General features: G+C 37.2%; 1 long non-coding RNA gene and 3 pseudogenes across 1 annotated transcript; 3 read left to right on the top strand and 1 right to left on the bottom strand.

Annotated features, from left to right (window-relative positions):
* The first annotated feature begins 93,194 nt into the window (after positions 1–93,194).
* LOC140532915 (uncharacterized) lies at positions 93,195–265,947 on the top strand. Its single transcript, XR_011976738.1, has 3 exons — positions 93,195–93,368; positions 134,049–134,224; positions 265,260–265,947. It is a non-coding gene; the product is annotated as an uncharacterized lncRNA (long non-coding RNA).
* LOC140531175 (cystathionine gamma-lyase pseudogene) lies at positions 99,432–100,818 on the top strand (annotated as a pseudogene).
* LOC140531026 (eukaryotic translation initiation factor 4 gamma 1 pseudogene) lies at positions 127,589–132,212 on the top strand (annotated as a pseudogene).
* LOC140532913 (upstream-binding protein 1 pseudogene) lies at positions 189,512–192,710 on the bottom strand (annotated as a pseudogene).
* Positions 265,948–288,358: the final 22,411 nt, after the last annotated feature.

Below are 288,358 nucleotides of genomic sequence, written 5' to 3'. Positions count from 1 at the left end.
GAATATCTGGTCACTGGATTCAGATGGCTCTGGAGGAGAAGTGAGGCTGGTGACCTGCACAGCCCTCCCTCACTCAAAACAAAGTCAAGTGCAAGTCATGTCATTATTTCTCTGATGGCATGGTCTTCTTTGGCAATGAAGGACAAACACACGCTATGTGTGATGACATCTCACTCCCTTCTTCCCCCACATAAATCTGCAATGAGAGATTAAGGTTTATAAATATCACCTCCTCATCACAGAGTAATGAATAAGTTTCATCAGATCACATTTGTTCCATCCACATGAGAAAAGACAACTTCCAAGGGACAGCTCAGCTTGGTACAGCATAAAGAAGTGGAGTGGAGACAAGAGACTGAGTTCAAATCTTGGCTTCAGTATTTAGTATCTCCCCATGACCAAGTCACTTAAACTCACTGAGCCTCAGTTTCCTCATGTTCCAAATGGGAATGATATTTGCACTATTTATTTCACAATGATTTTAAAAATTCCCTATAAATCTTAAGAATTTTATTTAAATTTGCATGTTTATATGTGTAGCAAGTTTTCAAGAAGTCAGCGAATGGCTTGGGAAATGAGGTAAAAGAAGATAGAGTCATTAGGAAACTATCACTTGGAAGCTTCAGATTTAGGTAGAAACTGCCAATAGACTGACACTACGAGCTCTTCTTAAAGGAAATGGAAATGAAATCTGGGTTTGTATTTATATGATGACAGAAGATATACCTGCAGATATGGAATAATTTGGAGAAGCTCCCAGAATGCTTTCTCTCCTCCCAAATGTCTCCCATGTTGCCCTTGCTAGGGTGCCTGAAATCTTTCTAATTTTTTTTAATCAAAGTTTGTATATTCATTTCCTAGTAAACCTTAATGTTTTAGTTCGAGCTCATGCCCAGACTCAGGTAATTGTCTCCAGCAAGGCTGTGAAGCTGTAGGGCATTGGGATAGCCATGTTTGGATGGCAGAAGTATATGAGTTGAAGAGGAGGAGGTACTTTTGGGGTGGGATAACAGTAACAGAAGACTGTTTGACATCAGATGGTGACTGGAGGAGGAAGAGGAATCCCAAAGGAAGGCAGTATGGAAGGGCACAGAATTTGGTACCATGGAATTTAGGCTTTGGAATAGAAAGAAAGAGGAGTTCAAATCCTGCCTTAGACACTTATGAGATGTGTGACCCTGGGCAAATTAAAAGGGAATAATAATAGCACCTACTTCCCAGAACACAAAATGCTTTGCTATATAAATGCTAATTTTAATCCCTATGACCTTGATAAGTCACTAATTTCTCTGGATTTCAGTTTCTCTATGTATAAAATGATAGGGTTAGAATAGATAAACTCTAAGGTAGCTTTTAGCTTTAAATCCCGGACCAAAGGAGGCTGGATGGGCCATAAAAACAAAACACCCACTCCATCTTTTTTTTCTGGGACTGGGGCTGACCAAATTCTTCACTGTTGTACCTGCAAATTGATTAAAAATGCAGCCACCAAAAGAAAAAAAACCCAACACTTTACAAACATTTTGAATCTGTTAGCTAGCAGTTCTTCTATAAATAGGTTTATAAAATAATTTCCTCAATTATCCCGAAGTAGCTGTTTTGAAAGGAAAATTAAAAAGCCACTCTCTTCCTCCAATTTTTTTTGTTGGAGACTTGTGTGATGGGTGAAGGGGTGCTTCTTCTTCTGGTGGAAATGTGATTATATATGCATGTGCTGCTGCTTCTCAGTCTATACGTTTATTTAACTCCAGCCCATGTCAGCCATTGCCTAGCAACCCACTACAGAGCCAAGCAGCAGGACAAGTAGCAGTATTTATGACAGCGGTGAATAAAGTGAACACTGCATAATTGAGTGTCATAATGGCTTTTTTTTTTAGAAGGGAGGGGGTGGTACATACATACACATACAGACACACACACACTCATACACACACACACACACACACACACACACACACACACACACACACAGGACTTCCTGGATTAACGTTCCTGGCCTGTTTGCCACATAAGCACAGAGGCCCCAACACAAATAAGTCCTACATATGTCATGTTCTAGGCTTGCATAATGAAATTTCACAATCACAGTTGGTTGTTCTAGATCTTTTTGATGGGCATTACAGATTTTTCTTTTCAAACCAACTCAAGTAGAACCAAAAGTCAAGGTTTTTCAGAACCTACTGTCAGGAGAATTGCTGTGTGTGTGTGTATGTTTAAGAAAAATTCCTGAGTTTAGGACACATTTCTCTGATATTGACTAATTATACAATGCTGGCCAAATCATATAACATCCTGGTAAAAGCCATGGGCCACTTCTCAGAATAATGTTGTTGTTGTTTTTAAACATAATTGAAGGTTATGTTAAATTAGTAAGGGGTGAGAGAAGAGAAAGATGTATTTTTTTCCCATCCAAGTTCCAAGACTCATTGAAATCTGTCCAGTGACCTTTTGGAAACCTCTTTGTAAGGAGAATCTGTTAACTCCGAGGTAACCCCTGGAAAAGGAAGGGGGGAGGAAAGAAAGAATGGGGGAAGGAAGGAAGGAAGGAAGGAAGGAAGGAAGGAAGGAAGGAAGGAAGGAAGGAAGGAAGGAAGCTGGGGGAAGCAAGGGAGGGAGAGATAAAGATAGAGAGACAGAAGACAGAAGAAGAGAAGAGAAAGAAAGAAGATAGAGAAAGAAAGAAAAAGGAAAAAGACAAGGGAGAAAGGAAAGAAAGAAGAAAAATGAGAAAAAGAAAACCTGTGAATTCAATCATTTGAGCAACTCTTCATGTGAGAATTCTCCCAACAATAGAAATCACAAATGTTCTGTACCATATACTTTTAAAGATTTGCCTGAAGTATTAAAATGTTGGGTGAATTGTGAAGGAGTCCTGATTCTGGAACCCATCATAAAATCCTGTCTTCCCCCTCACATCCTTTCTGTTGCCAGGTCTCATCAATTTTGACCTTTGCAGCATCCCTCCCAGTACCCCCTTTCTCTCCTCAGACACTGTCACCACCCAGGTGGAGTTCCTAATCACTCCTCATCTGGATTATTCCAATAGCGTAAGGGTTCATCTGCCTTCCCCCAAGTCTCCTCCCCATTCCAGCCTGTCCTCCACTCAGCAGTCAAAGTGATCTTATTAAAGAATTGCAATGACTTAATTAATGTGGAATGTTTGCTATGCTTGTACATGTATAGCTTATATCAGATTGGGGAGGGCAGAGGATAGAGGACAGGGAAGGAGAAAAAAAAAATTGGAACTCAAAATCTTATAAAAGTGAATGTTGAAAACTACCCTTACATGTAATTGGGAAAAACATGGTATTAAGTGGGAAAAAAAGAAGTGACCATCTTTTCTCCTCCTCCTCCCCCTTCAATAAACTCCATTGACTCCATGTCATTCCCAGAATCAAACAGAAAAGCCTCCATTTGGCTTAAAATCCCTTAATAACTTGGCGTCTTCTGGTTTTCTCCCTCCTTACCTTCAAAATCCCCATCTTCTCAGTACTCTACAATCCAGGGCCTCTGGCATCTTTGCTCTCCCTCACACAAAACACTCCATCTCCCACCTCTGGACATTTTCACTGCCTCTCCTCCATGTATGGAATGTTCTCCTCCCCACCCCTACCTCTGCTTCCTGGCTTCCCTGGAAACTTAAGTTGAACCTTCTACAGGAAGCTTTTCCTGATAATTTTGGTGCCTTCCCTCTGCCGATTATTTCCAACATATCCTGTATATTCCTTGTGCGTACAAAGTTGTATTCATGCTGTCTCCTCCATTAGGCTGTGAGCTCCTTGAGAGTGAGAACTGGTTTGGCTTTCTTTGTCTCCCCACCTCTCCACCTCGCCCCCCCCTCAGCCCTCCCCCCCTTTGTATTTCCAGCACAATGTCAGGCAAATTATAAGCAATGAAAGAAATGTTTCCTGACTGCCTAGCCTCACTTTCATATTTGCTGTCTGTTATTCTTTGCAAGTCATTCATCATCCACTTTAGGTATGTATGTGTATATAACATATGCATATATCTATATCTATAATCTATATGTATACATATAGTGGTATGTAAATGCTTTGGTACATCCAACAATTTAGGCTGTGTGTATACTCCTTTTCACTAGACATCTGATCTTGACCAGATAAAACTGGACTGAACTATTCCTCTCACTTTTTGTTAATTCTGTCAGTTAAGTGCTAGATTTCATTCCATACACGTGCTCTCTCTCTCTCTCTCTCTCTCTCTCTCTCTCTCTCTTCCTCTCTCTTTCCCTCTCTCCCCCACTCTCTACAGCAGAGTGCCTTCTTGGATGCAGGCACAGCATGCTGGGTGGTGCTGCACCAGTGTCTCCCATGTCTCACAATCAAGATCAAAGTACTTCAGAGAGACCTTAAGGGTGTCCTTATATCACTTTTTTGTGACCACTATGTGGGCATTAGCCTCATGTGAGATCTCCATAAAATAATCTTTTAGGCAAGCATATGTTTGGATTATTTGAAAAATGTGACCAGCCCATTGGAGCTGAGCTCTCTGCAATAGAGTTTGAATGCTTGGCAGTTCAGTTTGAGAAGACTTCAGTGTCCAGTACCTTATCTTGCCAGCTGATCTTCAGAATCTTTCTGACAATTCAAGTGGAAATAGTTCAATTTTCTTGCATGGCACTGGTAGACTGACAAGTTTCAGAGGCATATAACAATGAGGTCAGCACAACAACTCTGTAGACCTTCAGTTTAGAAGGCAGTCTAACACCTCTTCTCTCCCACACTTTCTTTCATAGCCTCCCAAACCCTGAGCTAGCTCTGGCAATCTGTGCATCAACCTCAGTATCTATGAATACATCTCTGGAAGATACACTACTAAGGTAAGTGAACTTATCCACAGCATTCAAAACTGCTACATTTACTATAAGTATGGGTTCCATGGATGGATCGTATGGTATTGGCTCATAGAGAACATCTGTTTTCTTAGTATTAATTTTTTTCAGGCCAAAATTAGCATAAGCAGCAGAGAATCAAGCCACACTCTGTTGCATCTCAGCCTCTTCAGCTGCATTGACTCCTCAATCATCTGGGAACAAAAGTTGTGTACCTGCTCTCCCTCCACTTTAGTCTTGGCTTGTAGCTTTTCAAGTTAAATAGTTTATCCTTGGTGCAGAAACTGACCTTGATGTCTTTTTTGTCCTCCTTGAAAACATCTGATAACATGGCTGAAAACATAATGCTAAAAAAGAATGGGAGCAAGTATGTAATCCTGATTCACTCCATTGGTAACTGGGAAAGCCTGAGCAAATCATCCATTATCCAGAGCCTGTGCAAGCATGTTATGAAACCGGAGTACAATACTGATGAACTTTTCAAAGAAAAGGATAGACCTCTTTTGTGCTCCTGGCATTTCTCCTGGAGTTGTTGGGCAGCAAATATCATGTCAACCGTTCCTTGACCCTTTTGGAAGCCATAATAGTTCTCTGGTAGATGACAATCTTCCAGGTGAAGAATCAGCAGATTAAGAAGAATTCTGACAGAGATTCCCCCATGATTATTAGAGGAAAGTGTAGTTGACAGTGAAAACAGCAAAAACAAAAGCAAAAAACAAAGACATCTTATCAAGAACTGAAAGGCTTTTAGGTAAAAACAAACTAATTAATCCTTAGAAAACAAACAAACAAAAAGGACATTCTGAAGACGAGTTTGTTATTGATCCCTCCACTGTAAAACACAGGCTTCAAAAAATTCAAGGAACAGTGAAAAAACCAGCCCCACCCACCCACCCAAAAGAAAGAATTACAGGTAAGACAATACAAAGCCTGGAGTGCTGAAGGTTGGGTGGGTGGGGGCTGGGGAGTAACTCTTACAGCTGAAATTCACTTTTCTGTTCAAGATAGATCAAAATAATTTTCACATGGTGTACAGATTTCATATGGAAGGGTCTCATCATCTTAATCAGAATGTAATATAGCCACCAAAAATATTATTTTGGAGATTTTTTTTCTTCCATTGGATTTGAAAGACTTATCCTTACTGAGGAAATCATAAACTTTGGTAAGCATACTGATATAATGAGAAGCAGAATTGTACTAGGATTAAATAAATTTCTAAATAGAGATGGAATATCATCATACAACTTTGGACCATACCATGTCATAAAAGATTAGAATGTTTTTCCCCAACAGATGGAAATAAATGTATTTCAGTTGTCTAGGAACTCACATGAATTAAACCTCACAAAAAAACCTATGGTTTAGTATTGGTCTGGACTAGAAAAATATATTGTTTATTAAAGGTTTGTGTAATTTACAATATGCAAAAGTCTGGCTTTATAATTAAGAATTAAGGAATATGTGTCAAAATCTTGTGAATTCAATGTCAGATGATGTAAAACAAATCATTACAGCCAAGAATATTTTGCATATTGAAAGTTTTTAAGATGCAAAAAGTTGTAAGGTTTTTTGTGAGGCAATAAATTAAACTATTTTACTTTGCACTTATACCATATGTGTGTGTATGTATGTATACACTATATTATCGCTTCAAAAGCAGATGTTACCTAGACAGACAGACAGACAGACAGACAGACAGACAGATAGATAGATAGATAGATAGATAGATAGATAGATAGATAGATAGATAGATAGATAGATAGACAGAATTCTGGACACTTTGTCCTCACTAAACCTCTTGCAGCACACGCTGTAGACTATGGCCTCAAGGAACATGAATCCTGCGGTCCTGATCATCTGTTTGCTAACTGACTCTTACAGAACACTATTTTTAGAAATCCTCAACCATGCTCCTCTTCCATTCTTTCTTTCCACCTTTCTCCTCTCCTCATTAACTTCCTCACCCCCACTCCCTCCTCCACCAGTATTGGAACCATAAACCATAATCAAATCAACTCTGTCACTGTTAATTTTGTTGTTGCTGTTTTGTTTTCTTTTACTTTTAGAAAGTTTTTGTAATTGTTTTTTTCCCCTATTATTATAATCATCCCTGTTATCCTTCCTCATTCCCCAGAACTATCCCATAAAAAATATAAGAAAAAAAACAGTACATTTTTACATTGAAAAAGCGTGAAAATGTGCAATGTGTGACATCTGTTGCTTTCACCAAACGTGGGTTAAGGGAGTCCTCTCATATTTCTTCATTCCAGTGGTGCTTGATCTTTATAATATTGTACATTTCCATGTATGCACGTTTTGTTTGTATGTCTCTTTGTGTATGTGTTTGTTCTTTCCGGTGCATAGTTATTGTTATTGTGGATATTTTTTTCTTGGTTCTGTTTATTTGACTCTGCATCAGTTCATTTAGATCCATGCCTCTTTGTAGTCAACACATACATAAATTCTTATAGTACAACAACATTCTATTCCATTCATGGACCATACCACAATTTGTTTGGTCATTCCCTAATCAATGGATATCTACTTTGTTTCCAACTCTTTGCTATTGCAAATAATGCTGCTATGAATAATTTGTTGTATATGAGGAATTTCTTCTTATATGTTCTTCAATATAGTGTACTTATCAACCCTTTTTATCCCCTCAAAGTATTTTTATTTTTTGATTTTTAAAATATATTTTATTTTTTCTGAATTTCATGTCAGGACAATTTTTTAGCATTCATTTTGAAAAGATTTTTGAGTTCCAAATTTTTCTCCCTTCCTTCCTCCCCTTCCCTCTTCTGAAAAATGGCAGGCAACTTGATGTCATTTATGCTTATACTATCATGTAAAATATATTTCTATATTAGTCACAGTTGTGAAAAAAGAAACATCAAAAGGAAAAAAAAAACTCAAGAAAAACAAAGTGAGAAAAATGTGTTTCAATCTGTATTCAGAATTCATCAGTTCTTTATTTGGATGTGGATAGCATTTTTCTTTGGGAGTCCTTTGTCCTTGATCATTGTGTTGCTCAGAAGAGCTCAGGCAATCACAGTTGATCATCACACAATGTCGCCAACACTGTGTATAATGTTTTCTTGGTTCTGCTCATTTCACTTTGCATCAGTTCATTTAAATCTTCCTAGGTTTTTCTGAAATCATCTGTTCATTATATCTATTTCATAATGGTATTCTATTACATCCATATACCACAGCCTTTTCAACCATCCCTCAATTAATGGGCATCCCTTCAAATTCCAATATTTTGCCAACATGAAAAGGGCTGCTATAAATATCTTCACACGTGTAGGTCCTTGTTCCTTTTTTATGATCTCCTTGGGATACAAATGTAGTAGTAGTATTGCTGGATCAAAAGGACAGACACTGTTTGCCCTTTATGCATAGTTCCAAATTGCTCTCTAGAATGGTTGTATCAATTCACAAATCCATCAATAGTGTTTTAGTGTCCCAGTTTTTCCACATCCTCTCTAATAGTTACAACTTTCCTTTTTTTGTCATATTAGCCAATCTTATTGGTGAGAGATAATATCTCAGAATTGTTTTAATTTCATTTCTCTAATCAAAAGTGATTTAGAGTACTTCTTCATATGCCTTTAGTTAGCTTTGATTTCTTCATCTGAAAACTGTCTGTTCATATCCTTTGACCATTTATCAACTGGGGAATAGTTTGTACTCTGGGAAATTTAACTCAGTTCTCTACATATTTGAGAAATGTGGCCTGTATTAGAGTCACTTGCTATAAAGGTTATTTCCCAGATTTCTTCTTTCTTTCTAATTCTGGTTGCATTGGTTTTGTTTGTGCAAAAAGTTTTTTAATTTTATATAATCAAAATTACCTATTTTACGTTTTGTAATGCTTTAAATCTCATTTGGTCATGAATTCTTTCCCTCTCCCTGTATCTGATAGGTAAACTATTCCTTGCTCTTCTCATTTGCTTATGGTATTTAAATTATGCATCCATTTTGACCTTATCTTGGTAACCTGCATGAGACGTTGATCTATACCTCGTTTGTGTCCTACTATTTTCCAGTTTTCCCAGCAGTTTTTCTCAGATAGTGAGTTCTTATCCCAAAAGTTGTGTTTTGGGGGTTTATCAAAACTAGGTAATCTACTCTGATATCCACTTCCATTTTACGGAAGAGTTCATCCCATTCACATTCAGTTATGATTACTACCTATGCATTTCCCTGAATCCTATTATGCCTCCTGTTCATCGTCTCTCTCCTTTCATTCCTTATCTCACCAGTGTTTTGCTTCTGTCTATCACCTCCCCTGTCCTGCTTTTCCTTCTGTAAGTATCCCTTACCCCTTATTTGATATCCTTCCCTCCTACTTCCCTGTTCAGTAAGATTGATTTCTATATTCAACTGATTATGTACATTATTCTCTCTTTGAGCCAATACTTGTGAGGGTAAGGTTCAAGTGATGCTCATCATTCACTCTCCCATCTTCCCTTCTGTTGAAATATATCTTTTGCAACTCTGCATGTGAAATATTTTACCCTATTCTACCTCTCCTTTCCTTCTGTATCCATTGTAGCCCTCCTCATCCCTTAATTGTGTTATGTCCTTCTGTCAAATTCATCTTATGCCCATACCCTCTGTATACATATACATATACTCTCTGTATATGTATATTCCTTCTAACTGTACTATTAATGATACAATTTTTAAGAATTACAGGTGTCATCTTCCCATAAACAGTTTAGCACTACCAGAAAAACCAGTTCAGATATCTAACCTTTGAGAGAAATAACATTGCATTATTTTTTTTTTCCGACATTGAAATAGAATTTTAGATATCTACACAAAATTTACACAACTTCTCTGTAAGTTAGGAAGGAATTACTAGCCCCAGCACTTAAGAAGCAATCTGAGATCCAAGCAAGTGAAATGTCTCTTCCAGGGTACCAGAAACTATTGGTACCTTAGAACTCATCAGAACACAATATGTCTCAGCATGCAGATCTCCTCTCAGATTATACCTCATTCATATGAGAATGGGAACATTCATTAGGCTTTGAAAGAAGAGTTTTTTTCATTATGTACCATCAGAAAAAGGCTGCCAAATGTTAGCACCTAAGGAATTTTGAAAGCTTAGTCCAGATTTCAGTTTTGATGAAAAAAGCTTTAAAATATATATATATTTTCTGTAGTTCTTTGGAACTCCAAATTTTCAGGCATATTTTCTTTTTTTATGGTGACCAAAATGTGCAAGAATGAGTAACTAACAGTGCCTTAAAATCTTTTCATGTCATTCAAAAACTCAATCAAAATATGTCAAGTATTAGTGAACCTGTCCTATTCTTGGATCAACAAGGAGGTGAGTATTACTGGATCAAAGGGGTTTTTTTTTGTGGAGAATAAAATCTATAAAGTCTGGAAATGTGGTGGTGGTATCTGTTGTGAAGGCTTTTGAACACCAAACAAGAGATTTTGTATTTAATATTGAAGGTAAAAGGAGGTCACTGAAGTTCATTGAGTAGGGGGATGATATGATCAGATGGGCAGACCTGCACTTTAGGAAAACCACTTTGATGAATGAATGGAGGATGGATTGGAGTGAAGTGAGTCTTGAAGCAGGCAGCTCCATCAGCAGCCTGTGTAAATAGTCCAAGTGTGAGTTAATGGGACCCCAGAATGGTAGCACTATCAGAGGACACAAGTGGGGATATTTGAGAGAGGTGAAATCAACAGATCTTGGTAGAGGATTATCTAGGGGTACTAAGTGCTAGTGAGAAATTGGGTATAATTCTTAAGCTGTGACCTGTGAGGCTGGGAGGAAAATAATAGGAAAGGTAGGAGGTGGGGAGAATTTAGGGGAAAAGATGCAAATTTAGTTTTGAACATCTGAACATTGAGTTTAAAGCATCTGTTGGCCATACAGTTAAATATATCCCTAAAAGAACTTATAATGAAAAATGCTATTTACCTCCAGAGACAGAACTGATGGTGTCTGAATGCAGATCAAAGCATACTTTATTTTACTTTATCATTTTTGGGTTTTTTGGTCTAGGTTTTCTTTTGCAAAATGGCTAATATGGAAATGTTTTTCATGACTGTACATGTATAATCTATATCAAAGTGCTTGCCTTCTCAAGTGGGGGGAGGCAGAGGGAGGGAGAGAATTTGGAACTCAATTTTTAAGAATGAATGTTTAAAACTTTTATTTACATATAATTGAGAAAAAATAAAAGAAATAAATTTTTAAAAATATCCCTAAAAGACAGCTGGAGATGTGAGATTGGAGGTCAGTAGAGAGGCTGGGGAAGAATAATTAGATTTAAAATCTTCAATATAGAGGTGATAATGAAATGCATAGGAGGTTATTAGATCAAAAAGTGAAATTGAAGGAAAAGAGAAGAGAGCTCATGTAATAAACAACCATAGGGGGACTCTCTTTTTTTTTTTTTTTTTATTAATTTTTTTATTTTTTTAATGTTTAACAATCACTGCCATACAATTGCGATTTTATCCCTCCCCACCCACCCCCCACTACCTCCCTCCCTCCCCACGACTGCATACAATTCTGTATAGATTCTACATATACTTTCCTATTGAGTATATTTTCACTATAGTCATGCTATGTAGTCAGACTAAGATAAATGAAAGAATCCGTATAACAAATCAGAACATGATACACAAACAGATACACATACACAAACATGATCTGCTACATTATGTGAGTGACTTCCATATTTCTCTCTCTGAGTGTGGAAGGCATTTTGCCTTGAGGTCCACCATTGGGATTTTTTTTTTTTTTTCAGAAGTTCTTGTGTTATTACAAAAATCTAAGTCTACCAGAAAAAACTCTCACACACTGTGGTTGTTGCTGTGCATAAAGTTCTCCTGGTTCTGCTCCTTTCACTCAGCATCAGGTCATATAAGTCCTTCCAGGCCTCTCTGAAGTCTTCTTGTTCATCATTTCTTATGGCACAATAGTACTCCATTACATTCATATACCATAATTTATTCAGCCATTCCCCAATTGATGGACATCCCCTTGACTTCCAGTTTTTGGCAACTACATAGAGTGCTGCTATAAATATTTTTGTACATGTGGGACCCTTTCCCATTTTTATGATCTCTTGGGGATATAGTCCTAGTAGCGATATTGCTGGGTCAAAGGGTATGCATATTTTTGTAGCCCTTTGGGCATAGTTCCAAATTGCTCTCCAGAATGGTTGGATGCGCTCACAGCTCCACCAACAATGAATTAGTGTTCCAACTCTCCCACATCCTCTCCAGCATTTATCATTTTCTTGTTCTGTCATGTTTGCCAATCTTATAGGTGTGATGTGGTACCTCAGAGTTGTTTTGATTTGCATCTCTCTAACCAATAGTGATTTAGAGCATTTTTTCATATGATTATAGATAGCTTTAATTTCTTCCTCTGAAAATTGCCTGTTCATATCCTTTGACCATTTATCAATTGGGGAATGGGGGACTCTCTTTTTTGAGGGCAGTAACTTTCATTTTTGTTTTGTATCATTAGTGTCTAGTATAGTGCCAGACACATAGTAGGTGTTCTGTAAATGGTTTTTAAATTGAATTAAGGAAAGCCTGACCAAGAAAGTCTGGACAAATAGATGGTGTGACTCCTGAGAATATTTAATTGACACTTATTTCTTTGTGCAAAAAGAATAAGATCCATCCATATAATTTTGGTGTGGAGGTTCCTTTGGGAATTTCAGGTACATTACTTTCTTTTTATAGGTGAAGAAAATTACCTGACTCAAGTGATTTGGCCATCAGTTACTCACACCCAGTTAATGTCATTTTCCTTGCCCATGGTAAGTGAATGTTTTCCATAACTATTTCCATAACTTTGATGCTTGCAGAATTTAGCATCAGTTATCTTTTAACACTTGAAAAACCTCCAAGGTATAAGATGTGGAAGACACCGTCATGTCATAAAAAGAGTTTGAAGCTAAACTTTTAACTCTGAGTAGAAAACTCAAGGAGACAGTAAAATTTTTAAAAGAAAAAATTAATAAATTATAAAATTTATAGCTAAATTCTTAAGGACAATTAGTTACTCCTCATTCTAAAAATTTCAGTCTTTCTTCCTTTCCTCTTCCCATTTCTCAAAAACACTTTTTAGACTATATCATTCCCTCTAGATATCTATTTGTTTTGTTTTCTTCTTTCATTGACAGATTTTTCCAAGAGTCCATTGCCTTCACCATTTCACTCCTTAATCTTTCATCCATTTAGTTTCCATTTCCAACAACAATCAGAAGCTAAGTCATATATATATATATATATACACACACACACATATATATTTTACTTTGGGGATTCTCTTATGAGAAGGATCTTGTAATTTCCTGGTTGAAACTCTGAATGGCCATATGTTCAGACCTCTGACTGCTCACATGTAAAGTCTCTCTCAGTCCAGGGATGTTTGTAAATTGTATGGCAATATTGCTTTGATTCAGACAGTAAGAGCCCTGTCTGTTGGTCTGCATCTCTCTGTTTATATTTTTCTGTATGTTGAACTAATTAAAGGAGATTGTTATCCCCTCAAAAGCTGCCTTTCCTTTTATAAATGCAGATTTAAGAACCTATAATAGTAGGTCCCCCTTTGTATGTTGGGGTACTTACTGACACATATCATCATTTCTAATTCCCACTTTCATCTCAAAATGAATATATTTAGAATAGATAATTTTTCCATCCATCCCCAAATAAGCCACCACCTGCATCCTCTTCATCAACAGCATTATCTTTCTAGTCATCCAGATCTGACACATTACCACCTTCTTTAATTTATCCTTTCCAGTATCCCTCATGTGATCATTCCCTTCATCTTTGCATTTTCTTTTATATTTCTTAAATTGTCTTTTAAGGTTTCATCTCTTACTCTAATTTGTTAAAAAAGACAAGATGCGAATGGTCATTTTTTGGATGTGTTGTGGAAAGACAAATCCACTAATATCCTGTTGGTAGAACTTAGAATTGACTCTATCATTATGGAAAAAAAATCTGGAATTCCACTAAAATAGTGATCAATGTATCCAAATGTTTGACCCAGAGATTCCATTGCTACATATATTCCTCAAGGAGGTCAAAGATAGAGGGGTCCAGAATATACCACATCAATGTTTATTATATGTAACCCTAATCCAACCAGATTCATTTTCCTTAAAACACTGTTGGTAGTAGGCTCCAGTGCCAGCACACCCCTTTAGCTAAGAGAGTTTCAGATGCAGTATTGGGACAAAATGAAATTAGGAAGAAAATAACCCAAGCATTTTAAAAGTACCAGTCGTGTACCAGGGATCATGCTAAGCACTTTACATATGTTATCTGATTTGATTCCAATAACAACCCTGCAAGACCGGTGCTATTACTATCTGCATTTTATAGCTGAGGAAATTGAGGGAGATAGAAGTTAAGTACCTTGCCTGGAATCATACAACTAGTAAATATCAGAGGTTGGATTTGAATTCAGTTCTTTCTAACTTCAGGCCAGCTCTCTATCCACTGCTTCATCTAACTGCTCCTATTGTGAGTCACTCACAGGTCACTGAATATTTAACAAAAAAGTTTAATTTTGCTTTAACAAAACAAGGATAGAGAAGCACTTAGATTCTCTGGATTCAGTCCCTTTCAATTCCATCTGTAAATACCACTGCTTATCATATTATCAAGGTATGAACTCAAGTGGTTTTAGATCCCCATAAAGTCGGAGAGTCTCCAACTTCATGGAATACCCTTATGTGACAAGAAAGCTCTGTTCCAGGAGATGGGGCCAATCAGATCCTAGCGACTGTTTTCCCTGCATTAAGTAAAGCCTGGTGGAGGTGGGGGAAGCAGGTAAGAGAGATGAGATAAGCTGCATCAGGGAATTGCTGATCTTATCACAAACCCCAAATTTGTGTCATTCTCTTGCTGAAGACTTCTGGTTCCTGATTTTTGAGAAACTAAATCAAGTCTATGTGTTTCTACCTGGCTTTCAAGCTTGATTTCAGGGCTTTATTTCCAAATGCAGGGGTGGAAGTCAAAGAAATATACAGATACTGTTATTTGCACAAGAAGGTTCTCTTCACTTTTGGGGTATGGAGCTGTATACTTGGGGATTTATCCAGGTTTGATCTTATGACTTAAAAATTAAGCTTCCCTCTGACCCTTCCAATTTATAAAGTATATGTGTGTGTGTGTGTGTGTGTGTGTGTGTGTGTGTGTGTAATATGCATACACACATGCATATTCACTTATACATGCACATATACAGACACACATACACATATATGTATAAATTACATATATCAGTAGAGAATCAATGACAAATGATAAGAGCAGATACTATCTGGCACAATTTTTCCAAGTCGCGGTCACTAATGAGCTTTGTCCTGGTGATGCTTCTGGTCCTATGTCCTTTTTGATGTTTCTTAAGTTGTAACATATAGACCTAGTGGCCTGAAGTGAAGGATAAAAATATAAATATTCACATAATTTCCCTTCCTCTGTTTAAGATGTTTAAAATATCAAGAGATAAATGGAAAATTAGAATGTCAACAATGATGACTCCATTGGTGGCCAGCTAGGAAGGCTTCCATTCAAGGCTTGCCTCTGACCCATACTAGTTTTGTAACCCTAAGTACTGATCTCACATGCCCTGAGAGAACCATTTGGCTAAAAGAGCTAGATCAGGGTGTTGTTATTGTTTAGTCATTTTTCAATTGTGTCTTGACTGTTTGTGACCCCGTTTGGAGTTTTCTTGGCAGAGATACTGGAGTGGTTTGCTGTTTTCTCCTCTGGTACATCTTACAGATGAGGAAACTGAAGCAGAGTTAAAAGACTTGCCCAGGGTCATACAGCTTAGTAAGTGTCTGAGGTCAGATTTGAACTCAAGAAAATGAGTCTTCCTGACTTCAGTCCCAGAACTCTATCCACTTCACCTCTGGCTGCCCAGTGAGTCACTTACCTGTCCATTCCACCACCTAGCGATGCAGGTACTAACCAGAAATGAAAAATGGAATTGTCTATGCTAATAATCTTATGAAAGCACAACTTTAAACATTATAAAGTGCAAAATAGAGAATTTTGACTACATTAAATTGAAAAGTTTCTGCACAAACAAACCTAATGCAATCAAGATTAGGAGGGAAGCAGAAAACTGGGAAAGAATTTTTGTAACTAGTGTCTGTAATAATGGTCTCATTTCTAAAATATATAGAGAACTGAGTCAAATTTACAAGATTACAAACCATTCCTCAATTGATAAATGGTCAAAGCATATGAACAGGCATCTTTCAGAGAGAGAAATTAGAGCTATCTATAATCATATGAAAAAATGCTCTAAATCATTATTGATTAAAGAGATGCAAATCAAAACAACTCTGAGGTACCACATCACACCTATCAGATTGGGTAACATGACAAAACAGAAAGATGATAAATGTTTGAGAAGATGTGAGAGAGTTGGAACACATTCATTGTTGGTGGAGCTGTGAGCTGATCCAACCATTCTGGAGAGCAATTTGGAACTATGTCCAAAGGGCTACAAAAATATGCCTACTCTTTGACCCAGCAATATCTCTTCTAAGACTATCCCAAAGAGATGATAAAAATGGGAAAGGGCCCCACATGCACAGAACTATTTATATCAGCTGTCTTTGTGGTGGCCAAGAACTGGAAATTGAGGGGATGCCCATCAATTTGAGAATGGTTGAACAAGTTGTGGTCTATGAATGTTATGGAATACTATTGCACTATAAGAAATGATAAACAGGAAGACTTCAGAGAGGCCTAGAAGGCCTTATATGAACTGATGCTGAGTGAAAGGAGCAGAACCAGGAGAACATTCTACACAGTAACAACCACAGTGTGTGAGGAATTTTTCTGGTAGACTTAGCCCTTCGCAGCAATGCAATGACCTAAAACATTCCCAATGAACTCTTGAGGAAAATTGCCTTCCACATCCAGAGAAGGAACTATGGAATTGTATCGCAGAAGGAAGCAGAATATTTTCGCTTGTGTTATATTTTCTTTTGTTTTGGTTTTTCTCATGGTTTCTCCCATTCATTAATTCTTCTATGCAACATGACTAATGTGAAAATATGTTTAATAAGAATGCATGTGTAGAGTCCATATAAGATTGCATGCCTTCTTGAGGAGGGAGGAAGGTGGGAGGGAGGGGAAGAAAATCTAAGACTTATGGAAGTGATTGCAGAAAACTAAAACAAATAAATTAATAATTAAAAAAGTAAAAAAAAATCCAGAAAGCACAGGTTCAGTTGCTTTGCCGCTAAACAAACATATAAACTCTATTTCTTTTGTTTTTCCTAAACAGAAACCATAATAGTCACTCTTAAAGATACCTATTCAGGAATAAAAATGTCCTAATCATATCCCCATATAAATTAGACTATTAACGTTCTAAGAACAAGGGCAATGTATATGACAATGTGTGCAAAACATTTTATAAAATTCAAAGAACTGTATAATTATTCTCTACCTATATATGAATTATATAATTCATATAATTATTATTTTTATTCTATTGAAAAAAACAGACTTTTTCAGAAAGAAGAGACCAAAATATTTGTACCTATTAAATCAGAGATTAACTTGATAGGCACATTTCTGAGAAATTCAATGACTAAAAGAAAGACCCCATATGTACAAAATCTTTATAGCGATACTTTTCCCCTTCCATAACCAAAAACAATAAACAAAGTAGGTGTCTATTAATGACTAAAAATATTGGTGCATATGAATGAACATAATGATGTTACTGTGCTACAAGAAATTATCAATAGGGTAGATAGAAGGAAGCATGAATTGATTTAAAAGAATTAACACAAAGTGAATTAAGCCAAACCAGGAAAATAAGATACTCAGTGATTACAACAGTATAAATGGAAAGAAGAACCATAAAATAAAACAGTAATAGTCTCGTAGATTTATACGGGAAGGGAACTTTGGAAGTCACTAATTCTAGCATCCCTTCACTGTAGTTTTCATATGATGAAACTTAGACAGGGAGAATTGAAATGACTTGTTCAAGATCGCACAACCAATAAGTATCTAAGACAGGTTTTGAATCTCTGTCTTGGATAAAATTAGGTCCAGGGACTTATCTAGTGTACTATTAAACTTCAACCAAGTTGATCTTAAATGTTAGGAAGTTAAAAAGACCATGCTTGGTCTACGAATAAACACCTCCCCTGTCTCCTAGCTCTCACTTCTCTGTTGAGGTAAGAAACAGGGATTGCAAGTATGGAACACTGCATACATTGTCAGATTTTTTTTGATGCAATGATTAATTTTGCTGAACATTTTTTCTTAATATTTTTAGTCTTTTTACAATATTATAAGGGATGGCTCTCTGGGAAGTGGTGGGAGTGGGTGATCTATGTTTTATATATATATGTATATGTATATATATATATATATATATATATATATATATATATATATATATATATGTATATGTATATGTATATATATATATATATATATATATATATATATATATATACATGTATATATATATATATACATGTATATATATTTATGATAGCCTTCTGTGAAGGCTAGAGATAGATTCTGAGTATTGTATTTCTTCCTAGCCCAAGAAGAGAGTAGTTTAACTTGAGGTCAAGACTGGGATCTTTTTTGATCTCTAACTTGGGACATCATCATAAGCCATTCACATGTTCCAAAATTTTCCCTCCAAAGGCAGAATTCATATGAATTTGAGGTATAATGAGCTTCGTGAGGCACAGGCTTAACACAGCAACCCTTAGGTTTGCATATGTAAAAATGGAACTCAATTGAAATGTATTTTTAATATATGAACTTCAAGGACTGTTCAGAGAGGCAAGAGAACTCATAAGAGAATGCTGAGAGGGCCACGGCAGGAGAAAGTATTCAGAACTGAGTAACTGGAAGGACACCAGAAAGGGTTATGAGCTAATTACATGTGAAGGTTAGCATGTGGTTAACCATTTATCCACTATACCCTAAGGGATGATTCTGAATATAGGATTTCCTAAACAAACATATGACCCTGGAAGAAAATATTTTGGATTGTTAGAAAGAATTACCCCTTCATCATGGAATTTCCTATATTACTGGTTAGAAAAAACAGTAGAGTCATGGCACAGTCCCCCTCTACCCCAACCACAAACACAATTTTCAAAATAAGGTAGGTTAGTTTGTTTTGGGTTCTTCAATCTATTAACCCACTTACAAGTGTGACTATATTGTAAGGTTATATGATACAGAACTAGGAGGATCTTTAGAGATCATCTCTTTCAACCTGTTCATTTTTGAAGATTCAGTTCAATTCAATAAACACTTATTAAGTACCTACTACATGTCAGGTACTGTGCTAAGACCTGGGGATATAATAAGAAAAAGACAGCCCATGACCTTGGGGAGCATACAACCTAATGGGGGAAAACAGCACACAACAGGGGCATGAGAAGGTACCCAGAACAGGGGCATAATGTTCCCTGGAGTCAAAAGCAAGCAGAGGGGCTAATGGAACATAGACATTTACCTGGATAGTTCTAAGACTTCTGAGCCCCCTATAGAGGAAGACTTTGGGAGGACTTCATTGCTCCATCCTCCAACCCTCCAATCAGAGGAGACAGACAATGGAAGGTATTGAATTGTTGAACATCAGCACAATGAGTGACAAGATGAGGAAGCTGAGACCCAGAAGTTTAAGTGATTTTTCCACTGTAACACAGCAGATATTGACTTCAAATTCAAGTTTTCTGACTCCAAGTACAGCGTTCTTTCCACTATGCCATAGTCTGTCTCTTTTTCTCTGACTCTCTGACTTTGTCTGTCTGTCTGTCTGTCATGCATCACTTTGCTTTCAATAATTTCATTTTTTTTTGCTAATTCTAAACATTTTAGTTTCTCAGAGGACAATCCTGAAGAGCTACATCCTATATGCAATTTGGTAGGAGATTTAGCCATTTTATTAAGTTTTAATTTAAAGGAAGCCAAACTTCATAAATATACAAATTTTTATTTATTTGGAAATATTAAAGCATAACATATAATTTTAAAATTTAGTATCTCAAAGAGGGAACAGATTATACATTATGAAGAAGGGATAGATTACCCAATTATGAATTACTCAAATTTTATTTTTTAGGTTTATGATTGAATGATGAAATTAATATTTCTGAGGCATTGGGGCAAAAATTTCAGAAAGATTTTGTTCCAGGAAAGAGATCTCATCATGAAGACATAGGTGTTCATTTGTCACTTCCACAGTATTTAGAGTTGGAAGAGACATTAAACATTGTCTTGCCTAAAGAAGCAGCTTGGGATGATTTGTATGAATGACAAAGAATGAAATGAACAAAATGAGGAGACTGAATAATAGGTCAAGGACCCAGGCAAAGATAGGGGTCATCAAGAATTTAGTGAAGGCATCTGGGTGATAGATAGGGTTTAGTAGCTTCAAGAAAACATCTCGATCCTGAGTCAGTGAATATTTTCAGTCTCATCACTCCCCCGTGTGTGATGTATCTTCTATTAGAATGTAAACTCTGTGGGAGTAAATAATTTCACTTTCTTATTTGTGCTGGTACATTGTAAGTACTTAAATATTTCTTTCTTCCTTCTCTATCTTACCCTCTTTCTCTTCCTTCTTTCCATTCCTTCCCTGTGTCCATCCTTCTTAATTTTCTCTGAAACCTAATGTGAATAGATCTAGCTGAGAAAGTGGAGGTTTAAATAACATCTCCTTGTGTGGAAAAAGGAGAACAGGACATTCTAACTTGGTGAAATAGCACAATATGTTTCTGAGCCTAATTTGCAAGGCATTTTAAGGAAGATATTACAAAAGCCCTTCAATAACATTGTTAATTTCTTTTGATCTACTTGAGCACAGCCTACTTAGCTCTAATGAAACCTTAAATAAAGTAGGAAAACCTAAGCTTTTTGCATGGACCAGGAATCTCATACCTTAGATGTCATCTCTTCTCTCTTCAGTATCAGCAGGGATAGGATGAACCTATTCTCTCTCACAGGGACAGTTTCACCTTTGATTTTCTTTCCGAGCAAATAGATCCCAATACATGTCCAGAGACATGCCCTGCTAAAAACAGAAATGTGCTTGTGTGGGGTTAAATCAAATCTTAAGAATTATTTCTAACTTGCTCTCTTAAAACTTTTGCCTTTCATAAATACAAAATGTTTCTCCTAAGTTATTGCCACCAAAATAACTGAGTTCTTTACTGCCTCGTTCGCTTTCTCAATAAGTTTCTCCGTTCAGATTCTGCTATTCCCTGAAGCATTTCATATGATTTCTCTGTATTTGTTAGCATACTGCCTTATTAACTTGGATTCTTCATTTCTTGCTAGTTGTTTGCTCATGCTTACAACCAGGTACCTGTGGTCAGAACTGAGTGGAAAGCCTCCTACTCCTTCCTCAGCAAAAGCCTTGGCCATTTTACTCTTGCCAGTGTCTCTTTCCATATCATTTTGTCTTCTATCTTGTCTAATACTTTGCATGAATTTTCCAATTCCAGCTGAACATGAAAGCAAAAGCAACTTTTGTCTTTTCAGACAACCTTGAGCTTCACTTTCATATGGGGATTTAGAAGAGAATGAAATACCTAGAAATTAAGGCAAGTATCAGACACATGCATATCCCAAGGTGAATATAGCGGGTAGGATTGGGGGGTAGGAGATTGAAAAGAAGTTAAAACAAACAAAGCTCATTTGTATAGTTTCTCTAAAACTGGAAGGAACCTGAAATATCTTGTGGTCATGAGATCATAGGCCATCTGGTTCAACCTCCTAATTTCACAGAGGATAAAATGAGGTCAAAAGAAAAGTGACTAATCCAAGGTCATGCAGGCAGTTAGTGGCACAAGTATGATCCAAATTCAAGTACTTGTCTCCAGACCCATTGCTCCTCTCCCCTACCTCCTCACCCAACCCTGATACCACTCTGCCTCTCTTTGTGGACAATGTTCAAATACAAGAACACTGTGTTCCTTTTATTGCATTTTACTTTTCTACTTAGTAACATATTCTTCTACAATAGTAAGTTTATATTCCCTAATAACTCACCATTGGTTTTCATTCAAAGAAAAAATCTCTTAGTTTAACTATTTCAGGTCTGTTACCATATTACAGCCGCATTTCCTGCGAGTATTTCCTTGTCCATGTGATAGTCTATGAGAGTCCCAGACTTCTGAGTTGCCACTCCTTCAAAACACTGAGCTCTATGGGACCACTATTCACACATGAAATGGAGAGAGCTCTTGTTTTAGATGAAGGAGACCTAAGTTTGAAGCCTAGTTGTGAAATATTCTAGCTGGGTGATGCTAGACAGGTTATTTACTTCCTCCGAGCCTCAATGTCTTCATTTGTAAAATGGGACTATAGGCATGATATTTCTAAAGACTGCAGAACGGCTAATGATCTGCATTGGTAGAAGAAATTTCCCCATTGAGAAGTAAAGGAAGGTAGGAAAGAAGGAAGGAAATGATAATTTATTAAGTACTTAACTATGTTCCAGAGTGGCAGCTAGGTGGCACAGTGGATACAGTGCCAGGACTGGAGTCTGGAAGACTCATCTCTCAGTTCAAATTCAGGCTTAGACACTAACTATGTGACCCTGGGCAAGTCACTTAACCTTGTTTCCTTCAGTGTGTAAAATGTGTGTAAAATCAGTTGAGAAATAGAATGCAAACCCCTCCAGTCCCTGCCCACAAGGAGCTTATAGTCTAAGGAGCAAAGACCATACACAAAAATGGAGCTAAAGGGAAGGAATGGGGAGATAAAGGTATTGAGAGTAGGAGTACAGTTTTGAATTCAAGAAGTCAAGTGTTGATAGGGCAACAAAAGCCAGCCTGGGTACCTCCCAGAAATGGAGGTTCTACGAGCAACTCACCAGTGAATGAAAGGGGCAGGCCTTATAAAGGGTTATTCTATGTTGAAAAGGCTGCAAGTGTACTTGGATATCCCAGGATGTGTCACTGAGGGAAGTGCTAAAATAAGACAACATGATTTGGAAGTCTGGGAGCCAGAAGAATGGCTGGGAGGTCAATGTCTGAGCAAACAAATTATGCTGTATCTACCTTGCTGGGTTGTTGTGAGGAAAGAGAATCAAAACCCATAGAGATCATCCCTGTTTATAATATGAATCCATATTTCATTTTCATTTTGTCAATAGGCAACTTGGCCTAGCAGTGGATGTCCTTCAGTGTCTCTGCTTGGTTTCTCAGTGATCTTGATGGAGGATACCGGATTTTCTGGCTTCCTGCCTCATCTTGGTTTCATTGTTTCCTTTCTATACCCTGGATTCAGAATCTTTTCTCTATTATGGTCATGCTCCTGGAAATCAATGTCTCATGTGTGTTAGCTTTTTCTCCTCTGCGCATGAAACTCTTCAATAGTATTGATGTTTAGCAAGCTTGGCTTCTTGTCTCTTCACATTAAACTTGCTTTTATGACTTGAAGCAGATCCCATTTGGCTTCTGTCTGATTTCTATAGCATAGTCTCAGTCCTTTTCTTTCCACACTCTTCACACTAGGTTCAACTCGATCTCAATGATATTTTATTAATTCATGGAGTACTTAACATCTGTGCTACATGCCCTCCCTACCTTGAGGATCTGCTATTTATTTGGAGACCATTGCTATCCCACTATGACTTACAGTTGAGAACAGATTTAACTAAAAACCAAATCATCCTATGTCTAATCTGATCAAATGACTGACTAGGCTTCAGAGACCAAACATGGTGCCATTACCTGAAACTCTTTTGTTGAAACTCCTTTCTGCTTAAGAGATCATTTTAGCATTTTCAGGCCACTTCTCTATTTTTTTTAAGAACCCATACTCTCCTTCATACCATGTAATTATATTAGAGTTTTAGAAAGGGATATACAACTTAACCTTTGATTAAACACTGCATTGCATTCTTCTTTAGTCATTTCAAATATATCCATTTTATAACCTCCAAAGATAGTGGTCTCCTTTAGAACAAAAACCATGACTTTCTATGCTTTTTGCTCATTTCTTTCTCTTAGAACATAGCTGGGATCAGAATAGGCATCTCCTAATTGCTTCTTGATTTGGTCAGGTCATTTTACAATCGGCCCTTTTACATGTCATCTGTAGGGAGGGAAAATATTTAAATTCTAAGGTAGGATAGCTGATAAAGGGAGAAATACGTAAGTGTTGCCTCAGGAAACAATATCTGGGAAAGTTCAACTTTATTTAAGGGTGGGCTTCAATTGTCATAAGAAGGAAGTGTCATTATATTGACCTTCCTTAGAGTACCTTATACATGTATGTATTTTGTATGTATACTGTTTTATAGTCATCACATGCAAATATATGCATAATGTACATATATACGTCTGTACACACATATATAATATACACATCTTCCTTGTACATTTTTTTCATATTGTCTCACTCATTAGAATGTGAGTTCCTTCAGGGGAGAGACCACAATATTACCTTTCTTTGTATCTCCAGCACTTAGCACAGTGCCCAGCATATAGAAAGCACCTAACAAACCTGTTTTCACTGACTGACTGATATAATTCTGAAGTATCAGAGTGAAGTTCAGTGTAAGCATAAGAGAGCATTAATAAGGACTTTTGGAGCACAAGTGACCCAATGCAGTAATCATATTCTTTGGGCTCTTTAAATGTAGCACTTTGCAATGAATCTTAGTTCCAGGGAATTCTTTGTGGGGAAATAGGGGAGGAAAGAGGGCAAAGGGTGAAGGGAAGTAGTTTATGTTTTAGCACACCTTCTAGGTAGCCACAAAAATGCCCAGCTACCTTGTTGGGGAATTCAGTGGAAAACAGGCAGGTCTTAGGGCCATGCATATTTCAGGAGTATTGATTCTTACCTTAGCAACATGATGCTCCTCTAAAACTTCCAGGCATGGCCTCTTCCTTCCCTCTAATGATCTGCTTACCTCAAAGATCTTGATCTCTAGCATAATCTCATCTTAAAGGGGTTTACCTTATAAAAGATAAGTGCAGTTGGTCAATCAACAAGCACTACTTTGTTCCAGGCACTGTCCTAACTGATGGGAATACAAAGGAAGGCAAAAGTAATCCCAGTCCTCAAGAAGCTCAAATTCTAATGCTGGAGATCACATACAGGATACATTGGAAATTATCTCAGAGGGAAGGCACTAGCAATAGGCAAGATGGGGGAAAGCTTCTTAAAGAAGGTAGGATATTAGTTGAGATCTGAAGGGAGTCAGGGAACTCAGAGATGAGGTGGAGTTGTGAAGAGACAGCATTCCAGTCCTGAGGGGTGGAGGGTTGGTGGTTAGAAACATGTATTGAATCAGAGAAGAGGATATCTTGTATGAAGAACAGCTGCAATGACAGATTGTAGAGTAAACAGAAGAGGAAATAAATGTGTAAGAAGACTACAAAGCTCGGGAGGAGTTGAGTTATGTAGAGCCTCAGGAGCCAAAGAAAGTCTACAGCTACAGTGAGGTTCAAAATGAGGTCATAATAGATGTAAATGCTTGATTTTCAAATCTTAAAGCATTTCATCAGCTCTCATCATATCTTCATCATTTAACTCTAGTCAATTGATTCTTTTAAACAGAAGGGCACATCTCAGTGAGTTCACACAGTCAGTATTTTGATAGTACTTTAGGGTTTACAATGGAACAATGTAGTATATTTGGAAGAAAATGGAACCCTCATGGACAGAGGACTCAAGTGCTACTACTCAGTTGTGATAACTTTGTGAATTCTAGCACACTGCCTTCTCTCTCTTCAATCCCCATGTCTTCCTTTTGTAAAAGGAAGATGTTTGATTAGATGATCCCTGATTCTCCTAGTTCAAAGTTCCATGTTGGGGAATTGCTTGAACCAATATCTTCTGATGCCAATCTATGTTCCTGCCTGCTACTCAATATAACTGCCTCCCGTTGTCATCCCTAAGCCATGTTATAGTATAATGAGGTCAAGGGTTTGTAGCAATTTAACAGTCAACATATAGAATAATATTGCCTGGAAAAAGGTGAATTCTATTACTCAAAATCCAAGTTTTCTCATTGGTATTTGCTTGCTTTGCCTTCAGTCATTGCTGTTGGAAACTCCCAGTGTGATTATTCCACTCCTCACTTGTGTGTGTCTATGTTCTTGGTTACTTAGATCAACATTATCAGAAACTATGAAAATTTTGTATACATAAACATATAAATGTGTATGTGTGTGTAAGTATATGCGCGCACACACACACACACACACACACACACACACACACACACACACATATATGTATGTATATATACAGAGAGAGAGAGGGAGAGAGAAAGGGAGAGAGGGTGGTATATGCCTGTGTGTGTATTCTTGGAAAGACTGGGATCAGAGTGGGAGAGATTCCTACCAAAGCCCAGGACAACAGGGGTTGCCAGGCAACCTACAACAGCCACATGACATTCTCGTTCTTGGTCTCCCATTCCCATCAATGGCCAGAGCACTGACTCTGGAGGAGAGAGTGAGGATGATAATTTTGTGCAGCTCTGCCTCAGTTAAAGCCAATTCACAAGTCAAGACATCACCCCATGATATCATTAGTCCTCTTTGAAAATGATGAACCTGTGTAAGTGTGTGTTTGTGTGTGTGTGTGTGTGTGTGTGTGTGTGTATCTGAGTATCATTGTGTATTGTATGAGATTATAGGAAAGGACTAGGTCAGGTGACCTTAAGCCTCTTCCGGAGAGATGCAGGCTATAATTAAAACTGTTGCTCATTTCTGCCAGTTCCTGTTCAGTACCACTGTTAAAGGTTTGCCATACTCACTGACAATTAAAGGACAGGCAGCACAGAGGCTTCTTATAACAGCTACAGCTTAGGCAGTTGCAAGTTATTGTACAGCGTCACTTGAAACCTGGGCTGCGTAGCAGAGACACCTGACTCCCATCATCTCTCTGCTCTAGAATCTTCACCCTCAGATTCCCTACCCTGGAATTAATTATAACTACTATGAGAGGTAGGAGGTTGAAGTGTTCTCTAGCTGCTTTTCTTCCCTTTTTTTCCATTAAAGCTTTGCAATACAATAAGCAGTGATGGATTCGTGATGGTTACACAGAAGACTTGAATATTTTACAGAAAAAAAATTAATAATTTGATCGAGTTCATACATAGTCATTTATAGAGCTGAAATTTGAATTCAGACCTTCCATCTCCCAGTCCTTTACACCACACTGTTCACACCCAATAAATCCTTAAGTATTATCAAGTTAATTCATCTCCTAATTTATCTGTTCTCTCCCAGGCTCTGGATCATCATGGGCAAGGATATGAATGATCATATTTTTAAATGGTAATTGACATAATGTAGTAGTGAAGAAGTTGAGGGGTGAAGGACCCCAAAATACCAACAGTCTGGGTCGTGCTGGAATGATTTCGACTCAAGCCTTCTTAAAGCCAAAGAAAACAAAGTTTATTAAGGATTCGCCAAATTGGGTTGCCTCTTAAGGAGCCTAAGCATTTGTAACGCTTGTATTCACAAGCGGGCCAGACACAATCCCAGCTAGACAGAGTGTGAGCTGGATTGCATCTGAGCACCTTCATGGAGGCAAAATGGAACTTAAATACAGAAGAGTATAGGAGGGATGGGGCTGGGCGGGGGGGAGGGCTGGTAGTCCAGGATGATGGGAGGAGGGGTTTAGGAAGGGTCTTGAGGAGAAGTCCGAGGGTCAAAGGCTGGAAACAGCTGGAGGCTATCAGGAGATATCAGACAATGGAGGGTTTGGGTGGGAAGCAGGTGGGGCAATCCAGAGATCTTAATAGGGGCAGTATGGGAATGGGGTTTTGATGGGATCAAGGGTGGGGAGTGCAACAGAGACATGAAATGATAATGAAAAGCCCATGGGCTTCCTGAGACTGCCTCAACAAATGGGAAGATTAGATTTGAGTAAGAAAGGCCAGATTAAGTAGGAAGATTCAAGGGGAGCTCAAGGAGGCTCCCAGAGTCTGAACCTCATCAGTAGGTGCAACATCCATCGTGGGTAAGGCTAGCTTTTCCTTAAAAGGTATTGAAAAAGTCTCTAGGACTTGCTTTATTTATGATACTAAGTCTTTGGTCACTGACTTAGGCCATTTAGTGGTTGGATCAGTAAACACACCAACGTACACAGGGGGCCTACAATCACAGGTTCTTAAATCTACATTCATAAAGGGAAAACAACTTTCAAGGGGTTAACAATCATTTTGATCAAGCACATGTATCATTTAATTTAACAAAGTACATATATCATTTAGTTAGTTCAGGGAGTCAGCACCCTGAATTTCAAAGAAAATCCAGAGAAATGAAATGATTAACAGGCATGGCTCCCTCTGTCTGAATTCAATAGACAATTGGATCCCAACTGCCTGACCACAGTTACCAGAGAGGGAAACACAACATCTGGGTTCTCAAAACCAGAGGGTTCCTTAGCTGCTTCCCAGAGTACTCATCTGGTCAAACAAACACTTCTAGTCAGTAAGCCCCAAAGTTATCCATAGACATGGCTTCCTCTGCCTGACCATAATTCGATAGGTACAACTATCTGACCATACTAGAGAGGGAAGCACGATATCTGGGCTCTCATTGCCAGGGGGCTTCCTTAGCAGTTTCCCACAATCCTCATCTGGCACTTAAATCTTGCAGAAACTAAGCCCCCAAATAAAACCTCACCCTCAGAGTATTTATACCTCTTTTAGACCAGAGGGTATCCCAAACCTTGAGAACCAGTGCCTCACTAACAAAAAGTTGTGGGTATTCCTACAAATCTTCCCTAATCAAACTCCCCTTAATGGGCAGGCCCATTAATGAGTGGGGAAGATCCATAATCACATTCACAATACAACTACATATACTGTTTTCTAGTTAAAGAAACTCGTTTCTATACTTTACTCTTAGTAAAGACTCTTAATTGATATAGGCAAGATTCAAGCAGGCACTTGATTATACTAAAACAAAAACAGCAAAAGAACCTCTTTTTTATTGGTACCATAGTGGGCTAAGTAAAAAAGCCAGCACATAGAGGCCCAGACTCCTCTCCTCTCTCAGCTGTCTAATTCAAATGGTGGACACAGAGGCCAGGAAGCGGCATCCAAAACTCCATCGTGTATCCTTGCTCAATACCTAACTGAACTTTCTTAGTGAACTCTTTAATGACCTATTGGTGTCTCATTCCATTTCAACTGAACCAGAAGCTTTAGAGAGGTCTGAATCAGGTCAGACCTAGAACAACTAGCTGGCTCCCTTAGCCAGCAAAATTGGTAACTTCTGAATTTAACTCTGGTCTGCATATTTATTTATTATGGCAACAGACCTCGGCAAGGTCCGTATTGAAGCATCAAACTATTAATGAACATTAAAGTAACTAAAAAGAAATTCAACCACATTCCTGAATGACTACACCTTACTGCACAGCCTAGTTTGGAAATCAAATGCTGCACATAGTTTGGGACTCTGATAGGGACCCTATAGGCCAGGCTCGTACAACCTGCAGCCTGCAGGCAGCTTATGCACCTTGACTACTTGAGACACACCAAGGATTTCAGGCAGCCCATGAAAAACGTAGAGGAAAATGGACCACGGGTTGCGTAGGCCAGTATAGATAAAATCACAGTCTCGTATCATTGTATTCCTCTATAGATTCTAGTTTGGCTTGACTTTAGTCAAGGGCTTATATATAGACTTCAGTGAAAGGCCAATTATATGTGTGGCTGATGACCCATTTCTCTAATGTAGTTCCTGCTTCAACATTTCTTACCCAGGCCCTACTCAAAACTCTCAATCAAACTTGTCGTTCACTGCCTTATCTAGAACCAGGATATCTCTTCTTCCACCATATCAAATCCAAAAAATAAAAATATGCCACTCCAGATATTTATTCTTAGAAACCTTTCATGTGTGTCAAGCAAATTTCATTTCATCTATTCCAGTCATCCTCTCCATCTATCCCCGTGACACAACCAAATTGCAATAGATGCACACATACCTTATGAGAATTTAAGATCTTGTTCTCCCTATTACAATACATGATTTGGGCTAAATATCATGAGAAATGTAGCACTTCCATTCCTTCAAATTGGCCACCCTATATTTATTCGAAGACCCTCAGAAGTAGTATCCTTTCTCCCTCTCAGGTGCTCCCTTCATCCACACCTTGTATATTAGTAAGTGATGTTATGGGAAAAATGATTATTTTGCTTTCTCATATTGTGGGAGACCAGTAATTTGATTTTATAATAGACACAGTATGAAACATTGGCTTCTGTTTGCCCTGTGAAGAGTTTTATCACCGACTCCCCCCACCCCTCCCAAGAGCCCCAAATTTAAACAAACAGAGGCCAATGTTTCATGAGACAATATGTCTACTCTAAAATCAAATTATTAGTCTCTCACAATATAATAGTCTAATGAAATGACTGTCACTTATACACAAAAATCTAGTGACTGATGTTTGAGGACAGTTAGTCAATACTTTCTAGGATAGGCTTATTTTGGATTGTTGCTCAGACCTTCAGAATAAGGAGGAATCCAAGAAATTTGGAAGTAGTTTGCCTTTATAGTTATCTCCTGATTTTAATAAATTATTTCCTTTAAATAAGTTTTATTGAAATACGTATATATTCTTAATATAACTGATCTTAAAAATAGTGTATAGATGAACCCTCTTGTCCCTAATGCATGTTAGAAAAGATGAAATCTCCTTCCCTAGAGAACTGTCCCTAGTTACCTTTTTTCTTGCTGCTGGAATTTGATGACGGGAAGAAAGAATGAGGTTGATGATTTTGCATAACTCCGCCTCATTTCAATCCAATTCATGTGCAAGTCAAGACATTGCCTGGTGGTTATTGATTCTCTTTGAAAATGAAGGCTAAACAATAACAAGTTTTTTAACTTTTTCTATTATTCTCCCTACGGAAAAAATATATTGGTGCTATTAGGTAAATGAGTAGTCAGTTGAATGATGGACATGAAGATCAGGGATTCACTGAGAGAGCTGTCTTATAGAGTACCTCATTAATCTGTTTTTGACTTTGTGCTGTTTCAAAGTTTTGTTGATGACCACTCAGATGAAGTAATAGAATAGAAAGAGGGTAGGTGCTTGTTAATGGAAAAAAATAATAAAAAACAAAACAAAACAAAATCCCGTAGGTGTCTTTCAACCTGTCCTGACTCAGCAGTCCTTAAGGGTCATCATCCAACCTGATGATTCTTTTGCTTGCCAGTAACAGTCCATTGGGGCAGCTTGGTGGTGCAGTGGATAGAGCACCAGTGCAGGAGTCAGGAGAACCTGAGTTCAAATCTCACTTCAGACACTTGACGCTCACTAGCTGTGTGACCTTGGGCAAGTCACGTAACCCCAATTGCCTCGTCCTGGCTCATCTCCAGTCATCCTGATGAATATCTGGTCGCTGGACTCAGATGGCTCTGGAGGAGAAGTGAGGCTGGTGACCTGCACAGCCCTCCCTCCCTCACTCAAAACAAAATCGAGGGCAGGTCATGTCATTATTTCTCTGACAGCGTGGTCTTCTTCAGCAAGGAAGGATGAACACACACACCAGTCCATCATTACCAGCCTAGAAGAAACTTCACCAAAGTTCCTCATGCTGGAATTATTGTACATGCTCTGTATAACCCACCAGGATGGCTTCATTGTCCAGTTCCTCCATTACACATAGATGAACTGGTCTATTTTAAAGCTTCTTTCTCAAGGATTTTTTCCCTTAGTTTCTCACTAAGAGTATTTTTTTCCCTCCTATATACTTCAGCAGAACCCTTATTGTATCTCTCCTATGCAATATATCTTTATCTAGGTTGCATTCTAGTTGTATGTGTGCCGCATCTCTGAATAAACTGGAAGCACCCAAAAGGCCTAGCACAACTATTTGTATTTAATAGCTACTAAAAAAAAAGCTCTCTCTCTCTCTCTCTCTCTCTCTCTCTCTCTCTCTCTTCTCTCTCTCTCTCTCTCTTCTCTCTCTCTCTCTCTCTCTCTCTCTCTCTCTCTCTCTCTCTCTCTCTCATGCACACACATACACACACACACACACACACGCACACACAGAGTCTGTGATTTGGATTGTGTGTGAAACTTTGAGAAAGGGAAGCTCAGACAGAAAAGAGGTCATTCATAGTTTAGGACCCTCTAGGATTTTCTTGACTTTTCTTTATGCTATTTGCTGCCTTTTCTAGTTTTTATTTTAGCATCTAAACCTTGAAGTTCCTTTCCATCACCCTGTTGCTGCCACAAGCTTCTTGCTAAACCTAGCTTTGAAATACTGATGATGATAAAGATAATAGTCATAAATTGATGACATTTATATAGCATTTTTCATATGGCAGGCACTATGCTAAGTGCTTTATTAATTATTATCTCATTTGACTCTCACAACAGCCTTGAAAGGGAGGTGCTAGTATTACCCCCATCTTGCAGATGGGGAAACTGAGGCAAACAGAGGTTAAGTGACTTTTTCCAGGGTCATACAAGTAGTAAGTATCTGAGGTCAGGTTTGAGCTCAGGTCTTCCTGACTCCAACCACAGCACTCTATCTACTGCACTGAATAGCTTATTTCCTAACAATTTATATCCAGACTAAGTTTCCTTCTTTTCCCACACTCCAAAAAGCTTTACTATCATTTAAGAGAAGAAACTACAATAGGCAGAATTACAGAGTACAGGGTTGTTAAATTGCAGAGCATAGGAATCTCATATGAAGATAGCCTTAATTGAGATGAAGAAGCTGGTTCAAATTTCATGAAGAGTCTAGCTAGCATTTGACCCACTGCTTACATGGAAAGGACAGAACAGAAATTGCTAAGGGGAAGATCCTTAAACTAAGAAAGAAGCTTGTAGGAGATTGCCTCCGTAACATTAGTGGATTCAAGTCACCAGGGCCAGGTGAACTACATTCTTAGATACTGAAAGAAATCTTGGTGTGATAACTGACTCTGATCAGTGATTGTGAAAGATTCTGAAGGATGGAAAAGGTTCAGAAGTTCTGGGGAAAGGTAAATATTGCCTTTATTTTTAAAAAAAGAAAGAGAGAAGATCTACAAAGCATAGGCCAATTTCTTTGATTCCAGGAAAAACTCTAAAATGTGTAATTTAAAGGATAGCTTTTGCTTGGACAAGGTTTCTACACTGGGAGATCAAGAGGAATACTGTAGATGTCATTTACCTAGATCTTAGCTAAGCTTTTGACAAAGCATCTCATGTTATTTTTATAGTTGAAATTGAGAGACTAGGCTAGACCATTAGTGTCAAACTCAAATAGAAACGGAGACCATTAAATCATACACAATGATCTCTGCTAGCTGCATATTGACTTAGAAAACCATATTGACACTATGATCTATGGTCTTTTTGTATATTTTAACAAATATTCCCCAATTACATTTTAATCTTATTCAGACTCAACTTGGGAGTGTTGCTACCCATGGTGTTTGATACCTCTGGGCTAGACAATACAAATTGGTAGATTTAGAATGAGGTAAATGAACACATTCACAGGAGTGGTTTAATGCCAATTTGGAAGGAATTCTTCACTGTAATTCTTCAGGGATTTATGCTTGGCCTTCCACTGATTAACATTTTTTTTTAAGTGAATGATTTAGAGAAAGGCATAGCTGACATATTTCTCAAATCAGAAGTGACACAACGTGGGAAGAGACAGCTAACACATTGGATGACAGAGTCAGTAAAGCATAAAAATCTTGCCAGGCTAGAACACTGGGCCAAATCTAATAAAATGAAATTCAATGGGGATAAATGTGAAGACTCATCCATATCACACATCTAGGCATGAGTAGATAACATCTTATCTAGAGAAGATAAGAGGGTTTTAGTGAGTTGCAAACTCAAAATAAGTAAAATAACTTGGAAAAGCAAAAAAGAATTGGTTTGATCTTGGACTTCCTTAAGAGAAGTATTGTATTCAGAGCCAAGAAGAGAATGAACCTGATCAGATGTCCCCTGGACTATTTTTTTTTTAATTAAATAATTAATTTATTTTTAGTTTTCAACATTCACTTCCACAAGATTTTGAGTTCCAAATTTTCTCTCCATCTTCCACATCCCCTTACCCCAAGATAGCATGCATTCTGATTCCCCCTTTCCCTGATCTGCCCTCCCTTCTATCACATACCCCCCTTCTTTTATCCCCTTCCCCTTTATTTTATTGTAGGACAAGATAGATTTCTAGACCCCATTGCCTATATGTTTTATTTTGCAGTTGCATCTAAAAACAATGTTTAACATTCGTTTTTAAAACTTTGAGTTCCTACTTCTCTCCCTTTGTCTCTCCTCACCCATCCCCACTGAGAAGACAAGCAATTTGTTATGTTATGCATGTGTAGTTATGCAAAACATTTCCATAACAGTCATGTTGTGAAAGACTATATTTCCCTCCATTCTAGCTTGCCCTCCATTTAGTCTATTCTCTCTTTTGACCCTGTCATTCTTCAAAAGTGTTTACTTCTGATTATACCCTCCTCCCATTTGTCCTCCCTTCTATCATTCCCCCATCCTTTTATCCCCTTCCCCCCACTTCCCTGTAGGGTAAGATAGATTTTTATACCCAATTGAGTGTACATGTTATTCCCTCCTTAAGCCAGATTTGATGAGAGTAAGGCTTATCTTTTTCCTCTCACCTCCCCCCTCTTCCTCTTCCCTCTTCCTCTCCATTGGAAAAGATTTTTCTTGCCTGTTTTATGTGAGCTAATTTCCCCATTCTATTTGTCTCTTTCTCCCTCTCCCAATATATTCCTCTCTCACCCCTTAATTTTATTTTTTAGACATCATCCCTTTATATTCAACTCATTCTTTGCTCTCTGTATATATATCTATATATTCCCTCCAACTACCCTAATATTGAAAAAACTCTCAACAGTTACAAATATTATCTTTCGATATAGGAATGTTAGCAGTTTAACTTTAGTATGTCCCTTATAATTTCTCTTTCCTGTTTACCTTTTCATGTTTCTCTTGATTCTTGTATTTGAAAGTCTAATTTTCCATTCAGCTCTGTACTTTTCATCAAGATTGTTTGAAAGTCCTATATTTCATTGAATGTCCATTCAACACCCTCCCACCCTGAATTATTATACTTAGTTTTGCTAGGTAGGTGATTCTTGGTTTTAATCCTAGTTCCTTTGACCTCCAGAATATTATATTCTAAGTCCTCTGATCCTTTAATGTAGAAGCTGCTAGATCTTGTATTATCATGATTGTGTTTCCACAATACTCAAATTGTTTTTTCTGGCTGCTTGCAGTTTTTTCTCTTTGACCTGGGAACTCTGGAACTTGGCTACAAGATTCCTAGGAGTTTTCCTTTTGGGATCTCTTTCAGGAGGTGATTGGTGAATTCTTTCAATATCTGTTTTACTCTCTGGCTCTAGAATGACAGCGAAGTTCTCCTTAATAATTTTTGAAATATGATTTCTAGCCTTTTTTTTGATCATGGTTTTCAGGTAGTCTAATAATTTTTAAATTATCTGTCTTGGATGTCTTTTTCAGATCAATTGTTTTTACAATAAGATATTTCACATTGTCTTCTATTTTTTCATTCTTTTGGTTTGTTTTATAATTTATTGATTTTTCATAAAGTCATTAGCTTCCATCTGCTCCATTCTAATACTTAAGGAATTTTTTTTTTATTTCGTGAGCTTTTGAACCTTCTTTTTCATTTGGTGAATTCTGCTTTTTAAGGCATTCTTCTCCTCATTGACTTTTTGGACCTCTTTTGCCATTTGGGTTTGTCTATTTTTAAGGTGTTATTTCAACATTTTTTGGGTCCCCTTTAGCAAGAAGTTGACTCATTTTTCATGATTTTCCTGCATCACTTTCATTTCTCTTTCAAATGTTTCCTCTTTTTCTCTTACTTGATTTTCAAACCCTTTTTGAGATCTTCCACGGCTTGAAACCAATTTGTATTTTCCTTGAATACTTTGGATGTAGGAACTTTGACTTTATTGTCTTCTTCTTACATGCAACTAGGAAATAAAACATATAGTCAATGGGTATAGAAATCTATCTTGTCCTACAATAAAATAAAGGGGAAGGGGACAAAAGAAGGGGGGTATGTGATACAAGACAGGGCAGATGTTCTGATCTTCCTTGTCACTAAAGTAAGATTCTATACTTTGAATTTTTTTCCCATGTTTGCTCATTTCCCCAATCAATTACAAAGTGACTTTTGAACTCTTTGTCAAGGTATTTATCTGCTTCTAGTGTGTGTGTGGTGGTGGTGGTGGGGCGGTCTACTGTCCCAGGTTTCAGTGGTTTTATGCAGCTGTTTTCAGAAACACTTCTAGGGACCTGCAAATTTTTAGCTCTTCCAAAGTTGTACCATCAAAGGAGGGGTGTTCTTCCTCACCTAGTCTCTGCTCTGGTCTTTGAGTGACCTCAAGCACTTTTTTGCCTTGAAACTGTGAGGATTCCCTCTCTATTGCTGCTATAAGGTCTACCAAGCCAACACACCTCCTCACCCTAGGACGGTCATCCAGGCCAGTGACCCCAATTCAATCAGGGCACATTAAGAGAATTCTGCCTTGGCACTGCAAACAGATCCCTGCTAGCTCCCTCCAACCAGCCACTCAATCTCTCCCACAATCTGTGGCCCTAGAGCTCTAGCAACAGCTGCCTTTGCTGCTGCTGCTGCTGCTGTGACTGCTGCAGGTTCCAGAGCCCACAGGCTAGGGCCAGACCCAACTACTCTCTCATATAGGTCCAACAGGCTTTTTCTACTGACCTTCCAAGTTGTCCTCTTCATTTTGGGGTCAAGAAATTTGGAAACCACCACAGCCAGTGATTTAGTCTCCTGATGCCTGCTCTGGCCCTTTCTTTGCTGGTATGGTCCACATTGGATTGTGCTCTGTTCCTAGCCTGGCAGGATAGACACTTCCTGTCAATTTTCCAGGCTGTCTTGGGCTAGAGATTTGCTTCATTCAGTCATTCTGTGGGTTCTGTAGCCCTAGAATTTGTTTAGAGTCCTTTTTTACAGGTATTTGCAGAGGTTTGGGGGAGAGCTCAATCAAGTCCCTGCTTTTATTCCACCATCTTGGTTCAGTCCCCTTCTTTGGAATACTGCAATCAATTATGGGTACCACATCTAAGTAAAGGCATTACTGATCAGGACATAATATATGAAGATCAACAGAATTGACTTAAGATATTTAAGTCTGGAAAGTGGAAGTCTTAGCAGATAAGTGAAACAGATTTCCTAAGGCTATTCTGTGGAAGAGGAATTGGACTTTTTCTCTCTAGACCCAAAGAGGAAAGCTTGGAATGAATGGTTTGAAATGACCAATAATCTCTCTGTTGACAACAAGTTTTAAAGCCCTTCTCAATTTGTTCTCAATTTCTCACCCTTCTCATTGCCCTCTCATGCTCTGTGATCCAAACAAACTTTGGTTTGTTTTTTTTTTCTTATACATACATAGGACACTCCATTGGTCTCCTGTGTGTTCCTCTGCATTTGCCATTTCCTATGCCTGGAGTGCTCTACTTCCTTACCTCTGCCTCACAGAATCACTCTCTTTCGAGACATGATTCAAGCACCATTTTATACATGAAGGCTTCCTCTCCTGTACCCCTCAAATGCTAGTGCCCTCTCTCCTAAAGTACTTAGTATTTAACTATTTTTATTTGTTAATATTTATTTGTATTTTTGCAAATTTATCTTATATTTATAGGCATTTAATTTCACATTATTTGGTTATTTATTAATTTATCTCTTTATATTATGTATATATTTACATATATACATGCATATACATACATTTAACTATCTGTATGTAGATGTATGTCAAGGGGTTCTATCAATCTATCATCTATGTTTAGTCTTTCTTATTAGGATGTAAGTTCCTTGTAAGTAGGTATTATTTCACTCTTTGTAGTTGTATCTCAGGCATCTACCATCTAGTTTCTAGAATATAGTAGACACTTAATAAAGGCTTAATTGATTGGTTTATTGAAATTAAAAGAGAAAATTTAAGCTTGATAGCAGAAAAAACTCCATAGACTAATGCAATCACAGATTTGGAAGGTCCTAACATGCCTGTAGAAAATAGCATGTATGTTCATGTATGCCAGCACTATTAGTAACTAAGAATTTCAAAATATAGAATAAATTATGCTATGTGAACATGAATTCTGATTATCATTAGGAGTCTAGTAAAAGAACAAACAGTTTTTGTAGAGAAATGAACACAACACTAATTCAATAAATAGTAGGAAAATATATTCTTGATCTGCTAAAAAAAAAAGTCATGAGTTTTCTTCTTTTCTTTCAAGTAATTATTTCTCCAATGGATGTAGTAACTATAGTCCAGAGATATTAATTGACATTATGTTGCAATTCTATTTCTAGACCAAAATGTTTGAATACAGTAAGGTTTTTTTTTGACAATAGTGCAATGAGTTGAATTAGAAATAATTGTTTGAATAACACGTAAAAATTAACTTGCTATTCTATAGTGAGAAATCAAAATCTTAGAAATTGAAATGTCTCAAAAGATCATTTATGTACCACTGATATGCTGATAATGCTAGTCCTTTTAAGAAAATGTCTTTTAAATATTTGAGGAAAGTAATGGATTTCTTTCATGATCAGGATTCCATTCACGGTAATAATGCCTTTTGTTGGGCTGTAATTATACTTGGAAAGCCAGGGCACAAGATAATCACCCCCTGCAAATGTTTACAAGTTAAAGGGAATGCTGGAGGGAATGTAGTTATATTATTCTAGATGGGAACAGTTAGCGCTGGTGAAAAGTACCTATATATACTGAGAATGACGTGATTCTTTCATTTCTGATTCTTGCATCATTTTCAACCAGCAGATTAGGACATCAACAAAGACATCAATATTTGTCACAGGTAGACAAATTCCTCAATGACCCTCACTTTTCAGACACTCAGGATACCCTTTCACTTGCTGTCCTATTTGCCTCTCAGGATTTGTGGTATTGTGCCCTCATTTATTATTTGTTTTTTACTTCCATATTCATTTTCCCATTAAATATCTCCATCATAGCACAGAATCACAAAATCTTGGTGTGAAAAGGGATGTCAGAAACCTTATAGTCTAAGACATGTTTGAGATGAGCCACAACACCGCTGAAACATGTTTTATCAGGCTTTGTTTATCAACTTCCAGTGATCAGGAGTCTACTATGTACTAAGGTAGTTCACATCTCTTCTGCATAGCTCTAATTGTTAGGATTTTTTAATGCTGTGCTTAAACATGCTCAACATACACATTCTCTCCCACCCCCACCCCTATCCCAGGACCAAGCAAAACAGTTCACATCTTTTTGCAGGGTACAGTTTTTATATCCCATCCCACACCAAGTTTTTTACTCCCCATACTAAACACACCTATTGTCTTGGACTTACCTTCTCATTGGATCGTGTATATATAGATACATACATACATACATACATACATACATACATACATACATACATACACATATATATATCCTCTCATTTTCCCCTTAATTCTCTTTGCTCTTTGTTACTGTACTTCCAAAAATATAATACTCAGAACTGAGCACAGGAAACAAAGTTACTCTGACCAAAGTAGAGCTTGGCAGGACTCTGTCTCCTCTTGTTCTGAACACTGTTTTAACTTTTTTTTGGCTTCCATGTCATACTCTTGTCTTTTATTGAGCATGAATGCACTAAACACTCCAGATCTTTTTCACAGGAGATTCTGATGATCCATATTTTCCTTATACTATACTTTTACATTGATCTTTTGACTCCTATACACAAAACCACACATCTATCTCTGTTGAATTTTATGTTGTTCTATTTGGCCCATATTGCTAGCCTATTAGGAACTTTGTAGATGATAAATTTGTCATCCAATACGTTGGGTATCCCTCCCAGCTTTGGTGTCATCTATAAATTTATAGTTAGTAAGAGGGCTAAATTTGTAGGAAAATAAATGTATTGGTAAACACAAGGTCTAGCTCCAAAAAGGGGAAGATGAAAAAGATCATATAGGTGAAAGATTTTACTTCTTGGAAAATATATTCACAGTAAATGAACTTGGAAGCAAAAGATATTTGTAAGGCATAATCTTATTCCTTTTTTCCTCTAACCATTCAAGGAGAAAAATGTAGGAACTCTGAAATCTGAGAGGGCTAATTAGAGCATGGAACTGAAGGCTTAATTTTGCAGACAATGGGGAGCTTTTAATACTTTTTTTTAAAAACATGAGACCATCTTCATTAGGAGGATTAACCTGGCATACTTGTTCATTATGGATTAGTAGAAGGTTAGGTTAGAGGTAAAGATAATAGCAATTTTTTGTAACAGTATATGCAAGAAGTAATGAGTATTTGAACTAGTGTTAAGCAATGAGTGGAAAAAGCAGGAGGTAGAGTCTACAGGACTTGACAAATAAAAATTGATATTTTAGATCAGAGGAAAAAGTCAAACATAATTCCTGTCATAGCCCAGCTCAGATAATGTTGCAGGTTAGGGAATAAAGTTAGGCACCTCTAGTATGAATCCAGGACAATCCAGGAAATTGTTCACATGGGGAATGGGGAGGATAAATGAGAGGGAAAAAAATTAAGAGTAAGTCTAAGCCAAGATCGTTTGCTGGAACTGACTCAACAAACCATGCATGAGGAGAATAAGGGAATGATGTGCTAAGAAAATCAGACAAGGAGTATCTACTTACTTGCTCCTTCTAGACTAAGATATGTAAGGAGCTAAGAGAAATACACAGTAACTTGGTGGTGGAAGATGCTTGTTTGCCTGAGGGTTGTTGAGAGGTAACTGCTTTTCAACCTCTCCTCTCCCATTTCTGGGTTATTGAGTCTTAACTAGCACTGACATACACCAAAAGCTTAAATCTAGGGGAATGAAAAACAAATTATAATAACAATAAAACAACTGGTGACATTACTAGAAGTTAGAAGGAGGTAAAGTAGGAGGAAAATGAATTTGGTTTAGTAAATGCTTAGTTTGTGATGCTTTTGAGACACTGATATGAAGATGTGGAAATGCAGAAATGGAGATGGGGAATGATCTAGTTTTGGGGACACATCTATATGAATGCAAAAATAGAAATCATAGATGGAAAAAGAGAAAAGTGAGGACAGAATATCTTGAAAGAACGTCTAGAAAAGAAGGGAGCAGTCAAAAAGATGGAAAGGAGGCTATGATAGTGTAGTATCATAGAAACTAAGGGAGTGGAGACTTCTATTTCATTGGTATCAAAAACTAACAAGGGGAAAAAAGTAATAACAACTATGAAAGGACATTGGAATTGTGGATGAGAAAGACTATGGAGAGAAGAGTTTCATAGTGGGGACAGAAATCACATTGTAGGAATTAACTTGTAGGAAGATGGTAAGGAAATGAGTATAAGCTACTTTGTAAAGTAGTTAATTTTTAAAAAAGAAAATGAAGAAAAAATATTTTGATGTGAGGTAATAGCCTCCAGATGATGTTTTTGTAAGAAATGAAACCCAAATTTATTTGTAGACATAGAGGAAGAAGCCAATGCAGGGTGGGGGGGGGGGGTGTTGTTTTAAGATACAGGGAGAACAGTTAAATATCTGATGTTCTGAAAGAAGCATATTGGAGTAGGATTAAGAATTTGGGGGAATGGTGTTTTCTCTGAAAGGAGGAAGGGGGACGTGACCTCAAGGACAGAATCAAAGGAAAGATTCAAACACTGAAGTTGTCTCAAATTTCATGACAACCCAGTCAAATGAGATAATTTGTGAGAAACATGAAGTGAAAACTCATAAATTAATAGGTTTTTTAAATGATTGGAATGTTGATACCATTTATATGTGCACATCATTTTAACACTTTTTTTCATCAATATGACATTGGTAACTTCTGACTCACCTTGGAAATGAAAATGAGAGTCTATTCAGCTAAACTTGTCAATCTCCTTCCTGTGGCTATCAACAATACTGCTGAAATCCATGTTTAGAAAATTTCGCTTAGCAACAACTGTGCCCTTGTAGCCCACTCAGAGCTAGTCTTGCACCAAATATCCATGTGTTTTAAAGTTCTCTCCTATACTTTTCTTGGATAATTAGCAGGGTTTTTTTTGGCCTGGGTGCTTCCCTTACTCCCCCCATAGTATTTTTTTCCACTTACATGTAAAGGAAGTTTTCAACATTCACTTTTGTAAGGATAGTTAGTATTTCAAAGAATAAAGCTACATATTAACTAGATACATGCTAAACATTACAGTCTGAACATTTAGAAATAAATGGAGCCTTCAACATAATTTATTCCTACATTTTCATTTTAAAAATGAAGGAAAAAAGACATAGAGAAGCCAAGTGACTTGGTCCATGGAATCCATAATTTAAGTTAATTCTAGTGTATCTGGGGACTGGATCCTGGGGGCCAGATCTTCAGAGCACAGGCAATGTTTTCTGCCCATTTTACCACCAAGTCCACCCCAGATATAGCATAGCTAAAGGATGTCTCTTCCTTGCTTGTAGGAGAGAGTCTTGATTTCCACCTATGTTCCCTGCTTTGCTAGATCAAGAAGATTGTTCTTCAAGGATGGCTCTTTCTTGGGTTTACCTGATGGCCTCTTGGCCCTTCCAACTTTTCTCATATCACATTTTCATTTTGCAGGGTTACAATGTCATCTATTTCATGTCAATAGCCATTGCCTAAGAGTTGGAAAGTACAAACCTCAAATGTCAAGGAATGTTCCATGTTTTCATGGCTGTAGGTTCATCTGGGTAGGAGTATAGGCTTCACTTGTACTTCCCGTTCCCCTACCCCAACCTGCAAGATACTTACAGTACTTCTCCTCCTCCTGACCAAGAGAGAGTACTCTAGTTCATCTGCTGGAGCTTTATTGATTCACTTTCAGTTCCAGTTCAACACCTAGTTCAAAAGGCTTTTGTTAAACATATAGTAAGCATACATGAAACAGTCAAAAAATGATTAGGCATGCTCTGAATTAGGTTCAACCCCTTTCTATTACAAATTATTACAAGGTTCCCAAAGTAGGTTCCCATGTGGGTTGGCAGCAACCAGAGCAAGACTGAGCTCAAATAATCTGGTCTATATGGGATATCATGGTGGCAAGAAGATCAGAGCAAGAACTTAGAGGATATTTATAATCTTTTCAGAATTCAAGGTAAGGAAATAGATGGTGACTGTGAAAATGAGTCAAAGACAAACAGTTAGTGCTATGTGGTAGCAGAACAACCAGAAATCTATATTGCCATTTGCCTCTTCCTTGGAAGCAATAACTCAGGTGAACATCTGAGAGAAGAGCCTGATGCTTAGTCTGTGGTCAATCTTATTAATACCTCCCCTCACTTTAGTTAGTATTGAATCTAACTAGCATCATGACCTTGTGTAAGTCATTTTATATCTGCCTTTAGTTTTGTCGGTTCCTTTTAGCTACAGAATTATGTGATAATAGTATGAATGTTCATCTTAGACAAGAGGATGAACTCTAATCCCTAGTCAGTGGTATTGACTTTTCTGAGCTCTATAGTATCCACACTATGTAGTTTTTGGTTTTGGATTAGTCATTTTAGAGTTTCATCCTTTGCAAAATAATCCTGTTGTGAGAGTCTGTAATTATCTGGTGCTGTCCAGCTGAGGTCTATTCCCCAGTATCTGTCACTAACCAGCAGAAAAAAAGAGAGTAATCCAGCATTCACTTAAGAGATTTACCTTCTGGGACAAGATAAAAACCAAGGTAAATCATACAAACTGATAGAATGCTATCTTTCTCAATAGATGCTTCACATATGTAAGTTCCTGAGCCATGAGGTCCTCCAGATCTCCTTATTTTACAGCCCCATAATATTTTTGACAGGTGAAAACAATATAGGTCCAAGTCAGATCATCAGCCAAGATTGCCTTTTGTTTGCTATTGGTTTGAGGGGACTGAGAGAACTTTTCATTTAACGTGGACTTAATTGCCACAGTATACCCCTTATTGTTTCCATTTTCCTAGAGTCTATGTCTTCCCCTTCTAGTTCATTGGCCATAGCCCATCTGCTTGTGTGACCTTCTGAAACTCTGGGATAACATTTTTCTTTTAGTGAAATCAGTTCTGCTTCTCTTATAATTAGTGTGATGGGTTAACTTTTGCACCTTGCTGGCAAGAGTAATACAGACTTGAAAAGTTGGCAAAGGTAACATCTTAGCTAACTCTTAAAGTAGCTGATAGAGCAATGGAAGAGACAATGATTATTGGGACAGAAATACTGTGCATTCCAAAGTTGTTCCACCATTCTTTAACTTTAACAGGAGGTGGAAGCCATAGAATGAGGAATAGCCAAACAAATTATGAAATATAAAAGTCATGGTGCAATATTGTATTATAAGAGATGATGAAAGGGATGGCTTCAGAGAAACTTCAGAATACTTATATGAACTGATGCATAATGAAATGAACAGGACAGGAAAAATTTAAAACAACAGCATTGCAAAAATTGGTAGATTGTTGTTATCCTTCGCACTGGGAGAGAACTGAAATGACATCACTCTGTTGGGATCCATGTACAGTGTGACTTACTGGCTGAGCAGACCAATGCAAACTTGGAAGGCTCTACCACAGGTCAGGCACAAATGGTCTGTAATGAGCATTTGGAATGGAGATGTATCTCATGTTTCTTTAAAGCTACTGCAATTCTGCTTTGCTTATAGAGCTCAGTGCCTTCTTCAATGCAGACATGAACTGTTGAGTAGTCCTGTCCCAATGTCTCCTCTGTCTCACAATCAATTCCAAAATTTTTCAGAGAAAACTTGTGTCTTTGTATCACTTCTTCTGACCTTTGTGTGAGTGCTTGCCTTGTGTGACTTCTCTGTAAGTCACATTTGGCATTCCAACAATGCGACCAGTCCAAAAAAGTTGCTCTCTCTGCAGTAGAGTTTAAATGCTTAGCAGTTCAGCTAGATAAAGGACCTCAGTGATTGGTACCTTATTTTGCCAGGGGATCTTCAGAATCTTCCTAAGACAATTCAAATGGAAGTGGTTCAATTTTCTGCCATGGAGCTGATATACTGTTCAGGTTTCACATGCATATAACAATGAGGTTAACACAGTGGTTCTATAGACTTTCAGCCTGGTAGTCAGTCTAATGCTTTTCCTCTTCCCTGCTTTCCCTTGGAGCCTCCCAAAGCTGAACTGGCTCTGGCAACGTGGTAATCAACCTCATCATTGATGAGTACATACCTGGAAAGTATATTGCCAAGGTGAGTGAATTTAACCACTGCATTCAAAATTTCTCCATTTGCTATAACTTTGTAAAAATAAACAACTTTGAAAGATCGCAGATAAACACGTCAATCAACCATAATTCCAGAGAATTCATGATGAAGAATGACACTTACCTCCTGAGAGACAGGAGATGGGATATGGAGAATAAGATATACAGTTTTTGGACATGGTAATTATGGGAATTTGTTTTACTTAGATATGAATATTTGTTTGAAGGTTTTATTTTTTTCTTCTGTGGGTGGTGATTGGAAGAAAAAGAAAATTAATGCTTATTAATTTCTTAGGCTTGCATGCACTTAAAAGTGGAACAGTAAGCTACCATAGGATGCCTTTCACTAAGTCTAGATGCCATGAAATATGTGTATTTCTTTTAAATTAAATACTTTGCAAAGTTTGCTGCTACAATGCATAGTTTGAGTCCAAAGGCTATCTTAGTTGTCAAAGAATTTAGACTATAACAAGTGTTGTTAGAAGGGACCTGAGAAGCCACCTAGTCTAACCAACACCTAACCTGAATTCTTCCACCATATCATGGACCATTAACTATCCAGAGTGTTCTTTAAAATTTCCAATGAGGAAGGAAACAACTTTAAAAGTCAATTCATCCTACTTTGAACAGTTCACATTCTAGGACAAGTTAAACCTGCCTATTATCAAGTTTCATCCATTGCCCTACCACACCAAACAAAACAAGTCTAATAATATAGCTTCTAAAATAGTAATTTCTGCAGTCCAAGTAGTTTTCACCTATGTCCACTCTTTCTCACCCTTGCTCCCCATTCCTTTTTAGCCTACCCAGGCTAAACATCTCAAGTTCCTTGAACCACTTGACAAATGGAATGGCATCCAGGCCTTTGACCATTCAGGTCACATTCTTCTGGAAGTGCTTCTGTTTCTTAGCATGTTTCCTAGGTGCACAGAATTAAATATATGTGACTTAAGTCTGGGGTGGGGAACTTGCAGCCTCAGGGTCCTCAAGTGCAGCCCTTTGACGGAATCCAAATCCAAATCCCAAAATCCAAAGTTGGGTTTCAATCAAAAGACCACAGACGTGAGGACCTAGAGAATCACATGTGGACTCAAGCCTGCAGGTTCCCCATCTATGACGCAAGATCTGCCAAATACAATAGAACTATCGCATCTCCTTTTCTGACACTTCTATTAAACAGGTAGCCTAAATGCTTTGGTCATCACGCAGGCTACTGAAAACTTGCATTTTTTTCATCTACTCAATAATTTATCAAGTAATTGATATAGTAGCTACATTAGTGATTATTCTCCTAATTAATATGCCCATTCTTTTATACTTCTAAAACATTTTGTACTCATGATAGTTTTCTGATAGGCAGAGACAATGAAGGGGATGATGATAATTCCCCTCATTTAAAGAGGAGGAAATTGATCCTCAGAAAGTTTAAGTGACTTTGTCCTTGTTCATACAAATAATGTTTGAAGTGAGATTTGAAATCAGGCTTTTCCCCCTCCATGTCCAGCTCTCTGTCCATTACTTTGCTAGGTCTCTCAACTCTGTCCCTAGTGATATCTTGAGGAAGACTTTTTCCATCCCAGATTACCTTTCCCTTGTTTCTCTCCTATAAGTCAGTGTATTCCCATCTTCTGATTCTTGAGTTTAAATCTGGCTTCAGATTCTTACTAGCTATGTGATCCTGGAGAAATCTCCTTTGCCTGCCTTAGTTTCCTCACCTGAGAAGTAGGAAAATAAAAGTACCTACCTCCCAGTGTTGTGAGGATAAAATAAGATGTTTGCAATGTGTTTTGCAAAACTTAAAACTCTACAAATATATGCTATCTATTATTATTATCCCACTATACTTTGCTACCAAAATCATCTCTACTTTTCACAGAAACTAACACTAAGTAGCTCGTGACAGCTGATATTTCATCTATTTGTTTTGGGATTGATAAAATTGTACATTGCCAATCCTATGTGTAAGCCAGCTGTTTATGTGGCAGGATTGCTATGGTACTAGAAACATCCTGGTCCCTCCTACTAAATCTTCTTCATGTGAGTGTCTGTAATTACAGTATTAGAAATTCATTCCTTTGACTTAGACCATGATCCCTTACAAAAATGCAAATATCCCTTAGGAAAACTAACATATTAGTAATTAGTATCATTTACATTTTATTTTAAAGGAATTCATCAGCTCTAATCTAGAGAGCTCATTTAGACCTTGGAAGAGTAATGAAATACATTGTGAGAAATGTGAGGGTAAAGGAGAGAAAAAGTGTGAGATGACAATTTAATTGACTTCACAATTCTTCCTGACATGGCCCACTATGCATATGCGATATTGACATCTTTAAAGAAATTTAGGTGCCTGTCATTTGCGACTTCCTCAGAATAAATTCACTACTTTAAGATATCTTCTCCAACACTTATCTCTTTTTATTTTTTTTGAAAATAATTAGCATTTCAAAGGCACAGGTTACACAGTAATCAGATGGAGGTTGCACAGCAACAAAACATCACTTATAGTTCTCAATTTGTGGACAGATTTTTTTTATACACTTGAAAAAATGCACTCATTAAAAATAAGATCATGCCATGAGTCAGCTCATGAAAAGTTTGGAAGTTTGTTAATACTTGTTCTCTCAAAAATATAAGAAGATGGCTTGTTACAGAATGAAGCATGAAAAAATAATAAAGAATAAACTGATATCTATATGGAATTTGTTCATCCAAAAGGAAATTGAGGTTTAAAATGAAAGGACTTTTTGGTTAATTATAAGCTATTTAGCAAATCTAGCTAACCAAAAACGCCCCCTCTCCTTGAACTACAGTGGGGTCCTATGCCTTTGTCAATTAATGCAAGTACAAGTGTAATTAGAAATGTAAGGGTGGTCAGAGAGAAAGAGGTATTAAATGTGTGAAAAAGATAGTTTATGCCCTGTGATCTCTTTGTAAGATGAGAAATCCTCTTTGAATTTGTCAGAAAAGGAGAATCATGGCTGGGTGACCAGTCAGGCTAGCCACACCCTTGGGAACTTTAAACAACTAGAATTTTTAGCAGTTGAGTCAATCTAGGGACTAAGCAATTAAGTAGTAGAAAATCTCAGGTTTCTGAGTATCTTAAGAGGGTAGACTTTACAATTAACAACTTTTGCAAGATAAATCACCAGCATTTCTACAGATTACCAAAAAACCTAGCAGGAAGAGATAGAAAGAGAAATTCCATTTAAAATAAATGTAGACAATATAAAATACATGGGAATCTTCCAAGACCAACACAAGAACTATATAAACATGATAACACAATGCTTTTCACACAAATAAGGACAGATCTTCATAACTGAAAAAATATTAATTCTCATGGTTAGTCTGAGCCAATATAAGAAAAATGACAATTCTACCTAAATTAATTGATTTATTCAGTGCTATGCCAATCAAAACACCAAAGAATTTTCTTATAGAGCTAGAGTTAGACAAAATAATAAAAAAATTCATGTGAAACAACAAAAGATCAAGAATAACAAGGAGATCACTAAAAAAAGTAAAGTGACTCAGCAGTACCTGATTTAAACTCTATTACAAAGTAGTGAACATTAAAATGATCTGGTATTGACTAAGAAATATACTAGCATCATTGGAATAGTTTAGGTGCAAAATGCACAGTAGTGAATGACCATAGTAGTCTAGTGTTTGATAAACCCAAAGATCCATGCTTGTGGGTAAGAACTCATTGTTTGACAAAATTATTGGGAAATTTGGAAAGAAGTTTGGCAGAAACTAGGCATAGACCAACTTTTCACATCTTATGCCAAAATAAGATCAAATTGGGTAAATGATTTAGACAAAGGAGGTAATACCTAAGTTAATTAGGGGACTATTGAAAAATGTACTTGTGAGAGGGAGGAGTTAGCAAACAAGAAATACAAAGAATCACAGGGAGTCAAATGTATAATTTGATTATACAAAACCAAAAATTTTTGGACAAACACAACTAATGCAGCCATGATTAGAAGGAAAGTAAGAAACTGGTAAAAAAAAAAAAAAACAAAAAAAAAATTACACAAGTTTCTCTAATAAAGGCCTCATTTCTCAAATATATAAGGAACTAAGCCAAAATTATAAACAAATAATAAGCCATTTCTCACTTGATAAGTATATGAACAGATTGTTTGCCAAAAAAGAAATCAAAGCTATCAACAGCCATGTAAAAAAATACTCTCAATCACTATTGATTACAGAAATGCAAATTAAAAGAACTCTGAGGTACCACCTTACAACTATCAGATTTGCTAACAAGATAAAAAAAATGAAAATGATTAATGCTAGAGGGTTTGTGGGAAAATAGATACACTAATGCACTTTTCCTACAGTTATGAACTAGTCAAGCCACTTTGGAGAACAATTAGGAATTATGCCCAAAGGGTGACAAAGCTATTTATTACCTTTGACCCAACAATGCTGTTCCAAAGTCTATATTCCAAAGAGATCAAAGAAAAGGGAAGAGAACCTATTTGTAGAAAAATAGTTATAGCAGCTCTTTCAAAGCTGCTCTGGCAAAGTTATAGTTATAGCAGCTGTGGCAAAGAAATGAACATCTAGAGCACATCCATTCACTGGGGAATGGCTGAGCAAGTTGTAGTATATGATTGTGATGGAATAGCACAGCGTTATAAGAAATGATGAACAGGATGGTTTCAGAAAAATCTGGGAAGATCTATATGAACTAATGCAAAGAAAACTGAGCAGAACCAGAAGATCATTGTACATAGTAATCGCTATACTGTAATGATGATAAACTGTGAAAGGCATAGCTAGGCAGATCAAGACAAGAATCTGAGACAACATCAATATACCCAATATGAAAAATGTTTTCCATCTCTAGAAAGAGAAATGATGAACTCTGAGTTCAGACTGAAGTATACTTTTAAAACATTCTTTATTTTTCTTGCTTTTTTCACCAACATGACTAATATGGAAATATGTTTTGCATGACTTCATATGTAAAATTGACATCATATTGCTTGTCTTCTCAGAATGTGGGGAGATGTGGGAAAAAGGGAAAGACTTTGGAATTCAAAATTTTTTTTAAAAACTGAGTAGTAAAAAATAAGAAGGTAGAACTTTGTGCCTGTACCAAGGGCCAGCAAGGGAGGACAGAGTAAACCCAGAGGGAATGTTATATTTCTATTATCCCCCAGTCCACACTAACTATGCGATTGGATAGACTGGACAAATAGCACATACATGGAATTGGGAGCAGAGACACGCTGAAGACAAACACAGACCAATATATGTACAAATTCATGATAGTCCCCAAAGAGAGGAAGTATGTTCAATAAGTTTGATCTCTTGTACCAGAAAAGACTGCAACTTGTGGATACAAGAAAGGACCTCCAATGACCAGGAGCTATGAGTAACCTTTGCTCAATATACACTTTTGTGCCTATTTATAGCTCTACTTTACAATTAGGGTTTACTCTCTCATATATCTGTATGTATTTGCAGGAAAGTTTGCGTTAGATGGGTGGGGAGTTATGTTTTGCCTCAAACATACTTACTACGTTATCCTTGTAAATACTCTTTTCTAAAAATGAATTGAACAATGTTTGACTGGTTAGTAAAACACGTTGATGGGGGCTTATGAGTGATAGTAGTATAAACCTTAAACCTCTCAGGGTTATACCTCTTTCTGTAAGGAGAAAAGTTGTCAGTTGACCTTTGAAGACTTGACTTACCAGGATAAATTATATTGGAGAATTAACCCTGGAGGTTATGCTACACTACACATTTTGGTTAATCATTTTTTATGCTTTCTGAGGATTTATTATCAAGGGGAAATAAACCTCCATGGTACCCTCAATTTACTTGGAGGTGGAACAATGTTGAAGATCTAAAAATGTGAAACCACTAGAACATAGGGCCAGTGGAGTGGAGTTGGGGATCTAATAGGGTGGGATTGGATTAGAGAGGAATCTATTTAGGATGTGACCATAGGGGGAAGAAGCATTATCTTATAACTATCTGTTTCATGTAATTATTTCTGCTAATTAGATGCTAAACACATTTGTTCTTGTGCTTCTAAAGGACTGCAAGTGCTATCACTACCCTCTAAACTATGGAACTCTGTAGCAAATCCCAGTTGCCAAACACTTGTTACCAGCTAAAGCTCTCTCATCCATTGCTACCTACCATGTCTTTCTTTACACTTGACTCTAACTCATTTTAAACAGAATGTAAGAACTCTGAGGGAAAAGATAGCTCCATTTTATCTTTATTTCCTCAGTTTCTAGTATCTTGCCTTGAACATAGAAATAACTTAATAAATGTTTTCTGAATGAGATTGGATATTTGTAGAATTGTTAGGAATGTTTTTGAATTGAATGATGTCATTTCCTTAATAATCATCTTGGATAACATTTCTAGCACGGATTATTAGGGAATACCTTGCCAAGAAATAGACCATCATAACCATGAAATGACATTTAGTAGAGGATATAACCATATGTATGACTCTGTGATGATACACATTCCTTCAAAGATTTAAAATCTATTTCTAGAGGCAGGAGGTTTAGATCCAAAGGTAAAACATAATAGAATGGAACATAGATTAAGTATTATAAACCCAGGAATGTAGAGGATGGAAGAGCTTGGAGAACTGGCCTGCTCACATCTTGTTTTAGAAAAATTTATAGAGAAGGCAAGACTCAGTCTTGGCCTTAAAGGAAGAGGCAACTATAGAGCTGGAAAAAATCTTAGAGGTTCCTATCCAAATTTCTTACTTTATAAATACAAAGCCTAAGGCTTAGAGAAGTTAAATGACTAGTCAAAGGTCGCACAAGTAAATGTCCAAGCCAGGACCCTAACTTGGGTCTTTCTGACTCCAAGTTCAGCAAAATGTCTACTGTACTACTGGTAACATTTCAACATGTAGAGAGGATTAGTAAGAGCAGTGTAGAATGAGAAAGAACAAACTCTCGATGTGTGGGAGAAATAATTTTAATTCATATTCCCACAGAGGACTTGATCTGTTTGTCTTTAGGGATCCCTACAATGGAAATAGGTTTTGCTTGAATCGAATAGTTTTGTTCTGAAAACCTCCTGTTCAACAAGTCAAGTTATAATGTGTCTCATTAAGCCAACACTGATTACAAGAGCCCATTGACCATAAGCTGCCTGTCTACTGGTCTAGATGGTGTGATTAGTATATAATCAATCCTTATTCAATCAGAAATCTCACTGCCCACCACTGACAAAGGTCTCTTTAGGGCAGTCAAGAGGCCAGAACCTTGGTATCTCTAAGGGGATGCATGCTAAATGTGAGGAAAGTAAGTAAACAGGTTAATACAAGAGAAAGCAATGAAGAAGCTTTGGAAAGAACTCTGATGAACTTCATCCATACATTGAGAATTCAAGGGAAGTGAAGTGATATTTTTGAGAGAAAATAAGGAGCATTCAGATCCATCTTCCTGTGATTTATATTAATAGAGTTTCTAGGGGAACCATAGCTCCCCAGAAGGTTTTTGGCAAGTTCATGAAGACACTCTAACTACAAACCATGGCCAGGACACAGAAAGTCCTCCAGACAAAATTATGAAGGATGTCATTAGCATTCTTTCCTTGACCGTTCTGACTCCCTCTAATTTTTTTTGACATTGTTTACCCACCTCAAGGCTTATAAGTTACTCTCAACTTCCTGTAGGACTCACTAGATATGTAGAACTCACTCCTCTTACCTTACATGGCTCTGCTAACACTCCAGACCTGTTCCTTTAGCAAAATGGCTTAATTCTTTCTCAGACTGCTGTTCTTACTGGGCTCTGAAACTTTTAGGACTATTCTAACAAAAGTGTAACCAAAATAATGTTGTACCAGTTGACATTTTCACAATTCACACATACTATGAAACATCATAAAATATAACTTCATTGTACCAGCATCATTTGGGTAATTATATATTTATTGCATTGTCCCTGTAAAATAAATTGGCCCTGAAGTATTTTGCATAATATCATGGATCCAGTTAATAATATTAAATAAGGTATGCTTACTAACTAATTCTAGCTAGGGTGTCAATGACTGGTGACACTCTAGTACCAAACCATCTTAGGTGACATTCTTTTCAGATCACAGTTGAATTTTACCAGAATCTTCAATGGCAGGATCCACCTACTCCACCAGTGTACAAGGTTAACCTTGGTACTACACAGTCCACTATAATGAACCTCTAATGACACACTTTGGAAAATTAGTATTTGAATTTGCCTTACGTAAATGATTATGCTTTGCAAATGATATTGAATATAATTAGCATGCTATTTTATGCAACGTCTTACCATCTTTTGTTTTATAATCTGACCAACTTTACTTGGTCTGTTTATAATTCAGCATATAGTAAAATTTTTCAATCAAAGCCTGGCAAAGTCATCACCCTGTGGTATCTCCTCTATGACTTTTGACTCTGAGAAAACTGCTTTTGGGGTAAGATAATAAAAAAGACTCACTATTCCAGAAAGCTCATTGTCAATGTACTCAAAACTCCTGGGTTCAAATTCTACCTCTCATACTTACTAGTTATATGACCATGGCTAACTTAACTAAACTGTATGAGCCTCAGTTTCTTTATCTGTAAAATGATACATTTGGGATTAGATAGACTCTAAGTTCCTATCTGAATTTATGATGCCCTCCTGGTCCCCAGTTTCTTCATCTGTAAAATGAGAGATTGAGACAAGATGGATTATAAGTTCCTTTCTGCCTCTGAATCTATGATTCCCTACTGGGTCTCAATTTTCTTAACCCTAAAATGAGAAGATTGTACTAGATGACCTTTGAGGTCCTTTCCATTGTTAAATTTATTTTTCTGGGATCAAATAGACCTGTGATTGTAGGGAAGTAGATGCACTCACTAACACTGCAACCCATTCATATCAGTCTATCCTATATAAGGATCTTTTCCATGAAATCCCAAAAATCTGTCATAGGTAGTCCATGCTATATATTAAGGACCAGCCTCACAAATTCTTGACCGTTCAAGGTAGAAGAAACGTATAGATCAAGGAACATACAAATTCATTCCATGCTCTCAGCATACAGATAGTGTATCTTTTTACTTAATGATAATTTTTGATGTTTCTCTTTGGTGTTATAGAAAATGCAAAGAAAAATTTGATTATTTAATTTTCTTCCTTTTGGATGGACAGTTAGGGAACAGCTTGTAAAAAACAATTTGGTAAATAATAATTTTTAAAGAAATTTTTTTGTAGTTTAGTCCTTGAATATTTCCAGTGACTCAAAATACAGACAGTTGAATGCTCACTCATCTAAATGACTGCTTTTCTTGGTGAATGAAACATAGATGAGCTTTCTTACCTTACAGAGAAGAACTGGTGCTTTTCCTGCAGTCCTATGGCATGCTGAACACTTAAATAAAACAAACACACTAACCATCCCCTTTTTTATTTCTGATTCTCAGCAATTAAAGTGTGTACATAAATATACCCCCAAATACAACGATTTATATTAATTAAGAATACACAAGGATGTGTAAATAAATCAAGAAAAATACCTATTACAGACATTTTAAAGCAATGTCACAAACAAAAAATGTAACTTGAGGTATCCAACAAAGATATAGAAGGACGGACACACAAAGTATTAAGTCCTCAGACCAGCTGAGTCTGTCTGGCACATTTCCAACAGCTCAGCAGACACTTGCAACTTAGAGCTTTTCTTGTATTTGTGTCAGGGTTACTTTAAGCCTAAACTTTTGGTTTTAATCCACTGTAGATACTGTATGTCTATAGTCTTCCCTCTGAAATAACCAACAAGATCTTCTCACCTACTAATGAGAGGTAGAGCTAGAGGTGGAGAATAAGGGAAGCAAATCCATAAGAAGGAATGGGGACTGTGGATCTTTGCTCTAGGGTGGAATATTTAGGGCTATGGATATCTTCCTGGATTATGCCTTATCTTGGTGGTAGGGCAGATTTCTGGAGTGTGTTGCTGTAAGACCTACTGGTGGCATACCGGATAGAACAACCAGGCCTGGAGTTAGAAGACCGGACTTCAAATTGGCCATATATGCTTACTAGCTATGTGACCCTGGCCAAGTCACTTAACCTCCATTTGCTTGGGTGTCCTTGACTGTAAAATGGGGATAATATAGCACTTACCTCACAAGGTTGCTATAAGGAACTAAAAGACACTTAGCACAATATGTTTTCTATAAATGCTTATTCTTTTTCTCTCCTCCCTTTTGTTAGACTAGAATCAGTCAGTCAATAAGTATTTATTAAGCATCTACTATGTTGCAGTCCCTGTACTAAGCCTCAGGAATACAAAGATAAGTGAAAGACGGTCCCTGATCTCACGGTTTAATGAGGGAGCAACCTCAATTCAGCCTTCCACAACTCTCTCTCTCTCTCTCTCTCTCTCTCTCTCTCTGTTTATATGTCTCTCTCTGTCTGTCTCTGTTTGTCTGTCTGTCTCTCCCCATCTCTTCCCCACAGAAGCTTCCTCTGAATAGCCTGAACAATTACAATCTTGAAGATGGCCAATAGAGGGAAGTCTAGCATTAAGGGGACCAGAAAAGGCTTTCCTGTAGAAGGCGGGAATTTTAATTAGACTTAAAGAAATCTAGGAAAGCCAGGAGGTAGATATGAGAATGGAAGGCATTCTGAGAATGGGGAACAGCCATAGAAAATTCCTAGAGACTCATGTATTAGAGAGGGAAAGAGACCCTTAAATGGAGACCATTAAACCCAACCCCCTCTTTTTACATATGATAAGACTAAGAATGCCCTAATAGGTTATGGGACACAAACATTAGACGTTTCCAATGTTCTTTCCAGCATTTCCTGCCCTCTCTTAACTCCATGCCATCTTTTGATAACCTGGGGAAGGTTTTTTCAGCCCAAGTGACCTCATCCTTACTTTCCCTCCCTTACTTGCTCAAGGCAAAAAGATTACTAGGTACAACTCTAAATGAGGAATGAGAAGCAAAAGAAGGTACTTGGGAAAAGAGCCCCTGGGATTGGCCCAGCTTTCCATGGGACAATCCCACCTCCCAAGTGAAAGGGAAAGAAGATTAGATTATAGCTGATCATGCATATTCAGAGGAAGTGCCTCCTGGGGTTTGTGGTAGGATGGTTGTAGAGGGCTGAACTGAGATTGCTCCAGAATTCTTTTTCCCTTAAGTGACATTTATGATTTTCTAGTCTTGGTTTCACAGTTTCTTACAATAAACAAACCGACTGCGTCATATTAAAATAATCTAATTGTCACAGCTTCTACTTTTCCAAAGAGCTTTTTGAAAACACTCAAACTTGACAACTTAAACAGAGCTTCTAGGATAGCCTTAATAGGCTTTTTATAGGGGAATGAACTAGATACACCCAGGCTTTCTAAATTGCACTTCAAAGGCAGTAGAAAATGCTGTAAACAATATGAGCGAGCATCAAACTTCATGCCTGGGTTTAAAATTTTCCAGGAACTGATTTTTTCTTTTATCCATTGGAGAATTTGTAACATATTTATAGAAATAACAAAAAAAAATCCACACTTTCCAGTGAATGACCTTCATAACTCAATTTCTGGGTCATTTCCTTCTCTTATGGAAGATTGTCAGTATTAAAAAAACTGTGGAAAGGGAAAAGGAGAAAAAAAATGTTCCGTTATTCATTTTGAAGGCCCTTTTTATTAAGAGCAGAAATAACATTCGATGCAAATCATTTTCCTGATAATTTTAATGAAATATGAAGTGCTTTGAATATACTTTATTGCAGGCGATTCAGGGGAAAAAAAGGAGTGTAGTCACTTAATGTCTCATTTAATGGATGGTTTCTAACCAGTTTGGCCCTGCTACATTTTCAAATGTAAGCCTTGGGATGATAATTGGTACCCTTGTTTCGTGTGTGTGTGTGTATGTGTGTGTGTGTGTGTGTGTGTGTGTGTGTGTGTGAGTGTGTGTGTGTGTGTGTGTGTGTGAGTGTGTGTTTCCCTTAATGCTTGAAGTTGCAGTATGAATGGAGAAATCAGCGAAAACTGCCAAGAAGTTTTCTTCTTACAGAGGAAAGATGTGACATGAGAACAGGAATAGAACTTTTCCTTATGTGTGCTTCCTCTATAAGAAAACAGCAACAACAATGACTACGTACAAACAAGCATATATGTGTATATACATATGTAAGTGCTATGTACAAACATGCTAATACATGCATACCTGTCTATGTATGTAGAGATATATGTATTGGTGCATTTGTACATAGTACATATATGTATGTATAACATCTGTGTGTGTGTATATAAACTGGAGCCACTGTGTGTGTATGTGTAAGTGCAAAGTGGTACCAGTAGTGAGGGACTGTATCTGGCAGTACCCCAGGAGAGGTTAGTTAGGGTTCCTTCTATCACTCAGGAACAATTAAATCATCACTTGAATACTGTCCTTGAGTAATTAACCTACCAATTAACACACATTCAGGAAGAACCTGCTATGTGCTGAGCACAGTGCAAGAAACTGGAGATGGAAGGATCCCCTGATTAGAGCATTTCTCCTGGCATTCCAGAGTACAGAGAGCGGATTAAAACCACATTCTATTGCTCTTAGCAGCAGAGAAGCAAGGGAGTTTGGAGTGCTGAAGTACTTTTTCCCATAACAACCCTGGGCAAAGGGTATGGCGAGTATTTTTATGTCTCTTTATAGATGTGGAAACTGGTTTAGAGATGAAATGATTTTCCCATGATTCTGCTGGTTCAGAGTGAGAGGAAGGTTCAAGACAGGTTTTCTGAGAGGCTATATGATCTAGTGAAAGGGCACTGAATTGATAGCTGGATGGGTTAAGTTCAAATCATGTTCCTGTCACGTGTTATCTGTGTGACTCTGAACTAGTCATTTCACTTTCCTTACATGTAAAATGAAACTTTTATGAGAAGTCCTTTAAGGTCCCTCCTGACTCTAGATCCCATTCCATTGAAGAAGCCAAAAATAATCAGATATCACTTGGGGCTTTTGCACCCTATGTTGCACCCATTGTTTTACTGCTGTCTTATAAACACCTTTACTTCTTGGTTAATACTTCTTTCCTACTCATTTGATAGTTTTGACTGATGATGCTGAGCAGATGAAATTCACATGACAAGCTAATACTTTCCTGATATAAGATGGCTTTGCTTTAAAATGTATTGGTGAAGAATGCATAATCTTGAGAATTAGGATCCCCTTGTACTTTAGTCATCTACAGACAGTATAATGTAATGGCAAGAACTCAGAATCTGGAGTCAGAGAAGTTGAGTTCAAACCCCAGACCTTGTAGCTAGCTGTATGACCTATGGCAAGTCATTTAATTCTGAAGAAGTAAAATGACTTCCTTTTCTCTCTCTCTCCCTCCCTCTCTCTCTCTCTCCCTTCCTTCCTTCCAAAATCTTTTCTTCATCTTTCCGACTCTTGGTGCCTTCACTCCCTAACAATGTTGAATATAATTATGCAGCATTTATTTCTTCTCTTTACGTTTATTCTGCATATACTTAAATATATTCTAGTACGCCTCTCTGGTTTGAATATAAACTCCTTGCTTGTAGAGACTCTTCCATTAATTTTATTCTTATTCTCAATATTATGTAAAATGCTTGAAATATAGTAGGTGCTTAATAAATGCTTGCCGATTTGCCTAGCATGATATGATATTAGTTTGTTATCTTGTTTTATGTTTGTCTCAAAGTAAAACTTAATTTAGTTTTAAATAAAATTTCATGTCGCATAAAACCTCAATTAGAATCCTCTGAAAGCTAGATTAACCAAACTCCAATACATACAAGCTTTTAATTAATTATATATTTTTCAATGATTTAATTTGAAAAGAAATTGGTAAATTACAAATACACATAATATATGCATAGCTTAGAATTTATCTTTTAAGGGCTATCTTGGGTTCAGCACACATTCAGCTTAATTTCCTATGCATCCTAAATCTAAAAGTACAACATAATGAAAATTGATGCTCAAAAAGATGGTCCTTAGACCTTATAGAAATCTTCAATCATCAATTAAAGTTTTAATTTTCTTCAATAGACTCTATTTAAAAGATAATGAAATTTTGGAGCTGGAATGAATCTTAGAGATGCCTAGCACAATCCCCATATTTTATACACAAGAATAAAGAGCACCAGAAAGATTTAACCTACTGTAAGATTCCCCACTTAGACAGAATTAGCACCTGAGTTTCCAAATATTAAGGCCAGTATTCTTTCTAATAAGTTGTTCTGCCTCATAGAAATAAACTAGGTACGCTCTCCCTCAATCATTGCATATAAAGTGTTGAAAACAAACTTTTCTTCTTCACCATTAATTAATCATAAAAATCAGAATAGCCTGTTTCCCTAGAATTCTGTTTTCTTATCTTTTAGTCATGAATTCATTATTACATATAATCTTTGCTGGCACTGGGCACAGTCCTGGATCACAATTCCAGGGTGAAGGGGGGCACTAGCTCTTATTGCAGGAGGGGAGCATTGGCTCTGGTCACAGTCCAAGGCAGGAGAAGAGTGGTTGTGGTTACTAACAAGCAGGGGCTCTGGACTCAGTTCCAAGGCAGAAAATAACACTAGCACTTGTGTCCACAGGAGAGCAGGGGCCTAAGTCACAGTTCCAGGGCCAAAAGGAGTGATAGCACTTGTGCCCACAGGGGCGCAGGAGTCCTGGTCACAGTTTCAGGGCTGAGAAGAGTGCTATGTATGGTTGCTCACAAGGGAGTAGTGACACTGGTTTCAGTTCTAAGACAGAAAAAAGCACTAGCACTTGTGGCTGGTAAGAGAGCAGGGGAGATGAGGTGCAGAGCCAAGATGGCACTATAGAAGCAGGGATGTGCCTGAGATCTCCTCGTAATTCCCTGAAAATACCGTAAAAAATGACTCAACATATTCTAAAGCAGCAGAAGCCACACAATAGCAAAGTAAAACAGATTTCTAGCCCAAGACAATCCAGAAGCCCTGCAGGAAGGGTCTATTGCAGCGAGCTTGGAGCAACACATAGCCCACCGATGAACAGACAGGACTGAAGCAGGCCTCAGGACATTGGATCACTGGCAGCTATAGTGGTTTGCAGATTTCTCAACGCACAAATGCCAAAGACAGCTTTAAAGGTCATTGGGAATGTTATCTCACCTGAGTGAGAGAGGAAAGTGGTCTGGCCCCAGCCCCAGCCCCAGGATGCAGCAGCCACTGCATCAATGGGTGCTGCTTCTGGAGCTTTCAGTCTATAGATGGTAGGGGAATTGGACTGCTGACCTGGGTTGCAGTCCTGAGTGGCTGTCCTGAGATGAGGAGGAGCGCTGGTGTGGCAGAGCTAGTGGCAGCTGTGGAGAGGGAATCCTACTCACAGTTCAGGGCATAAAAGAGTACTTGCTCACACACCAGAGTGCAGGGTAGGAGTAAACACCTCTCATTCGATCATACCACTTTGGAGGAGCTGAGAATTTACAAATCCCTAGATATAGCTCTGCAAACAGCTATACAAAACTCCTGGAACTTGGGACAGTGAACCCCCCACTTAATAAGGAGCTCAGAGGTTAAGTAATTGGCTGGGAAAATGACCAAAAGGGGGGAAAAGACTATAGAAGGTTACTTTCTTGGTGAGAGCAGGGGAGCTCTTCAGAGTTAAAATTATCATCTTTCCATATAGGAATGTAAACATCTTAAACTTTTTGAAACCCTAATGATTTCTCTTTACCTTTTTATACTTCTCTTGAGTCCTGTATTTGAAAGTTAAATTTTTTATTCAGCTCTTTTCTTTTCATCAGGAATGCTTGAAAATCTTCAATTTCATTAAATATCCATTTCCCCCATGAAGGAGTATGTTCAGGTTTTCTGGGTAGGTTAGCCTTGGTTGTAATCTAATCTCCTTTTCCTTGTAGAATATCACATTTCAAGCTCCCAGGTTGTTTTATTATGGAAGGTGCTAAATCTTGTGTTATCAGCTGTATATTGAATAATTGTATTTGTATACTGAAATATTTTTCAGTTGTTTCTTTCTGATTGCTTACAATATTTTCTAATAGACTTGAGAGCTCTCAGATTTGGCTACAATATTATCGCAACTTTCAGAGTTATAGGGACAAGAAGAGACTAACACTCGTGGCTACAGGAGAACAATGTACCTTCTAGGATAAAGAGCAGAGCACAGGCCAGGAGAACAAGGACCACATTTTTCCTTAGATAATACCACCTTGGAAGCATTGAAAACTTATAGGCCCACCACATTTACCTCTGAAAAGAGCAGCAAGAAAAACCTGAAGTTTGAGAAAATGACCCCCTCCACCTCAGGAGCAGGGCCCAATGTTGACATTAAATTAAAAGTCAAGTAAAAGTCTGGAAAAGGAGCAAACAACAACAACAAAAATAACCTAATAATAAAAAGTTACTCTGGAGATAGGGAAGATCAAGATGTAAATCAGATGTCAAAGATGTCAAAACAGCTAAAATCAGATCCTTAAAGGAAAAAAAAAGAGAATTGGACAAAAGTCAAATAAGAATTCTTGGAAGGGCTCAAAAAAGGATTTTAAAAATCAAATAGGAGATATACAGGAAAATTTTAACTTCTAAGAAAGTTATCTTTATTAGTGTAGTTAGAAGGAGTGTACAAAATCAGAAGGCATGACTGTGAGTTGACTATAATGGGATGATTTTTTTTTAAATGAAGGGGTGAGGAAGAAGGATGAATTGGGAGGAGAGGGTATGGAAAGGTGGAATAAGAACAATTCTCACATGTAAAAAAGGCACAGAAAAAAAGAATTTTTACAGTGGAGAAGAGACATTGGCAGGAAGGGGTTGGGGGAGGTTGGCTGGCAACACTTGAATCCAGCAATCCCCTTAATAAAAGGATTTGTTCTGTGAAGTTTGAATTCAGTCAAAGGGTTGCACTTGAGGACCTGGAGGGCCACATATGACCTTGAGGTTGCAGATTCCCCATACCTAGTACTAGCATTTCACACCTTATACCAAGATAAGATCAAAATAGGTACATCATTTAAACATAAAGTGTTATCATAAGGAAATTAGGGGAGTGTAGAAAATTTCACCAGTCAGATCTATGGATAAGAATTTATGACCAAACAAGAGATAGCACTACAGGATGTAAAATACACAAATTTAATTAAATTCAATTAAAAAGTTTTTGCATAAAGAAAATCAATGCAACCAAGACTAGAAAGAAAACCAGAAACTGGGCAAAAATTTATAGTAATTTCCTATGATAAAGGCATTATTTCTCAAAAATGTAGAGAACTGACTCAAATTTATAAGAATGTGTCATTCCCCAATTGGTAAATGACCAAAGGAAATGATAAGGCAGTTTTCAGAAGAAGAAATCAAAACCATCTATGGTCATATAAAAAAAATGCTCTAAATCAATATTGACTAGAGAAATGCAAATTAAACCAACTCTTAGGTATCACCTTACAGCTATCAAATTGATTAGTATGACATAAAAGGAAGATGATAAATGTTAGAGTGGATGTGGAAAAACTGGTACATTAATGCCCAGATGGTAGAGTTGTGAACTAATCCAACCATTCTGGAGAGCAATTTGGAACTACGCCCAAAGTGCTATAAATCTGTGCATACTCTTTGACTCAGCAATATCACAACTAGGTCTGGATTCCAAAGAGATTTTTAAAAAAGAAAAATGTCCTGTGTGTACAAAAATATTTATAGCAGCTTTTTTTTCTGTGGCAAAGGACTGGAAATTGAGGGGATACTCATCAATTGGGAAATAGCTGAACAAACTGTGGAATATTATTGTAAAGGAATACCATTGAGCTATAAGAAATGATGAGCCGCATGGTTTCAGAAAACACCTTGGAAGACTATATAAACTCATACAAAGTGAAATGAGCAGAACCGTGAATATTGTAAACAGTAGCAGCAATATGGTAGAATAATAAACTATGAATGGTTTGGCTGTTCTGAACAATATAGTAATCTAAGACAAATTTGAAGGACTTAATGATGAAAAATACTATCTACCTACAGACCAAGAATTGGTGAAGTCTGAATGCATATTGAAGGATCCGTTTTAAACTTTTTTGAGGGGTTTGTGTTTTCTTTTGCAACATGGGTCATATGGAAAAATGTTTTGCATGACTTCACATGTATAATCTGTATCAAATTATGTATCTTCTCAAAGAGTAGGGAAGGGGAGAGTAGGGAAGGAGGGAGAGAATTTGGAACAATATGTTTTAAAATATTAAAAACATCTTTTTATAATTGAGAAAAAATAAAGTAAATATCTGGGGTAAAAAGGGAGCCAAATGTGTCCTTTTCAAAAGAAGGAAAAGATAGTTCTTCCTTAAAAGTTCTCATACCAGCTCTGCCCCTCACACAAGCATACCACCTTCCTTCAGGATTGTTTCCACCCATCTGGAGGTAGTCATGACTAAGCAGCAGCTCCTAAAACACACACTTTGGAAGCTATTATAAATATATACAGCCAAATATCCATATTATTATAAACATAATAATGTGTTTACAAAGTGTGAATAGAATGTAATATATCTTTTAATACACCTCTAAAGTTAAAATGTTTTCATTTTGATTAGAATAATTTAAATTTAAATTGTGAACGTTTCTGTTTAACTTGTTTTGAGGATAAAAGTAACATTTCTATAGCAAAAGAAGAATAATAGTTTATTTTCTAAATCTGCTTCTGAATCCATTTATATGGTTATAAAATTTTGTTGACTACTTAAAGAAAGATTGTTTAAATGTCTAGATCCCCTTCTGTACCACTTAGAATTATTTTACATGTCTTTGCCAAATAAAGAAATTCACCGATACTTCACATTAATAGTTCCACACTGTAAAAATCTTCCACCTTTTTTTTCTGGTATGAACCTGTGTTCTCACTAGCATGATGTTCTCCCAGCATAAAAATATGAAAATTTCCTGCAGTGATGCAGAGAACCAACTCATTTAGAACTTACTGAATTGGGTAAAGAGCCAAGTGGTTAAATTTGTCTTGTTCATGTTCACATAGTCAGTATTTGTAAGGGGTAGACCTGGAACCTAGGTTGTCCTCACTCTGTAGCTAGCCCTCTCATATGCTCTAGTGACTCTCTCTACTACATTAGCATGATATAATGTATTCAATTATTCTCCAAGCTGGTGATTAAAACAGACACATGCACACACACACACACACACACACACACACACACACACACACACACAGCAAAAAGAACGAGGATTCCTTGGCTTTGTCAAGTTGGTTTGTCCATAGAAGGCCTACATGGTAGACAGTCACACTGAGTTTCAGAAAACAAAGTGTGCTTTTCACCAGAGGGGAACCTTAACCTCATGAGTTGCTACAAGAAAGATAATAGGACTCCCTGGTCAAAAATTTCATGGGCGATTTATAAATCAGAGAAAACAATAAAAGAGAACCTCCATGTCAGCTTGGAGGAACAAATCACAATTACCAACTCTCCTAAGGGCAGTCTAGCTTCTGTGGAAACATCTCAGACGAGGTTGAAATTTATTGGAAGTGTTTTATGGGTTGAAGACAGTCTAATTGTCACCTCAGCTCTTTCTGATATACTTTAATGAAAATAAAATGCCTGGAAATATGTGGAGTTGAGGGAATTTTTTTTTAGATTTATAACTATGCAACCCTAGGCCATTCACTCTTCCTTGGCACCACTATGATTTAAAATATAAAAATTTCCAAATACTTTTGAATGACTTGAAAAGCTTTAGTTAATGCTTTGAAAGATTTGACAACAGCCAGTTAGGTTTGTATATATTTTCCCAAATCCTTCCGTAAGATTAAGAAGAATAATGCCATTAAATGGTAACATTACAGAAACTCTCGAGAACAAAAGCCCTTTAATGGTATATCTAGCTGGTACATGAAGGCTGAATTAGTCTGTGAGAATGTTCATGGGATGTTTTTTCTTATAAGTGATAGTCAGTGAACCTTAGGCCCTGAGAACAGAGAATGAAACATTTTCTTCTTCTTGGTAGGTGTGTGCGTAACTATGAATGCATACATTAAAGTATAATTCCATTTTGTCATGTGGTTATGTTTAAGTGTTTTTTTTGTTTCTTTGCATGTTTTGTTATAACAGAGGCTCCATGGGAGTGGAGGCAGTAGAATATAATAGGAAATGACTATATGTGTGTATATATATATATGTGTGTGTGTGTGTGTGTGTGTGTGTGTGTGTGTGTGTGTGTGTGTGTGAGTGCACATATACTGTTGTTGTTAAGTTCTTTCACTCAAGTCTTCATGATCCCTTTTGGGGGTTTCTTGGCAAAGATACTGGAATGGTTTGCCATGTCCTTTACCAGCTCATTTTTTACAGATGAGGAAACTCTGATGACTTGCTTAAGATCACACAACTCGTGTCTGAGGCCGGATTTGAACTCAGGAATATGTCTTCCTGACTTCAGGCCTGGCACTCTAACCACTGTGCCACCTAGCTGCCTCTGCCACACAATGTGTACACACATACATACACACATACATACATATGCACATTAATATAATTTTAAAAAAGATAAATAGTGACTAAGATGTATTTTTAAAACAATTCTGAATGTAGCCTAATACAAGTAAAACAATGGGTCTCTACAAGCAATTAAAAACATTTTTTCTGTAGGGAATGAAAAAGTAAAAAAAAGTAAATCAAAAAATCGTTGACTCTTTTCTATTATATAGCCAGATCCAGTTTCTTAGAACCAAGTAACTTGCTATCAACAAGAATGTCACCCAGCCTTCCACTAAGGAGCATCATTTGGGAAGTGCCATAAGTATTATCCTGGCCTCTTATTCCCATGCCAGTGAGGATATTTTTCATTTCCTTAAAAAGCATCAAGTTGATCTTTAAACTTGTTTGATATGGGAGATTAAAGGCTTAAGGAGCAGATTTTCTTCCTCCTCTTATTGTCATGTTCCACTCTTTATGGTCCCATTTGGGGTTTTCTTGACAAAAATACTGGAGTGCTTTGCAATTTCCTTCTCCAGCTCATTTTACAGATGAGGAAACTGAGGGAAACAAGGTTAAGTGACTTGCCCAGGGTCACACAGCTAGTAAGTGTCTGAGGCTAAATTTGAACTCACATCTTCCTAACCCCAGCTCTCTACCTATAGTGCCACCTTGTAGCCCACTTCACCTGAATACAAAAAGCCACAGAGAGCTTTAAAACCTCTCTGATGCTTTGCTGGAAGACTTCATTTGTCAAGTAAGCAAGGGAGCTTCCCTCAATGGAATCAGCTCATGGTGTTCTTAATACAATAATTTTAAAATATCTTTCTTCTGCTGTAGCTAGGTAAATCTCCTTTTGTTAACTGTTGAATGACCTCTGAGTGTTGCATTGTGTTCCAGCACTGAACCTAAACTAACAAGACTGGCTTGGGGCAGGACCAGTCCTAAATACAAAGAGTACCAAATCTTGAAAATAGAATGATGTTCATCCTACTATGTGAACTGAGTTTTCTTTTTTGATCTAGAATACTATATATCCAAGATGCAAACTTGTGCTGTATATATAGTTATATGCGCAATTATAGATCCTACAAATAACTGGTAGATAGATAAAAAGCTACACACATGATCTGCTAAGGCCAGCCTCTAATAATGACAGAACACCTAGGTTGGAAATCTGCTCAGAGGACATCTGTTCCAGTCATTCTTGAACATGCATGCTCTCTACAACATGACTGACGAGTGACCAACATCTCTCTGCTTGAAGCCTCCAGGGAAGGGGAGCTCACTGTCTCTCATGACAATTCATGTATAGTTGGGAGGTTATAATTGCTACTAAGTGTTTTCCTTACATTGAGCAGAAGTTTACCTTTCTATAACTTTAACCCATTGCTCCAAGTTCTATACCCTGCAGCTCAGTGGATCAATCAATCAATTCACAAATATTTGCTAAGTGCCAATCACATGCCAGGCACTGTACTAGGTCCTAGGGATACAAAGGCAGAATTGCAATAGTTCCAGATATCAGGGAACTTAACATTCTAATATAATCTTTCCATTTGACAGACCCTCAGGTACTTGAATATATCACACCTTTCTTTCTTCCTCTTCCCAAATCTTCTCTTCTGTAAGCAGCCCTAGTTCTTTCAACTTATCTTCTTAGGTATTAACTCATGCCCTCTTCCTGCGCTAGTTAAGGTCCTCTGGGTGCTCTCCACTTTTTCTTACTGAGGCATGGCAACCAGAAGTGAATATAATACTCCAGATGTGCTCCCACCAGAGCAGAGTACAATCAGACTATGACCTCCTCAATACTGGGAGAGGTGATAATACCTCCCTTAAGGCTGTGTCAGATTTCATTAACTTTTTTCTCTCTGTTCCATATGTAAAACAGAAATGGAGTTAGGCCTTGATTAGATCAGACTTGATTAAAATAGGTTTTCTCCTTGGTTTTTTACTGTAAAATGGGATTTCATGCATTTCATACCCTGTTAGTTTGTTTTGTATACCTGACCTTCTCAAGGAGCTTTCCTGAAGATCAGGTGCAGATATGAGTCCATGGCCAGAGCGAATTGTAAGCTTTATACTTAAACACATTTTCTGATTCAACTTTTGAGCTGATCCAATAAAAAAAAAGCCCTAGTCATTGCAGCTACATCCATTTGTACATGTAAATTTAGTAATAGCTTGGATAAATTGAGTAACTGTACATGCAAACAAGCTGTAAAACATCCAATTAATCAGTTTTCATAAAGGTCCCTATGTTCTTGCAGGCAGTGAACCACTTCACAGATAATTCATGTCAGATAGGATGAGGGGAGAGGTAGGAGAAAATCCAGTATATATTAAAATCTTCTATGGCTTAAAGCCTTTTACAATACTTCCATATTTTTTTCATTTATTGACAAACACAGAGATGGTGGACAAAATTGCTTGCATGCACCTTTGTCCACTACTCCATCTCCAATGACAGGCTGTGTGATGGTAATGGAAAGATCACTGATTTGGGAGTGAGGTCATTTGGGATTCGTTCTGAATTCTAGCCCCTAACATGTGTGACCTTGAGCAAGTCACTTGTTGGAACCTCCTTTTCATTTATAAAATAAGGAGCTTGGACTGGATACATCCACAAGGTTTTCAGCTATAGTATTTCATTATTCTAAATTACATAGGTACCCCACATTCTTGCACTGGGAACTGAACCCGTTCCCTTCAAAGCTTAAAAATGTCACAGAGAAAGCTTTTAAACTGAGTCTTCTTATGGTTCTAGAGACTGAGATAATGCTTAGGGAGAAGAGGTCCTGAAGGCAGCACCATAGCAGGGAGCCTTGGGAAGATAATGGCAGTAAGGGCATGAGTAACTGAAAGGAGAAGGCCAAAAGGAGAAAGAGAAGCAGGAAAGAAGGGGATGGGAGAAGGGAGAACAGGCCAACCAAACTTTTGCTTATTCTACAATTTTTACTCTGATTGATGGTGGGGCTGGGATTTAGATATTTTGGATTTTATTTTTCTTTTCTGTACGTTTCATAAGCTCATTGATGCCTTTCATCATGATTATAAGTGGGTACATACAATTTTCATTCCACCTCAGATGAGAAGGAAAGTACCCCATGCCAACTTAATTATGTTTTTAAATAAATACTTCCCATAGTGCTCCTGGATCTCCTAGCACAGGGGTTCTTATTCTTGTGAGTGTGTGTGTGTGTGTGTGTGTGTGTGTGTGTGTGTGTGTGTGTGAGAGAGAGAGAGAGAGAGAGAGAGAGAGAGAGAGAGAGAGAGAGAGAGAGAGAGAGAGAGATGGATCTCTGTGACAGCCTGAAGAAATGAAAGCAATTATGTTGAAATGAAGTTTTCAATTTTTTTTAAAACCATATTCATGGACCCCTCTCCCAAGTTAAGAATCACCATTCTACAGATTGGTAGGAACAAAATAACTTAGACTTTGAGATATAATTCCAATGTAGCAAACCACATAGTGTAGGACCAGACTTTCTAATCTATGCTCAAAAATAAATCTCTAGAAGAAAGCTTCCTTAGAAAAAAATAGATATAGTTAAAATTGATGATGAGATAAGACTGGAGCTGGCTTTGCTTTGTGCAAAACTCGGGATTGAAAATTAAATGTGTGCTGGGTTTTAGGTCACTTAGCAAATCAATTGCATCAACATTTAGATAGAGATGACCCATGTTGGGCCTTGCTACTCCTGTGGTCAATCATCCTTAACTCTTCATTCCCCCAAGACAATTTTAAATTTGATAGAGAGGAAAATGGTTGACTCCATGACCATCTTAGGGAATTATATTCGATAGTTATTTAACTAGTCAAAAGTATTTTTGGGTGAGTATCAAGGGTTTAGTGTTGTATTAGGTCCTGTGGGTACTACCAGAGGAGGGAAAGAGCATGACTCTTGCCCGGAAGAAGTTTGTTATATAGTTAGAGAGAAGGATTACACATATGAGGCATCATGGGGTCTATTTACTTAACCTTATGGCAGGCAGTATGATTCAATGGAAACGACACTGACTTTGGATTCAGATAGATGGTCATCAATTCAGAGAATGAGAACTGAAAAGGACCATAGAAGTCATTTGGTTCAGTCAGTTCATTTCATAGATGAGAAAACTGAGGCCCAAGAAGATGAAAGGACTTACCCAAGGTCACAGAGGTTAAAAAATAACAAAGCCAAGATTTTAACCCAGGACCTCATGCCAGATTCAACAGTCTTGATTTCTCCTTCTGCTATCCTTTTTACCTCCATGTCATAGGAAAAGTAACTTAATCTTTCTGGACTAAACCTTCCTCATCTGCCAGATGCCAAGGGTAAAAAAAGTGATCCACAAAGGGTATTAATTTTAAAATACTATGGTTTATAATAATAAACAATAATCAGTTATAAATAATATAATGTATGTACTGTTAAGTTGTATAGTACAGATTGAAGGTATTATATTATTTAAAAATATATATAATGAGTTATATGGTAATATATCTAATATATTATATTATTATAAAGCTTTATATAATAGAAAGGAAAACAGCGGGGGATCATCATTGTGTTCTCCTTGCATTGATTAACAGTGTTTCCAAGAGTGGATAGCATTTAATAAAGTGGGAAAAAAGAAATAAATTGTAGAGGGGACGGAATAAAGGAACGGATACAAGTAGATACTGACAGTCCTGGCTTGAAAATTTTGCTTTAATATGAGTGTGATTTGTTACACGGCAGAGGTGGATCAGAGGAAGCAGGCATATTACTCTAAGACTCAGCTATCACTGGAAGACATGTCCTCTCTTCCCCACTTTAGAATTTTATCTTCCGGATGAAACTTCACTCAGCATAATTCAGCAATATGTTTCCTGTATTCTGATGTAGTGAGTAGTGTGATGGCAGGGGATATGTCAAAATTATTCAGGGGAATACATTGATTTTATCAGGTGACATTCTAGAAAGCAAATATTTGTCATACTTTGTGTCTCTTGAAATGATAACCCATTTAAAGAACTGAGGATTTTTTTGCATTACTCAGATTTAATGAAGATATAGTTCAATGGAGATGGTATTATATGAGTAATCCTATTAATATTTATGCTTAATCTGAAAAAGAAAGGGTCTTGTTGGTACTCTCAATGTGCATTTGGATAAATGATTTTTAAAATGTTTTCTCAAGTAAAAAGATAATTTATTCATAGCACTGAGGGAAAAGTTCTGAGATCATTTGGTTATCATTTTTCCCCTTTTGAAAATCAGAAAAACCTTAATTTCTTTCAAGTCAAACCCATGAAAATAAAAATGAGTTGGTCCTCTCAATTTCAGATGTATCTTTACTTTCCTACGCATGTAACCTTTGAAGTTGCTGAAAAACAGAGCAGGCAAAGATTTCCTCCTAGAAGCCGGTGAATTCAGATCAATTCAGCTGAAAAAGCATTTACTAAGCACCTACTAAGTGTTAAGAATTGTGCTAAGAATAGAAAGATAAATAATCCCTGCCCTTAAGGAATTTACATTCTGTTAGAGAGAAATAACACTCACACATGAGGAATTGAATGCAAATACATAGGTGGTACAATGGGTAGAACTCTGAATTGGGAGTCAGGAAGATTCATCTTCCAGAGTTTAAATCTGGCCTATGACACTTCCAGGCTGTGTGGTCCTGGGCAAATCACTCAACCCTTTTTGTTTTAGTTCCTCATCTGTGAGATGAACTGGAAAAGGTATTGACAAACCGCTCTGGTATCCTGGCTAAGAGAACGCCAAATGGGGTCATGAAGACTCGGACATGACTGATAAACACAGAAGACACAAGAACATAAACACAAGAATTTGTAGGTGTATGCAGGTCTAAACAACAGTTTGTTGACCCTAGAAGGAGAATTGCGGATGACAAAATGGAAAAGGATGTATAATGAAGCAAGGGGCAGCTCCTATGTGAGTCGAGCCATTGATAACTTTCCCTTTCATGAGTAATGTTCCTAAATGTGCATCAGTTGCTTTTATGGGCTATTTTTGAGTGTTTTCCTTGTTGCCTTTTGATGTTCCTCTCCCCAGTCCCATGCCCTGTGGAATGCTCAGGCTCTGGGGGCACCCCTTCAGATAATTCTATTAATCTTTACATCAAAACTTACTCCATTTGTCTAGTAGATATGTGATCTTATCAGGGTGATTATTCTTTCCAAAGCCACAGTGCATGACCTCCTCATGTCTGCCAGACTTGATCATGTCCTCCCAGAAGTTCATCATGGGGAGTTCACCCAAATAATATATTAAAGGTCTCATTCCTCTTGTCTTGTCATCATGAGGCTGATTGTGCAGGTCATTTCTCAATTTTCCTTCACTCTTGCCATGTGACCCACCCACTTTTATCTTTAATCACACATCTCTTTGTCATATCTTATAACCCTTTTGCATAATATTTCTTTGACATGTGTTGTGACCAGTCATGTTCTTCATCATCAAAACTTACCTGACATATTCAGTGCCCTTGGGGTCCAGCTTTTATTGTGTAAAAATAACCCTAATATCTAAAAATGGGCAACTAATTTCTGCAAATGTATTAGCTAGCTTAATAGCTAAATGATCATGCTTCCAGGAGAATATTGCTATAACTTTTAAGGTATTAAGAAATGGGATTTTCAGGAATCATGACAGGTTGATGATGTCATTTGTTGAAAGGGCTTTAATCATCCCTGAAATCACAATCTGAAAGGTTGCTGCCTGCCCTACTTATGCCCAACATCAATCCTACATTTAGAAGGAACATGGGACAAAATGAAATGGGGGCAATGTTTACAGTGGTAGGACAGTAATCATTTAAAGTCTTTTACAACCAGGCCCCTTCCTTCCTCTCCAGTCTTCTAACACTTTATTCCTTTTCAAGTACCCTGTCATCTGGCTGCATTGGACCAATTTGCTGTTCCTTTCACATGACACTCCATCTTCTCACTCCATGGTGTCCCTCCTTATCTCCGTCTTCCAGCTTTCTGAAACTCCCTTAAAACTCAGCTTAAATCCTTCTTCTGCAAGAGTTCTTTCTGCGTCCCTCACCCCTCCACCTCATTTATGCCTTCACGTCTTTCTCTGAGATTACCTTCTATATATACCGTGTACATCTTGTACATATGTACATAGTTACTTGCATGTTGTCTTCTGCATTAGATTGTGTGGCAGAGACTGTGTTTTGCCTTTCTTTACTCCCCCAGCACTGGAAACTAATTGATGGAATGTTGTTAGGAAAATAAGACTTATACTTGCTACATAGAGTCAGCAGGCTGTTTTTTCTCCATTTCACTATTTTGGTTCCTCATGATTAAAATGATGGTATTCCCTTCATCATTTAGTTCTCTGATCCGAAGAATCTGAGATTTCCATTTCTGGTCTGCTGACAGAAGGTTGAAATGGAGCAATGATAATGGAGCATGAGCACAGTTTGTTGTCCTGTATGATTGGTGTTTAAGTACCACTCATGGTATGGAGTTATCTCTGAGTTCCTGTAGCCTATGCCAGCAAAGCAAAATCTCTAGGACATTTTCGTATCCTGGGAAGGCTGTATGTGCCTGTGATAGACTGTGTTTGCCTATCTTCTTGACCTTTCAAGTAAAGTGGTTTTTCACTTAGGATCATAGATTTAGAACTAAAAGAGACCCGAGAATTCACCTGCTTCAAGCCTCGACACCACAACTACTACCACTACTCCACTATTTTATAGAAAAGCAAACTTTGGCCCCGAGAGATTAAATGAATTTTACCCAGTGTCACAGGGGTATTATCAAGTGGCAGAGCAAGGATCTGAACCCAGGATAAATGCAAAGTAGATGAGAAGGACCATTAATGCTGGAGAAGAAGTAATGTGCAATGAGGCTAAGCATATACTTTGGGGACAGATTGGTCAGGGCTTTAAGAATAAACAAAGGATTTAATATCTTAGAGGCAATATGAATTCACTGAAGCTGATTGAGGAGGTGAGTGAAATGAACCCAATACCTTTAAGGAAAATCAGGTTAGTGACAGTATGTACTACTGGAACGATGAGAGACTTGAGGCACAGAAACCAAACAGGTTGCTTTTGCAATAATCCAGCAGAGGTGCTGAGGGTCCAAACTGGAAGCTATGGGAAGATAGAAACCTTACAGATTGGATATGTATGGTGTGAGGAAAATAGGAGATGATGATAATGCCTAGGTTACAAAGTTGGCAGACTGGAAAGATGTCAGGGCCATCAGCAGAAATAGGTAAGTTTGGAAGGGGGAGACATGTTGGGAGGGGGGAGATAATGAGGTCATTTTTAGAACTTGTTGAATTTGTGATGTCTGTGGGATATACAGCTTGATATCTGTAACAGGCAATTGGTGATATGAGACTGAAGCTCATGGGAGAGACCAGGGCAATAAATGCTTATGTGTATTTGTATGTGTGAATATACATATGTATTTATATGTATATATGCATATGTATTTGTATATCTGATTTATATTCATTCACATAAAAATGTATTTTGATGGTGGACAGTAATGTACCTATAGATTGGAGACAAAGTTTAACCTGGCCAAGGAGGAGGGCAGAGCTCTTTTACTTAACGAGGCAATCTGGAAGATTTTTACAATACCCGCCCACGGTAATGCTTTATATTTGGCAACTCTCCTTGTGAACATGGCTGCTCCCTTTGTTCAGGTTTTCAGTGTTTGTTTCATGGACTATTGCCAACTCTCTTTGAATTGGTATTCTGACTTCTAATGTCTTCTTTGTCTGCAATCTTTCTCAGCAATATGTCTGGTAACATCATTTCCCTTCTCAAAAAATCTTCAGTGGCTCTGTATTGCCTTCATAGTAAGGTATAAATTCCTTGCCTTGCCATCTAAATGCCTCCATTTTCAATCGACCTCCCTTTCCAGAGTTATTTTATACCTTCTCTCATGCGGCATATATGATGGTCAAATTTCCTACTGACCTTTCACCATATTTGACATTTGCTCTTCTGTCTTGGTGACTTTCCACACAATATCTCTGGATGAACTGCCTCTCTCACCTGTGGTTCTTAGAATCATTAACTTCTTTCAAGGCTCGGGTCAGGTACTGCCAACCAGGAATCCTCCTCTGATTCCCCTAGTTTTTAGTGATCTTTCCCTTCACAATTTTACATTTTATTGACTTACTAGTATGCATTACATTCCCATTCAAGTATAAGGCCTGTAGAGACAAGTACTATTTCGTATGGTTCAGTACCTTGTACATAATGAGTGACTGATAAAAGTTTGAAGAATTAAATTGAGCAAGGATTTTTCTTATGCTTTCAGCCCTCCTCCATCCCCCAACTCTGCTTTTCCATGCTAGAAATTTCTGCTATGGGATTTGATGTAAGAAGAAAGAATAAAAAGTGATAGTAATATTGAAAACTCTTGAGGAAGTCAATTTACTTGCACTCTGAATATCTTTTGTACTAAAATCAGCAGAATTCTTTTTGTATGAAATAGCAGTGGCTTCTGCCTTTATATTGTTTTATTTTTAAACTCTTCTCTGACCTCAGAACAAGATTTTGTGTCCTGGCTATTGGTTCTTCAGGTGATGATCCTTTAAATAATCTTCTGGCAACAAATGACTTTAGGCACACCAGATTTTTATTTTCTCTTATACCCTGCTACCAGCCTTTAAGTGAATGGTTTTTTAAACAGCCTGAAAGGGCAGAATTGGTATAGTGTATTAGACTACAGCAGGTGTGTCTTGTTTAGGTGTTTCTAGGAGGATGAAGAGCCCGTTGGGGGCATTCCACTGGGTTGTGGTTGGCTGTGCAAAGTTGGGGGAGGAACTAGGAGGATCAAGGAGGGCTTTCTGAGTTAATCAGAATGTGTTTTTAGGCTGAGGATGAGTTATATATCTCCAGATATAGTTATTTAAGATATGACTGTGATTGTGTCCCTAAACCTCCTGCATCCACATAAAGAATTAACAGCCGGGGTGGGGGTGGGGGGGGGGCGGGGCAGAGCCAAGATGGCGGAATAGAAAGACGCACATACACATAGCTCCGAACCTACAACCCATAAAACATCTGTATAAAGTAACTCATGGCGAATTCTGGAGCAGTGAGGCCACAGAACAGTGGAGCAAAGGAGATTTCTGTTCCAGAGGGACCTGCAAACCTCTCGCAAAAGGTCTGTCGCACTGTGGACGCGGAGCCCAGCCCAGCCCTGCCGTGGCTGCGGCACCGAGAGGAACAGATCCGAGCAGGCTTCAGGGACGGGATCTCCAGTGGCCGCGCAGGTCCCTCCACCCACAGGTGACGGGGGTCAGTGAGAGGGTCTCTTTGGCGGGTCCAGAGGGGAGTGGGGTGACCCCATAACTCAGGCCCCCTCGGGAGGCAGAAGCTGAGGCAGCGGCAGACCAGGGCTCCCCAAGCAGGCAGGAGCCTGGATCCATTGTTGAAGGTCTTTGCATAAACCCCCTGAGGGAACTGAGCCTGAGAGGCAGCCCTGCCCCAACCTCAGCACCTAAACTGAATCTCACACTGAATAGCAGCCCTGCCCCTGCCAAAGCCCCGAGGCTGGGGAGCAGCATTTGAATCTCAGACCCCAAACTCTGGCTGGGAGGATCAGGAGGCCAGGTGGGTGTGAGGAGAATATTCAGAAGTCAAGCCACTGGCTGGGAAAATGCCCAGAAAAGGGAAAAGAAATAAGACTATAGAAGGTTACTTTCTTGGTGAACAGGCATATCCTCCCTTCCTTTCTGATGAGGAAGAACAATGCTTACCATCAGGCAAAGACACAGAAGTCAAGGCTTCTGTGTCCCAGCCCACCCAATGGGCTCAGGCCATGGAAGAGCTCAAAAAGAATTTTGAAAATCAAGTTAGAGAGGTGGAGGAAAAGCTGGGAAGAGAAATGAGAGACATGAAGTCAAAGCATGAACAGCAGGTCAGCACCCTGCTAAAGGAGACCCAAAAAAATGCTGAAGAAAATAACACCTTGAAAAATAGGCTAACTCAATTGGCAAAAGAGGTTCAAAAAGCCAATGAGGAGAAGAATGCTTTTAAAAGCAGAATTAGCCAAATGGAAAAGGAGATTCAAAAACTCACTGAAGAAAATAGTTCTTTCAAAATTAGAATGGAACAGATGGAGGCTAATGACTTTATGAGAAAGCAAGAAATCACAAAACCAAACCAAAAGAATGAAAAAATGGAAGATAATGTGAAATATCTCATTGGAAAAACAACTGACCTGGGAAATAGATCCAGGAGAGACAATTTAAAAATTATGGGACTACCTGAAAGCCATGATCAAAAAAAGAGCCTAGACATCATCTTTCATGAAATTATCAAGGAAAACTGCCCTGAGATTCTAGAACCAGAGAGCAAAATAAATATTCAAGGAATCCACAGAACACCACCTGAAAGAGATCCAAAAAGAGAAACTCCTAGGAACATTGTGGCCAAATTCCAGAGTTCCCAGGTCAAGGAGAAAATATTGCAAGCAGCTAGAAAGAAACAATTCAAGTATTGTGGAAATACAATCAGGATAACACAAGATGTAGCAGCCTCTACATTAAGGGATCGAAGGGCATGGAATAGGATATTCCAGAAGTCAAAGGAACTAGGACTAAAACCAAGAATCACCTACCCAGCAAAACTGAGTATAATACTTCAGGGGAAAAATTGGTCTTTCAATGAAATAGAGGACTTTCAAGCATTCTTGATGGAAAGACCAGAGCTGAAAAGAAAATTTGACTTTCAAACACAAGAATGAAGAGAAGCATGAAAAGGTGAACAGCAAAGAGAAGTCATAAGGGACTTACTAAAGTTGAACTGTTTACATTCCTACATGGAAAGACAATATTTGTAACTCTTGAAACTTTTCAGTATCTGGGTACTGGGTGGGATTACACACACACACATGCACACACGCACACACACATAGAGACAGAGTGCACAGAGTGAATTGAAGAGGATGGGATCATATCTTAAAAAAAATGAAATCAAGCAGTGAGAGAGAAATATATTGGGAGGAGAAAAGGAGAAATGGAATGGGGCAAATTATCTCTCATAAAAGAGGCAAGCAAAAGACCTATTAGTGGAGGGATAAAGAGGGGAGGTGAGAGAAAAACATGGTTTACTCTCATCACATTCCACTAAAGGAAAGAATAAAATGCACACTCATTTTGGTATGAAAACCTATCTTACAATACAGGAAAGTGGGGGATAAGGGGATAAGCAGGGTGGGGGGGATGATGGAAGGGAGGGCATGGGGAGGAGGGAGCAATTTGAGGTCAACCCTCATGGGGAGGGATAGGATCAAAAGAGAATAGAAGTAATGGGGGACAGGATAGGATGGAGGGAAATATAGTTAGTCTTATACAACACAACTATTATGGAAGTCATTTGCAAAACTACACAGATTTGGCCTATATTGAATTGCTTGCCTTCCAAAGGGAAGGGGGAGGGAGGGAGGTAAAGAAGTTGGAACTCAAAGTGTTAGGATCAACTGTCGAATAATGTTCTTGCCACTAGGAAATAAGAAATACAGGTAAAGGGGTATAGAAAGTTATCTGGCCCTACAGGACAAAAGAGAAGATGGAGACAAGGGCAGAGAGGGATGATAGAAGAGAGAGCAGAATGGTCATAGGGGCAATTAGAATGCTTGGTGTTTGGGGGGGGAGGGGATAAAAGGGGAGAAAGTTTGTAACCCAAAATTTTGTTAAAATGAATGTCAAAAGTTAAATAAATAAATTAAAAATTAAAAAAAAAATAAAAATAAAAAAAATAAAAAAATAAAAAAAAAGAATTAACAGCCAGGGAAAACAGGTACTTTTGCACACCAGATCTACCAACTTCCTGAACATTTTCCCCCATTCTGATTGTTTTACAGTCTACAAGATTCTATCTGTTGTGATTTTTCCCTGCTTCCTTTCAATTTTAAGCCCTCTGTTCTATTTCGTTGTTTGTTTGGAAAATGAATAACCTTTAGCAAAGTTTGGCTACAGAATAGCAAAGGCTGTGATTTTAAAGTAGTCAGTAACTTACCCCAGGAATACACTGGAGTATATTTGTCCTTTGTGAATAGGCCTGTACTTGTAATGGGGAACATTACACTTTATGAATTATAGTTATATTTCTACTCTTATGCTTGACTATTAGTCCTAGCATCTCATAACACTGTCATAGAAGCCTTTATTTTAGCAAACTTTGAATCTGGTCTCTTCTCTATCTAAAAGCTTCATTTTTCATAGCAGTGAACTGAGAGGAGAGCAGTAGGAACTGCTTTACTTGCCTTATTTTTCCCTCTTGGATATTCACCAAGCTCTTTTAGCTCCATAGGGACAAAGTTCCCCTTTGCGATAACAATTTTCATTTCCTGAGCTCCATTAACTAGACCTGGATGAAAGCAAAAATGGAAGGACAATATTGACAGTGAAAGTGGGGAAAGGAGAAAAAATATAAGCATTTCTCAATCTATAAATTAGTTGTTGCTTATTCAAATCATGAAGTTTGATTGTATAAAGGAAAAAGCATTAGATTAGAATTTGGGAAATCTGAGCTCTCTCTAGGAGCATTCTCCATGGTCTGGCTATGAGACTCTGGAGAAGTAGTTTAATCCCTCTGGAAATCTAATTCTTCATCTGTAAATTGGGGAGGGGGAGAGTGGTTAGAGCAGTTTTTGTTAACACAGATATTATAATAACAAGTGAAATGCTTTTGCTTCCTTCACACAAAATTCTAATACTAAATGCTATACCCTTCTCTAGGGAAGCCCCATCTGGAGTATGCTGTCCTGGCATAGGTATATTTTAGAAAGGAAATTGACAAGTGGGAGGAGGAACATGTCTAAAGGAGGGCAACCAGGATTTGGGGGGTTAGGGACCTAGAATCCATATCATATATTAATCATTCATATTTACGGTGTGCTTTAAATTGTTAAATCATGTACCTCCAAAAACCTTATAAAGTAAGTGGAACAAATGTTATATTTGAGGAGAATGTAATACAGAAAAACTCAGTGTTGTGTCCATGGATGTCACTTCTATTGCCCAAACTGAAATTTGGTTGTCAAAGGCTCTTGGCAATAGGCTATGTTATCTTTCCTAAGAATGAGGCAAGGGATTGGTGAAGAGAAACTTTTATTTTGGGGTCAAATATTCTTTGTTTTCAAATATTTTCAGGGTTGTCAAGTAGAAGAAAAATTCAGCTTGATCTACTGAGATCCAGAAGGAAGAAATAGGAACAGTGATGGTTAGGTATAGGAAGATGTTATAGGTCAATAGTAGGGGTTAACCTTGTGGTTTCACTGGTTATAAGGATCTCCAAGATAAGGAAATTCTTCTACCAGTGCATGTTGATCTCTTTTCTGCAATTTATATTTTCAGAGATATCTAAGACACAGTTTAAGCATCTTTCCCAAGATCACACAGTCAGACTATGTTAGAAGTGAATTTTGAACTCATATCTTCCTTATTACAATGTCAACTCCACTGACAATTTCCAGGTGTATCTCAATTTGAGGGAAAACAGCTTTCAAAAAACTGAATGAACTACCTTGGAAGGTAATGATTTCTCCTTTATGAGAAGTCTTTAAGTGAACTAATTTAGGCTATAATAGAAGTATTTAAATTAGGTGACTTCTAAGATTTCTTTGATTACTATGATTTTGTGACCTTATTAGCAGCCCTGCTTTCATATACATACATAGAAATGCATACATATATATGTATATACATATGTAGATATCACATAAATAATGTACATATGTATTTACATACATATGTATATCTAAATATAATACAATATGATATATTGTATGTCCCAATGAAGAGACTTCTTCCATCAATGCAGATAAGCAATAGTTTTGTAAGTTATAGTCTGAAAATCAAAAGTTACAAGGTTTTAAAGAAAGGTCATGGGGCTGGTGAGGATTCAAGAAATCTCATCTTTCGAGCCTTCTTTTTTGACTTCAGAAGCTATGAAAGGTTAAATGACTTGTCCAAAACCTCATAGATACTAATAGTCTAGCTACGACTTGAACTTAGATCACCTGATTCCCACTCCCATTCTCTAATATTAAAGAGAGACTAACATTCAATAGCAACTCTCTCAGTACAGTGAGGGGAAATGGAAAGGGGAGAGAGGCTGAATGACTGAATCAGGATGTAGGAGCAGCAGAGTTGCAGTGTGGGGGTCAGGAGGGAAGGGCTATTAGGTTTAACTGATATTTATTTCTTTCCTTGATCCTGGATGTTCCTAGAGGATCCCACAGAGACTGTTACCACACTTCCAATTACATAATAACTGGCATTTAAATTCATATAGTAAAATGGAAGAGCTTTTGTCAGTACAGACTGGTTACGTGCATTGAGGAGAGGAGGGAGGATCTTTTGAAATTCTCTGAGAGTTTTTTTTATAATTTCAAAAAGGAACTTAGAGAGACACCAATTTCCTCGTTTTCTTTTTTTTTAAACTGAGAAAACAAAAAGGTTCTATCCCTATTTGGTTCTCTGTCCTGCATTCACTTTGCATAGTACATCCACTATGAGGCAATATCTTTACCCAGAGTCAGTTGTTTAAATAATCAGGAATCCCTGAAGAGACTGAGTTGTGAGGACGACCACATTTTTGTCCTTTATTTTAAACAACAATTTAACATATTCTTTACTGCTTAGTCCTTCTTTCATCTGTTACTTAATATAATAATGCACTCAATCCCATACACAGGAGACCATTTGACTGTCAGATTACATAGAATATGTTTAATGAAAATTTAATATTCTTACAATTTCTTTTCTCTCAGTGGCACTGAATTACTTATGAATAACCTCATATCTGCTTAAATAGGGCATGGTTTTCTAATGGACTCTAGCAAAGGAAATGGTCATAGTACAACCCAGGATATAATACCTGGGGAAAAAGAAATCCAATTCTTTGGTTATTGCAGTCTCTCTTTGCAAATCATGTAGATTGCTGTCCACACAATTTGAGCTCTGCTCCAGGAATTCTAGATTGAGTGTCCACAGATGCTTCCCCATGTGGGTAATGCCATCATCTGTAGCAGAAGCTTATTAGGAGGAGGAGGGAAGCTAATGTTAACATCACATGTTGGGGCTTAAAAGGACCCAAGTGGACTAGACTTACTGAATGTTATAAATTGTGCATGAAACATTTGCTCAAACTAAGACCTTAGGATTGATAGGAGGTCCTATCAAGATCTGGCCTACCTCTTGCCCCTGTTGATGTCCTCCTCTTTCTTTCTCTAGACACACCTCCATTGTTACATTCTTATTTTGGGGGACATTTGTCCTCCTATTCTTTGCAATCTTTCTTTAGCTTCTGTTTTTCATCAGTCACCAAGTTTTAAGTGTCTACTGTGGCCCAGTCATCACGGTAGGTGACAGATGCAAGTACAAAGAATACAAATCCTGCTCATAGAAAGATTATATTTAATGAGAGAGAAAATTGTACCTACACACTCATGCATGCATGTGTACATATGTGACATATATGTATATATAAAATGTATATATGGATATGCATGCATATGTGTGTATTCATATATATCCATAAATACACATATACAACATATATAAAAGTTAATTAAATTCATATGTATACAAGAGATTTGAGGAGAGGGGACTAGCAGCAGAGCAGGACAAATAAGGAAAGGTTTCAATCAAGTGATCAATTAATCAACATATATTAAGTGTGTGTTATGTGCCAGGCGCTGTGTTAAGTTTTGGGAATGTTAATGCTAATTCTAACAGCAATGAATAAAAGAATGACAATCCCTGCTCTCAAGGAGCTTATGATCTAATGGGGGAAGACAAAACACAAAGCTGATGGGGAGGGTGGAGGAGAAGGAGCAGTGAGGTAGAAAAGTCCCAAGGTAGTACAGCCAGGTGAGCTGTCCAAGGTGAGCTCTCTCCTTAAATGGAGGTTTGGCATTCATGACCTCCCTTTTCAGTCAGAGAGGCAGAAGGTAGTGATGAGATGTTGGGCTAAGGCTAAGGGGATCTTTCTAGGAGGATGAGATTGTCCCAATAATGATTTTCCTTGAGCATAGTGGAGAAGATGGTCAGAAAAGTCCTAAGGTAATAGGCAACATCATCTTGCAGAAGATCGTACCTGAGCTACATCTTTAAGAAAGATACAAGCTCTGTGAACTGAAGGGAAGAAGTGAATGCATTTCAGGCATAGGTAATGGTCAGTTTAAAATGTATGTGTGTTCGTCCTTCGTTGCCAAAGAAGACCATGCATCAGAGAAACAATGACATGACTTGCACTTGACTTTGTTTTGAGTGAGGGAGGGCTGTGTAAGTCACCAGCCTCACTTCTCCTCCAGAGCCATCTGAGTCCAGTGACCAGATATTCATCAGGATGACCGGAGATGACCCAGGATGAGGCGGTTGGGGTTAAATGATTTGCCCAAGGTCACACACCTAGTAAGTGTCAAGTGTCTGAAGTGAGATCTGAACTCTGGTCCTCCTGACTCCTGCATTGGTGCTCTATCCACTGCACCACCTAGCTGTCTCTCAGTTTAAAAGCACAAAGATGGGAGATAGGGTGTCCTGAGTGAGAAACAGAAAGAAGGGAAATTTACATCATGAAGGAGAAGGGAGCAATATCCAATGAGGCTGAAACCAAGAATTGGAGCCAGGATGAACAGGGCTTTAAAATCTAAATGAGGAAGTTAAATTTGTTCCGGAAACAATAAGGAGTAGGCTAAGTAGGAGAGTTACCAGAATTTAGACTGCAAGGCTCCATCAAAGACTTTTTGGCCTTGGCCTTGCCTCACTACTTCACCACCCATATCAATCTGTTCTACAGATGATTCTCAGCCTCTGCCCCTACCCCAAATAAGCTTATGGGAAATAACATATTAAAACAGATTTAATTGTTTTTTTCCACCCTACACATTCATCTCTGAAGAGAAGAGCTATTTTGATCATTATTTCTTACATCAAAATTTGCATTCTAGAATGTCATTGGGTTGATGAAAATACATTTATAAGTAAATACAAAGAAGAGTATACTTAAATGGAAGTAGAGAAGATTTTTCCAAAACAAAGACAAATGTAAACTGGATAATGCTAAATTTATTAATATTGATGTTACTTTCTTTTTGGAAATAAGCATAGCTAGGTACTTAATGCAGCTGTGTAACAGTTTTATGATATTTTCATTGGCATCCCAGCACAATATTCCATATCTATTCCTTCTTTCATCAAACTCCCAACTGTCCCTTTATTTCATATATGTATATCTACATACGTATATATGGATCTACAACTCTATATTTATATATTTACATATACACATATCTATATATACACATATATCTAGCTATATATAGAAATATGTATTGTGTATGCATACATATATGTGTATATATTCATAAACACACGTAAGTATACATACAATATACATATATACTCTCATAGGTATATATACACAAACATAAGAGAGAAAGTGAGTGCATAAAAGTTACCTAGTTTAATCCCTTCCATTTATAGATAAGAAGACTGAGTCAAAAGAGGTTAAGTGCATAGTCCAAAGTCCTACAGGTAGCAAAAAGCAGGAGTAGAATTTGAACCAAAGTTCTTGTGGTCCAAAACCCAGCATCCTATTGTCCTATACCACTTAAGCCTTACCTGAATTCCTGAAAACTTCCCAGTCTCACTAATTACTTTATTCTTTACATTTTGATCACAGAATAGAAGCAATATCTTTATTCCTATCCAAGGGTAATCCCTCTGATGGTTCCTAGGATTCCATTTCTACCAGATTTCTCCAGAACTGTGTCGCAGAAATCTCCCACCACCCCCAACCCAGTTATGCTCAAAAATATGATGAAATCTCTTGTTCCTAAAGACTTCTTCACTTGATGTTTCTACCTCTGTTCAGGGCAGCTAGATAGTACAGTGGGCAGAGACCAGAAAACTGTGACTCACCTTTGCTTATAAGTAAAGCCCACACAGAGTGCTTGAGGCTGCAGTGGAAATTTGTGGTAGTTATCCTTGCAGGGTAGAGCGCTATCTAGTAGTAGACCAGAGGAGCAGGAACAGAGAGAGAAATCTGAGTTTTTAAAAAGTTTTTCCCCAAATAGTGAAAAGGCTACTGTTTTCTAGCTCTTGTCTCAGTATAGAATTAGAAAATCTAAATTGAAGAAGTTTACATTTATGTGCATTAAAATGTATCTCAATATATTTATCTAATTATTATATATTGTAGGGTTGTTATTTTTTAACTATTATTGGCATGTGGCACTCCCTTAGCATTGCTCCAACTGAAAATTTAATAAACAAATGATATATTTGCCAGGCCTAGAGGCCTGTGTGGGCTACCCGAGTCTTCTTACCTCACCTCCGAGGTCTTCGGTTGGCCAAAACCGGATGCTCATATGAGAGAAAGGATGTTCCAGAGTCGAACAAGGGTTGAACTTTATTTCAGGGTCTCGGTTACAAGTGCAGGGGGGTCTTCCTTAGGAGGAAGAGGGGGAGATTTCCTAAGGAGGCTAAGATCTTAAGGGATTGGAAGTAGAAGTACAAGCGGGGAGAGAGGGGGAGGGGAGAGAGGAAAGAAGAGAAGCGGAGCCTACTGTCCTCTTGGCTCCTCACGTGCTAAGAGAGCTTTCAGGCTTCCTCAATCCTACTTAACCTTCAGCCGCATAGTTTGCATCTAAATAAAGTGCTGTTAGGTAACTAGGTGTGCCCAGATCCGGGACAATCTCAAGGGCGGGGAGATCTCTCTCCCATCACGTTTCTCACGGGTAGAGGCGGAATTACTCGAGATAGCTCGGTTCACCTCGATTCCCTGCCGTTTCCTGGGGGGGGTGTCGTGAGAGCTCTAAGATTTAGAAGCTCCCACCTTTACCCGCCCGAGACTGTCCACACGGAATTGAGCTTCCAATCCCAACATATATTCTAGCTAAGTCACCGATAGTTACACTGAAAATCAGACTCTAGAACAGATTCCTGTGACTGCAGAGATCTCTCTTTACAGTAATTGACCTTGTTATGAATTCTCTTTGAACCAGGTCTTTCTACCATACTTTTTAAAACTTTCTTTCCCTTTTGTTTTATCTGTGTTTCCTGTCACAACATGATTAATATGGAAATATGTCTTGAATGACTGCACTTGCTTAACGTCTATCAAATTGCTTGCCTTCTCAATGAAGGTGAAAGGGAGGGAGGGAGAGAATTTGAAACTCAAAATTTACATGTACTTCATCAAAAATATATTTATATGTATATATGTATATATGTGTATACACACATGTATGTATATATACGCACACATATATGCATACACATACGCGTGTATTTAAACTGCCCGTTTATATATTTTGACCATTTATCATTCAAGAAATAGTGTCTATTTTTATAAATTTGGCTCAGTTCTATACTCAGTTTATCTTTGAGGAAGGAGTCCTTTATCAGAGAAACTTGATGTTAAAAATTTTCATATTGCTTCATTGTCTGTGTTGCCTTTTTAGCAAAATATAGTTTCCCTGATTATCTCTTTTAATTAGGTCCGTTTCTTTTTCTTTTGCTTCATCTGAGATTCTGAATACTACCTCTGTTCTTTTTCAGTTTAGCTGAAGCGTATTAGATTCTGCTCCAGCCTTTTATTTTAATTCTGTGTGTCTTTCTGTTTCAAGTGTGCCTGTTATAAACAACATATTGTTGATTGTTGGACTCAGATTTCTAATCCATTCTGCTATCCACCTCCATTTGATGGATGATCTCATCCTATTCGCATCCGTGATTATAATTACCAACTGTGCTTTTCTCCATATCATTTTCTTCTTTTTCTTCCTTCTTTTCCTCATTCTCTCTCTTTTTTAATAAAAGAAAAATTGATTTTTTCTAACCACTGTCTCCCTTAATCTGTCCTCCCTTTTATTACAACTCCTGTACTTTTTCTTGTCTATTTCTGTAATATTTCCTTATTGGGTTAGTTGCATTTACATGCACAATTCTGCATGTATGTGCATACATATGGGTATGTGTACACACACACACACACACACACACACGCACATGGACACACAGACATATTCTTCCTTCTTTGAACCAATTCTGATGTAGCTGAGGTTCATGCATTGCCTACCATCCTCCTCTCCCAATTTCCATCTCCACTGTAAAAAACTTTTTCTTGCATGTCTCTTCCTTATGTGAGAAAAATTTCCCTATTCTACCTCTCCTTTTCTCCTCTTGGCTTCCCTCTTTTTTTACTCATTCATATTTTTTACATTATCCCAACATAATTTACTCACTCTTGCGCTGACTGTCTATGTGGAATCCTTCTAACTGCTCTAATAATGACAAAGTTTTTAGGAGTTACAGATATCATCTTCCTACATAGAAATATAAACAGCTTAACTGTATTGAAACCCTTATGATTATTCTTTCATATTTACCTTTTTATGTTTTTCTTGAGACTTATGTTTAAATGTCAAATTTTCTATTCATCAGGAATACTTGAAAGTTCTCTATTTCATTAGATATCTGCTTTGTTCCCCAAAGGATTATACTGTGTTTTGCTAAGTAGGCTGTTCTTGGTTATAATTCTAGCTCTTTTGCCTTTTGTAATATCATATTCCAAGTCCTCTGCTGCTTTTGTGGAAGGCACCAAATCTTGTATGATCCTGATGGTGGCTTCATGGTATTTGAATCTTTGCTTTCTCCCTTTGACCTGGGAGCTCTGGAATTTGGCTATAATATTCCTGGAAGTTTTCATTTTGGGATCAGTGGTTTCTTTTAATTTCTATTTTACCTCTGCATCTAAGACATTGGAGCAATTTTCCTTGATAATTTCTTGAAATACAAAGTCTAGGCTCTTTCTTTAATCATGGTTTTCAGACAATCCAATAATTCTTGAAACTATCCTTCCTTAATCATTTTCCGGGTAAGTTGTTTTGTTTTTTTTTTTTTTTCTGGTGAGATATTTCACATTTTCTTCATTTTTGGTCATTCTTTCGACTTTATTTTAGTTTCTTGGTGTCCTGTGGAGTCATTTGCTTCCACTTACCAATTCTAGCTTTTAAGGAATTTTCTTTAGTGATGCTTTCTGCCTTTTTTATTTGGCCAATTCTGTTCTTTAAGGAGTTCTTTTCTTCAGTCAACTTTGTTATTTAGTTCTATCTCTCCAAGCTGAAAGCTCATTCTTTCTGGAAGACGAAATGAAGTCAAATAAAATAAAATTTCAGCAGAAGTTTATTAGGTACCTAATATATGGCAGGAACTGGACTAAGTCCTGGGAATACGAATAAGGGGAAAACTGTCCTTGCCCTCAGAGAATTCATAATCTGTTAGGAGGATTGTAAGACAACATGAAAGTAACCATGTAAAAACAAGATACATGCAAGTTAAATTGAAAACAATCTCAAAAGGAAGGCATTATCATTAAGGCTTGAACACTTCAACTGTCTCATTTAGCTGGTTATTTTAATTTTAGCTACATATGTTTTTGAGGAGCTGTCACCCTATCATTTACCTTATACTTCCCTCACTCCTCTTAAACAATGATATTTGTGCTTCCAATATTTTTTGGAGTTCATATTAGTCTTTACATTCACAATCATATCCTTTGCTTCCTTCTTCTGTAGTTTGTTTTAAAAAAAAATGAGTTGCTCTGCAAGTTTGCTGTGAGGTCACATTAGTCATATTAGGCAGAGCTCCCTTTTTTCCTCCTTATTGGAATAATTTCTCTTTGTTTCTTGGTGTTTCATTTTTGAGAATTTTTCATTCATCTTGGGCTGTCTTCTAAAGAACAATCTGCTGTGCTTTTTTGTGGTGGCCACGATTTGGAAATTGAGGGGGTGTCCATCTACTGGGGAATGGCTGAACAAGTTGTGGTATATGAATGTAATGGAACACTATTGTGCTATAAGAAATGAGGAGCAGGAAGACCAGAAAAATCTGGAAAGATTTGTATGAACTGATTTTGAGTGAAATGAGCAGAAACCAGAGATCACTGTACACAGTAACGTCCATGTTGTATGATAACTGACTTTGACAGACTTGGCTCTCTTCTCAGCAATATAAGGGTCTTGCTATCCACATCCAAAGAAAGAACTGTGGAGTCAATGCAGATTGCAACATACTATTTACCCACTCTCTTTTTTTTTTATTTTGCTTTTTTCTTTCTCATGGTTTCTTACATTCATTCTAATTTTTCTTTACAACATGACCAATGTGAAAACGTTTAATAAGAATTCTGATGTAGAGCTTTTATCAGATTTCACACTGTCTTTGGGAGGGGGGAGGGAAAGAATGTAGGGAGGGAGGAAGAAGAAATTTAAAACTCAAAAGTTTATGGAAGTGAATGTTGGGAATTTCATTTAATTTAAAGAAAAAACAACATTGGGCTGTAGGATTCTATCCATCCTACTAAATCTTTTGAAATCAGCTTTTCCCAAATATAACAGACCAATTTGCCCTTCATATATTCTCTACTATCAGAAATATAAAAACAATATGCTTTTTGGAGATCAGTGCAAGACTTTTGAAAAGCCTGGTATTCAGTTCTTTTAGAGAAGAATGCGTAGGAAGATGGATGTTTGAGGAAGGTAGATCTTATGGTTATTTTCTTTGTAAGAACTTCCCATTTGACAAGTCCATTTTTTTTTTTTTTTAATGTTTGAGATTCAGCTGCTAGGAGCTCCAGAGCAAAACTTTATTTTTAGTGTGGGATTTCTGTCTTTGCTTGAGATAGAATGAGCAATCCATTTTGCTGAAGATGATGCCTTTACCCAAAAGACTGTCTTGAATAGTCAAAATTTGGGGCACAGTGGCAAATCATCAGGGAAAATATCTAAGTATCAAAAGAAAGAGTTAGTCTTTAAATCATAAGAGACAGGTGCTGTACATTAGATCTATATGTGAATGTAACGTTCTTTCTACTAGAGTTCTGCATTGTAGGACCATTCTTTCATAGTTGAGATACTTTAGCATGTGAAAGCTTTGCAATTTCTGTAATCTCCTCCCCACCCCCACCCTGCCTGTCACACCTTCATCTTGTTTTATTAGATAATTTGGAAAAAACACGTTGACACTTAGTGATATTATTGCAGATCTACCATCTTTCATCACCTGCCCTGGATTCTTTGTCAGTTTGTCCAAGGAGAACACTCTCCCAACATGACTGTGTACCACCCCCAACCCTGGGACATCTAGAATTTCTTTCCTAGCCACCAGATTAACTCTGCACAAAATATTACTCATGAATTAACTTTGGTTATGAAAATATATAGTAGTTTAACCTTATATATCTGTCCCTAAATCTTGTTATGCTTTAACTCAATAGTAAATGTCACAAAACTATGGTAATAATCAGAAATATTTTCAACGATGAGGTATCCATCTTTGTTGGATGTATGCAAGAGGGAGGCCTCCTACTCATAGGCTATAGTTTTAGTAAGATTTATATATATATATAATCTAATTTATTCTTCACTCAAATTATTTTGATGTAGATAAAGTATTTTTATCTTGAGAGAAATTGAAGTGTCTAAGGTCACACAACTAGGTCACACAAGTGAGTGACAAAGCCAGTACTCAAACTGGGTCTTTTTCTCCATCCCCATTGTTCTCTCATATGATATTGTCTCTCTGGAGGAATTAGTCAAGGAATAAGTATTAAGTATCCATTATGTACTAGACACTGTTCTAGATGCTAGGATGAGAAACTGTGAGCTGTGACAGCCACCAATGGAAAGTTTTATTACTTAGAACATTCAGTATGCCCTTTAACTGGTCATTGGTTTGATTAGATTGGATTCAATTCAGTTTAATTAAATGCCTGCCAAATATAAAGCAAAGGAATGAAACTGCATCTCCAGAGCTAGTGAAGCTTGTAAAACTGCCTCCAAACCAGGCTAAAATGTAATTGGGAAATGTTTAACAAAACAGACAAAAAGCAACATAGATAATGTTAATTTGTAGTTTTCTAATTCAACATGCAGCCAGGCAGTATCCCTTTCTGATAGAATTTGATACAACTGATTCAAAACATATTGATAGAGGTTTGAGATACAAGCATAGTCTCTGGCCTCAAAGAATTTGTGATCTAACAAGGAGAAGAAAATGGTTTCACAAATGAATATAATATGGGTGATAAAATGGCAAGTGCATAGGAGGTGCCAGTAGAGTTGTGGGAGAGATTTCAGATGAGGGGCCATCATATAACCAGAGAAATTGGGGAAATCTTAATGGAGGAAATAGTGCTTGAATGTCATAGGAGACTGAAACCTCATTGGGCTTTATATACTATCTAGCACTACCTGGAAAGGAAGAGTTTCTTTCAGTTGAATTAATTCATGAATTTGAAAAATCTGGTACAAAGATTTTTAAGATATACTTTTAGCTATTATTCCTTTTGATTTATAAACCTTGATCAAGAAAGAAATACACTGACAGTTCCAAAATTATTAGTACCTATGATCTTGTAACCATAGGTGGTGTTATCATTGCCCTTAAGGAAAGAGTTCTTGCTGTAGGATTTCTAAATCAACCAAGTGAAAAGCATGAGGGTCAAGCATTGGGAACTACTGGCCAAATGCATGTTACCTACAATGACATCACAGATGTTAAAGACAGACTATGTACTACTTAGGTCTCCTGCACTGGGTAGCAATGGCAATCAAATGTTGTAGCACATAGGTGATTATTTTCCTCCAGTGAAAGTCTGAAAATGAGGAAAAGACAGATGAGAGAAGAGAAGAGGGAGGGAAAAGAGCAAGGAATATGATAATGATAAATCAGTTTTGATCTTAGATGTACAAGCCCTCTGAGGAATCATATTATTTATAAATACCATCTAGAGATTCATAACAGGTTAGAAGTGGAGTTCTTACTAAGGCAGTAATGGTTCTCTTGGGGGTCCCAAAACACTCTCTGGGGCTGTCTTAGGTAAGCTACATTTGACTAAACAAAACACTTAATTAAGGAAAATTATAGCCTAGACGTTATCACTACAGCTACAAAGCTTTTCATCTTATTATTTTTAACGTTGGCAGCATCCCAAATGGCATTACCATGTAGAAGCAATCAGGTAAAAGGAGCGGCAGGAAATAAGGTGCTGTTTACTTGGGATGAGATGATCGGGGAGGGTGAAGTCTTGGAAGGTCTGTGACTCTTGTCTCCAAACTGGGTACGAGTTGTTCCAAAAAGACTCTGTTTCCTACTTTGCAGCATTATCCACATTTCAGTACTGTTGAACAACTTGAGCATAATGGCACCTTCCTCGGAATAGACAGTTTAGTCATGAACCGGATATTTATGGGAGTGTTTGTTCATCTCGCTAGGGACTGGTATAAACACATGCTTGTGGATACATATGAGTTACCAAGTCTAAAATGGGATACTGGGTGTCATTTTTCAGCTGAAAATGGCACTCACGTGCATATACGCTCACACCCCAAGAAGTTTTAGTGAAGTTTTTAATCACTTAAACTGTTTAAGTTATTAACGGGTGAATGTCCCAAAATTTCAGTGTTGTTTTAAGCTAGATGGCACAGTGAATAGGGCACTGGGCCTGGAGTTGGGAATATCTGAGTTCAAATCCTACTTTACCCATGGGAAAGTCACTTTATTTGATGGAGAAGGATATTGTTTGTTCATGTAGGAGAAGAGAAAGGAGAACTTAACTCCATCTTGATATGTCCATTAGACAACCCTGATAGGGTGGGAATTATTCTTTTATAACCTACCCTGAAGAATGCCTCAGGGTAAGTGGGCCAAAGATTATTGCAATAAGTCAGATACAAAGATTCCCCTTTAGCATTAGCCCTGACATTTTCAAATACCCTATCTGAAGTATAATTTATGAAACAACCCTCTTTGTGTCTATTGGTAAAGCATAGTTCAGTTTCCCACATAGTAAGTCTAAATTTGTGTTACGTGTTAGAATCAAGGATTTTGATTCAAATCAACAAACATAGACAGTATTGAATGTTTCCCCTGTGTCAGTCACCAAGAGTGAGTTGTCTCCTCAAGGAGATTACATTCTACTAGGGTGGGGGAGGAAGACAATGGGTATAGGTACACATGTTTTAAATGCAAAGTAATTTGACCTGGAGATGGGTGCACTAATACTGACCAAATCAGTAAAGGCTTTATGTAACAAGGTAGGACTTTGATAAATCAACAAGAATTTATTAACCACTTGTGTGTCAACTACCTAAGTATACATACAGAATAAAGTATATTGCAAGGAACTTACATTCTCATAGGAGAAAAAAGTATCGTTAAACACAAAGAAAAAAATGCAGTATGCCTCTAGCACTAACTATCTCCTGCCCCTGCCCCTGCCCCTAGGAAATGGGATCCAGACAGTATAGATAGCCAGCTAGGTGACACAGTGGTTAGAGAGCTGGACCTGGAGTCCAGAAAACTCATTGTGAGTTCAAATCTTGCCTCAGACACTTAATAGATGTATTACCCTGGGAAAATCACTTAATCCTACTTTCCTATTTCTATATCTATAAAATGACCTGGAGAAGTGTAAGGTTAATGAGAGTTGCTTGATTAGGGGAGGCTTGTTGTGGAGGAAGTCAAAGATCATCCCCACTCATTAACAGGCCTCAGGTGGAACCCATTAAGGGAAGCTTGATTAGGAAAGGCTTGTTTTCTAGGAAGCCCCACACCTTTTGTTAATTCCTGATGAACCACTGGGTCCCAAGAGTCATGATGCCCTCTGGCTGTGAAAAGTGTATAAATACTCTGAGGTGAGATTTTGCTTTGGGGCTAATTCTTTGAAAGAAGGTTCATGCTCCTGATGAAACTCTGGGTAGCCTTAAGCAGCCTCCCAGCTTTGAAAACCTAGATGTTGGTGCTTGTCTCTCAGGTAACTATGTGTGTATGTTGGATCTCTCTGTTGATCTGTGATATATGTATTGCTTATGGTCAGATAGAAATCCTGTCTATTTCTCTGCTTGCATTTTCTCTGTTGGTACATGTGATTTAAAAAAGATTGTTCACCCCCTTTTAAGTTGCTATCCTTAGAAAAGTAGATCTAAGAACCTGTGCCAGCAGGTCATTCTGGATGTGTCAGGGTGCTTGCCGCTACAAGAAGCAAAAGGCAAATCAGTGAAGTATCTTTGCCAAGAAAACCCCCAGTGGGGGTTGGATGCCACTGAAATGACTGAATAACAAATAAAGTGGATGCTTATAGGTCCTTTCCTTAAATTCCATAAATTCACCTAGATGGCTTTGATCAGAAATTCTTAATTTGGGGTCTATGAATATATTTCTGGGGGGTCCATGAACTTGGGTGGGGAAAATTACATCTTTATTTTCATAAATCTTTGCCTTCCTTTTTAGTCCTATAAGTTTTATTTTATATGTTTTAAAATATTACTCTGAGAAGGGGTCACTTGGCTTCATTAGATTGCCAAAGGGGTCTCTGACTCAAAAGAAGGTTAAGAAAGCTTGCAGTAGATAATATTTTGATTTACCAGATAAACTTCTATACTAAAGGGATATGTTTCTCTTAATACATTGAATTGGATATTTTGGTACAAATTGATACAGTATATTTTTCAGTTGTTCAAGAGATGGTTTTACTGAGGACTATTCTCCATCATTAATCTCTCAGATTTTTGAAGCTTAGAGAGTAATTCCTTGAATTTAGTAACAGCAGCTTTGAAATTATTGATTGACCATATGTACTCATAGAAACTTTTGAGTTGGAAATCACTAGACTAAATTTCTCATATTTAGAAGTAATCTGACCCTATCTTCCACCTGATATTGGTCCCTCCCTCTACAATAGCCCTTGTAAATAGTTTTTCCTTCAATTTTATCAGTCAGGGTGCTGTCTCTTGCTTACAAATGAGTCTTTTTTTGGGGACAGATTTGGTTGCTGTAAAGTCTTCCTTCTATTGATATCAAAACATGCATCCTAATAATATCCACCTTAGTTGTGCCCTCTAGATATATACACAAGTCTTATCCATTTTGCCCAGATAGACATTAATTTATTGAAAGATAGCTATACTAGCTCTCCCTTCATTATCCTTTTTTTATGTGAAACATCACCAATTCTTTCAGTCTTTCATCACTCAATACAATTTGCCAATCCCATAAATATTTTTGCACATATGTGTCCTTTCTCTCTTTTTGATTTCTTTGGAGTAAAGATCTAGTAGTAATACAGGTGACACAAAAGGTAATACAATTCAATAGCTTTTTTGAGCATAGTTCCAAATTCCTTTTCAGAATGGCTGGATTAATTCACAGCTCCATTAACCTTGCATTAAAAAAACATGTTTTCCCATAGCCTTTTTAAATTTGTCATTTTCCCTTTTTTTGCCAGCTTTGCCATTCTAAGAGGTGTGAGGTAGTATTTCAGCGTGGTTTTAATCTGCATTTCTTTAATTATTAGAACATAATTCATGGAACTTGTGATAGTTTAGAGTTCTTCCTCTAAAAACTGCCTATTCACAGTCCTTGACCATTGATTAATTAGGGAACGTTGAACCACAGTTTTAAAATTATGTTTCACTGTCTTCCTTTATTTTCACCTTTGTCCCAAAGTCATTGAGTACCAAAATATGTTTTAATTTGGAAGGTGATATGGAGTCATTCAGAGAAAATTTATGCTTCCTTGTCCTCAGTAATGTAGTTTCACATACTGAAAAGATCTTCAGATTGCAAGTTACTCATGAATTATGTAATTTGAGATGACCAATAATTATCTCACAAAGTGATGATTCTTGTTGCCTTTTGACATTCAATTAAACCATATCCATCAACGTGTTTATTTTCCGTTCCAAAGATAGACAGTATGTTAATCATTCTTCCATTTAGTTGTAATTTCCTTTTGTGCATGTCTATTTCCATTTAATGCTAAGATAGGATATAGTTCCTTCATTATTATATCAATTAATTGTTTATTGAACAGGTTCTCACACTTTGAATTCCAATGGTCTAGTTAATGATTATGGATTGAGTAAAAGCTATATGATTTTTAAAACCCTCAGTCCCAATTTCTGTTACTTTTGCTGTAAATGGAAAAGGAAATGATATACACTGAGGGTCCTCTTTTATTTTTCAATTGTTTATGGGTTGCCATAGACGCTAGAGGGATATTTTCAAGGGAGCCTATGCGTGATGATCCTCTCTATACTTAACTTGGTGTCTGAGCTCCAGATTACAATTAAAATCCTTTTTGGTGGGTTAGAACTTTTAAAAATGTTTTGCATATTGACACTGTATTTGAGAAGTCAGTGTCATATCAACAAAAGAATGAGATGTTCAAGTTGGACTTTTGTAAAGGAATTAAAATTCAAAGTTTAGCCATTAGACCACAGCTTGTCAATATCCTTCCTTAAATGCAACACCCAAAATTATGTATCATATTCTAGATGTTGTTGAAAAAATAAAGACAAAAATACAGATCATAGCTAACATATCATGTTTTAAGGTTTTAAAGATGCTTCCTATATTTTGAACTTATGTTTGTTGTTTCCACTCTAAGTTCAGCAATCTCTCATGGTAGCCCCCTGGCACCTCGTTGGCTCACTCATTAGTAGGAACAGCTTTTAAGAATACCTCAAATGACCAAGTTGCATCACTTGACATGGTGCAATTGCATAGGCTAGAGACAGTAAGATGAAAATACAATGACAACGTTTGCTTATAATTATTTGTGTTTAATGTTAATTGGTACAAACAAGAGGATGAAGAAAAATATAGCAAAATTATTTTTTAAATAAAAATTCTTATAGTAATTGATGGGAAAAAGTCTGGTCCTTTTAGTGATTTTAAATATTAGTCACTGTGTGCATGCTTGTAATTATTGCCCCCAAGGAAATTGAGGATGGTGGATTGCTTAAGTTGTAGAGTTTTGAGTTGCAATGGGCCTAAATCTAATCAGGATGCTAATCAAGCATCTGCACTAAGCCTTGCATGAATATGACAGGTCCTCCTCCCCAGGGGGAGGGAGGGACCTTATGCTTAATGAGGGCCAAACCAGCCCAGGTTGAAGATGGGTGAGGTCAAAAGTTTTGTACAAGTAGGCAGCAGTATTGGGCATATGACCATGTCTATTCCACTTTCATTCTGGGAGAGAAAGGGATACCCAGTCTGGAAATGCAATAAAACTAATATGTATAACATTTTCTTTGTTTTTCCAAAGGCTCTTGATTTTGAAATGGTATATAATGACTTCTAATGATCCATTTAGAAAGCTGTTGACCTGAATTAGGACATGGACCAATATTGGTACTCAATTTAATAACTCATTTCTCTGGGAAATTGTCCAAGGCATACAATGTGTTTAGTTTCTATAATTTGGAATTCTTTATCATGGCTGCTTGAGCATAAAGGAAATACTTTGTTTCTCAATGCTCATCTAATGCAAGAAGAGCAAGATGTGTGCCAGAGACATCCATGGCATGAACTAAAATTCTTTAATTGGGATTTTGTCCTCATAATAATTATCCTAAATATCCATAGACCATGAACTTTATTTTAGAAATGGAATAAATTTAGTTTCTGAAACAGTGAGATTGACCACTTGTAAGTCTTCCAAAATAAATAGTTGATATAGCTTTAAGGAGTCATGTGGAAATGGGGATAAAATGTAGTTAAAATGCCTGTACACAAATATGAAGACATATTCAAATATTCAAATAAAGTTGCTTTAATTCCACAGTGCTTTCATTTCATGCATAATTCATGATTTTTTACATTCTTCATTTATAATACTTAAAGATGTCTTTGGAAATAAAAAGCTTTCATGTCTCTACTTAAACACAGGAGTGCAGGTTGCTGCAAAGCCCTGTGGGATTCCAGAATGACCCTTCTTTCTTTACAGCTGTTGCATATTTATTGATGAATGACTGAACTTCAGTCTTTCCATCCAGACTTGAGGCTTCAGAACCATAATAATGTGCCTTTGAATTCAAACTCCTCAGATGATGCCTCTAATAGAGTGTGGGGATATCAGGAGAAAAGAGAACTAAAAAATGTCCAAGTCTGACAGAAAATGGATTATTTCTTAGAAAGAAGGATTAGTGGGGTGATAAACATTTGGCAGAGATGGAAAAAAAATGGTACTGTTCAAACTGGAATCTATATGCTTAGGAAAACCTGGGAGATTAATGAAAAGAAAGAAAGTTTAATTGAAACTACAAGAAACCCAATTGAAAGTTGGTGAAATATGCAAAGAATTCAACCAGGTAACGCAGGTAGTCCTGCGTAGATGGGGGATTGAGTCTGAGGCTGCTTATATCACTTGGGCTTAGTAGTTGCTTGGAAACCTGTCTCATGCTGCTCATATTCAGCAGAACTTGGCCCTAGGTTTACTAGTTTCTTCAGATGCTACCTTGTTGACACCATTTGCTCCTCTCAAAGTTCAAGTATTCTTCCCTGCTCTGCTGAAACAACTAGAATATGAATTCAGGTCAAGGACTGGATCTCTTTCTTGGCTAATTATCTTCTCATAGGAGAAATTTATTTTTTAAAGTCCTTGACTTCTGATTGACTGTCTCACAACTCCAGATTATTCAATGTGTGTGGAGCGGGAGTAGGGGTGGTGGTAGTGGTGGTAGTGGTGGTAGTGGTGGATGGGTGAGATGAGTGCAGTTTGGGGGAGTGCATAGTTTTCTTAGAGGAAGGATAAATTGCCCAAAGAGCATTTTCTTCTTGTGAAGCACCACTGTCTAGGCAAAATGTGTTTATTTTGTTTTTACTATGTGACAGGCAGTGTTCTAAGCAGAATATAAAAATGAAACTAAAAGGAAAGGTAGGACTGACCCTGAAGGAGATTATATTTAATGGAGGGAGACCACATACACACACACATATATGTGCGCACACACACACATACACACATGCCCACATACACACATACCATACACACACACTCACATGCTCAAAAGGAGGGGAGGGGAAAAAGGATACTCATGCAGGAACATGACACTGAAGTCCAGAATGTCAGAAGCATAGTGGAAGAGAATGAAAGCTGGTTGGCAAGCCCTCTTCCTAAATGGAGGCCCCAAGAGGATCTCACCACCTGAAGAAGATGGTTAGCATAGAAAATGACTGTTTTGGGATAAGAAGGCCCTAGGAGTTGAGAGAGGTTCTGGGGTTAGCAACCAGCTGAGGCATGTGGTGGAATTCTAAAAATTCAGAAGCATCGGCAGACAGTGACTATAATCACGTAAAAGAAAACACCCCAGTAGTCCGTAACAGTAACATCCTTTGTGGCAGCTGGTTATAAACTCTAGCTAACACAGACAAGATGACACCAAATGGAATGTGATCCTTGGAAAGTGATGTCAGAATATTCTATCCAGAAGGTTTGTAGCACTCATCTTGTCCAAGCCTCTCATTTTTCAGTTGAGGGAATTGAGATCCAGAGAGATGTTTTCTTGACTTAAAGTTGATCTCCAATCCACCTGTTTTGCCACTGCGTTCATTGCTCCTGTTCTTTAAAAAATGAGAAGTGGAAAATTCATATTTATTTGAAAAGAAGTAAAGGCATGTTTCAGGGAAGTGATGTTGCATTGCAGTTGGTATCCACATTTTAAAAATCCCTACACATAGAACATAGTTCCTACACGTAGTAGATGTATGTTGCTACACTAAGTGTCAGCTCCCCCCATTAGATTGTAAGTTCCTTATGGACAGGACTATCTTTCTCTTTCAGCATTTGTATTTAGGTACTTAATAAATGTTCCCTGACTTGGTTATTAACCGGTTAGAACTTGGAAGACTGATTACAAGAAAGCTTTGGTAGTCTTCCTTTGCTGCTGCGGCGCCCGGGGACCCTCCCCTGGCCTCCCTTCTCTCTGCCTCCAGGGTCCCTTCCCGCTGCCTCCCTTTTCTGTGCTGCCTCCCGGCCTCCCTTCTCTCTGCCTCCCACCAGAAGGCGAGCGTCTCGCCGTCCCTGCCACAGAGGATGCGGGAGCCGGGAGTCTCCAACCACGACTTCCAGCCGCACTTCCCGCACTTTGGCACTGACGCCATCCACTCGGGCCAGGAGCCTGAGCAGTGGACAAGACTGGCCGTGGTGCCACCCATCTCGCTGTCCACCACCTTCAAGCAGACGGCACCGGGCCAGCACGCGGGTTTTGAATACAGCCGCTCTGGAAATCCCCCTCGGAATTGCTTGGAGAAGGCTGTGGCAGCTCTGGATGGTGCTAAATACTGTCTGGCCTTTGCTTCAGGTTTGGCAGCCACACTGAACATCACACATCTCTGAAAGGCTGGAGACCACATCATTTGTACGGATGATGAGTATGGAGGGACAAACAGGTACTCCCTGCGTCTGGCCTCTGAGATGGGTTGGAAGATTTCTTTTGTTGACTGTTCCAAACTCTAGCTGCTGGATGCTGCAATCGCCCCAGAAACCAAGCTTGTCTGGATTGAAACTCCCACAAACCCCATCATGAAGATCATTGACATCGAAGGCTGTGCTCAAGTGGTCCACAGAAATGAAATTATTTTAGTGGTAGATAACACTTTCATGTCAGCGTATTTCCAACGTCCTCTGGACCTGGGAGCTGATATTTGTATGTATTCAGGCACAATGTATGTGAACGGCCACAGTGATGCTGTTATGGGTTTGGTTTCAATGAATTCTGAATACCTATATAAAAGACTCACCTTCTTGCAAAATGCTCTTGGAGCTGTTCCATCTCCTTTTGACTGTTATCTCTGCCTTCGTAGTCTGAAAACTTTGCACATTCGAATGAAGCAACATTTTGAAAGTGGAATAAGGGTGGCCAAGTTCCTGGAGGGGGATCCTCGGGTGGAAAAGGTCATTTATCCAGGTCTGTCATCTCATCCTCAGTATGAGCTAATTTAGTGCCAGTGCACAGGTTGCCCAGGAATGATCACCTTTTATATCAAGGGTGAGCTCGCACATGCAGAAGCCTTCCTTAAGAGCCTGAAGATTTTCACATTGGCCGAGAGTCTGGGAGGATAAGAAAGCCTTGCTGAGCTTGAGGGCCATCATGACTCATGCCTCGGTGCCTAAGGAAGACAGGCAGGAGCTGGGAATCAGTGAAACTCTGATCCAGCTGTCTGTTGGCTTGGAGGATGTAGATGATCTCTTGGAGGATGTTAAACAGGCTTTGAAGGCTGCTCACCCTTAATCTATACTCGCCATAACTAGAATTCCAGGACGTGCTACTGAGAGCCTGGATTCCTAGAATGATCGATAATTGCAGAGACTACTAAGGAGCCTCCAGTGATTTGCATTTGAAGATTTTCCATGGCATCTTCCACATTAGGCACCTCATTACCTTTTTATACTGTAAACTTTCAGCGATTAGACATCATGGTTCAAGATGCTGTTCTCTCTCTCTCTGATTGTGAAATTCCAGGCTAATTCCTGGTGATACTTTATTGTTTATATTTGTGCTTCTTCTCAAAGGAGGCTAAATTGTGGGCTGCCATTTTGCATCTTCCAGCCATAAAATGTCTTTTTATTCTCTTTGTGCTCTGATGGTGATTCAATGTCTGGTGGCCTTCAGAATAATTGACACTGCTGAAGGAACTGTCCATGTTTAGCTTATGTGGACAGTACCTAGAGCTGGCCACTAACCTCTGCTCCAGCAAGATTGGGGACCTTGCACAGCCTTCCCTCACTCAAATCAAAGTCAACTGCAAGTCATGTCATCTTGATGTCATGGTGCTCTTTGAGAACCAAGCACAAACACACCACCAACAACTTAGATCCACTAAGCGGTTTAAGGAATTATGGCTGTGGTACTAAAATCAGAACTTGAAACCATAATGTGAAATTCTACTGATTTTTAAATGGGGTCTTCAAAATCCCTTTTTCCGTTTTAGTAAATCTATATCGCAAATGTGAAGGAAATAAAAAAGAAAGCTTTGGTAGCGTAGCTTTCCTCTATTCCTGACTTACCTCCCTTATTTCTCCTTAAAACAGTTTCAGAGCTGAAACAGAACTCTGCAGACTTGTGGTCCAAATGGCACATCAGAAAGAATCCTCTATCTCATTTTCCTGAACTATAAAATAAGAATCATAAAAGTACTTTCTTCACAGGGTTGTTGTAAAGATCAAATGAGATAATATTTGTAATCGCTTAGCACAATTTATGGCACATAGTAGGAATTTAATAAATATCCATTTCTACTCTCCCTCCCTTCCTCTTTTCCTCCTTTTCTCTCTTTTTCTTACTTTGTTTCTTCTTCTTTTCCTAAAACCCACATTCCGCCTTTTCATGAAGTTCTCTAGCAAAAGGGGACCTAGTGCTTCCATTCTATTTTTGAAGGCACTCATTATTAAGATTTTTCTTCAGAGCAAACTGAAACCTCCCCATGTATGCTAATGCACATTACCCAACCTTTTAATAATACAGTCAAAAAATGTTGACAGGAATTTAAGATCACTGCTTTATAATATGCAACCTCTATCCTCTTTATTTTCTTTTTTCCCCTTAGCATGTTCAATTTATTATCAAGGATATTGGTTGCCAATAAATAGAATCTAAGGCTCCTCAGTAACCAAGGACATTCCTCATAGTCAAGACAATTCTTTTTTAAAAATAATTAAATTTTCATTTTCAACATTGGCTTTTATAAGATTCTGAGTTCTAAATTCCCCCTTTTCCCTCCTTCCACTCCCTCCTTCTTGCCTTATACTGTGGAGCAACATTTGCCCTTCTCCAATCCTGCTGGGTTTCTCCTATTATTCATGATTACTTAAAGCTTAGCAAAGACATCCACCAGTTAGTTCAGTAAACTGGGATCTAGGTTATTTGGGACTAATGACTTGGATTGTCCTTTCTTTCTGTATTTTATACAGTTCAGAAAAACTCAAACTTTCCACCAAACATCACTAAGCTCTGTGACTTACTGATTAATTCAACCAGCAATAGGTATAGGACAACAAAACTGCACAAAAACATGTATCTTTGTGCATGTGAAATAAGGATAAATTTATTCCTTGTGAGATAGATGAAGAATGATTGCAAGTTAGTGACTTGTAGAAAGACTCAGACTTTTAGATAAAGCATCTCTGTCTACTTACACAAAGTTCAACCAGTATTTTATTGATTGCCTTCTATAGACATATTCCTGTGGAACCTACGATTTCACTACCTTTAGGATAAGGAAGAAAAATTAGAGTATAGGGGAAGCAACCAACAAGGAGAAAACATTATATGCATATGAAGGAAACAGTAAGTTGGTAATATGTTTAAAAAACTGAAAGCTTTAATGAAAAAATAGTGCTATTCGCATTATGCTTTTCTGCTTCCATAATTATGCCATGAGAAATTTAAAGTACTGCCACCATTTTTAGTAATGGATGTTCTCTTCAGGAATTATGATACAATATGGTAAGAAGGAATATCAAGTACAAAACAAGGCAGTGGAGACTCCCTATTTGACTATGAAGTCCTGGAGGGATGGGGGACAATGTATACAATGCACACAAAAAATATCTATTCTTCCAGTTGCAGTTTTTTTATGTCACCTTTAGGAAGTCGCTTCCTTTTTCTGGCCTCAGTTTCCTCATCTTTAAAAGAACAAGACTGGATTAGTTGATCTCCAAGGTCTGTTCTGGGTCTGAATTCCAATACTATGTCTATGACTGTTTCTTTCTACTCAGAGATTCAGGGATATTCAAGATCTTTTCTTTGTTGTGATGAACCATTTTCCCCCAGTTTTTCTCTACTTTGACAGAAATGCACTTCTAGTATTATTAGTAATCTCATGAAATAGTTTTATATGTTTCTGAAATAATTCTCACTGATCTAAACCCTAAATTCACAGAAAATGGCAATAAAATTGGGTAATTAGTATCATAAGAAATGAACTATTAGTTTCTGGTTCTCCATTTCTAAAAATCACTGATAAATCATAGGTATTTCAGAGTCCACTAATTTCTTGGTAAAAGAAGAAAGCACATTTTTCTGATGAACATGACCCCCTACCCACTTATATGTGTGTATACACATATATTTATATACACATACATATATGTATACAAACACACATGTGGATGGGTGGATATATATACACATAGGTGTGTGTACATATACACAAACACATACAGAAAGGTGGAATCAAAATGAGAAGTGGTCATCTAAGTCATTAATAATTGTGTGCTTAGTTTCCAGTTATCATTTGCCAAAATAATCAAGCATAGCCACAGTGGGTTATCCATAGGAAACCTCCGTGCTACTCCTAGTTATCATCAAGACAAATGAGCTGATTTTGTGGAATTGTATGAGTTGGATGCTTAAGAGCTTCTGACTTCAACTTGACTTGCTGATCACTTTTCCTAGCACATCTAGGTAAGTTTCTATGCCTGTATCTTTTAAGAGTCTGTAATAAATAACCAGTTAGTTTACTGGTTGTCTCCAAACTAATCACAATTAAATAGAGTTCAAATTTAATCATTGTGATGACTTGACAGATTTTTTAAAAACTGTATGCATCATAGTGTTGTGTTGATAAAGCAGATTTGCTCATACAAAATGCTATTTTTTTAAAGAAATTCTTTCTTCTTTATTTTCTCTCTAGTTATAAAGGTTATCTTACACTTCCAATTACCCTACATTTATGTATGTGTAACTGCAAGCTTGAGAGGAGGGATTGTGTTTTTCCATTCTTTGTGACTCTGAGTTTTAGCACAATGTCTGGTACATAGTAGGCACTTAATAAGCACTTGCTGACACGCATCCCCATCACTGCCTCTGGATGGAATATATATGTTCCTTGATGACAGGGATCTATTTCCCTCTTTGTATCCCAGGACCCAGCAAAGTACCTTGACAATAATAGGCACTTGGTAAGCGTTTGTTTAACTGAGTTGAAATCAGTAACCTTATGCTGAAAACATAAAACTGAAAAAGAGATAAATAAATAGCATTAATGGATTAGTCTTATAGAATGAGATAGTCTTTTCTGATGCTAGAAGAGTGAGAAAGAGGAGTAATAGAGGTGGGTTTATACCATTATTTGTGTTGCAACATCTCAAATTCAGCATATGATAAAAATGCAGTGGTTTGGAGAGAGAATGGAGTTCCCTTGCAGACACAAATTATTTATCACTTTGAAACAAAGCTAATCAAGTCAAGCAGGTCATATAAATAATCAAAGTTACTGATTAATGAAGCCATAGCTATGGTTACTGAGACCAAAAGAATTTTAGCAACCACATAGGCGTACTTGTATAACTTACTCAAGACTGTTAGTGACAGGAGACTGCCAACTGTACATTGTTATGTCCACAAAGGGTGTAACAACAATAGCAACTATGATGAAAAAAACCAATGATGATGACAGATTAATTAAATAAAACACTTACTACTTAAAGGTAAAGTACCTACAAGTCTATCTCATGTGATCCTCACAGCAACCTTGTTAGGTAGGTCTTGCTACTATTTTATGATTTACAGATGAGGAGACTGTAGCAAACAGAGCTTAAGGGATTTCCCTGGGGTTACATAACTAGTAAATTTCTCAGGTTGAATTTGAAGTCAGGGCTTCTTAAATTTATGATATTTTTATTGTTCCATATTATAATACATACGTATGTTGATAAATATGTGTGTGTGTGTGTATATACATACACAGATATATATTCTGTCATAAGAAAGCCATTTTAAAGTTCTAACACATCTCTGCATTTACTGGGAGACTCAGATCTTTGAATGATAGTTTTAATCTCATGAGCTAGTTGTGCTCCTACTACTAATTACCTCAATGACTTTTTTCTTTTATTTGTTTGTTTGTTTATTTGAGATCATTTCCCCCACTCTACCTCTTTCTTCCCCCTTCTCCCAGTGCATCCCTCTTTTTTACTCATCCATTTGTTTATATCATTCCCAAATTGACTCCTTCCTGTGCCCTCCCACTGATTTAGGAAGTTTGGATTCAGTCCAAGGGCCACCCTTGAGGACCTAGAAGGGCCACAGATTCCCTACCCCTGACTGTCCCAAGCCCTCTGATCTTCAAACATAGATGCTGCTAAAGCTTGTGGGACCCTGACTGTGGCTCTACAGTATTTGAATTGGTTCTTTTTGGCTTCTTGAAGTATTTTCTCTTTGACCTGGGAACTGTGAAATTTATCTATAATATTTTTGACAGTTTTCATTTTGGTCTCTTTCAGGAGATAATCAGTAGATTCTTTCAATTTCTTTTAAAATCTCTGGTTCTAGAATAACAGGGACATTTTCCTCGGTAATTTTTTGAAATATGACATCTAGCCTCTTTTTTTGATCATGCCCTTTAGGGAACCTAATAATTATTACATTGTCCCTCCTTGATTTATTTTACAAGTCATTTTTTCCCAATGAGATAGTTCACATTTTCTTCAGTTTTTTCCCATTCTATTGACTTCATTTTATTGTTTCTTGATGTTTCAAGCAGGCATTACCTTCTACTGGCCCAATTCTAATTTGTAAGGAATTATTTTCTACATTGAGCTTTTATACTTCTTTTACCACTTGGTCAAATCTACTTTTTAAGGAGTTATTTCATCAATGAATTTTCATATTTTTTTTTTTCCATTTGGCTAACTCTGTTTTTAAGGTGATATTTTCTTCAATATTTTTTGTAGCTTTTTCTAAAAAATATCAAAGACAATCAAGATTGTTCTTTTAATAGTTTCCTGCACTGCTCTCATTTCTTTTCCTATTTTTTACCTTTACCATTATTCTTTGATTTTGAAAATAATTTCTTTTAGTTCCTCCAGGAATTTGTCTTGGATTTGATTTGAATTTCATTTTTTTCTTTGAGATTTTGCTTGTTATCTGTTTTGACATTGTTGTCTTCTAAGTTTGTGTCTCACTCTTCTCTATCAACAAAGTAATTTTTAAGGTCAGATTCTTTTTTTTTTTTTTTTCTGTTTCCTCATTTTTCCAAATCATTCTTTGAGCTTGACCATTATGTTAAAGTTAGGCTGTGTTCTAGGAGTTGGGGTACAGGTGGGGATGCTGTCCCAATCTTTTTTTTCCTCTGTTAATTTCAGCATTAGTTGTGGGATTTTGGAAGTTTTTGGTGCTTCCCAAGTAATATAATTTGGGGAGAGGTTTGTTCTCTCCTACCTTGGGATTGGAAATAATATTACTTCTTGGGGCTCTGCTCCCTTGGACTGCAAGAGATTCTGTTCCTCAGGGCCCTCCTCCCCTGGGACAGCAAGCATTCCTCTCTGCCCTGGAACTGTGATTCAGAAATAGGTTTAGATAGATGTCAAACAGAGCCCTGTCCTGCCTTCGGTGCTAGTACACGTGTCTTTGGTAGTCTTTTTCTGACTAGTTGCCCAGTCCCCTTACTGCTTCTCTGGTTTAGTTGGAGAATTCTTAAATCAGTTTCTGCTGCTGTTTCCATCACATGGTTTCTGGGCCAGTCCTCACTTTAGCATAACGTACCTGCCCTTCCAAACTCCTAAGTTGTCTTGGGCTAAAACATTCTTCACCCCAGTCCTTTGTTGGTTGGTTCTGCCACTGCAGAATTTGATTTGCGGCATTATTTTAAATTAGTTTGGAGAAGATGTTGAAAGAGCTCTGCTTCTTTCTCTGCTCAACCATCTTGACTCTGCCCCTGGAATTCAGCTCTATCTCTTCCTGACTTTAGATAATATACTTTCCACTGAGCTACCTAGCAGTTTATTTATTTTTTATGTAATATAAAATAATGTAAACCTCTATCTTTGAGTCACTTCTGGGAGTCTGAAGTCTTGGCGCAGAGCTAGCCACCTTTGCTTGCGTAGAATGTTTGGATATTTTCTCAAAAGAGGGGTGTGTGTGCTTTGTTTAGAGATCGGCTAATTATTGTTGAGTAGCTTCTCTGTAAGTGTGAGCTATATTTATCTTTCTTAAATGTTGAATCTATCTGAAATGCCGATATTTAATTAACTCAAGGTCTGAATCCTCCAAAATTCTGAACTCCTATAAAATGAGCCTAATTATTAGAATTTGACCCAAAAGATTGGATATGACATGTAAGCCAAAAGGCTTTCAAAGAGAGTTTTTATTTTGTAAATGTTTTGGGAATATTCTCTCCTCTTGCCAATGGAACAAAATGATTCTGTGTCTAAAGACTTTAGGACTTTTAGCAAAAGTGGAATCTTTGGTTGGGGGAGACAGGGAGGGGAGAGAATTGTTTCTTATTGTTTGGGGGCTTTTGTGAGTGTATTTATGGCTTTATCCGTTTATAGGCTCTTGTGAATCCTTTGCATCTTTATATGGAATAAAAATTATACTGTACCTCTTACAACTCTTATGTTTAGTACTTTACAAAGAATGAGGGTGCCCTTTTACCCAGAGCTATGCAAACCTGGATGAGTTATCTTTTGAGACTTCTGAGAGAGAGCTCTGGGTGAAAATGTTATATACCAAAGAAAGAGAGGGAGACCTTTTAGAGATACCCCCAAAATAAGACACATTGCATTTAAACCTGGATGTCCAGAGCCATACATTAGCTCTCTATCAGTTGCTATATGAGAGTGCAAGACATATGTTGATATGTAAAGGCATAGGAAAAGATATAAAGAAACAAGAGATGAAGAAGATTTCGGATAATCTTGTTGAATTCTCATTTTCAAAGTCAGAGAAAGAAAAAAAACAAATAAGGAGAGAGAAGCAATCAGAAACTAGGAGAAAAACTGAGATGATTTTATTTTTATATAGGAAGAGGCCAGTGGGCAGGGACTGTATCAGATTTCCTTTTTTTATGATAAGACCAGGAAAATGGCATTGCAAATACTCTTTGTTATATTTCAAAGGCAACTTTTTGTGAGCCCCCAGTGGATTAAATAAGGTCAAATCAAAGTTAGAGGTCTTCAAAATAACTTTTTCTCAAAGTCGTTTATAATCTTAATAGTCAGTTCTAGTCCTTTCACCTAATAAGATAATTTCCTGGGACTCTGTTGCTTACCATCCTTAATATTTCTATCTTTCTAGCATTTCTAACTATTTGCAAGGGTTAATTCACATAATTTTAATATTTCAGTCTCCTCCTGGAAAATGTATCCCAATTTCCTGACAAAGGCCATCAGCTTTACTCTAGGTAGTGAAGTGAAGAATTCATGCAGCCATTCGGAAGCACCAACCTTCCTCTGTCGTTAACTTCTGCATAATAACCATTAATAGCCCCTCTGCCTCTACTTGGTAAGTGCTTTCAGGCATCTTTAAAGGGCCTATTATTACATAATTTTCAATCCTTTATTTTTTTTTCCAGGTTCATTTTATGATTTTGTACTTAATACTCTTAACTTTTCACTCTTTCTTTAGTTCACGTTTATTGTGTCCCTACTTCATCCTTGGGGTGCTTTGTGTGTTATTGAATTTATTATGTTTCTCCATTCTGGGGCTAATGAAGTACAGTGGAAAAGTGAGTGTGTTAGTATCTGTACTAATATAATTTGTTTTGATAATAATTATTGCTTACGTTTATTGGATATTTTATAATAACAATGAACTTTTTATGTATTATCTCATTGTAATCTCATGACATCCTTGTAAAGTAAGTGACATAATCATTGATATTTCAAATTTAATAAAAGAAGCAGGTTTAAAGCGATTGACTGATTTGTTCAAGGTTACATACCTAGCCATGTCAGAGAAAGGTATTCTTCTTCTATTCTAAGTCCAAATTTGTTTCCTCTAAATCACCCATTTTTGTTATCATTCTCTAGAGCTATCACTTCAGTAATATTATTATTTTTAAACACCTACATTCTTGAAGGAATTCCAGGAGAGCTGTGGCAACTCTTCGAATTTCTGTGATACTTTGCTTGTAGATGATATGGAATTATTCTCTTCTGATTTTGTGTCTCAGTTGATGGTTTCGTAATGTATCTTTATAGTCAGATTTCTTGTTTTTACTCATTTTTCCATCCTTCCTAAATTATAACTTTTTGTCAGCATCAGTTTCTGTGCTCTTTTAGAAGGAATGAAAGGCTCATCTTTTGTAATTATCTGTATTATCTCAGGTCTGGGAAATGAATGCTATGTTACTTAAGGATCTCAGGTGTATTGTTTAAAATTGATTCATACTGATCATTTTCCTCCAATCCATTTTCCTCCAATTCTGAGCCCTGGTTCTAAATCAGCATGACATAGCTGCAAGTTCTGAGCTTCCTTGACTAGATCCTAGGTTTTTATTCTCCACCCCTAACTACACAAATTCATGTTCTAGCATTTCATGACTTGCTGGTAATCAACATAGACTTGTTGCCTCAACTACTAGTTGCCTCAACTTTTTCTGCCTGTACCCCATCTGTCGTGCTCTCACATGTCCAGCTCATGTCTGTGTAGGAACCTATAATAGAAAAATGTGCATATTGAATTTGTCCTTGGATTTCATGATTTTTCTGGTTTTCCTAGTTGGGTACACTAAGGAAGATGGCTCCCTAATAACAGCTTTGGCTTCTTAGGAGACAACTGTATTTTAGCTTTCTAGGTTTGCTTATGTTATAAAACCAATAATCTTCATTCTACAGTAGAGTGGAAATGGGGGAAGTATGCTGGCCTGGGGGACATGGGAATTGCTCGATTGAAAAAAAAAATTTACTGGAAGAGTTATGAGATAGTTATTCCATTCTACTCCAACATACTTTACTGTGTTGAAGAGAGTCTTTTATATAGTATTTTCAGTGATCTCAAAGCTATTTCCTGAAAGAGAGACTCATCTTTTTTTTTTTTTTTTTTAACATAAGTCTTCTTCTTCATGTAATGCTATAATGCTGAAGGATACAAAATTTTATTTCCCCCAAAGGGCAATAGAGACACATGCAGTAAGTGTAAATAGGTAACAACATAATGTCAATGACAAAACACAAGGGAAAAATTGCATAATAGATATCAACCATGTAATAATAACTGCCAATAATATGCCTTTACTTTAAGATGTGCAAAGTCCTTCATCTACATTGTATACATCTCACTACAACCCTGTGATGTAGGAACTACAGGTATGTGTGCTTCAGTTTATAGCTGAGGAGTTAAAGGTCAGCAATATTAAATGATTCCCATATGGTCACATACCTAGAAACTGTAAGATACAGGATTTGAACCTGGATCTTTCTGATTATAAGTCTTACATTCTTTCCATTACTTTATGATATACCCTTCTCCCTTTATCCCCCAATAATATCTCTAAGTATAGATATTATAGATACAAATATATGTCTCAGAAAGCAGTAGCATGTTGTGAAATGAATAGAACGTTTTCTGAAAGCCCTTTTCCTGTATTGGCACTCAGTCATTGTTGAGACCTAGAGTCAGGACCCAAGTACATTGACCTGACTTCTTGTAGAGCAGTGGTGCCAAAACTCAAATAAAAAAAGACTCCAACTAGTCACATCATGACTTTAAAAAATCACAAATTAACATTACTTAAGTTGCATTGTGTTTTCATTAATTTTGTTAAATATTTCTTAGTTATGTTTTACACTGGTCTGGGGTGTAGGATTTATGGAAGGATGTAGTTAATGTTCACACAGGACTAAAGGGTATGGCTATTGCTTTGGAGGAGACTGGTATATCAAGAAGATCATGAATCATTGAAGAATTGAAGTAGTTTTAGTTCAATGGCATAAGTTAGTTTTTGAAAGACCCTCAGATTGTGACATAGTCTCATAAAAACCATGCTTCTAAATAAGAATAACATGTTCTTAATTTTAGATTGCTTATCATAGAAAGAGTATCAATTTGACCCATTTGTTCCCACTCTCATAGGCTACTTTTATTTGATCAGTGATTGAAATTCATTGAGTCAATAAGATTTTTCACACCAAACTGACTTGCTCTTTTCCCTCTGTCTCCAACTGTTTGACATTTTAGAGAGGGAACTTTATAGAAACAATAACAATAATAATAGCCCACATTTATATAGAGCCTTATGATATTTCCATTATTACAAAGCAGTAAGGGAAATTTTGAGTGAACGAGGAATCAAGTGTTGGTATCTAGACCCAATCCTGCCTCTGAGTAGTTGTTTGACCTTCACCTTCCTGAGCTCCATATCCTCTTCTGTTCAATAGTGATAGCTGTTTTGAAAGATTCCAAACATGAGTTCCTTGAAAGCCTGTATCACCAATGTGATATTCACAGCGCCTACAGCGGCCATGAATATCCCTGCACAGTTCTGAATTGTGAAACACAATAGACACTGTGCACAAGGAAGGCAGAACCAAAACAGTAATTCAGACACCAGAAAGCTGAATCCATCATAGTAACAAAAATCCATAAACAGTAACAATGCTAGCCTTCACACAAACTAGCTCCGTTAAACAAATCACAAGCAGGCTTCCCTTAAACAAATAACAAACAAACTCTTTTATCCACACTAGCCAGCTGCCTGCTTGCCTCCATCCTTCAGTTCTGACTGCTCTGACCAAAATTTCTGTCAATTCTGCTCTAGCTCTGCATTTTCCTGTTCCACTCCTTCAGCAAGCTCCTCCCACCACAGGCTCTATGTGACGCAGACTTCCATGTGACCCAAGCAGGTCATATGGGTCTATTAATGCATGAGAAAGATCTCCCCATTAAATTATCATTGCAAAGCCCAGGCAGAGTTTCAGGAATAGCCAAACCGAAAATATGAGTAATGTATTCATGTACTAAGGAAAACAACTGCATGGTAGGAGTTTCACTCTCAGTATGGACTGTGTTTTGTATAGGTTTTAAGATTCCCTTAGATTATGCAGCCAATCGGAAATTCTGTAGTTGAAAGGGAATGGAGTAAATGTGCAGGCCTTGGAGTTGTAGGAACTGCTAGAAGTCACATTTGTTCTTTTAACAAAAATTAAATTTTTCAGTGGTTAGATTTATCAGAATGTTTTGTTTTTGCAGTAGATTGCTAAGATGATGGAACCCACCTTCAAGGTAGACTCAGTTAGTCTCCTCTATTCTGTTCTAGTAAGGAGGAGAATAAAATAGCAGGTTGAGAGTCTCTACCTCCTACTTATAAACTTTGACCTGCAGACTATAGATCATTGCATTTGACTGATGGCAAAATTCTGGAACCCTTAATTAAAGAGATGGTTAATGAAAATCCAGAAGAGGAATTAGTGATTACAAAGATCCAACCTGTCTTGATCAGAAACATATCATGCCAGATTAAATATGCTGCTTACAAAAAAAGACTCAATTGCTAAATGATGGATGTGGGAAATAATACAGTTTACCTAGGGTTTAGTAGTATTTGAATAAGTATCTCATTCTGTTCTTCTAGAGAAGATGTAAGGATGTAGATGAGCAGTATTGTCAAAATCCAATAGAAATGGAGACTACTCAACTGCTCATATTAGTATTATTTTTGTTTTATGGTATTTTATTTTGTTAAATATTTTCTATTTACATTTTAATCCAATTGAAGTTGCCCTCAGAAATATTAAAGCCAGAGGAGGCCCATGGGCAGTTTGTTTAATCCTTCTAAAGCAGATGATGATAGTATTAGATTCACTCAGAAGTGGTTAAATGACTGGATGGATGGCAGTTGTAGTGTGCAGTATTAGTATCCCAGTGGTCTGTACTCAGCCTTACTGGCAGCAATGGCTTGATCATCATTTTGGATGAAGGTATAGTTAGCATGCTTATTAAACAGGTAGATGACACAAAGCAGGGAGGGAGTGCCAGCACACTAGGCAGCAGTCAGCATCTAAAAATGCTTTGACAGACTAAAACATTGACCTCAGTCCAATGAGGCAAAAGTCATTAGAGATCAATGTATTAAAAATCATGTTACACTTAAATTAAAAAGTCAGTTTTACTGTTGAAGGATTGGTGAGAGCTTCCTGTGGTTAAATAACAATTTTGGGGGGAGGAAGGGAAGTGAAAATAAACTTGAGTTGGTGCGATGGGTAGCGTGCTGGGCATGGAGTCAGGAATACCTGCATTCAAATCCAGTCTCAGTATTTAGTAGCTGTGTGAACTTGACAAACCACTTAACTTCTTTTTTCCTTAGTTTTCTTAATTATGAAATGGGGATCATAACATCACTTAATTCCCAGGGCTTTTGTAAGGATCAAAGAAGGCAGTATTTGTAAAGCATTTAGGACAGTGCCTGGCAACACACACACACACACACACACACACACACACACACACACACACACACACACACGTATATTTTCATGGGGCAGCTAAGACATGGAAAGGATAGAATATTAGACTGAAATCATGAATACCTGAATTCAAATCTAGCCTCAAACACTTACTATCTATATGATCCTCTGCAAGGAGAGTTAACCTCTCTTTGCTTCACTTTCCTCAACTCTGAAATGGTAATAAGAACACCTACCTTGCAGAGTTATTGTGAGGATCAACAGAGATAATAGTTGTAAAGTACTTTTAACATAGTACCTGCCATGTAGTCAGTGCTATGTAAATACTTATTCTTTATTTCTCTTTCCCTTTCATTGCAAGCTCAGTATGTCAAAAGTGTGATATGTAAGTCAAAAATTTTATTGATATTGAGCGTCTTAAGATCATAGGATAATTGTCAAGAAATAGAAATCCAAGTGTACTCACTGAACTAATACACGTGATCTTCAAACGAAAGGCATAGCTCACAAAACTAAAGAAGCAATTATTTTTCTGTACTGTGACCTGGTAAGATCACATTTGGAATATTGGATTCAATTAATTGTAAAACCACAGTTTAAGGAGGACATTGATATGATTGAGAAAGTCCAAAGGACAGCCATCAGGATAGTGAAGGACCTGAGTAAATGTTGTATATTGATTGGTTGGGGGAACTGTAGATTTTTGGCTTGGACGAATGAATTCTCAGGGGTTATATGAGAACTGAGTTTAATTATGCAAAGCTGTTATACAGAAGAGGGAATAGTCTTGTTCTATCCTGTCCCATAATAAAGAAAGAAGAATAGGTAAAAGAAATTGCAAAGGGAAAATTTAGGTTTGATCCGGGGGAGAGAACCCATACAGCAACACCTACCTACTCACTCTCCCACCTATCCACAAACACACCCCCATCCCACAACTTTCTCATAAGCATAGGTCTTCAGCTGTAGAATAGTCTGCTTTAGGAAGTAGCAGATTGAACTTCACTAGAGGTTTTCAAACAGAGGCACTTTTTGTGGATGCTATAGTAAGGGATTTCTTTTTCCCATAGTTTAGACCAGATAGCCACTGAATTCCCTTTCATTTCTGAAATTCTTTGAACTGATGATTCTCTTGTTGAAGTTTTCTATTGATATTCCTCACTATATTTCTTCCCTGTACAACCTTTGAGCTCTAAACCTTTCTCTTCTTGAGGAGAGGGGATGGGGTGTGTGTGATTTTTGTCCTCATTTCCTTCCCTTGCTTCCCAGCATAGCCTTCATGATTTCCAGGGAAGGTATGCAATATTGGAACCAAATTGTTCAAATAAATGGCTATTTCCTTGTACTATTGCCCTCTGTAATGCTTCTGGGAAACCCTTTTTTGTTCCTAGCAACAGACTAGGACACTAGATGATATAAAAAGAGAAAAAAAAAAACCATCTCACCTCCCTCAAAATCCTCTTTTCTAAAATTTACTAACATTTTAAGAAACCCATGTGTATGGTAGTATTGCTTAGGGCTAGAATGGGAGAAATAAAAGGAAAGAATATTTTCTTTTCCTGAAAGTACATACTGCTGTTCTGTGCTTATAATAAGCACATGTGTAGCTTCTGCTGTGTGGTGTCCAAGAAGGGTATACCTCAAGCCAAGGGGGTCCAAACACCAGATTATTCAAGTGTTTGTCTGCTGAGCTCTTAGATCTGCTCTGTTATGGCCAAGGACTCTCTGATGGTTCAGAGAATACACATAAATGTATCTTCCTTAGAGGAGGTGAGGCAGCTGACCTCTTTGACCAGAGGAGCCAGGTTGACAGGTAAAACATGATTTCTCTCTGTGTAACTTCCTCCCAAGGAATTATCTCAGAGATAGAAGCTTGAATCAATTTGAATTTTATTATGATCATGGTAGTAGACAGAATTAAAAAATTGACCTAGAACTTGAGCTTGGAGAGGATTAATCATCCCACATCCCCCCTCCTCTCTTTCCTTTCCCCTTCTCTAGGCTAGTATGCTCATCCCCTCTTATCTTAAATAGTGGGACTTTTGCTCAGAGTCTTACTTCTTCTGGAAGGCACTAAATTGCTTTATAGAAATGTCTTTACCCTCAGTGAAATTTTCTCTTAATCTCCTCCTTTTCAAAGGACTCAGTCATTTTTCTAACCCCTTTGAAGAGCTAAGAAGATCTGCAAATGCTAGTATCAGCCTTGTTGCCCTGTGCCTAAGTCTCCATTTCTGTAACATCAACTTTCAAATAAAGTGGCCAGACTATTACATAGTCTTCGTAGTAACCTCTGGCACTTCAGGAATTGCCTCTGCACATTTGCATCGGACACTTTGATTTCTGTATTTCAGAGAGTGATTTGCTTTTGGCTTTACAGTAGGTTTGAATGACTTGCCTTTTTTTCCCCCAAACTCTTCCACTGACCTTTGTTTAGTATCTCTCCTTGAATGTAAGGAGACATCTCTCTTTTCTTGCCTATATTTTCTTTTCTTCACTGCCAAATCCTTTCCCATAGCACTGTTAAATCATCATTTAGAAACTTAGAAATTAAAGGTACAAAACCCCATATTTTCCATATGTTATCCCTGAATATCATTGATGCAACTGGTGTCAACATAACTTTATTGTATAGTCTTCTCTTCATGATAATGCCATACCTGTGTGTGTTAATATATGGTCAGATTTTACTAGATGCAGTTTTTATATTAATGATCAAGTCTTATTATATACTTGGTCTGAAAGTTAAAATCCTCCTAGTTCTTTTTCTATGTAATCATTTGCTTTTGCCAGTCTCAGTTTAATAACTGAATATAGTCATCTTTATTATCTTAATTCTTGGCTGATTGCCAAGTTTAATTGATTATTGTACAAGAGGGTTATTTCCACAAAAAGTAACATTGAGTTGTGTTGAGTCAAGTTACAAAAATCTTCATTTAATGCATATTAAAGAAGCAAGAGTCCTTGCCCTTATGTTTCCTTATGGAATTTCGCTTTGTGTGAAAAGCGTTTTGTAATTGTGATCATATAGTTCCTGGGTTTGTCTTGGCAAAGAGACTCCTAAGTGTTTTATATTGTCTGCACCTATTTTATTTTTTTTAATTTTAATAGTATTTTATTTTTTTCCAATTACATGTCAGGACAATTTTTTAGCATTGAGCTTTACAAGATTTTGAGTTCCAAATTTTTCTCCCTCTCTTCCTCCCCTTCCTTCTTCTGAAAATGGTGGGCAATTTGATCTGGGTTATACATGTGCTATCAGATAAAACATATATTTACATTAGTCACTGTTGTGAAAGAATCAGATCAAAAGAAAGAAAACATGAAAAAGAATAAAGTAAGTGAAAAATATTCATCAATATGCATTCAGAGTCCAATTCTTTATTTGGATGTGGATGGCATTTTCTCTGTATGTACAAGTCTTATGCACTTGTCCTGGACTATTTTGTTGCTGTCGAGCTGAGTTATTCAAAGTTGCTCATCACAGAATGTTGCCGATACTGTGTACAACATCTTCCTGGTTCTGCTTGTTGCACTTTGCATCGCTTCCCACAAGTCTTTCTAGGTTTTCCTGAAATCTGTCTGTTCATCATTTCTTATTGCAGAATTGTATTCCATTACAGTCATATACCACAGCTTGTTCAGCCATTTCCCAATTGATGGACATCCCCTCAGTTTCCAATATTTTGCTGCAATGAAAAAGGCTGCTATAAATATTTTTGCACATGTAGGTTCTTTTCCCTTTTACATTAACTAGTAGTGATATTGTTGGATATATACTGCGTATACAAAGAGTTTGGTTGCCCTTTGGGCAAAGTTCCAAATTGCTCTCCTGAATGATTGGACCAATTCACAACTCCACCAACAGTGCATTAGTGTTCCAATTTTCACACATCCTCTCTAACATTTATCATTTTCCTTTTTTTGTCATATTAGCCAATCTGATAAATGTGAAGTGGTATCTTCGTGTTGTTTTAATTTGCATTTCTCTAATTAAAATTGATTTAGAACATTTCTTTCCTATACCTATAGATAGTTCTGATTTCTTCTTCTGAAAACTGCCTCTTCATATCCTTTAGCCATTCATTAATTGAGGAATGGCTTGTATTCTTATAAATGTGACTCAGTTCTCTATATCATTGAGAAATGAGACCTTTATCAGAGACATTTGCTATAAAGGTTCTTTCCCAGCTTTCAGCCTTCCTTCTAATCTTGGTTGCATTGATTTTGTTTGCACAAAATCTTTCTATTTTAATATAATCAACATTATCTATTTTACATTTCATAATGTTCTCTCTCTTTTATTTGGTAATGAATTCTTCCCTTCTCCATACATCTGACAGGTAGACTACAGCTTGCTCTTCCAGTTTCCTTACTATGTCACCCACTCTGTCTAAATCATGCACCCATTTTGACCTTATCTTGGCACCTTATGTGAGTAATTGGTCTATACCTAGTTTGTGTCCTATTGCTTTCTAGTTTTCCCAGATGATTTTGTTGAATAGTGAGATCTTATACCAAAAGCTGGGGTCTTTGAGTTTATCAAACACTAGGTTGCTATGGACATTGAATACGGTATCTTATATACCTATTCTATTCTACAGATCCACCACTGTTTCTTAACCAGTACCAGATAGTTTTGATGATTAACACTTTATAATGTAGTTTGAAATCTGATATTGCTAGGCCAGCTTCCTTTTTCTCCAGCCCCTTACCTTTATTTTGTGTGTGTGTGTGTGTGTGTGTGTGTGTGTGTGTGTGTGCGTGTCTGCCTGCTTTGAGTATGTTTCCTATAAACAACATATTGAAGGATTATGATTTTTGTTCCACTCTGCTATTTGCTTCCATTATGGGAAAGTTCACCCCGTTATCTTTCACAGTTATGATTACTAACTCTGTATTTTCCTCCATCCTATTTTTCCTCCTCTGTGTTCTCTCCTTTCACCTTTTCTCTCCTCAATAATGTTTTGTTTCTGTCTACCACCTCTCCTGATCTACTCTCTTTTCTGTCAATCCTCCCCCACATACACTTTTACTTAATCTCCTCATCTCTTACTTCCTTGTCAGGTAAGATAGATTTCTACTTTTAACTGATTGTATACGTTATTTCTCCTTTAAGCCAATACTGATGATAGTAAGTGATACCTATCACCTAAGCTCTCATCTTCTCATCCACTGCAATAGGTTTTTCATGTCTCTTCATGTGAAATAATTTACCCCATTTTATCTTTCCTTTTCTTCTTTACCCAGTGTACTCCTTTTTCTCACCTCAATTATTTTTGTCATTCCCTCAAATTTGTCTTATACCCAAACTTTCTATGTGCATTCTTTCTAGCTGTACTATTAGCAGTACCATTTTTAAGAATTACATCTACTTCCCATGTAGAGACATAAACAATTTAGCTCTTTTGAACATCTTATGTTTTCTTTTCCCTTTTCACCTATTTATGCTTCTTTTGGGTCTGATATTGAAGATGAAATTTTTTTATCTAATTCTATTCTTCCCCTTATGAAAGCTTGAAATTCTTCTATTTCATTGTTTGACCATTTTCTCTCTTGATGTATTCTGGTTAATTCCTTGGTAGGTAAATCCTAGTTATAGTACTAGCTCCTTTGCCTTCCAGAATATCATGTTTCATGATCTTTGATCTTTTGATGTTGCAGCTTATAAATCCTGTGTAATCCTGAATGTGGCTCACTGGTATTTGAATTGTTTCTTTTTGGCCACTTGTAGTAGTTTTTTCTTTGATCTGATAGTTCTGAAATTTGGCTTTGATGTTTCTTAGTTTCTTTTTTTGGGATCTCTTTCTTGAGGTGATGGGTGGATTCTTTCACTGCCTATTTTGCACTGTGGTTGCAGGATATCAGGCAGTTTTCCTTGATAATTTCTTTTTTTAAAATTAATTTATTTAAGTTTTTAACATTCATTTCCACAAAATTTTGAGTTCCAAATTTTCTTCCCATTTCTCCCCTCCCCCCACCCCAAAACACTAAGCATTCTAATTACCCCTATCACCAATCTGCTCTCCCTTCTAACACCCCTCCCTTCCCTTATCCCCATCTTCTCTTTTGTCCTGTAGGGCAAGATAAATTTCTATACCCCATTATGTGTATTTCTCATTTCCTAGTTGTATGCAAGAACAATACTCAACAGCTGTTCCTAAAACTTTGAGTTCCAACTTCTCTTCATCCCTCCCTCCGAACCCATTCCCTTTGGGAAGGCAAGCAATTCAATATAGGCCATATCTGTGTAGTTTTGCAAATGACTTCCATAATAGTCATGTTGTGTAAGACTAACTGTATTTCCCTTCATCCTATCCTGTCCCCCATTTCTTCTACCCTCTCTTTTGACCCTGTCCTTCTCCAAGTGTTGACTTCTAATTGCTCCCTCCTCCCACTGCCCTCCCTTCCATCATCCCCCCTACCCTGCTCATCCCCTTCTCCCCCACTTTCCTGTATTGTAAGATAGGTTTTCATACCAAAATGAGTGTGCATTTTATTCTTTCCTTTAGTCAAATGTGATGAGAGTAAGCTTCATGTTTTTTCTCTCACCTCCCCCCTTTTCCCCCACTGAAAAGTCTTTTGCTTGCCTCTTTTATGAGAGATAATTTGCCCCTTTCCATTTCTCCCTTTCTCCTCCCAATATATTCCTCTCTCACCCCTTAATTTCATTTTTTTAGATATGATCCCATCCTATTCAGCTCACCCTGTGCTCTCTGTCTCTGTCTCTCTCTTTCTCTCTCTGTTTCTCTCTCTCTGTCTCTGTCTCTGTGTGTGTGTGTGTGTGTGTGTGTGTGTGTGTGTGTGTGTGTAATCCCAACTACCCAGATACTGAAAAAAGTTTCAAGAGTTAGAAATATTGTCTTTCCATGTAGAATTGTAAAGAGTTCAACTTTAGTAAGTCCCTTATGATTTCTCCTTGCTGTTTACCTTTTCATGCTTCTCTTCATTCTTGTATTTGAAAGTCAAATTTTCTTTTCAGCTCTGGTCTTTTCATCAAGAATGCTTGAAAGTCCCCAATTTCATTGAAAGACAATTTTTCTTCTGAAGTATTATACTCAGTTTTGCTGGGTAGGTGATTCTTGGTTTTAGTCCTAGTTCCTTTGACTTCTGGAATATCACATTCAATGCTCTTTGATCCCTTAATGTAGAAACTGCTAGATCTTGTGTTATCCTGATTGTATTTCCACAATACTCAAATTGTTTCTTTCTAGCTGCTTGCAATATTTTCTCCTTGACCTGGAAACTCTAGGATTTGACTACAATGTTCCTAGGAGTTTCTTTTTTTGGATCTCTTTCAGGAGGTAATCAGTGGATTCTTTCAATATTTATTTTGCCCCCTGGTTCTAGAATATGAGGGCAGTTTTCCTTGATAATTTCATGAAAGATGATGTCTAGGCTCTTTTTTTGATCATGGCTTTCAGGTAGTCCCATAATTTTTAAATTGTCTCTCCTGGATCTATTTTCCAGGTCAGTTGTTTTTCCAATGAGAGATTTCACATTCTCTTCCATTTTTTCATTCTTTTGGTTTGGTTTTGTGATTTCTTGCTTTCTCATAAAGTCATTAGCCTCCATCTGTTCCATTCTAATTTTGAAAGAACTATTTTCTTCAGTGAGCTTTTGAACCTCCTTTTCCATTTGGCTAATTCTGCTTTTGAAAGCATCCTTCTCCTCATTGGCTTTTTGAACCTCTTTTGCCAATTGAGTTAGCCTATTTTTAAAGGTGTTATTTTCTTCAGCATTTTTTTGGGTCTCCTTTAGCAAACTGTTGACCTGCTTTTCATGCTTTTCTTGTGTCTCTCTCATTTCTCTTCCCAATTTTTCCTCCACCTCTGTTACTTGATTTTCAAAATCCTTTCTGAGCTCTTCCATGGCCTGAGACCATTGAATATTTATTTTGGATGTTTAGGATACAGAAGCCTTGCCTTCTGTGTCTTTGCCTGATGGTAAGCATTGTTCTTCCTCATCAGAAAGGATGGGAGAAGATATCTGTTCACCAAGAAAGTAAGCTTCTATAGTCTCATTTTTTTCACCCTTTTTTGGGCATTTTCCCAACCATTTACTTGACTTTTGAGTCCTTTGTCAAAACTAGTGTATACTCTGGGGGGTCTGTAAGATCTCAGCTCCTCCAAGGTGATACAATCAAGTGTGTACACTGGCCTGGGAGCAAAAAGAAATTTTTGTGCCCAGAATCTGAGTAATAGAGTTTTGTCTTCACAACCACCTCGTCTCCAGTTCAGCCAAGCCAGCTCTGTGGGCTGAGATTCAGATAAGCTGTTGGGGCAGGGCTGCCATTCAGTGTGAGATAAAGATCAGCTGCTCAAATTCCTCAGGAGTGTTAGGTGGGGGCTGGGCTTCTACACAGGGCTGAGGTAAGAATCAGTGCCTCCAGGTGTTTTACGATCCAACAATGGATGCGGGCTGCTGTGGAAGTTGCTGCCACCTGCCCAATGGAACCTCTGCAGGCTACAGCCTCAGGCCAGGACTATAGGAAGGCCCTTCTCCCTTCTTGGCCAGCTGAAAAAGCCCTATCACTGACCTTTGGTGCCTATGGGTTGAGGGATCTGCAAAGAGCTGCTACTGCAGCTGGGGATTCTGCTCCCAAGGCCTGCTTTCATCCTCCTCCCAGAGCCACACTGAGCTGCCAAGGCATGAAAGACAGACATTTCCCATCGGCCATTCAGGTCACCCTGGGCTGAAAATCTCCTCCACTCTTTTATTCTGTGGCTTCTGCTGCTCTAGAATTTGTTGAGAGTCTTTCTATATAGGTGTTTTATGGGCTGTGGGGGAAGAGCTACCACATGTGTGTCTTTCTACTCTGCCCTCTTGGCTCTGCCCCTCCTTGATAATTTCTTGAAAGATGCTGTTCAGGTCCTCCTTTTGATTATGGCATTCAGGTAGTGCAATGATTCTGACTCTGTCTCTCCTGAATCTATTTTCCTGGTCCATTGTTTTTCCCATGAGGCTGGTGCTACCGGAGGCCATGGGGGTCTGGCAGTTTATCTGGTTCTAAACTAGGGTGCTACTATTGGTGACTGACATGCTGAGAATGGTGGATATTTCTGTGTTACCTGTGAATACATGGAAGTACGTGGAAGGTGCCTGTTTGCATGGGCCTAAGCTGATGCATGTGGAGGTCTTTCTCCAGTTATTTTAAAAATAGTTTCTCTTTCTGCTGGACTATGTTGGTAATATACAGAAATGTTGATGATCTATTAGGGTTTATTTTATATCCTGCAACTTTGATAAAGTTGTTAATTATTTCAGCTATTTTTTTAGTTGATTCTCTAGAATTATATAAGCATACCATCTTATCATTTGCAAAGACTGATAGTTTTATTTCCTTATTGCCTTTTCTAATTCTTTCAATTTCTTTTGTTTCCCTTATTGCATTTCTTGTATAGTATTGATAATGTGTATCCTTGCTTCACCCCTGATCTTACTGGAAAGGTGTCAAGGTTATCCTAATTAAAGATCATGCTTGTTGATAGTTTTAGATGGATACTACTTGTCGTTTTAAGAACAGTTCCATTAATTTCTGTTCCTTAGCAGTTTTTTAATAGGAATGAATGTTGCATTTTGTCAGAAACTTTTTAAAGCATCTTTTGAAGTTGTCATATGATTTCTGTTGGTTTTGTTATTGATGTGGCCCATTATACTGATAGTTTTCCTGACACTGAGCCAGCCCAGCATTCCTGATATAAATTGCATTTGGTTATAGTGTATAATCTCTGTGAATACATTGCTCTGATCTCCTTGCTAATATTTTATATTTAAAATTTTTTCATTTGTATTCATTAAATAATTTGTGCTATGGTTTTTTTTGTTTTGTTTTGTTTTTGCTTTTCCTGGTGTAGGTATCAGCATAATATTTATTTGGTAGGACTCCTTCTTGCTTATTTTTCCAAATAATTTATATAGTATTGGGACTAATTGTTCTTTAAATGTTTGGCATAATTCCCATGTGAATCCATCTGGTCCTTGGTTGTTTTTTTTGTTGTGTGTTTTTTTTTTTAAGAGAGATCATTGTTCCATTGGTCTACTTCTTTTATTTTCCTAAGATGTGGCTATATAAGTATTGTATTTACTCATCTTAATCTAGACACTTTATATTTTTGTAAATATTCATCTATTTCACTTATATTGTCAGATTTGTTGGCATGTAATTGGAGTCTCTTTCAAGAGGTGAGGAATGGATTTTTTCAATTTCTATATTACCCTTCTACATTACCCTTGGGATATCAGGAAAATTTTCCTTAATAATTTTTGAAATACAATGTAAATTTAAGTTCTTTTTCATCATGGATTCTAAGCAATCCAATAGTTCTTAAATTATCTCTCCTTGATCTATTTTCCAGTTCCGTTCTTTTATCAATGTGCTATTTCACATTTTCTTCTCTTTTTTCATTCTTTTGATTTTGTGTATTTTTTATACCTCCTAAAATCATTTGTTTCCATTTGCCCAATTCCAGGTTTTTTTTTTCCTTTAACATGGGCACTTTTATTTGAACTGATATTAAGTCAGTGTACAAGTAAAGCTCCTCCTCTCCCCCAAGTACTGGCACCAATCTTATAAAACTCGCAGGGAGACTGTAAAGTCTTCATTCACATCTGTGTTGGGGGCAGGGAGGGAATTTAGGGAGCCATTCAATATGGCTGACAGTTGAGAAAAGGAACAAGTATTAAGGCTGAAGACACAAAAAGTTTTTTAAAGGATATCATTAATTAACATGTAAAGCAATGCTAACACCTTCTCATCTCCTCCCTCCCCACCTGGATTTGTTACTTAGCTCCTTTGCTCTAGCAGAGGACTGCCTTCGTGGAGGCTCATAACTCTGTAACAATGCATTGTACAATATTTGGAATGACTATTTAAAAAAAACCAAACAAATGTACAATCTGAGTCCTGAAGACACACTGTAGAACTTTGGGGATGTTTGCCTCCAACATCACCTTCACCATTCCAGTTTTTAAATCCTGAATCAAGCACCAAAAACACAAAACCAAACCAACCCCCCCCCAAACACACACACACACACACACACAAATAAAGCCATGCCAATCTCATTTTGGGGGGGGGGGGCAATTATCATGTCATACCCTTTTGACAAATAAACAAACAAACACCAACAGTCCATTTAGAAGCATTTGTGGTAGGCTATGGAAGACCCAGATTCATCATACTTCTGCTTGCTGATCCACAGCTGCTGGAAGGTAGAAAGAGATGCCAGAATGGAGCCTCCAATCCAGAAAGAGTATTTGTGCTTGGGTGGAGGAATGATCTTGATTTTCATTGTGCTGGGAGCCAGGGCTGTAATCTCCTTCTGCATCCTGTCAGCAATGCCTGGGTACATGTTGGTACCACCAGACAATACAATATTGGCATAGAAGTTCTTCCCATGTCAACATCACACTTCATGATTGAGTTGAAGGTAGTTTCATGGATTCCACAGGATTCCATACCTAAGAAAGATGGCTGGAAGAGAGCTTCTGGGCACCAGAACCTGTCATTGCCAGTCAGTGGTGATAAACTGACCATCAGGGAGCTCATAGCTCTTTTTCAGAGAGGAGCTAGATGCAGCAGTAGTCATCTCCTGCTCAAAGTCTATGGCAGCGTAACACAGCTTCTCCTTGTTGTCACGCACAATTTCCCTCTCAGCTGTGGTAGTGAAACTGAACCCTCTCTTGGTCAGCATCTTTATGAGGTAGTCTGTCTGATCATGGCCAGCCAGATCTAGATGGAGGATGACATGGAAAGGGCATAACCTTCATAGATGGGCACAGTGTGGGTCACACCATCACCAGAGTCCATCATGATACCAGTGGTATGACCAGAGGCATAGAGGGACAGCACAGCCTGGATGGCAATGTACATGGCCAGGGTGTTGAATGTCTCAAACATAATCTGAGTCATCTTTTCTCTGTTGGATTTGGAGTTCTGGGGGGCTTCTGTGAGCAGCACAGGGTGCTCTTCAGGGGCCACATGGAGCTCATTGTAGAAAGTATAATGCCAGATCTTCTCCATGTCATCCCAGTTGGTGACAATACCATGTTCGATGGGGTACTTCAGGGTCAGAATAACTTTCTTGCTCAGAGCCTCATCCCCCCCCCCCCCCCCCGTAGCTGTCTTTCTGGCCCATACCCACCATCACACCCTGATGTCTGGGGCACCCAACAATGGATGGGAAGACTGCCCAAGGGGCATTGTCTTCTGCAAAGCCAGCTTTGCACATTCCAGAGCCATCAACAACCAGAGCAGCAATATCATCATCCATGGCAAACTTTGAAGTGCCAAGGTTGTACCCTAAAGAGAGAGAGAAGTGGGCACCTGGAGGCAGGGGGGATGGCAAATGTATGTTGAGTGGAAAAGCTCACAGCCACCCCAATTCCAGTTTTTAAGGAGGTTTTTTTTTTTAAGGAATTGTTTCCTAAAGTAAATTTTTATACATCTTTTCCCATTTTTATGCTTCCTTATTTGATTTTCAAAATCTTTTTGAGCTTTTTCAGTAAATATTTTTTTTTTTTTTTTTTTTTTTTGGAGCCTGAGATCAATTGACATTTTTCTTTGAGGCTTTCATGTAGCCATTTTGTCACAGTTGTCCCTTTCTGAGTTTGTTTGTTTTTCCCTGTCATCATATTAACTTTCTGTGGTTAAGTTCTTTTTTGTTGTGGTTGTTTGCTCGTTTTGTCCAGCTTTTTTTCTTGATATTTAACTTTATGTTCAAGTTGGACTCTGCCCTTGGGATGGAGGAGGCACTGGCCCAAGCTTTAGAGATTATTTTTGGTTGTATGTGGGTGTGTTTGCACATGCTTGCACATACATGCTCAAGTGGGTACACTGCTTTTTTCACAGTTAGTTCTAGGGAATCTGTAAATTTTCAGTTTTTCCAAGGGGATATGATTGAAAGAGATGTATGGTTACTGCTCTCCTAGCCTGTGCTCTGTTCTTTTAGTGACCATGAGCACTCTTTTGCACCCTTGAGCTCCTAGTTGTTATTGTGACCTGGAACCATATACGGGCAATGCAAAAGAGTTCTAGTTACTGATCCCTAGTGCCAGGAGCAGGAGCCCTGTTATCCCCTTCTGACCAGTTGTCTAAGCCCTTTATTACCTATAGGCTGAGAACTTCGGAAGCTGAAGCTGAGAGCTTGCTGATGACTTTCCTGGACAGGGATCCGCAGCATTAGGCATTATACTGAGCTCCAGTTTTTCCCTATTGAGACAGACCTTTCCATCTAAGTTGTCTTGATCTGGAGACATTCTTTCACCCCTTTCTTTTGTTGATTCTCTTGCTTCAGAATTCTTTTTTCGAAGTATTATTTTAATTTTTTTTTTTTTTTTTGGAGTGCATTTGAGGGAACTCAGATAAGCTTTTACTGTGCCATCTTGACCACCCCTGAATTTCACTTTAAGAGAAAAAAGAAAAAAAATCAAAGCTTTTATTAGGAATTTGTTTTAAACATACACACCATTCATGACCTGTTTTGAGTTCAATATAGCCTCATAAATCCAAAGATTTAGAATTCAAAAAGACTATGGAGATCACTGAATTACAACACTTTTATTTGACAGATGAGGAAATTAATGTGCTTAGAGAAGAGGTTCAAGGTCACTGATGTAGCAAATAGTACACTTAGAATTCAAACTCAGAGTGTAGGAAACCAGTTCTTATTATCTTTTTACTATACTAGGCTGCTTCAGCATATGTTTGATCTACTAAACACTATCCATCCATACTATGGTGGTGTGAGAAGTTACATTAGAACAATGACCCTTAGTCTTGAATTATCATAAATTACCTAAGAAATATTGCTTTATATTAGCTAGAGATTACATACTAGGCACAAAAATAAGCTAATGTATTCAGACATTTTTCAGTAAGTAGGATAGAAATAAAAGAATTGGAGTTAAGCAGTAACTGATACATTAGACACCCATTCCCTATACATTTCCAGTAAAGTTTTAACAGTGCTTTATATCATATGCATCTGCCTTTCCCAGACCCATATATTCTTGTCATCTGTTCTGTTGTTGTTATCTATAGACCATCCAGAGGTCTTGAGACCATGCTTTGGGTAAATGAATCCTTTCAAATTTGGAAACACTACCTTAGAGTCATGCCAGACGCTTAATAAATATGCATTTTAAAAGACCTACTATGCGCCAGACATTATGCTAACTTCTGAAGAGAGACAAAAGCGGGGGAGGGGGAGGGTAGAGAAAATCAGTATTTGTTCAGTGGCCTCTATGTGCCCAGTACTGTACTAAGAACTGGAAATAAAAAGAAATAGCAAAGGATACTTCCTAACTTCGAGGAGCTCAAAATCTAATGAAGGAGAAAGGGAAAAAAAAAAGTGTATACAAACAAGCTATATACCGGATGAAAAGGAAATTAACTGATGGAATGTGCTAGAATTATAGAAGGAAGGAGTTTGGCTAGGATTAAAGAAATCTGAGGAAGTTGGGAGTTAATGATGAGGAGGAAGGGCATTCCAGGCATTGGGGATAGCCAGAGAAAATACCCAGAGCTGAGAGCAGGAGTATCTTGTTTGTGGAATATCAAGGAGGCTAGTGTCATTGGATGGAAGAGTACATTGTGTGTGTGTGTGCGTGTGTGTGTGTGCGCATGTGCTTTTGTGTGTGCATGTACATTTTTTTGAATATTTTATTTTTTCCAAATTACATTTAAAAACAATTTTTAACATTTATTTAAAAAAGGAGTTCTCAATTCTTTCCCTCCCCCTCCCTATGACAGCAAATAATACAGGTTATATTTGTGCAATCATGCAAAACATATTTGCAGATTAGTCAGGTTGTCAAAGAAGACAGATAAAAACCCATAAAAAAATAAAGTCAATGAAAAGTAGTAAACTTTGATTTGCATTCAGGTATCCTCAGTTCTTTGTATGGAGGTGGAGAGCATCTTTAATTAGGAATCCTTTGGAATTGTCTTGAATCATTGTATTGCTGAGAATAAATAAATCATTCACAGTGGATTGTCAGACAATATTACCATATGTACCATGTTCTGTGTCTGCTATCTTCACTCTGCATCAGTTCATGTAAGTCTTTCCAGGTTTTTCTGAAATCTTATAGCAATAGTATTCCATGACAATCATATACCACAACTTTTTCAGTTATTCCCCAGTTGATGGGACATCTGAGTTTCAAATTCTTAGCTACCACAGAAAGATCTACTATAGATAATTTTGTGCAAATAAGTCCTCCCCACCCTTTTTTCTCCATCTCTTTGGGATATAGACCTACTAATGGTATTGCTGGATCAAAGGTCCAATCAAAGATCAAAGGTCTTTAGCCCTTTAGGCATACTTCCAAATTGCTCACTAGAATGGTTGGAGCAGTTCACAGCTTCACCAATGGTGCATTAATATCCTAATTTTTCCACATGCCCTACAGCATTTGTCATTTTCCTTTTCTATCATGTAAGCTAAACTGATAAATATGAAATAACAACCTCTGAGTTGTTTTAATTTGTATTTCTCTAAATAACAGTGAGTTAGAGCATTTTTCATATGATTATAGATAGCTTTGATTTCTTTGTCTGAAAACTGCCAGCTCATATCCTTTGACCATGTATTAACTGGGGAGTGACTTGTATTCTTATAAATTTGATGCAATTCTCTAGATATTTGAGACATGTGGCCTTTATCAGAGACACTTGCCATAATATTTTCCCCCAGCTTTCAGTTTTACATCCAATCCTGATTATATTCATTGTTTTAAGAAGTTTTGGTGTAAGGAAGTAGTTTACGAAAGTCTTTAAAAACCAAAAACAGAATTTGTGTTTGGTGTTGAAAGTGATAGTGAGCCACTGGAGTTTTCTGAATTTTGTGGTGACATCATTGAACTGGTGTTTTAGAAAAATCATTTTGGGAATTGAGTGAAGAATAGAGGGGAGTGAGGAAAGACTTGTGGTAGGCAGATCTCAATCATACCAGGGGATGGCAGTATCCAAGGAGAGAAAAAGATTTATTGAAGAAATATTATGAATGTGAAATCAATAGACTATGTTAAATTGGATATAGGTGGTATGAGAAATAATGTGAAATCGATAACAATATCTAAGTTGTGAGTCTGGGGACTTGGAGGGTGATGGTAACTTTGATAGTAATAAGGAAAGTTTGGATGGCGGAATAGCTTAGGTGGGAGATGGAAATGGTCATGGACAGAGCCTGTGCAACTGTGTGGGGCTCAGCTAAGAAGACGAGGAGACTGAAAGCACCTTGGATGCTCAGGGCCTGCAGGACACAGAGTGGATTTGTTGTTTCCTGAGGGTCTGGCATTCCCCTCTGGGAAAACAGCATGGGTGGTGTTTAACCTGTCACCAGGCACTCAAATGAACATGGTTTTTCAGCCTCACCAGCAATTCTACCCAAGATATCTCAGCCCCCAAATAGTGCAGGCCCTGCCAAGCTTGACCCAACTGCCCATGTGTACTCTGTGGGTTCACAAGTGATGATGATCCCTTCTCAGATCTCCTACCCAGCCTTCTAAGGTGCCTACTACATCCTGGACAGGGCTGTTTCCCATATATTGTACTGTCCCTAAAGTATCCTACTGAGTTTGGGACCTACACACTGTTACCTACTACTGCTCAAGGGGTGCAGTGGTTTCCACTTGGTGTGACCCCCACCTCAAACCTAATGAACTGGCCACCCCAGATTGTGCCCAAGAGGGAATGACAGGTGATTTGGATCCAAGATCCCAACCAGGGATGTAAGGGTATCAAAGAGGAGATCATATCTAGGGCCTGGACCTCCTCCACCTGCATTCCTCCACAGACAGGAAGAAGTCTGGAGCCTCAGGCTAATAGAGAGACTCCCCAGCTTGCTGTCATTATCTGCCCAGATGACTTGCCTCAGGGAATGACCATGGTGGGTAAGGGGGTGGTCCAGAGCACAGGCCCTCTGAATCTCCTTCTCCTTCCCCGACTTTGTTACCATCACCTCCAGTTTAACAGCCAAAGCCTGAGCCAGACCCAGGGCCTCTGAGGCATCCCCATTACCACAATGGTCAGTCAGAAGACCATTGAGGAGCCCACCCCTAATGCCCATGAAGTCCCAGAGCTGCCCTGCCCTACTCTGTGCTCTCCAGCAGCCCTTTCCTGCCCCCAAAGGCAGAAGTGACTAGTCCTCCACCAGCCCCTGAGCCTGCCACTGCTTAGGCTTCCAGCATCCAACAGCCTTTGGACACTGCGCTTCCTCCAGAGCCCATCGGTGTGGCCCATGTGAGAAACCCTGTGAAAACCCCAAGGTCCATTCAGAGGTGGGCCAGGTTGAAGCAGCTCCTGTCCCCAAGAATTCACAGTTGTGGCCCCCGTGGTCCAGACTGTGGAGCTGTCCAATGGGCCCCCTCTCCCCCTGCCATGGACCTGAGTCCTACTGCTGAGCCTGAGGAGAAGGATGAGGAGGTGGAGGTGGTGACTGTGGCAGCACCAAGCTGATGCTCCCTACCATCCCTGCCAACCTTCCCGGGACACCTACTGCAACTCCTACCCAGAAGGAAAAACTAGAGAATGAGAAGGGCAAGGAGGAAGGTGAGACTAAAAGGGAGAAGGGAGGAGTGGAATCGTTGGTCCCTGAGATCACCGCTACCTGAGACCCCCTTACCGAGTGTCTTGACAAGAAAGCCACTCAAGTGGTGGCAATATCTGTGCCACAGAAGAAACACAGAATCAAGGAACTGAACAAGAAGGAGATCGTGAGTAATCTGTTGGATGCCTTTGAGGAGGAGAATGAGGATATAAAGTCAGTCCCCTGTGGGCCATGAGCCAACCCTTGAGTCTGAGGGGGACCCACTGGGGCTTATGAGACCTGGGAGGAAAAGGAAGACAAGATGAATGATACTGAGAACTTCCAGCCTGGGAACCAGAATTACCAGTACAAGTCAGATCAGTGGAAGCCTTTAGATCCTGAGCACAAGAAGTACAATGACCGGGAGTTTCTGCTTGGATTCCAGTTCGTTTTTGACAGCATGCAAAATCATCAGAGCTTGCCTCACATCAGTGATGTGGTGCTGGACAAGGCAAACACAACACCTCTACAGCCACTAGACTCCAGCTGCTAACCATAATGAACTCTGGCCCTGATTTTTTGCCTACCTGGTTCAGCCCAACCTCAGCAATCAAGGCCCCCAAGGGGAGTGGCTGGTGTGGATCAGGTAGTGGGCTACCCTGGGACCTGGTGGGCCTTGCCCCACCATGCTTTTGGAAGGAACCAAGGAAGATCATTGCCACAGTATAGCTCAATGAGAAAGTGAAGCTTAATAAAGCTGAGAAAGCCTTGAAGCCTGATAGAAAAAGTGGCCCTGTGGAAAAGGACCAGGGAGAGGAAAATTCAAGGCAGGAAAACCCAGGACCTGTTCAGAAGGGTATAATCTGCTCTGAACAAGCTGATGCCCCAGCTGACAAAGCAGGAAAAGCATTTGGCTGTCAACATAAAGGACAGCCTCAAAGGGGTCATCAGCTTGATGTGCAAGAAGGCCATCTCAGAGCCCAAATTCTTTGTGGCCTATGCCAATATGTACTGCTGCCTCATGGAGCTGAAGGTACCTACCACCTATAAGCCCAAGGTCACAATCAGTTTCCTGAAACTGCTGCTAAAATAAAAGGAGGAAGCAGAAAAGGCTAAATTAGATCACATGAAGAGGTACAAAGATCTATTACAGTAGAGGAAAAGAAGGGAGGGAGATCAACTTCATGTGAACCCTACTCTCATCATATTTGGCTCAAAGAAGCAATAATAGGTATAGAAATCTAACTTGCCCTAGGAGATAGAAGGGGAAAGAAACGGGAGGAGAATTTGACTCAGTTCTCTATGTATTTTAGAAATGAGGCCTTTATCAGAGACACTGGTTGTAAAAATTCCTTCCCAGTTTTCTGCTTCCCTCCTAATCTTGATTGCATTGACTTTGTGTAAAAACTTTCATTTTAATTTAATCAAAATTTTCCATTTTCATATCTCTCGTTTGGTCATAAATTCTTGCATTCTCCATAAATCTTCATCGTTACTCTCTCAATTTTCTTAAAGTATCATTTTTTATATCTAAATCATGTACTCATTTTTACTTTATTTTGGTATACAGTGTAATATGTTGGCTTATGCCTGGTTTCTGTCATATTATTTTCTAGTTTTCAGCAGTTTTTGTCAAATAGTGAGTTCTTATCCCAAAAGCTGGAGTCCCTGGCTTTATCAAACAGGTCATTCCTATAGTCATTGACTGCTGTGTCTTGTGTACCTAACCTCATCCTCTGATCCACCACACTATTTCTTAGTCAGTGAGATAATGAGTTGTTAAGGTATAGGAGGTACAGGAGGATTGTCTAGCAATAGGGAGGGCCCAGTTGAGGTTGTGTAATGTAAATTTGAAATGGACCCAATCAGAATGGTTGCATGCTTTTCTCCACCTTCGTTCTGTAGTATATATGTAGGAAGGAAGGTAGTACATGACAGGAGTCATGCACTACAGAAGCTTGGTTGGACAGAATAGGAGATATGAAAGGACTAGAGGCTCAAAATAAGAGGACACTGTGGAAATCATTCACTAAGAGGTCAAAGTGGAATAAGAAGAAAGTGGCTAGGGCAGGGGTGATGACCTTAGTGAGAACTGAGGGGTTGAGGGATTGGAGGCCTTGATGTGGGTGAAGAGTAGTGTTTGAAAGAGAAGGCAGAGGGAGAGGAGGAAAGCCAACAGGTTATGGTCAGATAAGGGGATTTTTGAATTCTTATGGTATGTTTGTAGGTGATGGCAAGATCAAGGGTATGACTATCTTTGTGTATGGGTGATGTTTGGTGGAGGAGTACCTCATGGAAAATGAGTTGATGGAACAACTGGAAAATTAGGGTGTTTAAAGGAGTTTGAGTATGTATATTCAAGTCCCTTATTATGTAGACAGTTTAAAAAAATGATTGTGAGCTAGTTACTGAACTTATTATGAAAGGAAAGGATGTGCCTTGGATATCTGTAGACAATAGGTACAAGATTTTTTGTTCTTGTTGTTAGGTTGAAGGTGTGGATTGTATGACTCTCAAAGAAGTAGAGGTTATTAAGTGATGAAGTTAGAGAGATGAACTGGAAGTGGAAATGGGGAGAGAAGATATTCAAACTCCCTCACCTCTTTTGGTGAGCTAAGGGTAATGAAGGTGCAGTTAGTACTGGAAATGGAGGCCAAAGAGGCTGTAGCATGGGGTGGGTGGGTGGGAAGCCAGATTTCAGTGATTGTCAAAAAATGGAAACAGTTGTAGAAGAAAAGATTTAGGATGAAGGCAATTTTATAGCCTGTGGATCAGACATTCCAATGGGCACAATGGAAAGACTTGATAGGGTTTAGTTGGGATTTTGGTGTAGGTGGCCTGAGGGGAATGGGAGTAAGAGATAACAATGTGAGGGATTAGGAATGGGGATTGATGGATGACTTACAGGGGTTCAGAATTACCGGGGTGTGGGTGGTATGATCAAGTGTGAGAATGTGAATCATTGAGTGAAACATCTCTCCTTTTCCCCTAGGAGGCTGGAAATTAGACAGGAGATGTATAGAAGGAAATGCAAGGCATGTGGCCAGATGGAAGTCCCCCACTTACCCTTATTTTTTCCTCCAAAGACTGGACATCAAAAAGAAGATGAAACACCAAGACATGCAAATCACACATTTGCAGCAGGAGATAGAAATGCTACTCCAACTGGTAAGTTAACCAGCACAAGTGTACGCATTCTATTCTGTCTATGAGGTCTTAGGCACAAGACCAAATTTGATGTCCTATTCTATAGCCAATCATCACTATGTCTTTGCCATTTCCTCTGCTGCTGTATGATTACCCTCTTACCCCATTTCCTTTCTTGTCCTCAAAACAGAAATCAAATCAGTGCTACCATCACCACTGGAAAGGGTAGACAGATTGCTTCATCTATGGCTCCACTCCCTATCTCTGACTTTTTGATACTAAATTATCTTTCCCTGGCTACCACTCCTCTATATGTATTGTCTTCCCACTAGTGAACCATAAGCTCCTTCTTGGCATGGACTGTATTATTTTTGTATTTATATCCCTAGCACTTAAAACATTGCCTGAATATAGTAAGAATTTACATGTTTTTCACTTATTCTTTCATACCTTGACCAGAACTAAGGAAACACACAGTAATAGGGTCTATGGGGGTTTACTTTGACCTTTTTAAGATTCTCTCTGTGCCAGACGATCAAGGGCAGAGGTAACAAAAACTTGTATTTGTAGCCTGCTAAAATGTATTTGGGAGACATTAAACAAAATAAGAAAAATACAATCCAACGTAGATCATGTTAACTTGTGATTTTCTAAGTCAGCACAGGGCCTATGAGTCCCTTGTTTCTGTGAGATTGACGCCACTGATCAAGGTTGAAGGAATCTGCTACTGGTCTCTTCTTGGGGAAGAAATAAAAGACATCATTTTTAGGGGATGAATTGACACATTGGCTAAATCTCATACTTATTATGTCATTAGGAAGCAATATGAGCATGGACTATATGGATGAAGAAAATATGTAATTGTAATGGGTAATACCGAGATATTTCAGATTTTTGTATCCGGATTGAAAACGCATATTGAAATGCACGACTATCCTTCTAAGAAACACCTTCACACAATGAGATTATTATGTTTATTCCATATTGATGAGTATGAGGATTAAGTCTAGAACAGGTTAATTCAGTATTAACATCAGTGACTATATAAAACCAGAAAAATGAAGAAATAATTTCATTCAGACTCTAGACAACATTGACAATTATTTACTAATTAAACAGAAATTTTCTGATTTTTCTGAACCTACATATCACAAATTAATATAGCTAATATTAATAGTTACTTGGTAGGTTGACCTATAGGAGTTATATACACTTAATAGAACTCATTTATAGTATAGATATTAATATATTGCATTGGTGATAGTATTTAACTTACCCCAAAATTATACCTGATTTTCTCTTCTCTGCATTGATGAGTTTTCTGTAATACCTTTGGATATCTCATCTCTGTTCTAACTCATGATAGATGCCCCCCCAAAAATCAGAAAATTGTCCACAGTCTGGGTCCTGAATAGCTTTGATCACAGATTTCTGCAGAAATGCCTTTCTTCCCATATGAGGAATCAAATGACAAAATGATGTTTTAAATTCCAACTATGTATATATACTCCTAGGAAAAATTAGATTGCAATGTGTTGATGGTTGAAAGTGACACAAAGTTCACTAATATTTTCAAACTTATTAAATTAGCATAGTCCTTGGTGTTTTCATAGAACAAAATAATATGATGGGTGGAAAATTAAAAACAAATTCCTAATTATGATGTGACATATAATATTTTTCCTTTTAAGCAAACAGAATTGTGGGAATGACTTCTGAGCTAAAGGATATAAAAAGACCTAGGAGCTATCATAGATTTTTATCAAGAGTTAAATGATGGTTGAGTTGAGAAATTCATTGCAAAGCTAGGTAACAGAATAATGCCAAACAATTCTGAGAATGAAACAAAAGTGTTTAACACAAATAGCAGAGTAGACTTTTGATCTTAGCCGGCTTTCTTTTATCTTCTGAGAGGGTTGACTGAAAAAACTAAAGATAGTTTCATAGCTATTAGCTGAAAGAGGATAGCTGGTAATGACACTGGAAGGGCTTATTGATTGGAGCATCTCTAGTAGACAGAAGGACAAAATTGAAGTTGGAAGTGAAAAGTGCTGGATAGCTAAGGATAACCTGGAGCACACATCCAGCATGTTCACTTATTTCTGTTGTATCCAACTCTTCATGACCCCATTTGGGATTTTCTTGACAAAGACACTGGAGTGGTTTGCCATTTCCTTCTCTAGTTGATTTATGGATGAGGAAACTGAGGCAACCAAACCACTACTTGTCCATCACATGACTAGTGAGTGTCTGAGGCTGGATTTGAACTTCGGTTTTTCTGACTCTATGCCTAGAGATCTACTTATTGTGCCACTTAGCTGCCCAGCCAGCATGTAACAACAAAAGAATTTACCAGGGGTGAATCCTTACCCACAATGCCTAGAAGGTAGAGAAAAAGGATTAATAGGAAGTAGAGAGATGCCATCACAGAAGTCAAAAGTGTTCTTGTCCTGGAGGTACTGAACAGACATTTGAGCTGTACACATTGGTTATTTGTGTTTGTTGCATATATGTCCCTCCCTGCAGCTATCTTTTCTACACTCATGTGCCTTATGCATAATTCCTATACTTGTCTACTTTGCTCAGTGAAAACTTGTATATTTTGGGGAGAGTTCAACCTTTGCACAATATTGTTCTATTCTGCTATTTAAATGCTTCTGTTGGGATCTAAGTACAATATCTTCTGACTGATGAGTAAATATAAACTCATTTTGGGGGGGGTGGATCATGAACTATGGTACAGAAAGGATTCTGACCCTTAGAATACCTGGAATTGGGTAGCTAGCTGGGGCTATGTGGTATGGCTGGGTTTGAGTAATACAAGGTTTTGTCTAGCACTATATCATGAAAAACTGAAAATCATTTTCAGACCTATCTTGAATCTTCAGGAACTTACAATATAGTTTGGGAGAAGATGCTTGAAAAGAATTCAGAATAAGTATTTGTGAATTTCAATGATTTTACTCTCATTAATTTCAATTCAGTACAGTCTGTAATTACTATGGATCTATTCTGTCTCCAGCTCTGTGCCTGTGCATTGTTTGATTGAAAAAGTGCAAATTATAACCCTTGCTTTCAAGTAGCACACAGTCTAATTGCATGACAACACTTAACAATGCCAAACGATTAGCTGAAACACAACAGTGGAATTTAACATACTGCCCAAATGCCTAGCACAGACGTTAATTGTTACAGAGTATGTGCAAGGGGAGAGAGTGGTCTTTTAAGGACCATATTTTTTAAGAAATTGAGGAGGTAAATTTCGAATGATGGGTAGGATTTGAGCTGCTGAATCCAATAAAAGTTCAGAGGAGAGGAAGAGGTCACTCTCATTCTATGAAAAATAGAGGGCACCCAAAAATGAGGAAACCATATCTATGTGAGTCAAAAGGAAAAAAAAAGATTTCCTACTTAATGCAGAGCCAATTTGATTATTTAAAAGGTACAGAGAATTTATGTCTAAGTTTCTATACATGAGGGTCTAATCTTAAACACCAGGCACCTCCAAAAGATGTTCACTGTTAAGAACCTGTTAATAGTGCATAATATTTTAATACATCCTGAAAAGTTGGGATAAGGAAAATATGACCAATCATTATGTTAGCAAGGTGACCTTTGCTGAGAGATGTTCTTAAAGACATTTACTCCTTATTCCATCATATACTTAAAATCTAGAATAATAAATTCAACCTTTGTATACATAAAGAGAGCTTTTTAGCATATCAGAGAAAGAAGGATGTTAATTATAAAATTGCATCTTTGTATATTGGAGTAGTTTTAGCACTTGATGAATACAGAATGATTCTCAAATAATGTATGATGTATTTATAAATATGCAATTGTTATTCATCCTACTTAAGGTATTTCTGTGGGGTTGGCATGGTGAAAACTCAAAGAAGTATTTCCGTGCAACTTAGCAGGCTTAGAGAAAAATATGTATGGTGTTGACTTGGTAGGGGAAAGGACAAGTTCTAAGCTAAAATCTAAATGGATTCACATAGAGCTTCACTGTAATAAAATCTAAGACCTCATAGAGGCAGAAGACCAGATAAGAGTGAAACAGACAAAGCCTTTGGAAGGACCACATGGACCAAAGTCAGAAAAGTTAAGCAGAAAAATTCCTGTGTCAGGAACCCAAACCTTATCAACTGAATGTTTGACAAATATGGAGCAAGAATTAGCCTGGAAGAACATCATATTATGGAAGCAGTTTCTTTAACAAGGTCTTTTCCTCTCTCAAGCACACCTGTTCAGTTAGCTATTGGCTAGCCTCCAGCACTGTGTTTACTCCATTTGCAGTTATAACATTAAAAAAAAAAAAGTAATGATAAAGATTATTTGCAATTAAGCTCCTCTTTTGAGTATGTGGCCCTGGTTCTAACCCTTCCCAACACAAAGAATGTCAGAGGGAAAAAGATAGTTATGCATTTAACCTTGTTCTGTATTCTTCAACTGCAGGTATGCATGATAGAAACATTTGATTGTCCAGTCAGACTTAAGTTTCTATTTCTCTGTCCCTCTTCCTCTTCATTCCTCTTACCTTATGTTGAGTATGACTAAAGGACTAAAGGTTTATGATGTCTCTTTGCCTACCATCAGATTAAGAATCATGAAATGTTAAATTTATTTAAGAACTTGTTGAAGGTCATGATGGGGGAAACGTTACCTAGTTATCTTGTATTATCTTGCTTTGTATTTATTTGCATGCATATTTTCTTTCCCGTTAGATTGTAAGCTCCTTGAGGGTGGGGATTGTCTTTTGCCTCTTTTGTATCCCCAGTACTTGGCACACTACCTGGTACAAAGTAGATACTTCCAAGTGTTCATTGAATTAATACATGAACTAAAGAAACCCTTTGGGAGAAGTTGATAGTTTTCTAAAACTGGGTAAAATATTACCACTGCTTATCAGGACCAGGTTCTGCTAACACGGGATTCAACTCTCAATGCAGTGTAGAAAAGAAAGAAATGAATAGGGAAAGACAATTCTGAATCCTAAGGGAAAGGAGATAAATGAACCAGATGTTCTCTGAGGCTTTCTTTTCTGTTTGTGAAGTTCTTTGGTTTTGCTTGGGGAAAAAAAAGGTAGAAGCTGGACAGATAAACTTTTTAGATATATTTTTTTGAAATCTTTTGGCTTTTTCATCACCTAAATTTCCCACTGTTTTTCTTTTGTATCCCTGTTATCACCCGAAATAGCATCCCTTATAATAAAGAAAGAAAAAAAGAAAATAGTTCAGCAGAACTAATTAGTGCATCCAACAAATGAATAAATAAATATCTGGCGGTTGTATTGATTGTTTCAAGCATCTCTAAAGAAGTGGGGGAATGGAGGAAGGGGAACAATATTTCATAGTTCTTTTTGGGGACCAAATTCAGTCATTTATAATTTTGCTGAATTAAATTGGTGAACATTTATTTCCTATTTTCTTTTTATTGTGTGTGTGTGTGTGTGTGTGTGTGTGTGTGTGTGTGTGTGTGTGTGTGTGTGTGTATATATATATATATATATATAGCTTGCATTACTCTGCTTGCTTAGCATTGCATCAGTTCAAGGAACACCATCCTTCTGGGTATGGATCCTGTTTGCTGTTTCTTATATTTCTTTGCATTAACATACATTTGCATTACATTAGCCATTCCCTTTTTCGGGGGCCTAGACTTTGTTTCCAGTACTTTGCCACTACAAAAGTACTGCTACTTTTAAGCAAAGTAGCTGAAATGCTGCACATATTTGCATTATTACCATATTATTGAATGTTTAATATTCATACATTTCAAGCTCTCAGGGACCTCAGAATTTATCTATTTAATCTAACTACTTCATTTTCAGATGAAGAAACAGAAGCAATGAGAGGTTAAGGAACTTTCTAAGTTCGTGTCAGTAATAATTGGGTTATCTGGGATTTTGAATTATTCTACTGCTGCAAATCCAGAACCATTTCTTTCCCCTGCACATAATGCTCATATGGGCATTTCTCCATGGGCAAGCATATTCAGGGGTGGGGAACCTATAGCCTCAAGGCCACCTGTGGACCTCTAGGTCCTCAAGTGCAGCCCTTTAACTGAATCCAAACTTCGCAGAAGAAATCCCCTTAGTAGAAGGATTTGTTCTGCAAAGCTTGGACTGAGTCAAAAGGCTGCACCCAAGGACCTAGAAAGACACATGTGGCCTCAAGGCTGCAGGTTTCCTACCGCTGATACCTGGTGCTCATTGTATCCACAAGCATTTTAACTTTTGTGGTCAATCAAGGACAGTTAATATACACAAAGTGTGTTATCCTGACTTTATAGATTTATAGCTAGAAGGGACCTTGGAGTCAAATGACCTAAAGTTAAAATTGAAGAAAGGCAGATAAAGCTTAAGTCACTTATGCAGGTTCACATTGCTAGTAAGTAAAGCAGGATATGAATCCAGATCTTATTGATTCCAAATCTATTACTCTATTTGATGAACCTGCCTGTTAGTCTTATACAAACTGTTCCAAACAATCTTACAATGAATTCTAATCATGTTATTTGCCCCATGGATGGCCTGCCTCAGCTCCATGTGTCTTCAGGGGCTAAAAGGTAGGACCCTCTCCTGAAGGGCACGGAGGGGATAGGATACACTAAGCCTTTTGTGCCTAAGGGATAAACAGCCATTACATGCTGAATGCCTCATGATACAGAAATATGTTTCTAAAATAGAGACAATTCTTCCCCCTCTTCTCTCAGTTAACACAAAAGTGTAGTAAAAAAAAAAATCTATTTGAGGTCTGACCTGCATGTAGATGAAATAAACCTCAGACCCATCCCAAGGGGCTACTGCCCTTGGGTTAGAGTTTAGATTGCTTTGTCATAACATTGTGGACCATCTTGCTCTTGTGATAAGAGCTCATACAAATTCTCCAAAGAACCCGCAGCTTTATTGGTTTCTACTTCCCCTTAGGATCTGTTGTTCTTAAGCCTTCCTGTTCTTCCATTTCACAATTTGCAACTTGGAAGTCAAATATTCCTTAAGAGCCTGCCGTTGAGAATGTAGATAAATAATGAATGAGAGAGCCTGCTAGAGTCTGCTGGTAATCTCTGCCTCCATCATATGCTGGTTATGTATTTGTTCTTGGATGTAGATGCAGCAAATTCAAATCCTTCAGGGGGGAGAGTGAAGCCTCAGCTAAGTTACACAATATGCAATGGTCAATTAGCTTTCACCTTCAGAAATCAGTCTTTGTAGACAATTAGGACTCTTTGGATTAAAAATCCCCAGCACAATCATACTAGTTCACAGTAACAGAAAAGTTTACAGATTATTAAAAAGTTTCTATGCAACACTATGAGGCAGAAAGAAACCTTATTATCCCCATTGTATAAAGAAGACTGAGGGTGAAAGAGGTGAATTCATTTGAAAGTGGACATAGAGTTAGTACATAGATGAACCAGAATTTGAACGTAACTCCAAGTCCAATACTCTGCAAATTTTTCACAGGCTATTCTATTGCAGGTGGTCTGACCCGATAATTCAAATACATTGGCAAAAGGTCAATGGTTTTTTGGCTCTCTTCCTTTTTATTAAAGAAGTATTCTTGTTAGACACATGGATCTATATTCATTTACAACTTCATATGTTATCTAGGATACTTCTTTGAATATTTTTCAAAGTAACTTGGGGAGGAGTGTGGGAGAGAATATTCTTATCATTTATCTACCTCTATTTCCTCATTTTTAAAATGAGGATAACAGTATATATACCTCCCAGAGTTGGTTTGAGGATAGTATAAGATGATATTGGTATTTGTGCAAACCTTATAGTGTTATATAAATGCTAGTTATTATTAGGAAGCCACCTAGATGATGAAGTAGAAAGTGCCACACCTGAAATTAGGTAGCTAGTTAGCCTAGGTGATGCAGCGGGAAGAGCACTGGGCCTGGAGTTAGGAAGACATGAGTTCAAACCCAGCCTGAGACACTTAGTAACTATATGAGCTTGGACCAAGTCACTTAACCCTGTTTGCCTCAGTTTTCTCATCTGTAAAATGAGCTGAAGAAAGAAATGGTAATTACTTCAGTATCTTTGCCAAGAAAAGCTCAAATGAGGTCATGAAGAGTAGAGCATGATTGAAACAGCTCAACAGCAGTGACAACAACAAAGTTCAAGTATGTCTTTGTACACTTGACCCTGGGCAAGTCATTGACTTCTGCCTGCCTCAGTTTCTTCATTGGCAAAATAGAGATAATAATAACACCTTTATCATAATATTTTTATGAGGATAAATTGAGGAAATATTTTAAAGCACTCTGCTAACTTTAAAGAACTATATAAGTGTTAGCTATATCTTAGAGTTTACTTCTTCTGAATGGTAAGAGGATATAGAATTAAAATTGCAAAATGTTACACAAATGTAATTTTGTATTATTATAAATGTAACCAACTTGTTTTTACAAAGTTCCTTTTCTTTTCTTTTTTAATTATTAATTGATTAATAATTAATTATTAAGGTCTGACCTGCATGTAGATGAAATAAACCTCATGGGTTTATTTCATGAATGGGAAAAAGGTACATTCTAATTGAACTGAATGGTCAGTGTTCAAAATGCATTTAGTAAAATATCCCAGTAATATTATCGTTTAACTTTTTTTAGATCACCAAAGACATAATGGGCCTAATGTTGAGAAATAGTTGGTTTATTTCTTTAGTAGTGGTGATGATTTTCATAAAGCTATCTATACTCTCTCACTCAGATCAATTGATCAATAGATAGATAAATAGATATAGATAGAAGTCTACATGTGACTTTCATAAAACTATCCATACTATTTCACCCACACAGGCAGATAGATAGATAATTGTTTATATCTATTTTTCTTCCCAGGTGAAAGAATATGTAGAACCCCATGAAAGTTTTACACATACATATATGTATTCATATATACACATAAACACACATACACATATATGTAGACAGACTAACATGATGTTCAGTCTGGAAGCTTATTTTCCCTTATTCAGCATCACTTTCTTCCAGCTAGGAACATAACGAAGGAACTTTGTAGTTTCTTTTCTATTGTACAAATGTTTGTACATCTGAGTTAAAATGATTGAATTTTCAAGTCATAATGGATTTTGAGATCAAGTCCTAATCTCATGTTAGAGATGAAGAAGCTAAGGGACAAAGTGTTAAAGTAACTGATCCAAAGCCACAAAGTGATTTAATCATGGGTCATACTTTGCATAGTACATTGAACAGACTTGAGTTTAAATACTTCCTTAGATTCTTAGCACCTGTGTAAAGTTGGTTAAGTTATTTAACTTCTCTTAGTCTCAGTTTCCTCATCTGTAAAGGGTGTGGGTTGGCCTTAGTCACCTCTAAGATTTCTTCCTGCTTGATGGGTATGATTTTATCACAGGCCAGGATACAAGTCTCTTGATTTCTATTTTTTTAGGAAAATGAAAAGTATTTTCAAAACAAAAATACCCTGGTCAATCTGCAAGAGTGTCAGAAATACCACAGAAGGAATTAAGTAGTGGGGCACAGGAGGATGGAGACACAAACAACTTAGCTGTCCTCCCAATTTGTCCACAATTGATCCTTATATTTCATTTTTATCCATGATTTTGTATCATCATATGTATTCAAGAGAGATGAGCATTTGGGACCTGTTCCTTCTGGGAGAATCAGGAAAAGGGCTCATCATTTGAAAAGAACCTGGATAATTGGATAGGTTCTGAGAAATGAACTGAAATAGATGATTCCAAAGGAAAAAAAAATGAAAACATACCCAAACAAATAAATCTTTGCTACAGCAAAACCTCAGCAGTGGAAGGATTATTTTGGGGTAGTTGAAATAGGAAGGGATAAACAATAATTCATATTTATTTTGTTCTATATAGAGGGCATTCTTTAAAAGGAACTTTTTACAGGGATAGCACAAATATGTTTGTATTTTATTCAGGAAATATATTGAGACCAAGGGACTTTTCCAAGCCCACACATCTCCTAAGTGTCTAACCTGGGGTTTTTATCTAGGTTTTTGGTAATGGCTAATGTATTCATCCCCTATATCATCCTGCCTTTCATCAGTAATGAAGTATCTGCAAATCCTTTTCAAGGACTGTGATTTTTCTCTTCACATAGATAGCTATCATAGATAACTAACAATAAATTCATAGAATCAAAGACTCTTAAAGTTGGAAGCATCCATAGAAGACTTTAGTCCAATAGATAACTGAGCAAGAAGCCCTCTATAATGTATTTGACAAGTGGTAATTGAGCCATGCTTGGAGTTCTCCAAAGAGGAAGAAGAGGGAGGATGATGATGTTGGTGTTGATAAGCAACTATATTTACCTAGTGCTTTAAGGTTTACGAAGTGCCTTACATGTTATTTCACTTAATTATGCCAACCCTGTGAGACAGGTATTATTATTGCCCTGTTTCAGACATAAGGAAACTGAGGCTCATGGAGATTAATGACTTGCCTAGGGTCACAATCTAATAATTATCTGAGATCAGATTTGAACTTGGGAATCTTACTGATTCCAAGTCAAACACTCTTAACACTGCTGACATCTAGCTGCTTCTACCTCCAGATGAAAACAATTTCCCTTTTGATAACCATGATTATGAAGAAGTTCTTTCCACCAAATCTTAGTTTGGCTCTTTGCATCTGCTACCTATTTATACTATTTCTGATCATTAGAAGCATAACAAAATAATGTGTCTTCCACATTACAGTATTTTAAATACTGGAAAACAGCTGTCCTGTCCCATTTTCAGTTTTCTTTTCTAAAGGATTCTTATATCCTCCTCTTTTTGTCATAAACTTTAGTCCCTTTTCTACCCTGGTAGCAGGGGGTTGGTACTCTCCAGTTTATCAATATGCTTGTTAAAATGCAAGGTCCGGAATAAGGTATATTACTCCAAATGTAATCTGCCCAGGTCAGAGAGCAGGGAGACTGCCATCTCACTTATCTTGTCTTTGTTGTCTCCTTTAATGTTGTCCAAGGTAGCGTTGGCTTCTGTGTTTGATTCTCATTGACTTTAGTGTTCTCTGAATAAGTTCAATAAGATGGGATATAAGTTCAACTGCTAGTAGTAAAGGCTATATTAAAAAAAAAAAGTTGCAAATATTTGTGAAAAGGAAAAAAATGAAGGTGTAAAAATAGCTTTTTAAGTTATTGAAACTGATAAAATGATTCTTAGTGTTCCTGGTGAATAAATTAAAAGTTGATTAATTAAATATTATACACTAGAAACTGTGCTAATTTTAGGACAATACCAATACAAACAAATGAAACCATCCTTGCCTTCAAAGAGCTTAGGGAACTCACCAGATAAGGAGGAACTAGGTTGGGAAGGGGTAGAGACAGCATGGCTACAAAGCACATATTGATTAGGGAATGAACAAGAAATGGTATGACCCTTTTATTCCTGGTGAAATGTCACTTATCTCAGTCCAGTGTTCTAGGAAGAAAGAAAAAGAGTGGAAAGAGGTGAAATAGTATAGTTTTGAATTGGCCAGGGAATGCCACATTCTCTGTGTGATCAAGAGAATTCTTCTCCAGTATCTCTTAACAATTCCTTTTAAGGGAAACAATCTATGTGGCCAAAAGACCAGTGAAATTGGCATATTCTCCAATGTAATGATATATTCAATGTTTTTCTTCTTGGAGTTGAGAGAGCAATTGCTCATCTCATAGAAGAGCTGTACAGCTGAGAACTTGATCATTGAACATTATTAAAACTTCTCTGGCAGTTTTTCCAAAGAGTCAAATCAGCTGCAAATTAATACCTGGGAAATAAAAGTCTTACTCCCATGGTGAAATTTCAAACTGTTTTTAAAAGAGGGAACAAGGGGTGGTGGGTCCCAGTCCCAGAACTGGAATCAGGAAATCTGGGTTCTAAGCTGTGTGACCATGCAGAAGTAACTTAACCTTTTAAAGCTTCAGTATCTCCTCTGGAAAATGGGAGAAACTTTGCCCATTGTACTTTAATGAGAGGCTATTATGAGACTCAAATGATGTATTTTACACTGAACTCCACCAACTTTTAAATAATTTATAGATCATAGTTATTATTTTTCATATCACGAGTTTGTTTTCAGTGATTTCCTTAAACCTACAGAATCAGTGACATTTCTGTGATAGATGAGGTCTTTACCAAGTATTGTTTGTATATTGGTTTAAGTATATAATGGGCTTAGCTGTTACTTGGGGATGAATGATACTATCTTAACTGTGGGGTCATTATCATTACTGTTACAGGAAATGGTCCCAAATGGTGATAACCTTTAACTTTGACTATTACTGCACTCCAAGTGGTTAAGGAGATAATCTGACCTCCACGGCTGAAAAAGCCAGGGTGATGTGCCACAGAATGCTGCAGACACTAATGTTTTAATATAATGGGTTCCTTTTCCAATCCTTTAAGTGTCTCATATTAATGCTTCCCACAGGGGTGTGGGCAGAGAAGCTGGCTTAACTGATGGACTGATTTGTTTAGTGTTTAAATGACCATATGGTACTGAATGTGACATCTCACTGGAGTGAATTTTCTTTGTGGCATTTTTCCAAGTGACCAGTAGTTTTTGCTCTTTAGTTTTTATGTGGTGGTAATGTTTATGGAGCAAGGGTTAGCCTTAGGCATAGTTCAAATGGGAAGCTTACTGTTAGTGATTTGAATGGCACAGAAATGTTTTCTTGGACATAACCTTCCTATAGCCCGCCCTGTATTCCCATGTTACATATAGTTCAGAAGTTTCCAGCTTTGTTGTCAATCTTGGAGGGACTTCTAAATGAAATATATCTTTTAGATGGGTTGAAGCATTGTATTATCTGGGAGGGATGGTGTACTAGCTAGCTAATGCATTATCAGGATTAGTTTATCTAATTAATCCATTAATAACCATTGTCACTTAGCAGATGGCAAGACTGAGGGAAAACAATATAGGATGGAAATGATTTTCAGAATAAGATGAGGTTGGAAGTACTTTGACCCAGAAGAAGGGTATACTGAGGACACTGAAGTCTGTTCCATTTTTAGTTATAAGGAGTTTGATGGAGAAACTATTTTATGAAATGTTTTCAAAATGATTTGGATTATGAGCTCAGTGATTTCAAGCTGGCAGAAAATGTAGAGACCATCAGACCAAACTCCCTCTTATTTTATAAATGAAGAAAATGAGACATAGTTAAGTGAGTCACATGGGGCCATACAACTAGTTAATTTGAACAAAGGTCTTCTTCACTCAAAATACAACACTCCAGTCACTATACTACCCAGCTGCCTCCTTTGTTTGAGTCAATTTTGAAAACAGATGAAAGGCAAATAAAATTATCAAAAGCAATACACGTTAGAAACCACACTGATTAGAGAAGCCAATGCTATTCTAAGGGTAGGGATGCCACATTTTATTAATTGTTAATAGAAACATTAGATCTTCATTGCTTCTGGGATAAAATACTAAATGAAAGCTCTTGGCAGTCTGGCCCCAGTCCATCTTGTTAGACTTCTTTATGGCGCTTCCTTTACCAACTCTTTGTTCCAGCCAAACTGGCCCTACTGTCAGTTCCCTGAATTTCTTTTCAGTCTCCCGCCCCCATCTCTTTGTATATGCAATTGTACAAGGATTTCTTTCTCACCTCCTTAATACCTTCAGCTTCTTTTAAGAAGACTTTCCAAATCTCCTTCACTTCTGATTCTCTCTTATTCCTCAAATCATCTTTTATTTACTTTATTGTTTATTGTATCATCCTAATAGAATTCAAGCATATTGAGGGCAAAGATATCTCTCTTTTTTTGTCTATCTATTTTCATTGTTCAGCAAATTACCTTGCATATGATGGGACATTAATAAATACTTGTTGAATTTAATTAATGCTGAAGGCAATAGAAAAAGTGTCTCTGAATCTCTAAAAATGCTTCCCTTGTCCATCTCTCCAAATCTCCTTCATGTAGCATAGGGAAAACAGTCGTGTGTTTGGTGTTCATGACTGTGGATACACATCCTAACTCTCCCTTCTTACTATCTGTGAAAGAAAGTGGACAAAATCACTCTCTTTAGGTCTCCATTTTTTCTTCTGTAAAATGAAGATTGGGGAAGTCCCAGAGATGGAGTGTAGAACTTTGGGGTAGCCAAAGGGCATAACATTCTAGAGGTAATGTTGATTTGATTATAGTTGTCAGACCAAATTATGGAAAGGGGTAAGGGGCATGCCAGTGGCTGAAGGCACTAAGTCCAAGTTGTACAGAACAAGTGCTTTAATTACAAGGATTTGTTCTTTGAAGTTTAGATTCAGTCAAGAGCCACATTTGAGTACCTAGAGAGTCATATGTGGCCTCGAGGCCACAGGTTCCTCACCCCTGATCTTTGAGATCCTGTTTTTAGGCTGGAGTGGTCAAAAGAGACATAGTAGGAAAGGTTTGGATGAAGGGGAGGGTTGGTTAGGTGATTGATTTTTAAATCTGTAATTGTTTTTCCTATCATCTAATAGGAATATAGTATGCTGGATCTATAAATCATCTTAAAAATGTACTAGTCCAACACCTTGACTTTATCGATAAGAATATTGAAGCACAGACAGATTAAGTAATTTGCCCAAGGTTATAAAATGTTTCTTTGGTAGAGCTAGGAATTGAATTCTCTGCATCCTTGAGTCATGGTCTTTCCCCCATAGTATCCTTCTTCCTCTAAAGGGTAGGACTGGGCAGAAGCTCTATAATCCTGACTGTGAAAGACCTTTTTTCCTGTCTAACTGAACAACCAGCCTCTTTATCAGGAAGTAAATGTGAGCTTCATATATAAAAACAATGTACAATATTGAGATGGGATACCACGTAAAGCAATTTAAAAAATAAAAATAGTTTGTTTTATGATTCATTAGTATTTCACCAGATAACTGCTTGGCCAGAATCAGAGAATTCTCCTAAATTATTGCAGTACCAATTGACATTGACCATTGAATTCAAGTATTTTAAAAGGGAAAGGTTTAAAAATGCACACAAGAATAGTTTTTAACATAAGGGAAAATGAGGAAATGAAATGTTGATTGGCTTAGAAATATACATGCTTGCACTCTTGAAATTGCAGGGCATTGTAGTCTAGCAAAGTGATATTGAATGAGATTCTGTTATTTGCAGAATGAGAAACTGCTTCTTTCTGAAGATGGCATGAGGCTACTCAACCATCAGGGTAAATACTCACAGAGAGGTTCACAAATAAGCTTTATTTTTGAAAGGAAAAGAGAAGAATATAGAAATATATACATATATAATACACACATGCATATGTGTATATACATATATATCTTTATCATTTGATGTAGATATATAGCAATAAATACAACATATCTAACTCTATCAAGGGAGATAGTGGAGGGTAGAAGGACCTAGTGTGCTCTGGTCTATGGGGTCACAAAGAATTAGAAGTAGCTGAACAACTCCTATCTATTTATCTATCTATCTACCCTTTTTTTCTGGAGGAATAAGGACAGAATAGGGCAATTTAGTACCCAAAGGATTCTATTATCCTCTAAGAGATATAAAGGTTAGTGATAATAAATCCTGATTTAAAAAAAAAAATAAAAGCAACATATATATGATTCCTAAGTACTAAGGAGAACTGTCTTGTTACGGGGTATCACAGTAGATGATATATGCCTTCACGGCAGTAATTGTTACTTGGTCTTCATTGTATCCTCTCCCTCTTTATCACAGTATTATGGGCAGAATAGGTGTTGACTGATTGCTGAAATAAATAAGGATCAGTGTGGACTTGTGTGTCTACAACTGCACGATCAGCCAGGCAGATAGGCTGTCATGCCCCTGTCCCTAGCTTGCTACAGTAGAGATTAAAGTGAATTTCTCCTTGGATGACATCTGGGATTCTTTTTCTCTTGCGATTGAACTGATTTATTTCACTCTCAATGGGAGAGATCCTTCCCTCAATATTGCCTGGTACATAGCCTTCTACATATGCTTTCTCTGATTTATTTTTTTAAATTTTTTGCTAACAACTTTGATAAATGTTTTATTTTTTGCTACTCAGAATAAACAAATAACCATAATGCTATCGTTGCTCAGTTCTGTAGAATATATGTTTAGTGAATTAACATCACATGCTTAATTGTCCATGAGAACTCTAGAGATTGTCTGTTCTATGGTTACATCCTCTTTCCTTAAGCGTGGCCACAATCCCTCTAAATGTATTCTAATGGTGAGTGGAGGACTGGGAGAGTGTGGGAAAGAAACAAAACCCAAATACCTACCAACATAGCTTCCTGGGACATAACTTTCATCTTCAGATAGAGAAATGTGCAGATTCCTCAGGCTAAAATCTTTGAAATAAAGTTTTATTATTTTCTTTTCTGTGCTTCATGTGATCATTCACCAGTCATTCCTTCTGCCTCCTCAATGTACGAATTCCTTTCTTTCCAGTCTAATGATATCACTGTTTGTTGTTATATCGTCTCAGTCGCTGACTCCAGACCTAGTACTCTGTCCAACCCTAGCCGCTTGATACCACTGCTAATAAACAAATATTAAGTACCTACTGTGGGCCAGGTACTGTTCTACATGTAGAGTGTACAAAAAGAGGCAAAAGACTTTCCTTGCCCTTGAGGAACTTACAGTGTAATGGGTGAGACAACTTGCTAACAGATAAACACAAAGGAAGATATATGCAGGATAAATAGAAAATAATTGAAAGAGGGAAAAGATTACAATTAAGAAGTGTGAGAGAAGACCGCATGTAGAAGATAGAATTTTCATTGGGATTTAAAGGAAACCAGAGAGATCAGTAGTCAGAGCAGAGGAGGCAAAACTTTCTAGGAATGAGGGATGCGTGTGTGGATGTGTGTGTGTGGATGTGTGTGTGTGTTATCACATGGATTTGTCTGAATGTGGTTTCAAGAGAGACGTTAGTAAATAGCTTGGGGATCTTGCTTGTCACTTTTAAAAATTCTTTTTGTTCTTTTATTTAATATTTTTTATTTCCTCTATTACATGTAAAAACAATTTTTAACATTCATTTTTAAAATTTTTGATTTCCAAATTCTCATTCCCCTTCCATGTCCTCACCTTTCATTGAGAAGGCAAGCAATTGAACATAGGTTACACATGCACAGTCATACAAAGTATATTTCCTTATTAGCCATGTTGTGAAAGACAAAAGAAGATCCAAAACAACCCAGGAAGAAAAATAGAGAAAAAATTTAAAATTAATCTTCATTTTGCATTCACACTCCATCAGTTTTTTCTCTGGAGACAGATCACATTTTTTTAATCATAAGTCCTACAAAAGTGTCTTAGATCATAGCATTACTGAGAACGGCCAAATCATTCAGAATTGATTATCATGCAATATTGTTATTACTGTGAACAGTGTTCTTCTCATTTAACTGCATCGATTCATGTAAATCTTCCCAGGTTTTCTGTGAGCATCATTCTCATTGGTTCTTATAGTACAATAGTATTCCTTCACAATCACATATCACACTGGTTCAACCATTGTTCAATTGATGGATATACCCTCAGTTTCCAATTCTTTGCCACCATAAAAAAGCTGTTATAAATATTTTTGTATAAATAAATCTTTTACCTTTTTTGTCTCTTTGAGATACAAACCTAGTAATAGTATTGCTGGATCAAAGGGTATGCACAATTTTATAGCCTTTTTTCCAAATTGTCCTCCAGAATGGTTGGATCAGTTCACAACTTCACGCAGTATATTAGTGTCCCCATTGTTCAACATCCCCTCCAACACTGGTCATATTCCTTTTCTGTCATATCAGACAGTCTGATAGGGAAGTGGTGGTACCTCAGAGTTGTTTTAATTTGCATTTCTCTAATCAATGGTGATATAATATTTTTTTCCTATGACTATAGATCGCTTTGATCACTTCATCTGAAAACTACCTGTTCACATCCTTTGATAATTTATCAGTTGGAGAATTTGCCTGTCTATTTCTAAGAAAGACTTTGAGTTCTACTTTGAGGGGAAGGAAAGAAAGAGAAAAGTCCACAAGTCTGGCAACTCTGTTCTCCTTAAAGGAACACCAGAGTGGAATTGAATCTCTTTTCCCCTGACTAGGGAAAATGATTTTTGTTAGGTTTAGATTGTTTCCTTAGTCAATGTTCTTTAAATAAAAAGGGTACTCTGATCTTAAATCTCAAGTCTTAAACACTTCTCACGATATGTCAGTTATATAAAAGACCATCAAAATAGAATTAATTTACTTACCTCAGCAAATACAAAAGACATTAAAAAGTATAAGACATCATTCCATAGAGTCATTGAACTCTCTTGGATTTAGAGCAGAGCATCTCAGTTTTACTGAGAGAGACTCCCTGCATTCTCCCTAGGGGATATTCCCTAAAGTTTCAAGGGAGGCAAACTGCAAATAAGGGGCATGTTGAGCTCCCCTTGCCTTTCAGGTTCTGTTCACTTTCTATTTTCTGGATTTTTTTTTATTTTCAGAAGATAAGAATCTGAAATCAAGGGTAGACTTCCTGAAAGCAGGGAGTTTGGCTCCCCTCTTCCAGTCTCTTGTGCCAACCTCAGTTATTATCGCTAATGTTCAGTATTGAGACGTAACATCTTCCACCAAGTAGGAGCATCTTATGCACATACTCAAGCCCTCAGTCTCTGGTTACACTGACATTAGTACTATGGAATTTATTGGTCTCCTTTCTATAATCTTCACAACAGTGTGAAACTTGTCCTAAAACTCTACTTTCACTGTATCAGTTATCTGCTTAATAAATCACAAAAGACAAAGCATGCTCTTGTGGAAAGAATGCTAGATGTATAATCAAAGGCCACAGGCTCATATGATGGCTTTGCTACCTGTGTGACCTTGGACAAGGTTTTACTTATCTGTGTCTGTTTCCTCAATTGTAAAATGAAGCAGTTGGAATCAACCATGAAGGTCCTTTCTGAGGTCCCATCTAATCTATGATCTTATAAAAGCTTCTTATTGCCTCTTGCATCCGATTTACTCTTGGCCTTCATGTTCTTCCTCAGTCTCAATATGAAGTCCATTCAGATACATTTGGTTACTAGTAATATTTTTTTGTTCATGATATGCCAAATCATTATCATTCGTTGAGGTCCATCTTAAGGTCCATCCTCCTCCATGCAGCTTGCCTTGAATACTGTCATTCACACTGATTCCACTTTTTCTCTCAGCTCCTTGCTGGCAAGGGTCTTCCATCTAACAATGAAAGTACTTGTGGAGAATGTTGGCTTATAGGTACCAAAAATTGGAGAAAACTATCAATCAAAATCAATGTTTTGTCATTTCTGTTTTAGGATTTCCAGAAATAGCTTGCAGCAAAAAAGTAGGTCTACCTATAACTACTGAGTCTATGTTGTCATTTTGAGTTCAAGATAGAATGTATGTATCCATTTTAAAATGTCGGTTTAGTCAGTTGTTGTGGACTGTGCATTCACTCAGTTTGACTAAGGATTGTCTGGAAAGAGGAGAAACAGAATGACAACATATATGTCCACTATGAAAGGCAGAAGAAAGTGTGTGTGCACATGCATGCGTGTATGCGTGTGTGTTTATGTGTGTGTGTAGGGGGAAAAGGTTGAATTTTAGGGTTTTACATGGGAAACTTACTTTAAAAAAATCAAAGAAGGCAGTGCTACAGACAGGTCACACAGAGCTGATCAAATGCCCCTTTTCTCCTCTGATGCTACCACTATCCTGGTGCAGATTCATTGTCTCATGCCTACACTAATGCAGTAACCTTTTGGTTGGTTAGTCTCCTATGTCAAGTCTCTCCCTACTCCAGTCCATTGTTCCCTCAGCAATCAAATTAATTTTCTCAAAGCCCAGATCAGACCATGTTGTTTCCTGTTGTGTTTAAAAAGTTTAAGAGACGTAATTTCTGTGTAATTTAATCATTTTATTAATAATGCCAGTATTAATCAAAGGATGGTCATTTGGCCATCTCTTTCTTAGACTAAAGACCCCTAATGATGTTGGGTTCACAGGGTATATGCCACAGAAGAAGGTGGTAATCAACTCTGATTGTTTAACAATTAATTAGCAGATGACTATTACAATGAGAGGCGGGGCTATATTACATTGAAGGTCATGGGTTATGTGTAGATCACTCAAATCTTGGTCAAACAGACATCAATTTTCATATCAACTGTCTGATGAAAGGGAGGCTCCATATTTTCCCAAACGTGTTTGAACAAAAAGAGTGAGCAGAAGTGCTTCAATTAGCCTAAACATGGACTTTCTTTTACCGTCTTTGCTTAAATCTCAGCCATCCTAGATGGATAAGTCTTTTAGAAAGATTTCCCACACTGGATGGGAAAAAAAATCCCTTGGTCTCAATATAATAGTTATCAATACAAGAGAGAAATCATAATTTCTCACACCTCAATATTCAATAAACTCTAACGTCTCCTTATTATGTCTGAGATCAAATCTAAAAATCCTCTGCTTGGTGTTCAAAACCCTTGACAACCTGGCCCCCTCCTGTCTAAATGTGCTCTTATACTTTATTTATTTTCACATATTCTGCAGTTTAGGGACATTTGTCTCCTTGTTGTTTTTTGCAAGGACATCCCATCTCCTGACATTGGCATTTTTCTTGGCTGTCATACGTACTTGAAATTGTTCTTCCTTTTCGTTTCCACTTCTTGGTTTTTTGAAGTGCCTTCATATCCTAAAGTCCTGTCTTGTAGGAGAAGCATTTCCTGACACCCTCTAATGCTATTGCCTTTTCTTCTGTTTATTATATTCAGTTAATTGTGGGTGTATACACATATACATACATACATACACTTGTATGCACACATCTTGTTTGTATCTAGTTGTTTTCACATTGTCTCTCCATTAGGAGAACCTCTTGAGAGCATGAACATATTTTTTTGCCTTTCTTTTTTTTTTTAAACTTAATATTTTCCCTAATTACATGTAAAAAAACTTAACATTAATTTTTTAAAATCCATTTGAGTTCGAAATTCTCCCTCTCTGCTTTCCCCTCATTGAGAAGACAAGCGATCAAATACATGTTATATATGTGCTGTCATTTTGCCTTAAGTACTTCCTTTTCATCATCCCAAGGGCACCTATTTGTCAACCAAGAGTTTGCTAGAATAAACTTTTCCAATTTGTATGCCCCATAAGAAAACCCTAGCTTTTGAGCTTGTTCAGTTCATTTTATCACTACAGTTACAGCATCCAGCTTTACAATAAAAGACACTTCATTTTAATGCTAAGTTAATCTTTTCACCTGATTCACTACAAATCTTGGAGATATAGCAAGATATGAACTTGTCTGAAGAAATCATTAAACAAGATAACTCTGTTACCGGGCAACATAATTCTTAATTACTTCAATCAGATAGAGGCTAGAATATCAACTTTTATTAATAAATAGAAATTGGCGGTGGAAAGAAGTGCCTGCATCATATAGAGAATAAGATCAGTCTTTGATTTTTGTGCTTTGATTTTCATCTACGGTAAGATGTTGATGTAAATTTTATCACCTTTTTTCTAAGTTCAATATATAATTTTGTTTTTCTCCTTCATTTTTTTTTCTCAGTTTAGAGAACTCATTCCCTTCATCTACTGAAGGGACAGAGTTGAACCATAACCTAATCATCTATGACTATTTTTGTCTTTTAATTTTCTTATAGTAAGGAGTGGATGAATTAGATGGCATCTCTTGCCATTCCATCACTTTCAATTTGAGGATAGAGGGAAAAGACAAGAACGAAGGGGAACAAGTAGTCCACTGTTATTTGTGGGTGCTCAGATCCATCCCTATTCCTTATTCCCTCCCCTTCCCTGCTGGCTCCACCACACTTGGAAATGTATTCCCACAATGCTCCACAAGAGTACCTTTCAAAATAAGGATTCTAAAGACATTGTTGATATGTGGAACACAAGGGAAAAGAAATGGTTATCTCAGCAACTATATGGCCATAAAAGAGAAACCTTATACCAAAATGTAGTGATAATTCTGGTATCATCCAAAAAGGGCTGGATTTCATGAGTAGAGGAAGTAGATTCAAATTTTGTCCTTCAACTCAGTCTCTATGATAGAGGAAATGTTTTGAGCAAATCACTTTGCCCCTCAAGACTTCAGTTACCTCATTGGCTAAATGAGAGATATGGAAGATCGCTGTTGAGTCTAGGCCTTTGGTCACTCTGATCTCCCATCCTACCTTCTTAACCCTTTTAGCATTTCTGATATGACTCCCTATCTCTCTACACTTCTATGTTCATTCTGTCTGTGTGGATGAAGTAGGGATTTGTGGATGTTTGGATTCATGTCAAGTTATTCTTTTGTCTGTAAGACTGGAGGAATATTCAGCTTTCATTTCCATTTTCCTACTTTAGTCTTTGCCTTTCTGTCTATCCTCTGTAAGACTATATGATTTCTGAGGACAGGTAAAGAATATTTATACTTCCCTCCATCCAGTTTGGCTTTTTATATCCTAAAGTAGATCTGAGTTTTATAATATAGGAACAATAACAAGAAAAAATACTTCTGTTCCAAAGAGGAAATCTCTGCTCCACAACTATATTCCTAAGTGATAGTCTAGCACCCATTAGGTTTAATAGAGGTTAATGAACATTTCTAATGAGTCCCTGAAAACAGAAGAGTTAAGACTGAAGACTATCATGACCCTGTATTTGATTCCAAATTTCCCTGTGATATGTTATGCCTGCAGTGGGGCTAGATTTCCACATGACATTGAGAGTAACATAGCAGTCTCTCCCTCTACCCACACAGTGAGCAGATCCCTGTTTCTACCAATTTCAGTTCTGGAGCTGAATGAAGAGAACATAGGGGGTTTCTTATACATCTTGTTCTAAATGATCAGGGAGAGTTCTATCAATGCCTATTTCTTTTTCAATTTCAATTTTTGGCGCCAGCAATTTATTTAAATAGATTAGCCATTTTTTTAAAAAAAGTATTTATTAAGTATTCACTTTTTTCCAAGCAATGTATTACATATTGAGAGTACAAAGAAAATTGGCCACATCTTCTCATTTTATTCTTTTCAAATATGGTAAAATATAAGCCCTTGAAAAGTAGAAGTCTCTTCTTTCTGTCTTAAAAAAAATTATTTACACAGAATCATCAGTTAATAAATACTTGTTGAATGATTACTGACTGCAGCTAGTTGGCACATGGAGTCAGTAAGACCTGAATTCAAATTGTATCACCCTGGGCAAGTCATTTAATCCTGTTTACCTTAGTTGGCTCACCTGTAAAATGAACTGGAATAGGAGATAGAAAACCACTCTAGTATCTTTGTCAAGAAAACTCCAAATCGGATCACAAAGAGTTTGGCATGACTAAAATGACTGAACCACAATGGCTTTGTTACTTAGGATTAGATAGCATTTGAGTTCATAAAATAGACTAAATAAAAGCTTTAGAAATAGTTGTCTTAGGGCAGTTAAACTTTGAGCTCACCAAGAGAAGCCAGGTGCTATCTTATAGTCTTCTTACTTATCTTAGACATTATGTTCTTCACTTCCAAGTCCAATGATAATTTTCCTTAGAAAACGTAGGCAAACTAAGAGTTAAGAAGTTGTGTCTTCTCTCCATCATCATTGTGTACTCCATTTTGAGGGGTGGCCTGTAATGGCAATCAAATTAGGATCTTTTGCTGTTTTCATTTTACTAAAAGTGCCTCTGATTGAATAATGTGATTGGGGTGGATGTTTCCCATCCATTGATGGGCTTGCCCATTGTAGCTTGATTAGGGGAATTGTTTTGTAGGAGGATCCCAAGTACCTTTTGTTTTTTCTATTGAGGCACTAGGTCAGAGGGTTATGCCCTCTGGCTCTAAAAAAAAAGTGTATAAATACTTTGAGGGTGAGATTTTACTTTGGAGCTTACTGACTAGAAGTGTTTCTTTGGTCAGAGAGACTCTGGGAAGCCACCAAGGAACTCCCCCCACCCTCCTCTGCCAAAAAAACCCCCAGAAGTTGATGCTTCCCTCTGTGGTAACTGGTCAGACAGCTGTAACCTGTCTGTCGAATTATGGTCAGACAAAGGAAGTCATATCTGTTGACAGTTTTGGGGTTCAGGCTATTGAATCCCCTGAACTAGGTGAATGATATATATGCTTGACTAAAGGATTGATACACTTGGTTGATTAACCCCTTGTCTGTTAATCTCTTGAAAGTTGTTTTGCTTTTATGAATGCAGATCTAAGAATTTGTGGTAGTAGGTCCCCCTGTGTATGTTGGGGTGCTTACTGATACATGGCTTTACCCCCTTTTTTATCTTCTTCTTTTCCCTAATTTTGTCTCAAACTTTTCAGTCCCCCTTTCTCCCCTCCCCCTTCTCCTAGAGTTTTGTCCCTAGAATTCCTTGACAGACTACTAAAATTCTGAACTTAAGTCACTCTTGGAAAAGGACCATTTTCCACTTTTATATTCATCCCCTGGTCTCTTCCTTTAGTTGTAGCACATTTCCTTTTGAAATTTAAGTTTTTCATTTTTCAGAAACTTCCTAATCTCCCTTTTTGTGGCTTTAGATTTTTGCCCTTGTTTTTTGTCCTGTACCCTTTCCCATCTAAGTAAATTCTAGGGACCCCTTCACTGGATAATGTTTTGAAATGAATAAAATAAAATGTGAGGAGCATTATAAAGGAAACTGATTGCATTAAAACACAATTATCAGAGTATTAAAAACAAGTTCATAGACTCTAGGTTAGGAACTGTGATGACAGTTTTGTGTTCTTTGTCAGAGCAGTTCTTTAACTCTCTCATAATCTGATAAAACCTATGGATGCCTTCTTACAATAACTTGTTATAAAATTTTCTAATATATAATGCTTGAAGGAATGCTAAAATGCAGTTATAAGTTAGTGAAAATAACTGAGAGTTATTTATGAACCCTATGGGGATCAATGGATTCCAACTGAAGAAGCACCTGGACTAGTCCTTGCTTACCATCTCAGTCATTTCCACTATTTCTTCCCTCCTGGTGAAAATCAAATTCAGAATAGAATTTTTTCCTTCTTCCACCATTTGTAGGATGAAATTAGCTTAATGACAAATCATAAAACCATTAATTTTTATTCTTTGGACAGATGGGATTCCTATCAGATGTTGAGAAAACTCAGGTTTTCCATTACGATTACATCATTCCTCTGTATCAAGTTTGTGATGTTGCCCAAACTCCATGTCTGTTTCCTTTTGGTCCAGGTGGTCTGTCCCTCATAGTGTTTATGATGGCACTTGGGTTTCTCTGTCCAGTCATCTTTTCCCAAATGCTTTCCCCATTTCTCCAAGTCAAGTTTCCCTGTTTTGTTTTTTGAATTCCCTCAGATAAATGCATCTTAATATACATTACTATTCTTCTCCTGCCTCTTGACTTTTACATTTGTTGCTTCCTTTGAATAAAAAAGTTCCTTCTGTAGACTAATTCTAGTCACAGGCTCTCTTCCAATCATGTATTAGTAACAACCATGAGGTCAAATTCACCTCCTTCCAAATTCTCCTCTTTCAGTTAGAATTACTAGTTAGCCTTTTCTGTTTCTCATACTTTGTGCTTAGCGTTTAGTTATCTAAGGCCATGAGTGACTTAGATCTCTTATCACTACTCTTTCTCTGGTACTCAACTTTTTGAACATTTACATAAATAGTTTTATTTCTCTCCTTTTCTTTTCAGTTTTAATTGCCTTTGATCAGATGACTGCCAGGTTGTTTCTTTAGTCAGCATATTAATTCTCCAAAACACATCCTGACCAATTAATGAGAATACTTCCAGAACTTTTAAGTTCACTATGACAAGTCCATGATGAAGATATTTGGGGACAGGAACTTATCATCAGTGTACAGATCACATCTGCCTATTCTGTATAAAACATACAATGTGAAACAACAATTTTGGAGAGAAGAATTCAGTACAATATGAAGTTTTCAGTAATTGTTGCCAGTTCAGAATATCTTTTGAACCTTTCCCTCCATTTGACTAATTCTGCTTTTTAAAACCTCCTTCTCCTCATTGGCTTTTTGGATCTCTTTTTCCAATTGAGTTAGCCTCTTTTTAAAGCTGTTATTTTCCTCAGCATTTTTTTTGGTTCTCCTTTAGTAAGCTGCTAACTTGTTTTTCAAGCTCTGCCTGCTTTGGGAGCCCCGTCTGCTGCAACCTCTACTGCTGCCACCTGAGGAGGCCCGAGTTATGGGGACACCCTGCTCCTTTCTCGGCCTTTCTTTGGCGTCTGTGGGTTGAGGGATCTGTGCTGATGCTGTAGATTCTGTCCGTGAAGCCTGTTTGGATCTGCTCCTTTCAGTGCCATGTGACCAAGGCAGGGCTGGGCTCTGCTCCATGTCCAGTGCACAAAAGATCTTTCCTGTCAGTCTTTCAGGTCACTCTGGGCTAGAAATCTTCTCCACTCTGTTGTTCTGTGGCTTCTGCTGCTCTAGAATTTGTTGAGAGCTCTTCTTTACGGGTATTTTATGGGCTGTAGGGTAAGGGCTAGAGTATGTGCGTCTTTCTACTCTGCCATCTTGGCTCCGCCCACCAATTCAGAATATCTACCACAGTTACAAAGCAGTTCAGTTTTTCCTCCCTTAACCTTCTCTGGAATACGTATAGCTAGGGATTTCTTAGTGACAGTCCATTTCCTCCCATTTTTTCCCTAATGATTTTTCAGAGCGTGAGTGTGTGTGTGTGTGTGTGTGTGTGTGTGTGTGTGTGTGTGTGTGTGTGTGTGTGTGCGCATGCGTTGGTAGGCATAATCTAAAGTTTATTTTGCTTCAATTAATTGCTAAGGCTAATGTCCAAATTTCATCCATGGTCAGTGCAGTCTCTTACCCCAGTGTATCAATTGCCTTTAGATTTTTTTTTAATCTAGAATTTGTCGCATTAAATTTGTTAAATAAATTAATTCATAAAGGCTAAGGATATTTTGAAGCCATTTGTAAAATTTTATCATTTGCTGTAGTCTAGGGCACAAGTGGCCAATGCTCTTACCTCTACAATGTAAGGATAAGTAAATCAGTTCTTTCTACACATTGAAATGTCTTAATTTGTTGCCAAGATAAATCTTATGAAATATTTAGGAAGAAAACAAATACAACATTTTCCTGAAATGTCAACTCAGTTTTTATAGTTTATGAAACATGCTTTATTATTTAAAACTCATGAATTAAATTTCAGCTGATGGTAATTGTAGAAACTATGGTAAAGCTATCTGTTGATTATTAATGTCCACAGTGAGATTCTGTCACAACTGGAGAAGATTCTAGAAGACTCCATAAGGTAGGTCCCAATTTTTGATTCTCTATAGTTAGACATATGCCTAACACGGGGGGTATGTTCTAAACCACATCCCCTGTGGTCAGCAGAGATGCTGTGGGCTAATTTAAGAATTAGGAAAGAAATCTTTGTGTTTTTGATTCTTTTAAGGTAGTGACTTGTTAGCTTGCAAAGTAATTAATTCTTGGTATTTAACACCTGATCAACCTAGAATGGTATTCACATATCTGGGAAGAGAGAACTAACTAATCAAAAGATGCCCTTGAGATCAATCAATTGATTAACATTTATCCAGTGCCCAATATATGCCAGGTATTGTGCTAAGACATACTATCTTTAAAACTTTCTATGGAAGAATGGGACTGTGGGAACATTTTGAGCTAAGAAGAACTCCTAAATCAGGGTTAGGGAATCTGGAAGGCTCTCTAGGTCTCAAATGTGGCCCTTTGACAGAGTCTTATCACTGTCCTAAATTGTCCTGTTTTATTTTCTCTATTTGTAGTTGTGGAGAAGGAAAAATAGTTTCTTATTTTCTTCCAAGTATCTGCCCTCCCTCTTGAAGCATCTCATTCCTCTCCCAGTGAGTGTTTTGAAATATGGTAACCTTACATCTATACAATGTTGACTTATATCCATATATTTAGAAATATCTGATTATTTAATGGAAATCATTCACCTTTGCTAGAACTTTTGCCCTTGGGTTGACAAAATCACAATCCCTTTGGCTTCTAAGACCAAGTGCCCATACCTTGCCATTTCCCTTTGTGTTTAGTTTCCTCACCTTAGAATATAAATTCCTTCAGGGCAAATCAGCATTCATTTATTTAGAACTTATTATGTGCCAGATTCCATGCTAAGTGCTGAGAATGCAAATTTAGGCAGAAGGAAAAAAAGAGTCTCTGATATCTAGGAGCATATATTCTAAAGGGTCTGTCTCTGTTTTTACATTTTTATTCCTAGTGTGTATCACAGTGCTTGGGGGCATATAAGAGGTTAATAATTACTTTGTCATCCATTCATTCACAGTCATATGGTTGGACTTACATGTATAGCTATATTACTTTTTTTTTTTACTGTCCCAGGACACATATTACATATTTACATTTCACTAGGTGAACTATTGTCAAGAGACTATTTTATGCAATGCTTCCTTTATTGAGACCCTCAACTAAATAAATAAAAAGAAGCAAATATAATGTAACAAGGGGCCTTTGATTCTCTATTCCTTACTGTTCTTTGCATTTGATAATTTGAGCTATTATTTTTGAGATGCATTGAAATATAGCATTTGTGATGTGAGTAGGCGGTCGCCCTCTTACATGTGATTGGGAACTTTCACAACCATGCCGTGATTAACATTGGCACACTTCCTTGTGCTGTCAGGGTTCTGGCATGGGACTTGTTGGAGCAGATGTTCCAAAGAGTGTTCTCCACATGTACTGTGAAAGTTGTACTGTAAGGGACAGATGCCTTTTATTTTTTTCTTTTCTTAATAGTATTGTATTTTTTCCAATTACTTGTAAAGAGAGTTTTCAACATGCATTTTTTATAAAATTTTGAGTTCCAAATTTTTCCCTCTCTCCATCCCATCCCCCCTCCCCAAGAAGCAAGCAATCTGATACAGGTTATACTTGTGAAATTATATAAACATTTTCAAATTAGTCCTGTTGTGAAAGAAGAAACAGAACAAAAGGAAAAAGAGCTACAAAAAAAGTAGTGAAAATATATTCTTTAATCAGCATTCAGACTCCATTGCTGTTTCTCTGGATCTGGATAGCATTTTCCAACATGAGTCTTTCAGAGTTGTCTTGGATCGTTGTGTTGCTGAGAAGAGCTAAGTCAATTACAGTTGATCACCGTACAATGTTGCGATTACTGTATACAATGTTCTCCTGGTTGCGCTCACTTCACTCTGCATCAGTTCATGGAAGTCTTTTCAGGTTTTTCTGAAATCTGCCTGCTCATCATTTTTTTATTGCACAATAGTATTCCATTATATTCCTGTACCACAACTTATTTTGCCATTCCCTGATTGATAGGCAATCCCTCAATTCCAATTCTTTGCCACTACAAAAAGAGTTGCTATAAATATTTTTGAACATGTAGATCCCTTCCTCTTTTTAATAATCTATTTGGGATACAGATCTAATAGTGGTATTGCTGAATCAAAGGGCATGCACAGTTTTATAGCCTCTGGGAGTACTTCAACGTCTCTCTAGAATGACTGAATCAATCCACAACTCCACCAACAGTATGCTAGTGTCCCAGTTTTTCCAACATCTTCTCCAATATTTGTTATTTTCCTCTTCTGTTACATGAGCTGATCTGATGGGTGTGAGGTGATAGCTGACAGTTGTTTTAATATGCTTTTCTCTAACTAATAATGATTTAGGCCATTTTTTCATATGACAATGGATAACTTTGATTTCTTCATCTGAAAACTTCTTGTTCATATTATTGACTATTTATCAATTGTGGAATGACTTGTATTCTTGTACATTTTACTCAGTTCTCTATATATTTTAGAAATGAAGTCTTTATCAGAGACACTTGCAAAAAAGATAATTTTTTGTCCTTCTGCTTTCCTCCAAATATTGGTTCCATTGGTTTTGTTTGTGCAAAAATATCTTAATTTTATCAAATGATTCATTTTGCATATCATGATGTTTTCTATCTCTTGTTTGGTCATAAATTCTTCCCTTCTCCATAAATCTGACTGGTAGACTATTCCTTGCTCTCTTAATTTGCTTGTGGTATCACCCTTTATGTCTTTAATTACGTACACATTTTGACCTTATCTTGATATACAGGAAAGATGCATTTTAGAAGAAATATTTAAATAGTGCTTAATATGGAAAGATTATGCTTGGTTGATGGGGATAGGTAACATCTCTCTTCTGGTGATAATGCTTCTCTTTAGAAAGGCATGTATCTGGAATTAGTGCTTCATTGACATAGGGGATTAAAAGTCAATGTTCTCAAAATGTAATGGAGTGTCCTGAAAGATAAGCTCTTCATCACAGGAAGTATTTGAGTTGATAATTACTTTTAGGGATATTGTTGGGGTTCTGTTTTAAGCATTTTGATGCCTCTCTCTGGCAGCCATTAATATTTCTTCTTCTACTTGTCAGCAATCAGTTGCATGATCATCCTGAGTTTCTTTATAGTTTCATGCCTGACTCAATGGACTACTTGGACCCTGAGGGTTCATATAAGTCATCTCTGTAAAAAGCAAAATACCAACAACACAACAAAAAAACAAAGAAATAAAATACCAAAACAACATATTCAGTATTCCCCAGGTAAAAGCAATACACATGGCAGTAGATAAAAACAAAGTCCTAAGCAAGAAGATAAAAGCAGTTCATATTGAAGTTTCCTTGTATCCCAGGATCACCCTACCATTATATATTTGCCCAATGATCCACTTCCTAGTCCTAGATAAATCCACCTGGGGGATGTAAAGAACTGAAACTGGTTCAAGTCTTCCCCACAACAGCTTACTCACAACTTCCCAGTTGTTGGTTATGGGAATATCAGCATTAAGTCAAACTTCCCCAGTTCCATTGTAGTCCTGGTTCATATTATTGAGGACATAGCTTTTATTATCATGACTGAACCTTCTTAATCACAATGTGACCTCTCCTCCTCCCCCATTAAAAGGAACAGTCCCTCTAGTATCTGTCAAACCTGGTATGGAGCTGCAAATTTAAAATGCTCAATAGTTATCTCTAACCATCTTAGAGTACAACCTGTCGTAGCTATCCCACGGAGTATTTGTGAAGAGTTGTGAAGATTCTTCTTTGCCTAGACCTTTCTGTAAAGTCTCTTGACAAAGACAATATGCAGCTAGGTGCTTCTGGTTTAATATGTACCTCTCTATGAGAACTGGGCACTCAGTCAAAGAGTATTCACCAGTGAGCTATGAAGTATGACCACTCGGTAGGCTTTACAAGGAGTGACTTAGCCTTATTTCATTCTGGGATTTGGATTCAATCTTGGACTTCTTTGGGGAAGAATAGAGGAGATTTCTCCCTGGCCCTTCAGTGAAGGTGACAGAAAGAGCATGTTTATCTGTGTGAGGCTATAACTGGATCTCAAGGCCCAAGTCATGGCTTCTGTTTTGCATTTCTTTCCTTGAGTACAGAAACTGAAGAACAGGCTAGAAAAATAGACTTTTCAACCTGGCAGCCACCTCAGAATCTGGGAGTTACTGGGTAACTCATTTAGTATCAGCTTCTCTGTGGGAGGTGATTCTTGCAACTCTGACAGAACTTCTTTGAAGGAGAAGAACATTAGTTCACCATTAGTAAGACAAACCATTCATTCTTTTCTTATCAGAAGGTATCGTTTTGAGTGAGTTCTTCAGATCATGCTTGCCTGATGTGGAACCTATTCAACCAGTCCCAAAAAGTGTTTCATGATTTATTGTTTTAATTATAAATCTCTTGGGAGAGCTTAATAGGAGATATGGCTTATATGACTTTATTTTAAGCATTTTGAAGTCTGTTTTTGAGTCTTGCTTTTTAAGCATTTCATTTTTTTTGGAGGAGTAAATAACTAGATGCCCTCTGTCTGACTGTCATTGCTTTTATGGGAGATTCTAGACATAAACCAAATTTCTGCTTTGTTAAGAGATTTTCCCCAAAGTTAAACTCTGTGGCTGGGACACAATGATCTAATGGTAATAGGAAAACATCTGGCTACTCTCTTTGGAGGGCAGGGTCCTCTCAGGATTAGTATTTTCCATGAACCCAAAGCTGGGGACAGTGAGTGGGAGAAGTTGTCCCAGATGGAGGAATGATGGACCATTGTACTTGCAAGGGAGAAGGAAATTTGCAGTGGTTACTTCTTGACTTGGGTTTCTAGGGTGGTATGATTTAACTATACTATAAGGAGTGGGAAGAAAGTGCTGAAGGTGCTTGCAGGAATTGTTCTTACTTTCAATATCTTATGTTTTTTCCTGGTGTTGATGCTGTCTCTTTAGTGAACTAAACCAGCACCCTGCGTTAGCTCTGTCTCTTTCCTCTTTATTGTGCTAGGTCAGTATCACCTTCTCTCTTTCTAGTTCCAAGACTGAGATGAGCTGAATTTTCTTTTTTTGTTTGTTTTTGTATTTTTTAATATTTTAAACAAATACAAAATGAGAAAAGAAAAAAAATTGCCATGTACACAGTAGACCATAAGAGAAGATTCAACATAAAGTAATAAATTTCCATTTAAAGAAAAAGTATATAATGAATAACTGTACATTTTTTTGAAGCCACCCAGCTTTTCTTTGCTTCCTTGTTTTTATTTTGTTCTCTGCTGTGCACTTTTTACTCTATTACTTTATTTTTTCCCCTGCCTCCTCTTACTACCCTAAAGCAGGCTATAACTTAGTGTGGAGATTTTGTGTACATACATAGAAACATACATATATGTATAAGTACATATATGTGTGTACACTCATAGGTAACTATAAACATATACGTACACACATTCATACACATATATATAAGACAGATATGTGCTTATTTCCTCTTATCATCTTTTTCTGTATAGGTGGATGACATCTTCCTTCAAATCTTTCCATGTTTTTCTAAATCAGTCAGCTCATAATTTCCTGCACCATAGCAATATTCCAACACAATCACATCCTATTTGAGAGATTGTCTATGAACATTTCCCCCTAATTTTCTGCATTCCTTCTATCCTTGGCTACATATATTTTATGTATGCAAGAAAATTTTAATGTAAAATAGTTGAAATTTTTTACACTTCAACAAAGTTCTCACCTCATAGTATCATTTAAGATCTGATAATGCTGAATCTACTTCCTCTACTTTATTTCTTCCCAGTTTCCTTGAAGTTCCTGACCTTTTGTTCTTTCAAAAAAACTTTGTTATTATTTTTTCTAACTCACTAAAATAATATTTTAATAATTTAATTGGTATGACATTAAATGAATAGATTAGGTAAAATTGTCATTTTAAAATTTATATTGACTTTGCCTACCCATGAATAATAAATATTACTTCAGTTATTTAGATCTGAGTTTATTTGTATAAAAAGTGTTTAATGTTTATCTTCATATAGTTACTGTGTCTCTTTTGGCAGATAAATTCTCAGGTATTTCATGTCTTGGTTTTTAAAATGCTTTAAGACAATATTGAATAACATTGCTAATGAACAGTATAATTTCTTTATTTTTAACTTTTGATTAAATCTATTTTAACTTTTAACTTAGTCTGAGATCATGATGACTATTTCTGCTTTTTTAACACACTAAATTCTGCTCATGCCCTTTATTTTATCTTTGTGTGTATTTCTCATTTTTATGATATTTCTTGAAAGCAATATAGTATTGAAATCAATTATTTAATCTGCTGTCCATTTCTATTTTATGGGTAAATTATTTCCATTCACATTCTAAGCTACAATTTGTGTCATGTATTTTCTTTCTTCCTATTTTTCCTCACCATCCTTCTCACCCTGTATACCCTATCCCTCCTTACTCCTCTGGTTTTTTTCTACCTGCTACCTTACTCTCCTATTTCTTAACCTCCCCTCCCCTGTAAAAGTCCCTCCCTTATCCTCTTCCCCCATCCTATCCCCTTACCCTCTTATATCTTTCTGCTTTTAGAAGACTTTTATACTCTTCTATATATATATGTTGTTCTCTCTTTAACTCATTCCTGATGAGAACAAGGTTCTAGCACTATCTTACCTTCTGCCATACTAGCTTCTTGTATATACTTTTTCCTTTTATGCTTCATTTGTATGAGATCATTCTTCCTTTTTATCTCTCCCTAAACAGTTTACTTTTTAGAATCACCCCATCATACTCAGCTCAGCCCATGCCCTTCTCTCAAACTACCCAAATAATGATGGCAATCATAAGAGTACTGCTAGTATTTTCGCAAATACCACATAAATAATTTGACTTTATTGAATACTTTTTTCATTACTCTTTAGTGTTTACCTTATATTTCTCCTGGATGTTGAATTTAGATTTTCCCTTAAGTTCTCAGGGTTGTGTCACAAAATCTGAAAGATTTGAGTTTGTTAAATGTCCATTGTTTTTTTCCATTCATGGTTATACTTAACTTTGCTGGGTAAGTGACTCTTGGTTGTAACCCCAACTCTTGCTCTCCAGAATATAGTATTCCAAGACCTACTTGTTCAATATAGTAGCTGCTAGGTCTTGTGTAATCCTTATTGTAACTCCAAGATATTTAATTGTTTTATTCTTGTTGTTTCTTGTATTTTCTTCTTAACCTGAAACTTTGAAACTTGGCTCTGATATTCCTGCAAGTTTTTCCCCTGGAAACTCTTTCAGGTTGTGATCAGTGAATTTTTTCTATTTCTACTTTGCCTTCTTGTTCTAGAACTTCAGGGCAATTTTTCTTGAAAATTTCTTGTAATATTGTATCAAGATTCTTTGTTTATTGCAATTTTCAGGTTGTCTGACTAGATCTGTTCTCCAGATTTTTTGTTTTTCTGATATGTTTTACTTTCTGTTTTTCATTTCTTTGGTTTTGTTTTATGATTTCTTGGTGTCTTAGAATACCATTAGTGTCCCCTTCCCCAATTCTATTTTTTCAAAGAATTATTTTCTTCCTTAAGTTTTTGATTCTCTGTTTTCAGTTGATTGAGTTTCTTTTCATAATTTTCTTGGATTGCTCTCATTTTTTTCTAATTTTTGCTCCATCTCTCTTATTTGATATTTAAAGTACTTATTAAGTTCTTCCATGTAATCATTTTGTGCTTGGGACCATTTTATGTTTCTCACTGAAAAAAGAGTAGCTTTTAAAGCTCCATTATTTTTCTTTGAACATGAACCCAGATCTTCTCTATCCCCATAGTAACTATCTATGGTTGGGTTCCTTCTCCTTTAGTTAGCCATTTTTATTTATTTGTTTTATTTTGTTCTTAAGTAGCTATTAATGTAATCAAGTTGTGGTATATAGGATTGGAGAATGATGCCCCAAGCCTCAGGTCCTTCTTACTGTTATTTTTCAAGGTCTCTCACAGGGCCTAAACTTGGGTTCTCCTCTCCATTCCTAAGCCATAGGCAGTACCCACAGTCACACAGTCCCACAAATGTTCTTGCTCCCTACCATCGCTCCAGTGACTGTAAAGTACTTCTGTCCTCTCTACACTTGAAGTGAAAACAGAGATGCTGCTCTCCTGCCTCCCCTGCCAACAGCAAACTGCCCCTCACACACTTAACAGGTGTGTGCTAGCTCCTTCTCTCCACAGCCATAGTCCAGGAATCCACCTGGTCTGCGCATCTATGCTTGGCTTCCCTCAATAGTGGAAGGATCTTCAGTCTTCTCCTACTCAGCCATCATAACCCCACACTGTGTGGAAGACTAAAGTTTCTAAGACTGAGGCTGTCTCTCAAGCCAATTGTCCCCAAAGTCCGTAGTTTGTTAATTTTACAGAGTTGGCCTAGAGGGGATTGCACTTCACTCAGGTCAAATCTCCACCTGGGAGGTAGGGTCTTTCCTGGGGTCTTCTTGAATTGTCTTAAGAGGACAATTGCTTTACACCATGTTTATTTCTGCTGCTCTGAGGTGATACTCTCTGTTCTTGTGGAAGAAATTTGGAGAGCCAAAAGTTGTCTGACCTATGCTAGTTTCCCAGAATCCTCTCTTGAGCTGAATTTTTGACAGGACAGCTTTAATTGAACAGAGCAGCAAGGAACAGATAGCATTCACTCTTTGAGATTGTGTGATCCAATGTTAAAGAATAGCTAAATGAGCCTGGCAAAGGCTATTGATTTATCACGTGATTCTATCCTCTTTGTAGAAATAATTGTATTCTTGTGTCTTTATGTTTATTCATAAACAATATATTCTTAAGATATAAAAATATTTTGATGAATTTGCTTTATTCATATATGCCAGGTATTTAGAAGTTGTCGTTAATCAAATGATTTCTTTGTCTATTATTCAGAGTTGTCTCTGTTTACTCAATGCATTTCATTTGAACACAGGCTCCCATTGTTGTTGTTAAAATGTTAAAAATGCTAAGGGATGTGGGCTTAGAAAGACAGTCACTTGCATCCCTATTCTGTTGCTCATTCAGTTCTACTACTTACCCTGATCTTCATAAATAATGCCTTTTTTTCTTGTTTCCAACTCATTCTTATCGAGGAACATCTTTCAGATAGTTAACTTAGATTTCAGCTATAACCTTTGCAGCTTTTCTTGGAGTTTGGGAATGGATTAGCACATATGCCATGAAATAAAACTGTTTTGTCAAATCAAAACACCAGTATCTCCAGGGTTTCTGTGAATAGTTTTGGAAAGATTGTAAACTGACCATATTCCTTTGGAAACCAATTAAGCATGACTTCATGAACAGCTTGCTTTCAGTTCTGTGTCATATTGTGATTAAGAAGGTTCAATCACGATAATAAAAGCTATGTCCTCAATAATATGAACCAGGACTACAATGGAACTGGGAAAGTTTGACTTAATGATGATATTCCCATACCAACAATTGGAAAGCTGTGCGTAAACAGTTATGGAGAAGACCTGAACTGGTTTGAGTTCTTTATGTCCCTTAGGACTAGGAAGCGGGTCATTGGGCAAATATATAATGGTGGGGTGATACTGGGATACAAGGAGGAGTGAGTGAAGTGACATCTACAGTTAAACAGCTAAAAAGTAAGAAAAGTCTCGGGGAAAAAATGACACATATTTTCAATATTTCAAGCTAAGTTTTCTTGATCTGCAAAAGGCAATTTCAAAGGACATCTCACATTACCCCAGAAGTGGACAGCTCTTCTGGGTTAAATAATACTGAGAACAATTTTGCCTGCATATACAATGACAGCAACCTTGAAAATTTGGACAACTCTTTCCTAATCATTCTTCTTTCTTAAGTATAAAAAAATTGTCACATGAATCATATTGTTACATGAAAATGTAGAGAATTTCACTAGACACAATCAACAATTTACTTGTCTCTTTTCAATCACTGATCACATGCATGTGTCTGGCAACTTCAATGAAAAAAGCAAAGTACCAACAACACACCAAAAAAGCAAATAAAATGCCAAAACAACATATTCAGTATTCCCCAGGTAAAAGCAACACACATGGCAGTAGATAAAAACAAAGAAAAAGCCCCAAGCAAGAAGATAAAAGCAGTTCATACTGAAGTTTCCTTCTCCTTGTTGGCTTTTTGGATCTCTTTTGTTATTTGGGTTAGTCTACTTTTTAAAGTGTTACTTTCTTCAGCATTTTTTGGGTCTCCTTTAGCAAGCAGTTGACTCATTTTTCATGATTTTCTTGCAGCACTCTCATTTCTCTTCCCAATTTTTGCTCTACTTCTTTTAATTGATTTTCAAAATCCTTTTTGAGCTCTTTTATGGCCTGAGACCAATTCATATTTTTCTTGGAGGCTTTGGATGGAGGAGCTTTGACTTTGTTTTTTTTTTTTGTTTGCTTGTTTTATTCTTCCTTGTCACCAAAGTAAGATTCTACAGTCTGATTCTTTTTCTAGTTTTTGCTCATTTCTCCAGCCATTTACTTGACTTTTGGGCTCTTTGTCAAGGTAGTTCTCTGCTTCCAGTGGAGGTGGGGGGTGTACTGTCAGAAGCATGATCCCTCCATAATCTGCGGGCCTAGAGCTCCAGAAACAGTGACTGTAGCTGCTCCTGCTTCTGCTGCAGCTGCAGCAAGTTCCTCCACCCCATCCCAGTTCTGTCACCTTGGGGCTGGTGCCAGACCACTCTACTCTCTCACACTGGTCCCACAGGTTTTTTCCACTGATCTTCCAATTTTCCTCAGTGTTTTGGGGTCATGAAGTCTAGAAACCACCACAGGTGTGAGAGATTCAGTCACCCCAAGGCCTGCTCAGGTCCCCTCTGTAAATTCATGGCCCACATTTAACTGCACTCTGGGTCCAATGTGGCATGATAGACACTTCCCAGAGAACTTCCAGGCTGTCTTGGGCTAGAGATTTGCTTCACTCTGTCATTCTGTGGATTCTGCATCTCCAGAATTTGTTTAGAGCCATTTTTTTGCAGTATTTGACTGGGCTTGGTGGAAGCACTCTAGAAAATCTATGCTGTTACTCCGCCATCTTGGCTCCACCCTACTACTCCTTTTTTACCTTGGAACTGGGACCCAGAACTGCTATGGGCAATGGAACAGAATCCTGAATCCAGAGCCAGCAAAGGGTCCCCTGCAATCTCTTTCTGATCACACACACCATCTCCATGAACTGAGAGGTCCCAAAACTGCTGTCACCAATGCAGGTGCCTTCAAGGTCCACTGTGGCTCTGGATTTGACTACCAGTCTGGTGAGATAGACCATTCCTGCCAGCCTTCTTCTGGGACCTCTCCAGACCTTATGTTGGTTCTGCTGCTCCTGAATTTGATTTGCAACATTACTTTAGAGGGAAATTTCAGAGAAATCAGCTGACTGCTTCACTACTCCACCCTCTTGTCTTTCCCTCCAAGGGGTCATTTTAGATCTAGTCCAGGGTGATTCTGGAATGTAAACACAGTGTAAAGGTAAGAAATGCCAGTCACCATCATGAAAACTTTATTTTATATATGCTGTCTCCTTCATTAGAATGTGAACTCCTTGGGGTGAGGGGAGAGGAGAGATGAGGAGAAAGTATGGAACTGAAAATCTTGTGGAAATGAATGTTGAAAACTAAAATTAAATAAATAAAATTAAAAAAAAAAAAGGAATGTGAGCTCATTGAGAACCTGGAATGCTTTACCTTTTCTTTGTCTCCCAAGTGATTAGCAGAGTATTATGAGCTTAGTAATTGCTTGATAAGTGCTTTATTCATTCATTCTCAAACTTTAAATCACCACAGAAATACAATATGATTTCACTGCTATTACGATTATGACTTTTTCTTCTACTATAGGCAAGGCAACTCTACTACACTACTTCTAATATAGATGAGGTATCACTGCTACTACTACTACTACTATTACTGCTACTGCTACTACTACTACTACTACTACTACTACTACTACTACTGCTACTACTAATACTACTACTACTGCTGCTACTACTACTACTACTATTACTACTACTACTACTACTGATACCCACTACCACTACTACCACTTACTACTGCTGTAGATGAGGCAATTGAAGCTCAGATATATTATATGACTTCTCCATAGTTAAAACAATTAAACATCAGACACAGGATTTGAATAGAGATTTTTCTCTTCCCATTACTCTTTACACTGAAACATACTGCCCCTCTCCATTCCCTGATTACTTCTTAAAGAGGCCTATTCACTGAATGGTCATCAATTCACTCTAAGTGAGTACCTGAATAGGTCTTAGGTGAAAAAGGCCAAGGTCTCCCATTGCATCCTGAGTCATCCTGATGAATATCTGGTCACTGGACTCAGATGGTTCTGGAGGAGAAGTGAAGCTGGTGACCTGTACAGCCCTCCCTCAATCAAAACAAAGTCAAGTGCAAGTCATGTCACCATTTCTCTGATGGCATGGTCTTTGAAAATGAAGGATGAACACAACAGCAACAACTGTCCCTCTAGCCCTTAATTTAAAGTTTAATTCTAAGATTTTAACTTTGAGCACATGTTATCACATGTTATCAATTTTAACAGTGCTATATAAGTATGGCATTGATAATAATAATAAATATACAAGAGATAGCCTGATGTAGCAGATATTAACCTGTGCATTAAGAAGACTCAGATCAAATCCTGCTTTCAACATGTGAGCTATGTGTCCCTGGGGAAAATCACTTAACCCCTCAATGTTCAGAAAACCTTCAAAGACAGTTAGTTGAAAAGCAGTTGTCAGTCTCCATTGGTAGAGGAAGTTACTTATGCCAAGGAATTGCACGTAGGGTCCAAAGTTAAAATACAAGTACACAAGTGAAAGAAAAGGCCAAAACCCAATTCAAAATAGGAGATCTTTCAAATTTGCCAGCAAATAAAGTTAAAGCATCTATTAGCAGAGTTATCCAGGCAGACATTCCAAGAAAGTCCAGATGTAGGAGAATAAGTTTCTATTCCCCAATGAAACTCTCGTTTGAACTTCTAAGAATCACTTCTTATATGGGTCCAAGTGAAAAGTAATTGCTATCCAGGCAATGTTACCATCGTTCTGGAAATATATTGCAGCTAGGGAGATGAAAAAAAACAACCCAAGTAGCAAAGGGACCATAAAAAGAGCAGATAAAAAAAATGATACCACTCACAGTTTATGGAACTTTATGTAAGGGGGAAAAGGACTCTTCTTTTTCTAAAAGTGTCACTAAAGATGATTCTAAAGGTCTTCTAATTAACTTTGTTTTGGGCACTTCCAGGAGAAGGAGAGGTCTGTTGTTTCCCTTAGGATTTGGGATCTAGCAGTGAGATGTGATCATAACAATTTAAGGGAATATTTATTAATTCCCACCAATGTGCTAAGTGGCTCAAAATCCCAAATGGAAAAATAGTTCCCAACAAGGGAGAGTCCTGAGTACCTAAAAAGAAAGGACAGTATTTCACATGAATGAGAATGTGCAGGGTTCTGTCCTTCTCTACTATTGTCCTACATCTCTTTCATGGCTAACCTCTTTGAAAAGGCCATCTACAGTTAGTGACTTCAGTGTATTTCCTCTCTCTCCACTGCAGGCTGGCATCTAACCTCATTACTCAACTAAAACTACTCTCTTAATACCCAAATCTAATGGTCCTTTTCTGGTCCTCATCCTTATTTTTTTTTTTTTAACTCTGAAGCATTTGGCACTGTTAAACTCCCATTTCTCTTTGAAACTATCTTCATTCTAGATTTCCACGAGACTACTCTTTCCTGGCTCTCTGTCTTGTCCAGTGGATTTCTCCAACTCAGTTTCCTTAGCTAAGACTTCTTTGAAGTTGCACCCAATTACTATGAGCACCCCATCCCCTCACCCCCAAGCCAGGCTTTATTCTGGAACTGCTTCTCTCTTTCTATCATCATTTGCTTTGTTGTCGTATCACCTTCCACGTATTCTATTATTATCTCTGCCGATTCTCAGATCTGTTTATCCAGCCATACCCTTTCCTAACCTCAAACTTTGTTTCAGCAACAACCTATTGGAAATCTCAAATTTAAAAAATAAACTCAAGATAGCCATCTTGAACTTATCATATTCAAAAATGAACTGATTACATCTTCTCCTAGAGATGACAGTGCCAAGGGCACCGTTATCTTCCCAGTCACTTGAACTTGTAACTGCTTGCTTGTGACAGAAAGCACTCCAATATACACAGGAATGCCTGCTATTACAGGTTCTTAGATCTGCATTTCTAAAAGGAAAGGCACCTTTCAATGAGTCAACAGTCACTTTAATCAAGCACGTGTATCATTCACTTAGTTCAGGGAAAAAAGTCAACACCCTGAACTTTCTGAGCTTTCAAACTTGGGGGAAAGGGGCTGTCTCCTTAGCAGCTGCCCAGAGTCTCATCTGGCCAAACAAACACTTCCAAAGAGTAACCCCCAAAGTAAAACCTCGCCTCAGAGTACTTACACGTTTTTCAGAGCAAGAGGGCATCACAACCCTTGAGAACCACTGCCTCATTAGCAAAAAGGTGTGGGCCTTCCCACAAATCTTCCCAGGCCCATTAATGTGGGGAAGATCTTTAATCACATTATTCAATCAGAGCCAGTTGATTATACTAAAACAAAAAATGCATTATCAATGTAATTCTACATGTCATCCTCAGTTCCTCAATTTCACTTTTTCTTTTTATATCCAATGTCTTGTCAATTCTATCTTAGCAGAATGTGGTCTTGTACACCACCTCTCTTCTTTGACCCTGCTATTACCCTTGATCATGCCCACATCACCTTATACCAGGATTATTTTTGGTCTGCCTGTCTCAAGTTTCTCTCCATTTCATTTAATCCTTCACTCAGCTACCAAAGTAACCCCTTTAAACCCAACTGTCAACGTTATATTGTTCTGTTTAGTAAGCCCTAGTTATTCCCTTTCACTTCCAAGATCAATATGAAATCTTTCCTGTAGCATTTAAAGCCCTTGATACCCTTGTATGGGATGGCAAGATCCCTGACTCAAATTAACTACTCAGAGACCTCTCAAAGTGATGACAGAAAGTTTATTTATTCGATTCTCGAGAAGCGGGGCAATTCCTCTACCAGGTAGTCTGGAGCAGGAAAAGCCTAAGACAAAGGAAAAGCAGTGATATATATATATATATATATATATATATATATATATATATATATATATATAGACCCTAAAGCAAATCCCTCCTCCCACCACTGACCATTATTCTCATTAGCTGAGAATATGATCTTACATTCTAGACACGAAATCTAGCCAATCCCCTTTGAAATGAAGACATTGAAAACTTATGTAAGTTTTATCTAGTCATTGAGACCCTAATGTACTACATACTCTAAATCCTTATATGAAATTATTCCACTCTAAAAATATTGTAACCTTGAGCCTCTCAGTGTTCCTTACCCCTGGGAGAAGAATTGCAATCTGAGAAGTCTTCACTAAATCTGTTCCACTCAACCTGAACCCTTCCTATAGTTTTAATCTTACACCGTACTCTCTTATCATGTATTCTATGATCCAGGGACATTGACCTGTTAGTTCCCTACACAAGACATTCCATTTCTCAGCTTCAAAAATCTTCAGTGGCTATCCAGACGGATGAACTATTCTACTTCTTGTCTTTGCCTAATTGTTCCCTAGCTTCCTCTTAAGTCTCAGTTTCTGTAAGAAGATTTTTTCCATTCTTTTTCATATTAATGTTTTACTTCTGAATTTCCTCTAATCCTTTATATGTCTCATTTATATATAATTGTTTCTATATTATTTCCCTTATTACATTACCGTCTCTCTGATGGCAGGTCAAAAGATTTCTTCTGCCTCAAGGCCCATTGGTTCATGCTTGTAGTACCTTATTTTGTTGTGGTAGCCACAGTATTAGCACAGAGTTATCATAAGGCAGGGAACAATTTGGGGGCATGCTAGATATTATTATGGCAACTGTGAGATATAAAATCAATTTAGTAAACATTTATAAAATGCCCTCTCCCTATTTAAGCAAATCATTTGCTTAAAATTCTACTGTGTAATTAAATTGTTTTAAAATATTTTATTCCTTTTTACATATATTCATTTCCCAATATTGTCCCCCTTCCCAAAAAACTTTTTCTTATTACAACCTCCACCATCACAAGTAAAATCAACTGAAAAGCAACCATGTTAGGAACAGTATGCCACATTTCACTCCCTGAGATACACATATATCCATGGAATGGTGTTTGAATTGACACAAATAATTTTTTTTCTAATGAATAGAAGTTCAGCTGTATTTACTGTATTGGAGCCATTGTGCATATTATTCTGGTTCTGCTTATGTTGGTATCTATTCTTTATTAAATCTTTGTGTGTTTCAATTATTCGTAATTATAATTTTAATATGAAATAGTTTTCTCTCATGTTCATGTACTATAGTTTATTCTCCAATAATAGGACATATATTTTATTCTCAAGTTTTTAATTTTTCATTGTCACAAAAGAAGCACATTTTTTTAAAGTAAAAGAAATCAGAATGTTTAAAAATAGGCCAATGAGTTTTTTATTCTTACCAAAATTGTAGGATATATTATTAAAGGAATGTTTTCAGATCCCAGGAAAAAGGAAGCAGGTCATGGCAGATTAATATCATTGTCATTTTGTTCCTTTTAAAATTAGTATTATTTTTTACAATTACATCTCAAGAGAATTGTTTTTAGTATTTATTTCACAGGATTTTGAGTTCCAATTTTTTCTCCCTCTCTCAAAAAACTGGTAGGTAATTTGGTACGTTATGAGTGTACTATCATATAAAACATTTTCATATTAGTCACAGTTGTGAAAGAAGAAACAGATGAAAGGGAAGACATCATGAAAAAGAATAAATTAAGTGAAAAATATACTTCAATCTGCATTCAGAGTCCATCAGTTATTTATCTGGATATGGATAGCATTTTCTTTCATGAGCCCTTTGCATTTGTCTTGGATCATTGTGTTGCTGAGAAGAGCTGAGTCATTCATAGTTAGTCATCACATAATGCTGCTGATATTCCATACAATGTTTTCCCTGGTTCTGCTCATTTCACTTTGCATCAGTTCATACAGGTATTTTCAGCTGTTTCTGAAATCTGTCTGTTTGTCATTTCTTATTGCACAATAGTATTCCCTTATATTCAAGTAGCACAGATTGTTCAGTCATTCACCAATTGATGGGAATCCCTTCAATTTCCTATATTTTGCCACCATGTAAAGGAGTGCTATGAATATTTTTGTACATGTAAGTTCTTTTTCTTTTTTGATGATCTTTTCAGGATACCTAGTAGTAGTGTTGCTGGATCAAAGTATATGCATAATTTGGATGCCCTTTGGGCATAGTTACAAATGGCTCTCTGGAATGGCTGGATCAGTTCACAACTCCACCAACAGTGCATTAGTGTTCCCATTTTCCCACATCCTTTCCAAAGTTTAGCATTTTCCTGTTTTTTTTTTTTTTTTGGACACATTAGCCAATCAGAGGTGGTACCTCTGAGTTGTTTTAATTTGCATTCCTTTAATCAAAAGTGATGTATAGAACTTCTCCATATACCTGTAGATGGTTTTGAGATCTTCATTTGAAAACTGCCTGTTCATACCCTTTGGCCATTTATCAGTTAGGGAATGGCTTATATTCTTATCAGTTTGACTCAATTCTGACTATTTGAGATATGACGCCTTTGTCAGAGATATTTGCTATAAATACTTTCCCAGTTTTCTGCTTTCCTTCTAACATTGGTTGCATTGGTTTTGTTTGTACAAATGCTTTTTAATTTGATATATTTAAAACTATCTATTTTACATTTTACAGTGCTATCTCTTATATAGTCACAAATTATTCCCCTCCCCATACATCTGACAGTCGACTATTCTTTGTTCTTCCAACTCACTTACAGTGTTACCCTTTATGTTTAAATCATGCATCCATTTTGACTTATCTTGGTATGTGGTATGAGATGTTGGTCTATACCTAGTTTTTATCCTATTGTTTTCCAGTTTTTGTCAAATAGTAAATTCTTATCCCAAAGACTGAGGTCTTTGGGTTTATCAAATACTGTTACTATTGTCATTAACCTCTGTGTCTTCTTTACCTAACCTGTTCCACTGATACATCTCTCTATTTCTTAGCCAATACAGGACAGTTTGGATGATTACTGTTTTGTAATATAGTTTGAGATCTAGTATTGCTAGGCCAGCTTCCTTTGTGTTTTTAAAAATTAATTACCTTCATATTCTTGACCTTTTTTTCTTCCAGATAAATTTTCCCATTTTTTTTTGCTCTATCAAAAAAATTTTGGTAGTTTTATTGGTATGGCAATGAATAAACAAATTAGTTTACGTAGAATTTTCATTTTTTTATATTGACTTGAATCACCTGTGAGCAAGTGATGTTTTTCCAGTTGTTTGAATCTAACGTTATTTGTGTGAACAATGTTTTGTAATTGTGTTCTTGTAGTTTCTGGATTTGTCTTGACAGGTAGACTCTGAAGTATTTTATGTGGTTTACAGTTGTTTTAACTGGAATTTATCTTTTTACCTCCAGCTACTGAACTTTATTAGTCAGAAATACTGATGTTTAATACTGATGGGCTTATCTTGCAACTTTGCTCTGTTTGTTAATTATTTCAAATAGTTTTTTAGTTGATACTCTAGAGTTCTCTAAGTATACCATCATATCATCTGCAAAGACTGATAATTTTGTTTCCTCATTGTTTATTCTAATTCCTTCTATTTTTCTTTTCTTGCTATAGCTAACTTTTCTAGTACCATATTGAATAGTAGTGGTGATAATGAGCATCCTTGTTTCACTAATTTTATTGGGAAGGCTTCTAGCTTATGCTGATTATAGGTAATACTTATTGATGGTTTTACATAGATACTGCCTGTCATTTTAAGTAACACTCCCTTTATTCCTAAGGGGCAGCTAGGTGGTGCAGTAGATAGGGCACCAGTGCAGGAGTCAGGAGGACTGGAGTTCAAATCTCACCTCAGATACTTGACACTCACTAGATGTGTGACCTTGGGCAAGTCACTTAACCCCAATTGCCTCATCCTGATTCATCTCCAGTCATCCTGATGAATATGTGGTCACTGGATTCAGATGGCTCTGGAGGAGAAGTGAGGCTGGTGACCTGCAAAGCCCTCCCTCCTCAAAACAAAGTTAAGTGCAAGTAATGTCATTATTTCTCTGATGACATGGTCTTCTTTGGCAATGAAGGATGAACACACACATACCCTTTATTCCTATGTTCTCTGTTGTTTTTAATAGGAATGGGTGCTGTATTTTGTCAAAAGCTTTTTCAGCACCTATTGAGATAATCATATGCTTTCACTTGGTTTTTTTATTGATATGGTCAATTATGTTGATAGTTTTCCTAATATTGAACTAACCCTGTATTCATGGTATAAATCTCCCTCTGGTCATGGTATATGATCCTTGTGATCTGTTGCTGTAAGTACCTTGCTAGTATCTTGTTCAAATTATTTTTTTGTATCAATACTTATTTGGGAAATTGTTTTATAATTTTTGCTTTCTGTTTTAGCCTTCCTGGTTTAAGTATTAGCACCATATTTATGTTATAAAGGATTTTGGTGGGACTCCTTCACCTATTTTTCCAAATTGTTTATATAATATTGGAATTAATGATTCTTGAAATGCTTGGTAGAATTCACTCATGAACTCATCTGGCCCTGGGGATTTTTTCTTAAGGAGTCCAGTGTAACTTATTCAATTTCTTTTTCTAAAATGGGATTATTTAGGCATTCTATTTCCTAATGTGTTAATCTGGGTAATTATTTGTGTAAATATTCATCAATCAGATTGTCAGATTTATCAGCATATAATTGGGCAATTGCTTTAATTTCTTCTTTGTTGGTGGTGATTTCACCCTTTCATTTTTGGTAGCTGAATTCCGGGTTTTCTTCTTTGTTTAATCAAATTAACCAATGGCTTATCTGTCTCGTTGGTTTTTGTCATAAAACCAGCTCCTAGATTTATTTATTAGCTCAACAGCTTTTTCTTTTACTTGAAATCAAATTAATTTCACCTTTTCTTTTCTGGATATCTAATTTTCTACTTAACTGGGGATTTTAAATTTGTCCTTTTTCAAGATTTTTGGTTGCATAAAAATTCATTGATCTGTTCTTTTTTTCTATTTTGCTGATATAAGAATCTAGAGAAATAAATTTTCCTCTAATTACTGATTTGGCTGCTTTACATAAATTGTGACATATTGTCTCAAGACTGTCATTTTCTTTAATGAAAATATGGATTTTTTTTAATGATTTATTCTTTGACTCACTTATTGTTTAAAATTAGATTATTTAGTTTCCAATCAATTTTTAATATATCCATGCACTGCCCTTTGTTGAGTGATCTGAAAAGAATACATTTAGTATTTCTCCATTTCTGCATTTGATTCTGAGGATTTTATGCCTTAATGCATGGTCAGTTTTTGTGGAGGTGCCATGTGCTCCTGAGAAAAGGGCATATTCCCTTCAGTTCTATTCTGTTTTCTCTAAAGGTCTGTCCTATCTACCTTTTAAAAGATTCTATTTACTTTCTTAGTTTCTTGTTTATTTTTTGATTGGATTTATCTAGTTTTTAGAGGAGACAGTTGACATCCCTCACTTATAAAGTTTTACCTTCTGTTTCTTCCTCTCACTTATTTAACTTTTCCTTTAAGAATATGGATGCTTTACCACTTGGTGCATATATGCTGAAAACTGATATTGCTTCATTGTCTATGGCACCTTTTTTTTAAGGAAGATGTTTCCTTTGTTATCTCATTTAATTAGGTCTATTTTTGCTTTCGCTTTGAGGTCAGGATTGCTATTCCTTCTTTTTTTTTTTTTTAACTTCAGCTGGAGCATAACAGATTCTGTTCAGTCTCTTACCTTTATGCTCTGTGTGTCTTTCTGCCTCCTGTGTTTCTTGTAAACATCATATTGTAGGATTCTGGTTTTGGATCCAGTCTGCTATCTGCTTCTGTTGTATGGGAGAGTTCATACCATTCAAACTCACAGTTAAGAGTTACTACCTATATAATTCCCTCCATTCTATTCTTTCTGTTTTTCCTCTCTCCTTTCATCCTTTCCCACATCACCAGTGTTTTGCTTCTGTCTACTCTCTCCCCTAATCTGCCCTCCTTTTTGTCAGTCTCCACCCTGTCCCTTTACTTAATCTCCTTCTCTCTTTCTTCCCTGTTGGTAAGATAGATTTCTATATTCATCTGTTACTGTCTATTATTCCCTTCTTGGAACAATAATTATGAGAGGAAGGTTCAAATGATGCCAATCACTAACCCTCCCATTTTCCCCTCCACAATAACAATTTAACATCTGTTTATGTTGTATAATTAACCCATTCTACCTCTCCCTTCCTTCTATACCCACTGTGTTCCTCTTTCTCATCCCTTACTTATTTTTTGTCATTCCCTCAAACTCACTTTATATTCATACCCTTTGTCTATGTATATTCCTTCTAGCAATGCTATTAATGATACAAATTTATGAACTACAATATCATCTTCCCATGTAAGGGTGTAAGCAGTTTAGCTCTATTGAATCTCTAATTTTTTCTCTCTTCCCTTTTTTATTTGTATATGCTTCTCTTGGGTCTCAATATTGAAGTTCAAATTTTTGTTTAATTCTGGTCTTCTCCTTAGGAAGTCTTGAAATCATTCTATTTCATCAAATGACCATTTTCCCCCTTGATATATTATGCTTAATTTTGCTTTTTCAGTGATTCTGAGTTGTAGTTCAAGCTCCTTTGCCTTCCAAAATATCATTTTCCATGACCTCTGATCTTTTAATGTTGCATCTCCTAAGAACTGTGTATTCCTGATTGTGGCTCCATGATATTTGAGTTGTTTCTTTCTGGTCACTGGCAGTACGTTTTCCCTGAACTGATAGTTCTGACATTTGGCTCTAATGCTCTTTGGCATTTTTATCTCAGGATCTCTTTCCTGAGGTGATCAAAGGATTCCTTCAGTGCTTCTTTTGCCTTCTGTTTCAGAACATTTCCTTGATAATTTCTTGAAAGATTCTGTCCAGGTTCTCCTTTTGATTATGGCTTTCAGCTAATCCAATGACTGTGATGTCTCTCCTGGATCTATTTTCCTGGTCAGTTATTTTTCCCATGAGGAACTTTACATTTTCTTTTATTTTCCATCCTCTGAAATTTGTTCGAATGATTGTTGATGTCTCATCAAGTCATTCGCTTGCACTTGCCCAATTCTAACTTTTAAGAAGTTCTTTTCCACAATTAATACTTTCTTTTTCTTTTTGTCCAGTTGTATTTTTTAAGAAGTTATTTTCTTCAGTGAATTTATGTATCTCCTTTCCCATTTGGCCAACTTGACTTTGTAAGCATTTGTTTTCTTCTTCTAGATTGTTGACTCTTGTTTCATAATTTTCTTGCATCACTTTCATTTCTTTTCCCAGTTTTTCTTCTACTTCTCTTATATTTCTCCTTTTTGAGCTGTTCCATGAATTCTTTCTGGGCTTGAGGCTACTTCCTATATTTCCTTAGGGTTTGCCCATAGGTGTTTTGACATACTGTCCTCTTCTGAGTTTGCATCTTGCTGTTCCCTGTTACCATGCTAACTTTATAGGGTCAGATTCTTTTTTGTTCTTTTTTTTTTTTTTGCTCACTCTTTTTGGTCATTTACCTTTCTTTTTGATTTAATCTCTGCTTTCAGGGTGGAAGGGGCACTGATGTTGCCTTGAAGACTACAGGGGATCCTTGTGTATAGAGCTATACTGAAGGTGGGGAGTGGCAGGAGCTTTTGCAGGCCTTAGGTGTCTGGCAGCTTATCTTGTGCTGAGCCAGGTCCTAGTGATGGTGTCTGTGGTGTGCTGAGGCTGGTGGGGTATTTCCACATATCCTAAGGGCTACAATGAAACACATCCTTGTCTGGCCCCTGACAACTGTCCCTTTGCCCATTGCTAAGTTGAAGAATGTGGCAGGGGCCAGTGCTTGTGGCTGCCTGTTTTCTTAGGCACCGCTGGGTTGGCAGCTATCTGTTTCCCTGGGGCTATGCTGAAGCAATGGTGGTTTTCAGGGTTGGAGTCTGCCAGTTCCCCTGGTTATGCTGAGGTTCTGATGCTGGCATTTGCCTGCTCCCCCACACTGTGGCTCAGGATCTCCTACTCTTTTGCTGAGGTTGGGCTCAATGAGCCCAAAGCTTCCTTTCCTGGACTCAACTCCTCTTTTACGAGTGTGACAAACCTTATCCAACAATCTTCCGTGTTTCTTGGGCCCAAAGATTGTTTCACCCCTTTTTTGCTGGTTCTAATGTTCCAGGATTTGTTTTGGGGAGCTATGGTTGTTTGGAGGTGAATATGGGAGAGATATGGTAATTTACTGCTTATTCCAGGCTCTTGGCTCCTGGAAGTCATCCGCTGTCACTTTTTGACAGATTTATTTGACTAGTAATTTAGGAAAATGCTGTAAAAATGTAAGTTATGCCAGAAACCATATTACAGTCCCTAAGATCTTTCGGACACAAAGATAATGTTCAGGACAGCACTTGGTAAATATCAAGCTGTTATTATTGAAAAGATGAAGATATTTGGGACAGGCAATTGAATAATTAGATGGATACAAAATTGTCTGAATATCTAGACCCAAAGTATATTCATTAAGGAATAGGTATCAACTGAATGAGAGATCACTACTACAATCTCCTAAGACTATTGTCTTAATCCTATGATTTTCAACATTTTTTCACTGATTTGGATAGATAATGTATTAAGTGCTTATTCTTTGTTAGACATTATGCTTGGAATACAAATATAAGCAAATGAAGGCAGTTCCTATTGTCAAGGACATAATAGTCTAATGGAAGAAAAAGATACATGAAAGGAGCTACATGAAGACTGTGTTGTTAGAACAGAAGATAGAAAAGGCCAGAGAGTCAGGAATGCAACCAGGAGAGTCAAGTATAGAGCCAGGAAGAAAGAAAATGTGAGCATGTATTACCTTGTTACTTTTATGAATGGTGATTCTAGGCAGGAACACATGCCTTCACATTTGTAGATGGCATACATTTGGGAAGGACAGTTAAACACTGCATGACAGAATCAGGATCCAAAATGAACTTAACCTACTAGATGGATTGGTCAAACATTAAATGGGTAAAAATGTATGTCTAGTTTTCAAGTGGGCAAAGAAAAAACCTTTAAAAATAAGAAATGAGGGTGGTATGCAACATATTTTATGAAAAATGATGTTTTATTACTCAATATGAAGCATTTATTGTGGCAAAAAACTAATAGACATTTTAATTGTATTAAGAGAGGCATGATGCTTAGAATGAGTTTGGATTATATATGCTACCTGAAGAATTACAGTAATTTCTGTTAGTAAAGTTAGTTAGTAAGTTATAGTAAATTCTGGTTACCATATTTTAGGAAGGACTTTAGTAAATGTGGACGAGTCTGGAGGTAGGAGTGTGTGTGTGTGTGTGTGTGTGTGTGTGTGTGTGTGTGTGTGTGTGTGTGTGTGTGTGTCAGAGAGAGAGAGACAGAGACATTAGGATGGGAAACCTGAAAGACATCACATTAGTGAAGCAGTTAGAGGAACTGAAAATATATACACTCAAAAGATGTTGAGCAGGACAGTGTATTTTGTTTTCAAAATTATTTAATTATTTTAAGGACTTTCAAATATACACATAGATAGATAGATAGATAGATAGATAGATAGATGGATAGATAGATGAGGCATTCACCATATTCTGCTTCACCCCACAGAGTAGAACTGGGAGAACAGGACTGAACCATGTACAAAAACAAATTTCTTTTCATTATCAATTAAAATAATAATTAGTGCTATATGATCTGATGCTGAGCGAAAGGAGCAGAACCAGGAGAACTTTGTACACAGCACCAACCACAATGTGCAAGGAATTTTTCTGGTAGACTTAGTCCTTCACAGCAGTGTAAGGATCTAAAAAATTCCCAATGGACTCTTGAGGCAAAATGTCTTCCACATCCAGAGAAAGAACTATGGAACTGAATCGCAGAATGAAGTAGACCATTTTCTGTTGCATTATGTTTTGTTTTGTTCTATGGTTTCTCCCATTCATTTTAATTCCATGCAACATGACTAAAGTGAAAATGTATTTAATAAGAATGTATGTGTAGAACCCATATAAGATTGCATACCATCTTGGGGAGAGAGGGAGGATGAAGAGGAGAAGGAGGGAGAGGGAAGGGAAAAAATCTAAGATACATGGAAGTGATTGTAGAAAACTGAAAACAAAATAATTATTTAAAAATGTAGAATGAGTTGTCTTGTGTGGTAGTGGAGTCCAGACATTGTTGTCCCTGAAAGTCTTCAAGAAGAATCTTCATATTTGCTGAGGAAATTATAGTTAAAGTATGACTTGAACTAGATACTTTCTTGGTGTCGAGCTCTTTGAATGTAGACTTTTTATATTTTTATCTTAGCATCCCAGTGCCTATCACAGTACCTGGAACATAATATATAAGCTTAGTAAATGCTGAATGACCCTCATGGACCAGGCTAAAATATTGACAGTGTCATCTCTGGCAAACGTGTCTGTCATGTACTATATAAGTAGTACAAGTGTTCAGCTTTCTTTGGTATTCATTTGGAGTGCAAGTCAGAGGAAATCATGGTTGTCAACATCAGCAGGGATAGATTTTCAGTCTTTTGAGGATTGCCCAGTCCAGTGGATAGATGTTCAATGAATCTCTGCTTAAGATGCAAATGCTAGTTTTCTTTTCCATGTGTGACCAGAAAAAAAAATAAAAGATATTCTGTGTTGGATTAAGCTACTAATGATTTTCTGAGCCATAGAGCCAAAATTCTGCTTATGGAACCATAAGTGACATTGGACAATAGTCAGGTATTTGTGTTTGGAGAAGGGGGAAATCTTTTGACCTAAACCTTGAAATAACATATTGGTTCGACTGTTCATTTTCAAAGATACAGTTTTCTCATAAGTATACCCTAGCATCTCTTTAGTTTTAGACACATACAAATAATTTGAAATGCACTCACACCCCATAAAACATACTTTCTATTTTTGTGTACATTTTTGATCAATAAATTCTGTATCTTTTTATACACAGACCCTGTCTCTTTTATATTGATATCAAAATACTGAGGGAGGCTTTTTCATATTGCCTCCAATTTTTTATTGCAGCTGTAGAGTCTCATTACAAGAGGCCTACAGTCTGTTACATCAATGCAGCCTGCTAGAAGACACACTCCTGTGGTCAGATCATTAAAGGGACTTTAATCCTTTAGAACAATTTTTCAATACTGTTTACACTAGGGACTTCCTTGTACAAATCCTCTTTACACAAGACAGGAATAACATTGGAAGAAACTATTTGTCTCTGATCTCTGCAAAGAAGGAGAGCAAACCAGAGTCCTCAGGGGGTTTTCCATCGCTTAAACTTACCAGGAGGGGATTAATCAAAGATATCTAGTCTGCCTGATGTACCATCAGCTGCAAAGCTGCAATCTTATTGATCAAGGTACAGTAGAACAACAGACTCATAGCAGCTGCAGGGTTGGAATAAAAGCACTGAGATGTATAATATAGATTATGGGGCAGCATCCATACTAAGGGTGAGTGGAGCTGTCCTTGATATTCTACGAAAAGGTTGCCATCACATTTGTAATGGATCTTTACAGAAAACTCAGAGTTTCTGAAGCAGGCACAGTTCCAGATTTTTTACAGGAATCCCAATCCATGGAGACTCATATCCCTCCAGGTAGAAAACCTGGCCAAGTGAAAGCCCCTTACATACTCCTTCTTCCATTTCTTATGCTTAATGGGTATAAATGCTCCAAGAGTTCTTTGTATCTGTTTTCTGGATTGTTATATACAATTCACTCCGATATGACTTGATTACTAATTTACTTGACTTTGAGTTGGCTATATTGATTGCAGCCATTTTTTCTCTACTCTTTTGATTGCTGTTTAATTCTTCCACGCTAAATTAACTTAAGAAACACCTTTCCCCTCACATTATGATATGTAATAGTAAGATTTGAACCCTTTCCACTCACCAAATTGGAGATGAATTTATCAGCAAGAATTTCTACAACTGCTGGGTGAAGTGCCTATGAGGTACCAAAATGTAAATTCTTACATGGCTTGACCATGTTTTGTACACATTGGTAGGAGACTGCATAGTGCAGTAGACAGAATTTTTACCCTTGACATGGGAACACCTGAGCTCCAATTCCAGTACAGATACCAAGTCAAGCAATCTGAAGTTCTCTGGTGAATATTCTTATCTGTAGAATGTGGATTACTTAAAGCACTTATCTGTCAGAACTGTTGTGGGGATCAAATTGTATACTATATGTAAAATGCTTTGTAATTCTTAAATTGTCCTATAAATTTCACCTATTCTTATGTATACTGATGTAATTCTCATTCTTTGTTACTGGGGAAATACTTCTGATACAAGTTGCTACTCTGCTTTTAATCATCAATATTTGCTGTCCTGAGGGGTATTTGACAGATAACACAACTGCTTTTGTAATGGAATCAAAGTAGTGAGCTCTGCATTTACCTTCTTTGGGCTTTTACCCAAAAGTTGGACCTTTCTGTACAACCCTTCTGGGCTCACTGAAAGCATTTTTGTAACAATTCCACAAGTATAGAGTACGATGGGGATAATATGTACCTTATTTTGTTCCTGCAGGATCTTGATGTCTCCTGCTAGTTTTTTCTTTTAGAATTTTCTACAGAATTTAGCTTGAATATTGTTTTATGTTGTAACATCTATTAAATACATTTTTAATATTAATGTTCAGGTGACTGGCTATGGGCAACAGTTATGTTGGCCATAATCATCCAATCCTAGTACAATTTATTGAATAAGTTTTCAAAGATATTTTGAGGTCTCTATTTGTTCTATGAAGATCAACTAGCTATTAATTTATGAGAGATAAACTTCTGCATAATTATATCAAGTAGGTCATATATTGCTAGGAAGTCAATAAGTAGACTCACTCTTTTTTTATTGTTCAGAGACATTTATTATAATTAAATGAAAATGTGTACATCCCACTCTTGAAAACAGCAGTTAGCTGGTGTGGTCATTTAATACCAGGTCCCCGGCGCAAACTGATGCACAATTCTCCTCTGTGAAATCTGAGGTTTGACAGATTCGAGTGGGCAATTTCCCCGCTTCTCAAACTGTGGGGTCAATTTAGAAACCATGAAAAGGGTTTGTGTCAATGGTTGCTATGTGCTGAGGTCTGAATGGTGATCCCCAAGGGACACCAACAGGCAAATGAGCCCTCAGACACTGAACTTGACCTGCTGACTTCCCTTCCTCCCACCTTGGTACCTGGGAATGAAATATTTGGTCATGAAAAGGCTCCTCTCTGGGTCCCAAAGGCATTGGGAAAAATTAAATTCTGCCCTTGGTAGAGATCACTTTTCTATAGTGTCTCCATAGAAGCAATATAGATTTTTAAAACTAGCACCCCATCCCAGTGAGAAAGAAGACATAGACCCAGCCTCCCCCCATAAGCCAGGAATACACACATGGGTACAAACATGCATACGTGCATGCACCAGATTTAACACTATAATGGGACAAAAGCCAGCATGTGTACCCTCAGCACGTAATACTACACTAGGCAAAGGAGCTGAAAGATGATCACAGATTTCACTTTTACGAATACTTTGGCCCAAAGGGGAAGAAGACCCCAAAATGGCTTCTCTACTTGATGGAGAAAGCCAAGGCCCACACCCTGTCCTACTGACCCCAGAGATAAAAGGCCAAGGGCCACGACATCTCCCCATACCTTGACTGAAGAGCAGGGGTAAACACTGCATGTGGCTTTTAAGCCCCTCTGACACTAAGTGCCAAGCTCTTACCACCAGGAAGACATTTCTGCTTTCTTATGTGTTACTTCTCTCTAGTGTCTGGGTCCAGGGGTTCAACATTTTTTTATTTGAAAGAAAGACAAAAACAGGGAAAAAAGCTGACATGAGCAGAGCCCCCCTCCACCCCCCACCCCAAACAAGGAATTGAGGGAATTGGGAGCCACTCCAAGGGTTCTGCGTCCCACACGCTCCAATGACTGCCTGACCCAGGGACAAGTCTGGGTGCAGCTGGTTTCCAAGTTACATGCTACATCTCCACCCACGCCTCACACACACTCAATCACAGAGGAGGCCTGACCCATGGCTGGTGGCATTCCCAGCCTCACTCCTCCCCGCAGATCTGCAGGCATCCTGCTCCCCTGCCCCCAGGCCTCCCCAAGTCACCCGGACAAATAAACTGGCGCAGAAAAGGCTACATTCATTTCCAAACTGGACACAGTTATCATGGAGTGTGAGGTGGCTCCCCGGCCCCATCAAGGGGGAGGAGTCCTGGGGAGGTCCGCATCCAGATACGTACCCCCAGGAGAACTGGTGATGAGGGCAATGGTGAGAGAAGCTAGTCGGCCTCTCAGGGAGCACATCACAAAGATCACGTGTTTTCAATATGAAATATGTATAAGCGATGAAGTCCAATCCCAGCAACCCTCAGGTCCAGTCTCCATACACAGAGGGTGAAGTGAAGCTTCAGTCCCTCCTGTGCCACGGCCAACACATACTTGGTTTTACTTCAGAATGATATGGAACCCTTGACCATTTTCCGCTTTTATGGTGGCGAAAAAGAAGCAGCTCTCATCCGGAAAATTCTGAACCACTTGATCACTCAGGAGAATGTGAATCCCGGTGGGACCCCGCCGGAAAACGTGGTGGATCTGGTGCAAAGGAACATTGAAGGTGCAGGCCAACTTCTGCATCACTTCGGAGGCTGTCACCTCTTCCAGGCAGATCGCATGATAAATATATATTGCACCATCGCCATGATCTCCTTGGCCTCCATCTGCTGGGTTTTCGGGCAGGATGACCTGGGGCTGCTCCTGGCAGACATACATGGTGAGACGAGGCCTGATGGCTCTTGCTTTCAGTATGTTGTCCAGCCGGATGCCATCAGCCGCGCCGCAGATTTGTATGAGGTCATCTCTGGTCAACTTTAACAAATCGGCACCTGCGAAATTGACGAAGAGTCTCCCATAGGAGGCGAACCTGTTCCTCAGCAGCCACTGCTGGGTCTCCTGGATGGTGGCAGATGGGTGCAGCAGTTCATTGGAGATCTGGACAATCCCTTCTCCTGGATGGTTGGAGGAGGTGGCAGTGCTCTCAGGGGCACTATGGGTGCTGTGCTGAGAAGTGGAGGCAGTGGGAGCAGGTGCAGGGTTGTCACTGCTGTAGGCTGCGCTAGTGACAGGCCATGGGGAACACTCACTGAGGATGGTGGTGTCATACGAGGGCTGGTACTTTTCCTTCTCGTGGGCTGTTCTCTTCTCCATCTTTTCTCGGTCTGTTTTCTGCTTCCTGTCTGCTCCTTTAGGCTTAAAGACTTTGATCTGGCAGCTGGCTGAGTGCAGGTGATCTGCGTAGTCACCGCTATCATTCTCTTTAAAAGTGTCAATTTGAACTCGGAAAGGAACCCCCTTCTCTCCACCATGCTTCCTCAGGGTGAACTCGGTGCTGATGCAGTGGATCTGAATAAAGACAGATGTGCGTTTGGCAGGGTCCCAGAGAAACTCGACCGCATTTAACTGGTCCGTGTTGGTTCTCAAGTCAATCACTCCGACGGACACCGGGATGTCGAGATCAAGCAGCCTGTCCCCTGGGCGGTTCCACTTCCAGCCCTCCAGCTGCTGGTGCTCTGTGTACTGGAGGCGCCTGTCATGGAACACGACCCGGATGATGCTCCTCACCAGCTTCCCCGTGATCTCGGGCATATCTCCCACTTTCCGGTTGTCCAGCATCCGGATTTCGTAGGACTGCCCTTGGTTCAGGTAGGTGAGGCTCTCGTCGTGCAGTTTGACCGCGGGGGACGTCGCGGCACACAGGATGTACTGGAAGGGGGGCTGCTTGGCTTCGGCCTCCAGCGGGAGGCCGGACTCTTCCTCCTTGAAAATGGGGAGGGCCAGCACGTCGCTCATGCTGTAGGCGGCCGCACCCAGCTCCTGGCCGATGCCCGTCAGGCTGGAGTCGAAGTCCTGCACCAGGCCCGCCTCCACGGTCTCGTCCATTTTCAGCACCCAGGCCATCTTGGCGGCAGCGGAGAGTCTGCGGCAGCGGCTGCGGCAGCGGCGGCGGATCCGCGGCGGCGGGGACAGGCGGTTGGCGGCGGAGGGGGGGGGGTCCGCGGCGGGGGCGGCGAGTGAGCGCCAGGGAGGGCGGTGGCGGCGGCGGCGGGGGGTCAGAGGCTGCGGCGGCGGCTGGGGGAGGGCGGCGGCGGAGGCGGCTGCGGTGCAGGGTCGGCGGCGGCGGCGTTGGTGCGGCGGCGATGCTGCAGAGGTGGTGGCTGCGGTGATGCTGCAGAGGTGGTGGCTGCGGTGATGCTGCAGAATCGGCGGCAGCGGCGGCGATGCTGCAGAGGCGGCGGCGGCGATGGTGCACAGTCAGCGGCGGCGGCTGCGGCGATGCTGCAGAGTCAGCGGCGGCGGCGGCTGTGCTGCAGTGTCGGAGGCGGCGATGGTGCAGTGTCAGCGTCAGCCGCGGAGGCGGTGGTGCAAAGTCAGCGTCAGCCGCGGGGGTGGCTTTGGTGCAGTGTGAGCGGTACTGCGGCTGCGCGGTCAGAGGGAGCCGGGCGGGGCCGGGCCCAGGCCTCCTAAATGCGCCACCCGCTGGTGGGCCGCAGCCTCGCTCGCGCAGCCCGCCCGGCCCGGGTGGTTTGCCTCTGGCCCAGCCCCTGGCCCCGGGCCCTGTCCGGCCTGCCGCACCTACCGTGGGGGCCTGTGTAGGGCGCGGGCCTCCTCAGCCTTCAGGCCTTGCTCCCCGCCCCCGCAGCCGTCACATAGACACTGACGCAGCTTCCGGTTCCGCCTCTGCTCGCCACAGTCCATTTTTTTTTTTGCAACCTGTAATGACATTTGTCAGATTTGTCATTTCCTTGCCTTATGGACATGGATAATCCCACGTTATTTGGAGGAACCGACTTGGTTCTGAATTGCCATAATAAATACTTCTGCTTATGCATGTCCCAGCCATTTTAAATAACTTTTAAAACATTATTGCTTGATTTCAAGCAGATGCCCCATGAAGGAATGCTTTATTTTCTTTGCTCTTAGCTCTTTTATAGGATCTCTTTGGGGATGAGCCATTTTCACATTCAATAAACATGGTCTAAATGGTCTGTTTACAGTTTTTGGAAGGGAGAGATGCTCGTTCCGAGTATTTTTTCCTATTTCTGCTTGGAGGACGTGTAGTCCCTTTCTTCCTTTTCGCGGAGTCCATGTGGATCCTCCCCTGGGCAGTTCAGAGTGGCCGGCCTGCTACTTCCCCAGCGCTGCTGGGGTGTGGGCCTAGACACTTGGCACATCCGTGAGGATCGCTTTATGGTTCAGGAACTTATGAGATGAGCGTTGAGCAGGACTAGTATGCGAATCAGTCTAGTTAAATTAAGTGTCCGCCAAGTTCTGATTTCGTGATATCAGTAAAGCTTTCTTTTTGCTGCTGCTACCATGTTCTCAACATTTTTCATGGATTTTTAAATAGAAAATATCCAACTGGTTCAATTAAACAAAAATCGGGTGCTTCTTTTCAGTATATTATTGGTTAAGTCTATGTAGAGGGTGTCCATGGGACATCTGTTAATTCCCCTTGAATCTGTATAAATAGAAGCCATTTTTGGTTGCGTTTCACAGATCCAGTGACATAAATCTGCTGTCAGTCTTTTTTTTTGTAGAAAAAATGAGACTTAGGTGTTCTCAAAGTATTTATTCATATATTTCGCCAACTTATCATTTTCCTGAAGAACAATTACAAGCATCTTCTTTGTGATATCTCTTTCCATAGCTGCCTTGAGGTGGTAAACCAAGTATTTCATTAATATTTTTTTTTCTAATTTGGACTTCTTCATGATCCGTTGCCATCTGCTTTACTGTACAAAAAGTATATGTCCCGTGATGGAAATTGTTCTAGATGTACTGTCAAAAGTTTAACTTCAGGGGTCTGGGGTCATCTCCAGTCATCCTGATGAGTATCTATCTGGTCACTGGGTTCAGATGGCTCTGGAGGAGAAGTGAGGCTGGTGACCTGCACAGCCCTCTCTCACTCAAAACAAAGTCAAGTGCAAGTCATGTCATCATTTCTCTGATGGCATGGTCTTCTTTGGCAATGAAGGATGAATACACAATCCATGTTCATTAAGCGATAAACTTTGATTTAAAAGTTATAGTTATATTCAGGAGTGATGACTGTGAGTTTAAAAATAGACAGAACTATAGTGAAATTAAGTTCTTATCTTATAAGTTAAATTAGGTAAATTTTAACATAAAATTTATGTAAAATTTTCTTGACATTATTGGACTGGGGTATATTTTGTAGAGAGAATAATTTTCCACACGAGCGTCAAATACTCCAGCATTTTTAATGGAATTGAAACTAATATATACTGAGCCAAGAGCATAGATCTGAATCACGTACTATGGCATTTTTGGATAGCATGTTTAAAAATCACAAAATCAAAGGACAGTTGTTTAGTACACTTCTAGAATTTTCTATGCACACTGTTTGGGTGTCCTGTCATATTTTTATTATATTTGCATATCTTTGAGTCATACAATTTGTGAATTCTTTGTATAAAGTACGTGATACTTTACACATACTTGTTCCATATTTAGAGGTGACCCTCTCATCATTTGACAACAAATATTTCGTGTTTTCTGTTACAAACTCTGGAATCAGATATGTCTGAGAAGAAGATGCTAAAGGACTTTGCCTCTAATTCATAAATCTCAGTGAAGTGTTTGGACTAATAAGTGGTCATTTTTACCCATTCCTCCTGCTTCCAAGTTTTTCAAAGAAGCCACAGGTTTACTCATCTGCCTTCATGCAACTGTTCTGTTGTTCATTATCTTAATTATATAAAAAATTATCTCTTTCTTATTTGACCCCATTTGCATTTTTGTTGTATTAGACTTCTTGCAACTTTAGTGACCAGAGCAACAAGAAACTCCTTATGTTCACATTAAATTTCGTATATATGTATATATGTATACACATATACTTACATATATATTTGTGTGTATATATGTGCATATGTGTATATATGATGTGTGTATATATACATCTATGTAAAATGACAAACATTTATTAAAGATTCACTGTGTGTCAGTCTCTGTGCACAAAAATCAAAGAAAAATGGTACCAGCCACCAAAAAAGCTTACACTATAATGGGAGTGAAAACATATACATATGTAAGGAAACATATGAAAACATTCTACATAAACAAAACAGGTTTAGGAGAGAGTAGCAGTTGTGAAGAGTAATAAAGACTTAATAAACATGGAAGTTGAGCTGATTCTTTAAATTGTGAATTCTAAGAGGTAGAAGCAAGAAGGGTCTGAATTCCAGGAATGAGGGATCATGTGTACAACAGTATAATGCACAGTTATAAGAGTTTTAGTGTGTAGAGAAAATAGTTTTTCATGTGAGGTCAAATGATCTGGAGCACTTTAGGAGGTGACTCAGCCTGAATTGTCACATCTATAAAAGGAAGAAATATGTAAGAAGACTTGAAAAGTAGGAAAAGATCATATTGTGAAGAATTAAATCCCCAAAGGAGGAATTTATATTTTATTCTTTATTTTTAAATGTTTATTTATTTTTAGTTTTCACCATTCATTTCCAGAAAATTTTGAGTTCCAAATTTTCTCTCCAAGTCTCCCCTCCCCCTACCCCAAAATGCCTTTCATTCTTATTATCCCTTCCCCCAATCTGCCCTCTCTTCTATCACACCCCTCCCTTCCCTTATCCCCATCTTCTTTTTTATATTATTGGGCAAGATAAAGTTCTATACCCCATTACCTGTATTTCTTATTTCCCAGTTGTATGCAAAAACAATTCTCAACATTCGTTCCTAAAACTTTGAGTTCCAACTTCTCTCCCTTCCTCCCTCTCCACCCATCCCCACTGAGAAGACTAGCAATTCAATAAGCTATATATGTGTAATTTTGCAAATGACTTTCGTAATAGTCATGTTGTGTAATACTAGCTATATTTCCCTCCATCCTATCCTGCCCCCCATTTCTTCTATTCACTCTTTTGACCTTGTCCCTCCCCAAAAATGTTTGCTTCTAATTGCTCCCTCCTTCCATTTGCCCTCCCTTCTATCATCACCCCCACACCTCACTTATCCCTTTCTCCCCTATTTTCCTGTAGTGTAAGATAGATTTTCATACCAAATTGAGTGTGCATGTTATTTCTTATTTAAGCCAAATGTGATGAGAGTAAACTTCACTTTTCTTCTCTCACCTCACCCCTTTTCCCCTCCTTTGAAGAAGCTTTTTTTTGCCTCTTTTATGAGATAATTTACCCCATTCAATTCCTCCCTTTCTCCTCCCAATATATTCCTCTCTTACCCCTTAATTTTATTTTTTTAGATATCATCCCTTCCTATTCAACTCACCTTGTGCACTCTATGTGTGTGTGCATGTGTGTGTGTGTGTGTGTGTGTGTGTGTATGTGTGTATGTAATCCCACCAACTACCCAGATAGTGAAAAAAGTTTCAAGTTACAAATATTGTCTTTCCATGTAGGAATGTAAAGAGTTCAACCTTAGTTGAAGTTCAACCTTGTGATTTCTCTTTCCTTTTAAACTTTTCATGCTTCTCTTGATTCTTGTGTTTGAAAGTCATATTTTCTATTCAGCTCTGGTCTTTTCATCAAGAATGCTTGAAAGTCCTCTATTTTTTCCCCTGAAGTATACTCAGTTTTGCTGGGTAGGTGATTCTTGGTTTTAATCCTAGTTCCTTTGACTTCTGGAATATCATATTCCATGCCCTTTGATCCCTTAATATAGAAGCTGCTAGATCTTGTCTTATCTTGATTATATTTCCACAGTACTTGAATTGTTTATTTCTACCCACTTGCAATACTTTCTCCTTGATCTGGGAACTCTGGAATTTGACTGTAGATTCCTAGGAGTTTCCGTTTTTGGATCTCTTTCAGGAGGTGATTGGTGGAGTCTTTCAATATTTATTTGCTCTGTGTGTGTGTGTGTGTGTGTGTGTGTGTGTGTGTGATCCCTCCAACTACCCAAATACTGAGAAAAGTTTCAAGAGTTACAAATATTATCTTTCTATGTAGGAATGTACACAGTTTGGTCTGGAAGCTACCAAGCTTTTCTGCCCAGGATCTGCAAGTAAAATTCTCTTTCTAGAGCCTCCACCAGGTCCATCATGCCAGCCAGCCCTCTTCCTCACCCTAAGGCTGCCACTCAGGACTGAGACCCAGATCATTGTCTCAATTCCCTTAGGGGCCTTAGGCTGAGGGCTCCAAAAATGGATGCTGGGGCTAGGGTAGGACCCTGCTCCCTTCTCACACAAGTGTAAAAGCTTTCTCACTGCCCTTTGAAGCTGTCCCTGGAATTTGTGGGTTTAGAGATCTGAGAGCCCCAGCTGCTGCCAGGGACTCCACTCCCTAGACCTGTTCTCTTCCTGTTCCTACCAGTGCCTTGCAGCCAAGACTGGGCTGCGCTCCGCATGATAGACCTTTCTTTTCAGACTTCCAGGCTGCCTTAGGCTGGAAATCTCTTTCACTGTGTTGTTTTGTGGCTTCTACTGCTCTAGAATTTGTTTAGAGTCATTTTTTAAAGGTATTTTATGGATTGTGGAGGAAGAGTTAGAGTTAGGTATGTCTTTCTACTCTGCCATCTTGGCTCTGCCCCCCCTTTATATTTTATTCTAGAAGAAATACTGAGCAATTGAAATTTAAGGAGAAAAGGGACATGGTCCGACTTGAACTTTAGGGGGAAAATAACTCATTCTGGAAGTTTTGTGTAGGGTGGCATGTGATTTGAAAAGAGGGAAATGAAGTAGCAGGATGAATTAGAAGACTATTATCATAGTCCAGGTGAGAGGTCATGAGGACCTCAACTAGGGTGGTGGCTGTGTTCATGCAACAGTGGAGAAAGATGAAGAAGTTATGGAGGCAGAAACATTAAGATTTTGTCATTTTATTGTTATTTCATTTGTTTTCAGTGTTCTACAATCATTTCCATATAACTTAGATTTTTCACCTACCTCCCCACTCCCTCCCTGAGACGGCATACAGTTTTGCATAGGTTCTACACATACATTTCTACTAAGTACATTTTCACCTTAGTCATGTTGCATAGGAGAATTAAAATATGGGAGAAATCATAAAACAAACCAAAACATAATACAAAGAAAATGATCTGCTTCATTCTGTGATCGAATTCCACAGTTCTTTCTCTGGATGTGGAAGGCTTTTTGCCTTAAGAGACCATTGGGAATTATTTAAGTCTTTGCATTGGGAATTATCTAAGTCTTCAAGAAAAATTCTTTGCACACTGTGGTTGCTACTGTGTACAAAGTTCTCCTGGTTCTGCCCCTTTTGCTCAGCATCAGTTCATGTAAGTCCTTCCAGGCCTCTCTGAAGTCTTCTTGTTCATCATTTCTTATTAGCACAATAGCATTCCATTACATTCATATACCACAACTTGTTCAGTCATTCCCCAATTGATGGGCATCCCCTTGACTTCCAGTTTTTGGCCAACACAAAGAGAGCTGCTATAAATATTTTTGTACACATGGGACCCTTTCCCATTTTTATGATCCCTTGGGGATACAGTCCCAGAAGTGATGTAGCTGAGTCAAAGGGTATGCCTCCTGTGCTACGAGACTGTTTGCCCCTTCTGGTGATCCCACTGTTCCAGGATTTTTCTGGGGAAATATTTTATGGTTCTTTCAACGTCAATAAGGGGAGGGGGACAGAGCATCTACAGATCATGCTGCCATTTTGGCTCCTGGAAGTTCAAATAGGTGACTTACAGATGTTTAATCTGCAGGCTGATAGTCTCAGGAGCAGCTGCTACAGATACCTGGGACTCACTTTCTTGGTTCTGCTGGTCTTCCATGCTAGGCTGATATGCTTGCGATTCTGCTATGTAGGTGCTCCCTCAGACCTCCTGGGGCTTCCTGCTCGACCCTGCTGCAGCAGATGCACTGGTACAACTTGTACGCTGTGTGCTGTATGCTCATCCACCTGCGTGGAACAGAGCCTTACAATCGACCTTCCAGTCTGGCCTGGGCTGTGAATCTGCCACAGTCTCTCTCTTATCGCATTCTGCCCCTCCAAAATTTGGTCAGGTTCTCTTTTTGAGGTATCTGAAGGAGTCTGTCTAAGAGCTTCGGTGAGTAGTTGCTCTTACTCCCCCATCTTGGTTCCTGTTCAGATTTTGTCATTTTTGAATATATGTTGTTCAGTTATGGGCCCATGTTGTTCATTTCAATGCAGATTCTGTCCAGTCAGATGTATTTCATAGACTGAGCATTAAGCATTTCTCATTCACCTTTTTTCCCTCACTGTGGGAATTGTTAGGCTAAAGTTTGTAGTAGTAATATATCTCATTTAGAGTTTTTTATCTCTTTAGAGTTTTGGGGCTTGGTGCAGTATATCTCCTGCACCAGATCTGGGTACCTATAATATCTAAAAGGATACCATGGTTTATTTGAGTTAAATGTGACATAACCCATTCTCCTGTCTCAAATCTCTCTTCCTTTTGGTAATTAGATATTTGTCCACTAAATTTCGTTTTGTTTTTTATGCTTATTAAGTTTTCTTATATGATGTGAAAATTTTTATGGGAAGTACCTTATTATATGAGAGTGCCTGAAATCTAAATTTTGCTCTGTTGAATCAAATGTGTTTTTGAAAAATAATTTTAAAAATGCTTAAGGCTTTTTAATCTTTTGTATCATTCAGTAGATTTTGTGAATATAAAGATGTGATTTGCTTGATTATCATTTTCAAAAGGCCAGTTCTATCATTGTCAAGTTTAATCAAGGATACCTTTGATATTTGCTATAGATAATTCTGATAAAGATTTTATAGAAATGAGAGGACTCATTGTTGTGTAGTTATTGAAGTCTTCTATATCACCTTTTTGGGGTTACTTATACCAATAATTTTTCACTATGCATTTAATGTGTTCTACATTTTCATCTTGAGAATTGATTTATTCATGCCTTCAAAACTGTGTTACTTATGATATAGATTTCCTCCATATACATCTGCTTTGTCCTTATTTTTTAAATCCTTAATTAATGCTATTTTCATATCCCTAAATAGTTCATGAACAATAGAATTTAAAGAGTATATACATTATCTTCATGTTATAGATGTAGAAACTGAAGATCAGAGAAGATATGATTTTTATCAAGTCACAAATCTAGGAAGTCCTAGAGCCAGGAATCATTTAATTCCAAGTCTAGTGCTCCATCTTTTTACTACCATGTCTCACTGAACTGTTGTTTTGAGTTTGTTTGTAGCAGATTTTAAATTTAGTGGGATCACATAGTATATTAATCTCTTGAGAATTCATTTCTCATCCTTTCTTGTCATGTATTAATTGAGTAATTAAGTAATTACTGTAATCATGGAAATAGAGTGTAAGCTCTTGCTTTTGCATTTTTACTTCTAGCAAGCCACCAGAGGCTAGTCATTGGAAAATAGGAGGCATTTAATCAATGGTTCTTTTTCTGTTAATTGATTGCTTTTTGAAGTGAAACAAGAGATGGAGGAAAGATTCATACTTCTCAACAAGTAAAATTAAGTAATATAATTACTAATTAAACTGAGCAGGCATTTGTCATAGGAGAGATTACACTTGATGATAAAGCTCAAATTATCTCAGGGGAATCATGACCAACCCTTTAGACAAAAACATTCAAAGAGAAAGTCTCAGGGATGTAATAAAGAGAAGAGACACTCTCTGACTTGGACCTAAAGGTAAGGATGAAATAACACCTTGGAATTTTTCCATCGTCAAGTTCAAGAACAGTGTGGACATTAGCTGTTCACTAATGCACACTTTTGAAAACCCATTTCCTCCCACAGTTTTCTGGAACCTACTAATTTTTCTCATTCAGTGTACTCAGGGTATAAACCAGGGCCATTCAGATCAGGTCTACTGTTCTGTGCAGCATGTTTTAAACATTAAAAAGTAAACACAACTCAAACATACAGTTTCTTCAAAAGCAGTATCCAGATCTCTGCCTAGTGACTTTCACCTGTGCTCACAGTGTTCTGCACAGTCCTTTAGCAGCTCCTATGAAAGACAGAAATCAGTTCTTAAGAGGTGCAAACACAGGCACATTTAGAAATAAGAGATAACAACACACACACAGAGACATGCATACACACATACGTGTACTGTGGAAACACAACTAATTGGAAAATGAAGAGAAGTAGTTCAGGCAAATCTGTGGGCCTGCAATTTCCACTGAACTGTTTCTTTTCCTAGGCAGCAATTTGGGGATAATGAATTCATATTTGAAATTGCAGAACCTTATTTTGGGGGTGTGTACTCTTTAAAAAGCTGCTTAAGGCAGGGGGAGGATATAAAATGAAATGTTCATCTTAGAGGTTCTGATGTGAATGCAATTACTGTACATACACTGTAAGGAGCAAACAAATCAAGAAATGGTGTGAAAGCTCTACATACATCCTGATCGACAAGAATGATTACAGTGAGATGAAAACTATTTTGATTGGAGCCATTGTTTAGTTCTTAAGAGTCTGATGAAGCCCAAGACAGTATGAGCATACCAACCCATTTGAGCTCTGAACAAAATAGCTCTTTAGACAGAGTTCTGTTCCCAGTGACAGTTCATGTATATGATAAGCAAATTAGTGATCCACTATGGTGCTCCATCAAAATCTTGGTGCTTGTTAATTAATGATGTATGGGACTGGTGGCTGAATGACAATCAGATAATTGGGAACTATAGGAAAGACGTCACAGTGAGAGAAGTTGTATAGGGGATAGATAACTAGCCTTGGAATTTGCAAGAAATGGATTTAATTCTTATTTCTTGAAGATGATAGCTGTTTGATCATAGTAAAAAATTTTTTAATGCTCTAAGTAGCCCCCTAACTACTATAATGTACAAAGATACTACGCATCTTCATTTCTTCTTTTTCCTTTTTTTAAAAAATTTATTTAACTTTTAACATTCATTTTCACAAAATTTTGGGTTCCAAATTTTCTCCCCATTTGTCCCCTCCCTGCACCCCAAAACACCGAGCATTCCAATTGCCCCAATCACCAATCGGCCCTCTCTTCTATCATCCCTCCCTTCCCTTGTCCCCATCTTCTCTTTTGTCCTGTAGTGCCAGATAACTTTCTATACCCCTTTACCTGTATTTCTTATTTCCTAGTAGCAAGAACAGTACTCAACAGTTGTTCCTAAAACTTTGAGTTCCAACTTCTCTTCATCCCTTCCTCCCCACCCATTCCCTTTGGAAGGCAAGCAGTTCAATATAAGCCATATCTGTGTAGTTTTGCAAATGACTTCCATAATAGTTGTGTTGTATAAGACTAACTATATTTCCCTCCATCCTATCCTGCCCCCCATTGCTTCTATTCTCTCTTTTGATCCTGTCCCTCCCCGAGAGTGTTGACTTCAAATTGCTCCCTCCTCCCAATGCCCTCCCTTCCATCCTCCCCCCAACCCTGCTTTATCCCCTTCTCCCCCACTTTCCTGTATTGTAAGATAGGTTTTCATACCAAAATGAGTGTGCATTTTATTCCTTCCTTTAGTGGAATGTGATGAGAGTAAACTTCATGTTTTTTTTCTCACCTCCCTTCTTTTTCCCTCCACTAAAGTCTTTTGCTTGCCTCTTTTATGAGAGATAATTTGCCCCATTCCAGTTCTCCCTTTCTCCTCCCAACATATTTCTCTCTTACTGCTTAATTTCATTTTTTTAAGATATGATCCCATCTTATTCAATTCACTCTGTGCTCTCTGTCTCTGTGTGTGTGTGTGCGTGTGCAATCCTACCCACTACCCAGATACTGAAAAGTTTTAAGAGTTACAAATATTGTCTTTCCATGTAGGAATGTAGACAGTTCAACTTTAGTAAGTCCCTTATGACTTCTCTTTGCTGTTTACCTTTTCATGCTTCTCTTCATTCTTGTGTTTGAAGGTCAAATTTTCTTTTCAGCTCTGATCTTTTGATCAAGAATGCTTGAAAGTACTCTATTTCATTGAAAGACCATTTTTTCCTCTGAAGTATTATACTCAGTTTTGCTGGTTCTTTGCTGATTCTTGGTTTTAGTCCTAATTTCTTTGACTTCTGGAATATCCTATTCCATGCCCTTCGATCCCTTAATGTAGAAGCTGCTAGATCTTGTGTTATCCTGATTGTATTTCCACAATACTTGAATTGTTTTTTTCTAGCTGCTTGCAATATTTTCTCCTTGACCAGGGAACTCTGGAATTTGGCCACAATCCTTTTTGGATCTCTTTCAGGCAGTGATCTGTGGATTCCTTGAATACTTATTTTGCCCTCTGGTTCTAGAATCTCAGGGCAGTTTTCCTTGATAATTTCATGAAAGATGATATCTAGGCTCTTTTTTTGATGATGGCTTTCAGGTAGTCCCATAATTTTTAAATTGTCTCTCCTGGATCTATTTTCCAGGTCAGTTGTTTTTCCAATGATATTTCACATTCTCTTCCATTTTTTCATTCTTTTGGTTTTGTTTTGTGATTTCTTGGTTTCTCATAAAGTCATTAGCCTCCATCTGTTCTATTCTAATTTTGAAAGAACTATTTTCTTCAGTGAGCTTTTGAACCTCCTTTTCCATTTGGTTAATTCTGCTTTTAAAAGCATTCTTCTCCTCATTGGCTTTTTGAACCTCTTTTGCCAATTGAGTTAACTTATTTTTCAAGGTATTATTTTCTGCAGCATTTTTTGGGGTCTCCTTTAGCAAGGTGTTGACCTGCTTTTCATGCTTTTCTTTCATCTCTCTCTCATTTCTCTTCCCAGTTTTTCCTCCACCTCTCTTACTTGATTTTCAAAATCCTTTTTGAGCTGTTCCATGACCTGAGCCCATGGTATATTTATTTTGGATGTGTGGGATAAAGAAGCTTTGACTTCTGTCTCTTTCCCTGATGGTAAGCATTGTTCTTCCTCATCAGAAAGGAAGGGAGGAATTATCTGTTCACCAGGAAATTAACCTTCTATAGTCTTATTTTTTTTCCTTTTCTGGGCATTTTCCCAGCTAGTGACTTGACTTCTGAGTATTCTCTTCACACCCACTTCACCTCCAGATCAGCCCAGCCAGTGCTTGGGGTCTGAGATTCAAATGCTGTTTCGCAGCCTCAGGGCTTTTGGCAGGGGCGGGGCTGCTATTCAGTGTGAGATTAAGTTCAGGTGCTCAGTTAGGGGCAGGGCGATGCTGCACAGGGCTCAGTTCCCTCAGGGGGTTTATGCAGAGACCTTCAACAATGGATCCAGGCTCCTGCCTGTTTGGGGATCCCCTGTCTGCTGCCGCCCCCGCTGCTGCCTCCTGAGGGGGCCTGAGTTATGGAGACACCCTGCTCCCCTCTCGACCAGCCAAAGAGACCCTCTCACTGACCCTTGTCACCTGTGGGTGGAGGGAACTGCACGACTGCTGGAGATTCTGTCCCTGAGGCCTGCTCAGACCTGCTCCTCTTGGTGCGCGTGGTCAAGGCAGGGCTGGGCTCTGCTGCAGGGCTGGGCTCTGCTCTAGGTCTGGTGCGCGACGGACCTTTCACATCAGGTTTTCAGGGCTCTCTGGAACAGAAATCTCCTTTGCTCCGTTGTTCTGTGGCTTCTAGTGCTCCAGAATTTGTTGGGAGTTCTTCTTTATAGATATTTTATGGGCTGTGGGTTCAGAGCTAGCATATGTGTGTCTTTCTACTTCGCCATCTTACCTCTTCCCCCCAGATTTGCATCTTCATTTCAAGGCAGTTTTTACACTGGAAGTTTGTTATGCAGGTAAAGTCTCAGATCTGGAGTAAAATGTTGCTGCTACTGCTATAACTACTACTACTAATACTGCTAGTAGTAGTGCTACTACTACTTCAACCCCTAATAATAATGAAAACTGATAAGTGATATCCACAGATTTTATAAGGAAATGCTAAAAATTGTATCTTTGTTGTTGTTGAATCATTTCAGTTGTGTTTGACTCCTCGTAACCTCATTTGGGCTTTCCTTGACAAAGATACTGGAGGGGTTTGCCATTTCCTTGCCCAGGGTTATACTGCTAGTAAGTATCTAAGGCAGGATTTGAACTCAGGTCCTCTTGATTCCAGGACTGGCTCTCTATCAACTGCACCATGTAACTGCCCCCAAAACTGTAGTACATACTACTATACTTACAGGTATTTAGCATATACAAAAGCCATAGAAAGACATAATCACATGACCAAAATTATGTGGTGGAAACTCACTGTCCTTCATGAATTGACATATCAAATCCTCATACCACAAATATAAAGCAGAAAATATTCTAGGAACTCAAAAATTATACTACCCCAAGAATGGCATCAGAGAAGACTATTGCCTACAGATCGACAATAAACATTTGAGAATTACATTTTAATAGATGTTGTCACATCTAATAATCATAATATCTGAAGTAAATGGAGTGAATATTGCTCAAAATAGAGAAATCTAGCAAAAGAAACTAAATCTCCATAGGAACAGGAGGAAGTGTCTGTCATCTCCACTGTCCTGTGCACTCCTGGGGTTTGTTTGAAGGTGTTTTCAGTGAGCCTACATATCATGAGCTTTCCTCCCAATAATACTTGTATTCAGTTAGAGCAATTGTTTTATCTACCAGAGAAATAATCTATCAGCCATTCATCATGAAATATTAGCTAATAATACCTAGTATTCATATGGTAATTTAAGATCTGCCAAAGCTGAAGAACAAGAGTTAGTGTCCCAGAAAAATATGTATTACAGTTTAACAATAACCATCCCCCACCATCACCACAATCTGTTGATAAATTCAATGCAAATACAAAGTGTTGGATTATTTAGAGTCATTGTTTACCTTATCTTACAAATAGTTTGATCAGCACAAGAAAGTATTGAAGTAATCCAAGATATCCCAATGGGATCATAGATGACCAATAGTTTTGTTAGTAAGCACACAAAATAGAACAACTTTCCCTGAACCTTTATTCCTTAGCCTAATTTAGATATGTTAATGAATGGATTCTTTGTTCTCATTCCAGATCCCCCTTCTGGCTCTTGTCCCCTAGCTGTTGGTGTATCTAAGGCTCTGTTCTTAGTTTTCTGTCTTTCCCCTCAGAAGTTTCATTCAGGATGAAACTGTTTCAGTGTAAGATTAGATGAGACTGTGGTCAATTAGCACCTGTGTATAGCAATTGAAAAACAAAAGTGGCTGTGGATTATTCAAAGTGCACCTTCTATTTAGCACTTCTGTGGTACTTATATACATGTAAGTATATACACTCAGAGACAGATGCAGAGATACATAGAGCGACAAACACAGAAAGACAAACCCAGAAAGCCAGAGACACATATACACAGAGACAGAGATAGAGAGACTTGAAGAGACACAGACATACATTAACAGAGACAGAGATACTTCTTCATAGTCAGTCATTTAATAATTGACTTTTTAAAATATTTTATTTTATCATTATTATATAGGATAATAGCATATTATATTAATAATATAATAATAAATTGACATTTATGAAATACCTAGAATCCTACTCCCTGAGGATACAAAGGGAATGAAAACAAAGAAGAAAATTATGTGCTCTCAAGGAGCTCCCCATCAAATAGCACACTTGAACCTCAGGCCTATAAGGAAAGGTTGTTGACTTGTCTTGATCTATCAAGGTCTTTGAATTTTAAGCACCAGAATGATATAAAACATTTAATCAGTTTTCTGTCGAGAAAGCAGAGTAGGTCTGCAACCTCAGGGGAATTTTAAGAGTGGGGAACATTCACTTTAGGGAGGAAGTAGTACTTACTCCTTACCATGTTTGTAAGTTAAAAGGTCTGTACTGGCTGCAAAATGTCATCAGCAGAGTGACTATCTGGAAGGTCAATGAAAGTTCTTTCACCAAGTTTCCTTTTTCATCAGTGATGATGTCCTATAAATGGAGTCAATTTATTATTGTATTATTAATATAATATGCTTCCTTTAAGAGACCGTAATCCTGAAGAATCATACAATTGGTGTCAGATAACAATGAGATGTTCTTAGCTTCCTAGTTTGCTTAATTCTTGGTTTTGTCCATCTGTGTAAAGTAAGAGAGTACATAGAAGTCCCAATCCCTTTAAAGTTGTGTTGCTTAAATTTTTTATTGCAGTTGGTCAAACTATATATCTTTCAACTATCCTTTTAATGATCAAAATCAATGAATATACATATATATATACATATATAAAATCATTGAGTATATATATAATATGTGTGCATATATATATCTATATCTATCTATCTCCTTCTCAGAATGGCTGAAGGTTTTGAGTTCCTCAAATGGAATAACAGCAATACTTTTGAGTTTTGAAGTTCTGAATGTGTAATTGTGATGTTTACTGGAAGAAACATCAGACCTAGTATTAACTACCCTGCAGTTGTCGTTTGAAGAAGAAATGAGAAATTAAGGATGCATAGTGAGTAAATGTTTAAAACACTTTATAATCATTGCTTCCCTCAGGGAGAAGGAGAATAAATAATGGATACCTAGGAAAAGGAGCCCTAATAGCCCCTCTGTGAATGAAATATCCCTGTGAATTTGTTTTGTAGAGTATCAGAAACTGGGATACAAAGGTCCTTAGAACATAATACTTGAATCCATGTGGTACAGAGGAAAGACCACTGGCTCTGAAGTCAACCAGTCCAGTTCCAAATCCTGCCTCTGACACTTACTATCTAATCCTGGGCAAGTTACAGCTTTCCTGGCCCTCTTATTCCTCAACTCTGAAACACTCCATGAGTCCTGAGCTCCTTTTGAGGTCTCAACTGGTAAACTTGCCGATGCCTAGAGACAAACTGTATATATGGGTGGTATTCCTGATTTTGGTATGATGACTGGGAGTCCTTCTTGTGCTTTCTGACAAGGAGAAGGGCCTCTTCTAAAGAACTTGAGTAGCTTGGAATCTCTGGAGTACGTATACATGCCACTCCCCCAGATGGCTACAATGTTTTAAAAGAATTGAAAGAACGCTGAGAAGGTTACAGGTAGAATTAGCACTGATGAGGTGTACCAGTTTTCTTTTTAGGCTATACACAGAGTACTAATGGACTACTGCAGTTATAACTCTTGATCCCCCTGTGACCAGATAGATTTTTTTAAGACTGATTCCAAAAATTTTGAAGGCATTTGGTTGTAGATTCATTAACTCTCTGCTGGAGACTTGCCACTCATGGGCTCTTTCAATTTTGTGCCTTGAAACTGCTTTTCCAGTGTCTCTTCTATCAGTCTATGCATGAAAGTCTACTACCACTTTCTGTGTATATAACTTTGGACATGTCACTCTTAGTCTTTTTGCTAATTTTATCATTAGATACCCTGAGATGACAGAGTTGGTTTATGTTATCTTTTTCCATGTTAGTCCCTTCCAGCCCAAATATCCTAAAAATTGTGTAGTCTAGGATTCTAGATCTGAGGTTCTTAATCTGGGGTCATTGAGTTTAAAAACTATTTCCATATAATTGGATTCCCTGGTGATCCTATATATTTTATTTTATGCTTTTAAAAACATTATTCTGAGAAGGGATCAATAGGCTTCAGCAGATTATCAAAGGGGAGGTCCATGACACAAAGAATGTTAAGAACTCTCAGTCTCTATACTTTTCCCTCTATTTTGCTATGTGTATAGAAGACATTTAAAGGAATAGACACACAACTAATCTGTGAAGGTGGTTTTAACCAAATAGTGTCAAGTTATTTGATAATTTTTATGTTGTAGAGATAACATTTTTAAAGCTCCAGTCATATGTCACACTGTGCTAGGTGCCCAAATGTATAAATCAAAACATCCAGTCCTCCCAAGAATCTTATGTTCTACTTAACAATAGTAGAATAGTCACAGTATATATTGTGTTATAATATATAATAACCATACATGGATGATTTTAGTGCTTATTAAATCAAATATCCATTAATTTAACAGTTTTGTTTGCTCCGTGATAGAAAGATATCTTAAAATATATATTTTTTTAAAAAGAGCAAAATGAAAACCCAACATAATAGGTCATAAGATTGTTTTAAAAGGGTAGTATGCATAGCCTCAGTAATTATGGCATGGTTAATTGTTTTAATCTTTAAAAGGACACCCTGAGTTAAAATATCTCCCAGCCACCCTTTTAATGATAAAAATCAATGAGAAAATGAAAACTCCTTCTATGGAACAAAGAATTTAGAATATTTAAATTGGGGGTTGGCAAATAACTATTGGAAATTTGTCTGGAAATATTTTTATCTATTAGCAGGGAGGTGGAGAGACTGTCGTGTGTCTTCAGTGGTCTGATTTGGCTAAGAAAAGGGACATTTAGAATCCAGTTATTAAGAATTAATTAGTAGATTATAATGAGCTTTCTTGTCTTCCCCCATCTCAACATTTATGTTCAGCCTTCTTTGGGATAGAAACCAGTTGCAGTTACCAGAACATAAAACAAGTATACATTTAATTAATATGATTTCTAATGGAATTACAGTATGGTTACTTTGGTACTATAATGTGATTGTTGACTGTCATTTGAATCAGATGGCAGGATTTTCTGTTTTATTTCCTCTTTTTAAATATAAGCTTACATAAAAAATTCTACGAACCAATGGCAGACAAATTTTAGGACCCTTTATCTCCACCCCATGTTACTACCAGTTTACTGATAGTGGAAGCAGAAGGTAGAAAAGCTAACTATTGATTTGACACTGATCTGTGCCCCACATGGATTTCAGAAAGCTTGTGTTTCTGCCCTGACTTTGTAAGAATGAGCAGGAAGTTATGCCAAACCCATGCAGGGCTTCTTCTGCCAGGAGAAAGTGAAACTTCAGAGTTTGTATGCCCTGTTCTTGAGCACATGGCACCATATGAACATGCCTTCATCATGTAGTTTTCATAAATTTTAGCTCACAGCCCACTGATGAACTCAGTTGCAGTGTTTGTTATATATTTATCCCAGAATAAAATATTGGTTTCAGTTGAAAAAACAATTATTATCACCAACCAAGAGTCCTGTTGGCATAGCAGATGGAGAGTGGCTTTGAAGCCAGGAAGACCTTGGTTTGAGTCCTGCCTCTTACATATATTGGTTATGAATCCATGGACAAATTAACCAATCCTTTGGTACACCCAGGTAACTCTCTACTGTTATATTTAACATTACTGAATTATCAGCTTTCATTGCTGGAAGGAGTTTCCTGTATTTATGAAATCAAAGATGTAGCTCCTAACCTTGCTCCTCATTTCTCCACATGTTCATGCGTGTGCATGCATGCACACACACACACACACACACACACATAAGCCCTACACACCTACACCCCTACCCTTAAAAAAGAGGAAATACTTTACTTTCATCAGTGAAACCTTGGAGAAAGAAACAATTCTTTTTCTTTTTTTTTTTTAATTAAATTTCAAGGAACTTGAAAAATAGAAAGGAATGTCTCTTATTTTTCTAGATGAAAATTAAAGATAATCCCAGTCATTCAGCCAATCAATCTGTAAATATTTATTAAGCACCTATTATGTTCTAGGTACTGTGGTCTATTTGAGAGAGAAAGCTAACTGGAATTACTTTTGAAAATGTTTTTCTATGAAAGGAAAATAAATGTAACCTGCCCAACTACCTTATGAAGGATTTAAAGATTTAAAAGTAGGTCAGTTACATGGCAAAAAGATGTCAAAAACTTTTTTGAAATCTTTCAGTCAAACTAACCAAATATGGTCCGATGACACGTAAGTGCTAGAGGCAGAGACAATTCAAAAAGTTCAATTCACTATATAGATGAAATGACTTCCAGTGTTATTTTTTGAGTATTCAGTGTGATTTTAGTTATCTCAAGGAAGACCTGAGAATCTTTTTAAAATAATCAGACAAGGAATAATTGTTTAATGAAACTAAATAGTGCTAATTAAGGACTCACCACTCTCATCTGGTTAGAAATCATCTATGGGCAGAGATCATGCCAATTAATTTGTACTAGGACTTTGCTTGTTGGATTGACTAAAGATTTCAAGGATTCAGTTCGTTAATAATCAGTTATTGAGTACCTAATATTAGCAAGGCACTGTTCCAGGTGCTGGGAATACAGACAAAATGAGGAACAGTATTTGCCTCCTCCCCTGGAAGAGTTTCTATTTTCCTTGGAAATAGAGTATAAACACAGTACAGATAAGTAAATATAAGTCTAGTTGAAGAAAGAGGGAGATCCAACAGCTAGGGATGTCAGAAATGGTTCCTGTGAAAGGTTGAACTGAACACAATAAGAACATGGTCCCATTCTTCTTTTCCATAAGCTCTTCCAAGGGGAATATCATCCAGTCATGAGAGGATATGAATCTTTCCTCACCTATGTCTATTTGTCATTTGTTTTACAAGAATGAGTGTGTGTATGAAAGTGTGTGTGTGCAAGTGCACACACGCATGAGTGCACATGCGGCCAGTGTGCCTTTAAATCATCCTGAACCTGTAAAATTAGTAGTTGTAAGAAGATTGTAAGTAGTAAGTAGTTGTAATGTTTATGTAAGATTAATGGTGGCTGGGGAAAGAATGAAAGATCTTCCCCACCCATGAATTGGCCTGGATACCTTTTGTTAATTTCTGTTGAGGCACTGGGTCAGTGGGTTGTGCTCTCAGGCTCTAAAGTGTATAAATTCTCTGAGGTGAGGTTTTACCGTGGGCCTTATTCATTGGATGTGTTTCTTTGGCCAGAGTAATCTCTGGGTAGCCACAAAGGATCCCCTAAGGCTCCCCTAGCTTTGAAAACACAGATGTTGGTGATTTTCTCTCTGGTAAATATGTATGTATGTAACAGTTAGAAAGTTGGATCTGTCTGTTGATCTGTGATGTATGTATTGCTTATGGTCAGACCGTTGGATGCCGTCTTGGTCTTTATTTCTCTGCTTGTATTTTCTCTGTTGGTATATGTGTTTCATTAAAGAGACTTGATCCCTCAAAAGTTGTTTTCCTTTCAGAAAAACAGATCTAAGAACCTGTACAGAAGACCCTCCTGTGTAAACCAGGCTCCTTGATGTTATTGGGATCCTAGATATCACCCAAGCAAATCTTTCAATATAGGTTTTTTTTAGTTATCTGTAGCCAAATCCATAATATATGGTCTTGAATGTTCACACCAAATGAAAATAAAATGTTAACAATGCTTAGCACACCCACCACTTTATATTGATATGTTATTGTCAAAGTTTTCTTGAATATTCAGTCTTATAAACATTTTTGAAGTTAATGGAGGTCTTATTATCACTGCTACCTGCCACTGCTATTTACAAAACTCTAGTGGCTCTCTATTGCCTCCAAGATCAGATATAAACTCACTGATTTGCTTTTTAAAGTCTTTCCCCATCTGATTCCTTCTTTACCTGTCTGCTCACACTTTCCTTTCATGTCTATCATCAACGATCAAGAAATATTAGCTTTCTTGTTATCATTCACACAAGACCCTCCATCTCCCGACTCTGCTTTTTTGCTCCAGGCCTGGAATGCTCTCCCTCTTTATATGGGTCCACTGACTTCTTTGGATTCTTTCAAGACTACGCTCAAATCTCACCTTCTGTCAAGAGCTTTTCCAAGTCCTCCCCCACCCCTTCCTTCTGGGATTACTTCCCATCTGCTTGCTCTCTCTCTTTTGTAGATATGTAGCTGTTTACATAGCATGTATAGAGTATGAGCTCCTTTATGGTAGAAATGATGGTTTTTGTCTTTTTTCATCTCACTTTTGTTTAGCATAGTCAGTCACTTAACACATACCTGGAACACAATAAAGGTTTGTGAATTGACTAATATTTTAAATTAAAGAAAAAAGAACTCATCTTGCATTTCAGTCTTCCCTCTGATTCTGGTGAAGTGTTATAATAGATTGGACACCCTGTTCAAATAATTCATAAATGACTAAGAACCATAGTCCTACCTCTCTCTCTCTCTTCTCTCTCTCTCTCTCTCTCTCTCTCTCTCTCTCTCTCTCTCTCTCTCTCTCTCTCTCTCTCTCTCTCTCTCTCCCTCTCCCTCCCTCTCTCTGAACATTTCCCCCAGACTAATTATTCAAGGTATGCAGTGGTATGCAGATTTAACCCCTAAAGTACCCAGGTAGTCTTCATCTAAATTAACGTTTGTAATGCAAGTCTGGGAAGCACCATCTTCTATTAAGGAAACATAAGACTGACTATTCCATAAGTTGAAACAAATGCATTTCTGAAATGTCTGTGCCAGTCCAGCTATAACTTCAGCTCCTTGCTATGGCTAGTCCAAAAGCAATACTTACTAATACCTACAACTGAACTTTCAAGACTCTCAGAAGATTTGATCTTTTATTTGGATTTTTCAGCTGCCAAAAGACACAAAGAAATATGCGGAAAAAAAGAAAAATCTAAAACACCTATTTGATTCTTGTTAAGACAGATTGTGGTACTTAGTAGATAGAAACCCACAAAATGGATAGACTAATTGGTTTGAGATTAGGGCATCCAGAAGAAGATGTATTAATGAAGATGGGAAGGAAGGATGGTCAGGAGAGAGGGACACAGTGCTATTATGAAAGCAGACAAAAAGCTTGGGTCCTGGGAAGCAGGTGATTGGTGTCAAGGAGGTCCAGAGATGGATAGTAGGTACTAGATGGTGAATGAAGGCTCACGCTGTTTTTACAATAAGACCTGTAGTACTTACCTCACAGAAGCAGCTTGCACAGCTGACGGAGTGTTAAGTCAGAAATCCACAAGTCCTAAATTCAAATCATGCCTCTGATACTTACTACTTGCGTGACATCCCATGGGTTAGTTGGTTTAGCCTCTGTGAGCCTCAGGTAGCTTTCTAGCCCTATGAGATTTGTAAAGTTTGTAGTGCTATATAAACAAAAGTTCTCATGATTCTGTAAACAGGCATTAGTTAAAGGTTTGCAATGGGGAAACCAAACCAGTCACATGGATTGTATTTAAATATCTGGCCTGGATATGGGAATGAGAGCATGGTGTACACTAGCAGAATCTGAAAAGTCAGCCAATAAGTCAGTTATTTGACTTGAGTAAGAAGCTTTGGTAAATATTGGTAAAGCAAGATCTGTCATTTACAGCCCCGGCATAAGAACAGAAGTGACAGCAAGGGATATTTGATGGTGCACCACTTGAACTGCAGTCTTTATGTTATTGGCTGTTGCATGTTTGCTGTGTCTTATTTTCAGAGTAGAGGGAGGTTGATTTTTGTGTAGATAGCATAAATGCCATATTCTTAGTAATATACTATATTAGCCAGTTATATATTTTACCTAATCTTAGATTTAGTACAAGAAGAGGTCTTCTAAACATCACAAAACATGGCCTGCGATGATATTGAGAGAGACAGAGAGAACTATCTGTGCTATAACTTATCTGAAGAGAAAGGTTTCTTGTAATTAAATGTGGGTGATCACTTTCTCATTCCCCTTCATGTTTCCACTTTTTAAGGCACAAGTTTTCAGAATTTGGAAAAAATTCTGTTGCCTGGTAAAATTATAAAATGTGTTACTAAAAGCATGATTTGTGAACACTTCAATGAAAAATTGGTATTTGCCATAAGACAATATTATTTCAATAAAACCACATTATACCTGAGTAATCTCATTTCCCTTTTTGATTAGCTTATCATTCTGTAATTTTGACAAGATATTTTGGAACTCTCTCATAAGACCCTTGTAGATAAGATGGAGAAATAGGAGATAAATACTAGTATTGTGAATTTGTAGCCAGGTAACTTCTCCCCAAAAGAGTCCTAAACATATGCTTGCTGCCCCTAATCTAGTATACTTCGTTCTCTCTTGTCATCACCCAGACTATTAAAATAGCCTGATAATAAATCTTCTTTCTCTTTATGATTCATCACCAAACTTACTTTCCTTATACATAAATTTGATCATGTTAGTGAAGCTCAAAATCATATGTGTGAGCTCTCCTTTAAAACGTAACTTCAGTGCAGCCTCCCCCATATAATTTTATCTGATTCTCCTCAATAATGCCTCCCCAATTTACCCTCAGGTTATACTGTCATTGATATGATTATTCATATTAGCCTTTGGACCTTGTTTGACTACAATTTGCAAACTATAAAATGCTATATAAAAGGCAGCTGTTTTTAATCATTCAGAAACAATGTGATGAGATAGCTGGAACACTGGATCTGAAATAAGGAAAACCTTGGTTCATATTCTACTTTTGGTACTTACTGGCTAAATTACCATGGCCTAATTATCAGATATTTTTGAGCTCACAGAGATTAGATCACTTGGTAATAGTAGGATTATGTCCATACATTAAAATGGATTTTGCTGTATAGTATATACAGGAAATATAAAGCAATTAAAACAAGGCAGGCCAGATTTGCCTTCTGTTCTCAGAGTCTTTAAGAATACAGTCACTTGAATAACAATGATGAGGCACAAGAGAGAGATTAAATGATGTCCATAAGGTAATGGGATTGCTAAATTCACTCTCATATACAATAACATATAATAAATTTCTTGGAATGAATTCACTTATTTAATACAAGCATATACTAAGCCTCTACTGTGTGCAAGGAGAGTCTCCATGGTAGAGTGGATGAAGGGCCAGCTTCAAAGTTAGAAAGACTCAGGTTTGTATCTTGCCTCTGACATACATGCATTGTGTGATCACTGGCAGGTCACTCGACCTGTGAGTATCCTGTACAATGCTTCAAGATTATAAGATACACAGTTGCCATTTTGCATTACTTGGGTGAGTAGCAGGAGTTACCTCCATGGATAAAATTACAGATCCAGGTGCCCTTTCCTACACTGCTATCTGTGTATAGGGGGAGGTAGGAACCATAATATATAGTAATATATTTTGATGGTGAAAAGAAAAAAAAATTGCTTGATCCCAAGGAGCTACATTCTGCTGAATGATTTCAAATGAAGCCTAAAACTTAAATCAGATAGCATATGTAAGTCATTTTGCAAACAGTAAAAGACATATAAATGTTAGCCTTTATTAAATTAATTCTTTAACGGGAAGGAAATAGACATTTGTTAAATGCCTATAAAGTAGTGCCTACTACATACCAGGGTAGCCAGGTGGCACATAGAATACGGGGTGTAGAGGCACGAAGACTTGAGTTCAGCTCTAATCTCAAGTTCCTACTAGCTATGTGGCTCTGGACAATTAAATTAATCCTGTTTGGCTCAGTTTCCTCATTTGTAAAATGAGCTAGAGGAGGAAATAGCAAGCTACTCCAGTATCTTTACCAAGAAAACCCCTAATGAAGTTGCAAAGAGTTAGACGTGACTGAAATGACTGAATACCATCACTACATACCTGGCTCTGTACTAACGCTTTACATTTATAATCTCGTTTGGTCCTCACAACAACTTTTGGAAGTAGATGCTGCTGTTATCCCCATTTTACAGTGGAAGCAACTGAAGCGAACAGAGTTTAAGTGACTTGTCCAAAATGTTTAAGGCCAGATGGGACATAAGATCTTCCTGACTTCATGCCTAGTACTCTGTTCAGTATGCTACCTCTCTGTTGTTTGGTGAACTTAAACCCCAAAATACCGGTTCTAGGATTTACCCCACTCCTTCCTCCTTGTTTTGTGTTTTGCCTAATTTTAAACTTTTAGGGAACTATTGATGGATACAGCCTAAATTACTGAAGTAGATTCAATGGATATAATTTCAAACAGAATCATGTGAAACCACATAGTTCAAGTTGCTGATTTATAATTTATTTTGACTGTTTTACCATTATGTAAAAAACAAACAAACAAACAAAGCACAGCACTTTTCCTGGAGAAAGAAATGGCAAACCATTGTATTACCTTTGCCAAGATTCCAGATGGGACCATGGAGAATCAGACACAGCTTAAGTGGCTGAACAACACTTTCCATATTATAGGGATTAGGTAGAGACATTCTGTACTTGATTCAAACCAATCAAAAGAGGAATGAAAATACAATCATGGAAGACTGTGTGGGAGACAGTGGTCATAAAATTTTACATTTGATGATATTAAGGAAGAGGGTGAAGGAAAGCTATGACAAAAAAAGATAAAACTCAAAGTATGTATATGTTAAGTCTGTATGGTAGTAAAATGTTCTGTAAAAGAGAAAACTAAAACTATCACTCAGTTGTTTTCAGTTGTTTGTTTTTTCTACATGATGACAAAATATAGTTTGTTTTATCCAGGCATACCTGCAATAAGAATGCCTTAGAGTTTTCAGGAAATCAAAGCTATCAATAGTCAAATAAAATGCTCTAAATCACTATTGATTAGAGAAATGAAAATAAAGACAAATCAGAAACACCCTTTCATACCTGTCATATGGGCTAATGTTATAGAAAAGGAAAATGACAAAGGTTGGAGGGAATGTGTAAACACTGGGACACTAGTATACCTGTTGATGGTGTTGTGAATTGGTCCAAGCATTCTGGAGAATATTTTAGAACTATGTCCCAAAGATTAACGAACTATGCGTGCCTTTTGATCCAGCGATACCATTACTAAGTCTGTATCGCAATGCGATTAAAGAAAAAGGAAAAATACCTATATGTACATCTATGTATAGCTATAGCAGCTCTTTTTGTTGTGGCATGGTTGGAAATTGAAGGGATCCCCATCAAATGGGGAATGGCAGAGTAAGCTGTAGTATATGATTATGATGGAATAGTATTATGTTGTAAGGAGTAATAAAGGGGATGGTTCTAGAAAAACCCGGGAAGACTTATATCAACTCTTGCAAAGTGACATGAGCAGAACCAGGAGAATATTGGACACAGTAATAGCAATATTCTCAGGATGATTATCTGTGAAAGTCTTAGCAGCTTTGGTCAGTACACTGATCAAAGGATTCATGTTAAAAAATGCTAGCTACATCCAGAGAGAGAACTGATGAAGTCTAAATGTAGACTGAAGAATAACTTTTAATTTTCTTTATTCTTCTCTCTTTGCAATATGGTTAATATGGAATTAAGTTTTGCATGATTATATATGCATAATTGGTTCCATGTTGTGGGTCTTCTCAATGGGTAATATAGGAGTAAGATGGAGGAAGAGAATTTGGAATTAAAAATTAAAAACAATTCAAAATAAATAATGAATGCATTTTTTAATTTTAAAAAAGAATTCCTGAGGACATATCAATAAATGCAAAGGCAATTGGAGAAAAAAATGTTTTCAATTTTAACCAAGAACCACAATATCAATGATTCTTTAACAAACAACAAAAAAAAGGAAACTATTCTGACTGCATGCAACTATTTATGTTATTAAAATGAACATACTCAATTTTTTTCTGGATGGAAACCAATTTCTGTCCTAACACCACCCCTGCAACCACTAAAGAACAATTTAGATATGTAGATAGAGTCTGATGCTTCAAATTATAGGTCTTATAAAATTTAAGTAATTTGATGAATTCCTGAAAAGTTCTTGTAGGTATGTGTGTGTAGGTGAATGTGAGTATAATTTTAGTAGCATCTGATTAGTACTTCAGTATGGAGATGATAGTGTAAAAATAGTGTCAAGAGTACTAAAACATAGAAAATGAGCTAAAGTGAGCAACATGTACTAAGGACCAAAAAATAAAAAAAAAAAGTGAGTTATTTTCAATTGTGTTATGGGAATCACAGGGAATTGGTACATGCACGAATCGCCTCTGACAACATTTCTGCATGTAGAGAGGTGATGGAGTGTGGTTCTAGGAGTGTTGTGATAATGTGGAATGGAAGTACCTTAGAGTATTGTTGGTACACTGTGTAGACATCCTGTATTAGGTCTAATTAGCCACCTGTCATGAAAAAGTTCTTGGATTGGCTGTAGGTGCATTTATTCCTTTAGGTAGACTAAGAAGTAATCCTTCTGATATCATTGGTCCTGTCTGAGAGTGAAGGACCACCATCACCACCAACAAGCACTCTGGGGGTTGTATTCCTTTGCTGGCAGGGTGAGAGCCAATGATGGAAGGGAAGAGGCTTGGGGACCTTCTTGCCATCTTAATCATGGGACTGCAGAAATGGACTTTCTTGGCCCTCAGTGTCTGTGTTTGTTCTTTCCTGATTTAGATTTCCATAGACAGGTAAAGAATAAAAATAACATACTCATGCTTATACATGTATGCATTTATAGGCACTCTTATGTGTGTAGTATTTATAGTAGGCCCACAGATAAAGACATACACAAATATATGTGTGCACATATGTGTGTATATGCATACATACATGTATGTATAGTTTATAAAGATTCCATATATCAACTCTGGGAGGTACATAGTTATGTTACTCTTGTAACATACTGTGAAAGTAAACATGGGGCAGCTAAGTGGCATGATTCATAGAGTGCTGGCTCTGGAGTCTGCAGGACCTGAGTTCAAATCTAGCTTCAGAAACGTGACGCTTGCTAGCTGTGACCCTGGGCAAGTCACTTAACTTCGATTGCCTCAGGGGAAAAAGAAACTAAATACCATATATTTCTTCATAACTGAGTAAATTGAGGCCAGTAAGTTAAGTAAACACATAGTCATTTGGAAAGGTACTGAACCTAGAATCAAAGCAGTTGGGTTTAAAATCTGACTCCACCACTTCATATCTGTGTAACTTTAAACTGTTCAGTTAACATTTTGGGCCTCAGTTTCCTCATCTATAAAAGGACATGGCTGAATTAGATGATCCCTGAAGTTTTTTATAAGTCTAAATGTTACTATTTACTCAAGTATACGTTGCTAGTTTAGTTATTTAGTTCGAATTTAGAAGGAGGTTTCAGGGCAAAAATAAAATTTATATTCACTCTAATGAAAGAAAAATGTGCTGTATTATTGGCATTTTGGCAAATTCAGCAATAACAGTGGGTTACAAAAAATTGGCCTTTTGTTACTGATGTCAGTTGAATTCGAATTCTTTCAAAATGAAATCTGTTTTAGTCTGACTATTTTCCCTATTCTATTTGTACAATATGTTCAAATGCCCTAACCACTTGTCGTAGACTGCCTTCCTTTGTTCTCTTTCCAAATCCTACCCTTTCTTCAAGGCCACATTCAAACCCAAACTTCCCTATTGAAAGACTTACAATTCCCTAGCCCACACAACACTGCATTTGATCATATTCTGGTTTGAATTTCCCCAGATTCTTCTTGTTTAAGTATTGTCTCTCTAATAAAACCTTTAGCTTCATCAGGGCAAGGAATATTTCTTCAGTTTGGGCAAAAAAATATGTCTTTAGCTTCCTCATCTGTAAATGGGGGTGTTAATAACACCTGCCCACTAGGGTAAGGATCACATGAGATCATATTTGTAAAGTACTTAGTACAATTCCTGACTCATTGTTGCCATAGAAATGCCGTTCTTACTGCTGTTGTCATGGTTTTCCATCCTACTGCTTTACTGTCTCACTGCTGCTCCTGCTCCCTGAATGTATAACAGGACCATTTATGTGGTGGGCAGTCAAATAACTGTTTAAATAAATCTAGTGAAAGCCTTAGCACAAGACCAAAAGACACTAAGGAACACTGAAATGAGGAAACATCCATATTATAGGAGAAGTAGGGGAAGCTCAAAAAACGTGTTGCCCTTTAATTTTTGAAGTAAGATCACAGATCCCCCCCCCCCCACACACACACTTTTTAAAAGAAATCAAGCCCACAGGCATAACCACACAGATATTCACTAAAATAAAACACGGCACAAATCATCCAAGCTAGGATCTTTCAAAATAGTCTTGGACCTAAGAGACTTGGGGTCTATTGTACTCTGACGTTTTGTGTTACAGCAGATCCCCATTCTTTTGTGTCAGAGAAGCAATTTTTCTTCAAAATGTCCCTTCTGATGTCTAGACTTACTTTAACTCCCTCTTCTCTTATTCTTTTACTTCACTTAAGCAGTTTGATTCCAGCTTATTGGAAATTTGAAAATGGAGGGAAGGCTAAAGAGGTCACCAATCAAAATTCCAGAATTTGCTCTTTACAAAATTTTCATTTAATTTGCACCTCCTTTCCTGTCACCTCTCCCTTCTATGTCCTTCATTTTGTATTTTGTCACTTTGTTGTACTAAGTACATCTTGCTCTCAATGCCTGTTTGTATCACATCGTTTCTGAGAGCTCATTAGCTTTCTACTATAATATATCATTCAATTAGCATGTGTTGGAAAATTTAAATACCAAGACAATCATGAGCTTCTTTCTGCTTCATAGTGTGGTCTCAGTTCTACAACAGATTTCCAAGAACAAGAGGCCCTTTTCAAGCCGTTAGGGATTTTATTGCCCACACTCAGTTTTCATGTTACAGCTGAGGTTAGAAATCTTCACTAATCTCTTTGACCACTCTTTCCCATTTGTTGATGCTTTGTAATCTGGAAATTATGGCTCAAAAATAGGACTCTTCCCTTCTCATGCTGAAATTTATTTAAGTAAGTCTGTATAATTACTCAAAATATATTTGCAGCAAGTAGGATTGTGGTGCGCTTTGACCACCTGGCTAATGTCTGGCTTTCTTGTCCTCTTATTCCTACACATGCATGAGACCATGACCACAGTAGAGCTGCTTGTGGGAGGTAAGGTCTTGTCCACCTGGGGAATTCCAATTAGGAATTTGGCATAGGATTATATTTTTAACAATCAAATCAAACCTGATCTTCTAGATTAAGCTGTTGTTGTTAGAGGAGTTAGGGGCATATTTTCCTGGTTTAGCCTTTTCTGGAGAGGTTTGGTGTGTGTGTGGTGGTGTGTGTGTATGTGTATGTATATGTAAATACAGTCACATACTTGCATGTATATGTATATTTGCAAATAGAAGTATGTGTATAGACATATACATATATGTGTCTTCCCATATATAGACACACATACACATATGATTGTTCTTACAATTTTAATGCCTAGAAGAATGAGAACACATAATGAACTCATTTAGTACACGTAAAACCAAGCCATGGAGTCTAGGAATCCTTTCTTCATTGATGCCAGGTTTATAGCTATTTTAAGACTAAATATTAAAGATGTGAGTGTGTACATATGGTTCAGCATAATTCTTCCCATATTTAAAAAACAAAACCAAATGGTTTGAACTCATTTCCTAGTAACAATAAGTCAGCAATGTAATCTATATTTGCTAATATTTTTTCTTAACTTAGTTTACTTCTATATAATATTTCTTTGTGATATCATTTTTACAAAGTCGTCAGTAATAACATGCAGTACTCTTATGATTTGTTTTTTTCACTGTGATGTCCTCTGCATCAACTATTTTCTCAGCTTTTTGTAGATTGCACCATTCCATGATTTTCTGCCATATCAGTAAGAGAAGTGTGGTCTTAAAGAGGTGGGTGTTTATAGTATGAAGAAGCTTAGTGTTGCTTGAAGTACTAACAATTCCTCAAGTATAATTTATCCTGAAGAGGAAATGGTGAGAAGGCTGATCTTGGAGTCAGAAAGACCTTCATTGAATTCCTAACTTTGGCTATCTGATCATGAATAACCCACATAATCTCTCTGTGTCCCAGATGATTTTCTGATATCCTAAGTTAGAGATGAGTTGCCACTCTGCATCTATGGAGGGGGTTCCAATATCAGCAGTTCTACACCCTTATGTAATCAGTAGCCATGGGACAGAAAATAGTGAGCTCCTCTTACTCTAACCTAGACCAGTACGGTATTGTGTGTGTATATGTATGCATGTGATATGAATGCACATACATTAGGCTATAGCTATATATTATAACTTGAGTAATATACGACAAACAAAGTAGTGTTATGGAAAGATCTCAGGATTAAGGTTTATTAGAATGCTAATTTAAGATCTCACTGCTAACACTTACTGTTTTCATGTCCACAGGCAAATCATTTTACTCCTCTGAGCCTGTTTTCTAATTCTAAAACCAGACCTACCTGCTTCCTTCTGCCATTGTGAGCACAAATAAAATAAATGATTTAAAACATTTTGCAAACCATAAAAGGCCAACTAATGTCAGGAATTCTGTAGTATTTTTACTCTAATTTTTTCTTTATTGTTAATTAATCATATCGTTTTGAAGCAATTTCTCTAAGCATAAATTTGGTTCAGCTTCTGGAATTTATTGCCATTGGGACCATGTTATCTCTGAACAGGATCATTTGAAGAACTTGAGTATTAAACTCTGCTCAGAATGTTGCCAATGACACCACTGGATGCCATAAATGGGCATTGGGAGTATTATTACATTATTTTTAACATGCCTGCAGGTCATGATTTCTTTGAAAAGAGTTTGCAAAGTTGCATTTTGTTCCGTTGATTCAATCCTTTCTTTTTTCTTAACTATGGATAGATAGTGGCTTATTTCAAGTCTCAGTTAAAATCTAACTAACCTTCTGCAAGATTGTTTTCTTGCCCCTTCCTCACCTTAATGCTCAAATTTGTCATATATAAGTACATATATATAGTATGTGTATTTGTGTATATGTATTTGCATATGCATATAGTTTGTTCATTTTTTTTTTGCTTGAAATCTCCTCCAGTAAGTCTGAGTTCTTTGAGGGTATACGCTGATTTTTGCCTTTATATCTGTGACACTTAGTACATTGCCTGGCATGTAACTAGCGCTTAACAAATGCTTATTAAGTTGATATGACATTCTCCGTGTCTCGGTAAGATAAATGACTGCAAAGATGTTGTCTGCTATTAAAAATGGCAAATCCATGCCAGTTTCTTTTTTTTTTTTACAAGTAATCTTTGGATATGTCTATACCATTAAAAAATTACATAGAGATGAGATAGTAGTCATAGATATTAGTTGGTTGCTCATGACTTCTCAGTTGCCATTTTCATTTTTGATAAGAACTGCCCATGATCATGTCCATTGTTTAGAAGTGAGCTCTCTTAAAAATTGTTCATTGCAGTTCCAAGTCTTCTAAAGTAAAGTACTCTTGATATGCAGGTATGAAACTTCTGTGTAGTTCACAGCTTTTGTCTTTCCAGCATATTTTTTTACTCTCCTCCTCTATGTATATCTTTGCATCAGTCCCTGAGAATTAATATATATGTTGATTTTATTTGGGGAGACTCATTTAGTTCTGTGTTGACTGTCTCTACCACTTCATTCTAATCCTTTGCATATCAGTTGTGATTAAATTTGTAGTGGGTTTTTTTTTTTTGAGGTTGCTTCTCATGAGTAATAAAAGGTAAATATTGTGCATTAAAACAGCATTTATGTTATTCACCAGTGTCATTCAGTTGTGCCCTTTTATTGCCACTGGCCCAGCATTTTATATTTGATTCTAGAGACGGTAGGGAACTACTGGTCTTTATCCAATGAGGAAGCTAGGTGGTCAGACCAGCAAATTAGCAGTGAATATACTGGAGCAGGGAGAGACAGAAGGCTGGAGGATTCCCAAGAAGGCTTTTGTAATAGTCTTGGAATGGATTAACCACGAATACATGTATTTAGTTGCAAAGCATAGGATTCCTGAGGACATCAAGTAATTGGTGGGAGGGGAGAAGTGTAGAACTGATGCTTTTTCTTTATTTTACTGGTTGGTTAAGATTCTAGCAATTACTCTTTCCTGAAGATGAAATGAGAAAAAAATATGCAAATTTGATATCAGATACCTGCAAGAGAAAACAAAAGGGAAGAAAAATAGTGATTCATCATTATTTCAGAGAGAAACATTATCCAGTGACACAAGTGCAGATAATCTACTCTTGCAATAGCACCAGAAGAATAAATCACCCTCAACGCTGTTATACAGAGACAGCAGCCAGTATGAAATGATTCTTAACTGAAGGATGCCAGTAAAAGAACTAGAACCCTTTGCTACCTAAAAGTGTAAATGCCCCATTTGAAGAATTGGTAGATCAGTGTATTTATATGACAACAGTTTAGATAAACATGTGGCTAAAACACTCAGAACACACTAGTTTTTTATTTTATCTTATCATTATTGTTTCAATGTTAAAGCAAAACAGAAGGTCTGGTAACCCAAAAGCTAGTTTTGCATGATTCATTCAAGAGAGATTATGTTATTCTAAACTGTTAAATGTCTTTGAACAGTCTTATAAAAAGTAAGATGAAGGTCTGATTATTTTAAACATAAATATAGGCCAATGTCCATCACCATTTTGGTCAATTTAAACCTATCTGGACAAATAGAGCAATTCATGAAAAATCTGTATGTAACCTCCTGTGATGTCTGTATTTCATGGTCCAGAGGTGATTCACCACTTCCATTGGCTGTGAAATTATTGAACACAAGGTCGGGCCATTTCCTTTAGGCTAGAATGAACAATTTAGGCTTCACACAGGGATTGAGTTGGAGGTTTTTTAGGTTACCTGTTACCTAAAGGCTAATCTTGATAAGAGTGGAGTTGCTCATTACCAGAAGGTTGACTACCAGGAGATTAATTGTTTTGGCCATAGCGATTCATGAAATGGACAAAGTAAAAAAAAACCAAAACGCAAAAGTAGTCATCAGTCCTGTGATTCTACTTCTAAATTGAAGATGGCACAATAGTGAAAAAGAAGGAAGCATGTTCTAAAAAAATTACACAAAGTGTTGTTAGTTTTTATGTATGCTCTTTCAGGGTGTTGCATTGCAGTGACTATGTTGTAGACATCCACATTCCTCCTCGTGATGAAATCAGGAGACCTCAAAGAATTGGACAGCTTTTCCTTAGAAAGATGACTTAAAGTTGATGATAGTCTATCTAAAAAGCAACAGGAAATTTTATGCGACAGTTGTTTATCTTGCCTTGTAGTGCTCTTGATGGGTCAAAGTAGCAAGCACTCCAAGAAAGTAATGAATGAATGAATGAATAAAAAAACCCCATTATGTGTGCAGCACTTTGGTAAATGATGAGGATACATATAATAAAATGATATAGTCTCTATTCTCAAGGAGTTCACATTATAATAAGTGGAGAAATACAGAAAGGGACGTCTTAGTTGCAAGTTAGATGCATTTATATTCTTAGAGGGTAAAAAATAAAAACAGAAAAAGTTGATAAGAACGTATGAACCAAATCTACAGTTATGTTTACATATGGAGGTTTCAATGTGAAATAAACACTGGGTAGGATGGTAAAAAATATTGGAAAAAATATTTTTTGAAGAAATGAAAAAGGGCAGCTACTCAAAATTGCCACATCTGTATATGTCATAAATTATGTCACAAATACTTTGTTTGAGAAATGTGTCAAAAGACAGAACATTTATGCAGGGAACACCAAACAATGCTAAAAAAAAAAAATCATCTTAAATAACAGCAAAGAATTGGTTAGAGATATATTTTATAATCAGTTGTTGATTGTCCTGGAAGTGCTTTCTGGCTAGAACAAAGAGCATGATAAACATAAAATAAGAAAAAGAAAAAAAGCATGAGCAGATACTCACTAATTTCAGTAACACCAATGTGAGATTAACAAACCAAAATGGGCAAAAGTAAATAGATCACTTTCAGTTGCCACCATCCATTAGAAAAATTAATAAATAAATGTTTACTACGATGAGGTCAAAAGAAACTACCTTAGTCACTGAATATTTAATTTCTTTTCCAAGCATAAAACCATGGTTTCAAATGGGAACAATACTTTGGAGTGCAAAACTTTTTTGAAAAAAAAAATTTAATAGGAGTTTCCACAGAGTTGAATATATTGAAAAGAAATAGAAAAAAATGAAGTGGTGAGATGGAGATTCATTGGAACAAGGGGGAAGGAAAAGGTCAAATGGAGAAAGTTTTCTTACATAAAAGAGGCATGCATGGAAGAGCTTTTACAGTGGAGGGCAAAATTAGGGGAATGCTGGTGGCAGGAAATGCTTTAATGTCACTGATTGGAAGTGGTTAAAAGAGGGAAATATAAATACATAAAATATAAATACATATATACAGTTGTGTATAGAAATCCGTCTTACAAATAGGGAGATAAGAATGGAAAAGGATAAAACACCACAGGGGGTGGAGCAGTGATCAAAGGGAAGATAGATTAAGGGAGGCAGTGATTAAAAGCCAAACAGACTTTGAAGAGGGGGGGGATAAAAATTGAGAGAGAGAAAGAAGCACAGGGCAGTGGGACAGAGGGAAACACATAGTTATCATAACTATGATTGTGAATAGTATGAGCTCATCCATAAAACAGATAGCAGGATGGATTAGAAACCAGAACCCAATAATACATTGTTCACAAGAGACACACTTGAAGAGAAAGATATAAACAGTTAATATGAAAGCCTGGAGCATAATCTAATATAGTTCAACTGAAGTAAAAAAGGCAGGAATAACAATCATGGCGTTAGACAAAGCGAAAGCAATAATAGATTTAATTAAAATAAGCAGTGAAACTACATCTTGCTAAATGGTATCATAGATAAGAAAGTAATATAAAAAGTATAGCTAGTATTTCAGATAACGGCCTCATTTCTCAAACATTTAGGAAACTGAGTCAAATTTATAAAAAAAAAATAGGAGCTGTTCCCTACTTGATAAATGGTTAAGGGATATGGACAGCTGGATTTCTGAAGAAGAAATCAGTTATCTGTAGTTATATGAAAAAAATGCTCTAAAGAATTACTGATTAGAGAAAGAACAATATTTTTAGAAGATAAAATCCATTTGCTTATTTCTGAAATCCTAGAATCTTATTGTGCTGTAAGAAATGATAAATATGAAAAATTCAAACAAGTAAAGGAAAATGTCAAGTAACTCTGAGTAAAGCAGAGCCAAAGAAAACAATATATGCAATTACTACAAGTGTATGAATGAGCTTTAAATGGAAACAAAATTGAGATAAACTGTAGTGAAAGATGTGAAAACTAACTTATTAAAATTAAAACACACCAACTTTCTTTAAAAGAATACAGTACACCAGTAAACTATGAGGTTATGAATGCTGTCAGTCATGATCATTCTTATAGTGTTTGGCTTAACTCTTGGTGGAGGGATAGAGAAGGTACTTGGGAGATTTTTTCACTTTTTATACTCTTTAGAAATATAATTTATCAATAAAATTAAAATAAATGCAGCAAGTATATGTATACGATAAATTAATTTTGTAATGATTTACAATAGCAAAATATATCTTTGCCATCACATAACTTATTAAGAGGCATAGGAAATATATGATCTTAATATTTAAAAATACCTGTCTGGGTAGAACAAAATGTAGTTTACAGGCTCTTCTGAAATATGATTACTTGTTGGGCCAGGTAACAAAACTCAGAACCCACAAAATTGGATTCAATGTTAGAGCAAGTCTCTTAATAGTGTTATAGAATTGTAAACCACATCCTGATAATATAATAATTTGCATTTTTTCCCTTACTCAGGATTTCCCTTAAGACATGACAATTTGCTTTTGTTTATCAGTGAGTTATTAGTTGCCATCCAGTTACATGAAATTATGACAGTAAGGAAGAGGCACCATGAAGTAGTGGATGGGTGCTGGAGTTGGAGGCAATAAGATGTGGGTTCAGATACTATATCTGATATTTACTTACGATGCTGCCCCCGTCAAATGACTATAACTTTCAAGTCTTCACCTGTAAAATGCTATGATCGGACCAGGTTCCTTGCAAGTCATAAGTTTTGAGTCTATGAGTGTAGAAAGACCTGACAAGAATAGCAAAGCACTCATACTCGTTTCTAAACAGTCTAAACAACAGTTTTTTTTCTGTCTTTGAACAGACTTCTATCTTTCCCACAGACCTATACTCAAGACTTAATGTGTCACCCATGGGTTTAAAGCCCACCAATCAGGGAATTATGTTACACTTGCTACAGAGTTGATAAATTACCTTTATGATGACCCCCTACCTTCCCCAAGAAACTATATAGTTACCTAAGATTGATAAGTCTAGGAATTTCTTGGGGCAGAGCTAAGATGGTAGAGGAAGCACTCAGCTGAACTCTCCCAACATTTCCCTTTAGACAACTTTAAAATAACTCCTCAAATGAAATTCTGGAGTGCCAGAACCAACAAAAGGTCACGGTGAAACATTCTTGCAGCCTAAGACAACTTAGGAAGGTGGAAGGAGAGGTATGCAATGCAGGGGTGGAGGCTAGCCCAGAGCCCACATGTCAGCAACATTTGTGGGGACCTTAGATTTGGCAGTAGCACCAGAAATAGCTTTGAGAGTTCTCAAGCCAGAGATGGCAAGGGGATCTGGCAATGAGTCAGAAAGAGAAATTCAAATTAAAACAGTTCTGAGGTACTATCTCACACCTAATATAACAAAAAAAGGAAGATATTGGATATTGGAAGGGATGTGGGAAAACTGGGACACTAACATTTGGTGAAGTTGTAAACAGAACTAGCCATTCTATTAAGCAATTTGGAGCTATGCCCCAAGGTCTATAAAACTCTACATACCCTTTGATCGAGCAATACCATTGCTAGGTCTATATCCCAAAGATACCAAGTAGGGAACAAAACAAGAAACCTAAGTCACTTAAGGTTTTTATGAGTTATAAAAAAATTCCATATTGAAGAGCGGGTTTTTGAAATGATCTTGTTTGATAATGAGATTCTATTAATTTTGTCAATTCTACATAGTAACCTCGTTGAAATCCATGGTATTGAAAAGAGATTGGTCTAACTACCCGTGTTGGAAGAATGAAAATGAGTAAAAGATTCATCACCTAGACAATGTTGTAGAGACTATTAGTCTTTATATACATGCACATATATGTATATGGATAATTAGTTGGGGCCAAAACTGCAGAAGAGACAGAACTGGCCTGGATCATAATTGCTAAACTCTTCAATACTTTCTATTTCAATCTGCTCACTGTTGCAAAAGTCCCTTTCCCACACATATGAATTCTACTAGTGATATTATATCACTAGATATTATATAGTGATATTATATATCTTGAGGTACCATGATCTCAGGAACTTCATAATTTCAGGTGATGGAAATGGAAATATATACTGGAGCATAAATAGACAGTTACATGTTACTAGTGATGACTTATGCATAGTGTAAAGCATATAAAGGATATGTATAATATTAATAGGCTCCTCTCATAGTGACAATTAATAGCAACAGATGGAGTCCTAGTGCTACATTAGAATACTCAGATATTAAACAAACAAGATGAGGGCCTCCAGTAAATTAGATGGATGAAACTTCTTTGAAAGATTTAGTGTGTGTGTTTGGGGGAGGAGGGAGTCATGTATAGGAATCACAGGATGAGAAGGCTTAGAGGAGATCTTCACTGAACTAGAAGGATCCATGCTGATGAATCAATCTGTGGAGTCATCAACATATCAAAACACTTAATGAAAATAAATAGAGCTTGTCACCTGGATTTACTCTTTAGGTGACAATGAATTCACTGGTTATTGGAAGGCATACATCTTCCTTTATAGTATAGAAATGACTCATAGATTCTTATAATTTTAGAGGTAGAAAGGGTCTGAGTTCAAAATCATCATTTTTCAGATGGGGAAACTGAAATTTAGAGAAGTTATGTGACTTTCTCAAAATTTCAGTTAATTAGTGTTAGACACTCAAATGCAACTCAGATTTTCTTATTCCTTGTCCAGTAGACTTTTGACTGCCACATAAATAGTATGCCATTGGCATCTCAACCACTGCAAAACATAGTACTCTAATGAAATTTGCATTTTCTTTACAAGAAAGTTCTTAACCTCTTGGCTTCTTACTTGTGCATGACAGAGTTCATTAATCAAATTAAACCACAGAAACATCCTACAGGCTACATACTTAGTAGAAAGAAATGAACGTTAAAGCTAGGATGTCCCCAAAGGAACAAGCATTTGTCAATATAAAAAGATAATTAGTTCCTGATATATGGTAAAATGAGTAGTATTTTGACATGACTTTTGAATAGAATACATGCTTTAATTGTACTGAATAAACATATTAACTATGCAACTAATAGAAAAAGGTAATAGCCTTAAAACTAATTTAACAAGTAACTAGCCAGTAAAGGGTCCAGTTAAAAAAAACTGTCTAGTGCATTTGATCTTTTGGAGATATTAAGGAAATAGAACAAATAAAACTTTCATCCTGGCTACTTACCAGGTAGTTTGCCCATTTGGTCCCATAGGAACACCAACTTAGATAATATGTATGAAAATTTGAACTTTGAATTTTGTTTCACCAAAGTTTTCCTTCAAATAATGAGTCACCCCTCTCTAAAAATCTCCCCCCACTAGTTGATAAGGAGACAGAAAAAATGAAAATAAAATATTAGCAGCAATTGTCTGTCAGAAGTCACTGCTTTGTCAGTGGTGTTAGGCTGAGAGAATAGAAACTTATTCTTTTTATATACAAGCAGTATTGTGGCTCATAATGAATGGGTAGCAAAAGTCGCACCCATCTTAGAGGAGTGAAAGGATCAGATGGTTTCCATGACAGCAGAGAAACAACAGTATCACAGGCTAATCAGAAATCATCCTTTTTATTTTCCCCAGAAACAAGCAGCTGAGGCAATTGCTAGACTGAGGTGCAGATGGGGCAGTCATTCAATGCCCTTTTTAAACATTAGGTTCAATAGACATTTATGCCTGTATGTATATGTCTGTGTTTGTCTACACAGGTTGTGATGGGGGAGATGGAGAGAGACTTTAAGAAAATGTCAACTGAGGGGAAGCTAGGTGGCACAGTGGGACCCAGGGCTTGGGAGCCAGGAGGACCTGAGTTCAAATGTGACTTAATGCACTTGATATTTACTAGCTATATGATCCTGGACAAGTCACTTAACTCTGGGTGACTTGTCCCACCTCCCTCCAAAAATGTGTCAACTGAGTTTGGAAGGGACAGCAGTAGACAAAAAAGGGATCAAGGTGTTATATCCAGGCATTATAGATGGCATGAGTTAAAAAGGGCAGAACTAGATGGGGTGATTTTAGAAAGCTGTGTGATTTTGCTGGAATTGTGAGTCCATCAAGTATAAGTAAGGGCTGAATGGGTTCATTGAAGTCATATTTTGAAAGTGTCAAAAGCTTATACTGCACTTTATATAAGGGTTAGTTCCTTCACGTAGACAATTAGGAACTCCTGAAAATGTCTGAGTAGAGGACTGATGAGATGAGAGCGATGTATGACGGGGATTACTTGGACAGCGGTGCAGCAGATGATCCAGAAGCAGCAAGACTAGTTAGGAGATTGTTATATTTGGTTGAGGGTTAAAAAAAATGAAGGCCTGCACTAGTGGGATTTTAGTGTAAGGGAAGGATAGATTCTGGATGTTCAACACATTTTGAAAGTAGAAATAAAACTTGGCTAATATCCTTGTTTTGAATGCTACTACTCAGTGCAGCTTTTCTCCCTCCTCCCATCTTGCAATTCAATTTTATATTTTATTAATACTTTGTGTGTAGAACTAGACTAGTTCATAGGAATCTGAAGATAAAGCAGATCAGAGCATGGGTCCCTAAAGAAATGAACGTCTAATAGGGGCAGAGACAGGTGCACAAATAACTGTAATACAAGTTAGAAAATGTTAAGTGCATGTGATTAGAATCCAAAACAGAATTCAATATTCAACATTTTCTTCATACATAGTTTTTCAGGGACATGGCAACTGTGACTTAAAAATCCTTTACTTACCATAGGACATGTTAATGAGTATACCTAAGAGCTTTAAACAATATTTCCCGGAAGATTAAGGTGCTTTCTAGCAGAAGCTGCTACTTTATACAGTCTGATTATTTGTTGCTTCCTTTTTCTGCACTTTTCAGTGTTTAGCTACGAATGGATTTTATTGTGAGGGGGCTCATCTGCCCTCAAATAGCTGCTTTTTGGATTCCCAACTCCATGACACTGAAGTAAGTTGTGGAGCCTAGGGAAGCAATTTGAGGTATTTACTACATGTCAAACACTGCACTTAGAAATGAGGTTATGAAAATTAAAACGAAGCAATCCCTGTTCTCGTAGAACTCGAATTCTAATACTGGGAGCGCTCTCTCTCTCTCTCTCTCTCTCTCTCTCTCTCTCTCTCTCTCTCTCTCTCTCTCTCTCTCTCTCTCACACACACACACACACACACACACACACACACACACACACACATTAACATAGTATACATTCAGTCCTCAACCATGGTTAATTTTTCCGATTTCAAACATTTTCATGATTATATTAGTTCATTTTCACTTTTACATTAGCAACGGCCCACATTCTCAACTACAGTAGAGAAAAAATGACAGCAAGTTTGTGGAGAAGCTAATATCCTTCTAGGTGCACTACTGGTCTTGTTCACTCTCCTTTTATAAAGAGCTCCCCATGCATTTGTTGCATATTTTCATTGTTTGCCTTAAAATCTTAAGTTTTATGTTTAATTATGCTCCCAAACCAGGGTCAACCTGGGTCTACTCCTAGTCTTCAGCGAATGTCCTAGGCAAGAGCCGCCAGCACTGGATAGCTGCAGGCTTCTTGCTGGGAAATTGGGAGGTGAAAGGGACATCTCCCAAAGTCCTATCTGCCCTGCCTACCCTCTTCTGCTCAGAAACCTTTGTTTCACAAGTCCAGGCGAATGGAGTGGACACACTGACACACATGAATAGCTATACTTTTCTGCATACAATTATTTCTCAGAAAACATTAATTCTGAAGATATGCGCTTTTTCTAACCCAGTAACAATGAAATAACCCATAAAATAGAGTACATAAAATAAAATTGATAACATGCAAAATATACTTTCTCCCTAGAAATCCAGCATACTCTAGCCAAATACTATAGCTTTTGGTGATCGTGGGAATCTAACACCCTATTTTCCTTTAAGTCAATGTGTCAACATTTGCTTTTTTGATGTTTTTGTTATTTTCTAGGAATGTTACTCTTCCCCCTCCCCCCGCCAAGTTAAAAATTGACAGGATGTTGCATGTATGGAATTGGTGGCCAATAATTGTGGGCGGAACAATAAGAGCTTCCATTGATATGCTTTTTCAAGAGGATAAGGCAGGATTTGTTTTGAGATTATATTTATTTTTAAAATTCTAAATTTAAATATCAAGAAAATATGCATTTTGCATATATAAGGTCAAAGAAAAAAATAAGATGATACAGGAAATTAAAAATCTTCCTTAGACATAAACTGCTTTTCTTTTTAAGTATATAAGTTCAGTATGTCGCTTTCAATATGTAACTGTGCTTTTTTTTTGTTTTTGAAAAAAAAAGTCAGAACTTCTGTTCTATATCTTTACTTTCTTTTTTTAGGGGTAACTCTTTCCCTAGCTTTCCTTTCTCTCCCAGCTCTTTCTCCATTCTAATTTGGGGAATAAAGAAAAATAAAATCCCTGGAATCAATATTTGTGGTTAATCTAAGTGATAAAAGAGGAAGAAGGAGGAGAGCAAAAGGAAGGAGGAAGAGGAGGGAGGGAGGGAGAGAGAAGGAGACAATACTCATTAAATGCTTACTCTAAATCCTTTGCTATGCTAAGTTCTAGAGATAGACATTTAAACATATAGGACAGTCCTTACCTTGAAGGAGCTTACATTCTAATGAGATAAGAAAACAAATACAAAGAGGCTAAAAATAAAAGGATCATTGGAAGAAGATGTGCATAGAGGTTTATGACCTGGAAAGATAAAGCAAAAATCTCACCCATCGGAGCTGAGGAAACTAGGGTGGTATCTGAGTTTTCAATGGGTTGGAGATGTAGGAAGGAAAGTAGGACCATGTGGAAAAGACCATGGGAAATTCCAGGGAAGCTCTTGCTGCTGGGGGGTACAGCAAAGAGAAAGTTGGACTTGTGTCAGGAAGACCTAAGTTCAAATGCAGCATCAGACACTTAAGAGCTGTGTGTCCCTGGGCAAGTCACCTGACCTCTGTTTGCCTTGGATTCCTCATCTATTACATGACAATAATAATAGCACCTACCTACCAAAGTTGTTATAAGAGTCAAATAGCATAGTAATTATTAAGTGCATAGTACACTTCCTGGTACATAATAGACACCATATGAATGTTAGCTATCATCAACATTGTCACTATTATTGCTTTACCAAGAAAATTATTTTTCAAGAAAGTAAATAAACAATAATTCATTTATAGCCAGAGATGGAGTATTTTATCTTAGAGAAAATAAAGTCACTGAAAGTTTGTGAGTAAGGGAGTGATAAGGACAATCCTGTGCTTTAGAATTATTTTGTGTGGATGATAGGTTGGTGAGACAGGAGGGTGGGTGTGGGGAGAACAATTAGAAAGCTAATATAAAACCACTCATTGGGGCCTCACTTCATCCGTTCCAAACAGTTTTCTTTGTTGGGTGGGTAACTAGAAGCAAATAAAGAGGCAGAATGAATACTCCAAAGACAGTTTTAAACTGGAGCCAGGTAGAAGAGGGAAATGAGTGAGGATGAGGTAGAGGCACAATGGTATTATGCTGGAACATGGAGGAAATCCCACTGACTCATATCATCATCTTTCTTCTTCATCCAAAACCATTTACCCTTTTCATACTCTTCCTCATCCAAATAAAACAGTGTCCATCTGAAAACCTGATGGCATGCTTTCAAGAATCTCTTTGTCACTCATGCTTTCTTGTTCTGTAATGTCAGTATTGTACCTCTTGCATTTTATCTGGCTAGATCAGGATGAAAACAATTGGTCTTAGTATGGTTCAAAATGAATCTCATAGCAATATCCCTAGGGAATAGAACTCTATTTCATTTAAGTGCCTTGTTAATTGTAAATGTTAATTCCAAATTTAAGGACAAGTAAAGCAGTCTAGGGTTGAATTAGATAGAAATTCACTCATATTCTTTTCTGTCTTTTTAAAAAAATTTAAATCTGTACCTATTTGAATGGGTATGAGAAAGAAGGTGTTAAAATGAGCTTTTGGATGAAATAGGCATGGAGAGATCAGCTTTATAAGTAAGGCTCAGGAAAGCAAACTACACTTTTGCCTACATATTCATATTAGGAAATGAAGCTTTTCCTAATCCTGAATATGCAATAATGCAACATCAGCCAGGAAATTAAAAAGAAGCTGTCCTTTAAAAGATAGTTCTAAATAACACCATTCTGCAGTATGGTAAAGAAGATGGGGGTGGGTAGGTGGAAAAGACATATTTATGTATATTATTATTACTGAAAATAACTGGGTCAGGTTTTAGAAAACAAGATTTGCAGTTGGTAATTACAACTGGGCAGGGTAAGTGAATTGATCTTGGGCTTTGGGACTTTTTCTGCATACAAGAAAAAATTTAAAAAATTAAATGGCCCCATATTGGGATCTGCTGATGCTAACTAAATAGGTACTGTGGACCTCATCATTTTAAAACTGGAAGAATAAGTTCATATTCCTGGTCTGAGTCATCTAGACAACTCAGTCTGGACTTAGTTGTCAAAATTAAAGTTGCATAAGTCTGCTCATGTTTGTGGAGATAACAGAATAATTATATCAGTCACTGTTACTGTTAATGAAGAGAAAAAATGGAAAACAACTCTATACAAAAAGGCTGTACGTGGCTTCTTCTCCCCCTCCCCAATTTGCAGCTGCCTACATGAGAAATTAATGTTAGTGAGAATGAAATTTTAATGATAGATGTTTCAATCTGACAATTCATTTGTACTGTCTAACGATTTTCTCTGAATTCAGGAATTATATTTTGGCAACCAGCAAGCAATTAAAATGTGACCTGAAATTCTGATAGACATACCGATAATACCAACTTTGTTAAACTTCGTTGAGACCTAATTGGTTTCCACAATCAACTATTAGCTAGTTTTAAGTGAAGAACCTTGAATATAGCTTAATAAAATTGCACACACAGTTATGACACTTGACTTGTATGTGCATTTTGTTCCATAGGATAGATTGTAACCTCCTTACTGATTTATAAGCTCCTTGAAGAAAGTTTTCATTGCTTCTGCAATTGTATGCCCTCTTTAGCCTGTAAGTCAGTTCCTTGACCATAATTAAGTATTCTATACAAGTGCCTGGAATTGACAACACTCAATGTAATCAATGAATTTTCGTGTCAGTCAAAATATATGAAGACATTTGTATAGTGGCATACCTGACCCAAATACCTTGCTCTCCTATGTGCAGTTCAAAGTCAATACTTTACAAAGATGGAAATCATTCTACCTTTTTTACTCTACCTGCTCAATACTATGAGCACTTGGAGAGACATCATGGAATAATAACTTGAGTGCTGGACTTAGTGACAGGTTGAGTCAGATTCAAATCTTACAGCTGACATTTAGTAGGTGTCTAACTCTAAAGGAATTTGCTCAAACTTTCTTATCCTCAAATGTAAAAAGGGACAATTTTATTTGTAGACCTGACAGAAAGCACTGCTGTAAGGCTCCCAAGAGTTCATCTATCTATCTGTCCGTCTATCTTTGTCTCTGTTTGTCTTCTCTATTTTAATATAAAGGGAATTGGAAGATCTTCCCTGCTCCTTAATAGTCCCATGTGTCCTGCTTTGAGCTTTGACCCATCCCACAGCCTGAGTCACATGGAGCTTGCCAAGGGGATGGAGCAGGAGGGGTGCAGCAGGAAGAGAGAGTGAGGTGAAGCTAAGAGATAGAGCAGGCAGAGCAGCTAGCATGAGTGAAAGGGAGTGATTTTGCCTAAAGGAACTTGTTTGTGGGGAGGCCTGATGGAGGGAAGGCTTGGGGATGACCGTGCTCTCTTTATTAGTAATGTGTACAAACTTTGTTGTTACCATGGTAAAACTGGCTTTCTGGTAGCTGAATATATATCTTGGTTTTGTCTTTGAGGAAGAAAATTTATATTTCGTGAACTGATACTGGAAATATGCATGCTCCCAAATGCAGCTGGGTAGCATAGTGGGGTGCTTAAGTCCTTAAGGCCTTGAGTCAAGAAGACTCATCTTCCAGAGTTCACATCTAGCTTCAGATGCTGACTGGCTGTGTGACCCTGGGCAAGTCACTTAACCGTATTTACATCAGTTTCTCATCTGTAAAATAAGCTGGAGATGGAAATGGCCAACCAGTTCAGTATCTTTGCCAAGAAAACTCAAAAATGGGTTCATGAAGAGTCAGACATGACTGAAATGACTGAACAACAACTTTTAAAATTTGTCTTAGTCATCCAAAAAACTGTTGCTTCACAAAGCTGGTATTAATAATGGTGCATGAGTCAACAGAAAATTTGACTAGTTTATTTATCTCTCTGCGTATAGAATCTAGAGAGTTGGACAAGTGGATAGAAGGTCAACTTTGGAGTCAGAAAGATCTAAGTTCAAATTCTACTTCACATATTGGTTGAATGCCTCTGGGCTTATTAGTCATTATCTCTTTGGCCCTAGGCAATTCTCTGAAACTAATTCAAACAAATTACTGGTCTGTAGCTTTCATGTTTTCCTCCCAGTGATGAAATCACAAGTTGGTACCTCTTTCCCTAATCATCCCAGTTAAAAAAAATTACAAGGAGTGATCCCATCATTTTTCCCCCAGTACCTGGGAATATACCTCTCCTACCTTCTGTTTCATCTTTGTTTATCTAAGTCCTGTTCAATCCATTCAATCAATTCAAGTCCTGCCATATCTGTCAAGATGTACCAGAGTTCCCTAGACCTCAGGAATCCTTTCTTCTTCTGAACTCCTTAGTGTCTGTATCACCCAGTTGGAATTGATCTTTCATATTCTGGGATTGAATGAGGTTAATGAAAGCCCAGCCTGGGAGTCAGAAAGACCTGAGTTTAAATCTTACCATTGACATTTACTGGACCTGTAACTCTGGACAAGTCATTTCATCCCTCTCTGACTGAAGCAAGTTCCTAAAAATTATCAAACCATAGCAGTTTCCCTATGCAGATAAAACTCGTAAACGTTGAATTACCATACTTTAGGCGCATCCCATAATCCTTTTGCATTTTAATTAGAGGTGTTCAAATACTAGAGATTAAAAAAAAAAAGTTTATCATGTCCCACATTCAGTTTTCCTAATGACCTTTACAAAACCTTCCCAAGCTCCTAAATCCAGTGTCTGCCTTGTGTGTCCCATGCGTACTAATTGCTGAGGGAGCTTGATTCAAACAGTTGTGATGGAATCATTCTGAGCAGTCTAAGGAAGAATATAAAATGAGCGTATGTTTGAATTAGCCTGCGTAGAATGGGACCTTGGGAGGTCAAACCTTGGGAGGTGTATTCCACACTCCAGGCATGCCTTTGGAGCAGGTGCCTGAATCATGGAGTTTCCTGCAGGCTGATCATAACTGGGAGGGAAAAATAGCCTGACGTTCTGATTTTCAGTGACCTACCCTCCAGGCAAACACTTGAAGGCACAGGTATGCTTAAGGGCAGACAAGGTGGCAAATTCTTTGGTTGAAGTTTGGGCTGGAGAAAAAAAGAGACAGAAGGTTTGTGTAGAAAGACCTGAGAGAGTATTCCAAATAATGAGCAGATGAGGGGAATGTGAGTGAACCTGCCATACAGGATAAATCCTGCAATGAGCAAAGAGCAAAGCAGTTAGTGTAGTTGTCCTTATCCTGTTGTCAGGCAAGAGATAGTTCAATTCACATATTTACGGGCCCAAATCTCAAACATAAAATAAATGAAGAAACCTCAATTTTTAAACAAAGAACATTTTTAAAAAATATCCAAAATACTGTACTTTAGATAAAAATTTCTGTTCTTTGTCTATTTCCCTCACCAGTGTGAGCTTAAAAGAGGCCCCTCCTTCCTTTATTTATTTAATTGGTTTTCTTTCCTTTGAGACTGGTATATATGGTACCTAGAGGCAGTATGGTATAATGTAAAGACCAGTGGACTTTGACTGAGAAGAGACATGGATTTTAACCCTTACTCCAACCCTAAATAACTTCCTGATCATGGCAAGTCAGAGGTAGCTATGTAGTATAGTAGATAAAGCTCTGGGCCTGAAGCCAGGCAGTTCTGAGTTCCAATCTAGCCTAAGACTGACTAGCTGTGTATCCTTGGACAAGTCACTTAACCCTGTTTGCCTCAGTTTCCTCATCTGTAAAATGAGCTAGAGCAGGAAATGACAAACCACTCCAGTATCTTTGCCAAGAAAACCCCAAAAGGCTTCATGAGTAATTGATATAACTGTACAATAATAACAACAATAGCAAATCAGAACCTCTTTGAGGATCGTTTTTTTTAAATCAGACAGTAATATTGAATTTCAATAAGAAACACACCAATATTTTACTAACTTAATACCTTTCAGGTGTGCTGGGGATGGAAGCTCAATTCCAGGTGGACAGTCTTGGGCAGGTAAAGGTGGGAACTTCTAAATCTTAGAGTTCTCACGAGACCCCCCAGGAAACGACTGGGAATCGAGGTGAACCGAGCTATCTCGTGTATTTCCGCCTCTTCCCGTGAGAAACGTGATGGGAGAGAGCTCTCCCCGCCCTCGAGATTGTCCAGGATCTGGGCACACTATTGTTATCTAACAGCACGGTATTCAGATGCAAACTATGCTGCTGGAGAGTTTAAGTAGGATCAGGAAAGCCTGAAAGTTCTCTTGGGCGGAGGGGCGCGGAGCGGACAGGACAGAAGGCTCCGCTTTTCCTCTCTCCTCTCTCCCCTCCCCCTCTCTCCCCGCTTATACTTCTACTTCCAATCTCTTATTGTAAGATCTTTGCCTCCTTGGGAGATTCTTCGCTCCCTCCTAAGGAAGAATTCCCCTGCACTTGTAACTAGACCCTGAAATAAAGCTCAACCCTTGTTCGACTCTGGAACGTCCTTTCTCTCGTACGAACATCCGGTTTGGCCAACCGAAGACCTCGGGAGGTGAGGTAAGAAGACTCGGGTAGCCCTCAGGCCTCCAGGCCTGGCACAGGTGTTATCTGCTTAAGTTTGTAGCATTAATATTTATAAAATTACTAAGTCTCAAAATATTCAGTAAACATTTATTAAGTACCTGCTGTTTGCCAGGCACTGTGTTAAGCCCTGGGAATACAAAGAAAGGGAAAAGATAGTTATGACCTCAAGGAGTTGCTAAGTTAAAAGGGGAAGACGATGGATAGAAAAGGACCTGAAAATGGAGGGAGGAGGATACCTGGTTTGAAGGCATGATAAAGACATGTAGCCTTGTAGGAAAAGAGATATGTACTGAGCCCCCTCCTTAAATGGAGAATTTGGGAGAAGCTCTCCAAGTGAGAGGAAGGAATCTCAGAAGCCGATAGATATTGACTGAGGATGTATGCGTTTTAGAGTTGGTGTAATATTATAGGAAGATGAGTTATTCCAGACCATGGTGAATTCAAGGGTATCAGTTGGGAGGAAGAGACCATGAGGCTTAGCTGTGCTAAGACTTTTGAGACAACCTATACATTTAAAGAGAATGGGTTGATTGATGTATTTGAATGTCTCTTCAAGCCACTTAGAGTGATAAGATGCTGTGATATATTGATGAGGTGAGAATAAGACTCAATTAAATATAAGTTATAGAGTAGGGGAGAGCAATATTTGTAGCTAGAGTGTCTTTGTACTGTGGATGGGAGAAGTCTTTTGATAGGAGGAAGAAACCTGGTCACATTCCAGGGATGGTCTATACATTCTCAAGCTGGTTCATAAGCAGTGTCATTGCAGAGCCTGGAACAAGTGCTTTCTTCCAGCTAAGTACTCCAAGAAGTAGTAGGTGGCTTGACTGACACCAGAGCTGAGTCTTGTCACTCATTCCACCTCCATCGTTTTTGGTCAGAGAAGAAACTTTCAAGCCAAGGTCCAGGATGATTTCGGCCTTCCCATTTTCCTCTCAGTGTACTAACTTTGCCTCCTTGGGACAGAAAGGGCTGGCAGCAGAGTCTGAATAAGGAGCTGAAGACATACTGGACAGGATTTCACTCTGATTAAGGGGATCTTCTTGAAGAAGCCAGACAGGGGAGAAAAGAACTTCTGGTATCCAGGAATTGTGCGTTAGCCTTTAGCCATATGTGCCTTCTAAGTTGGAGCACATTTTCCCCTGTATTTTGTATGTAACTGTAGGGGAGCATGTCACACATATGGTTTTTTTGTGGGGTGGGCAATTTGTTTTGTATCAGTATACCAAATTAGTATTTTTTAAATTAAAAGCTAATTAAGGTTGACTAATAATAATAGTAATGATGATGATGATAAATATTTATAAAACATTTATTGCATGCCAGACACTGTCCTAAATGCTTTATTGTCTCATTTGATCTTCACAACGCTGGGAGGCAGGTAGTATTATTATCCCTATTTTATAGATGAGAAAACTGAGGCACAGAGCTCACAAGTGTTTGAGACTGGATTTGACCTCAGGTCTTCCTGAGACTGGGGCCAACACTTTATGTGCTATATGTACCATATGGAGAGATCTCATTGGAACTCATTTTCAAGATAATAGAATTAGCTAGTGTTACTTCCATGCCCTTTGACCTCTTGTTCAGGGTGATTTGACTCATTTGAGAGACTGGACGCTGGGATGAATGTCTCAGAATAGCTATTGTATGTGTATAAAATATCTCCCTGCGTTAATGAATATAACCTTTTTGAGAACAAGTACTATGTAATTCTTTATCTTTGAATCTAAGTCTGGGCATAGTGCTTGTCAGAAGATAAGGGCTGTATTGGTGTTATTGAGCGGTTTGTTATATCTGACTTTTTGTGACCCCATTTGGGATTTTTTTCTTGGTCATTTGCCCAACAGGATTAAGTGTCTTACTTGCCCCTGGTCACAGCTAAGGAAGTGTCAGAGGCTAGATCTGAATGCTAGAGGATGAGCGTTCCTGATTCAAGCCCAGTGTTCTCTGCATGCACTACCTAGCTGGCCTACAAGAGAAGAGTTAGTAGATATTTATTGATTAATTGATTGAATAGCGTTCTGTTTTCAATATCCCAGAATTACTTTACCTTATATTCTGACCAACATAGTGTTTCTTTTTCTTAAGTCTTCTCCAGTTACTGATTAAACATAGGGGCAAGCAATTTACAGATGTGCCAAATCTGCCAGAGGCAGATGGATGGTGAACTAAATGGAGAACTGGCAGGGAGTTAAGAAGACCTGAATTTAAATTCATTCTCAGATACTTACTGACCATGTGGCCCTGGGGAAATACCTCTGCCTTCATTTTTTCATCTGTAAAATTCAGATAATAAGAGCACTTATTTTTAGGGTTGCTGTGATGATTAAATGAGATAATATTTGGTGATGTCATTTTGCTTTTCTTCTAGAACAAAGGAAAATAACCAACCAACCATTTGGAAGTCACTCAGTAGATTATTGGCATATAGTAGACAAATGTTTGGTTCCCCAACCCCTTCCTTCTAAGTATTGACATGAATAATTAAAACATAGAAAACATGATGAAAATTGCTATGACAGAATACGAATCATTGACTTTAGGTAGAAGGAGAGCATTTCCAGAAGTAGAAAACAGGAGTCTAGAGAGGCAGGGTGATACATTTGAAATAGCACAGGGCCAGGATCCGGAGACCTATATTCTCCTCCTAACTCTTCCATTAACTACCTACTTTGTCTTAGGAAAATTATTTCACCCTCTTTGGGTTCCAGCTTTTCTCACTAGTAGAATGAGATGATAGAACTAAATAGTTCTAAATAATAGAACTAAATAGGTTTCCTTCTACCTCTAGAATTCAGAAATAAAATGAAATTAAAGACTGAACAGATCTTAGTGGAAAGACATAATTCTGACAAGAAACAATTCAACTTTGGGCATAAATATACCTATGACAATCCTGGTCAAATAAAAATATCAAGCAAATCTAAGCCATGATTCCATAGTGCTGGATGGAGTCTCTCCTTTCTTTCTTTGTCTGGTGATTGAATCTCCCTCTTGGACTAATGATGTTTGATATTTAAATGTGCTTTTACTTCTCATCAGGAGCGAATTAGAGATCTTTGTTAAATGTTATATACTAATGTATATATAGAGATCTTTGTTATGTTATATACTAATGTATATATGCTACTGTGCCCCAACAATGTGCCAATGCGTCCTACAAAAATAGCATAGTTGTTTTAAAATCTGGTGACTGTAGAGAGCATTTTAAAAAAAATTTCATAAATTTCATATTACTATGAAAAGTAGATTGCATCATTCACATTTAGAAGAGAGATGCTACCTTCAAGATTCCTGACTTTTCCTGTCTGTACTTCAGAATTCATGCCAGGGGCAACTTTTGTAAAAGGAATGCAAATTAAATTAAACAGTATGTTTAATTTATATTTTGGTGCTCCATGTCAAGGACATCATCATTGTGATCAGCTAATACATATAGCTCACATCTAACCAGCAGCTTAAAGTTTGCAAAGAACACTATATGTATTAGGTCATTTGAGCCCTGCAACAAATGTCTCTTGGGAAAAGGACTCTTATTCCCATTTTTTAGATAAGAAAACTGAGAAGTTAAGTAATTTTGCCATGGTCACACAACTTGTAAACATCAGAACTGGAATTTGAAACCAGGATTTCCTAACAATAAGCCCAACGTTCAGACAATAACTTCAAAGAATCCTGGACTTGAAACCAGAAAACTTAAGCTTCCTTTCATGGCTGTGCCACTTACTAGCTTAGTAAACATGGGCAAGTAACTTGCATGTTAAGATTATTTAGTATACTAGATTTAGAACTGGAAGAAGCTTGAGAAATCATTTAAGTCTTACCCTATCCTTTTATAAATGAGGAAACAAAGTAGACAAGAAGAGACAAATAATTTGCTCATGGTCTTACACATTAAAGGCAGAGATTTTTAAATCAAGGCCTCTGACTTCAAATCTAGAACTCTTCAATCACCTCATTTATGAACTGCAAGTAATACAGTATTACTTTTACTTAGGTTTGGAATGGTGTGTGTGTGTGTGTGTGTGTGTGTGTGTGTGTGTGTGTGTGTGTGTGTGTGTGTGTGAGTGTGTGTGAGAGAGAGAGAGAGAGAGAAAGAGAGAGAGAAGCACATTGTAAACTTTAAAACACTAAGTTTGAGTTATAATAATTATTAATAATGATAAACTATAACATACAATATGAAAATGAATTGTAATTATCACTGGACCATGAAGACCCTCCCCTTTGCCCTTCTCTCAATTTTATACCTCAACATATAATTTAGAAGGATAATAATTTATTGAATATGATTCATCATTACAAAGTGCCTAACCTATAGCCAAAGACTAATGCAGGCACTGAGAGAATCAGGCTCAATAATTCATGGTGATAAAACTGTACCCAGAGTAATTATTTCTATGTTAATTACTATGGTTAATTTCTTAAAGCCTGATTTCTTTTAGGTTTAGTGTGGCTTTTTTTCTAGCCTGAAGCAAAAGAGCATAGTGAAACTTGATGCTAAGTAGCTAAAAAATAAATTATACCTTTGAAATCTTCTAGTCCATATAAACCAACCAATATTTAATGAATATTTCCTATAAATGGCCTTTATATTCCTCACATGTGGCTTTTATTTTCTTCATTTCCCACTCTCCATGCCTCCCCCTGAACATATTTCATATCTGAAAAAGTCTTTCCCCCCTTTTCATCTAAAACCCTTTTGTTTCTCATCTGTATGTATTTCTAATTCATTCATACTCATCAAAATCACATTATCAGTGTTCTAAAAAAAACTTAAATAATCTTTCTGAGTTCTTCACACACATTCCTTTTTTTTTTTCAATCTCAAAATAACTGTCTAAATGAGATGAAAGACATGGATCTACTTAATTGAACTATTAGAAATGTAAATGCACATAAACAGTGTTAGCATTCCAGTTGTTGTCTTTTCGGTTTCATTTCAAGTCTCCATTATTTTCTTTGAAATTGGATTATTAACAGAAAGTGAGTATTCCCATTTAATGAAGGTCAGCCTTCCTCATTTTAAAGTCATTTCATTTAAGCAGTGCCAGTTTAGATTACATATATTCTCTGACTTAGTAAAGCTATACTTAGGGAACTTTTGAGATGAAAGGGTCTTTCATGTTATGCCTTGTCTTGCTCTGTCTGCATCCAGGATCCAGTATGAACCTTGCTATGTACGTAGAGTTAAGGCACCTCACCACAGAAATGGCCATCAGATAATGTTTACAAACTCTTTGAGGCATAGATGATAGCTTATAAATATTAATCCAAGGAGTGCCATACTCAGGCATTTATGCTATGATATATATGATGCATATATATGCATATATGTGTATGTATACATACATACACACATGCATGCAAGTGTGTGTGAGAGAGATATGTAGGATGTTTGGAACTCTACAGAGAGTAAACAAAACAGGTATTGATGATCAGAGGATGTACTTTAAATATGATTCTGGAGTCTTGGGGACAAATTTACTTAGAGATTAGGCCAAAGGTCGCATCTAGGTTTTTCTGAAAAGAGGTGAATAAAGAGGGTATGCTTAAAGTATGATATGAATTACATACGAGACAACTAATTTATTCCTATACCCCAAAGAAACACTAAACATAAGACTCACAATAAACAATAACAGTGTTTTAAAACAAGATTCAGTTGCTTAAATTACAACTACTTTTGGAATCTGATGGAATGTTCATATGTTAGCCTCATTAGAACATAAAGCAGTTTGCAGAACTAGTGATCATTTTACATGCCACCTCAACTCTTTATTATCCTAACAACTCCTGTATATGTCTGCTGAGAAAATGGAAAGCATTAGGGTCATTCTTCTTCCAGGGGGATGTTATCCCTTCCAGCAGTCAGTCAATTTAGTCATCAAGCTTTTACCAAGTGCCTACTATGTGTCAGGATACATACTGAAGATATAAAGAAAGACCAAAAACATACAATAACACAAACAAACAGCAAGAACAGAAACCAGCCCCTGCTCACTATGTATAAATGCAATATCTATATCTATATCTATATATCTATATCTATCTATCTATCTATCTATCTATCTATCTATCTATCTATCTATCTATCTATCTATCTATCTATATATATATGATAAATTGGGAATAATTACAGAGAGGAAATGAAGTTTAAGGAAAATTGGGAAAGATTTGCTGCATAAGGTGAAATTTTAGTTTAGACCAGGAAAGCCAAGAGGTAGAGATAGTCTAGAAGAGGAACTCTAGTAACAATTCTCATCCTGGAATTAAAATTTCATGTTAAAGGAACAAGAAGGAGGCCAGTGTCACTGGATTAAGGGAGTAAGGTATGAGAAGATTGGATAGGTAGGAAGAGGTCATGTTTTATAAAGGGACAAACTGAAGACTTTATATTTGATAATGGAAGTTATAGAGAACCACTATAGTTTATTGACCAGAGGGACAATATAATTAGACCCGCATTTTAAGAGAATTAGAATAGTCTTCTGTTCTGCCACCATTCAGCTACAAACTTATGGGCACCTAGAATCTCTGTACTTCTTGAACTTAAAAGGGTGCCTCAAAGCCTGAGCATGTCTGTCGTTTTTGATAGGTCCCTATTTGTCTAAGATCATTAAAGAGCAAACACCAAAAGGTAGCCCAAAGTAGTGATCAGGTTTGATGAAGCCATTTGGTTAGGGCTACAAGTAAGCCAGGGTAGAGGTTCAGGGTAAGCTATACTTTCTCCCACCCCATTAGGAATGACAACTCAGTATATTCTATGGCATACCTTCTTTAGGACAATTTAAACTCAGTAGGACATCTTTTTTTTTCATTGTAGGTTTGTTGCTCCTAAAAATTGATAAAGTACACAAACCTCTATTTGACATTAATATTAAGTCTTCAATAATATTGTCTGCATAAATATAGATGTTATTCTCTTTTTTAAGAGGAAAGTCTAATCAATGTCAAAAACATGTCATGTCACCATGACCACATCATTTTACCTTAAAAATGTCTCCTTTCTATCAACAAAATGCATGACTTGGGAGAGATGCTGCTAAACCCATTATCATTTTTTTAAATTCTTTGATTCTATGAAATTTGATCACATTTTTAAAGTCTTATAGTATTTTATTTTTCCTCATTTAAATGTTAAACAAACTTTTAGCATTAATTGTTACAACATTTCAAGTGCCATATTTTTCTCCCTTTCTCCTTTCCCTCCCCTCTTCTGAAAATGGTAGGCAGTTTAATATAGTTTATACATGTGCTATCATGTAAAAAAAAATTCTGTTTTACAGTTATGAAAAAACAAACAGATCCAAAGGAAAGAAAAATGTGAGAAATAATAAAGTAATGAAAAAATTATGTTTTGATCAGCTTTCAGAGTCCATCAGTTCACTGTCTGGACATGGATAACACTTTCCTTTGTGAGTCCTTTGTACTTGTTTTGGATCATTGCGTTGCTGAGAAGGACGGAGTCAGTAGTAGTTGATCATCACATAGTGTTGCTGACACTGCGTACGATGTTTTCCTGGTCCTGCTTATTTCACTTTGCATCAGTTCATACAGGTCTTTTCAGAATTTTCCAAAATGTACCTGTTCATCGTTTCTTATTGCACAAAAGTATTCCATTACATTCATAGACCACAGCTGGTTCAGTCATTTTCCAGTTGATGGGTATCAATATTTCCAACATTTTACCAACATGAAAAGTGTTACTACAAATATTTTTACACATCTATATCCTTTTTCCTTTTTTTTTAATGATCTCTTTGTGATACAGACCTAGCAGGGGTATTGCTGGATCAAAGGGTATTATTCAGGTTTATATGCCCTTGGGCAGTTGCAAAATGCTCTCCAGAGTGGTTGGATCAGTTCACATCTTCATTAACAATGCGTCTCTATCCCAATTTTCCCACATCCTCTCCAATATTTATCATTTCCCTTTTTTGTCACATTTGACAATCCAATAAATGTGAGGTAGTATATATCAGAGTTATTTTAATATGCATTTGTGTAATCAAAAGTGATTTAAAGCACTTCTTCATATATCTATAGATAGTTTTGGTTTCTTCATTTGAAAACTGCCTGTTCGTACCCTTTGACCATTTATCAGTTGGGGAGTGACTTGCATTCTTATAAATTTGACTTTGTTCTCTATATAGTTGAGAAATGAAGCCTTTATCAGAGATTCTTTTCTAGCTTTCTGCTTTCCTTCTAATCTTGAATTCACTGGTTTTATTCCTAAAAAATCTTTTAAATTTAATATAATCAGTATTATCTATTCTGCATTTTATAATGCTATCTGTTTCTTGTTTGGTCAGGAATTCTTCCCCTTCCCATAAATCTGACACTAGACTATTCCTTGCTCTTCTAATTTGCTTATGGTATCACCATTTATATCTAAAACATGCATCTATTTTGACCTTATCATGGTACCTGGTGTGAGATGTTTGTTTATACCTACTTTGTGTCTGATTGTTTTTCAGGTTTCTCAGTAGCTATTGTCAAGTAGTGAGTCCTTATCCCGAAGGCTGGGGTCTTGGAGTTTATCAAACTCTAGGTTACTCTTGTCATTGACTGCTGTGTCTTGTGTACCTAATCTATTCTACTGATGCACCATTCTATTTCTTAACCAGTGCCAGATGGTTTTGATGATTACTGTTTCTTAGTATAGTTTGAGATGTGGTATTGCTAGACCACCTTCATTTGTATTTTTTTCCATTAATTTCCTTGGTATTCTTGACCTTTTGTTCTTCCAGATTAATTTTCCTGTTATTTTTTCTAGCTCTATCAAATAATTATTTGGTAGTTTGATTGGTATGATATTGAATAAGTAAATCAGTTTAGGCAAAATTGTCATTTTTATATTAACTGAGCCTACCCATGAGCAATTGATAGTTTTCAAATTGTTTATATCTGACTTTATTTGTTTGAAAAATGTTTTATAATTATGTTCATGCAGTTCCTGGGTTTGTCTTGGCAGGTAGAATCCTAAGAATTTTATATTGTTTACAATTATTTTAAATTCAATTTTTCTACCTCTTGCTGCTGAACTTTATTGATAATATAAAGAAATGTTGGTGATTTATGTGTGTTTATCTTATATCCAGAAACTTTGCTTAAGTTAATTATTTCAAGGAAGTTTTAGTTCATGCTCTAGGGTTCTCTAACATTATATCATCTGCAAAGAGCAATAGTTTTGTTTCCTCATTGCCTATTCTAATTCTTTCTATTTTTTTCTTCTCTTATTGCTATAGCTACCATTTCTTGTACTACCTTGAATAACAGTGGTGATAAGGGGCATCCTTGCTTCATCCCTGATATTATTGGGAAGGCTTCTAGTTTATTCCCATTATAAATAATGCTTGTTGATGGTTTTAGATAGATTCTGCTTATCACTTAAAGAAATACTCCCTTTATCCCTATCCTCTGTAGTTTTTCAGTGGGAATGGGTGCTATATTTGTCGAAAGATTTTTCAGAATCCATAAGATAATCATATTATTTCTGTTCATTTTATTACTGATATGATCAATTATATTATTACTTTTCCTAATACCAAACCAATCGTGCCTTAATATAGAAATCCCACCTGGTCATCATAATCCTTGTTATATAGTCTTGTAATCCCTTTGGTAGTATTTTGTTCAAAAATTTTCATTGATATTCATTAGGGAAATTGATCCATAGTTTCCCTTCTCTCTTTCAACTGTTCCTGGTTTAGTTATAAGCATCATAGTTGTGTCATAAAAGCAGTTTTGTAGTAGCCTGATTATTTTTTCCCCAGATAGGTTATACAGTAGTGGAATTAATGGTTCTTTAAAATTTTAGTAGAATTTATTTATGAACCCATCTGGCCCTGGGTTTTTTTTCCTATAGAATTCAATAAAATGGCTTGTTCAATTTCTTTTTCTAAGATGATTTTATTTAGGCATTCTATTTCCTGATCATTTATATTTTTGTAAATATTTATCCATTTCACTCAGATTGTCAAATTTATTGGCATATACTTGGGCAAAATATTTCCTAATGATTATTTTAATTTCTTCTTCATTGGTGGTTTCACCATTTTATTTTTGATATTGGATATTTGGTTTTCTTCTTCCTTTTTTAAAAATTAAATTTACTAGTGATTGATCTATTGTATTTGTTTCTTTTCATAAAACTAGCTCCTAGATTTATTTCTTAGCTTAGTAGTTTTTTTAATTCTTATTAATCTCACCTTTGACTTTCAGGATTTCCAGTTTGGTGCTCAATTGGAGATCTTTAATTTGTTCTTTTTCTAGTTTTCTTTTCATTGAATGCCCAATACATTGACCTGTTCTTTTTTTATTTTGTTGATGTAAGAATTTAGGGAAATAAATTTTCCTCTAAGTACTGCTTTGGTGGCATCCTAAAAAAAAAATTCTATATGTTATTGCATTGTTGTCATTCTCTTTAGTAAAATTATTCATTGTTTCTATGATTTGTTCTTTGATCCACTTATTTTTTAGGATCAGATTATTTAGTTTCTAATGGACTTTTAATCTGTTTCTCAACTACCCTTTGTTGAATGTTTTTTTTTATTGCATTATGATCTGAAAAGAATACATTTAGTATTTCTGCCTTTTTACATATGATTTTGAGGGTTTTGTGCCCTATTACATGATCAGTTTTTGTGTGGGTGCCTTGTGCTCCTAAAAAAATGTATATTCCTTTGTTATATTATGTTTTGTTGTTTTTATGATTTCTCACATTTGTTTTAATTCTTCTATGCAACATTACTAATGTGAAAATGTGTTTAATAAGAATGTGTTGTAGAACTCATAAGTTTGCATGCTGTCTTCTTGGAGGGAAAGGGGATTGAGGGAGAGATAATTTAAAACATATAGAAGTTGAAAACTGAAAACAAATAAATTAATAAAAAACAAAAAAAAATTAAAAAAAGAAATTATTGAGGAAAACTGCCCTGATATTCCAGAACCAGAGGTAAAAGTAGAATTGGGAAGAATCCACTGATCACTTCCTGAAAGAGATCCCAAAAGGAAAAGTCCTTGGAATATTGTAACCAAATTCCAGAGTTCCCAGGTCAAGGAGAAAATATTATAAGCAGCCAGAAAGAAAGAATTCATATATTGTGGAAATACAATCAGGATAACACAAGATCAAACAGCTTCTACATTAAAGAATTGGAGAACTTGGGATATGATATTCTAGAGGTCAAAGGAATTAGGATTAAAACCAAATATCACCTTCCCAGCAAAACTGAATATAACATTTCAGGGGAAAAAATGGAATTTCACTGAAACAGAGGACTTTCAAGCATTATTGTTGAAACGACCAGAGCTAAATAGAAAACTTGGCTTTCAAATACAAGGAATGAGAGAAACATGAAAAGGTGAGCAGAAAAGAGAAGCCATAAAGGACTCATTAAAGTTGAACTGTTTACACTACTACAGAGAAAGATGATATTTGTAACTCAGGAGACCTTTCTCAGTATTAGGGTAATTAGAGGGAACAATATATATACACATACACACACACATATATATGTATATATATGTATGCATATATGTATATGTATCTATCTATATATATATGTACACACATATATAAGGAGGGAATAACAACACACACTCACTTGGGTATGGAAATCTATCTTATACTGCAGGAAGGCAGAGGGGAGGGGGATAGGAAAGAGATAGGAAAGGGTAATCAGAAGCAAACACTATTGTGGGGGCACAGGTTAAGGGAAAGAATGGAATAAATTTTTGCAACATGACTTATGGAAGTGTTTTGCATGGCTACACATGTATGACCTACATCAAATTGCTTGCTTTCTTAATGAGGATGGGTGGGGAGGGAGGGAGGAAGGAAGAGAATGTGGAACTTAAAGCTCTCAAAATGAATGTCAAAAACTGTTTTTGCATGCAACTAGGAAGTAATGTGTACAGGCAGTGGGGTATAGAAATCTATCTTGCTCTACAGGAAAATAGAGGGGAGGGGGCTGGGAGCAGAGAGGGCAGATTGGGACAAGGGGTGGTTGGAATGCACACTGTCCCTGAGTGGGGGGAGGGGAGAAATGGGGAGAAAATTTGGAATTTGACATCTTGTGGAAGTGAATGTTGAAAACTGAAAATATATTAAGAGTAAAAAAAACAATCTAAACGATATTTGCTTGAACATATGAGAAGGTATTCTAAAAGGATATTCATTGAGAACAACTCAAGTAAATTTAACTGAGGCAAGCTCCCATTGTGATTCACCACCCAACTCCAACTCCTTGTGACTGCTCTGCACTTCAGCTACCATAAAAGATATGTGACCAACACTCAACTCCAGAGTGCACATCTTCTAGCACTTCCTGCAGAGCCTTTTCCTGATTGTCCCCACCCAGAATGTTAGTTCTTCCTTCTTCAGTTACTTTTTTGTGTGACTGTGCATATGAGTTGTTTTAATCATCCATAAGTAGCACATCCATTTCATCCTGAAAGTAAATTCCTTGAGGGCAAGGAACATGAGGGCATCTTTCTTTCTTTTTCTTTTCTTTTCTTTCTATTTAGTCTATAACCCCAGAATATAACACAGTGCCTTATAGTAACTGCTAACTGTTGAATTAAATTGAATGTTACCATTGGTTTGGGTATAGGGATAACAACAGCTTGGGAATGTTTTATCAGTGGGAAAACATTTGACACCCTCCCTCCCTCCTAAAATATTAGTTTAGCAGAGACAGATAAATATGGAAAATCTTATTCCTGGGATTATACTGTTGGTATCCAAAGGATATTTTACAAGAGAAGTGTGCATTCAGGGGATTTGTTGTCTCAGCATGCTGTCCTCTGCAAAAACTTGCTAAATGACTTCATAAGCCTGTGAAGGGACCCCACACAAATATTGTTTTTCTTTCACAAAAAATATTGTTTTTTTCCTGCATTGGGCAATGGAATGGTTACTGTTTTTGACTTTGCTTTTAGAAAGGAAGAACAATCAGGAGCTCTGGACAAGAATCTACTATTCATGTTAAGTACCAAATAAAATCCTGCGTATATACTTGAACTGTCAACAAGTAGAGAAGAAATGAGAAGCCTAGGAGATATTTGAATGCAGATTCTGGATTATTTGAACTAATAATGACATTCATTACTAATGAGACTGAAGATATGATTAGAGTTTCTTTGTGAGCCCACACTGCATTTCCTGGCAACCACTGATTCTGTTTCCCAAAAGGTTACATTTACCTTATCAGAAGGAGTTTATCTGACTGGCCGACTCAATTGTAATAAAATAATGTATTCTAAATTATTGTAGCCAAATCTACATGTAGCTTTCTCAGGAAAATAGTAATTCCCCAACATCTTGAAGGAAGGAAAGACTTTTAATTCAGTTAACAAATGTTAAAAATGAGTGCTCTAGTTTGCTAAGATTTTTTTTGAGTCATGATTCTCTTATCCAAACCATTGGGTATCCCTTCCTGCTGAGTCATCTGCAAATTTGGACATGTAATAGGGGATACACTTGTTCAAGAATGTTTTGGTAAGATTGCCTTTGAGCATTTGCTCAAGCTGCCATTTCAACTTAAAGTACAGCCAAAGTGCCACCTTCTATGTGAGACCTAAAATGCTGTTCCCTAGTTGCTGCTGCTCCTTCTTCTCTCATTTTCTCCCTCCTTCTCTCTCCTTTTATCTTTCTCCTTCCCTTTGCATCTTATCTCTTCTCTCTCATTTTCTTTCTGTCTCTCCCCACTGTGTACAATTTGTTTTTACTTCTGTCCATTTTGTATCCCTCCAGCAAATTCCTTCATAGGAGCAATAGTTTCATTTTGTGTTTTATCTGTGTCCTCAGCACATAACTTAGAAACTTGGACTTGGTCATTGCTTAATAAATATGTATTGAGATTTATTCTCTAGTCTTAATTTATATATTTCTTTTAGCATTTGCTCATTCATTTTTGTAATATAAAAACAAAACATAAAAATTTTAAAAATTAGGAGTAAAAAAAAGAGGTCAGTATTTTTTTGTATTACTTAAGTCTTTTGCCTTCTTACAAGAGATCTCTCACAAAGTAGGGATAATATGTTAATTTACATGTTTGTAATATGAAAACAAAACATAAACATTTTAATATGTAGATTTTACTCTTTTAGTTACAATGAATCAGTTCCAGAGGTTGATTTTGAACATGGGGTCAGGGGTTTCAAGGTTCTGGAGTACAGCCTGGACTAGATTAAAAAATAATTCAGAATTATTTAACACATAAAAATACAAACAAAATAAAAATACAAACATAGATAATGTTAATATTTGGTTTTCCATGTTAGCATAATAGCACATGGTTTAGTAGCACTGTTTTATTTGAGATTCATATCACTGAAGTACACAATTAAATAAAACTACTCAGGTTCTTCACTGAACCATACAGATGACATGTAAAACAAAATTGTTCTTGTTCAGATAAAGACATATGAAGTACTTTCACATCAATCAGCATTTATGTATTGAGGTACATAGCTTTGTATTAGGCACTCTTAATAGTATTTTTTTCAAATTATATATAAAGATAGTTTTCAATATTCATTTTTGTAAGATTGAGTTCCAATTTTTTTCCCTTCACTTCCTTCCCTCCCCCTTCTCCAAGACAGCAAGCAATCTGATATAGGTTATACATATACAATCATATTAAGCATATTTCCTTATTTGTCATGTTGTAAAGAAAGAATCAGAACAAAAGGACAAAAAGTGAGAAAGAAAAAAATCTGATAATAGTATGCTTCAATCTGTATTCTGACCCCATAGGTCTTTCTCTGGATGTGGTTAGAATTTTCCATCAGGAGTCTTTGGGAATTGTCTTGAATCAGTGTTTTGATGAGAAGGACTAAATCTATCAAAGATGGTCATTACATAGTGTTGCTGTTTCTATGTACAAAGTTTTCTTGGTTCTTTTTACTTCACTCATCATCAATTCATGTTAGTCTTTCCATGTTTTTTTTTAAATCCCCCTGCTCATCATTTCTTACAGAATAATAGTATTCCATTACATTCACAAAACACAACTTGTTCAGCCACTTCCCAATGGATGGGCATCACTTCATTTCCAAATTCTTGGCCACCACAAAAAAATATTTTTGAACATGCGGGTCCTTTTCCCATTTTTATGATCTCTTTGGAATATAAATCTAGTAGTGGTATTCCTGGATCAAAGGGTATGCACACAGTTTTATAGTCCTTTTGGGTGTAGGTCCAAATTGTTTTCCAGAATGCTTGGATCAGTTCATAACTCCACCAACATTGCATTACTGTTTTAATTTTCCCACATCTTCTCCAACATTTATTATTTTCCTGTTTTGTCATATTAGCCAATCTGATGGCTGTGATGTCATAATTCGGTTATTTAATTTTCATTTTCTAGTAATTTAGAGCATTTCATATGCACATAGATAGCTTTAATTTCTTCGTCTAAAACCATCTCTTCATATCCTTTGACATTCATCACTTAGAGAATGACTTGTATTCTTATAAATGTGACTCAGTTATCTATATATTTTAGAAGTGAGACCTTTATCAGAGATATTGGCTGTAAAAAAAACTGTTTCCCAGCTTTCTATTTCCCTTCTAATCTTGGTTGCATTAGATTTGAACAAAACTTTTCAGTTTAATGAAATCAGAATTATCCATTTTGCATTTCATAATATTCTCTATCTCTTGTTTGATCACAAATTCTTCCATTCTCCATAGATTTGAGAGTGAATTATTATTTGCTCTCTTAATTTGCTTATAATGCCATCCTTTAAGTCTAAATCATGAACCCATTTTGATCTTATTTTGGTATACAGTGTAACATCTTGTTCTATGCCTAGTTTCTGCCATACTATTTTCCAGTTTTTCCAACAGTTTTTGTTAAACAGTGAGTAATTATCCAAGAAGCTGGAGTCTTTAGATTTAACAAATAGTAGATTACTGTAGTCATTGGCTATTGTGTCATGTATACTTAACCTATTCCACAGATCCACTGTTCTATTTCTTAGCTCGTACCAATGATTGCTTCTTTGTAATACTGTTTTAGATCTGGTATAGCTAGACCATCCTTCCTTTATTTCTTTTCATCAATTCCCTTGGTACTCTTCACCTTTTGTTCTTGCATATGAATTTTCTTATTATTTTTCTAGCTCTAAATATATTTTTTGGTAGTTTGGTTCTGGGGCACCTAATAAGTAAATTAATTTAGGTAGAATTGTCATTATTATTATATCAGCTCAGCCTACCCATGGGCAACTAATATTGTTCCAGTTATTTAGATCTGAATTTATTTGTGTGAAAAATGTTTTATAAATGTGTTCATGTGGTTCTCAGGTTTGTCTGGGCAGGTAAACTCCCACATTGACAATTTTTTGAAAGATAATATCTTGGTTCTTTTTTTGATCATGGCTTTCATGTAGTCCAATAATTTTACAATTATCTCTCCTGAATCTTTTTCAGGTTAGTTGTTTTTCCAATGAGAAACATTGTCTTCTATTTTTTCATTCTGTTACTTTTGTTTTACTGTTTTTCGATTTCTCAGTCATTTATTTTCATTGCTTCCATTCTAATTTTTTTTTTTTTAAGCAATTGTTTTCTTTAGTGAGTTTTTGGATCTTCTTTTCCATTTGGCTGGTTCTGCTTTTTAAGGCAATCTTTTCTTGTTGGCTTTTTGACTCTTTTATCATTTGGTCTACTTTGTTTTTTTAAGGTGCTATTTTTTCTTCAATATTTTTTGTGCCTCCTTTACCTAGCTGTTGAATTATTTTTCATGATTTTCTTACATCTCTCTCATTTCTCTTCCATTTTCCTCTCTTACTTGATTTCAGCTTTCTTTTTGAGGTTTTCCATGGCCTGAGACCAATTCATATTTTTCTTGGAGGCTTTGGATGTAAGAACTTTGACTTTGTTGTCTTCTTTTGAGCATGTGTTTTGATCTTCCTTGTCAATATAGTAACTTTCTATAGTCAGAGATTTTCCCTATTGTTTGCTCATTTTCCCAGATTATTCATTGACTTTTAACTCTTGTTAAAGTTGGGCTCTCCTTCCAGTGTGGAGGGTGCACTGTCCCGAGTGTCAGGGGTTTTGTGCAACTGTTTTTAGAGCTATTTCTAAGGACTTGTAAGCTTTCATTTTTTCCAAGGCATTATGACCTAAGGAGATGTGTGTTTACTACTCTCCTGGCCTGTGCTCTGGTCTGTGAGGGACCACATGCCCTCTTTTCTGTCCTTGAAACTTGAAGAGGGTCTCACTTCTGCTGTGGTCACAAGCTCTGCTATGCTAGTGCTTCTCCTGCAACCCACATCTGAGTATGGACAAAGCAACAGAGTGCTGCCTCAGTGCTAGCTAAGAGACCTCTCTAATCTCCTTCTGATCAGTTGTTTGACATCCTTGCTATCTGTGGGTGGAGAACTCCAGAAGAAGCTGTTGCCACTGCAACAAGGCCTGCTCCTGGTTTACTACAGCTAGGTCTGCACTGGTATGGCCTAGACTAGACTGTACTCCTCTCACCTTGGTGCAACATACCTTTCCTGCTGAAATTCCAAGATGTCTTTGGCTGTGATTTTTTTTCACTCCATCTTTGTGTGGGTTCTACTGCTCTAGAATATATTTATAATCATTTTTAAAAGGTATTTGGAGGGGTTTTGGGGAAAGCTCAGATGAATCCCTGTCTTTATGCCACCATCTTGGCTCTGTCTCCCTTAGCATATATTTTTGCCTAATCCTTCTTTTAACCAATTGCAGTTCTTCTACTCCTGCAGTGGAGATGGTAATGGTTTCTTGAGCCTAATCTTTATTGGAATTGTCTGGCTTTGATTTCACAGCTTCCTCCCTCTTCTTGGTACATTTGATATACTCTTTTTCTGGATTGCTGTTTCCTTACTTCCTGATACTTCCATATGTTATAGAACCTTGCTAAATGGAGATAATTTATGCCTATTCAATTTCACTTTATTTTATTTGGCTGTGTTCTAGTCAATCAAAAAGTATATTTTTTTCAAGATTCCCAATATCATACAGTTTGCTATCAGCCTTTCCATATTTTGTTTCTTTTCCTTGCCTCCCATTCATGTGTCCATTCTTTGCTATCTGATTTTGATCCCACCTCTTGTCTGGAGACCTTTTGAAAGATTATCCATAGTTCCCTAAATGTTAAATCTGAAGTCATTGTCACTTACTTCCTCCTCCTCCACTTTCTGCAACTTTGAATGTTGTTAAACATCAACTCCTCTTGGAAATACTTTCTTCCCCTTGGCTTTCATGTCATTCTTCTCTTCTAGTTTCCCTACTGACTTGACTTTCTTCTTTGATTCCTCACAGGGTTCATCATGTATCTTCTACCCATTAAACATGAGTCTCCCTCAAGCTACTTTCCTAGCCCTTCTTCTCCCTCTCTTTACCTCTACCTTTTGGTTGCCCTTAACCATTCCCATAAGTTCAGTGATCATGAGTTCTAAATCTACCTAGTACTATAATTTCTTTTCTGAACTGCAAATGCTACATCATCTACTTTGTCATTTTTACCCACTGACATATGCACTAAACATATTTGAAATGTAACTTATTTTATATCACTAAATCTACCCCCTTCAACCAACTTCTTTTATTATTTTCAGGAGACCATCATCTTAATTTTCACAGATTTGCAACCATACAATTCTCTTTTACCCTTCTTTCTCCCTGTCACCTCTGCCTGAAACACATTAATTGTTCTATTTTTCTGATTATACTGTCACAAAACCTGTCTAATTCTGTCTGCTCTCATGTCATTCCCCATATGTCAGGCCCTTATGACCTCTCTTCTGTATTATTGTCATTATCCCCAAATTGGGCTCCTTGCTTCCACTTTCTCTCTTCACTAATTTGTCTTCTGTCTACTTAATAAAATAATTTTCCTTTAGGGACTGTGTAATTCCTATCCCATCAACTTACTATGGCTTCTAGGATAAAGAGCATGCCAAGCCTGATATGTAAGGCGCTTCATAATCTGGTTCCAAATACTTTTTGAAATATTTCATCTTTTTTCCTTAAGGTAATCTATATTATAGCAAAATTGGAATGGGAAATTAATTGGAATATAAGGATGAAGTGAGATGCTATATCTAAAGTGATTTATGCACCTTAAAGTGATATCTAATTTTTATTCTTCATTTGTATTAGCTGCTCACTCACCTTGGCAATCAGCCGTTACCTTCATGCCCAGAATACATTCTTTTTTTAACTGAGTTTCTTGAGTGTTAGCTTTCTTCAATAATCCACTCATATTTTATTTCCTATGTGATAACCTCAGCTTTTTGTGCTCATCTTTCGACAAATAACCTCATGTTGACTTTAAAATGTACATGTTTCTTAGTTCCCATAAAATAAAAGCTCCTAGGCACAGTTTCATTTTTGCCTTGATACTGCCATCAATAAACAAGAGCCAATAAACATTTATTTAGAACTCACTGTATGCCAGGTACTGTGCTAATGAGAGGGAATGAAATACAAATAAAAAGAAAGGCATTCTCTGCCTTCAAGGAGCTTATAATCTAGAAGAGTTTTCTGGTACACAGTAGGTGTTTAATAAATGTTTGAGTCGCATTGAATTGAAATTTAGGAAAATTAATTTATTTGAAATTTGAAATTAAAACAAATCTAATTTTGAACAAGCCTACTTATTTCAATTTGAAATTGAGGTACATAATAACTGTCGTTAATATATTACTTTGTAAGTCACTGAAATGAAATCACTTTATAAGTTACCTTTGCCTTTCACTGCTGTTATTTAGTTATTTCAATTATGTCTAACTTTTTGAGGTTTTCTTGGCAAAAATACTAGAGTGATTTGCCATTTCATTTTCCAGCTTATTTTGCAGATGAAAAAACTGAGGCAGATAGGGTTAAATGACTTTCCCATGGTCACGTAGCTAGTAAGTGTCTGAGGCTGGATTTGAAATCAGATCTTCCTCACTCCAGGTCTGGCACTCTATCCACTGCCCCACTTTGCTGTCCCATCTCTCATTGTACCTATACAAAATTAGGAGGCAAATGAGGATGCAAAATTAAGTAGCAGATGTTAAACCAGTTTTGAGTTAGACACTCATTTCCCAGATTGGCTGTCTTTTTGGCTCAGGTAGAATCTCACCTTGTAGTTTTTATTCTTTTATTTTTTTTTTCTTTGAGCTAAAGAAAATGTTTGATGTGAAGAGAAAGACATCTGGTTGCTTGACTTTTAGAGACAGAGACAGAGACAGATCACTCCTCCATGGTAGGAAGTGGAAAAGATTATTGTTGAAGAGAAAAGCAAAGTAAAAAGCATTTTCCTTTTGATAAGGGTGAAGAATATTTGCATTGTAAAAGAAACTTTAAACAGAATGAGCATATTATCATGTAAACATATTCCTTTGAGACACCCTTAGACAGTCTAGATATTGAATTTAGCTTATGACTTATTCCCAGTTTTCAATCCAACTCTTCTGAGACCCATGGAAAATGGGGAGTGATCAACTATTTGTGTTATGATATCCTATCTCATGTTTGAAACCAGAAATGCAATATTATTTCTTGTTTCTAAACTGAGTAGAGAGGGTGGAGCTTGACAGGAAGAGTGAAGTTTAGTGGGTGGGCAGAAGAAGAACAAAAAATAAACCAGGCTACATATGGCTGCAGAGGCAGTCTGGTAGTTCCCATTATTCATTCATTATATGCTGAAGTGCTTCTCTTTCCTGCCTGTTTAATCCATATGTAAGCCAGCAACTATCTCAACCTCAAAGTAGCAGCAAAACAATAGGGGGATGAGGGTGCTGAGTTCTGCTCACTTGGAGAAACATCCTTGTTGATGAGGTATGTTAATCTCCCGGCATGGCTGGTAATTAGAATAGCACTTAAATTTTCACCTTAGTAAGTACTTTCTGACGGCTTTCAAATATTGGACTATGAGTTTCATTACATGTATATTATTAAATTTGAATTGGAGTTACAAAGAGTTTAATGGGAGTAGCTTCCAGGGGATTTGGCTTCTGTCTACCTTGCATGGCATTTTGCTGGTCGTGTTAATCTAATAGAAGAGTTTTTTAAAGAGAGGCAGACATACTATTGGGTAGCGTTGCCCTCCTCTGTAATTAGAAATGATCCTGATGTGAAGTTATTATTTCAGTAGGATATACATAGTAAGCCAGCTTTTCCCTGCACTCCGATCTCTGGGGAGTGTCAGATACATTATCCCTTAGATAGAGAAGAAATAAAGAGACAATGTGCTATAGTGTAAAGGCCAGTGCTTCTGGGCTGACATGACTTAGATTCAAATCCTCCGTTTGCAGCATACTACCTTGGACTCTGGGTAAGCAATGTAACCTCTCTCTGGGTCTCAATTCCTCATCTAGAAAATGAAGGAGCTAAACTAGATGACTGATGTCAGAGATAGATGATCCTATGAATATCAGTGGTATAGGGCCAATATTATGTAAATTTGTTTCTATACTTTCTTGATTCCCTAGTCAACCTAGATCTTTCTCAGTCTCTCACCTCCACTGCCTCTGGAACCATTGCCAGTAAAGTTGACCTAACTTGCCACTGGACTCTGATGATTCTAGAGGAAAAGTGTAGGGTTGATGTCTTTGCACGCTGTGCCTCACTTAAATCCAATTCACTTGCAAGTCAAGGTATCATCCTTCTGATGTCATTAATCCTGTTTGAGAATGGAAGAAAAACAACCCTTCTAAAATTATCAAAACAACTCATTTATTTAGCACTGTAAGAACAAAGATGAGTATACATATTCTAGTCCATATTCTTCATTTTAAATACGAGAAAAGTCTCAAAAAGTTGAAATTACTAGGCCAAGTTCACACATGCAGTAAGCACTGAGCCAAGACTGAAACTGAGTCTCTGACTCTAAACTGATTTGTCTTTATCAGACTTGTAGAAGTCAGGTGACTTGTCAATGGACACTGGTAAAAACTGTCTAACCAGTCTTCAGACTCACTTTTCCTGACTCCTCATGCAATGTTCTTTCCATTATAGTACTCTCTTTCTCTTGAAAGCCACTACATATATTACTTGCTGCCTCCTTGGTTCCCTCTCCAGGCACTTTCTAGCTGTCTTCTCCTAAAGCACCTAGAATTCCCAAGCTACCTTTCCCATAGAACTATATGGGCCATAATAAAAAAATGTAGAGGCTTTAGTGGATTGTAGAGACACACTCTACCCAGGTACACACCATCAGTTGTAAGAGTACCACTGTGTCCTTGAGAACACATGAGATGGGGGTGTACTCCCAGAGGAGCACACATTTAAGGAACACTTTGGTTTGGGGGCAGTTCCAGTCTCTGGTACTGCTGGGGTTCTGACATCCTGGTGTGATATGATCATGCTCCTCCTGTCAGTCCTCCCCCTTGCTTTTCTCATGTGTCCTGAGCTCTCTACCAGGCATACAGTGATGGGCATCATTCCCTGTTGGTCTTGGGCCAAGGCTTGTTTTCTACCATTTGCATATTTGTCACCAGGCATGCTTCTCTGAATATGAGGCTGTAGATTTTATTTGTTTTAAGCAATCACCTTGGTTGGAGTCCTTAGAAAAAGTATTACCTCTGAGCTCCCAACTCAGACACCAGCTTTTGTTACAACTCTTAGAAAAGTTAGGACACTTAGAGATATAATAAGGGATCTTCTTATTGCTCTGACCCTTTGTTGAATGGACATTTCCTTTGTAGAAAGAGAATTCTCAGTCCTGATACCAAGCTCTTTGAACGTATAGCAAAAGCATATGACTTCTGACCAATGCTTTCAAGATTGTTATTATTTTTAATCAGTATTTTCTGGTCAGCAAAGGTGGCCTCTCGCAGAGACATCTCATTCTGACTTAGTAACTCCAAATAACTCTGTTTAATTCATACTGGCAATTTTGTACTCTCAAACCCATTTCAGGTGGCATTCTGTCCAAGAAATCCCACAGAGATATGTGGGTCTGTCCCATCACAATATTTGGAAGAAACAAAATGATTTGTTTCTGCCATACAGTTGAAGCACAGAAGCAAAGACCAGGACAAATAGTCAATGTTTTACTCTCTACTAGTCAAATTCTCAATCCATTCTGTGCCTATGTGGCACATTCAGATTTCCTTTCCAGCCTTCAATTTTCTTATCAGCCTTTATTTCAGAAAGCAATCTAAGGTAACCCATAATGATCATGCAGGAGACATGTGAATTGATATGAAATTCAAGTTGGCCTAAACATAATTCTACTTTTCTCAAAATGTCATTTGCATAGCAATTTTGAATAAATAGCTTTAAAATACTGCATGTAGTATCTTACTACCTCTAGAATATTGGAGGTGGAGGAACTGTTCAAAAGATCATTTAGTTTGCCCATTTATGTTGTAGATAAGATAACAGAGGTCCAGTTGAGTGACTTAACCAATGTCTCACAACTTATTAGTGGCAGAAGGGTACTGAAACTCCTGATTTGCACTCCAGTACTCTTTGCGTAGAATTCCTATTTCATATACACACATACATATACATACACACATATGTATATATACACATATACATACATACATATATACACACAGACACACATATGCATGTATGTATATATGTACACATTTCTTATGTGTGTATACACATGAATAACTACCTATATACATGTATATATGTATACCCATACCTATATATGTATGCATATGATATATAGGACACAAATATATTTTAAATTTTTTTGCAAAGAATAATTTCTTCTACCTTTTGAAGTAAAGGAATAAATAAATGTGATAGGACATTCATGGCAAAAACTTTTTTGTTGCCCAAAAATGCATCTTGCCATCTTGCCAAGTGCCATCTAGCACTTGCTAGCTGAGTGACCCTGGGCAAGTAATTTAAATTCCATTTGCCTTATTTTCTTCAACTACAAAAAAGGATTGCTGTGAGGATCAAATGAGATAATAGTTGTAAAGCACTTATCACAGAGTCTGACACTTAGGTGATACTCAAATGGTTATTCCTTTCTCTTTCTCTTGTGCAGGAAATGTGCTTGTGAAGAGTGAGGACATTCATCCTGGGGAGTGAAGGGGCAGAGATCTTACAATCACAATCCTCAGACATGAACCACAACGCTTCCCAGATGTAGCACTAGAGTTTTTTTAGGTGCCCTGAATTCCATAGGGCTGACTCAAACCAGAAAAATGATGGTTGAAGAGGGGAGAGTCAGCACCATTTGGTGGGAAACAAAACAAAATCAAACTCCATCTCAGGAGTCAAGTCTTCATTTGAAATTTTGTTTCTACCTATGTGGCCTCTGGCAGCTTATGTTGCTTCTCTGTGCCTTGGATTTCCCATCTGGAAAATGAAAGGATTGGACATGTGGTCTCTGAAGTCATTTCATGCTCTGGTTCTATAACCTTATCAGGGAAGATGCTAAGTACCCAATATAAGACCAGGAGGCAAGATACAGATTGTGTCAGGGGCCTTGATTCTATTTCAGATTTAACCCGTTTTCCCAAATTTGGGGGCTTTTTGGACGATGCTTGAATTCTTTGTTCTTGTCTTATATGATCCTGGATCAGATCTGTGATTCCCTCTCCCAAGAAGGCTTACACACAGAAAAAAATAAACCAGAATTTGGGAACATTGTTTTTCTACTTAACTATTATTTTGTCATTTTTGTTATTATAGTAATCTTGAAAAATATATTAAAAATAGCTTGAGCCTGATATAGTCATCTTATTATTTCCCAAGCTGTGAAGAAAATTGTGGTGATTTAATAGTAAAAGTAAACCTGTGATGTAGTGGGAATCAGTAAAGTCCTAATAGTGGACTCAAGCAGACCTGACTTAGGTCTTGCCTCTAACACATAGCAGTATGACCCTACATAACTAACCACCTCTCAGTGACGCAGGGTTGCCTGTAAGACATGTCAGCTATGAACATTTGCTAATTGGCATCAGTCAAGGGAGTTGGCATTTGAGGAGTTTTCTACCTTGATGAAATCAAAAGTTCATATGTACATATACACATTCATACATGCATGCATACACCCATACATATTTTAATAGAAGAGAACTCTGTTCCAGTTTGCTGTCACACAAGTTTGAAATCACCTGGGGATTAAATTCCAGAATTATAGAATCTTAAAATTCTTGGAAAGTTCTTTGGAGAGCCCATTAGATTGTAAACTTCTTGAGGGCACTTACTATCTCTTGCCTCTTTTTGTATACCCAGCACTTTCGTAGTGCCAGCCACATGGTAGGTGTTAAAAAAAAATACTGAATTGAATTAATCTAATAATCCTGATTTTACAGAGAAGAAAAGTGTTAAATAGAGAAACTGATCAACTTTCTTGGTTAATATGAAAAACAAATAACAGAGCCAGGAATTAAATGCAGAAATTCTGTCTTTAGCTCTTAACCGATCTTTCTACTGTGCTCACCCATAGTTTGCTGAATTCTAACTATACACTGAAAACTTTTATATAACATGCTTAACCTTTAAGAATATTAATTCTGTCCCCCAAGATATGACCAAAGGCTTTCACAACATCTTTTCTAATTTATAGTCATAATAATAAAAATAAATATATAGGTATAAGCATATGTAAATATAATATCCCTAATTATGGTAAATCCATTATTGCCTGGAATTACAAGGAAATGGGATGTTTTCATTAATCTAATGTTTTGGTTACTATTAAGTTGACATGCATCATTATTATATGACTACATATTGAAATTTTAAATATATTTATCACTAAAACTTTAGTAAGTTTAATTAATTAAATGTTTCTTGATGATTCAGGAAGCACTTCTAAATTGTCCAGGGCCCCAGGGTCATCGTTATGAAAATCCTCAATCATGCATGGCAGTTAGAAGTTCCAGTTAATGTAGAATCCTGGATAATTGGATTCTGAATAACTAAATTTAAGTTAGGGCATATTTTGGATTAGATATGTGTTGCCATTGTCTTTTTTATAAACAGGTAATTAGTAACATTGAATGCTTTATGCTTTAACATTTTCTGAAGAGTTCAAAATAAACATTTAGCAAATTTTATTAGAATAAATAAAGTGTAGAAAGAAGAAGACTGAGAGAGAAAACATCTCAAATTATTTGTGAAAGTAGCATCATGATTCACTTGAGAAAACTTATCCTGAGACATGAGGGTGAATATATTTATCTAACTGAAAAGAGTATAGTCATATACTATGCAACAAATATTCTTTCACTAGGGGATTTTGTTGTTAAAATTAAACTTTGAAACCATTTACATTTAGAAATGACAATGTATTCTCTTGGTTTTGTCTAGTTGGAAAGTTCCTTTTTTTTATAATCATGAATACTTCTGTTTTTTTCAAAGTAGATGTTATAGGACACATATTAGCTGTTCTCAAATAATAAATATTTTGTACAGTAGAGAAACAATTCATTTCTGATAGTTTTCAAGGATAATAACTTCAAAATTCAATCAGTAAATATTTTATTATCTGTCATCTGTTTCCTAGGGATCATGAACCTGACGTGCTAGTATCAGCAAACCTTTTACAAAGTTTTAAGAGCTTTTCACAAGTTTCTGATATGGTCAAAGTAATTCAAAGCAAAATAAGAGTTTGTACAGACATAAAAATATCAATTGCAACATTTCTTGCAGTAGCAAACAACCACAAATCCATGAACTGGATAATGGATAAACAATCTATGGTATGTACATGTAAATGTGTATTTGATGTTAAACACTAATGAATAGAAAGTATTCAAATAAACATGGAGGTCTGCATAAATTTGTGCAGAATAATGTAAGCTGAACAAGAAAACAGTATATCCTAAGTGAATTATTTCTGGACTTACAGTTGTATATCTATTGACTGTAGCCTTTTAAATAGAAAGAGTAACATCACCAAGTATAACCTATGCATTCCTCAAGATTTAAGGTATGACCTTGGGTAGCAATATAGAGAGGAATGTATAGGTGAGATTGTCTCACGGGAGTGGAATAGAGAGGGGCAGGGAAAGTATTCTGGCTGTTTATAGGTATTCATGTTAGTTTTTTTTACATTATAACTGGGGTTTTACTTTTTGTTACTTTTGTTAGTTTACATAAATTCTGTTCTATATTTGATATATTTTCAGCCTTGGGGTACTACAGGGGAGATGGACATGATCTTCTGTTTCCTTTTTTTTCTTCATTGTGGGTGGAAACCTAGGCACGAGTTAGATTATGATGTTCCCATGGGAACCAGAGTGGGAGCAAAAAGAACTAAATTGTGATGTTCATAGAGGAAAACCTGAGTGAGGACATAAGATAAGTAGAGATATTTGTTAATAAACCTCGGAGTTTTAACTTGGTCTCTGTAAACTCAGAACTCCAATTTGGGGTCATGGGTTATGAGAGTTAGGCAATATATTTTCCCAAACTGCTCAGCTATCAGCCCAATAAACAATTCAGCAAATTATATTTAAATGTTTTTTTAAGTTCACAAAGATAACAGTCTGACAAGTTAAAAGGTAAAATGCACAATTCTATTTGTATTTTATTATGGCTTTACTGCAGGAGTGGTTGTCAATATCATCATTTCCAAAATAGAAGTTGAAAAAAACCAAACCAACGTTCCACCTAGAAAAGTGACCTAATAGAAATAGTTTCAAAAATGAAATAGTTTTTATCATTTCTTAATTCTGAAATCTTATCTCCAGCTACAGCTTGCTTTCCCAAATCCATAGTCCTTATAATGAAAAATATAGTTATTTTTAATCTGCTTTTACCTTTTGACAATGATAAAAATACAAGGGAAAAACCTTTTTTCTTTTGTTGTGTTTTGTTTTTAGGTTGTAATTACACATAATTGATCATGTTTGCTCTTTATCAGATCAGCTTTTGAAGACTTAAAAAGGTCAAACCTAGCTTTAATAATTTAAAAGTATGTCTCTTAATACCGAGATAATACAATCCTTAAATTTTCAGTACTATATCAATCTGTCATAGAGAAGGATAATTTTGTAAGTAATATCAATTTGACTAGGCAACACTACAATATGTTCAAACATATGAATGTTATTAGCAAGTATCACACCTTTTGTATTTACAAATAATAGTCACTTAATAAACATTTGTCCAAATGAACTGGCAGAATTATATCAGCTGCTGCTTAATTTAGAATAACTGACTAGAGAGATAAAGTGACATTACTGTCTACATTTTCGTAAAAATCTCAGTTAATTGTCACTTCAGCAGATCTATAATTTGGTGGTATTAGATCATCCTAATGATGACCTCTAGGCATTGCAAGATTTTCAAGTTCTTTCTTGCTCATCAAAGAAGAATTTAATTTTGTTAATTATAATTTCAATATTATTATGTCTCAGTTTTGTGGAAATTGCAAATTTATACTTGGCATACATGATACCTCCATTAACTAGAATTAGCAAAGAGTGGAACATTCCCTGTCCATGCCTTGTAAAAGAGAATATTGCTTTTAAAAACAGAGTATTAAAAAAGTATATATATCCATGTACACACACACACACACACACACACACACACACACACGCAACTGCAAGTCTTAGAGACTTTAGCATTTTGTCAATCACAGACTTATAAGTAGAATATACGTGTGCATATATGCTAGCATTATACATATAGTTTCCTACAGTATAAACACACAGATTTTATAATCAACAGATAGTCATGAATTACACATACACAGACATACACAATCATACTCTGTATAGGTGTGTTGTAGGTGTATATATGTTTCTGTGTACATACATATGCATATGCATGTGTATATATGTATATATGCATACATACATATATACACGCAAATGAATATATGTATATACCCATATACATGCAAACATATCTGTGCTCATATATGTATACATACAAATATACATATTTATGTGTGTGTGTAAATATGCATACATGCATATGCATATTGTATATGGGTATGTATTTTGTTGTACAATCATTAAGTTGTGTCTGACTCTTCATAAGCCTGGGGATTCCACTATCCATGGGGCTTTCCTGGCAAACATACTGGAGTGATTTTCTTCACCAGTAATCAAGGCAAATAGAGGTTAAGTGATTGTCCCTGGGTCACACTGCTAGTAAATGTCTAAGGGCAGATTTAAACTTAGTCTTCCTGATTCCAGGCTCAGCACTCTATCCACTGAGCCATCAGCCTGACTATGTACATATATACGTATGTACACACACACATGAACACATACAGGTATTATGTGTATATATATATATATATATGAATATGCATATGAGCATATGGATATATAGGGATATACATGTACACATAGGGGTATACATACACATATACATGTATACATAGGGGTATACATACACATATACATGTACACATTGGGGTATACATACACATATACATGTATACATAGGGGTATACAATTTGTATCTTATTACATGTGTGTATATATGCATGTGTACATATAAAATTACAAGTATACACATATACCTGTGTGAGTGTGTGTGTATAATAACTTTTAAAATATTTTGGAGCAGAGTGTATAGATTGACACTCATAAACAAAATCCTTTGAAACTGAAAACAAACACGTCATTGATAGAGAAGAGCTAAAGCACAGAGGGAATCACTGCCTTTATCAACTAAGGTGGAATTATTGTAACTAAGTCCCAAATACCTTCCTTCTGCCAAGATTATATTGGGTTTGTGAGGATAACAAGCTTGACATATATAGTCCCTGAAAGTATTTGTCATTGGGGTATTTATCTAGATAATTTTGTATAGGTCCATTACCAGAAGACTGGTTACTATGGAATGGACCTCTTGGCTATAGCACTTCAGGACAATTCGTCTCCTAAATTATGATGGGATTTCCTTTCCATTGCTGAGGACAGTAACTACACTGATAAAATGAGCTATTCTTGCAATTAGAGTATAAAAAAAATCCATAAATCAAAGTGATTAGGAAAAGCTCAACATGTATGAGTGATACGTATGAGATTAAGAGAGAACAAATCAATCCAACTTCATTCAGTCAAATTCTAGTTCAATTCAATTCACCAAACGTTCATTAAAAGTCTGTTTGCATAAGTTCTGTTGGAGAATGTAGGAACTCACTCTAGAACATATCCTAACCAGTCCAGGCCTTCTTATTATAAACTACTCTTGTTTATGTCATACAGTAGACCCTTTATGGAATAGCTACCCAATCTTTAGAGTGGGCTTACATTATATCTCTTGATACAATATAGATATCAATGGCAAATTTGTTTACTCAATCAGTTATCCCCTCACATGTGTGTTATAATGTATCCATTTTGTTTTCTTATCATGCTTGTCTCTGATGGTATCCTTTATTTTAATTCTGCACCATTATTTGTTGGCAATATGCTAGAACATACGCACATTTGTCCCATTATTGCTTTGTGTGACCTGAAACTGTAATTCTTTAGAGACTTTAGCATTCAATCACAGCCTTATAGTATCAGCAGGAGAATATTTATATTTAAAAAATTACTCTTTGTATTGAGGAGACAGAATCATTAAAACTACTGCAGTATTATCCCAGGCACTCCAAACTATTCTCTTGTATTTCAGTTGTAGGCTAAGTTCACTTTCCATCTAATATGCCTATGTAATATATATGATCTGATGGACAAGTTATAGAGGTCATCCAGTGAAATATATATCTAGATAATAAGCATTTTATCTATTTTTTCCTTTATTTGAATAGTTATGTCTAACTCTTTTGAGTGACTATCCAGTTAATAAGATTATCCACTGGCAGAAACTTGATGGATCCAGAATGATATTTCCAAGCAGGGACATCTGGAAGACCTTACCTTCTATAAAGCATCCTTCCTCCATTTGTACATCCTCAAAGAAAGGAGTGAGAATGCTTTGGCATACTTCTTTCAGTTTTATGTATTTTTGTATTATATATTTATTTACGTCATAGAGTAATGAGAGGATCATCAAGCAAAATTAGACCTGTGATTTAAACATATGTGCATGGGAAATATGATATAAAAGAGCTTTTAAGGGAATGTTTTTACCCCCTCACAAAATTTCAGGATTAGAAAGAACCACAGAGGGTTTAACACATCCTACCCATCCCTCAAGTACAAACTCCTCTATAGTATGCCTAGTAAGATTATGAAGATCTACAGGGAAGAGGAAAGCTCATATGTCCTGACTTATCCCATTCTACTTTGGGATAACCCTAATTATTATAAAGCTTTTCTTTTCATCAAACATAAATGTCCATATTGGAAACTTCCAATAATTGTTGTTACTTCTCTAAGTACCCAAAGAAATTATTTTTTAAAGCCATCTCACCATAATCTCAATGAAATCCCTTACTCTCTACGGCTTTCTGTAGCTTCTCTCCCGATGTATTCATATATTCTTCAAGGGGGGCAGCTAGGTGGTACAGTGGATAGAGCACAAGTGCAGGAGTCAGGAGGACCTGAGTTCAAATCTCACCTCAGACACCTGATACTCAGTAGCTGTGTGACCTTGGGCAAGTTACTTAACTCCAATTGCCTCATCCTGGGTCATCTCCAGTCATCCTGATGAATATGTGGTCACTGGATTCAGATGACTCTGGAGGAGAAGTGAGGCTGGTGACCTGCACAGCCCTTCTTCACTCAAAACAAAGTCAAGTGCAAGTCATATCATCGTTTCTCTGATGGCATGGTCTTCTTCAGCAACAAAGGACAAACACATATTCTTCAAGAATCCTATATGTCTTGGATTCCCTGTATATTTTCAAAAAAAAACCTTTTAGAGATGAGAGAACAGATACATGGACTGGTAACTTTTGTTATTTTTTTGATAATTTTTTCATAACTTTGTAAACTTTTTGGTGGATTATAATGTCCATTGTTTTCTAAGAACCTGATATCTCTATTTCATGTTACTTGAGAATCAGTTATTCAATGTCCTCAAAATTGTGTCATCTCCAGACCTTTCCTATCCTCTTCTACTTGGTTACATATAGCTATGCTTCCTATCTTTTTCTTCCTTCTTGAAATTTCTAATTCCTTGTTTTAGCACCAACACAATATTCACAGTGCCTATGGCAGCCATGAATATGTTGACACAATTCTGAATCGCGAAATACAATGGACTCTCCACATGGATGACAGAACCAAAACATTTATTCAGACACCAGAAAGTCAAATCCCAACATCAAGAAGCCAAATTCATCATAGTAACAAAGAAATTTATATACAGTAACAATGCAGAGAACAATACCAGCCTGAAGCCTTCCTCCTGCTAGGGCCTTCCCACAAACTAGCTCCCTTAAACAAATCATAAACAGACTCCCTTAAACAAAATCACAAAACAAGCTCTCCCACTTACACCTGCCAGTTGCTGGCTTTCTCTCTCTGCCTCAGTTCTGACAGCTCTGATCAATTTCCTCCCAGCTCTGCTCTAGCTTCGCCCTCTTCCTGTTCCACTCTTCCTGCTCCACCCCTTCCTGTGCCATGTGGACTTGAATCATGTGACTCAGACTTCCATGTGACTTAAGCAGGTCACATGGACCTATGAATGGATGGGAAAAATTTTCCCATTAAGAAGCAAAATTTCATTAACGATAAGCAAAAATGCATTATCAATACATTTGTATAGCATAGCAAGAAATGTGAGAATACAGATGTGGATCCACTGACATTGATGTAGAAAATAATTTTTATAGATATATTTATACCTCCTTTCCATTTTTCAACTATTGTCCTCCTTACAAATTCATTTAAAAATATGTATTTTATATGGGGTGCCCTACTTGTCTCTCTTGCAAAACTTCGTTAGCTTGTGTTTTTTTTTCTTCTATGGCTTCTTGAAGCTATATTTCTTGTAATCTTCCATCATCCTCCTACAATTTACAAAAGTATTTATATTTAAAATTTATGTTGCTCTTGGTTTCAGTATCTCTCCATTTGGCAAGAAGATCAGGTGTTTACTACCTGAGGAGGAATTTTTTTAGCTTTCTTTTTGTGTCTCTTATGATAATTGATTTACATATATCTGTTCTTTTATCCATTCTCCATTGGTGACCACCAAATAGGTTAAATTGGCATTGCTATGACTTATGTTGGCGTAACAACTTCTCATTTTGTTCTTCTTACTTGATCTTTATGTTCACATTGCTTGTAGAATAACAATATTCTGTCCATACATAGACAGCTTATTCAGAAATTAGTTCTACATTGGGAAATAGCAAGGATTAAGGCTGAATTTTATCTTAGGCCTTATTGACTCCCAGTCTACAGCTCTATCTACCATGCCATTGTTATTATCTCATCTATGAAACAGAGATAACAATAAATGTACACTCTGTGGACTTTATCTACTATACTCTAGACACCTCTTCACCCCAAAAAGTCTCACTTTACACCTAGACATTTTACATCCTCTGCATCTCTGGCTTCCACTCTGACTGGCTGTTCCCTCTCAGAATCTTAGTTTTAAGGAGGATGCCCAAGGCAATCTGATTCTTATTTCTCTCCAGGCTGTACTCTGAATGGTGAATTTTCTCCAGCAAACCACAGGGTAAGGAAACTATCTGCTATGCTTTTTCTCCTCCATCTTTCATCTTGTTTTTACATATTCCTGAATTCCAATGCAAACTTCTTGCTGGCATTATCTGTCTTTATTTATGCTAGTATTTATATTCCCAGTGATTAGCCTGGTTCCTGGCATGAGGGTGTAATAAATGCTTCTTGACTTTACTAGTAGCTTCCTGTCTTTTGGTACAATTAGACTAAGAAGAGGGAAATGTTACAGAAACTCTGCTACATACTATACAGTACTGCTTGTTTGAGCTTGGTTGAGTTGATTCAGTTTTTTTAGTCTGGAAAATCAGAATGAGGATATAAAAAGAGACAAGGAGTAGAAGAGAAGTAACAGTAAAACCACTGGGGGCACTTAGAGTCTGGAAGCAGGAGTAAGAACTATGCATAGAAGAGGAAGAAGAGAAATTGTCAAACTAGAAGGTGAACCATAAGAGACCAGTGCTATATAATCTTCACTCTTACTGTCTGTGATGTTGGGTGAATAATTTAATTTCTTGGGCCTTGTCATCTTCTTATTCAAAATGGAGAGTTTCAGTATATGATCTCTAAGTTAACTTTCAACTTTATAATCTATTTTTGTATGATATACTAAAGACTGAGTTTCTTTAAAAAAAGGAATTAGTCAGCAATAACAAATATTTTTAAAATGTCAAGAAGGATAAAGCCTGATAAAATGACATAGCATTGGACAAATCGAAAATCTGTTAGTTACCTTGGAGAAATAAGCTTTAGTAGAATTGTGAGCACAGAAAAAAAAATAATTCAGGTGACACAAGTATAACTGGGTGATGAGGAAGTAAATTTATTGAATGTTTACACCTTTAAAAAGTATAGCAATCTATGGATGCAGAGATTTAAGACGATAGAAAGAAGATAAGGTAGGATCAAAAGAAACATATTTTAAGTACAGGAGAACTTTCAAAAAGTTTTAGACAGAGAAAAGACTGAATTGGAAAAGAAAGATGGAAGATGAGACAGACTGAGGAGAGGGATGATCAGTGGAACTGAGTCCTAGAAGAGACATGAGGTAATGGAATTGATGAGGCTTCTAATTTTGCCAAGGAGTAGGTCAAATCTCTTATTCCCTAAGTTTTAAAAGTTGGAATAGAGGATGTAGAATGAAATTTTGAGGTGTGACATATGGGAGCTTAGTAAAAATGGCTTTAATGTTTTATGATAATTAAATTAAGAGTCATGGTCATTTATTAAGAGGGCTATTGAAATATAGGTGGAGACTTGATGAAAAAGGGACAGTTTGGAATAGCTACTGTGAAGAAATTGAGTGAATCAGAAACAAATAAAAATTTACTATTAGAGATAAGGCCTTAGATAAACTTGGACAGCATGACTTTTTCAGTGTATCTTGTTAACATGGTTTTGTAACTTTCTCCAGCAAAGACTGGTGATAAGAGAATAAGGATGAAGAAAGGAAGTAATAGTAGTGATAGCAGTGATAGGACTGGAGATTAGCATAGTGAGAATCAGGGAAGAACATAGCATCATGGATTTAAGGATATAGAATATTATTTTCTTAAAATAACTCAAGTGGTCAGTACTCTGAAAGTAAGGAAATGAAGTCAGAATAAGGATGCTGAATTAAAAGAACAAGATAATGGTGGGGGGAGGTATGAAGTGCTGCTTCAGAATGAGTGAGGTAATGATTATGATGACAATAATGATAGCGAGCATTTATATAGTGCTGGTATAGTGCAACATCATTGATAGGTTATCTCATTTTGTCCTCACCACAATCCTGTCACGTTTGGTACTAATATTATCCCATTTTACAGAGGAGGAGAATTGGGAGAGGTTCAGTGAATTGTGCAGGATTGTACAGCTAGTAAATTTCAGGGTGGAATTTGAATTCACATATTTCTAACTACAAGTCCAGTGCTCTATCAACTATACCATTTGTCTGCCTCTAGATAGTAGGAGAGGTAGACAAGTGATTGTACTCAAAAAGGAGATATTTGAGGTGCAGAATTTTTGAGATGAGCCAGTTTAAAAGAGAATACTGAGAATTTTCTATTCCTATGAGTAGGAAGATGGAACTTATAAGATTTAAGAGAGTTGATGAACTAAGAGATCAGAGTACTGGAAGGGCCCTCAGTGTGAATGTAAAAAGATGACGGCAAGTGTTGTTATGGATATGTACACCATAATCCAGGCACTCAGATCATTTGTAAAGGTGGGGCAGCATCCTGGGTTTCTTTAAGTAACAGTGACAATGAACTGGACATGGTAAGATACTGTGATGTGCTGAACATTAATGTAAGAGATGTTGTTGAGTGATGGTGGCAGAGTAATGTCTACCTGACAGGAACATCTTGAATAAAGGAATATATACGATGATGACTGTCAATGTTCTGACCTTGAATATCTTTGCTTTTTAATGGGACATCATGCTTAGTGTCACATATTTGATTTGAAAGGTTTAATCTACCCAAATCCTCTTTAAGTAAATGCACTTATGAATAAGGTAGTCATCCAACCACAGAGTTTTCTGACAAATGGAGTGCCTTTAGCTTTTCAGAATTTAGTGGCCTTCCCTGTGTTGATGAATGGTTGAAGCAGTACATAAATAAATGCAACTGAAGGGAGACTTTAGAATACTGCTCCAGCATCTAGGGATAGTACTTTGTAGCATCCAGTGGAAGGATTCCAGATTATATTGTAGGTGAATCATTATCTTTGGACTTTGTTGGGGTTGGATTTTCTTTCCAGGTCATTTCAAAGCAGTGACCACATACAGCAGCAAGTGCAAAGCTAAAACAATTATCTGAACAACTAAATAGCCATCCTTTCCTTATTTTTCTTGAAGTTTCTATGCTGGACATATTTATAAATTACCTAAATTTACTTGATACAGTCTTATTTTAGCATCCCAAAGGAATATCCGGCTGTGATATCTTTCCTTTGTTTCCCTATTGTCTCCAAAGAAACCAATGCTTGTGGAAGATGTGTAGAATTATGAGAGAGAAAGGGGAAAAGAAAACAATAAAAAACAAAATTGTTAAGACATTTTTGAAGCTTTCAAATTTTAGCCTTGTGTTTGGGAGTGATAATTTATGTTCATTTTTTTTCTTTAAGAAAATATGCAAACTTTTTAGTGTTTGTTTTCTCTACAATACTAGTTGAATTTCTGGATACAGAGTGCCATGGCAGCCAGATAGTTGTTTAAAAGAAAAAATAAAAGAAAAAAATGTGCTTCTGTGAAATTTAAATCACACTGAAGGCCCACAATGGGGATGAAAAGAATTGCTTACCTCTCTTGTGTTAATCCTTCAGACCAATCTAGAAGTTACAATCATGCCCCAGGTTACTGAATTAAGTATTGAATTTAGCATCTTGGCATTGATAGGATCAGGATTCAAATTCTACCACTGATAGTTACTACTTTATGACCACAAATATGGCATGTTACCTTTCTAAGGTACGGGCGACACTACCAGAAAGCAGATGATAGGCAAATTGTAATCTGTGTTGGTGAGTCACATTCCTATACCAGTGTATGCCACAGGTACTTCATATTAATATAACATACAATTAAACAATATAATATACAATACAAATAGAACTGCTTCAGAAAGTTTTAGAAATTATTTTTGAAAAAAATAAATATTAAATATATCTTTTAGAGAGAAATTTTCTAGAGCTTCTAAAGGCAGAGATGACAAACTACCCTAACCTACAGTGAAAAGCATAATTTCTAGTAAACAAGTATTTAAGTGCTTAGTACATACTAAGCATTTTACTAAGGACTGGAGATTTAAAGGAAAAAGAAAGGGGGCTGTAATTAATTCCCTAACCTTTTCACAGTGCATATGCTAATGGGGCAAACATATACATAAGCAGATGAATACAAGGCATATACAAAGTAGAAAAGGAAATCTAATAATTCTGCTATATTTTGCCCTATTCAGAATATATGTGGTGTACTATCCTCAATGGCGCCATCTGCCCACACCACCTATATGAGTGAACAGCAGTGTTAAAGGCTGTGGGGAAGTCAAGGAGAAGGAGCCTAACTATTAAGCTACAGCAAGAAGTGGTAGACTCCAAGACTGCATTCCAAGTGGAGTTGTAAGACTCCAAGCCATTTCCTACCAGCTTTTTCTCAGGGGACACATTGTACCTAGCCAGAGATAGAAGGCCTGAGGCACTAGCATGACGTCTTCTCCCTTCCTCTGTACCCTCCAAATACAAAGGGATTGTTATAATTTTTTTCTTTTTGTTCTACAAGTTCCTTTATATGTTGCTATCCTCCCAGCAATTGAAGATTCCTGTGTTATCTCCCCAAATAGAATATGATAACCTTGGAGCAGGGATTGTTAAGATTTTCTGTATGACTCCCAGAACTTGATAATACATAAACATGCTAAAAAATTAACTCTTTATATGACCATTGACTGGGTCTCAATATTTTCATCTGAAAAATGAAGTAGTTGGATTCGACAATACGTAATGTCAGTCCTGGCTTTAAGTTATGTTCTATGAATACAGGTAAAAGTTCTTATTCTGGGACCCATCGCAAATCAATGTTGGGATGGGTCTTCTTCAGTAAAATAAAGTCTAGTTTATTGTCCTACTTTATTTAAACCTGTAGTTAAAAGTGCAAGATAGAAACCTTACTCTTTGTATCTCAAAAGGGAAGAGCTTATGCTGTCCCCATCATAAACATTCCCTTGGTTGGTTGTTTCCCAAGTGAGAAATTGGGACAACTACCTTCAAAGCAATAATTCCTAGAAAATATTCTGAAGTTAGTGGTTCCTGCCAACTTGATGAACGCAGCCATAGCAGTGACTAATACCAGTGCATTCCATATTTCCTTTCAGAAGTCATTAAAAGACTGAGAGCCTCTGTGGAGCAGAAGTCCCCAGGAGAATTGGCAGAAAAGTAAAAAAGGGAAATCTCACTGTAGGGAGAGTTTAACTGGAAATGAGATGTTGAAGTGATCTTAATGATCTCATTTGAGCCTTAAAATTTAACATACATGAGTCCATTTGACCCTTAAAACAACCCTGTGGGCAAAACTTGAAGTATTTTTATATCCATTTTACAGTTGATGGAGATGAAGCTGTAAGAAGTTGCACGATTTTTCCTTGCTCACACAGTTAGTGGATTCAGCTAGATTTAAATTTGTATTTTCAACTCCAAGTATAGTGCTCAATGTACTAAATCAATGTTAAAAGACTAAAATGATAACTCATGCTCGAGGGAAGAAGTAGTTTGGTGGGGTGGGGTGGGACTTCTTTTATTTTCATTCTTTTTGCTCAATAGTACTTTGAGTTTCCTTATCTTATTCCCCACCTGTACCTATCATGATCACTTCATCATCCAATATATATGTATACATATTCTAAGAAATAAGATCAAAGAAGGGAAGTAAGGAAAATCAAGAGAAAGAGTGAATTCATAATCTTGTCATTCAATTCAGCAGATATTTACTAAGTGCCTACAGAGCACAGCACCCTGAGCTTGAAGCTAGGGGTATAAAGAAAATAGAAATAAAGTTTCTGCTCTCAAGGAGCTCATTTTATTACCTGTAATTAAGCTCCTAACATTGTGTCCTTCCTTATTCCCAGTGCCTCATCCCTGAATGGAAAGTCAGCATAGATCAAATCAGTTGGAAAACTAACTTACAATTTCAAAGATAAAATTACTTTTCTTTTAAAATTCTGAAAAAGAGTATTGCTTTCATTCCAAATGTCTTACCCCTGGATGTAAGAATTATCTAGATAAAAACCAGTCAGGAAATCTTCTAATAGAATTCAAAGATAGTTGGGCTTCAGATTTCATCTGGTCCAGCTCTATAATTTTAGAGGTGAGGAAATTTCAGCTCAGAAAGGTTAAGATACTTGTGTGAGGCCACATAGGTATTAAATTGTGGAGCATGGATTCAAACCCAGGTCTCCTGACTCCAAAGCACTACAATTTTATTATATCGTACAGTCTCCACTTCTCAGTAGTCTTTTTATGGCCCTGGAGTAGTGAAAATAAAATTAAGGAGCATTTGAATTCTGCCTTCCAACCTGCAATTTTAGAGTATGAGTATTTAACTAGTTAAGTGGGGGTGGGGAGGGAGAGAAATAGTATCTGGTTAATTCACAGTTGACATTCTTTTCAAGGAATTGTGGCTTTAGGTTGATTCAGCCGCTTCCTGCCTCTTACTGAATATTTTTTGAACAAGGACAAGGAACTACAACACTCTCATGGTGGTTATGACTATTTATATGATTTTGAGATAGGGGAAAATAGTGGGGAGGATTGTCTTCTATTAGTGTATGACAAAATACTTGTTTCTCTTTTGTAAATCTTTATCCTAGGGGGTCATAGTCCTGGAGAGGTAATTTGATCCATGAATCCATAAATGGAGAATGAAGGGAAGTGGGTGGGAAAGGCTGTTGGTTCTGAAAGGGCTGAAAATATTCATTGGTCAATCAGTCAGGAAACATTTATCAAGTACCTACTATGTGCCAACCACTGTACTAAGGACTGAAATAAAAAGACAGACAAGACATAGTCCCTGTCCTCAAGGAACTCACAATCTAATTGGGCAGACATGCAAATTATGCACAAACAAGTTATATATAGGATAAATAGGAAATACTCAACTGAGGAAAGATGAGAAAAAGAGGAAATGGGAAAGGCTTCCTCTAAAGGTGAGATTTTAGTTGTGACTTAAAGGAAGTCAAAGAGCATTTCAGTCATCATGGGAGATAGCCAGTGAAAATGCCTAGAGCTGGGAGATGGAGTGACATATTCAAGCAAGAGCAAGGAGACCAGTATTTTATAGACACACACACACACACACGCATGAATATGTGTGTATGTGTATATGTATACACACATATGTACATATATATGCATATATATCATATATATTTTTATTTTAGGGGCAAGGGATTATAAAGTGCAATAAGACTAGAAAGAGGGATACTAGGTAGTAGGGTACTAGGTTGTTAAGTTTATGGTCCCAGAGTATGACTCAATGTAGTGTCATGTAAATTAGAACTTGGTAAGAAGTTAAATGCAGGAGAGGGGTTTTTGAATGGGGAAATAAATTGAATCTGGTGAGATAAACGTTAGGATTACAATGGAGAATCAGGTTCAGAAAGCAGGAGTAAGGTGTCCTGTATATTATCATCCTAGATCCCAAAATCTCAGGACTGAAACCTTCAAACATGAGTCTAGGGCAATAGGTAGATCATCTAATTCTTACCTAAAATATAAAACCAACTTTTGTAGCTGAGTGGTGAATTTACTTTAGAAAATAAAGAGAATAGAGTGGAATGAGCAATGGGTAAGGAATGATTTCTATTCCTTTGAATTCAGTAAACCTTTAAGTGCCTATCTTATACAATACATGAAACTAAATGTTAGAAGACATATTAAAGCTTAGATTAGACACAATCCTTTTGCTGATGCAGTTCTGGTTATGGGAGGGGTATAATGCTACACACAGGGAACCATAGTATGCAGACATACTCTCACAATTACACATTAAAAAAGTAATCAACAATGACAACCAAAAAATCCAGAAACTAGTTTTAAAGAGTACCAAGAGAGTAAAATATGCAAGTGTAAGGTCAGAGCAAGAGAAGAAAAGCCTAGGAGACACAGCTTTAGAGTCATAAAAGGAAATATTCATCTAAGTAGCTGTTAGGAAAGGGTTTCAAACTGTAGCTATCTAGACCATGTGTTGTGTTTGTCCTGTGTTTTCAAAGAGGATCATGGCACCAGGGAGATGCTGATGTGACTTGCAGTTGACTGATTTGAGTTAGAGAGGGCTATGCAAAGTCACCAGCCTCATTTCTCCTCCAGGGCCATCTGGGTTCAGTGGCCAGATATTCATCAGAATGACTGGAGATGGCCCAGGATGCAGTAGGAGACCCTTTAGACTAAGGTCTTTTCAAGTTCTCACTGTGAGTGAGGTAACGCCCATTCAGTGAATAGGCCTCTTTAAGAAGTGAGTCAGTGTGTAAAATGATCTCCTGGTTTGGCTCAGCATCAGCTCGTAAAAGTCCTTCCAGGCCTCTCTGAAGTCTTCCTGTTCATCATTTCTTATAGCACAACAGTATTCCATTACATTCATATACCACAACTTGTCCAGCCATTCCCTAGTTGATGGGCATCCCTTTGATTTCCAGTTCTTGGCCATCACAAAGAGAGTTGTTTAAATATTTTTGTACATGTGGGATCTTTTCCCATTTTTATGATGTCTTTGGGAGACAGTTCTAGAAGAGATATTGCCAGGTCAAAGAATATGCATGTTTTTGGAGCCTTTTGGGCATAGTTGGATGGATCAGCTCTCAGCTCTACCAACAATGAATTGGTGTTCCAACTCTCCCACATCTTCCCCAATATTTATCATCTTCCTGTTTTGTCATGTTAGCCAATCTGATAGGTGTGACGTGATACCTCAGAGTTGTTTTGATTTGCATCTCTCTAATCAACAGTGATTTAGAGCATTTTTTCCATATGACTATAGATAGCTTTAATTTCTTCCTGTGAAAACTACCTGTTCATATCCTTTGAACGTTTTTCAGTTGGGGAATGACTTGTATTCTTGTACATTTGACTCAGTTCCCTATATATTTTAGAAATGAGGCCTTCTTCGCAGACATGAGTTGCAAAATTTTTTCCCCAGTTTTTTCCCCAGATCATTGTACACAGTAAGAACCACAGTGTGCAAGGAATTCTTCTGGTAGACTTAGTCTTTCACAGCAATGCAATGACATAAAATGTTACCAGAGGACTCTATGGGAAAATACCATCCACATCCAGGGAAAGAACTATGGAACTGGAATGCAGAATGAAGCAGAATATTTTCTCTTGTGTTATGTTTTGTTTTGTTTGGGTTTTTTTCTCAAGGTTTCTCCTATTCATTTTAATTCTTCCATGCAACATGACTGATGTGAACATCTGTTTAATAAGAATGTATGTGTAGAACCCATATAAGATTGCAAGCTGTCTTGGGAAAGGAAGATGAAAGAGAGAGAGAAAATCTAAGACTTATGGAAGTGATTGTAGAAAACTGAAAACAAATAAATTAATACAAAAAATGTTTTGAAATAGTTATTGGATTATTCTCATATTTATAAGTTATATTTTTTTCTTCTCCTTTAGTAATGTGTTTCAAGAATTTTTATCTCTAAGGGAGGTTTTACAGGAAATTCCTGAATTTTAATATGTTGAATAGCAGTTATCATTGTATTTAGGGTTTTAAAAATTGGTCATATTATTTCCAGTTTAACCAACTTATCATTTTGAATAAACTTGTTACATTTCAAAAAAAAAAGAAGCGACTCAAGGGATGACCTTTTTAATTAAAAAAAAATCAAACTGGGAGGGGAAGACCCTCAGGGTTGCTGGTCAAAAGAGAAACAGTTACTATTGACATTCACTCTGAGCCTGGAGGGCCCAAAATATAGCTATTAAGTGATGCTTGGGCAGTGATCTATTTTCTAATCTATAAGCTCCAGAGTGAAATAGATTTAGGATTTAAGGTTTGGTCTGTGAGAAAAGAGGGACAGAGGAGAGACAGACAGACAGAGACAGATAGAGAGAGAGAGAGAGACTAACCTAATTTTCTCGTTTCGCTACATAAATAGAATGGCATCATGGGAATGCTATAGCAACTATAGTCACATTTCAAATAAACTCCCATCCATCTCATAAATGCTATCATCATCATTATCACATGACAGGAATTTGGGATGATGGCTAACATATGATATGACATTCAGTATCCCCCTCAAAAACTCTTGATGGGATAGAATGATGACCGTAATCTAATAAGATGAAAATTAATAATGATAAATGTAAAGTCTTGTGTTAGAGTTTAAAAAAAAAAAACACCTCTACAAGTACAGAATGGGGAGAAACATCTTGGAGAATAATTTGTGTAACTTGAAAGATCAGTGTGAATCTAGTGTTATATAACAGAAAAAAAAATAAGATAAATTCTAGGCTTCATTACACTTGACATGGTATTCAGAGCAAAAGAAGTGATCATTATGTTGTACATATCTAGAGCACTGTGTTCAGTAATTGGTGCCACATATTTATTTATTTAAAAAATGTTTATTTTACCCCAATTACATGTGAATACAATTTTTAACAATGGTTGTTGCTTTTTTTTTTGAAGTTTGGTGGTCCAAATTCTACCCCTCCCTCACTTTACACCTCTCTAAGACAGTAAGCAATTTGATACAGGTTATACATGTGCAACCATGCAAAACATTTCAATTTTGGTCATTTTGTGCAAGAAAGCTCAAAAAAAGAAGGGAAAAAGGAAGAAACAAAAAAAGGGAGGGAGGGAGGGAGGAAGGAAAGTTCGGTTTGTATTCAGACAAAATCAGTTATTTCTCTAGAGGTGGATAGCATGAGTCCACTGTGTCCTTTGGAATCTTCTTGGATCACTTTATTGCTGAGAACAGCCAAGTCATTCACCGTCCTTCATTGTAACAATATTGCTGTTACTTTGTACAGTGTTCTCCTGATTCTGCTCACTTCACTTTGTATCCATTCCTGTTTTTCTGAAATCCTGCTGCTTATTTCTTATAGTACAATAATATTCCATTACAACAATATACCACAACTTGTTTAGGCATTCTCCAATAGATAAGTATCCCTTCAATTTACAATTCTTAGCTACCACAAAAAAAGCTTCTATAAATTTTTGCATAAATAGATCCTTTCCCCCCTTTTTTGAAATTGGTACTACTTTTTAAGAAGGATATTAGGAAACTAGAGTGGATTTAGAGAAGAGCAGCCAATGTTGTGGGGAGATGAATGAAGGGACTTGATAATTGTTTGCAGGAAATAAAGATGGTCAAGTTGAGGAAATGTTGAATTTGAGACAAGGATTTGGGACAAAGTTACAGGAGTTTGTGGGTGTTTTGAAAAAAGGCAGCCCTGAGCACCATGGCGCACATAGTGAGAGAGCAGTTGAAGCATGATGGCAAAGGCTGGAAAGCCAGGAGCAGAGCTGGGAGGGGGAATAAATGAAGTGGCAGTTAAATGGAAGCTTGGCTCATAGATATTCCTTGGAAAAACAGAGAAAGGAATTAGAGGAGTATGTTTTATGATGTGCTCAAAAGTTATAAGAAATATTTTATGGCCATTTGATATGCACATATTGCAGTACTTATGATAACTATTTGCCAAAATATAACCTTTGAATCTTATTCACCAGTATCAATTACTGACAATGAAATGACAGAGAAATTTTATGAAGCATTTTTAGTAGTAGGAGGCCTGGATTTAAGAATATCTAAAAGAACCAACCTATGTTACTTGAGAAAGATTTTTTTTTTAATCCATAAAGCAAAGTAAATAAAGATAGGATCATAATTGTTTCATTATAACCTTATAAAGGAAATTTTGTGTATTTGATACACCTAGTCCTTCCAGTGTTTAGATTCTCTAAATCAAATAGCACAGGCTCTGATATGTGGGGAAAACGAGGATAGGAAGAAATATAAGGGAAAGTACGTTTCACGAGATAGAAATGAAAAAGTTACAAAAGCTTGTAGATAATCCAGAAGCCTCATGCTACTATTTCACAAACACAATCTTTTTAAAAAAGTGAATTAATAGGAAATAACTTATTAATATGAGAATTATCCTTGAGTTTATTATGCAGTTGATTTATGAGTTAAGAAAGAGTAGTATTGAAAGAAGACACATAATCAAGAGGATTTAACTCTGAAAATTTTAAACAAGCTACAAAAAATGAAAGAGAATGGTTAACAGGAATGAAATTTATATTGATTACAATAATTTTCTCCAGCAGTTACAGCAGCATGTATTAATTACTACAAAAAAGAATAGAAGAGGCCAGAAAGTACTGTGGTCAGCAAATATTTGACATCCTTCCAAATGGAGAGAGATAGCTGTCAAAGACAACACTAAATATAAATTTGTCTGTAAAGTCCTAGGTAAAATGATGAATGATTATAATCAGCATCATCTCATAAAATAGAGAGAAGCAGTGGAGGAAAAAAACAGCATAAAGAAAACTTGGAAAGATACTGAACTAAGCCAAAGCATTCCAAAGGTATTCCCGAATGGAAGCAGAAAGATGTCTACAAACAGTAGAAGAATGGAAAAGATTTACCTCCCCCCATTCAAAAAAAGTTTTACCCCCATCAATGACTGTAGAACTGTGGCTTTTTGTCCCTATTATCCCAATCCCTAATAGTCTTACAGAGAAATGGAAATGACATTATAGAGAAAAAAGGCAGGAAAAGCAGCCATATTTAATGAAGTGGAGAGGAGATGCATATTGGAGGCAATAAAATTATGGGGACATTGACAGACCAATATACAAGTTTTCTAAAAGAAAGTAATATACCAACAGCATATAAACAACCTTAGACCTTTTAAATATGAATAAAAAGCAATAAAGAATGTATCAGCAACTGAAATCCTACATTTCAGAAAGTCTTCCATTTATTCAACATCTTTTGAGGGTCATCTATACACAAATTGAGGCCATCCTCAATAGAAGTATTAATTGAGCTATTCAGTGTTCACTGTTAGAACCACATCTTTCCTACCTCACAATAAACTGAAAGATGAAGAAAATATAAAATCCCATATTATTTAACATTTATTAGTTACAGGAAAATAATTCAGTAGTACAAAATAGCTTCATAGACTTTTACTCTAAGTTATCTGTCATTCTTCATTCAGGATTATTTTGAAAAAATAAGAAGAAAAATAACCCTGTTTGGTGACCCTCTGGAAATGAGCACCTGAAGGGACGTGTAAAATGGAGATATGCATGCTCACCATAAATATATAACCATAAAACGTGAGTGTGTGTGTGGAGTTAATACAGTAGAATAAAGGCAGAAACTTACCTGAGCTCTCCCAAATTCCTCTCCAAACAATATTCCTCAATAGGAATTCTGGAATGGAAGAACCTCCAAAAGGACAGGTTGAAACAATTTTCCAACCCAAATCCACTTAGAAGGTCAGCAGAAAAGGTCTGTCTCTTTGGGGTGACAGTAGAACTCAGTGCAGCAGAGGGTATGCCAGTAAAAACCTCTATGCAGGCAAGCAAGCAACAGGACTTGAGGGCATGTACATCTTGGCTTTAGCTTCTAGTTCATAGTAAGGAGGTAGGAGGGTAAGGAGGACCACTAGCATGAGATCCTGGTTAAAATTTCCATGGAAGAGATTGCTTGTGTTCACTCGTAGACCAGAGCACAGGCCACGAGAGCAGTGACCACATCTCTCCTCAGATCATGTCACTTTTGAAGAAGGAAAAATTTAAAGACCTACAAAACTAGCTCTGAAATCCATGACACAAAATACCTGAAACTTTGGACAGTACCCTCTCCACTCTGACAGCATAGCCCTACTTGAGCATAGAGTTAAAAAGATAAGAAATAGGCTGGGAAATGAGCAACCAAGAAAAAAACGAACCTGATTATTGAAAGTCACATCAGTGATAGGAAAGATCAAATCATAAACTTAAAAGACAAGGAAATTAAAGGAGCTACAAAACCTCAGGAAGAATTCCTAGAAGAGATCAAAAAGGATT

This window comes from Notamacropus eugenii, chromosome 3 (assembly GCF_028372415.1).
Source record: "Notamacropus eugenii isolate mMacEug1 chromosome 3, mMacEug1.pri_v2, whole genome shotgun sequence".
Taxonomy (NCBI): domain Eukaryota; kingdom Metazoa; phylum Chordata; class Mammalia; order Diprotodontia; family Macropodidae; genus Notamacropus; species Notamacropus eugenii.
The sequence above is the reverse complement of the archived record's forward strand: the minus strand, read 5'-3'. Positions and strand labels throughout refer to the sequence as shown.